This window comes from Natrix helvetica (assembly GCF_964273705.1).
Source record: "Natrix helvetica genome assembly, chromosome: Z".
Taxonomy (NCBI): Eukaryota; Metazoa; Chordata; class Lepidosauria; order Squamata; family Natricidae; genus Natrix; species Natrix helvetica.
In genome coordinates, this window is record NC_138554.1 from 79,134,715 (window position 1) to 79,415,671 (window position 280,957).

A 280,957-nucleotide genomic window follows, 5' to 3' on the forward strand; every position below is an offset into this window, starting at 1 on the left:
TCTTAGTTGGAGTATTTTCTTTGCCTCTCTCTCTTTTTTCAATTTATATGCCAACCATCTGCCTGGTTTATTTGCGTTTTCAAAGTAATTCTGTTTGGTGCCTCTAATTTTTTATGCCAGTTCTTCCTTTTCCAGTAGATCTATTTTATGTTTGATTGTATCCATTTTTATTTTAACATCTTTTTTTTGTGGCAATCTCTGTAGCTCTTTTTCCAGTTTTTTATAGTCATTAATAATAATAATAAATAATAATAAATTTTATTTGATTAGCCGCAACCCTCTCCCGAAGGACTCGGGGCGGCGTACAATCAAAAGGATAAAATACATATAGGACACACATACATACGAAAAAACAAGGACAATTACATTTGTGCATGAAGGAGAGTAGACTTGTAAGTGAAGGACAATAAACACCACTAAAAACACAATTAAAACACAGTTTAAAATCCCCTTAAATAAAATTGCTAAATTAAAAACCCCTCAGGAGCGTAACGAAGTTATGGTTGAGCCAGGCCAGATATTTGAAAAAGGTGGGTCTTGAGCTTAACACGGAAGGAGCGGAGGTCTGTAGTGGTCCTAATATCCGGGGGGAGGTCATTCCACAGGGCTGGGCCCGCCACAGAGAAGGCTCTGCTCCTAGGCGCCGCCCCATGGCATTGTCTAGTGGACGGCACCTGGAGAAGTCCCTCTCTGTGCGAGCGAAGTCTAGAGCTTTATGCGTTTGTCTTTTCTTTAGGTTTCTCTTCCTTGTGTAGTCTATTATCAGACCTCTAGTAACAGCCTTCATTGTATCCCAAAGGTTCTGTATTGATGTGTCTTCTTTTCTATTTTCTTTAAAGAAGAAGGCCAATTCTTTTTCCATTTTCTGTGTAAAGTCTTTTTCTTTCAGTATGATATTATTTAATGTCCATCTAGATCTTATCCTTTGGCATTTCCATTTAATTGTGATTGGATTATGATCCGCCCATGTGCTTGCTTCAATCTCAATTTCTTGTACATTACAAATCAATTATGTTGTAGGAAGTTATCACCTAGCCCTCTCCCAGGAAAATGAAATATCTAGGAAATATTGATAAGGCAGAATATTATATTTTCCTGGATGTGAAAAAGGGAGAAACACATTTTAAACACAAAATAAATTCCTACAGCTTCCAGCCCATCCCCACTTTGTCAATGGGCCATTAAGAAGACCAAGCTAGTCCACTTTACATAATAAAGAGTTCTCCTCTTCAACTCCAGAGTGATGGGATAAGGCAGGATAATATAAGCCTTCATTCAACTGACCACATGGCATCTGAACTCAATCAAACCTGAATTCAAAACAGCCTAGAGGGTTGGCCTTGCATGGGCCCGTGGGAGTCTGGCAACCAATCAGAATACATTTCTTACACAGGAACAGAAAACAGATAGGTGGGACAGAACAGATTATAAAAAGCCCTGCAAGCCCTTTTTCTCTCTCTCCTCTGCTCTTCTCTTCCCTTCTCTTCTTCTCCACCAACATTGAAGCATGTGATCACCTTTTCTGTTCAGGACTCAAACCATGTGGTCCTGTCCACCATTAAAACCATCTTTCCAAGCAGCCTCCATGTCTCCAGTGTCTTTTTCCCCACTTGGAGCCGAACCCAGAAGGACATTTCTTCCAACAATTGGCACCCCAGATGGGACTCCAAGCTAGCCTAACAAATGGATATGGCCCAGGTAAGCCTCCCATGCCGGCACAGACCCCATTGAGTCTGTGGGTGGACTTTAACTTGGCCTTAGCCATTTGGACCTAGGCTTTAAAGGGGTTTTGAGTTTGAGCTCAAAGGCTGCCTGGAAAGAAGGTGAGTACCTCTAAATTTTAATTCTCTAAAATTTAATTTAAAGCATGGGAAATGTGTGTATGCCTGCCTGTGTGTGACTAGTGTGTGTGAAAATGGATGGAAAAGTGAATGGATTTTTTATTTTTTGTTGTTGCTGCTGTTTTTGTCCTGTGAGAGAAAAAAGCTAAAGCCCATAAGGAAGTTAGAGAGAAAAAGGGAGGTACGCATACCCGCTCCGACAGCACCCCTCCTGGGTCATTGTGCGGCTGGTCCTCCGGGTCTCTTTCCCCAAGACTTGAAACTGTAAGAAAAGTCCCTGCGTGAAAGGGCGCGAATCGAGAGAAGGTTCCCGCGGTGAGGAACACGACAAAAGTCCCTCCGAAGGGCACCCCCCGAAAAGTCCCTCCGAAGGGCACCCATAGACCCTCCGAAGGGCAAACAGAAAAGTCCCTTCAAAAGGGCGCGAAAGGTCCTCTAAGGACGCGAAAGTAAAGCGGGGAAATACAAAGTGGCAAACCTGGCTAGGACGAAGTGAACCCACATCTAAACGTGATCATGGGAAGCGGTATCTCGAGGGTAGCCACGGAAACCCCCCTAGGGGAGTTGTTGGGGGCCTGGGACGAAAAGCAAATGCCCGTCCTGGCCGGAATGAAGAAAAAAAGAGCAAAACAGATTGTAGAAAATGGGCTTTGCTGAAAGATGATACAGGAAAAACTAATTTGGCTGAAAAGGTACTTAAAAGGAAATGGTGGGATTTCTTTTTTTCTCTTGTCTGTCTCTTTCTCTGTCTTCTATGTAACCACGTGGTTTGTTTGTTAAAATTTGTGCCTTCCCCAATTTAACTGAGATTCATGGCGGGAATGATTTTGTTTGTGAAATTCATGAGTTTTGTTATCTCCTCTTTGTCTCTGTGTGTGTATGTCTAAGTCTTTGTTCACCCTCAAGGTAATTGTAACTAAGATGTCTCCAATCCAAAAGACAAGAATTTTAAAGTGTTCAAAGAAAGAAAGGAGTAAACTGGCAGAAATTGCCTTAGCTCAGTTTGTTGGGCCTAGAAAACTAACTGAAAGTGGGAGGGGTCTTTACTTTGTGTCTGTTCTGGCCAGCAGAAACAGAGTAAAAATATTTTTTTCCTTCCTTCCTTGCCTATACCTTAAAGTAACAACCCAGGAAATGTTTGCAAGAAAAGTTTCATCCTTGCATTTATTGTGTGACTAAATGATTTTACCTGTTCATTTCTTTCCTGGAGCATGTGAATCCAGACCCCATTTCTCATCTGTGATATCCCCATAATATTTATCTGTTTATCTGCTGAGTAACTGATGGTTTTATTTTTCAAACTCTGCCTGCAAGCTATCTACCCCCCCCCCCGCCCCTCCCTTACCTCTAATCCTCCAACAATGCCTTTTCTGTGGGGGAGGGAACCTTGTTCTCATGTCTTTCAGCCCTAGAAGATTGTACTCTTCAGGTGAGTATAGTTTTTTTCCCTTTTGGGGGGAGGAAGAGAGTGTTGCCTTGTGTGTGCATGTATGAAATGAAGGAAATTCCTACAAAAGGTTTGCCTTCAACCTGAGTAAAAACCCTCTGCACATTTTTCTGACCAACCTAATCTATTAGTCCTAAAGTAAAAACCTGGCCTCCAGAAGGCAGTTTTGATTTAGATTTTGTCAACAAATTTGCTGATTTTCTGGCCACCATCAGATGAATCAAGGGCCCCTCCCAGATGCAAATGATGTGTTAATGAAAGTCTCCATACATCTTGGTCTTTAAAACTATGCCAGAAATTGCTGGGAGATCAAGATGGGGTTTGGATCTTTAAAAATATGCCAGCGTGTGCTGGGAGCGCCAACCTAGAACCCTGGCTGAATGCAAACAATGTGTGGACAAACATCTCTGTACATTGTTTCTATACATCTTGATATTTAAAAATGCCAGCGCGTGCTGGGATATCAAGATAGAATTTGGATCTTTAAAAATTAGCCAGCACAGCTGGCAGGTCCAAATTAGAAACGAACACCCCAGGGCAGAGACAGATATTAATAATCTAGTGCTTAAGGAGATAGAATAACGGGGGTAACTTCAAGCAAAAGTAAGAAATTTAGCAGGTAATAAGGTAAAGCCTGTCTGAATGGAAGACCTATGTAATTGGACTTGATTAATTTGATGTAATGTCTGTTAAGAAATTCTTAGGTGTGCATCTAGGTGTGCATCTCCCCCAGGCCTGAAAGTGTTGTTCCATGGTATTTGTGCATGTATGTGTGTGTGTGTGATCATTTCCAGACCTGGAGGGAAGTTGAGATCCTTTAATAATAGAAAATGGAGCTCATTGGCTTATGTACAGCTCCCTGAAGTAATTGTAATAACTGCCTTGCATGAAGAAAGAATGAAATGGAATTTTTGTATGTGAAATTAATGATTGCAGTGCAAATGTGAGTATGTTGATGGTAAAGTTGGTATGAATGTAGTTTGATTCCCTTTCATATAAAGAAGCAGTCAGTTACAAGGTTGTTTAATGGTATGTGTGTGTATGCATGTGTGTTATCATTTCCAAACCTGAAGGGAGGGTGAGATCCTCTAATAAAAGAAAATGAAGCTTGGTGGCTTGTGAAAAAAAAGCTTCCTGAAATACCTATGATTGTTTGGCATGAGCAAGCATGAAGGTCTGATTGCAGTATGAATGTGAGTATGTGTCCCCCATGCCCCAGGGAGTGATAAGTGAATGGATCCAGAGATACACGTGATTGCCTGTGTGAATTCCCCCTCCCCCCCATCTTCCTTCTGGGTCATTCTTTGGAGGGAAGCAGGAAAAGCGGGGAGAATGAATGTCTGCTCATTTTTACCATGAGTGTGTGTATGAAACCCCCCAGTGATACCTGTGAATGCCTCTGGGCATTCCCCCCCTCCTTCTTTCCATCCTTCCTTTTGGGTCATTAAAGGAGGCTAAAATTTTTCTCCTCACTTTAACCACTTTTTTTCCTCTCTCTTCTGAGAAATTTGGAGTAAATGGGTGATCTGCTCACGCTTACCTTTCACTATTGTGATCTTTTATCTGCATATAAAAATTATGCAGTTACATTTCTTTGCTCTGAATACAATTTTGATTTTTTTTTCTTCTGGAAATTTTTGAGGTTTAAAATGCTTAATTTAATCTATAAAAAGAAATGATTTTGAGATATTTTGCTTACATTTGTAAATGTTTTAACATACTTAATGAGAATTTGCTTCCATCTGAATGGAATTTGATATTTTGGAGTGTTGACTCAAAGTACCTTTTTTTTAATTGCAATTTTTTTTAAAGCTGTTCTTCTTACCTCCCTCTTTTACATCTGAGTGCATTTTTAAATGCTTATGAGTCAAGGTGCTCTACCCTATGACATTTTGTTTGTTTGTTTGTTTGCAACACAAGTTGTTGTCCCTCTTGGAAATTTACTCATCTTACTGCAAAAGTGTTTCAATCATACAGGCAGTGGGAATGTCATGTTCCATGAAATTTACCTCGTCTGCCTCCTGAAATAATGTTTGGATTTCCACACTTGGACAGAATGGGTGAGATTCCACAACATGAGACTAAAGATATGTCTGTAAAGAACTGTATTCTTGGCCTCTCCCCTTCTTTTTTTTACCTCAGAAACAAAGGACTGCTAGCTCAAACCATAACTCTCGAATTTGCTGCTGGTGATTGCGTGCTGATAAAACCTGACATGAGGAAAAAAATCTTAGCCAAGCCTGGGACAGACTACCAAGACTGAATGACCACTCTTACCAGCCTTACCACCAAACCAAGCATGCCACCCTAGCAGACATGAAAGAACGCTGAAGGAGATGAAGAAGTAAAGACCAAAAGACTATCTTCTATCCCCAGAAGACAGCTGTAAAGACTATGGGGGAGGGTGGAAACTGATTGTAAAGTTTTGTTTCTTTGCCTCCTTCACAGAAATTGTAAGGTCTTCTTTCCTGTCTCATTTATATTGTAATCAGTTTAATGTATTCATGTAAGAATTGTATTTGAGAATGGCTAGCACAGCAAGTTCTGAACACCTTAGATTTCTGGCTGATGGGAGGGAAATTTTGTCCAAAATGTCTGTATTTTCTGTATTGTAGAAGCAGCCACACACACACACACACACACACACATACACAAAAGAGAGAGAGAGGGAGAGAGAGAGGGGCTCCATTCAGAATTAGATTGAAACTATCTCCTTGACCCAACTCCACAAAGCTTTTCCTAGGTTGATTTTTGCCCTTGCACAAAAGCCTAAACAGTGATATCTCCCTTTTAATCCCATGGGGGAGGGTCAGTTCCCCTCAGGCAATTCCCCCACTTGAAGAGTAGCAGAAAGGATCTTCAAAACTCAAACCCTGTGACTCAAAAAAAAAGTGATGCTGCCCAGTTGCCCAGTAAAGCAGGACATGTTGCACTGGTGGTCTCTGATAGGAGTCCCTGGGCTCATTGTGTGTAACTTAAAAAAATACTAAATAGCTTGTATTGCACACTAGCTAAACTCAATTTGGCCTCACTAAAATAGAAGCTAGGGCACGTTAAAGAAATCCCTTGGAAATGGGCAGCCTGTACTTCTTTAAAAGGCAGAACCATGGCTGTGAAGGTTTTTTTGGGACTTCTTCTTGCTTGTAACCTGGAAGCTCACAGAAAGTGATATCTGATATTAATTGGCATGGTAAATTGGATATTGTAAATTTCTTTCCAGAAATTGTGCCCTGGTTACTAAGACCTTCATGGTTGAAAGCTCTCTGGGAGCCAACTGAAGGGATCCTTCTGCTGTCTCTTTCAATGCCTTTCCATCAGAAAAATTAAGCCTCCCTGATCTGACCAATTTTTATCTTTTGTCAAAAACATGTGCGTTCCACTCACATGTTTTGGAAAAAAAAGGAGGGATTGTAGGAAGTTATCACCTAGCCCTCTCCCAGGAAAATGAAATATCTAGGAAATATTGATAAGGCAGAATATTATATTTTCCTGGATGTGAAAAAGGGAGAAACACATTTTAAACACAAAGTAAATTCCTACAGCTTCCAGCCCATCCCCACTTTGTCAATGGGCCATTAAGAAGACCAAGCTAGTCCACTTTACATAATAAAGAGTTCTCCTCTTCAACTCCAGAGTGATGGGATAAGGCAGGATAATATAAGCCTTCATTCAACTGACCACATGGCATCTGAACTCAATCAAACCTGAATTCAAAACAGCCTAGAGGGTTGGCCTTGCATGGGCCCGTGGGAGTCTGGCAACCAATCAGAATACATTTCTTACACAGGAACAGGAAACAGATAGGTGGGACAGAACAGATTATAAAAAGCCCTGCAAGCCCTTTTTCTCTCTCTCCTCTGCTCTTCTCTTCCCTTCTCTTCTTCTCCACCAACATTGAACCATGTGATCACCTTTTCTGTTCAGGACTCAAGCCATGTGGTCCTGTCCACCATTAAAACCATCTTTCCAAGCAGCCTCCATGTCTCCAGTGTCTTTTTCCCCACTTGGAGCCGAACCCAGAAGGACATTTCTTCCAACAATGTTGAGGCCCATATCATATCAATTCTGGAAAATGTCTATTTGAATAAAAAGTATATTGTTCTTTTGTAGTATTTCTTTCTCTCTATATGTCTTTTAAGTTTATTTCATCTATCATCCTAAAGAAGGATTTTGTAAGCAGTTTTCTATTTAAGTTTGTTGCTTTGTGTGTTTTATAGTCCATGTTCTGGTTTACAATACCATTAAAGTCTCCCAGCATGCAAATATCAACATAGTCCAAGTCCAAAAAAAATTTATGTAGTTTTTTATAAAATTCATCTTGCTTTTCATTAGGAGCATAAATTCCAATTAAAAGTATTTTTTTAGTATTATCCATAATTTCCACCATCAAAATTATTCCCTCTTCATCTGCGTAAATTAATTTTGCTGGAATATTATCTTTAATATAGAAGATCACTCCTCTTTTCTTGCAGTTCGCCAGTGTAGTAAATGTTTTCCCAAGCTTTGGTTGTATTAGTAAATGTTCATGTCTCTTTTGAATATGCACTTCTTGTAGACAAATTAAGGCACATTTTAATTTTTCTAGTTTATGAAATATTTTCTTTCTTTTAATTGTTGAGTTAAGTCAATTGATATTAATTGTAATCATTTTTTCCTCCATGTTTATACTTTATATACAGGATTTACAGTTCTAGTTGATCTGGGTTCTCGTTGTTCTCTGAGGATTACACCACCCACCGCACCTTCTTCCTTATCAATTCCACCTACAGCTCCTTCTACTTTTTCAGTCTCGATTATAGGTGTCTCCAGTAGTTGCACTAATAATTCTTCTTTTCCAGTTTTCTCAGCCATTTCTCTAAAATGTTCTGCATAAAAAGCTTCTGCCTTGTCAATTGTATCTATTCTGTATCTTTGTCCTTGCCATGTAAATAATAAACCTGATGTATGAGCCATCTATAATTAACACCTTTTTTGATCAGGACCTTAGTCAAGAATTGATATTCTCTTCTCTCTCACTCTTCTCGGAATTTGTTTCAACACTGCAACCTCTTTACCTTTGTATTCTAGTTTTCTATCTCTCATTTTTTGTAATATTTGTAGTTTGGTTGCTTGCTTAGTAAATCTTACATGGACTTCCCTTGGAAGAGCATTTCTCATTGCATATCTTGTATATACTCGAAATGCTTCATCTATACCATCCATCATCTTCTCTTGGGATGTCTCTAAAACATTTGTCAATATCTCAGATATTATCTGTATTAAGTTCTCTCTTTCTTCTTCTATGTTTTGAAATCTTTAAAAAAATTCGGACCTATCCATCTCCCATGCTAATATTCCACTGCTCTCCCTTTCCACATCACTCACTCTGCTATCTAACTCCTCAACTTTCTTCTCTTCTTGTTGAACTTTTTCTTCAATTTTTTGAACTCTATTTTCATATTTCATCATCCAGTTTGCATATCTTCCATTTTTCCTTCCATTTTAGCAACTTTTTGTTCTATTTTTTTGGGTTTGCTGCTCTATGTTCTCAGTCTTCTTTACAATATTATCTAACTTTTCATCCTTACTATCAGCTCCTGCTTGTAATTTCGGTATCACTTGCATAATTGAATCTAAAGTTATTTCCTTCTCCTTTTCTTGTTGGAGCATTGACTGTATTGATCTTTGACCTCCTGCTAGTGAGGAGGCAGGGGTTGTTGTTGTGGAACCAATAGGTGTTGTTTTTCTACTCATCTTCTAATTTTTTTTCCTTCTACAATCTGGTCCAGTTAATATCACAAAAATTTAAAATTTAGAATTTGTACATCAACTTATGGGGTTAAAAGTTTATAGGTAAAGTAGAGGGTGAGAAAAAAAAGAAAAAGGAAAAAGGGGGAGAAGAAAAAATAAAGCTCTTTCACTTAGAATGGAAAGTAAGAGAGAGAAAGGGGAAAGAAAGGAGAGTAAAAAAAGGGCAGAATAAAATAACAAAGTAAAAAAGAAGATAATAAAAAAAAAGAATCTTCAATCCAATATATTCATATTTAAGGCAAACCATCCATTTATGTCTTGTATCTTCAAAAAGTAAGCATAAAATAAAGAGAGCAACAAGGAAGAGAAAAAATCAAAAATCAATACTTCAGAGAGCCCTCCCCAAAAATCACCATCTTCCCAGTCAAAATAATATGAAAATAGTATAAGAACTGCCACCAAGCTAAGAAAGGGTAGATTCAGTCTCTTTGTTCTTATTTTTTTTAAGATAAGAGTCTTTCCAAGGTCACTCTTTCCCTTAAAGCTTCTGTTTAGTCTAAAGTAAGTTTCCAGATACTGAAAGATTCCACAGAAAACAGCTGTTCAAACAAATGTATTTCTGCCTCTCACAGTTCTGAATTTTTGAGGGAAACGGCTCTGTCGAGTAACAATGTTTCAAGTCCACTAGATGGCAGTGTTACTTGTATCAACTCTCAATGCTTGCTTGTTCAATCCTTTTTTAAGGTTATCTTATAAACCAAATAATGCCAATATAACAAGAGTAGCCAAATTAAAAAAAAAGAATCTTCAGGGCAATTAAGATTTAAGTATGTTCAAAGCCCCCCACAAGGTCCAAAATTAAGAAGCCTCAAAAAACGCTGTGAACCAATCCACATTAAGTTATGATGAGAGTCCAGCCTGGCTTCTGAGAGTAAAAAGGGGGAAAAAAGGAGCTTTAATTGGTAAAGTGATATCCACCGCTTTTCTCTCTAGTCAGCCTTATTTTAAGCTAAGTTTCCAAATTCAGGGTGTTCTCTTTCCCATTAAAAAAAGGTTTAAAAACTCTCACCAACACGACATGCTTCTCTCCTGCGCTTACGTGTAGGGGCTGTCAGCAGCTTCAGCAGCCTGATGGCTGATTCACGATCGCTGGCAAAGGGGGCTTTTTCCGGATCACCAGAGATTTTGTGAATGTCTCTGGGACCACTGTATTTCCCCCTACCTTTTACCGTCTCTTTGGGTAAAGATCGAGTCGTCCAGATGATCTGAATTTAGATGGCTATTCCAGAGAAATTGGAACAGACATCTTCTCGCTGCGACATCAGCCCTGCCCTCCAAAGTCAATAATCTTATATTCCTCAGTACAATCCACTCTTTCATCCATGCTAGCACTGCCACCTGATAGTACAATTCCCAGTTTGGTAGTCCAAAGCCTCTTCTATTTCTTATATTTTGCATCATTTTCAGATCAATTCTTGCATTTTTCTCTTGCCAAATATATTTATGTATTATTTTATTCAGTTTTTCAAAATGTTTCTTTTCCAATTTTAATGGAATTGTCTGGAAGAGGTGTAAGAGCCTTGGCAGTATATTCATTTTAATTGTTGATATTCTTCCTACCAAAGATATTTGCAGATTCTTCCATTTTTCCAAATCTACTTGGATTTGCTTCAACAATTTATAGTAATTATCTTCCTTAATTGTTACCCATCTTGCTATCAGCTGGATCCCTAAATATGTCTACCTTCTTTGCTTATTCTATTATTTTTACTTATCTGTCAGATTTTTAACTAAAATCTTAGTTTTCTCTTTATTTATTTTCTGACCTGCCACTTCTCCATATTCTTCTTTTTATTTCTTTTATTAATTTAGGCCCTGTTAATGGGTCTTCCAAAATAAAGGCTAAATCATCTGCAAAGACCTGTAATTTGATTGTTCCTTTTTAATTTCCATGCCTTTTTTCTCTATTTCTAATCAGTACTTCCAACATCAATATAAACAATAATGGAGACAGAGAGCATCCTTGTCTTGTACCTTTCTTAATACTAACCTTCTCAATCATATCTCCATTTACCATATTTTTGTGGTTCGCTTATGGCATATCACCCTTATCATTTTAACAAATCTCTCCCCAAAATTGTGCTAACATAAATTGCCAATTCACATTGTCAAATGCTTTCTGTACATCTAAGAAGATCAACACCATTTGCTTCTCTGGATATGCTTCATACTGTACCGTATTCTTCGGAATATAAGACAAACCTTTTTTCCTCAAAAAAGAGGCTGAAAATCTGGGTGCATCTTATACATCGAATACAGCATTTTTTTTGTCTCCTGAAGCCCTGCCCCTTCACCAAAATGGTCGTGCATAGACTTATGGGTGCTTTCAGAGAGCTCCTGGGGGTTGGGCAGGGCAGAAATGAGCAAAAAACAGGCCGTTTTTTGCTCCCCCAGCCCCCAGCAGCACTCTATAAGCCTTCATAAGGCTATGCATGCAATTTTTTTTGAAAAAAAAACGGGCCCATTTTTGTGAAAAACTGGCCATTTTTTGCTCGTTTTGGGCCCCCCAGAAGCACTCTGCAAGCCCCCCAAAGGCTATTCATGCCTTTTTTGGAGGGAAACGGGCTCGTTTTTGTGAAAAACGGACTGTTTTTGGGAGGTTTGCAGAGTGCAAAAACTTTTTTTCCTTTCCGAAAGCTCTTTAACTGATTGAAGAGAATTACATTGTTTAAGTGCTGGGCCAGCAGAAACACCTATCTATCTACTGTATTTCTCTCTATCTCTATTTCTCTCTATCCCTCTACCAACCTACCAACCTACCTACCTACCTACCTACCTACCTACCACTGACGTGCAGTCAGGTGAGGCAAGTGAGGCACAGCCTCACTGCTCTCATCATGAAAAGAAAAAAATGTAAAAGGAAAAAGCTGAGCTAGTTGCTGCCTCACCATGGACGACTCTGTTAAAAAAAGCCTCTTAAAAAAGTGCCCTCTACTAGGAGGCAGGAGAATTGCATGCCTCCTCTAGTCTGACTTTAGGCGTTTTATGATCAGTTGAGCAGAGTTAAGCAAGGGTTAAAAGCTTAAAAATTCCTGACGTAGTTGAGGCAGCAGTTCTCCTGTCTCATAGTAGAGGGTGCACGTTTGGGTGGGGCTTCTTCAGAGGAACGGAGGCAAGAGCAGAATTGAAGTCCTCTCTGAAGCAGCTGGAAAAGGTACATGTGGGTCGGAGGGAGGGGGAGCAATTCAAACTTCATCCTCCCAGTGCTGTGCAAGGCTTTGGGCAAAGGCTGGAGGGAAGGACTCTGGCTCACTTCTGCTCTCTGTCACGTATGTACATGTCCCTCCCCATCCTGTCAATCAGGCAGGATGCCAGTTGATTGGCCCGTTCGCATTTGTTTTAGGTGGGAAGTTTTAAAGGATTCTATTGGTTGCTGCAATGACAGCTCGGGGTATAAAAGAGCTGTCAGAGCACTTGTTTGTGTTCGCGTCTATTCTGTTCCAAAATAAAACTGTTGTATGAGCAATGAGCCTCGTAGCTTAGGTATCAGGCATGCATTAATAGCTCAGTACCATCCGGTGAGCAATGGCAGGGCTGAACGAGCCGTGCAATCTGCAAAAGAAGCACTCAGCCATATGGGGCAAGGCCCATGGGAACAGAAAGTTAATACTTATTTATTAGCACAACACACAACACCATGTCCTACCTCTGGAAAAAGCCCAGCTGAACTTCTTATGGGCCATAGATTGCACACAATTTTAGATGTTCTACACCCCACATACCAGTCCGATACCCAATGTTCCCTCTAATTTTTTTTCAATGTGAGCAGAAAAGTATAGTGTTTGAGCTGCACATTTTCATGCCTAAGCACCTGAATTTTTTTCAAAGATGTCACCTAAGACAACAACGAAACCAGTATTATTTGAAACTTAAAGTTATGTTTCTTCAAGGTACCTGCTTAATTAAAAGTGTTATATAATATCAGTATCACTTAACAACGCTCCTGCTTAGCAACCAAAATGTTGGCTCAGAAACTCTGGCATTTGAAGCACGCAACTCTTAAAGCTGTCAAGTTACAAGACCCTTGCACCCCTAACCCTTTAGGAAAAAAACCCAGGGGTTTTCAAACCTAACAGCTTTAAGACTTGTGGACTTCAACTCCCAGAATTCCTCCTCCAGTCATGTTGGCTCAGGAACTCAGCATGCAAGTCTTAAAGCTGTCAAGTTACAAGATCCTTGCACCCCTAACCATTTAGGGGAAAAAACCCCAGGGGTCTTCAAACCTGACAGCTTTAAGACTTGTGGACTTCAACTCCCAGAATTCCTCCTCCAGTCATGTTGCAGCGACGTCTCTATGTGGATCTGCTCCATCTTTGGTTTCTTCATCGTGGGCAGGGCTGCTGCTGAAGATGCCGACGAGCTGCCACCAGAATAACTACTGCTACCTCCTCGTCCTCCTCCAACAGCACCACCAGATTTGCACCTGAGCTCAGCTCCGTGTTACCCCTGCCCCCTCCTCCTCCGCCGTGCTTTTGAGGAGCCATGAGGCTTTTTTTCCCCTGCTCCCCCCGCCTTCCTACTGGCTCCCGCAGCCTCATGGCTTCTCAAAAGCATGGCAGAGGAGGAGGGGGTAGGGGTAATGCGGCATTGAACTCAGGTGCTCCAAGTGGAGGGGAGGCATCGCTGCCACACGCGGAGATGCCGGCTGGAGCTTTGGCGGCTTCGCCTCAGCCGCAGCGCCGGGCGGCAAATCCGGCAGTGCTGTTAGATGAGGAGGAGTTGGCAGCAGTTATTCCGGTGGCGGCAGGGGCTTTGGGGCTTCACAACTACCCTCAGTCGCCCCGTGCTCATCAAAGCAAGTCCGGGGAAGTCCTTTGCGGGCGGCCCGTTCTAGCTGCCTGCAAAGGACCTCCCCAGCTTCCTGAGCCTGTGGCAATAGAAATCACTGCGCGGCAGTTGAAAACAGCCATGCACCTTAGAGGGAACATTGCCGATACCCCAATACCATGTGATGCCACCCATGTCAGGCCTGTAGTTATATTCTTTTTAGGATCTTTGGCCTGCCACACTTTCTTATAATTTTCTATGCTGTTTCATTAGTGTAGTAGTTGGGAGGGGGGAATAGAAAGGAGTAGGATTGTAGAATGGATTGTTGACATTCTTTTGTAGAAGCCAAGGTCATCTTTTGTCTCCGCACATCGACACCTGGCCAGAAGAAGATGGGTGTACATGCCAGCGTGGAAGATGATGATTGGAACATGTGATGGATTTGTGGGTGTGGGGAGAGATCATGAACTTTCAACTGGGTGAATTTAGAGGATGTACTTCCAGAGTTGGAATTTTCCATAGCCGTGCTAACATGCCTGCGGAATAAATTGCACCTTTAAGGATGTTTTGCCTTGGACAATGATTTATTTCTGCATGGTATTTAGAACCCTAACATTATTCCAACTCTCTCTCTCAAAATAATTCACTAGCACCCCCCCTCGCAGGGGGGGGCTGGTGATGGGGGTCTCGGCATTCCCAACGCTGACCGGGACAGCATAAATATCAGCGAAGAATAAATGAGAAGCTTTTGGTGATAAGAAGCTGAGTGCGGAACTTCAAAGGCAATGGAATGCTGCTTCCAGTTTAATTGCATCTGGAGGAATGCAGGAGGAGACACGACAAGACGAAGGAAAGTCTCAAACCACATTTCTTCAGCAAACCGTGAGTGCATGCTCTCCCTCCTTCTCCCCAGCTTGGAAGCAAGGTTGAGGAAAAAAAAACCTAGAACAGAGGTTTGGGCTCCTTCCAGACGGCAATAAATGAAATGGCCTATCACCCTGCAACTAGCTGGGAGAAAGATTCCCTTTCAAAATGGGAATTTCAAAGGAGGCAGGAAGAAGAGATTTTTCCAGGATCTGTCACTTGCAAGCCACCACAAATGGGGCTGCAACCAGTAAATGAAGCAAATTGGGCAGTAAATTGGGCTTTCCTCCCAGGACTTGGATAGAAGAGATGCTACTTACCAACTCCTTTGCCATCAGCATGGGGAAATGCTCCAAGCCAGCAGAGGGCACCTACTTGGCCCATAACTCATCCAAGCCAGCAAAGGGCACCTACTTGGCCCATAACTCCTCCAAGCCAGCAGGAGGGTCCTTGGCACGTAAAACCCCCTAGCCAGCCATCATTGGTTGAGCTGCAACCTGTGAAGCAGGCAACCCCGGGATGGGTCAACCCCAGGTCATGGATGGGAGGGATGCCAGTGGGCACCTGCCCTCCCTCAGCAGATGGCACCATGGCAGAAAGCTGGGCAGTGGCCAACCGAGGGATTGACCTCCCCACCGGTTCCAGTCTCCCCTGCAAGGCCCAAAAAGGTTCTTACCAGACCTTCCTACAGAGAAGAAATCTCCATGGAAGAAGGGATTACCAAACATAGGCCTGCATTGTGGATGGGAGGAAAATGTGCGCCTGCAAGGCCCCAAGTGGTTCTTACCCCACCTTCCTACAGAGTAGCAATCACCAACATGGAAGAAGGGATTACCAAAGCCAGGCCTGCAAGATGGGAAGTGGGACAAGGTGCATCTGCAATGCCCCAAAAGGTTCTTACTCCACCTTCCTACAGAGAAGCAATCTCCACCATGGAAGAAGGGTTTACCAAGGGGGAAGCTGCAAGTTGGAGAGCAAGGCAGTGTGATGAAACGGTTCCTGAGTTTAGAGATGTAACTAGGTTCCATTCCTTGTGGGGCCCAATTAAATGCCACCATTGTTGTCAACTTGGCCACAGAGCGTCAGAGTGCTTGGCTCCAGCCCCAATGCCACAAACGTGCACACCAACCACCACGGCGGTAAAGAGAGGGTCCCAGATGCCACCACAGAAGAGTCATCTGGGCCAACAACCTCTGGAAGAGGATCCCCAACTTAAGGTGAGGAAGTGCCCTACCAAGGGGGAGGCCTCGGAAGAGGAAAAGGGCAGACATTCTCCAGAGGAGGATCCCCAACTTAAGGTGACAAAGAGTCCAACTAAGGGGGAGGCCTCGGAGGGGGAAAAGCTTAAACGACCTCTGGAAGAGGATCCCCAACTTATGGTGACGAAGAGTCCTACCAAGGGGGAGGCCTCGGAGGAGGGAATTGCCAAAGAACAAACGTGTGTACCAATTGCCACGGTGGTTAAGAGAGGGCCCCAGATGCCCGCACAGAAAAGTCATCTGGGCAAACAGCCTCTGGAAGAGGATCTCCAACTTAAAGTGACAAAGTGTCCTACCAAGGGGGAGGCCTCGGAAGGGGAAAAGGGCAAACAATCTCCAGAGGAGGATCCCCAACTGAAGGTGACAAAGAGTCCAACTAAGGGGGAGGCCTCGGAGGGGGAAATGCCCAACCGACCTCTGGAAGAGGACCCCCAACTTCAGGTGATGAAGAGTCCTACCAAGGGGGAGGCCTCGGAGGAGGAACAAGGCCAGCCGTGGATGATTGGATCCAAGAGCCCAGAACCTACAGCACCTGCAGCAGTGAGCCCGAAACGGCCATGGGAAGAGGTCGCAATGGACTTCATCATGGAACTCCCAGACAGCAGTGGGCATAAAGTAATTTGGACTGTTATTGATTTGTTTTCTAAGCAGGCACACTTCATTGCTTGCTCAGGATTGCCATCCGCAAACGAATTAGCGAAAATGTTTGTGAAATACATTTATCGCCTGCATGGAGTACCCAAGAGGATCATTTCAGACCGCGGAGCCCAGTTCACAGCCAAGTTCTGGAGAGAGGTCCTGAGATCTATTGGGTCCACACAAGAACTGAGCTCAGAGGTTCATCCCAGCATGAACGGCGCAGCAGAGGGAGCCAATGCGGTGGTGGAACAATACATCAGGTGTTTTGTGGACTATCAGCACGACAACTGGTCGGACTTGCTACCCTTCGCCGAAGTGGCGTACAACGATGTGGTCCACAGCAGCAGAGGATTAGCGGGTTTCCAGATTACCAGTGGCATGGAAGTTGTTGCCATGCCTGAGTTGCCTAGAGAACCTCCTTCTTTCATGTCTTTGAGTGAATGGATGGACATGCTAAAGAAAGGATGGGAGAATACGAAGAAGGCTCTAGCAGTTGCGGCAGAAGCCTACCAGAAGCAAGATGATCAACATAGCTCGCTCCAAAACCCCTACCGTGTGGGGGACAATGTTTTTGTATCTACCAAATACATAAGATTAGAAATGCTTAGCAAGGAATTGGGTCCAAAATTTCTAGGTCCATTCCCAATAGTGAAGATAGTTAACTCAGTTACAGTTCAACTCAGTCTACCCAGAAGTCTAGGGGAAATTGACCCAGAATTTCATTGTAGCTTGTTGAAACCAGTAATTGGGTCTAACAGAAGAGCATCCACCCAAGCTCAATCTCCTCCTATAGTGATGGAAGGGGAAACACAATCTAAGGTGGAAAAAATTGTAGATTTCAGGCTGAATAGGGGTTGCTTACAGTACTTAGTGCATTGGAAGGGTTACCCTTGGTCTGAAGCTAATTGGGTGAACAGTGGGAACCTAAAAGTGGAGAAGTTAGCAAAGCAATTCAATGGGAAGTTTCCCGAGAAGTCAAGGGGTTCCCCTGGGTGGAGAAGAGGTGGTTAATTTTGTTATGTTAATTTTTATGTTATTCTCTTTGCAGGAAACGTTTTTCTTTTGAGGAGAGGCCGCCTGTCAGGCCTGTAGTTATATTCTTTTTAGGATCTTTGGCCTGCCACACTTTCTTATAATTTTCTATGCTGTTTCATTAGTGTAGTAGTTGGGAGGGGGGAATAGAAAGGAGTAGGATTGTAGAATGGATTGTTGACATTCTTTTGTAGAAGCCAAGGTCATCTTTTGTCTCCGCACATCGACACCTGGCCGGAAGAAGATGGGTGTACATGCCAGCGTGGAAGATGATGATTGGAACATGTGATGGATTTGTGGGTGTGGGGAGAGATCATGAACTTTCAACTGGGTGAATTTAGAGTATGTACTTCCAGAGTTGGAATTTTCCATAGCCGTGCTAACATGCCTGCGGAATAAATTGCACCTTTAAGGATGTTTTGCCTTGGACAATGATTTATTTCTGCATGGTATTTAGAACCCTAACAACCCACACATTCCAACTAGGGGAAAGGGTATTTGTGAGAAACTGTATAGGTAATCCCAAATAGGTTCCGGGTGAGATTATACAGGTAACCAGACCATGTTCTTATAGGGTCCATTGGACGATGGACGGGTGTGGCGGCATCATGTAGACCAGCTATGGAGATACAGAACAGAACAGAGGCAACCCGTCCCGGATGCATCTACAACGGACCCAGATAATGACTGTCCGGAGGAACTGGGGCGTGGACCAGCAGCTACAAATTTCCCAAACGTGACTGCCACCTTCTCATCAGAGGACTTACCTGCCTGGATGGAGCAGACAAGGTCTTCCATAGGTAGCAGCTACTCTAGTACATCCCGAGACATGGTGCAGGAGCAGAACCCGGCTGAAGTTTCGGCAGGGCCCAGGCGTTCTGGAAGGACCTATAATAAACCCGCTTACCTAAAAGACTATGTGTGCTCTAACCAGGTGGAAGGAGTGTCATGTATGTATGTGTCCCGCCCCCTCCTGTCAATCAGGCAGGACGCCAGTTGATTGGCCCATTTGCATTTGTTTTAGGCAGGAAGTTTTAAAGTATTCTATTGGTTGCTGCAATGACAGCTCGGGGTATAAAAGAGCTGTCAGAGCACTTGTTTGCGTTCGCGTCTATTCTGTTCCAAAATAAAACTGTTGTATGAGCAATGAGCCTTGTAATTACCTCAGGTGCCTGAGATTAAACACTCTCCCTCCCCAAGTGTAGTTTGATTGCAGGCAGAGCCATGTTGTGCGACTGGGGGTAGGTGTGTGTGCTACAGCATGGCTCTTTGCCTGGCTTCCTGCCTCCTCCTGTGGTCTCCTCGCTGGTGCTCTCCCTCTCCAAGTGTAGTTTGATTGCAGACAGAGCCATGTTGCAGGACTGGGGGAAGGTGTGTGTGCTACAGCATGGCTCTTTGCCTGGCTTCCTGCCTCCTCCTGTGGTCTCCTCGCTGGTGCTCTCCCTCTCCAAGTGTGGTTTGATTGTAGGCAGAGCCATGTTGCAGGACTGGGGGAAGGTATGTGTGCTACAGCATGGCTCTTTGCTTGGTTTCCTGCCTCCTCCTGTTGTCTCCTCACTGGTGCTCTCCCTCCCCAAGTGTAGTGAGTTCCTCCCCAGGCCCCCATCCATTTCTCTCTCACACACACACACAGCTGGATAAAACTATATAAAAATCCAGCCCAGCTTCACTGATTACAAGTTTGAAAAGGCAACGTGGCTTCGCCTGCAATCAAACTACACTTGGGGAGGGAGAGCACAAGTGAACACTGAGGAGACCACAGGAGGAGGCAGGAAGCCAGGCAAAGAGCCATGCTGTAGCACACACACTTTTCCCCAGCCTCTTTCTTTTGGAAGGCTCGGATCAGCCCCCCTCTGGCTTCTCTGCCTCTCCTCTCACCCCAGCCTGCCAGCAGGAGGTGAGTAGGTGGGCTTTATTGCATTCCAGGCATTTCCCACCCAGACAGCAGGCTGCATTTGCAATGGTGGAGGTGTTTGGAGAAGGCAGCAGGGGAATGGGGTGGTGGTGGCAGAGGAGCTGCTTTCAAGCCACTGAAAAAGATATCCAATCCAACTTTTGTGTGTGTGTGTGTGTGTGTTTGAGAGTGAGTGAGAGAGGGAAGGAAGTAGGAGAGATAGTCCAATCCAACTTGTGTGTGTGTGTGTGTGTGTGTTTGAGAGTGGGGGAGGAAGGGAGAGAGGGAGGAAGGAGGTGAAGGGAGAAGAAAAAGAAAAAGAAAGAAGGAGCAAAGGTGAAAAACAAATGCTGTCGCTTTAAATCAGAACTGAGCATGCCTGGCTGTGGAATTCTGGGAGTTGAAGTCCACAAGTCTAAAAATATTTGAAACCCACCACTGTGTCAGTGCCTCACCAGCCATAAACCTCACCGCACGTCACTGCTACCTACCTACCTACACACACTCTCTCTCTCTCTCTCCCTACCTACCTACTGTATTTCTCTATTTCTATCTCTCTATCTCTCTACTTACCTACCTACCTACTCTCCCTCTCTCCCTACCTACCTACTGTATTTCTCTCTCTCTCTCTCCCTTTATCTACCTACCTACCTACCTACCTACCTACCTACCTACCTACCTACCTACCTACTCTCTCTCTCCCCCTACCTACCTATAGCATTTCTTTCTCTCCCTCTCTCTCCCTCTACCTACCTACCGACTTTTTTAAAAAAATGCCTCTTTGAAACGTTGGTGCGTCTTATACTCCGGTGTGTCTTATACTCCGAAAAATATGGTATTCAAGATTATTCTCAAATTGTCTTTAATTTGTCTCTTAGGTTTAAAAAAACCATTTTGATCTGTATGTATGAATTGATTTCAAATCATTTTAGTCTTTCTGCAATTATTGACACAAATATTTTATAATCTGCATTTAACAAGAATATTAGTCTGTAATTTTTTATTTGTTGTAAATCTGCATCTTCTTTCAGTATAAAGTATAAAGGTAATATATGCTTCCATCCATGAATTTACATTGTTTGATTAAAAGTTTCTTGCAATTCTTTATACACTTCATGTCAGGCCTGCAGGCATATTCCTTTTAGGATCTTTGGCCTGCCACACTTTCTATTATTTTACTATGCTGTTTCATTAGTGTAGTAATTGGGAGGGGGAATACTAAGGAATAGAATTGTAGAATGTGTTGTTGTCATAATAAAACATTTCTTTCTAGAAGCCCAATGTCATCTTTTGTCTCCACACCTCTGCACCTAACCGGAACTAGATGGGTGAAAATGCCAGCATGAGAGAGGAAGATTGGACCATGTGAGGGACTTGTGGGCGTGGGGGCAAAGTTTTGAACTTTTAACTGGATGGAAACCCAGGAAGCTTTCAGATTCAGGGTTCCACAGTTTGTACCAACATGTCTCTCTTATTAAATTGGAACTTTGATGAAAGCTATGCCTTGAACACTGATTTAATTCAGGAAGATATTTGGAATGCTGACATTAACCTAAATCTGAAATTAAAATAAATCACCAGCAACCTCGGCACGGGGTGCTGGCAAGGGGTGCTGACTCCAACACTGACCTGACCCAGTCAGAGTAAAATTTCAGTAAACAATTAAGAGAAAGCCTTTTGAGAAAAGAAGCTAATGATGAATTGCTTCTCTAAAGTTCTTCCAAAGTACAAAGACGACGGAGAACACTTCCGGCAGCTGAAGGCGACGGACATGCGCATCCGTCTTCTCGCTGCTTTGGTGGGCTCCTCTGAACCGCAGGTGGCTTGCTGGGACCCTCTGGAGCGGCGGCGGCCACGGTGTGTGTGTGTCTCCAGCCTTGCCCCGGGAGCTGGGGAGAATGGGGAGTGCGCGGAATGCCACCGTGCGCTTCGCCGACGCAGCCTGGAAGGAAGCTATTAATTTGAATGCAGCAGCTGAAGTGCAGTGAGGCGGGGAGTCTCCCCAGGTCTTTTACAGTTTATTACCCTAGTGATTGATTTGCAGTTTCTTTTTTCTGAGACTTTGTTTCAACTTTTGGAGGAGTTAGAATTGGAGGGGGGAATTTCCACCCTCCTTGGAAAAGCGGAACTTGGACAATCTCTCCGTTGCAAGGGGGAGAGAGAGAGTTTGAAACACTTTCACTTCCCTTAATGGGGGAAAAACCTCTTTCCCCCCCCTCTTTTTATAACAACTGCGAGAGAAAGGATGGTTGAGCTGATTCTTCTCTAAATTATGCATGGGAACCTTGACTTTGTTGTTTCCTGACCACCTATACTGGCTGAGCCAAGATGGCCCACTTCCTCTTTCTTCTTTGTCTTTGTGCATGAGACTCCTCCCTTAAAAAATTTTTGTGGCTTTGAACAAACTTCCACCCCAGAGACCTCCAGGAACCTCCTCAAATAAGTTTTACCCCTGGAACTGGAATATCTTGATCCACCTATTTGTTCTAGTTTTGTACTAAATGACTTATTCTCCTTTGGATCTGCTCAACTGGTAGTCTCTACTGGCTGTGCTTTCTCACGGGCACAATCTCTCTGTATAGAACAATAACTATCTCTGAGCGTCATGATGCGTCCGAAAAGGTTACAATCTGGAAAGGCCTCTTCGGCCCCAACATCCTCCACGTCCAGCCCCATTGCTCAACAATCACATCTGGAATCCTTTTTACAACCCAAAACCTCTGAAGAGAGTTCAAAGGATTTGTCCACTCAGCAGATGCTTCAAGCCCTCTTAAAGAGACAGGACGAAATGAAAAAACAACTGCAGGACTTAAATGATCAGCTCAGAGAGACGCAACAACAAGCCACACAGAATGAGCAGAGGATAGGTGTACTGGAGGAGGGTGTGGCCGGGATGAGAGAAGACCTGAAGACAGTCCAGAGGGGGAATGTAGAATTTGAGAATCATGTGATAAAAATGGAATTTGAAAGGATGTCTTTTTTCCTTAGGTTTCAAAATTTGCCAGAAGTTGAAACTGAAGATCTTAAAGAGATTATGACCACAATGTTAGCAGAATATATTAACAGAGACAAACAACAGCTTGGGTGGGATATTGACCTGATTTATAGGATTAATTCAGCCTATGCTAGAACACACAATGCCCCAAGGGAAGTTCATGTTAAATTTCTTAGAAAAACCACAAGAGATGAGGTTCTTGGAGCTCAAAGGGGAGGACCATTAAAATATAAGGATAAAGAAATAACCATTCTTAAGCAGATCCCAAAGAAAGTAAGAGATAAGAGAAGGAAACTTTCCTTCTTAGCAAAAAAATTATACAATAATGGGGTTTGGTTCAGGTGGTTGTTACCAGAAGGCATGTTGATTTTTTGGGAGGGCAGTAGAATTAGAATCAACACACTTGAGGAAGCAGAGGCTTTCATTAAAAAACACAGTGCCCTCTTAGGAGATGTGGGGGAGGCTACACAAGAAACAAAGGAGGGAGGGGCTGAGGCTCTGCCAGTGGACGGGGGGAGGGAGCGACAACAAGAAGACTCAGATCACAAAAGTGAATTGAAACATCATTGCAATTGTTGTTATAATGTACCTTTATGGAAGTGATAAAAAGTAAAACGATTGAAACATATTGAAGATTTTGTGTCAAACTTAAAACTGCTAATATCTACAAAAATGTTTATAATTTTCTATCTTTTTTTTTGTAAAAGTTGCGAGACCTGGGGGGGCTTCTCCCCCCCACACGATGTAGCTGTCAAAATGTTCTATAACCTTTTAACCCCCTTTTTTTCCTGTAAAACTTTTAAAACCAATAAAACTTGGACAATACGAAGTACAAAGACGAATTGGTGTCGGAGAGGAAATTTTCAGATAAATAGTGTCTGGAAAGATACAGCCGAAGGGGGCTGGGAAAACTAATTAACCACATGGCTAGAGAATGAAAGTCCCAGATCAACTTGAGCAGCCAAACGTGAGTGCTTACTGCCCCTCCTTCCCCAGCCAAGGCTTGGGAAAAAACCTGGAGTGGAGATTTTGACACTTCAGCTGACAGACCATCCGGTCCAGGTGTCTTCCCATTCTTTTGCCTCTTAATTGCTCTGTTAATTCCATCATAGATATATGTTCATCTAGTGATGCTTTAACGGTTTCAGGTATTTTAGGTATTTATGCCTTTTCTAAATATTGATTTATTGTCTCTTCTGATATTAACTTTTGTTCATGTAGCTCCAGCAATAAGACCTAATCCTACAATCCCATATGGAGACTTAGAGGAAGGGGAAGCGCAAATGTGGGAAAAGAAATTAGGTGCAGTTTTTAAAGAAGGATTTTGGAGTGTCCTAGATGGCAGGCTGCCTCATTCAACTAATCTGACAAAGGCTGCATTCCAAAGGCAACTGCAGGACCCAAGCATTGGTGGGTGCCACAAGGAGAGTGTGGCATGAACCTGGAGTATATAATGAAGCAACAAAGGTGGCAATCATCTGTCAAGCAAATAACACCATCTCTAGGAAGGCCATTCACGAAGGGGGTAGAAAGGCACAACAGCCTTTCAAAAAAATACAAATAGACTATATAGAGTTATCAAAATCAAATGGCTACCAATATGTATTAGTATGGAGGGACCAATTGGCACAATGGATAGAGGCCTTCCCATGCCACCATGCCACAGCTATTGAAACCACCAGACACCTCCTTAAAGACATTGTGCTCAGGTTTGGGGTACCCACTACTCTGGACATGGACAGGGGCAGGCACGTCATATCCCAGCTCCTCATCTATATATTCCAGGCCCTAGGCATCACCCAAAACCTTCATGTGCCTTATCGCCAACATCTTCAGGCAGAAATGAGGGAACCAACAAAGAGGTCTACAGAGCATACTCTGCCAGGAAGCAGACCTCTCATGGACAAAGGTATTACCCATTACTCTGTTTTATATCAGGACTAAACTTTGATGGGATATAGGGATTTCCCCTTTTGAAATCCTTTTTGGTTGACCCCCAGACACACTGCAAGGCCTGGACTCTCAATCCCCCAGCTTAGATAGAAGGGATATGGGGTTCTCTTTTCTTATCTTACAGATCTGCGCAAAAGACTCCACACCCTGTGGAAACAAAACACATTGACACACACTTCCGGTTCCGGCTCCCGAGAGCGATGGGCGTGTTTCACTCGCCCTGTGTGCTCTTGGTGGGCTCCCTCCTAATCGGGGGGGGGGCACTGGGTGCCTTGAAGGGGCGCCCAGCTGAGTGGGCAGCTAGCTGGGGGTCCCCTGTGTCGGCGGCGGCCGTGGGGGGGCTCCTGGCATTGCCCTAGGTGCCAGGAGGCGAAAGGGGATGCGCGGGAGCTTCATGCTTCCGCGCACTTTCACGAGGCTGCCGGACGAACTAAGCAACTTGAAGGCTGCAGCTGCGATGTGGTGAGATGGAAAGCCGCCCTGACTCCTTTTTTTTTATTGTTTGGTGAAGGATTGACGGCTTTTTAAAGACTTTCAATCGGTTTCTGGGAAGTGTGATTGGAGGGAGGGGGATTTCCCCCCCTCCTGGATGGGTGGCTTTGGATTGCTCTCTGCCCCTGGAGGAGAGGGGGGGAGAGCTTTGAAATGAAATTACACTCATAGCAAGCAAGCAGCTGAATACCCTGCTGCAATTGTGAAAGAGAAGTGATGATCTGTTTCTTTTGAAAACTTTTGAAAACTTTTAGTTTGCTGCCTTTTGATCCCGTGCTGGCAAGGCAAGATGGCACACTTTCATTGTCTTTGTGCAATGTGAAATTTGACTCCACCCATAGAAATTGCCGGCATTTTGTCTTTGTCTCCGTGACACCCAGAAATATCTCTTGAAATACTGCACCTTGGACTTGGACTGATGGACTTTATTGTCTGGATTTGAACTATAGAAAAGGTCTCTATTATTGTCTGGACTGCCTGCCTCGTGATCTCTCTCGGCTATCCCCTGTTCACGTTGCCTCCCCATCTTATGGACACAGACACCTCTGAGTTTCTCTTTACTAAGATGGCACCGAAAAGACCCCCACCTGGGAAACCAGGCTTTGCTGGCTCTGCTCCAACATCTTCAACGTCTAGCCCCAGTGGACAACAGACATTAACATCTCTACTACAAAAACCCCCTGAGGAGGACCTAACCCAGCAGTTGCTTCAAAAGATCTTAAAGGGGCAGGAGGAATTGAAAAATCAACTGAAAGAAATGAATGAGCAACTCAGAGAGAACCAAAACCGAACGGCTCAAAACTCACAGAGACTGGAACTTTTGGAGGAGGGGGATGGCTGAGATGAGGAGGGAGGTGAGGGGGGTCCAGAGAGGAAACCAAGAACTTGAGAACCATCAGACAAAAATGGAGTTTGAAAGGATGTCTTTTTTTCTTAGATTTCAAAATGTAATTGAGGCTGATGATGAAGATCTGAGGGAAATTATGACAAAGCTATTGGCTGAATATATTAAAAAAGACAGACAACAGATGGGATGGGATATTGACCTGGCCTATAGAGTCAACTCAGCCTACGCTAGAACACACAATGTTCCAAGGGAGGTTCACATTAAATTTCTTAGAAAGACTACAAGAGATGAGATTCTGAGTGCACAAAGGGGACAAGTGTTAAAATACAAGGATAGAGAGATAGTCATCCTGAAACAAATCCCAAAGAATGTTAGAGATAAAAGAAAATTTTTTTCGCTTTTAGCGAAGAAATTATACCAGAAAGGGATTTGGTTTAGATGGCTTCTCCCAGAAGGTATGGTGATATTTTGGGAGGACACTAGAGTTAGAATTAATACAATTATGGAGGCTGAGGCCTTCATGGAAAAAAACAAAGTGCTCCTAGATAAAACTGATGACATCACACGGGATATACAAGACACGGGAGGTGCCAGAGCTTTGCTGGTGGGGGGGGGGAGAGGCAGCATCGAGAAAACTTAGATCACAAAAGTGACTTAGAAAAACACTGCAATTGCTGATACAGGGAATTCTTTTTTCTGTTGGATATAAAATAGATTGAAAATATTGGAAGATATAAGGTAAATATGCTGTCAAAAATTGTTAAGTAGTATTTTACTTAATGTATTAACAAGTGAGGATTATGAGAGTCGGGGGGAGTGCCATTTCTTGCACAATGTAGCTGCCATAATTTGTACCCTCCTCCACCACCCTTTTTCCTAAAAATTTTGTAAAACCAATAAAATTTTTGTTCAAAAAAAAAAAACATTGACACAGACCCTGCCCTTGGAAGAAGCCCTGCATCCATTCAAACCAGGAGATTTAGGTGTGGATCAGTGGTGGGATTCAATTTTTTTTACTACAAGTTCTGTGGCTTGGTGGGTGTGGCTTGGTGGCCATGTGTTTTTTATTTTTCCCATTCAAGTTCATTCACAAGTATACATTTTTATAATTGTTATTTAACATTTGTCTATTCATCATTAGTCTCTAATTGTTTTTACACACATATATAATTCAGTTTGGGTCACTTTCTTGCCACCACATGCCTCCATCTTATTTTGCAACAACCTTGCTCCTTCACTTTGCCTAACCTGGCTTCTTGTGGTGATGGGGATGCTGCAATGGTTGTAAGTGTGAAAAACAGTAAAAGTCACTTTTTCAGTGCCATTGTAACTTTGAATGGTCACTAAATGAACTGTTGTAAGTCAAGGATTACCTGTAGAAAAATACGAAATGCTTTTTAAAATAAAAGTTCTGTTCTTATCTGTTCTTGAGAAACAGATAAGGAAGCGCTCTCTCCTTATTACATTTCAAAGAATGTGAGAATACTGCAGGGTACTTAGACGCCAGGAAAAACATTATAAAAATACAGCTTATCCCTATGCTCCCCCTCTCTCAATTTGAATGGCGATATCACCTTAGGGACCCCTCCTCCTTTCCCTAGAAAGTATGGACTCTTGAAATGTGGTATTTCAAAAGGAACCTTTTATTGAGAAGAAGTGATAGCAGGACAGGTGAAGCAGATTCTAAATTCCCCCTCCCCCAAACTATACAGCTAGAAATAGGGCTTTAGAATCCCTCCCTCCAGTCCGAATGTGGATTTAGCCTATCCACACTGTGAAGATTACTGCAACGCTCTCTACATGGGGCTCCCCTTGAAATGCACCCGAAGACTACAGCTGGTCCAGAATGCAGCCGCGCGGGCAATTATGGGGAGTACTAGATACTCCCAAGTAGCACCTTTCCTGCGCGAGCTGCACTGGCTCCCTGTGGTCTACCGGGTGCGTTTCAAGGTGTTGATTACCATCTTTAAAGCGCTCCATGGCACAGGACCTAGTTACCTGCAGGATCGCATCCTACCCCATACCTCCCTGCAACCAATTCGCTCTCACAGAGAGGGACTCCTCCGGGTGCCGTCCACTAAGCAGTGCCAGTGGGCGGCGCCCAGGAGTAGGGCCTTCTCTGTGATGGGCCCAGCTCTCTGGAATGACCTCCCCCCCGACATTAGGACTATCACTGATCTCCGCTCCTTCCGCAAGAAACTCAAGACCCACCTGTTCCAATTAGCCGGCCTGGCTTAACTACAACTCTATTCTCTAATTCTCCTGGCAATTTTTTAAATTTTAGGGTAGTTTTTAAGGTTATTTTAATCCTATTATTATTGTATTATTTTATGAAATGTATATTGTTGTTATGAGTTTTATACCTCCTCCACGCAACATGTAATATATATTTTTGATTGTATGCCGCCCTGAGTCCCTTCGAGGAGAGGGAGCGGCTTATAAATCTAATAAAATGAAAATGAAATGAAAGATGTTTATTGTAATGGCAGTTTTGAGAAACAGATAAGGAGCCGTTCCCAAAATCCTCTTCCACTTTCAGCAAACTGAAACAATCCACATGACTCTCTTTCCTTATTATATTTCAAAGAAGCTGAGAATATTGCAGGACACTTAGATGCCAGGAAAAAGGTTATAAAAATACAGCTTATCCCCATGCTTCCCCATCTCTCCATTTAAATGGCAATATCATGTTAGGGATCTGACATACCACCCTTCTTAGAAAAAAGATAGATTCACCTAGGTAAAGATTAAAAAATCCATTATAATATTTTAGCAAGGTTTGTGAGGGTATTGGGTGTGAAATTTATTTAAGAGTATGGGGGAGATGAGGTTTGTTGTTGTCCACCCACTCATTTTGCAAAGGAGGTAGGTATTTCTACACTACTAGGTATTGGGTTTTCCCTCAATGGATTCTAGAATGGTTTGGGAAGTTTTGCCCTCGGCAGGATTTCGATTGCAGTCGGTGGCATGGTGGTGGTGAGTTCGTCAGATGCCTTTTCACTGAAAACCTCAGCTAGGTCTCTGTATTCCTTTGGTATGTCTCCATTTGGCATTCCCCAACTGAGCATTGCCATTTCGCAGTCAGGCTTCCCTTCCCGGTTCCCCTTTTTGTCATCAGCAAAAATTACTCGTTACTGAAATCTGATCAACCCTTGTCTCCAGTTAATTTTGGTATTCCATTTTCTTAGCCATGCTAACACTAATATTAATAGGTGCCGGGTGCCACCACAAATGTCAGTGACTCTTTGTGATTATCTATAGTTATTTGTAGGGGCTTGGTGGCAAACATGGCGGGTTCTCCCCCGGATATTGATCTGTCTAATTGGCAAAATTGAATCGGGGTCTTTAGTCTCCTTAGATTTATTCCCAGTTTCCCTACAAGGGTGGGGACTTATCAGGCAGCTTGTGCATCCTGAGTCTAGAAAAGCAGAGTTTTACTTCTCTGTCTTGACTGGGTATAAAGTCTTAGAAGGAGGAAAGCGGTTCAATTTGGTTGCTTACCAGGGTTGGCCTTCTGGGTTGCTTTCGGTGAAAGTTGCTTCCTCCAATTGGATTTCTGGAGTTTTGATCCCCAAGGGGTGGGGGTCCCTAAACTAGATGGTTGCCTTGCCTCGCAGGGCAGTTTCCTTCCCTCGGGGGCTTGGCTTTGTTTCCCCCTGACAGGCATTCTGATTTCCTCACCAGCATCTTCAATCAGCACTCCGCAGCTCAGTGCCCTTCTTTCCCGCACTTAAAACAAGCCAACTAGAAATTGGGCTTTAGAATTCCCTCCCTCCAGTTTGAATGTGGATTTAGCCAATCCAAAGGTGTGAAGATGTTTATTGTAACAGCCATCTTGAGAAACAGATATGGAGCCATTCCCAGGATCTTCTTCTGGTTTCAGCAAACTGAAACAATCCACATGGTTCTCCTTCCTTATTACATTTCAAAGAAGGTGAGAATATTGCAGGGTGCTTAGACACCAGGAAAAGGGTTATAAAAATACAGCTTATCCCCATACTCCCCCCTCTCTCCATTTGAATGGTAGTATCACATTAGGGATCTGACACCAGTTACAAATCAGGCAGGGTGCCAGAGCACCTTGAAGAATTAAAATAGTTAAAATACAATAACTACCAACAGCCAACTCTTGCTCATAAAGGGAAACTCTTTATCACAGAGGTTATATAAACTCTCTCCAGAAAGAGCACACCCAGGAGAAGTAATCATTAGATCTATTTGCACCACGTAAAATACTAGCTGGTCTCACTCACCTCATAAGATATCCTAAGGAAATCATCCAAATTTAAGGAGAAATCACATGCCCCCCAGAAAGGCAATAAAAAATCAGTGCCAAGCTTGCATCCTGCCTCTTGGAAGTACACCCCAAAAGGACAGTGTCAAGAACCACTAAAGCAATGAAGGAAGACCATCTCCCCAGATAGAAAAAGAAACCATGAACAGAAAAAATTCAAGCACAATACAAATAATTAAATCACAAGTTTAAATCCTTTAAAAACTAAAACACAAGTTCATTGCCAGAGCTCACACCCCAGGCAAGTTCAAGTGTAAACACTTGAGATAAGTGCCAACTACAAAGAAAGCAATTAGCAAAAGTAGCAAAAGAACAAGCACAGTAGCTGTTGCTTGCTGAACCAATTACGAGGACAAATAGACACAGGAACTAGCTAGATTTCTGAAGCTGCTTCTTTTCAGGAACAGAGATTAACAAACAAAGATGAATGGGGGAAATTATCCCATCAATAAACACAGGATTAAACATCACTAAAAACCAGTTTTAGACCAAAAGTCAGAAAGTGTATGTAAACTCATATTTGAATGTCAATCTTTCTAGCTAGCGAAGAAGCCTTGCTGGATGTCACTCAGCTTGGTTCCTTGTCATTAAAAGCTTCTTTCCTGCAGCTCTGCTTCGTTATTCAATCATTATTTCAAGTGCTGATCATTGCATCCCAGCTGGAAGAACTCCAACAGGGGAATATTTCCTCCCAACAGCAGTGTAAAAAGCTTTAAACAACCCTTCCTCTTTAAGAAAGTCAAGCCCCAGCAAAGTACCAGCAAAGTAAGAAAAAAAAAACTCCTAAAAAGCTCAGGCAACAGTAAGTCTGGCATACTGCCAAGAACCTTTAGCTGTTACAATGTAATAAGGGTTAACTGAGAGGCAGTTTCTGTAAGCAGGGCAATAAAGATTAGACTACAAACACCACCAGAATGTTTATTTCCTACCTTCCTTACATGATTAACCCTGTAAAGTGGAAAAAACAAAATGATTTTTTCTAACAACTGGTTCTCTGAATGGCTTAGAAAACTAACTATCAGTTCTAGTGAATAGGCTAGAACCAGTTGAATCCCACCTCTGGCTGTGGATCAAATTTTTCATCAGGACTTCACTCCTATAGCCACGGTAGAAAGGATCCTTCCAGGTTTTGCTGATCACACAAACAGCCATCAATATTGTGGAATTAGATTCCTGGATCCGCTGAACTCATGCTAAGCCTGCTATAGTGGATCACAACCCAGCCCCAGAACAAGTACCAAAGGTGCCACCCTTGAAGCTCAAGAAATACCCAGAAACTGAATAGTGGACTCTAGAAGCTTTCTTTAACATTGCACAGCATGGCAGTGGGGGGGGGGGTAATGGGAAATTTATTTTGTAAAACAATGTGTGAAGTTCCCAAGAGATGACCTAGTTAATTTATGAGTCTCGAGACAAAGTTTTAAAAAAATCATTTATTAGGATCAACACCTTGACATGACTTTCTGTGGAGCCGAAACTAAATTCCACTTAATGGCATCTGTACTTTACCCCTGTGTCCCCTCCCCTCTGCCTGAAGTCGTTAATCAGATTCACCAACAAGATGTTACGGCAGATTATAGACATGCACATTCACAGGCCAGCTGAAAAGAATATGAGATTTGATGAGCCAAAGTATGTATAGAATTCTCCTCCCTTCCCAAGTTGATAGTAGTCATGGAAATGCTTTACACGTTGACATCTGGCTCCCCTCACTTCTTGAAAGTGACCTGTGTAAAACAAAGCAATTTGAGTACAAGTGTATAACTTAGGGATGCATTCCTCCCCAGGCTTGCTTGGATTTTCTGCATGGAATTTTGCTATAAAGCGATCAGCCTGGATATTTCTACTTTTCACCCAATGGCTCTGATAAAGGGTAGCCCTTCCACTTGATTAAGTATTGGAGTTGTCTCCTGTGCCACCTTGAATCAAGATTTCATTGAACTTCATAATGGGTTTGGCCCCCTATGACTATAAGGCCTGGGGGCTCCCAGGGTAGTGGCCTCAGAGTGGATCCGATCACGGGTTTTAAGAGACTACTATGAAATGATGGGTGTATCTTTCCTAACAATCAAGGCAGTTTCAATTGCACTGTGACTGGGTTGGTGATCTTTACTATGGGGAATGGTCCCATAAACTTTGGCCCCAGTTTCTTGCTAGGCAGTTTTAATCTCAAATATTTTGTGGAGAGGTAAACCTTCTCTCCCACCCAGAATGGCCGTTGCAGAGCCTGGTGTTTATCTGCCTGTTTCTTATAGGTTTGTGCCACTTTAGCCAGTGGTTTTTTTGACATTTTCCCAGGTTGCTTTCAGCATCGACATCCAACCAGTCAAACTGACTGAGGAGGGGGGATCCCTTGGATACTCAGGCATTGGGACAAAATCCATGCTGTTTACTACTTTGAACGGCGTGAGTCCTGTGCTACTGTGAACAGCATCATTGTACGCAACCTCCGCAAAAGATAAAAGGTCTGCCCAATTGGACTGCTGATAGTTCATGTAGCACCTCAGGTACTGTGTTCATGGCGTTCAGTCTCTCTGCTGCCCCATTGGTGCTCAGATGAAAAGCTGAATTAAGATGACCCAATGGACTGCAGGAACTCCCTCCAAAACTTAGCCGTGAACTGGACCCCTCTGTCTGAGATAATTCTTTGAAGTACTCCATGCGGTCAGTAGATATGCTTCACGAACAGTTTAGCTAGCTTGTGAGCCAAGGGTAGTCCGCTACAGCGTATGAAGTGTGCCTGTTTGGAGAACAGATCTATTACAGTCCAAATCACCATGTTTCCCCCACTTTTTGGCAACTCTACTATAAAGTCCATTGCGATCTCCTCCCACGGCCTTGTTGGCTCTGCTACTGTTTGCAGCAGTCCGGGTTTTTTTTCTGGTCATCTCTTCATTGTGGCACAGATGGTGCAACTTTTCACGTAACTATCTACATGTTTCTTCATGCCAGGCCATCAGAATTGTCTCTGGGCTAAGTGTAAAGTCTTTAGGAACTCAAAGTGGCCTGCCAGTTTGGCGTCGTGGCTCCTCTGGAGAATTAGGGTATGTAGGGATTCTGGGACATAGAGTTTTGTCCGGTTTCATGCAAGGTAATCTTTTTTTGTCAAGATGTGTTGGTTGTTTTGGAACTGCTAGCAGTTCAGTTTCGAGCCTCATGGTTAGGTCACTTGTGGATTGGTCTTGCCAGTCATGGCATTGCCACCTGGTGATCATGGGCAGTGGTTTGAGTAGAGGGAATGATGGCATCCACTATGTGCTCCTGTTCGCATTTGTACTGAGGCATGTGGGAGAGGGCATCAGCTAGAAAGTTCCTCCCCCCCCCTGGAATATGCTTTAACACAAAATCAAAATGGTTGGAGTATTAAGCCCATCGGACCTGTTTGGGTGATAGTTTCCGTGGGGTCCTAAGCGCCTCCAGGTTTTTGTGGTCAGTTCAGATTTAAACGGCTTCTGGCCCCCTTCCAACAGGTGTCTCCAGGTGCCCATCTCACTGCAAAAGTCTCCTTTTCCCATGTGGCCCATTGTCTCTCTATGTCTGTGAGCTTGCAGGAGGTGTAGGAGCAGGGTTGTAAGTTTCCTTGGTTGTTTCTTTGGAGTAGTACCGCTCCCACTGCCATGTCACTGGCGTCTGCCTGGATCATGAAAGGTTGCTCGGGGTCAGGATGCTTCAGCACCGGTTCCTTTGCAAACATTTCTTTAGTGTTTCGAACGCCCCTTGGCAGGTTAGGTCCCACTGTAGGCGTTGTCCCGGATGAGGTTTCGTTCCGAGGCTCCCTGTCTTCAAGAGACCTGTTAGGGGTTTGGCAATTTTCGCAAAGGAGGGAATGAATTGCCTGTAGTAGTTCACGAACCCTAGGAAGCTTTGTAGCTGTTTGCGGGTGTGACAGCCTAAGACGGCTTGTACTTTGGCTCGGTCCATCTCTATTCCCTCATTTGACACTCAGTAACCCAGGTAGTCTAACCGTGCATGGTGGAATTCGCATTTTGATACCTTGACGTACAGGATCCTCTTGTAGAGGTGCTCGTGCAACACCTTGTTTATTAACTATGTGAATATTGCTGGGGGGCCCTGCAGTCCGAAAGGCATCATTCTGAATTGAAAGCTCCCTAGGGGGCAGTTGAATGCTGTTTTCCACTCATCTCCCTCTCTGATACGTACTCGGTAGTATGCTTCTCTGAGGTCTAGTTTGGTGAAGACTGTTCCCTTGGCCAGATGAGATAGCATGTCCTTCATGAGGGGGAGGGGCTATAGTGTGTGTACAGACACCCCATTTATCCCTCAAAAGTCCACACATAACCTCATAGTTCCATCTTTTTTTTCTTTGAAGAGGACTGGCGCATGGACCCATGGCTTGGCTGGCTCAATGAACCCCCTTGCTAGGTTTTTGTCTATGTATTTGCGCATCTCTTGCATTTCCTGGGGCGTCATGGCATACAGTTTGGGCTTGGGTAGTTTTGCCTCGGGAATGATTTCGATGGCACAGTCTGTCTCATGGTGAGGAGGCAGAACATTGCACTCAGCCTTGCTGAATACCTCTGCAAGGTCCTGATATTCCATCAGAATCAGTTCGGCCTCTGGGGTTTTGTCAGATGTGGGCTCTTTTGGGGGGATTTGTGTGCAGGTGGTGTTTCTGCTAGCTGGTGTGGGAGGGGTTGGAGGCCCCTTGATATCCTAAGTCTGAGGGTACCCCCTTTCCACCAGATAGTCGGTCCCCACTTGTCTAGCCAGGAAAGTCCCAGTATTGCTGCATCTGTCATTTTGGGGGCTATTATGAATCGAATTATTTCCCAGTGATCCGGTAGCTCTAGCTTCACTGGTACAGTCAGGTGGGTGGCATAGGCTCCTCCCATTAGGGACCCATCAACCTGTAATGATGTGTAAGTTTTATGTTATATTTTAAGTGCAATTGCTGTGCTTAACTCTTTAAGAAGGCTAGGAAACAGTTAACCTTTTTAATGATGTCATCCAGGGCAGAAGTTAGTTTACAGATGGCTGCCACTGAATAAAGACAAGCTCTGGTCAAGCTCTTTGCTGTCTGCCTTTATTTTATGCCAAGGTCATCACATGGTACCAGGAGTAGGGTGAGAAGAATCATGGCAGCAAACAGCAACACAAAGAACACTCCTTCCCTGGATTTGGAATCAGGGAATATATCTGAAAACTGGTTAAGGTGGAAGGAACTGATAGAGCTTGTGTTTGCAGGACCTGATGCAAACAATTGGACTAATCAGCAAAAAGCAGCACACTTTCTAATATGTGTGGGACAGAAAGGACGTGATGTGTGCAGAGCCTGGCAAGCAAGTGGGGAGATCACTGCAGAGGACAAAAAGAAAACAGAGGTACTGTTTGCAAAGTTTGAAGCATACTGTAACCCGATAAAAAAACTCCACAGTGCAGAGAAAGCTGTTTTATGAGAGAAACCAGTGTGGAGGTGAATCTGTGGATGATTGGGTGACCCAGCTGCACTTGCTTGCCAAAGACTGTGCTTTTTATGATGCTGGAGATATGATTAAAGACCGTATTTTGATGGGCAATAAGTCTAAGGAAGTCCAGGAAAAACTGTTGCAAGAAGAAGACTTAAATCTTGAGAAAGCCGTAAGGATTGCCAGAGCATATGAAATATCAAGAAAAGACATGCAGATACTGGAAGGAACACAGCACCAGATCAATGCTATAGAAACTCAAAGCAGTAGATATGGTCAAGAAAGGACATAGAAAGGAATAAAAGGCACTGGAACAAGTAACAGAGTAGTGGCTTGTGGATATTGTGGAAATATGCACCATAAAAACAGTGTCTGTCCTGCAAGGGGGCAAACATGCAACAAATGCAGGAAAAGAGGACATTTTGCTAGGGTGTGTAAACTGTTTTTGCGAACCGAAAGGCCACAAACACGGGCTGTATATGCTATAGAGGACAATGATGACGATGCAGGGTCAAACTCGGACTGCTCCTCGATATATCTCACAGCGATACAGAAAGCACATCAGTCTACAGATGAAGCCAAGGTAACATTACAGATAGGGGCCAATAAAACTCCAGTCACATTCAAAATAGATACTGGAGCACAAGTAAATTGTCCGCCAAGCCACATATATCTGGAACACCTCAGGGATGAATCCCCTTTAGAGACTCTGAATTTACCAAATTTAATAGGATATGGTGGTGAAAAGCTGAAAGCAATGGGTCGCTGCCATGTACAATGTGCCTACAAGGGATTGGAAAGGGCTTTACATTTGTTTGTGATAGAAACGCAAGCCCCAGCTGTGCTAGGTCTCAAATCAAGTAAAGAGATTGGACTTGTGAAGTTAATAATGACTGTGGATGGTGGGCACAGAGGTCTGACAGAAGCTGATATTAAACATGAGTACTGTGATCTATTCAAGGGCCTGGGGTGTCTCCCAGGCATAAGCCACATACGTATAAAGGAGGGTGCACAGCCTGTCATCCATGAGCCAAGGAAAATACCTCTAACTCTTGTGGATAAAGTCAGACAGGAACTCACTAGGATGGAGAAGTTGGGAGTAGTAAAGAAGGTCACTGAACCATCAGAATGGGTCAGTTCTATGGTTGTGGTGGAGAAGAAGAACACAGGTGCAATTCGTATATGCATCAATCCACGTGATCTGAACAAAGTAATAATGAGAGAACATTACATGTTGAAATAATAGTTGATGATTTGTTGGTCTATGGAACCAACAGGAGGATTTGTTGGTCTATGGAAAGGATCAAGTAGAACACGACAGAAACCTTACTGCTTTGCTCAATCGATGTCGTGAAAGAAATCTTAAACTCAATCCAAATAAAATGCAAATTGGGGTAGGAGAAGTGACATATTTTGGACACCTACTAACCAAAGAGTGTTTGAAGCCTGATCCAAAGAAGATCACAGCAGTTCTTAACATGAAGGCCCCAGCGTCCAGAAAGGAACTGGAGACATCATTGGGCATTTTCAATGATCTATCGAAATTCTCTAAGGACCTTGCACAACAGACAGCACCGTTACGTGCATTGCTGCAGAAGGATGCCATTTGGTGTTGGGATGCAAACATGGAAAGGACTTTTGACAAAGTGAAGAAACTGATCACTAAATATCCCGGGCCAATACTGAGATACTTTGACGTAAATGCTGACACTGTGCTTCAAGTGGATGCATCCCAGTTTGGGTTAGGTGCTGTACTGACTCAACAAGGACATCCTGTGGCTTATGCTTCACGTGCACTGACCACGACACAAGCCAATTATGCTCAAATTGAGAAAGAGATGTTGGCCATTGTGAATGGATGTGAGAAGTTTCACCAGTACATATATGGTCGTCCAGTAGTTGTAGAAACCGACCACAAGCCGTTGGATTACATACTAAAAAAACTGCTAGCTTCTACACCCCCACGCTTGCAGTGAATGATTATGAAATTACAGCAGTATGATCTCACAGTGACGTATAAGCCTGGGAAGGAAATTCCAATGGCAGATTGCCTGTCAAGAGTGTTTCCAGAAGGACATGAAGCCAGGGATGAACCTGAGTTGGAAGAGCAGGTACATACAATACTAGTCAACATGCCAATATCAGATGTACGGCTGGAGAAAATAAGACAAGACACCAAACAGGATAAAGTACTAGAGAAATTAACGTGTGTCACGTGCAATGGCTGGCCAGAAAAACGCAAGCTGTGTCCTGAGTTGCAGGAATTCTGGCCTGTGAAAGATGAACTATCCATTTATGCGGATATCATACTAATGGGTGACCGTATTCTTATACCTAAGTCGCAACGGGCAGAAGTAATGGAACAAATTCATCAGGGACATTTGGGCATCACTCTGTGTAAGCGCAGAGCACGGGAAGTGGTCTACTGGCCTCATTTGGACACTGACATTGAAACACTTGTAAAGAACTGTGACACCTGCCAGACATTTCAAAAAAACAATGCGAAAGAACCTCTTACACCATGGAATGCTCCTTCACATGCATGGCAGAGATTGGCTACGGACATTTTTCATTTTGGAGACATACACTATCTGATAATAGTAGACTACTACAGTAAATACTTTGAACTAGTGCAGCTGGGAAGTTTAAAAGCGGTAACAGTCATATGGGCCTTCAAGACAATACTTTCACGACATGGAGTGTGTGAAGAACTGGTGTCTGATAATGGGCCACAATTCTCATGTGTCGAATTCCAGTGCTTCCTGCGTGAATGGGGAATTAAGCACAAACCCACAAGCCCTTATCACCCACAGGCCAATGGCCTAGCAGAGAAGTATGTTGGCATAGCCAAATCCATCATACAGAAAGCACAAACGTCAGGGCAGGATGTGTATTTGGGCCTACTAAACTATCATGCAACACCCATTGAGGGATTATGCTCACCAGCTCAGCTGTTAATGGGAAGAACACTGAGAACTACAGTGCCTACTGCTCCGCATAAATTGCAGCCTCATTCCATTGCACATGAGCGGGTAATAGCTCAGAGGGACATAAACATGAGAAAGCAAAAACTGTATTTTGATAAATCTACCAAGCCTCTTCGTCCACTGTGTGCCGGGCAAGCTGTGAGACATAGAGTCACTGGGAAAACATGGGAACCTGCTCGAATTGTCAAAGAGGGCAATTCACCAAAATCATATGTAGTTGAAACCAAGTGTGGACAGCAATTGAGAAGAAACAGGTGTCATCTGCGTCCAGACACAGCTGCCGACGCTGCGTTGGAAGAAGAAAACAACAAGGAAAGTGAAGCGCAGGCGCATGATAGCACAAAACTTCTGAACACGGATATACAGCCTACCGAAAACGCAAAGAACAATGTAAACATATCAGCATGTGACAATGCTGGGACCGACTCACAACTTGATAGTAATTTTACTGATGATGAGACAGCGGTAACATTCTCTCGCTATGGTCGAGCCATTAAACCCAAAATATGGAAAGATTTTGTAACATATTAGATGTTTTATACTTAAGAGGGGAGATGTAATGATGTGTAAGTTTTATGTTATATTTTAAGTGCAATTGCTGTGCTTAGCTCTTTAAGAAGGCTAGGAAACAGTTAACCTTTTTAATGATGTCATCCAGGGCAGAAGTTAGTTTACAGATGGCTGCCGCTGAATAAAGACAAGCTCTGGTCAAGCTCTTTGCTGTCTGCCTTTATTTTATGCCAAGGTCATCACAAACCTGCTCAAACCGGATCAGGTGGGCCAGTCTTTTTGCTCTGATCCCCAGTTTCAGGGCTATGGTTAGGTTGATCAAGCATCTTGTGCAGCCTGAGTCTATTAGGGCATGAAAATTCCCCTTGTTTCCTGTTTTTGGGGCTGTGAGGCGTATTGGAAAAAGAAAGGAATGAATTGGTTCATTGGGTCATTTTCTCCCTTGTCATCGCTGTCATATGACTCAAGCGACTGGTTGTTGTTGCCTGGAGTTCCACCACTTTTGCCTGAGGGTGGAGGGAACTCTGCAGCCTGGAGGGCTTTCCCAGACATGTTGGTGGTCCGCCTGGGGCCTCGTTCTGGTTGTGCCCGGGGTGGTGGGTCTGGCTTTGGTTTGGGGGCTGGGGTTGGGCATGCAGCTGCCATGTGGCCCACCCCCCGCATCGGTAGCATTTCAGCGGACTTTGAGGGAAGACTGGTCTCAGGCCCTGGTGTGGTGCTGTGGTTCCCCATCGGCTGGGTGGTTTCAGGTCAGGTTGACCTCTCTCTTTCGTGTCCAGTTGCTCTCTCATGTCGTTGGCATACAACCCGCTGCCGACTTTTGTTGCTACTTAGAACAACTCAGAGAGTCAATTTGGGATGTTGCAGTATGGCAATTTGCTTGTCCAGGCTTGTTCTGGCAATTTGCCTGGCAATTTGCTTGTCCAGGCTTGTTCTGAAAAAATGCACTAGCAGCTGCTCTGATAAAGGGGGTAGCCTTCCTATGACCCTCCCAAATTCACGGATGTGCTCTTTGATGGGGCAGTCTCTCTGCTTTAGGTTGCTGAGTTCCTCTTCTGCGTACAGGTCCTCCTCCACCTCCTCAAATCTGGCCTCTAGCAGTTGCTGGAAGTCATCTATGCCTTGAGGTTGGGGAGGTCTCCTCTTGTGGAGGGCTGCTAAACATTCCCTTGCTTCTCCCTGTAGCCTCTCTGTGATGGTATTCACCATGGCCCTCGGGGATGGATAGAGGTGCCCATAGCATTCTAGGTGGATATCAGCTGAATCAAGGAATAGAGCTAGCTGGTCTGAGTCCCCATCAAACTTTCCCTGAATTGGGGTGGGTCATCGAGCCCTACTCCTCCAACCTCCTGTCGGTCTCTGTATGCTTGCATCTGATATGGCTGGCCGTCTTCCTCATGTCTAGTTCGGAGGGAGGGAGGGGTTTGTCTGACCTGGGCAGCCTGCCTGCTGCATGGGAGAGGCACTGGTTGCAGTTTTGGGCTCCTTCTCCTTTTATTGGTTGGAGAAGGGGGCTGCGCTCCAGTCTGCGTCTCTTCCCCTCAACAGCATCAGATGTCCCTCCCCTCTCTTTTGAGTGGCATGATGGCCCCTCATCAGCAAGGGTGGTCCGGTCAAGATCCTCCCTCTGTTGATCTATTGCACTCTCCAGGGATTCCATCTGGGACTTTGGGAGCCTGGCCTGTGCCCAGTCCTACCTCAGTCCACCCTTGCCAGCTTGCTTGAGACCCTTCCCTGTATCTGGAGACTAGGGAACTGTACTTCAGCTGCCTTAGGGGCTAATTTCCACCAGTACTCATCCTCTCTTGCTTCTGCTTCTGGGAAAGACATCGCTGCTTGGCATTGCCGCATACCTCCTGTTGCCTGATTTTCCCTCCAAACACCCCAAATATGGGAGGAGTGCTCAGAGAACCTGGCATTCAGGAAACCCAGAAATCTTGATAGATTTTTAAAAGTCAGATTCAGCTCTCTGTGAAGTTTCCAAGAGATGACCTAATTAATTTACGAACCTCGAGACAAAGTTAAAATAAACCCCATTCATTTATTAAGATCAACATCTTGGCATGATTTTCTGTGAAGCTGAAACTAAATTCTACTTAATGGCATCTGAACTTTACCCCTGTGTCCCCTCCCCTCTGTCTGAAGTCATTAATCACATTCACCAACAAGATATTATGGCAGGTTATACACATGCGCATTCACAGGCTAGCTGCAAATAATATGAGACTTGACGGGCCAAAAGTATGCATGGAATTCTCCTCCCTTCCCAAGTTGATAGTAGTCATGGAAATGCTTTACACATTGACACCATGTATATATTTCTGTTTGTGACATATGCAACAGCGTTCCTGGAGCCTAGTCTCTTCTCAGTGAAAGGAAACATTTGGGAATATTTAGTACTCATCACTACCGATTTCTGCCTAACTAGGGGAAGATCAGTAAAGGACATTCTCACCACATGCCTAATGGGTGTAGTAGAATCAACACCCCATGCCATTTTTAACCACACCAAACTTAAGGACTTCCACCTCAGATTCCTACTCCAGCATCTTCAATTGGGGATCTCCCACAGATACCAAAACTCAGGATATGTACACACTCCCCATTGCTGTCACCATTCATTCAGCAATTGTGCTTTAACATTACACGATGCCACACACCAAAAGTCCTAGAGTGTACCAGCCTGAATAAGACAGACCTTAGATGCAGCAAGACAGAAACCATTCCTTTCTCTTACAGCTATATGAAACTCCCCTCCCCCCCCCCGGTTTGTCACTGTGTTTATTTGGTTTGCCAGCTGTGCCTACATTCTGAGTTATACGGCAGAATGAACTGTCTCTTATCAGCAAATGATTTACTGTGCATGTCATACATTCCACATACCTTCTTTACCTTCCTTCCTTTGTATGGAACTCTCTGCCAAGATGTGATTATTTAGCTTAGTAAGTTTGTATTTTTATTTTCTTTATAATAAAATGTTTTTTTCTTAGATTATGCCTCGGGTTTATTTTTCTTATTTCAAAAGTATACTTCAAGGATATGCCAAAATCCGTAACTCATTATTTCCAGGGCGGAATTCACACCCTGACATGGTTTATACTCTGTGGCTTAAGAGCCTACTCCTATTTACTAGCAAATGCCACAGTGAAGATGCACTCTGGGCCAGTGGTGGGCAACCCATGGCTCGCGAGCCACATGCGGCTCTTTACACCCTTTAATGCGGCTCTTCTGTGTGCCGGGTGCCCGCTCCCCTCCCTCCTCTCGGGCTTCGGAGGGAAGCTTCTGCAAAAGCCCGGGCGAGTGACAACCAATTTTGGTCCTATGACTGCAGAATGCTGCAAAATACCATAAATGCAGGCCAGTTGTTGACTGTTTCAAATGTGATTGGAACACTCAACAAGGTGACCACAGTGTGTGTGTGTGTATGTGTGTGTGTGTGAGTGAGACAGACAGACAGAGAGAGGAACAGAGAGAGGGAGTGAGGGAGGGAATCAGAGAGAGACTGACAGACAGACACACACACAGAGACAGAGAGAGACAGAGAGGGAGGGAGGGAGAGAAAGATAGACAGACAGAGAGAGACACACACACAGAGTGAGTGATTAAGTGAATGAGTGAGAGACAGACACACCCACATACACAGAGTGACAGAGAGAGAGGAAGGGAGGGGAGAGAGACAGAGGGAGAGACAGAGACAGACACACACACACACAGAGTGAGTGAGAGACAGACACACACACACACACACAGAGTGACAGAGATGGGGGAGGGAGGGAGAGAGAGACAAAGAGCCAGAGAGAGAGAGAGAAAGAAAAAGAAAAAAAGAAAGAAAGTGGGAGAGAGAGATGAAATTAAAAACAACAACATACAAACCTGACTTACTCAAACTATCCAAGGAAATGCAAGGCCAATGTTCACATTAGTGGTTGTGACTTTGTCAGTCAATGTCAGGATGTAATTTTCTCTACATTGTAAGGCAAATTTTACGGAATTTAACGTTATCGATAAATAATATCATTCTAAAGTTTTTGTTTCATTAGTTGTGTTATTTGTATCCTCCCGACCTATGTGGATACTTGCATGCAGAATATTCTCAATAAAAACTTATTGAAACTAAAAACAGTGTACCATCCTATGTATTTTCGGTTTTAAAAATGTGGCTCTCAAAGTAAATTTCAATCGTGGTTTTGGCGAGATTTGGCTCAGTTGAAAAAAAAGGTTGCCCACCACTGCTCTGGGCGATTAACCATATCAATGCCTTCATTATAGAGATGACACAAGAGAGCCTTCAACACTTTAACCCCAAACTGTGACTCTAAAGTTTCTCTACTCACCATAGTTGAGTATGTAGCATTGGCAGTATCACCAGTGGGGGTGGCAGGACTAGCAGCATGAAACTCCAGAAATCTAAATGGCCTGGCATGTACCCTAGCCAAAAGTTTGAATTCAATCTCCCACGCTCTGGATGCACTCAATAAAGAATTGAGACAAGTCAGAGAAGCAACCCTGGAAAATCAAGCAGCTATAGATTATCTCTTATTGACACATACTCATGGCTGTGAAGAATTTGCTGGACTCTGTTGTTTCAATTTGAGTGACAGCTCAGGACTCATAGAGGCATACAACATCTTAAATAGCTGGCACAAAATATTAGACATAACCTGTTAGATTCGGGCAACGAGAGAACAGACTCCAGACGATAGTGACAACAACAGCTCTTTATTTAGTAGTAGTAGTGATCCAGCTTGCTATGGGGTCGTGCAGCTCCCCTTTTATAGGGATCTGGTAGACCTCCCGTCCAATCAGAACAACCCCTTGTTCCTGCCCTAGTGGCGGACCTGAGTGGAGACTACAGCAGTTTATGCTAATATCTAACACCCCTCCCCTCTTAGATGGAGTGTTCCGGTTAGTGACAAAGTCCTGTAAGTATGCCGGTTTCTGCCTTGCTCGGGTGGACCTGCGAAGTTTGGGTTGTGCCGGAGCGGGCGTGAGATCGGAGTGTCCTTTTTGTTCCGTAGCCCTGGCTGGGGATGGTAGGTTCCCCTCGCTGGGAGGCCACTCCGCTCTTTCGTTGGTCTCAGGCTCCACCCCAGGCTCTGCGGTGCCGTAGTCGTCTGTGCTGGGAGATTCGGGTTGTTGCATCGGCTGTCCTTCTGACGGGATGAGATCTTCATTCGATGATCGTAGGTTGGAGTGCGTTAGGCGACCTCGGAGTTGGTCGATGTGCCTTCTCCAATTTCTACTGTCCTCCAATTCTAACAAGTAGGAACGAGGACCTGTGATGCCAATTACCTTTGCCAGAATCCACAGTGTCCCCCCTGCGTAGTTGTGGGCGTATACTGCATCCCCTATGCTAAAGTTCCGAATTTTGCTTGTGGAGTCTGGGGGCGATGTGGCAGAGTAATTTGGGTGTAGTCGGTCTAGGTGAGATCTTAACCGGCGACCCATGAGGAGTTCAGCGGGGCTCCTTCCCGTCGTGGCACTAGGGGTAATGTGTTGGATTAGAAGATAATGATCAATCCATGTTTGCCAATCACCCGGGCCCATCCTAGCGAGGGCCTCTTTTGCAGAGCGCACCATTCTTTCCGCCTGTCCATTCGATGCTGGATGGAATGGCGTGACGAGGGCATGCCGAATTCCCTGACTCACTAAGTATGTTTCGAATTGCATGGCCGTGAACTGGGGCCCATTATCGGAGACCAGGAGGTCGGGCAGGCCGTGCGTGGCAAAAAGTCGGCGTAGTACCTTGATGACCGCCTCTGCCGTGATTGAAGTCATCAGGACTACTTCTAACCATTTGGAGTATGCGTCCACAACCATTAAAAACGTTTGCCCTTGCACTGGCCCTGCGAAATCGATGTGTATTCGCGACCAGGGTGCTTTCGGTTTGTCCCACTCCATAGCGGGCGCTTCAGGGGGGGCTGGTCTGGATTCTTGGCACGGATTGCAAGTGGCTACCCATTCCTCTATTTCCTTGTCCATGTTTGGCCACCAAACGTAACTCCTAGCTAATGCTTTCATCCTTACGATCCCTGGATGCCCAACATGCAAAGCCTCTAATACATTTCTCCGCAGTTTGTACGGTACAACAACTCGATCCCCCCACAATAAACAACCTTTTAAAACCGACAGTTCATCACGCTTTGACAAAAACAGTTTGAATTCAGATCCCACAATCCCTTTGGGCCACCCCCTCGATACCCAAGTTTGCACTTGTCTGATTACGTTGTCCTTAGCAGAAAACCTTGCAACGTCCTCAGAAGAAACTGGCCCTGTGTCCAAACAGTCAATCAAAAGGACTGGTATTTCTGGAGTGGGGTCGGTTAACAGTTCCGGTAGCAGGCAGCGGCTGAGCGCGTCTGCATGCCCCAACGTGGAACCCGGTCGATGTACCAGTTTGTAGGAATACGCAGCCAGGAAAACAGTCCACCTGGTCATGCGCGGGGAGAGGGAGACCGGTGTGGGCGGTTTCCCGCCAAAAGACCCAGCAATGTTTTGTGGTCTGTGATAAGTTCGAAATCACGGCCGTAGAGATATTCATGGAAACGCTTGACTCCAGCCACAGCGGCTAACGCTTCTCTGTCCAGTTGGCTGTAGTTTCGTTCCGCCGAAGACAAAGTTCTTGAGTAGAACGCGATGGGGGCTTCGTTGCCGTTTGGCATTCTGTGGCTGAGTACTGCGCCGATGACAAAAGGTGATGCATTGCAGGTCAATACCAGTGGTAGGGTTTGGCTGTACTGGATGAGTAGAGAGTCGGTCGTCAGCAGGCGCTTGACTGCGGCGAAGGCAGCTGCCTCGGAACGACCCCAAGTCCATGTCGCGTTCTTGGCTAGCAGTCGATGTAACAGCTCAGCAACGGTGGCTTTCTGTCTGAGAAAGATGCTGTAGAAGTTAAGAAGTCCGAGGAAGGCCTGCAACTCGGTCTGATTTCGTGGTGTCGGGGTGTCCTGAATGGCCTTAATTTTTTTCGATGTGGGGTGCATTCCCAGTCCATCGATTCTGTAACCCAGGAATTCTACGCTGGGCACGTTAATTTGGCATTTTTCCTTTTTTAGCCGGAGACCCTTTTCTCGAATTCTAGTCAAAACAGTCCTAACACATTTCAATAATTGCTCCTCGTTTGCAGCTGACACCAAGATGTCGTCGTAGTAGGGGACGACTCCTGGTATGCCCTGCAAAAGCCGTTCCATGACGCTTTGGAACAATCCCGGAGCGATGCTTACGCCGAATTGTAACCGGTTGCATTTAAAAGCACCCCTGTGCGTCACTATAGTTTGGGCCTCCGCCGTGGCGCTATCCACTGGCAGCTGCTGATACGCTTGTGCCATGTCTAATTTTGCAAAAAAAATTCCTGGCCCCAACAAGTGCAATAGGTGTTGAACCACGGGCACAGGATATGCGCTTTGTTGTAGGGCGACATTAATTGTGCATTTATAGTCCGCGCAGATACGGACTGACCCATCTGGCTTAACGGGGGTCACGATTGGGGTTTCCCAGCGCGCGTGATCCACTGGTTCAAGGATCCCTTGCTCTACGAGCTTATCGATTTCTTTATCAATTTTGGGACGGAGCGCAAATGGCACTCTTCTAGGTTTGAGTCGGATTGGCGCCACATTTGGATCCAAATTGAATGATATTGGCTTTCCCACATACTTACCAAGGCCGGGGCTGAACACATCCTCGAACTCCTTAAAAATCCCTTCAGCACTGCTGTTACCCACGGCATTGATTCCGGTAACTTCTAGCCCCAGGGCTTCAAACCAATCCAGTCCCAGGAGGCTCTGTAATGGTGCGCTGGCGACGGTCACGGGCAGCTGGGCTATGATGTCTTTGAACTGGACTTGAAACGTGCCTTGACTCACGATGGGGACCCTGTTCCCCTGGTAGTCTTGAAGCAGGATGTCTGGTGTTCGTAGTTGGCGCTTCTTTAGGCTCGGAATCACCTTTTTCATTGCTGACCACGAAATGATCGTCAGGGACGATCCCGTGTCAACTTCAAGCTCGCAAGGGGAGTCCTCCAGGAGGACAGTGAGTTTCAGCTTTTTAGGCCGCTTCGTGCGGACCTGACCTATCGTTGTGAGATAGGTTCTTAGTGGTTCTCTCTGGGTATACTCTCTCTCTCGGCTCCCTGGGAATACTCTCTCTCAGCTCTCTGAGAATACTCTCTCTCGGCTGATTCCCTCGGTTCTCTCTCTGGGTGCCCTTTGTTTTTCCACCAAGCCCCTGGGTTGGGCTTCTGTCGGCGATACGTTGGAGGCTGCCATTGTGTGGCAGGGACTTCGCTCCGACACACTCTTGCAATGTGCCCAATTTTGTCGCAATGCGAGCAAACAACGTTCCTGAAACGGCAGGTAGACCGGGGGTGATTCCCTCCGCAGCTTGCGCAGGGTGGCAAACGGAATTCGGATTTTCGTGCCGGTCTTGTGTGACTGCTGCGCATGCGATGGCTGTCTTCGTATTCGCTGTCCTCGGTTTCTTGATCGGTGGCCTCATAATGCACCCGGGCTTGTCTGGCTCCGGATTGGGTTGCGCTGTACCTGCGATGTAGCATTTCGGCAGATCTGTCCACTGATTCAGAAGCTCTTGCCTCATCTAGCGCAATCTGCAGGTTTAGGTTGGATTTGGCCAACAATCGTTTTTGCAACGAAATGTCCTTTAACCCGCATATGAGGCGTGCCAGGATTTGCTCGTCCAGGTCCCTGAACTCGCAATGCGTTGCTGCCTTTCGAAGTGCTGCAACGTACTGATTTATGGATTCGTCCGCCTTCTGGTTCCTCGTGTTGAATTCCTGCCGGCGAACGTGGCGGGAAGGTTTTGGCGCGAAATGCGTCTGCAGTGTCTGTTGTAGCACCGTCCATGTTACCGCTTGGATGGGGGTTGGCTCAGAGAGATCCCTGGCCGTCTCGAAGACCTCTCGCCCGCAGTAGCTCAGGAACATGTTCTTTTTCCGGGAGTCCGGTACTCCCGTGAGATCGTTTGCCTCGAGGAAACATTCGAATCTGAGCATGTAGGATTCCCAATGCTCGGTGATTGGGTTGTATGGGGTCGGTGGAGCGTGCATCGCCATCTTGTCTTGCGTTCGAATTTGCCGCGCTGAGATGGCTGCCGGAATTTCCGCCGAATTCCGGGGCTGGATTGGATCCGTAGATTCTGGAGGTAGCTCTTCGTCCTATCTGTCTCTCGATCCCACCTTCGTCGCCAATGTTAGATTCGGGCAATGAGAGAACAGACTCCAGACGATAGTGACAACAACAGCTCTTTATTTAGTAGCAGTAGTGATCCAGCTTGCTATGGGGTCGTGCAGCTCCCCTTTTATAGGGATCTGGTAGACCTCCTGTCCAATCAGAACAACCCCTTGTTCCCGCCCTAGTGGCGGACCTGAGTGGAGACTACAGCAGTTTATGCAAATATCTAACATAACCAACCCCCTTACATCTGTTCTGGCTCTTTTCCTGGCTACTGGACTTACACTGGCTGAATGTCCTTATAGTAAGTATAGTCACAATCACCATAATAGGAACTCTCACCTGTTGCCTCTGTCATTGCATTCCTCCATGCCTCAGTTACCTTAAAACTTGTAGCTCCATTCATTCAAAGCCCAACACTTTAGGAAAACAACTATCCCTCATGATGGTCCAAATCGATCATAAATACCAAGTATATGCAGCCACCACTCCCAATTGTACAAAGGACAAAAGAGAAAACACCAACTTAAAAAAAAGAGGGACACAGAGACACTTCACCAAAACAGTGCCAGGAACCTACATAAAATAGCATGAACAAACTTCTCCTTGTTAAAATCTTGAAGCAAAAAGCCCAGTTTGAACTGATTGAATCTGGGCATATTGGCAAAAGTTCGTTAACAGAAATACCAAACTAGATTTGATATTTGGAAATCTAGGCTTGCGGCCAAGAAATCATTTAAGGTAGTTAACTTGTTGAACATATAAGCAGGGCAAACCCAGGAAGCTATTGAAGCCTGTTAAGCTCATTAATAAATAGAACAAAGCAAACAGAAGGTCTAGGCTATGGCTGTCTGCAAATATTAGGAATAATAATTAAGAATCCTAAAACACTCAAGCACCAAGGCTAAAAATAACTCCGTAGGACACACCAGGACTTCCTGACTCTGACAAGATCATCCCCCAGGGCAGGAAAATACAAAAGTGTAAAGACAGGATTAAACCATTAGGGCAAACAGACAAAAATGAGAAGTAATCACACACACACAAAGACAATCACATTCACAACAAAGACATTCAAACTGCACAAACTTCAGAGGAAAAGGGTATAAAAATCTCATACTGGCACAGTAAAATTTGCTTGCTTATCATGAACACTTGAGCTGAGTCACATTCACTCCTTGCCTTCAATAAAGAATCCTGCTTTCCATCAGCTGGCCTTCCGAAATTCTTTTCAGCGTCTGCATTTTTCCCAGCCAGGAACGAACCAGGAATTTTAAAAACAGTAAAAAACAGAAGCAAGCATGTGGATATTAAATATTGTAATGTAAGAGAAGCCATCAAATGTAAATTAGCTTGCTTCACTGTTCTTCAGAAGACAATCTGGCAGATATAATGACCAAGCCTTTGGGTAGAGTGCCCCATGGAAAGAATATTAAGTTATTTGATTTTATGCCTATTCTAGTCATAAAGGGAGGAGTGTCAGTGTATAAGAATTTATGAACTGGAATAGCCATAGCATTGTCAGCCAATGGGAACTGTTTTGGTGACAGAGACACAGGATGTGTTGTGTGAGCCATGTGAGATGGTTGGGTGTGGCTTAGCTTAACTGTTCTATGCTGTGATGCTATGTTTGTTTGCCTTTGCTTGAGTGTACTTGCTGCTTCTTCTCTCTACCACATTTCAAGAGCTGCATGGGTATTGTATACATGCATCACATTTTATATTATTGTATATAAAGAAGTTTATTCTACATAATGAATCCTGCTGAATTATTTGCTTGTATGCTGGTTGGATCGCTACAAACTCCAAAAAAATTGACATTGGGCTAGCTGAGGATGATGTAGAGATTCTTATTGAGTGTCTGGAGCATGGGTGTCTTGATCATGTCATGTGATGTCATGTTGAGGCAACAGGAAGAGACCATACCTATGTTAGCCAGTCAACCTTTAAGTATAGTAACCCCTGCTTTCACCTGAAGAATAATCAGAAAGGCAAGTAGGCATATTAAGTGTAGCTGGCATATTAAAGGACTAATGATATCTTTTGCTTCAGGCTTATTGCAAATTTTACTGGAAGATGTTACAATCCACTTCTATGGAAAGGACACAGGAAACTAATGTCTGTGTAAGATACATTGCGCTGGAAAAGAACATATTAATAGATAATAACATGTCTAGTTGCGGATACATCCCTGCTGCTGCTGACATATCAGTTTTTATACTCCCTTTCCTGTAACTTCCTTGTAACCTTGCAAAATACAGTTTCTGTATCTTCTGTAAAATGTATGTTTTGTCTACGGACAAAGATGTAATGTATACTCCTTTCTTTTGATGAACAAATATCTGTTTGAACGCCCCCTCTCTAGGAGGATATAAAACTCCTGTCCTGAACAAAGCAAAGATAGTTCAGAATTTGGTGTATGAACACGCTGAACTCAGATGCATCAATAAACCTGTATTCTCTTGCACCTTCGTGGCCTCACATCCTGTCTTTGGCGTGCATTGGGGTAACAGGCCGCAATCCACTGCAACATTTCTGGTGACGTTGAGGGGTCTTGGGACCCTCTGGAGTGTCCACCCCAGTGTCGGGGCCCGGCTGGTCCAAGGGAACTTCCCTGGCGCCAACGGACCCTTGTTCCGAGGGACTTCCTGGGGACCAAGGGCTCCGGCAGCAGCGGCTGACAACTCCAAGAACCACTGACGAAGGACCAGAGACCAGGAATTCAGAATGCCGGCCGGCTGGGACGAGGGGACCTAGACAGGCAAGTATTGCGGGACCCCCACTCCCCTGGAAATAGAACCTGACTCATCCGCGAGCCGGACCAGTACACCCAGACTCCTTGTTGAGCCGGAGGCGCGGCCTGATCCCCCGACGCTTACTGAACAGGTACCTCTGGGAGGGTTGTTATAAGCATAAGTGCTCTTTGAGGCTATTGCGATTCCCTATGGTGGCCGTGGTTATCCGGCACCCTGGGCCAGTAGCAAGTGCGTGAAACGAAAGGACGTGTGTGTGATGTTCGCAGTTCCCATCGGTGACTGTGGTTATCTGGCTCCCTGGGTCAAACGTGTGTTTGTTTGCTAAATTCTCTGTTTTGTCTGGTGCCCCGGGAGGAGGATGGGTGGGAGCGAGAGTGTTTCCCTGACCCCCTTCCAATGTATGTTAAAACATTTCAAAGCAGAATTCATGTCCCAGGACTATGGCATTGAGTGGAGCAGGCACAATCTTATAAAGTTTTGTGAATCAGAATGGCCCACCTTTGGCTTTGGTTGGCCCCCTACGGGCACTTTTAACCCTGATATTGCTCTACATCAGTTAGTGTTACATCCTCAATTGGGACACCCGGACCAAGCCCCTTACATTGATGTGTGGTATTTTTTGGTGAGGAGGCCCCCTGCAAGGATAGCAAAATGCCAAGCGAAACAATGCAGGGTCATGCTGACCCCGACAGTCCCTTTAAAATACCCGAAGAAGGCTCCGCCAGTCTTTGCAAGCATCTCAGAAGGACTCTCCCATCCTCCACCATATGCACCCCTCCAGCGACAGCGCCCCCGATGGGAGGAACCAGACCAAAAACCCCAGGTTCCCAGCAGGAGCCAGGGATCGGCAACCCCCCTCTACAGGACAGTCAGAGCACCCCAACGGGGGGTGCATCAACCAGCTGGGAGGAAGGCAGACTGGAAGCTCTATCCCCCATGCTTTCCCCAGCAAGTTCCTTTAGGGGCTCAGAGGACCTCACCCTCTCTCACAGCCCAGTTTCCCCTAAGGAAAAGAAGGAACAGGTATTGAGAGATGGATCAGAAGAAATAGGGGGAGCAGCAGCAGCCGCAGTGGATGACCAGCCTATAGCCGCCCCTACGAGGGCAAAAGAACTGGCCCCTACTCTGACGGCCCCTTTAAGACAGGTGGACCAGTTGCTGGTGGATAGTAATGACCCATCGAGGATGGTTACAACCCTCTTGTTTCAACATGTCCCTTTTTCCACCTTGGATCTCCTCAACTGGAAATTGCATTATGGTCCCTTTAGTGAAAAACCCAATGAAGTGGCACACCTTCGTAAAACTATTGTGGACACCCACAATCCTTCGTGGCTGGATCTCCAACAACTTCAGGCCACCTTATTCAACCTGGAGGAAAGGGAGAAGATTAGAATAGCCGTCTCTCAGATTTTGAAGCCTGACAGCCCCGCCCATTCCACATTGGCTGACTTTGTGGGGGAACGCTTCCCCTCCAGGGACCCAAAGTGGGATCCTTATGATCACCGCCAGATGGCCCTCCTGCGACAATTTCAGCAACTAACAATAAGGGCGGTTCGAATTGCAGGAAAACCCACTACAAATATCTCCAAACCCTCCCTAGTGCTCCAAGAACCTACCGAAAGTCCCAAGGCTTTTTATGCCAGGCTTATTGAGGCATACCAGATGTGTACGCCCATTGACCCAACCCTGCCTGAAAATGCTTGGATGCTTACCATGGCATTCATCTCCCAGAGTGCTCCGGACATTCGCTGGAAGCTGCAAAAGTTGGAAGGTGCGCTGGGAAAGCCCATGAGTGAGTTAGTGGAAGTAGCCAGAAAGACATTTGTGAATAGGGAGATGGTGGAGGAGAAGAAGAAGGACCTTAAGATGCAGAGGAAGGCTGAGCTCTTGGCTGCAGCCATCATGACGATGCCCCAAGGGGAAGGAAGGATGCGGGGAAGAGAAACCGAGGGAGCCCTGGGACTCAATCAATGCATTTATTGCCATCAACATGGGCACTGGAAGGGAGAATGCCCCCAGAGAATGAGGGAAGAGAGAGGACCTGCAAGAGGACCCAGTCACCCAAAGCCTCCCAGAGACCCTCGAATACGACCAAGTACGAGAGGACAGAGAACAGGAAGAACGCCATTTCCCTGAGCTCCCCTGATGTCCCTAACGGACAGAGAGGACAGGGACTGAAGCCAACCGGGTTCTTTCAGCCTCCCAGAACCTATGGTCCGCATCAAGATCGGAGGCAAAAGTATCCCCTTTCTAGTGGACACAGGAGCCACTCGCTCTGTTTTAACCCAGCCCCTTGTCCCCTTGTCCACTCAATCTACCAATGTTCAAGGAGCTACAGGAGGTACCCAAAAACGGCACCTTTTGGAACCTCTACCCTGTACAACAGGAGGACACTCCATTACCTACCAATTTGTTTATTTACCCGAGTGTCCACTTCTGCTGTTAGGTCGAGATTTACTCTGCAAATTACGAGCCCAGATTTTCTTTAATGAAAGTGGGGAGATGGATCTGAAGTATGGCAAAGTTCAGGAAGAGGCCTGGAGAATCATGGCGGTCATGGAAGTCCCAAGGGAAAAGTGGCAGGAGTTCAAAGTGCCACGATTATGGGCGGAAGACAACCCACCTGGATTTGCAGCTCATCATCCACCTATCATTGTTGAGGAAATGCCAATGAAAACCCCCGTCCGGATTCGCCAAAGGGCATATCCCCAGTCTGTTGTGGCCACCATACAGGAAGTAATAGATCTGTATTTAGAATATCATATTCTAGTCCCAACAGACTCAAAATGGAATCCGCAGATCATACCCATCCCAAAGGGAGAGGGACGCTTTAGAATGGCACAAGATCTGCGCCCTGTCTATGCGGCCACCGTTACAATACACCCCATGGTGCCCAACCCTTATGTTTTACTGGGCCTAATTCCACTGACATCAACGTGGTTCTCAGTTATTGACCTCAAAGACGCATTCTTCTCCATCCCCATACACTGGAAAAGCCATCACTTGTTTGCCTTCGAATAGGAAAGTCCCATTACGGGCCGTAAACAACAGTATACCTGGACCCAGCTTCCACAGGGCTTTAAGAACTCCCCTACTCTGTTTGGCACTGCCCTAGCCACAGATTTGGAATTATTGGATATCCCCCAGCCTGACGTGGTGCTTCAATATGTGGATGACTTGTTGGTGACCGGACATACCCAGGAACATTGCCATTACAACACCTCTGCTTTGCTGCACCTTCTCCAGGAGAAGGGATACAAGGCTTCTAAGACAAAGGCTCATTTGGTCCAGTCAGAGGTTAGATATTTGGGGTATGACACACAACAAGGGCAAAGAACGCTGGGACATGAAAGAAAAGAGGCAATCTGTCTACTGCCAGTCCCCCAAAACAGGAAGGAACTTAGAGGATTTTGGGGGGCAGCTGGGTTTTGCGGCATCTTGATCCCCAACTTTGTCCTCCTTGCCAAACCCTTATACGAAGCAACCAGGGGACATGAGAAGGAGCCGATGGTGTGGGGAAAGGAGGAACAAGCCAGTTTTTTGAAACTCAAGCAGGCCCTTACCCAGGCCCCTAGTTTGGGCCTAACCGATTTGGATAAACCGTTTCATTTGTTTGTAGATACAAAACAGAATATGGCCGTGAGGGTTCTGACCCAGAAGTTTGGGAATTGGCACCGCCCAGTGGCCTAACTGTCAAAACAGTTGGACCCCATGGCCAAAGGATGGCCGGCCTGTCTTAAGGCAGTGGCCAGCACTGCTCTCCTTACCCAAGAGGCCAATAAATTAACATTCGGCCAGGAACTGGGTATCTACACTCCACACGCCCTTAAGGCAGTCCTGGACCGGAAAGGCCACCAATGGCTCACCAATCCCAGAATGCTTAAATATCAGGGCCTTATCACCCATAACCCCTCCATCAAATTGGTGCAGTCACACTCGCTTAATCCAGTCACCCTACTGCCAGAACCTGACGCCCACACCAGTCATGATTGCTTACAGACCATTACCGATACTTATGCCAGCCGGCCAGAGTTGAAAGATGAACCACTCCCTCGCCCAGATGCAGCCCTCTATACAAATGGCACGAGTTTTCTACATGAAGGAATACGGAAAGCGGCCTATGCGGTAGTAACCTTATAGGAAGTATGGGAGGCAGAACCCCTCCCTCCAGGCACAAGTGCCCAACTCGCCGAGTTACATGCCCTTACGTGGGCTTTACGAGGCCTTAGGGTTAACATCTACACTGATTCGAAATATGCCTTCCTAATAGTACAAGTCCATGGGGCCCTTTACAAGGAACGGGGACTCATCAGGGCAGGTAGAAAGGACATCAAGCACGGCCCGCAAATTCTGAGACTGCTGGATAGCATGTGGGCCCCGAAGGAAGTAGCAGTCATGCATGTGAAGGGACACCAGAAGGGAGCCTCTGATACTGAAAGAGGCAACAACAAGGCCGACCGAACCGCTCGGGCAGGGGCCTTCCAGCCCTTACAGATGCAAGCTACATGCCTCACCTTGTGGACCCCATCTCCATCTCAACCTCCATCATACACCCTCCTTGAAAAGCAACAGGCTGAAGCATTAGGAGCAAACCTTCAGGATGAGTGGTGGGTGTTGCCGGACAACCAAGTTTTTGTCCCCCAACACCTAGCTTGGGAAGCAGTCTCCTCACTCCATAAAACCCTCCATCTGGGAAAGACAGCCCTACAGAAAGCATTATCAAGGGAAGTGTACATTGACAATCTATCTTGTATAGCAGCTAGCGTGTGTGCCTGGTGTCAAGTTTGTGCTGCTAACAACCCCTGGCAGGGACCCCTGCTCCCTCAGGGACACCAGCCAAAGGGGGTCCACCCATTTGATTCTCTTATGATTGACTTCACTGATATGCCCCGATATACAGCCATGTTGGTCATAGTCTGCACGTACACGGGTTGGCCTGAATGTGTCCCCTACTAGGACTAAAAAGGCCTTTGAGGTAACCCGAGCTTTACTGGGCCTGGTTATCCCCTGGTATGGCCTGCCCTCCCATATCTCGTCAGACAATGGCCCCGAATTCATTCACAAGGCCACCCAGAAGGTGACCTCCATATTGGGCATCACCTGGAAGCTTCATTGTGCTTTCCACCCGGCTTCCGGTGGAAAAATTGAATGTTCAAACCACACAATTAAGGAAAAGGTAGCTAAAATTTGCCAAGAGACCCATCTCAAATGGCCTGATGCCCTCAATATGGCCCTTCTGGCAGTACGTTGTGCACCAAGCAAGGATCTTAGACTCTTGCCCTTTGAACTTCTGTACGGGCGAGTGCCCAACCTCCTTGCCCCTCACATACCACCTACTGCTCAGATAGCAGACTCAGTTAAATTTAAGCAATTGCAGGCGCTAAATGCCATAGTCCTCAAACTACAAAAATATGTACTTTCATGTCGACCCCATGTGGTTGTCACCCCGTTCATAATTTCCACCCAGGCCAGGAAGTCTGAGTTAAGGACTGGAAAAAGGAACCATTGGGCCCTAAATGGAGAGGACCGTATACTGTTGTCATATGTTCTCCCCTTGCTGTTAAGGTGGCCGAAATTAAGCCATGGATTCATTGGTCGCGTGTTAAGTTAGCCGCTCCGCTGCAGTAGCAGGCCTGACCGGACCCGCAAAACCCCCTGAAAGTCACTTTCCACAGACGCCAACACCAGAACCCACAGACTGTCACCCCTCCTGACGACACTCTGGAAGCTGTCTCTCAACGGATGGGTGATGAAGATTCTACACCCCCTGCAGGTGGCACTCTGGATGCTGTCACCCCTCTCATGGGCAACCCTCATATGGACAACCATCGGCCGGGCAACCTACAACGTCTCCCGTGGCGCCTGTGCTCATTCCTCTTCCCTGGAGACCAACATGGACAACACCCGCCGAGAGCGACTGACGACGCGCTTTAGAAATGGCCTTCTGCCCATCATATTGGTCGTGGTTGCACTTCTAATCATTTTAATCCTTCTTAACTTTTTGTGCTTTTACCATGCTTTGCATGCCAAAAGGATTCCGGTTCACAGTCTGCACCCCAATTTTTCAGGTGAGCCCCCGATGGGATTCCTGAAATCGGTCATCCCTTTCCCCCATGTCAGAACTGCTTCTTTGATGTCCCAGGGGGGTTCCAGTTTCTGCACAGTGACTCCTGGTTCCCCAAGTGCTACAAAAAGGTAGACCTCCCACCCTGTGAGTATGATGGAACTAACTTCTGGCAATGTAGGGTAGATACCAATATTACTAACTGGGCCCCGAACGATTGGTATAACTCCACCATCATGTGCCATCTGTTACGACCCACAAATAAACCAATTCCAGGAATACAACACACAAGGCACAGACATGTTCCCTCCCCTATGTCCCTCACAATTCATCCCGAATGGCAGAGGGTACCAAGAGCCTCATATGTGACCATAACTTGTCACCTTGAAAATGTCCAAGGAGGAGCCACGCGTCGCAGCGTTACCACGGTTTTTCTGGTTACTCCAGATGAGCCGCTGAATCCCGATCGTTTGGAAGGTCCATTGGACCCAAGCTGTCCCATAGAGACAGTGGGAGGTAAGGGGAAATTCCGGGGGATCCAGAGACACCCGCAAAGTCTCTGGAAACCCTGGGGAAACCCCTTTTTGCCAGCGATCAAGAGCCAGCCCCCAGGCTGCCGAAGCTGCTGACGGCTCCGCAAAGCAAGAGCAAGAGAGAAAGAAGCATGCCGCGTTTTGGTGAGACTATTTGAAAAAAGTCTCTCTTTTTTTGTTTAAATTATACAGAGGACACCCTTAAATTGGAGACTTAAGGAAAATAGAAAATAACCGGAGACTTAGCGGTTGGTTTGAATAGACTTAATTGAAACCATTTGGGTTTTTTTGTCCCCTTTTTATCTGCCGGAAGCCAGACGGGACTTTTATTACAGCTGTTACAATTGTTGTTGAAGCCCTTTCTTTACTTTTAACTTCCTTTTCTTTTTTTAAAGTGACTTCATTAGAGCCATTTTTTTCTTTTTTCTTTTACTTTATTCCTTTTAATGCCTGAAAGACCTTTTTTTTTTGCCTACTCTAACTTTCCCTATTACTAAAGGCAGCGCTTTAAGGGGCTAGGGACTGGATACATTTTAACACTGCCATCTAGCAGACTTTGAAACATTGTTACTAATTCCTACTGCTGGGATTATTTTGAGAAAAAACCATCCACCCAAGGTCAAGACCTGATAAGAGGCAAGAAATACAGCTGTTCATTGCAGGCTGTTTCTTGTGGAGCTTTAAGGTCTGGAAATTTATCTTGGAAGACTTATAAGAGAAAACTGGAGTGACTTTGGAAACTACATCGAGTGTTTATACTATTCTGCTGGGGATGTGATGATTTTTCCTTTTCCTGGTTGGTGCATGTGCTGTTTGTCACACTTTAAATCTCTTTTTTTCTTTTTTCGTGAAGGCCTGAAGCCTGGAAGCGCTGAATAATTTTTTCTTTTTTTCCTGGTCCTTAAATTTTTTCTTTTTTTCACTTTTTTTTTGAAATAACAGACACACATTTTTTTCTTTCTCTCCTCCCACTCCCTTCATCTACCCTTATCTTTCTTACACGGATTGCCTTTTTTCTCTCTCTTTCTTTTCTTGCCCCTCTCTTTCTTCTACCTCTTTTCTGTATCCTTTATCATATTTCCCATATTCTGTGCTCTCTATTTAAATCTTGACTTTTCCCCTTATTACTTTTATCTAACTACCATACACTCTTTTCCCCTTTCTCCTCCTCCCTTCCTCTTTTCTTCTTCTTATCTTCTCTTTCTCCTAGTGTTTATTGCAATTGGACTGAACTACTAAACGAAGAAGAAGAAGAGAGAATAAACTAGCAAGATGAGTAGAAAGCGAACACCAGTGGGCTCTACAACAACAACCCCTGCCTCCTCACCGGCAGGAGGACAAAGAGCAATACAATCTATGATTCAACAGGAAAAAGAGAAGACCATATTGTTAGACTCAATTATGCAATCAATACAGAAACTACAAACAAGCTCTGATGAAAAATTGGATACACTTATAAAGAAAATGGGCAATATGGAAATGAAGATGGAGAACATAGAAAAAAAACAGATGAAACAGAGAGAAATATAAAAGATATACAACAGTGGGTCAAAAAACAAGAAGATGATATGCAAAAAATTGCTGAAAGAGAGAAGCAAAGAGAGAAGAGGGATGAAGAATTTGATTCCAGATTGAGTGAAGTGGAAACAGAAAGCAGTGCAACAATTGGATTGGAGATGGAGCGCTCCGAATATTTTCTGAGGTTTCAAAATATAGTAGAAGAAAAGGGTGAAAATCTGCCACAAATAATATCTGAAATTCTCATAGAAATATTAGAGATACCTGAAGAGAAGATATAGGACGGTATCGATGAAACATTTCGAGTTAATACAAGATATGCAACGAGAAACTCCCTCCCAAGGGAGGTCCATGTAAGATTTACGAAAAAAGCATTAAAACTACAAATTCTGCAAAATACAAGAGATAAAAAACTGGAATATAAAGGCAAGGAGATTGCAATTCTAAAGCAAATACCAAGAATGGTGAGAGAGAAGAGAAGAAAATACCAATTTTTTACTACAGTTTTACTTAAAATAGGAGTTAACTATAGATGGCTGATTCCGGATGGCCTAATATTTTTATGGAAAGGACAGAGTTACAGAATTGATACAATTGAGAAGGCAGAAGCTTTCTATACAGAACATTTGAGAGGAAAGGCAGAGAAGCCTGGAAACGAAGAGCTACCGGTGCAACTGCTGGATTTACCTATAATTGAAATTGAGAGGACAGAGGGTGCTGTAGGTGGAATTGACATTGAAGAAGGGGCTGTTGGGGGGTGTAGAGATTAGATCACAATGGGAACCAAGATCAACTAGAGCTATAAATCCTATATATAAAACATAAGGATGGAAGGAATAAAACTACTCTCAATTAATATAAATGGACTTAATTCGCCAAATAAAACAAAGAAAATATTTCATAAATTAGGAAAATTAAAATTAGACATAATTTGCCTACTATAAGTACATATCCAGCAAAGAAACAGCCATCTATTAGTACAACCAAAACTGGGGGGAAATTTTACTTCATTAGTGGATTGTAAACAAAGAGGTGTGATCTTTTATATTAAAGATAAAATCCCTGCGAAACAAATCTATACAGACGAAGATAGAAGAATTTTAATGGTGGAAATAATGGACAATGTTAGGAAAATACTTTTAATTGGAATTTATGCACCTAATGAAAAACAAGATGAATTTTATAAAAAAATCCACAAGAAAATTTCTGACCTAGACTATGTTGATATTTGTATGATGGGAGACTTCAATGGTATTGTAGACCAGAACATGGACTATAAAACACACAAAACAACAAAATTAAATAGAAAAACACTCCCAAAGTCCTTCTTCGGGATGATGGATGAAATAAACCTAAAAGACGTTTGGAGAGAAAGGAACCCCACTAAAAAAACAATATACCTTCTATTCAAATAGACACTCATCGCTCTCTAGAATTGACATGATTTGGGCCTCAACGGACATATCCAGCAGCGCACTAGCTGTGGAGATTGAGTCAAACACCTGGGCGGATCACAATCCAATGACAATAGGTTGGAGACAACAAAGAATAAGATCTAGATGGACACTAAATAACATGATATTGAAAGAGAAAGAATTTGTAAAGAAAATGGAAAAAGAATTGACTTTCTTCTTTAAAGAAAACAAAAAAGAAGACATGTCCTTACAGAATCTCTGGGATACAATGAAGGCCTTTTCTAGAGGTTTGATAATAGACTATGCAAGAAAGAGAAATTTAAAGAAAAGACAAGTGTCTAAGGATCTAGAAAAAGACTACAGCACACTGGAAAAAGAACTATAGAAATTTCCACAAAAGAAAGAGATTAAAATAAAGATGGACACAATAAAACACAAACTGGACCTACTGGAAAAGGAGGACTTGGCTCAAAAAATCAGAGGCGCTAAACAGAACTATTTTGAAAATGCAAATAAACCAGGCAGATGGCTGGCATATAAACTGAGAAAAGAAAGAGAGACCAAGAAAATACTACAACTAAGAGATGAACAAGGACAACTGCACTATGGAAATATGGAAAAAAAGAAAATTATACAAGATTACTATGCCAAGTTGTATGAACAAGAGAACATAAAAGAGGAAGAAGTGAAACAATATCTACAAAATGCCAAACTCCCCCAAATACCAAGTGATACTAGAACTATATTAGAAGATAAAATAACAATGATAGAACTAACCGAGGCCCTTAAAAGACAAAATAATGGGAAGGCCCCGGGACCGGATGGCCTTCCTGTGGAATTCTATAGAACACTAGAGAAATCCTTGGCCATTCCATTACTAGAAGTTATGAATGGAGTAATGATTGAAAGCAAAATACCTAACTCATGGTTGGAGGCATATATTACATTGCTACCCAAAGAGGAGGCAGACCATACGCAAATTAAGAATTATAGACCTATCTCTTTGTTGAATTCAGACTATAAGCTATTTGCTTCTATATTGGCGGAGAGACTGAAAAAAATACTTAAATGGGTTCATTCACCCAGACCAAAATGGCTTTTTACCAAAGAGGCAAATTAGAGACAACATAAGGACAATTTTGAATACCTTGGAATATTATCAGGTCCACTCTGGGAAGCAAATGGCTTTGATGTTCTGGATGCGCAGAAAGCCTTCGATAATGTGAATTGGATGTTTATGATACAACAAATGGAACAAATGAACTTTGGTAAGAACTTTATTCAAGCCATACAAAGGATATACCACAAGCAAACAGCCAAGATAATGATAAATGGAGAACTGACGGATCCAATCGAAATTAAAAGAGGCACGAGACAAGGCTGTCCACTATCACCACTGCTTTTTGTTTTAACATTAGAAGTACTAAATAGAAAGATTAGAGAAGAGGAAGAAATAAAGGGAATGACTATTAAAAAGGAAGAATACAAGCTGCAAGCATTTGCTAATGATTTAGTCTTCATTCTTGAGGAGCCATTTCAATCTGCACCAAAATTGAGAGGAGAAATTGAGGCGTATGGAGAAGTTGCAGGTTTGAAAATAAATAAAGACAAAACAAAGATCTTGATAAAAAATATACCCCGAAAACAAAAGGAAGAATTGGCGGAAATCTTGGAAATGCAAATTACAAATAAAGTTAAATATTTGGGGATTCACCTAACAGCCAAATGCAGCACTCTCAAAGAAGATAATTATCTTAAATTGAAGCAACAAATTGCAACAGATTTGGCGAAATAGGAGAATCTTCAATTATCAATGATTGGTAGAATCGCAACAATGAAAATGAATATCCTACCTAGACTGTTATATTTGTTCCAGACTATTCCAATTAAGTTGGGGAAAGGCTATTTTGAAGAATTAAATAAAATGGTGTTGAAATTCATATGGCAAGGGAAAAAAGCAAGAATAAAACGTAAATTGTTACAAGATGCCAAATCAAGGGGAGGGTGGGGCTTACCCGATTGGGAGTTATATTACCAGGCAGTTAGTCTGATGTGGATTAAGGAATGGATAATGCTAAGAAATGCTAGGCTTTTGAATCTAGAGGGTCATGACCTGTTGTTGGGATGGCATGCATATTTATGGTATAAGGGAACTAAAACGCATGGTTACTTCAGAAGGCATTTTATAAGAGAGGCTCTGTTATCAAATTGGGAGAAGGTTAAGAGGTTGCAGTACTTGAATATTCCAGTCTGGATATCAACTATTGAAGCTTTTTCATATCCAATAGTATATAAAAGGGAAGAAACAGTTAGATATGCTGAATTATTGAATACAGAGGGTGAACTCAAATCCATACAAGAATTGAAACAGGAAGGTATTGAACTCAATTGGTATTCATATGTGCAAATACATTCTAGATATAATGAAGATCGAAAAAATGAGGGTTTTTATGATAAAATGACTGAATTAGATAAAATCTTAACAGGTAATGATGAAAAAGTAATTTAAAAATTTCATGACTATCTATTAGAGGTGAAATTATATGAAGAACAAGTGAAAGGAACGATGTTAGCTTGGGGGAAAAACTTTGGACATGGGATTGACTTCGAAAAATGGCAAAAGCTGTGGACTCAAAATTATAAAATGAATATGTCAACTGCATATAAAGAGAACTTGTATAAGATGTTTTATAGGTGGCACGTATCCCCATCGAGAATAGCAAGAATGTCGAAGAATAAGTCTGAAAAATGCTGGAAATGTCAACATACGCCGGGCACATTCTACCACATGTGGTGGACTTGTCCTGAAGCTAAAAGTACTGGACTAAAATACACGTGTGGTTGGAGAAAATGATACATAAACATATAGACTTGAAACCAGAACTTTTTTTATTGGGAATAATACCAGAAATATACAATAAGGACTTGAAATATTTGATCATAAATGTGTTAACAGCTGCTAGAATTGTATTTGCTAAAAACTGGAAAAATGAGAAATTACCAACAGAGGAAGAAATTGTTCGGAAAATAATGGACTGTGCTGAAATGAGTAAACTACATTTGAAATTAGAGAACTAGAGGATGAGCAATTCTATAAAGTATGGGATTTGTTTTATCAATGGTTGGATAAAAAGACTTGGAAATGAATTCCCCCCCCCCTTTATCTTATCTTATATGTAATAATAATAGAAAGCTATACTTAATGTTGAGAAAAAAATTTCCTTTCTATTCTCTCTTTTTATATATGTTAAGCTTTTACTATGAAACAGACTATTTACTTATACAATATAAGAATAATAATCTACTTAATACATAAGAGTGAGATGATTTAAATTGTTAGGTATGATTGTAGCTGATGACTATTTTATAATATAAAATGGAATAATGATGATGTAATGAATAATGGATATAAATATAGATTGAAATACTTAATGACCACATGGATTGACAAATAATAATGGAAAATTATATTCGGAGTTGTGGATGATTGGAAATTCTATGGTTAATGGAAAGTAGAAATGTGTTATATGAATTAATGGAATTTTTTTGACTTAATCTTTATTCTTATTTTTTAGAGATTGGTGATATAATTTTATAAAGACTTGTTACTTAGCAGATAATTATGGATGTAAAGAAACAAGGGCTGTCACAAATGAAAGAATATTAATGGTAACTTGAACACACAATGCTCAATGAAATATTTAATTATGTTTAATGGATAATTAGTGACTTTATTCTTAATTGTAAAAACCGTTGCACAAAAACTTGTAACCAAACGACATGCTTGATGAAATTGTGTTTTCCCCCTCCTTGCTCTTGTTCTGTATGTGTTGTTTTGTCTTTTTTACAGAAAAAAAATAAAATTTATATATTAAAAAAAAATGTCCAAGGGACTCGATTGTGCATAACGTGGAGGGCAGCAGGAAAAACCCTCGTGAACTCTCAGGTGCCCCACATTACAATCACCAAAAATGTTATACAAAAACTTGCAATTTAACGCTTAAGGCAGACACTCTTTTAAAAGGAGGCCCGTATCAATGCCAGGGTGGAACTTCCTCTAAGGAATTAACCCAGACATTACAAATTGCAGATCTTCCCCTGGCCCCCTTAGCTGGGACTCGGCCTAGTCGAAATCACAAGTGAAGACACGGCTGAGAAAGTAATTGAAATCAACCCCCTACTCAATAAGGAAAATCCCCAGAAAGGATTAACCCTCCAAGACTTGGTCGACTTGACAGTAAAAGGTAAAGTTTCACAAAAAGACTCAGACTCTCCGAACGAGCTCAGTCAGAGTATTAGGGGGAATTTTAATAACATTTTTAAATTTAAAATGGGGACACCCAAGTCCTGTTCTCAATTTGATCTCAATGACTGCATCTTCGGACAGCAACACCCCCGTGTTTACAAACGGTGCAATGGTTCTGAAGGTATAGTCTGCTACCTGCCCCAAGCTCCAAACCTGGAGTATTGTAGGCCTTGCATGACAGAGGCCAGGGTTGGTAGTCGGATTGTCAAAACCTTAGTGTATCACACTCAAGCCCCGCCAGACTGCATCCCTCAGTCTAAAATGTGTGTAGCCAATGGCACCATGTATACTTATTGCCTACAACAAAACAATCTTGTTTGCTTTCAGCCAGAAACCCCAGTACGCCTCAACGTCACTGTATGGGTAGGCCTAGGTTTGACCAGAGATCCGAAACAATCTCTTCTCTATTTCTTATCTTCAACAGTGGCTCTAAAGCAAGGGAACCAACCTATTAGTGTGATGGTCAATTTTTGTAAGACCATGGATAAAGTGGCCTACATCGCCTGTGGCAGTGAGGACTGGAGAGGGGAGTACAAGTATAACCATAAGTCTATGTGTATGAGAAGTCTGGATTTGAAAAATGGGGACCCAGATCAATTCTATCCCTGTGGGGGGATGCCTGTACAGGATGGGGTTGTGTATGTGATTATACAGGAGGCGGGTATCCGGGATGCACTCACCTTTCCAATATCCGCACTATCCCTGGAACTAACAAAGTCTCTTTCTCTATAGATTGGAATCACCCTCCACAAGCTAGTTATGGGATTGGTATTGAGGGGTCAGGAAGAGATCCATCCACCTACATCACGATCAAAGTCCAAACCATACAGGATGGGGAGGTAAAGTCCTTGGATTGGTCAGTATAAGATAACCTGCAAGAGTTGGAAAAACCTCTCCCCCTCAGCATGAAGGCAGTAAACCTTTTTGTGGAGATGGCCGAGGCAGTACCAAAAACTTTGACAGTTAAAAATTGCTTTATTTGTGGTGGGACTAACATGGGAGAGCAATGGCCTTGGGAGGCATTGGAAGCCAATCCGGAAGTGTATAATAACATGTTGAAAAGTGGAAATATCATCCACAGGGCTGACCCATCTGGAATAGTGTGGACCCTCACTACTAATTTGGTAGGTCAGAACTGTTTTGCTAGGAATGGCTCATACCCAGTTGGCCATTTAATTTGTCTGGGAACATGGGATGTCGCCTATACAAAATGGGATTCGCCCTCAGGTCTGCCTGCCCCTTTCTACTTTGACCAAACTTTGTTGCCTTTCCTCAGTACAAACCACAGCTCTTCCACCCCATGGGTAGCCCCAAACAATATGTACTGGATCTGTGGGAACATTGCCTATGAAACACTCCCCTATGATTGGTCAGGTTCCTGTATCCTAGGATGGATAAAGCCATCTTTCTTCCTTCTACCTATTCAAAAATGACAGGTATTGGGAGTCCCCCTCCATGACCCTATGGGCTCCTGAAGAAGGAAAAGGGAAGTAGATACAGCCTTCTCCAACTTCCCCTGTAAAGAACTGTCTGAATATGAGAAAAGTATGTTCTGGGACTCTGAATGCATTGTTTGTACCTATGGGAAAGCCACATGGGCCGAGGACGGTTCCTGGGGATACTGCACCCCAATCTATATGCTAAATCGGATCATTCGGCTTCAGGCTGTCTTAGATTTTGCTGGGGAAAGGATTAACAAATCTCTTAACATTCTCTCTACTGCCACGGACAAATTAAGAACTGCCGTCTATCAAAATAGATTGGCCTTGGACTATCTCTTGGCAAAAGAGGGTGGTGTGTGTGGAAAATTTAATCTCACCAATTGTTGTCTCCAGACAACAGGAACCGTCATTAAACAACTCACAACAAAAATGAGGCAGTTGACTTGCTTTGTGGGACAGGATTGGAAGGGATTGGATCTCTCCTCCACCCTTGGATCCTGGTTCCATAAGCTCCCCGGCCTGCAGGCCATTGTGGCCCTCATTGGTCTCATTGCTGTGGGATGCGTGATCCTCTCTTGCATTCTCCCCATACTTGCAAAGGCAATCAGCAACACTTTGTCCCTCCTCGTCGAAGAAAGGGCTACAGCCAAAGCCATGGCATTATGCGAGGAAGCTGGTGAATATGTCTCCTTGCTCAATGTGGAACAGTCTGAATATGAAACTCCACCAGATATCTTAAATCAGGTTGAAGTTTCAACAGGGGAAAATGAGGCAGCAGGAAGAGACCGTACCTATGTTAGCCAGTCAACCTTTAAGTATAGTAAGCCCCTGCTTTCACCTGAAGAATAATCAGAAAGGCAAGTAGGCATATTAAGTGTAGCTGGCATATTAAAGGACTAATGATATCTTTTGCTTCAGGCTTATTGCAAATTTTACTGGAAGATGTTGCAATCCGCTTCTATGGAAAGGACACAGGAAACTAATGTCTGTGTAAGATACACTGCGCTGGAAAAGAACATATTAATAGATAATAACATGTCTAGTTGTGGATACATCCCTGCTGCTGCTGACATATCAGTTTTTATACTCCCTTTCCTGTAACTTTCTTGTAACCTTGCAAAATACAGTTTCTGTATCTTCTGTAAAATGTATGTTTTGTCTACGGACAAAGATGTAATGTATACTCCTTTCTTTTGATGAACAAATATCTGTTTGAATCGTTAATCTTCTTGGATGCTCAGAAAGCATTTGATAACATAAATTGGCAATTTATGTTACAACAATTAAATTGTATGGATTTTGGTGGAAAATTCACAAATGTGATAAAGGCAGTTGATATCCAACAAAAAGCCAAGTGATGGTGAATGGAGATGTGACAGGAAGCTTATATATATTTATTTTTTTATCAGCACAAATACAACACACACACACACACATATGTGTGTGTGTGTGTGTGTTGTATTTGTGCTGATAAAGAAATAAAGGGAGACTAAGCTCCCTTGCCACTAAGCCACAGGCTCTCTTCCTTATCAGCTAGGCCAGGGAAATAGGTATGTATTTGTGTTACAACCCCTGGTATGCCCAAATATGGGAGGGAGCTCACTACTCCCCCTTTCTGTCCTTCGGCTCATTACAGAGGTCCATCCAGGCAGAAAACCATATTTTTATTTTTAATGTTGCCTTTTAATATTTGTGTTGTATTTGTGCTGATAAAGAAATAAAGGGAGACTAATATAGAACTATTTCAAGCTATTTAGCTCTCATCAGCTAGCCATACCCTTACTGGGAATCGAACCAGGGCTGTATTGCATATTAGGCCGATGTACCCATTTTGAAGACACATATAATCAGTGTACATTATTTATAAATATGTTTTACTAAATACAAATGAAAATTGAAAAATTAGAATATCATGCAAAAGTTCATTTATTTCAGTAATGCAACTTAAAAGGTGAAATTAATATATGAGACAGACTCATTATATGCAAAGCAAGATAGTTCAAGCCGTGATTTGTCATAATTGTGATGATTATGGCTTACAGCTCATGAAAACCCCAAATCCACAATCTTTGAAAATTAGAATATTACATGCAATCAATAAAACAAGGATTGTACATCGGACCTCTGAAAAGTATAAGCATGCATATGTACTCAGTACTTGGTTTGGGCCCCTTTTGCAGTAATTACTGCCTCAATGCGGCGTAGCATGGAAGCTATCAGCCTGTGGCACTGCTGAGGTGTTATGGAAGACCAGGATGTTTCAATAGCAGCCTTCAGCTCTTCTGCATTGTTCGGTCTCATGTCTCTCATCTTTCTCTTGGCAATGCCACATAGATTCTCTATGGCAGTGATGTCAAACCTATGGCACACGTGCCACAAGTGGCACGTGGAGCCATTTGTCAGGGCAAGCGAGGCGCTGCCCTGTCAGCTGGCCAGCGCACATGTGCGCGCTGGCCAGCTGAGTCCACCTTTTTAAAAGCCATCTTTCGTCCTCCTCAGGCTCCAGAGGCTTTATAGGAGCCTGGGGAGGGCGAAAAGAGCCTCCCCTGCCCCCCCGGAGGCCCTCAGGAGGCTTCAGGGACTGTCCGGAGGCTTCCCCGAAGCCTTCGGAACGCTTAAAACAACCCTCCGAGCAAACCTATATTTTTCCCTTCCACATAACTTTCTATTAAACCTCTTTTGCAATTACCTTTTGAGGCTTTCCTTCCTTATGGAGGGTGTCAATTATGGTTTTCTGCACAACCAGACTGAGAGACCATTTAAAGGCTCAGGAACCCTTTGCAGGTGAGATAGGCTCAGGTAATGGCAAGAGTTGGAGGAGATCCAGAATATGTGACTCTTCTGGACATGTCAGATGAGTCACAAAGGGGGGAAGTGAGATAGGCTAAAAATCAGGTTACAGGCCCAGGCCTGTAAAAGTCTGATCAAGTCCAAAAGCTTTATTTCCTTTCTTGTAAGAATTGCTGATATGACTAATGTTTATTTTTATCTGCAACAGAGCTGACTCAGACAGATGTATCCTGTGTTCACTTCTGCTTTCCTCCCCAAATGCAATAGTTAGAATGTGATAACGTTTGCACAATTCTTGAGATGCGTGTAACTCTCTTTTCTGTCATTAACTGTAACCAAATATCTGTAGGAAGCATTTTCCAGTTCCTCTTAGGACCATATATGTCAAATGTAGCAATCAGCAGCTGAATACGTCATGTGGGGTATAAAACCCTGTTTATGATAATCATTCAGGGTCCGGACAAGTTGTTTTCTCTTTGTTCGGTCCTTTATTATGCATAATAAAACTGTTTCCTACACTAGAGTGCTTGGCTATGTCCTTCCCTCTTCCTACATCACAGGTGTTATTAATTAGCTGATTAGAGTGGGATACTTTGAGCCTAGAATATTGCACCTTTTCACAATATTCTAATTTTCTGAGATTGTGGATTTGGGGTTTTCATGAGCTGTAAGCCATAATCATCACAATTATGACAAATCACAGCTTGAACTATCTTGCTTTGCATGCAATGAGTCTATTATATATATTAGTTTCACCTTTTAAGTTGCATTATTGAAATAAATGAACTTTTACATGATTTTTTTTTTTAGTTTCACCTGTATTTTTCTGGGAAAGAAAATGAATAGGAAGGGGATTTCACTAAACATCATCAAATTTACTTTCTGGCCAAGTTCATTTTCTTTGCCTTTCAAAAAAATGGATGTTTAGTACCTGGTCATCAGACAGTGATGGCAAACCAGCTTGGAATTGTTTCTTCTGCTGAGAAAATGGGATTCTATATAAACAAACAATTTCATATATAGGCAAGCATTCCCTTTGGCAAGCACTGTTTGAAAATACAACATATTCTCAAAATTCTACATGGACCCAAAAGATTGAAGACTCTTAATGCAAGAGCTCACCAGTTCCCCTCTTACCAGGATAGTAGTGTCCCAACAGCTGTCCAGGGTGCTGAAGGATTTGTTTTTGATCACCCTTGTGATCTAATACTTTACTTTCTTCACTGTCACATTTTTACTAACAGTCCTTATTCATCTTATTTGTTCTGGATTCCTGCCAGACCTTGTTCCCCAAGATTTGGCTATGGCTCAGCTCCAACAGGACAAGAACGAACTTCCAAAAGAGATGTCCTTCTTATGTCCAGAGATATACAGAACACTACATAGCTGTGACAGTTTCTTTAGTTGTGTGATGTTAGTGTGACTATTTTTAGTTTAAACTAGCACATATGACCAGTTTAAGAGTTCTTCCTGCTGACTGGAAGCAAAAAAGATAGCAAGTGTGTACATGGTTCTGCAGAAGCCAACTGTATACTAATATTTCTCAAGAGAATATGGTGTTCCCCCTGAGATTATATGAGTGGTACTTTTTATGACAGAAATTCAGGCATACCAGGGGTTGTAACACAAAACAAATATAAAAAAAGGCAACATTAAAAATAAAAATATGGTTTTCTGCCTGCATGGTCTTCTGTGATGAGCCGATGGACAGAAAGAGGGAGTAGTGACCTTCCTCCCATATTTAGGCATACCAGGGGTTGTAACACAAATACATACCTATGTCCCTGGCTCAACTGATAAGGAACAGAGCCCGTGACTTAGTGGCTAAAACTCCTGCCTAAGATATATACAGCCCGGGTTCAAATCCCAGTAAGGGTATGGCTAGCTGATGAGAGCTAATTAGCTCGAAATAGATCTATACTAGTCTCCCTTTATTTATTTATCAGTACAAATATAACACAAATATAAAAGGCAACATTAAAAATAAAAATATGGTTTTCTGCCTGCATGGTCTTCTGTGATAAGCTGAAGGACAGAAAGAGGGAGTAGTGACCTTCCTCCCATATTTAGTCATACCAGGGGTTGTAACACAAATACATACATACATACATACATACATACATACATACATACATACATATACATATATATAAAAGAATCCTCCTTCTTTACGTACTGTAGAAGACTTTCGTGCATCTCTTCCACAGTCATCAACCATAATTCATATTAACTCAAGTATTTTAACTCAGATATATTTATACATATTACCATCACCATACCTCCATTTTCAGTTGACTATAATTGTTTAAACATCCTTCATCATAAAATATACCAAGATTTAAAACATAACCACATACTGGCATTTCATTTGCTATTTCTAATATCCTCCAATAACACTGAATCCTTATGGCCTATTCTGGCTAAACATCCATAATACTTAGTAACAAAAATTTCTAATCCTCCTTTCCAAATCACTGTTTACAATTTACATCCACTTTCTTTATGTTGTACCCATGCATATATATACATTGTTACAATTATTCATCCTTTATTTGACTGTGTCCTTTATCATAACATTTTCCCCCTAATAATCCAAACTTAACTAAATTTAACTTCTTTTTTATTAAACTTTACATATAACCAAAAAAAAATTCTAATCTTCCTTTCATAGGTACCATTCAATATTCATATCCAATTATTACTTATCATAACAATACATATGTATACACTATTATCATTATCAATGATTTATTTAACTATATCTATTGTCACTAAATTTCACTAAGTTTAACTAGTTTTAGATTATACACTTTCATTTATCAACCTGTATCTTTCCAGTAGCAAAACAATCTCATGTCTTCTGCCATTTGTGGTATCAGTCCTCTAATCATCTCCTTAATCAAATTTGTATGGACTCCTCTTTGCAACTCATTGCTTATTAAATCTCTCATGTAATTTCGATGTCCTTCTTCTGTTTATTTGATCAGCTTATCTTTAATTATCAATGATGTTTTCAATGATGTTGCTAATAAAATTTCTCTCTTTAAATCCATTTCTTCTTCTTCTGTATTGTATCTTGCCATCTGGGGTAGAGTTCCCCTCCATTTAATTCCTCTTTCCATATTCCACTCTTTCCATTTCCAGACACAAACTAATCACCATAGATATCAGCGGATTTAATTTCTTCGTGGTCATTTTTCTCTTCGGTTTTTAGGACTCTAACCTCCACTTTTTCCACTTGATAAACATATCCAACTTCTTCATCATATTTTACTGTTAGATGCTCTAGATTTTCTAACTTCTTCTCCATCCTCTCAAATGTGTTTGATAATTTCTGAATTTCTAACAATATCTTTTGCAAACATAAAGTTTCTTTCTGCTGTTGAGATTATGCCATTATCTCCAGCTGACAAATACTGCTGCTCTGGCTTGGAAGGTGTTTACAAGGTTAAGCATAATTTCACAATAAGGTCTTATTTTCACTTTTCTCTGGTTAAAGATATACTTCAAAGGAACATCTGTATTCTTTTCTTCTTATCACTCTCTATAGACAAAACAGTGAGACCTTGAAGTGCCAAGCCAGAATAATCAATGAGGAAAGTAAGAGTATTTTGTTTCCAATACACAAACCTCCAGCCTCCGAGTAGCTGTGTCACCTTTGTTGTTACATTTTTCTTTGTTGCTTTTTGTATCTTTTTTATTCCAAGTTTAAAAAAAGTCAAATTCTTGAATGAAATAGAGAAGAAAAAGGGAAAAACACACGCAATAATGAAGGAGAATTTTAGTCCATAGGTTACAAAAAATAATAATGAAAAAAGAAGAAAATCCATTTGTTTTAAAAGGCTTGCATAAATTCCATCCATGAAAATAACATTTAAAAATTAATATAACCCACTGCCAAAACCATTCAAAGTTTAATTCCGCTGCTTATTTCTTCTGTTCTCAAGTTTAAATTGACTTTAAGTTTTTTATAGGCAGTCTCTTTTAAAACAGTAAAAATTCCTCACCACTGAAAACACTTTCTCTTTCCATATCCTTCCGTTTCTGAGCCGCCCCGACTTCATCAGCCCGGTGGCTGGACTTTTTGTCGCCGGTCTGAAGAACTTCTCTTGGATCGATCAGGGACTTTGCGGTGTCCCTGAGATCACCAAGACATATTCTTCCTGTTCACTGTCTCTACGGAACAGTTTAGGTCCGATTGGACCACCTAGAGGCAAAAGTATCAGCAGCGGTCTTGGAGCATCAAGACCCATGTCCGTATCGTCGCGACATTGGCTCCTCCTCCCAATTTGTGTGACTGTCTTGTCTGTCATCATGCAATCCTTTCTCCCATCATCTTCAGCCTTCTTGGCTTGAATCAACACTCAAGAGAAGATATCTTGAGGAAATCCTTTCTGCTAGGGTTTTTGAGTTATTAAATTATTAATAATTGAATTATTAACTTTTCTTCTTCTTGAAAAATGGCTAGAGAAGTTTAAGAGAAATTAAGAGAAATTCTTCATCCAATTTTTTCTGTCCACAAATTTGATGGAAGTTTCATCAAAAGTCTCAGACACTTTAAACCTTAATATAGACTTGAAGGCCTGGGGAAAAGCTACATAAATACTAAATCGAGAACTAGGGATTTATTCAATTTCTTATCTATGTGACTAAGTGGTTTACAACATAGTGGAACAATATAAACACATTACCAAAAGTATTATTAAAGAATTTGGGTAGAGGGTGGTATGGAATATAATGACCACAATGGTCCCAATGGTGGCAGGAGGACATGGAGCTGTGACTCCTAAGCTGGGAGAGTGGCTCAACAGATCTCAGAAATAACATCAGAGCTCTCTGTCCAGAAGTGCTAGGAAAAGCTAAGATACTGTGCAGAACTCTCAAACTCCTTGGTAGAGGATCCAAAATTGGGAAAGACATACCACCTATAGAGAACAGAAGGAATATTTTTTAAAAATTCTCATGAATCTAGCTTAATTTATATTTAATAAAATATAAGCTTTATATTTATATCTTAATATAAATTTTATATTTATATGCTCATCCTAGTTTGACTCTATTCTCCTCAAATCCCAGAACATATTAGCTATTGGCTGGCCCTCACATTCTCTCCAGATATTAGGGGTTTTATTTTTTAGCAGCGAAATCTTTTTCTGATAATCAATTATTTTCTGATCTTACCTTAAGATCCTCCTTCTATATTGCTGGCTCATGGGATTCTTCCTGCTCCAACTTTCATTCAACATGGTTCAGTTCAAAGCATTATCTTGCAAATGTTAATGAATAAATTCCATAGCAATATAGGCATCACTAAAATTTTGTTTAGTCTTCTACTTTAGTATGATTTATCTAGCTCATTCTTCTATTTTAATATGATTATTCAGCAGCTCTGATGACACTGTAAATATAAAAAGACCCATTATACAACAGAATTTTGAACACTCGAGCAAGGAATTTATCAAACATTTCCTTCTAATGAACTTGCTCTTCATTGTTTTTTTTGTTTCCAAGTGTTAACTTTAATTAGTTACTTGTGTGATATATATATATATTTTCGAATCTCAGTAAGGGTATGGCTACAAATACAACACACACACACACATGTTGTATTTGTGCTGATAAATAATATATACATGCTGTATATGTATATCTGTGCGTATGTATATGTGTGTGTATGTATGTACATACATCATACATACATACATATATACATACATACATATACATACATACATATTTATTTTCGTAGATGTTCAGGGGTGTAGTTATGCTGGTCTTGTATTCGGGTCTTTTCCTGTGTAAGATTGAGATTGTCTTGGCAGCGTTTCGGCAAGGTCTCACTCGCCATCCTCAGGCTGGTGTTTTCAGCTTAAAGTGTGATGGGAGCTGCTGTCTTTCTATAAGTCTTGGTGGGGGTGTGTGGAGTGCTGGTGTTGTTTCAGTAAGTGGATTGATTGGATGTGTGGCTGTAGATTGGTAGATTGGTGCTGGCTGTGTGTCCAGTGTTGTTTTGTGTTGTAATGGCCTGGGTGGTGGGTGGGGCTCGTTTGTTGACTAGGGCTGGTTTTCAGGTGTCTGGTAGGCGGGAGATATCATCACGTTTATTCATGTTGTGGGGCTGTTTCTCTATTTCGATAGCTTCCATAATTATTCTCTTGTTGAAGTGTTCAGTTTTGGAGATTAACCTGGTTCCTTCAAAATTTATTTCATGTCCTGTAGCTTTAAGGTGCTGAAAAAGGGAAGATTTTTTTTTCTTACTGCGTTCTTGTGTTCTGCGATGCGTGTATTTATTCTCCTGTTCATTTGTCCTATGTATGTTGCAGGGAAGACTGCATGGTATTTCGTAGACTCCTTGGTTTTCTAGCTGGATTTTGTCTTTGCCCAAAGACAAATCCAAACAATCAACTTACTGAAACAACGCCAGCACTCCACACATCCCCACCCAGATTTATAGAAAGATGGCAGCTCCGATCACACTTTAAGCTGAAAACACCAGCCTGAGGATGGCGAGTGAGGCTTTGCGGTGTCCCTGATATATATATGCTGGTCTTGTTGTATTCGGGTCTTTTCCCTGAAAAGACCTGAATACAACAAGACCAGCATACCTACCTTCGTGAAAATCTATGGAAACACACACACACACACACAGATAGAGAGAGAGAGAGAGAGAGAGAGACAGAGACAGAGACAGACAGAGACAGGAGGGGTGTGGTCAGCATCTCAGCAACAGGATGTGTTCTCCAGGCTCTCTGAAGAATCTTCAGAGTCCTGGCTGTTTTGGGGGGGTTTCTTTAAGGACCATAGCTGTCTCATAGCTACAGTGAAGAGAGGAGGCCCAAGCGGGTGTGGTCGGGGAAACAATTCCCCTAAAACACCCACAATTGCCTCCAGACCCAAAGTTGGGACGGCAAACATTGTGAGTTGTCACAGCTGAGCGGCTGCAACAAAGCAAGAAGAATAGTGTGGTGATCATCTGGTTGAGATAACAAGATTGGCTTGAAGTACAATTTTCCTGTAATTAACTTTAACCTCCAGTTGAAAGCTTTTAAAAGAAAGAGTGGCAGGAGACAGGTGGGGGGAGCGCGTGTAAGCAAGCTCCTCCACTCCTGAGCTAGGAGAACAAACAAAGCCATTAACAAAGAATAAAAGGAATAATAGATCTTAAGAACTGCTTAAGATTTAGAAAGCAAATTGGAATCTTTTGACTTTAACTCTGTGCTTTTATTTTTTCGATAACTTTGCTTTTGAAGCCAGGACTTGAAGGGTGAATATTGTAAATTAATTGTCTGCATCGCCATCTAGTGGTACTAGATGGCATTTTAAAAACAAGGAACTGCTGGCTGAATAAAGGAAGCTGGTTAAGAAAGTACTGACCTTGAACTGTTGCTGACAATACAGACTGATGATAAAGTCCCTCTAAAACAGTGGTTCCCAAACTTTTTCAGTCCACTGCCCCCTTGGTGCTACAAACTGATCCTCAGTGCCCCCCACCCAGTGGTGGAATTCAATTTTTTTTACGACCGGTTCTGTGGGCGTGGCTTGATGGGCGTGGCTGGGGGAGTCATGTGACTGGGTGGTTTGCATGAAGGAATAAAGATAGTAACAGTAAAATTCAAAACTGTAACAATTAATTGCACATTTATTCAAAATCCAATTTAAAAACCTTTGTAGTTAGTTAATTCAACAAAATTGTTGAACATGATCAAGTGATACCAGGTTTTCAAAGTCTGATAGTTATTTATCAAGAACCTTAATAACTAGTAATTTAGTAAACTTAGTAAAATTTAATAACTACTTCACTGTTCAGTAAATTCTTAATGTGATGGATGGGCTTGATGAAGTGATACCAGTTTCGCAATGTCTGGTTTTAAGTCACTTAGCAGGTGTCTTAAATCACCACATTCAGTAATCTGGAGTCATTTTCTTTGCTTGGAGAGAAGTTGGATGACCACACTGAAGCCATGTTCCACCAAATATGATGTTGGAAATGCAACAAGGAGCTTCTTAACCACTGTCCATAGTACAGGATAGCGATCAGAAATTTCTTTCTGTAACCAAAACTCTTGGTATGATTTCTTGAACTTTGGCTTCAGCTGAATGTCACCAACATTTGCTTGAATTATTTGATGAGATTATTGCATGGTACCTAGGGATTCCTAATATGGAAAGTGAGAATGGGAATATTTTAACAGATCTATATGTTCTTGGGTTATAATTTTCACTAAAGAACCATGGGGATGGAAAGGGAAATATAGACAATGGAGTCCAATCCCCTTCCTCAACAGTTTGGAAGGAAAGAATAACTCTAGCAAAATGTGGCCTTTTACCTCTTTGGGGAATCATTATTTTTATATTATTATTATTATTATTATTATTATTATTATTATTATTATTATTATTATTATTATTATTATTATTATTCTTCTTCTTCTTCTTCTTCTTCTTCTTCTTCTTCTTCTTCTTCTTCTTCTTATTATTATTATTATTATTATTATTCTTATTATTATTATTATTATTATTATTATTATTATTACATCAACAGAAGTGTATCACAGCGGCCAGTTGTTTCGCCGGATTTGGCATTAATTACTAGTCAGGCCCCACACAGGGGCCTAGGACGTCGTAACGTATTTTCGTAATATGTGTGCAAATCCAAGCAGTGCAGCCTTTTGCATTTGACTGATGGTGATTTTGTCAATTTTTAACTGTTTTAAATGTAATTCCAGTGCTTTTGGAATAGCACCCAGTGTGCCGATTACCACTGGAATTACCACTGCTGGTTTGTGCCATAATCGTTGGATATCGATTTTTAAGTCCTGGTATTTCGCGATTTTTCATATTCCTTCTCGGCGACCCTTCTATCACCTGGTATTGCGATGTCTATGATTGTAACCTTATTTTTCTCAACCAGTGTGATGTCTGGTGTATTATGCGCCAGTATTTTATCCGTTTGTATGCGAAAATCCCACAAGATCTTGACCATCTGACTCTCGACTTTTTCAGGCTTATGTTCCCACCAGTTTGCTGCTGTTTTAATATTATAATTTTTGCACAAATTCCAGTGGATCATTTGTGCCACTGAATTGTGCCGCATTTTATAGTCAGTCTGCGCGATTTTTTTACAGCAGCTGAGTATGTGGTCAACAGTTTCATCAACTTCTTTGCAGAGTCTGCATTTGGCATCATCAGAGGATTTTTCGATTTTGGCCTTAATGGCATTTGTTCGGATAGCTTGTTCTTGCGCAGCCAGGATTAGTGACTCTGTTTCTTTCTTTAATGTACCTGCTGTTAACCATAACCAAGTTTTTTCACTGTCCACTTTATCTTTTATTTTTTCCAGAAATTGGCCATGCAATGCTTTGTTCTGCCAACTCTCCATTCTTAATTTTATCACATCTTTTATGTATTCTTGTTTCGTCTGTTGGGCCTTCAATAGATTTTTGTTCTTTACTTCGATTAATAGATGTTCTTGACTTTCTTTTAAATAATCAGCCAGTGCATGTTTTTCTTCTTCAACTATTTGCTTCACTTGTAATAATCCTCTGCCACCTGATTTTCAGGGCAGGTATAGTCTATCAGTGTCACCACGTGGATGTAAACTGTAGTGCATTGTCATTAGTTTCCTGGTTTTTCAGTCCAAAATGTCCAAATCAGTTTGTGTCCAGTTAACTATACCAGCTGTGTATCTTATAACTGGTATTGCCCATGTATTTATGGCCTTGATTGTATTTCCACCATTTAATTTAGATTTCAAAATTTTCCTAATTCTGTTGGTGTACTCTCTCCTGACAATAGTTTTTACTTCTCCATGTTTGATGTTATCCAACTGCAAAATGCCTAAGTATTTGTAGGCTTCATTTTCATTGCATTTAATTAGTTGGCCATTGGGCATTTCAATTCCCTCACACGTAGTGATTTTGCCCCTTTTTATGGATACAGTGGCGCATTTTTCCATGCCAAACTGCATTGAAATATCGGTGCTGAATACTCGGACTGTGTTTGTCAGTGATTGGATTTCTATTTCTGACTTTCCATAGAGTTTCAAATCATCCATATATAATAAATGTGAATTTTTTTCAGCTTCTTTGGCTGTTTGGTAGCCTAATTTCATTTTTTTTAAGATTACTGATAGTGGGATCATCGCGATGATGAAGAGAAGAGGTGAAAGTGAATCACCCTGGAAAATTCCTCGCTTGATATTGACCATTCCGTAGTTCTCATTCCCTACTGCCAACTCAGTTCTCCATTGTTTCATCGCCTTTTCAGTGAAGGATGTAATATTTTTACTAATGCCAGTTGTTTCTAAGCATTTTATGATCCAACTATGTGGCAATGAGTCAAATGCTTTTTTATAATCAATCCAGACCATATTCAAGTTCGTTTTTCTTTTCTTACAATTTTCTAATATCATTTTATCAATTAGGAGCTGATCTTTTGTGCCCCTACTCCTTCTTTTGTTGCCTTTTTGCTCTACTGGCAAGATGTTGTTTGTTTCCAAATAATCCATAATGTTATCTGCAATAATGCCTGTGAGTAATTTAAAGGTTGTTGGCAAGCATGTTATTGGTCTGTAGTTTTCAGGTATTGTTCCTTTAGTTGCATCTTTCTGAATCAAGTATGTTTTTCCAGTTGTCAACCATTCATCAATTTGGCCATTTTGTAATATCTCATTCAGTTGCCTGGCCAATATTGCATGTAAACTGGTCAGATATTTGAGCCAGAAACCATGTAATTGGTCCTTTCCAGGTGATGTCCAATTCTTTACCTTCTTTACTCGATTTTTGACCATCTCAGTTGTTATTTCTAATAATTGCATTTGTTTGTTGCCAATGCTTTTCTCAAAGTCATGTATCCATTTTGCTTCCTTATTGTAGTCCTTTGCATTTTCCCACAATTCTTTCCAGAATTCAACTGTGGCCTGCTTTTCTGGTTTTTGACTTTTGGTGTCACCATTCACATTAAGACTTTGATAAAAACGCCGTTGGTCTGATCGAAATTGCTGATTTTGTTTATACTGGATGATTCGTCTCTCACATCTTTCAATTTTCCTAGCTGTTGCTGTTATCTGCTATTTTACAATCTCTACAGCTTCATTGATGTTTCTTGTATCCAATCTATACCTTCTGATTAGCTGATCTATAATTTTGTTATTTCTAAGCCGTTGCTCATGCATGTTCTTCAAATTGCTAGCATCTGCCCTTAATTTTTTGACTTTTTGTTCCAATCGGATTTTCCACTTTGGCTTTGATGCTTTTTCTGTTGTGTAACTAGGTGCTTTATTTATTTATTTATTTATTTATTACTTGAACTTATTAGTCGCCCCCTCTCCCCACAGGGACTCGGGGCGACGTACAAAAGTATTATATAGCGTACAGAGGAGGTAAGAATAAATAAATAAGTTACAATACCTAAAAAAGTTAAAACCCCAGTGAAATTAACCCTTAAAAACTAAAATTACCAATTAAAAATGCCCTGGGCTGGAGAGATTGTAGTATTATGCCAGGTCAGCTAGTCGAAACAGGTAGGTTTTCAGCTTCATACGGAAGGAGCGAAGGTCGGTTGTTGTCCTGATGTCTGGGGGGAGGTCATTCCAAAGGGTGGGGCCCACTACAGAGAAGGCCCTACTCCTGGGCATCGCCCTCTGGCACTCTCTGGAGGACGGCACCCGGAGTAGTCCCTCTCTGTGTGAGCGGACGGGTCGCAGGGATGTATGGGGCAGGACGCGATCCCGCAGGTAACTAGGCCCTGTGCCATGGAGCGCTTTGAAGGTGGTAACCAGCACCTTGAAGCGCACCCGGTAGGCCACAGGAAGCCAGTGCAGCTCGCGCAGGATGGGTGTTATATGGGAGAACCTCGATTTTAATGCCTAGTTCATTAGTGACTATTGCGGCTGCGCTGTACATTAACTGGTTCGTTTCCAAGATGGATCCCGATTCAATTGTTGAAAGCACTGCATTAAGTGGACGAGTGATCTGGGAAGAGGGAATTTAGTCATCACGCCCCTGTCATGGTCAGATCACTCACTTCTCCAGCTGGACTTCCCTGGCGCTGCTCCCCACCACGGGGAGGCGGAACCAGACTATCCCAGATGGTTCCGCCCCAGGCGTCTGATGGAGCCAGATAGGTTCCAGGCAGAGCTTGGGCCACCTCCTGCAGACCTGCCCCGCCCCCGGGCAGAGGACCTGGTAGCTGCGTGGAATAATGCGGCCGCTGGTGCCTTAGACCGGGTGGCGCCTTTGCGGCCTCTCCGACGGCCACGATCTACCCGGGCCCCCTGGTTTAACGGGGAGCTAAGGGCGATGAAACGCCTTAGGAGACGCCTAGAGAGCAAGTGGAGGTCCTCCCGCTCCGAATCCGACCGAGCACAAGTAAGAGCCTACGTAAGGACTTACCTGTGGAAATAAGAGTGGCCAAACGTCAGTATTGTGCCACCCTTATAGCGTCCGCAGAGAACCGCCCTGCCGCCCTGTTTCGGGTGACTCGCTCCCTTTTGTCACAGGGGCAGCGGGACCCCCCATTGCTGGGCCGGGCAGAGGAATTTGGAGAATTCCTGCAGGATAAAATCGATCGGATCCGAAGGGGATGGACCCACCTCAGTGCTCCAGTGGGGACGTCTGAGGCTAGTCTTGAGAGACCATGCTGGGAGAAGTTTGACCCTGTTGTCACCAAAGATTTGGACAGGTTGCGCGGGCGACTGCGAGCCACTACATGTTTATTGGACCCGTGTCCCTCCTGGTTGGTACTGGCCTCCTGGGAGGGCTCACGAGGCTGGCTACTGGGGCTGGTGAACGCTTCGCTGGGTGAGGGCCTTTTACCAGCCGCCTTGAAAGAGGCGGTGGTGAGGCCCCTGCTCAAGAAGCCTTCTCTGGACCCAACGGAGCTAGCAAATTACCGTCCTGTCTCCAACCTTCCTTTCTTAGCGAAGGTTGTTGAGAGTGTGGTGGCTCAGCAGTTTCCGCGCCACCTGGAAGAAGCTGATTATCTAGACCCGCGCCAGTCCGGCTTCCGACCCGGTCACAGCATGGAGACAGCCTTGGTCGCGTTGGTGGATGATCTCTGGAGGGCAAAGGATGGGGGTTGTTCCTCCATCCTTGTCCTATTAGACCTCTCGGCGGCCTTCGATACCATCGACCATGGTATCCTATTGCGCCGTCTGGAGGGGTTGGGGGTCGGGGGCACCGTATTACGGTGGTTCCGCTCCTACCTCTCTGGCCGGACGCAATGTGTGTTGGCAGGAGAGGAGAGGTCGACCGCGAGGCCCCTTATCTGTGGGGTCCCACAGGGGTCGATCCTCTCGCCTCTCCTGTTCAACATATATATGAAGCCGCTGGGCGAGATCATCCGTGGTTTTGGGGTGGGATACCATCTGTACGCTGATGACACTCAGCTGTACATTTCCACCCCAAACCACCCCAACGAGGCTGTTGAAGTGATGTCCCGGTGTCTGGAAGCCGTACGGGTCTGGATGGATGACAACAGGCTCAGGCTCAACCCCTCCAAGACAGAGTGGCTGTGGCTTCCCGGTTCAACCAGCATATGCCATCGCTGACCATCGGAGATGATCAATTAGCCCCGGTGGAAGGGGCACGCAATTTGGGCGTCCTCCTTGATGCCCGGCTGTCTATGGAAGATCAGGTGGCAGCCGTGGCGAGGGGGGCGTTCCACCAGGTTCGCCTGGTGCGCCAATTGCGGCCCCTTTTGGACCGGGAGGCCTTGCGTACAGTCACTCACGCGCTGGTGACGTCTCGCCTGGACTACTGTAATGCTCTCTACATGGGGCTCCCCTTGAGGTGCACCCGGAGACTGCAGTTGGTCCAGAATGCAGCCGCGCGGGTAATTATGGGGAGATCGAGGTTCTCCCATATAACACCTATCCTGCGCGAGCTGCACTGGCTTCCTGTGGCCTACCGGGTGCGCTTCAAGGTGCTGGTTACCACCTTCAAAGCGCTCCATGGCACAGGGCCTAGTTACCTGCGGGATCGCGTCCTGCCCCATACATCCCTGCGACCCGTCCACTCACACAGAGAGGGACTACTCCGGGTGCCGTCCTCCAGAGAGTGCCAGAGGGCAGCGCCCAGGAGTAGGGCCTTCTCTGTAGTGGGCCCCACTCTTTGGAATGACCTCCCCCCAGACATCAGGACAACAACCGACCTTCGCTCCTTCCGTATGAAGCTGAAAACCTACCTGTTTCGACTAGCTGACCTGGCATAATTCTACAACCTCTCCAGCCCAGGGCATTTTTAATTGGTAATTTTAGTTTTTAAGGGTTAATTTCACTGGGGTTTTAACTTTTTTAGGTATTGTAACTTATTTATTTATTCTTACCTCCTCTGTACGCTATATAATACTTTTGTACGTCGCCCCGAGTCCCTGTGGGGAGAGGGGGCGACTAATAAGTTCAAGTAATAAATAAATAAATAAATAAATAACCATTTTCATGATAGGGGCTAAAATTTTCTTAGGCACAGTTTTTAATGATGGTAAACGTTGCCGTTCCTTATTAAGCAGAAAATGCTCCATGATCTTGTCCTTCAATTCTTTTTGTTTCTGAGTTAGTTCATCAGTTGGTTCAGTGATAACTGGTTCTGGTGATAGTGTTGTTATTTCCTCCCCGACAGCTTCTTCTGGGAGTTCTACTACAATGTCTTTAGGTGTCTCTTGAGTATCAGTTGTTTCTGCTTGTGATGTTGTTTTCTTAGTTTTGCTATTTGCTTGAATTTCCTCAAGTTCAACTTCACTAAACACTTTATTCTGTGTAATAAATCGCCTTTGATCTGCAAATTATTATTATTATTATTATTATTATTATTATTATTATTATTATTATTATTATTATTATTATTATTATTATTAATTTATTTATTTTTCCCAATACAACTCATGCAAAGTGTCATCCACAACTACATTACATTTTCCACACTCATATTTGTGATTCCTTATAACTTCTTTAAACTAAACATTTTTAGTACAAATCAATGCGTTGACATATATATCACTAATGCAGTTTCCTATCTCTTCCATTGACATAATTAACACCTTATGTATTGAATAAAGTATATCAAGTATAGATTAAACATGAATTGAAAAATATCTAATTCAAATGTATAAGCTGTGAATTTATTATATAATCACAGGCAAACATTGCACTTATGCCTAAGTCCTCTACCCACTTATAAGACAGATAAAACTATCTTAGCTGGCTGTTGTAAATATTACTCTGCTAATTCAACAAGAAATGCTACTGCATGAATCCTTAATGCAGAACACAGCTAAAAGTGATTTTAGCAATTTTCTTCCCAAGTTAATTCAAAATGTATATCCAAATGTTCCTTTTATTTTTTCCCAAAGCACTAGGGAGGAGTATATTCAGAACCAGACACTTTTGCTGTGTGTGTGTGTGTGTGTGTATGTGTGTGTGTTTGCTTGCTTCTGGTCTCCAGAGTCAGAAGGGCCAGTTGGGACCTCCAGAGGTCATCTAGTCCCACCCCAGACAATGCCCCCCGCCCCACATTCCCCAGCCCCACTTCCTCTGGGAAGGCTCCCGGGGGGGGGATGAGGAGCCCCCACCCCTTCTGCTGCTCTCCCTCACCCTTCACTCTTACTCCCTCCCTCTCTTCGCAGGCCGGGCGGCCGCAGCGCTACTGGGACGGTGAGCATGGATGGGCTGTCGTCCTGGGGAGGGGAGGTCTGGCCACTAGCAAAGGGCTTCTGCCGAGGCACCCCATGCAGGCAAAATAGCGAGCGAGCGAAGGAGGATCAGGCAGGGCCCCAAGACCCCTTCGCCTCCCACTTTGTCTTGATGAGGTCGCTGCAGCTTCCGGGCGCGGACGGACGGAGGTAGCCAGAACGGCCCGGGCGGGCGAGCGATGGAGGATCAGGCAGCTCTCTCACTCGCTCGCCCGCCCCCGGGCTTCCCTGCCGCTCTGGCTACCTCCGTCCGTCAGCCCCCGCAGCTGCAACGACCTCATCAAGGCAAAGTGAGAGCGAAGGGAGGCGAAGTGGCCTCCCTTTGATCACTCGCTCCCCCAGCCTGTCCGCACTATGCTAGCCCTGCTCTCACTGATTGGCTGGCTCACCAATCGTCCCGCCCACCTCTAAGAGCCCTATCTATAGAAAGCCATGGACTGTCTCTACACTAAGGGTCAGTTTGTCACCCCAACCCCCAGTGGCTGCAATTAACCACATGGTGATTGAGCGGCAAGTCTTAACAGCTAAGAACATCTCCCTCAACATCATTGCTACCATTCAAGCATCACACAAAAGCTCTATTTGCATTTTCAATGCCACCTGGAGGGCATTTGCACTTAAGTGGCACACTCTTGACATACGCTGAGCCCTCAAGATTTACATCAACCGGACTTCTGGTTCCGGCTGCGGTTCGCGACGGGCATGCCTTGCTCGCCCGCACGCTCCTGGTGGGCTCCATCTTGATTGGGGGGCACAGGAAGCCTCGTAAGGGCTCCTGCCGAGGGGGTGGCTTAGCGGGGGACCCCCTGTGTCGGCGGCAGCCGGGGGGGCTCCCCGCATCGCCCTAAGCATCAGGAGGCAAAAGAGGAGGCGCTTCTGCGTCTTCGCGTTGAGGCAGCTGGGCGAAACTGATGATTCGAAGGACGCAGTTACAATGCGGTGAGATGGAGATTCCCCCCGTTCCCTTTTATGACTGAAGGAAAAACAAAAAGACTGTCAGCTCCTTAGAAAAAACTTTCAACCCGTTTCTGGGAAGTGTGACTGGAGGGAGAGGGATTTCCCCCCCGGACAAGCGGCTTTAAATTGCTCTCTGCCCCCAGAGGAGGAGGGGGGAGCTCTGGAATGAACTCACGCTCATAGCAAACAGCAGATTTATTTTACTGCAATTGTGAAAATGAGGTGATGATCTGTTTCTTTTTGAAACCTTTGAAAACTTTTGTTGCCTTCTGATCCCGGAGCTGGCAGGGCAAGATGGCACACTTCCGTTGTCTTCATAAACCTTGAAATTTGACTCCACCCACAGAAACCGCTGGCATTTTGTCTTTGTCTCCGTGACACTCAGAGATATCTCTTGTTATATTTTATCCTGGACTTGGAACAATGGATTTTATTTTATTTAGAATTGAGAAAAGGTCTCTATTTGTCTGGACTCCCTGCCTCGTGATCTCTCTCGGCTATCCACCTTTACAACTGTTTCTTCTCTGTATTGACACAGTCACTCGTCTGTTATGTCTATTCCTTTTCCCCAAGTATGTCATTGCAAGACCTCTGATGTATGCTTTACAAATGTCCCATACATTCTGTAATTATGTGTCTTCCTTTCTATTTTCGTAGAAAAAATATGTCAATTCCTTTTCCATGTATTGCTGGAAACTTTTTTCATTCAATATTCCTGGGTTTAAAGTCCATCTCCCCTTCTGGATGACAGGGAGGGGCGGAAACACATATAGGATACCTTTGGGCCAATGGCACGTGAGGGCGTCTATTCCTTCTGCCATGAGATCCACGAACCGAGAATAATAAATGTCAGCGTTCCAAATATCATGCAGAATTAAATCAGAGTCCAAGGCAGAGCTATCCTTAAAGTTCCAATTTAATAAGACAGACATGTTGGCACATTTGTGAAATTCCAATTCTGAAGAGCTTCCTGGGATTCCACGCAGTAGAAAGTTCATGATCTTTTTTTTATTGTCCAAATTTTATTGATTTTAGAGGTTTTACAGGGAAAAGGGGTTAAAAGGTTATCAAACATTTTGACAGCTACATCGTGCGGGGGGGGGAGAAGTCCCCCCCAGATCTCACAACTTTTACAAACAAAAATAGAAAAATATCAACATTTACATAGGTATTAGCAGTTTTGAGTTTAACACAAAATCATCAGTATGTTTCAATCATTTTGTTTTATACCATAAAGGTACATTGTAACAATTGCAATAATGTTTCAAATCACTTTTGTGATCTGTGTCTTCTAGTTGTCGCATCCCCCCCCCCATCCACTGGCAGAGCCTCAGCCCCTCCCTCCTTTGTTTCTTGTGTAATATCCCCCATTTCACCTAAGAGAGCACTGTTTTTTTTAGTGAAAGCCTCTGCTTCCACAACTGTGTTGATTCTAATTCTACTGCCCTCCCAGAAAATCAACATGCCTTCTGGTAACAGCCACCTAAACCAGACTCCATTATTGTATAATATTTTTGCTAATATTTCCTTCTCTTATCTCTTATTTTCTTTGGGATCTGTTTAAGAATGGTTATTTCTTTATCCTTATATTTTAATAGTTCTCCCCTTTGAGCTCCTAGAACCTCGTCTCTTGTGGTTTTTCTAAGAAATGTAACATGAACTTCCCTTGGAACATTGTGTGTTCTTGCATAGGCTGAATTAATCCTATAGATCAGGTCAATATCCCACCAAAGCTGTTGTTTATCTCTATTAATATATTCTGCTAGTATTGTGGTCATAATCTCCTTAAGATCTTCATTCTCAACTTCTAGCAAGTTTTGGAACCTAAGGAAAAAAGACATCCTTTCAAATTCCATTTTTATCACATGATTCTCAAATTCTACATTCCCCCTTTGGATTGTCTTCAGGTCATCTCTCATCCCAACCGCACCCTCCTCCAGTACACCTATCCTCTGCTCATTCTGTGTGGTTTGTCATTGCGTCTCTCTGAGCTGATCATTTAAGTCCTGCAGTTGTTTTTTCATTTCATCCTGTCCCTTTAAGATGGATTGAAGCATCTGATGAATAGACAAATCCTTTGCACTTTCTTCAGGGGCTTTAGGTTGTTAAAAAGATCCCAGTTGTGACTGATGAGCAATAGGGCTGGACATAGAAGATGTCGGGGCCGATGAGGCCTTACCAAGCGGTAACCTCTTTGGACCCATCATGAAGCTCAGAGATAGTTATTGTTCTATACAAAGAAATGGTGTCTGTGGGAAAGCACAGCCGGTAGGGATCACCAGGCAAGCAAGTCCAAAGGAGAATAAATTGTCTAATACAAAACTAGAGCAGATAGGTGGGTCAAAATATTCCAAATCCAGGGGGAAAACGCACCTGAAGAGGCTCCTGGAGGTCTCTGGGGCGGAAATTAGTTTAAAGCCATAAAGTTTTCCAAGGGAGGAGTCTCATTCATAAAGACAAGGAAGAAGGAGGAAGTTGGCCATATTGGCTCAGCCAGTACAGGTGGTCAGGAAGCAACAAAATCAAAGTTCCCATGCATAGTTTAGAGAAGAATCAGTTCAACCATCCTTTCTCTCGCAGTTGTGGTCAAAAAAGAAAAATTTTCCCATTGTTTAAGGGAAGTGAAAGTAGATTTAAAACTTTCTTTCTCTCCCATAGAAGGGAAAGATTTTCCAAGTGCCGCTTTTCCAAGGAGGGTGGAAATTTCCCCCCCCCTCCAATCTTAACTCCTCCAAAGGTTGAAACAGAGTCCCCCCCCCAAAAAAAAACTGCAGAACAGTCAATAGAGTAAAGACAGTAAAAGACCCGGGGAGACCCCTCACCTCACCGCACTTCAGCTGTTTCATTCAAATTGATCATTTCCTTCCAGGCTGCGTTTGGCGAAGCGCGCGGTGGCATTCCGCACACTCCCTACGATTTCTGGCTCCTGAGGCAAAGCTGGAGACCCCCCGCGGCCGCCGCCATTCCAGGGGGTCCCAGCAAGCCGCCCTTACGGCAGGATGCCCCTCCAAGGCACCCTGTGCTCCCCCTAGACTTCAGGGGAGACCACCGAAACAGTGAGAAGGCGGACGCATGCAACCGTCGCCTTCGGCTGCCGGAAGTCATCTCGAAAGTTCATGATCTTATGCCCATACCCATAAATCCATCACAAGGTCCAATCTTCTTTGTCCACACCGGCATCGCCACCCCGCTTGTCCGGTCAGGTGTCGAGGTGCGGAGACAAAAGATGACCTTGGGCTTCTAGAAAGAATGACAACAACACATTCCACAAATCTACTCCTTTCTATTCCCCCTCCCAACTACTACACTAATGAAACAGCATAGGAAAATAATGGAAAGTGTGGCAGGCCAAAGATCCTAAAGGAAACATAACTACAGGTCTGACAATTTGGGTACCTGGTTGTTTTCCGCCGTTGTAAACAGGTCTAGGACTGGCAGGCCAAACTGAAGCGTCAGTTGATGGAAGAGGTTCGGATGGATGCTCCACTCTGCCTGATCTATCCTGGTTCGGCTCAGCCAGTCTACCTGGACGTTGGAGGCCCCTGAGATGTGTTCCGCCCTGAGAGATGACAGGTGACATTCCGCCCAGACACAACAGGGTCAACTCCTGCATTAGGGGCCAGGAACGTGTCCCACCCTCCCATGTCTGTTTATGTGTGCCTTGGTCGTGTGTTGTGTGTTAGGACTAGAATATGGTTGTCCTGGATTGTGTGTTGGAATTGAATGAGGGCAAGACGTACCGCTCGCACCTCTAGCCAATTTATGCTGTTTTGGCTTTCTTCGAGGGGCCACTGACCCTGAGCCACTAGCTCCTGCATGTGCGCTCCCTACCCCATCAGACTTGTATCCGTCCTAAGCGTGAGATGGCTCGGATCTCTGAACAAGGTTCTATGCAAAATTGCCGGGGACTGCCACCATTTGAGGGACCGTAAGATCTCTCTGGGAAGGGAGACCGAGAGGGGAGCAGCCCCTGTCGGCCTTCTGATGCGGAAGCATGAACCATTGAAGGATCCTGCTTTTTTGTGGTATGGTAAAACTAAAGCACATGGCTATTTTCAAAGACATTATGTAAGGAATGGATTACTAATATGGGAAAGAGTAAACGGGAAACATTATTTAGAAATACCAATGTGACTTTGAACAATGGAAGCATTGACACATCCATGTTGTGGCCCAGCAGCAGTCGACTGAGCTGTTGGTGGACTCTGACAGCGATGACCATTATGGGACTGCTCTGGAGGATGAAGAAGACTGGAGGGTGTTTGGAGTCAGAGCAAGGACTAGAGAGGCCTGTTGGCCACCAGGTGGCATCTGAGTCAGGGAGCAGTGAGGAGGAACAGAGGGAGGTTGTCCCTGATATGCGTGTGCGTAGAGCTGAGAAGAGTAGGGAGCAGCTGTGGAGAAGACGCCATAGAAGGAAATAGGGACAGGTGGCTACTGTTGTGGCCCCTCCCAAAGAGCTTATAGGTGGAGCGACGGGAGGGGAATCTTTGCAGGAAACAACAGTCCACTTTACTAGCCGTCGAGAAAGCATTCCATAAGTCTAATCTTGATTTCTTGAAGATAGTGTTCTAGGCTCCTAGCCAAGGGGTGGCTTTATTTCCATCATTAGTCGTGGCAGACAGCCTAGCCTGTTTCTGCGTATTCATTAGAATTATGGGAAAGAACAGTTTGTCTCCCGCCTTAAAACAAAAGTTGTAAACATCATCACCATCGAGCAGCTACGTGCCGGAAACGTGCAACTTTTGCAACAGGTGGCACAGCTCCAAGCTCACCCTGCTCCACTCCCACCTTGGAGGAAATGCCCGGTTGCAGTGCCTGATAAATTTGATGGCAATCAAGCCATGTTTCCAGCTTTCTTGGACAATGCCAGCTATTTATCAGCTAGAGAGCAGAGGATTTCCCCACTGACCGAGATAAAGTGGGATTTATGATTAGCTTACACTCCGGCTCCGCAGCTCGTTGAGTGACGCCATTGCTGGTCCAGGCTAGCCCTTTGCTGGATGACTTCAGGGAGTTGTGATCACCTCCGGTTAATTTATGAGGACCCCATTAAGACGGAGATGGCTACCCGACGTCTGAAGACTCTGAAGCAGGGCCGGGGTTCCTTGCAGGACTACAACAGTGAATTTATGCTACTAAGCCAGGATTCGGCTTGGAATGAGGCAGCCCTCATGCACACATTTGAGGATGGGTTGTCGGAAGAATGGCAGGATGAGCTGGTGCGTGTAGATAGGCCACCGAATTTCAATGCGTTGGTCCACTTGTGGCTCCGGATTGATGCTCAGTTGCAGAGGTGGGGAATTCGCCACATGTCCCAGGAGAACAGGGTGGTTCCGGTCATGCATGAGACTCCAACTCCACGGGAGGAGCCCATGGAATTAGGTATAGCCAAACCCCGCTCATCAATAACGGAGAAAGATAGACAGCACTTAGGGTGGTTGTGTTTTTATTGTGGGGAACCTGGGCACATGGCAGCCTTTTGCCCCAAGAAGAGACGAGGGACATCAGTTACTGGACCTACACCCCAGCCCCAGAACGTTTTGTCGGGAAAGGCCCTCAAGCCCGATCTAAGGGAAACCTTGGGTCGGGAGTGCATCAATTCAGAGCCACACTCAGAGACAGTGACTTGCAGGCCTCCCTGACACCTGATCCTGGCATCACGAATAGTCCTGTCAGTAGCTCACAGCTGATTCCAGTGCATCCTCTGGTCAACTCCAGGGCTGCCACGAACTTCATGGACAAGGCATTTGCGACCAAGTATGCGGTCCCTCTGTGTCTGGTATATCCTCCTATGCTTCTGGAGACCATTGACGGCTGGTGCTTCTGTCTGGGCCTATCATGGCCACCACGCAACCCTTGCGCCTGGTCATTGGGGCTCATGAGAAAGACATCCAGTTCTATGTTACCTCTGGCCTGCATTTCGCCGTGGTCTTGGGCTTGGCTTCAGGCGCACGATCCACAGATCTATTGGTCCCAGTGTTATGGTGTGAATTCCGCCCTGAATTAAGGAGGTGTGAATCTTGGCATCCCTTGTAGCATACTTTTGAAATAAGCAAAAATAAACCCGAAGCAAGATCTAATAAAACATTTTAATATAAAAGAAAATAAAAATACAAAACTTGCTAACTGAATTAATTACATCCTGGCAAAGCTATGTGCCTGTCTCCTTCAGCAGGCAAACGGAAGATCAGAAGAGAAAGTTAAGGAAGGAATGTGAAGGAGCAGGCGCACTAAATCACTTGCAGATAAGAACTGTGACCTGCACAGTAAATCTTCAGCACACCTAGCAAACCAATTAATGCAGTGACACCCAGAATCTTGTCACCTTTCCAGCCTTGCAATGTGTGGACCACACCTGTCATGTCTGTGCAGGCCAGCTGCTGAATCCACCTGGGGTGCTTTCTGACATAGCAGATTTTGCAGACATGTTCAGTGAACAAGAAGCAGACCAATTGCCACCGCACCAGCCATATGATTGTCCCATTGATTTGATTCCAGATGCGCCGCTCCCTGTGGGTCGTTTGTATTCGATGTCAGACCCGCAGTTGGCCGCATTGCGGGACTTTTTGGACAAAAATCTAGCTCAGGGTTTTATCAGAACCTCATCTTCGCCATTGTATGCCCTGGTCTTGTTCGTCAAAAAGAAGACCGGATATTTGAGATTCTGTTGTGACTATCGTAGGCTTGATACTACCATGATGCGCAATCGATATCCTCTGTCCCTTATTCCTGAACTGTTGGAGCAGCTCAGAGAGGCTAAGGTGTTCACCAAATTGGATCTCCGTGGAGCCTACAATCTTGTCCGGATCCGACCCAGGGATGAATGGAAGATAGCATTCGGCACGAGCATTTTGAGTACACGGTCATGCCTTTTGGGCTGACCAATGCCCCTGCCGTCTTCCAACATTTTATGAACGACATCTTCCAGGACCTTTTGGACCAGTTTGTCGTCATTTATCTCGATGACATCTTGATTTACTCGCCCTCCCAGGAGAGCCATGGTAGCACCTGTGCCTGGCCCTACAACGGCTCCGTGAGAATCGTTTGTATGCAAAACTGGAGAAGTGCCAGTTTTGACAGTCCACCATTGAGTTCCTGGGACATCATATCTCTCCCGAAGGCATTATGATGGAGCCGGCCAAGGTGGAGTCCTTGTGTAGTTGGCGAGTGAAGAATATTCAGCAAGTGAAGGATATTGAGCGACTCCTCGGGTTTTTCCTACTATCGGACCTTTATCCCCGGCTTTGCTTCCCTGACTGCGCCCCTCACTCGGCTCCTGCAGAAGAAAGTTCCATTTCACTAGGGGGGGGGGGCTGAGCACCACACGTTCCAGGCCTTGAAGCAGGCCTTCATGAAAGAGCCCATTTTGAAGCATCCTGACCCCTGCCATCCGTTTGTAGTGGAGGCAGATACATCTGATATTGCTGCGTGAGCGGTGTTACTTCAGGCTCACGCCTCCGGCGGTATCCTTTTCCCTTGCGCTTATTATTCGTGGAAACTCAATTCTTCCCAGCACAATTATACCATTTGGGAGAAGGAGTTACTAGCCATTAAGCTGACGTTTGAGGCCTGGAGATTTAGAGGGGGCCAGGCATCAGATTGAAGTCCGGACAGACCATAGGAATTTGGAATTTCTGAAGACCGTGCGGAAATTGAACCAGCGCCAGATACGGTGGTCCCTTTTCTTTTCACGGTTCAATTTCCACATGATGTACATCCCCAGTGTGCACAACCAAAGGGCGTATGCCCTATCAAGGAAACCCAAGTATTCTTGTACCAAAGACCCGATTCCACCCTGGACAGTCCTTCTCTGCGGTTCATGAGCCTGTGGACTTATGGCCGCAGATATGGGAAGCGCAGCGGGATTACGATTGGGTGGAACAACAGAAGGCAAGAGGTGGGGCCTGCCTACCCATGGACATTCACCGATTAACTCTTGTGGTACCGAGACAGACTCTGTGCCAGCGGGTCCCCTTCGGGGACTTATTCTACTAAATTCCATGATAATGCTGCAGCGGGGCACTTTGGCCTCTTCAAGACTTTGAACCTGGTCTTCCGTACCTTCTAATGGCCCCATTGTGATATGACGTACAATCTTACGTCGCGTCTTGTGTACTGTGTCGGCAGGCCACGTCAGTATGGGAGCCCCTCCAGGGCTGCTCCAGCCATTGCCGACCCCGGAGAGACCCTGGGGGGTCATTTCTATGGACTTCCTGACAGACTTGCCTCTGTCTTCTGGATTTACCACGGTGTTCGTAGTGGTAGACATGCTGATGAAGATGGCGCATTTTATCCCGTGTCCGAAATTACTGACAGCCCGCGCCACCGCCCGCATGTTTATCCAACATGTTTTCAGGCTACACGGCCTACCTGACAGGGTCGTGTCAGACAGAGGAACGCAATTCACAGCCGAGTTTTGGAAAGGGCTGGTGACGGCCTTGGATGTCAAGATCTGCTTGTCCTCAGCGAACCATCCAGAAACCGACGGAGGGACAGAGAAAGTGATCGGGATCTTGGAGCAATACCTGCGCTGTTTTGTGAACTAGCAGCAAAATGATTGGGCGGACTACATGGCAGTAGCAGAATTTGCGTTCAATAATACAGCACACATCCATGCAGACGACGCCCTTTTTGACCAATGTGGGGTATAATCCTTGTTCTTTCCCCTCACACCCATCGACTCACTGGTCCCCGCAGCTACGGACTTCTTGTTGGAACTACAGGCGGTCCATTAAGTGGTGCGGCGATATCTGGATTAAGCCAAGGAGGACTATAAGAGAATTGCAGGTCTCTGTGTGCGACGCCAACGTTGACTGTGGGCGATTGAGTGTGGCTGTCCACTAGACACCTTCCGTCAAACCGAACAGTCAAGAAGTTGGACCACCGTTCCCTTGGCCTGTTTCCTGTTGAAGCAGTCATCAATCCAGTCGCCTATTGCCTGACTTTACCACATTCGATGCGAGTCCATCCGGTCTTTCATCAACCTCTTCTTGTTCCTGAATAGCCGGTTTGTTCTCTTTGCCAACCCAATCATCCTGAGCAATAACCCTGTGCCGATAAGGGTCGAGTACGAAGTTGCCAGGATCTGAGATTACGAGTACGAAGTTGCCAGGATCTGAGATTCCCGATGGCTGAAAGAATGGTTCCAATACCTTTTGAGTTTTGAAAAGGACAGCAGGCTGCAGCACTGTACAGTAAATGAAGTTTTATTTTCTTCCAGCTCTGCAAGATTAGTGTTGCCAACAATCAGAGATCAACTTATAATACAAGTAAATAGTACCTATTTACAAATTATAAGACGTCAAATTTATTTCTCCCAAAATATAATAGAAAAGTTATATATATTAATAAATGAAGTTTTGCAATCTGGATTCATTATAAGCAAAAGCTTAAAAATAATGGCTTTTAATAAACAATCAATAAAAAGAAAATAGCTAGGCAACTCACATTCAGACTGTGTTACATATTATCTGAAATAATTTTGCAACATATGAAACAAAGCCCACGATAAAATAAATAGAATCATTCATTTTTGTGAAAGCAAATTTTTTTTGAAGGAAAATACTTTGATTCCTTTTAAAAAAAACTATAAAGCTAAACTGAAAATTGTATCCAAATGAAGCACACAGCACCTGTTGAACAATCTTTCTTAAAGGCAAAAAATTAATCATATTCACAGTCCCAATTGTCAACTTGTACTTCCTTGCTGTGTTTTTCGCAGGTGAACTGAATAACTATTCTATCTGCTACATGCTTCAAAGAGCTGATTTGAGGATATGATCTGATTTCAAAGTTGTGTAATCTGTTACGAAGTTCTCCAACATGAGGATCAAAACCAGAGCTAGGAAAGAATTGGAGAGAAAAGGGGGAAGGGGGAAGAGACAGATAAGAAATGTTATAAATTGAAAGAATAAATGGCATGCAAATATTTGTAAGTATATAGCTAACTAATTATAAAATAAATACATTAATCTTAATCATCAGTGCCACTAACATGTTGGCAAATCAATTATTTTTCAGAGTGGGAGTTAAGACAGCATATGAAGGGAATAGTCACAATAACACATGAACAGACAGCAGATAACATGGTTTGGTAATACAACACATTGCAAGGTAGGGAGGTGTCTATCACCAGGGATGTACTATAAGTGACATGCAGCCTATAACTGACTGTATTTTCTTTTTTTGCTTTATGTCCCTCTAAAGTTTAGTATGAATTGGGGCATTTGTTTTAACAGCTTTTGTGTGTGCTTATGTGATGGTGCTGGTACCAGCTTCTAGACAGTGTTCATTTTTGACCACTGTGTGGACATGTTCCTGCAGTTTTCTTGGCAAAATTTCAGGCTTGCCACTGTGTCCTTCATAGCACTGAGAAAAAATGAGTGGCAGGTCACCTAGTTGACTTTATATCTAAGGCAGGACTGTAAATCAAGTCTCCTAGTTTTAATCTGGTGCCTTAATCACTACAGTGAACTGGATCTCTGCAATAGTTTAAAGTTATTAATAATTTTAAAATAATATTTTTTATGTTATAAAATTATTCTATATATATTTCCTATAATTTGCTTAGAGTTTTAGTATCACTGCCCTTTCTGCTTTTTAAAATTGTGACTGTAAATGGCAGTGGCTTCTAGCTAATTAGTGCCATTTTCATTCATTAGAGCATTCTTTCTTTTGATCTTATGATGCAGGTATGTACAAATTCCACTGATATAAAGAAGGAATTAAAGCTTGTTAGGAAAATTATTTTAGAAAAAAATAGTTAAGAATGAAACATGATCACTAAGGCATAAAGGAATTACTACGGTTTTAGTGAAAAAAAAGGAAAAAACAAATAGTTATGTAACACTCACCTACGTACTAACTAAAGCACTGATTGATGATTTATTCAGAAGATACCACTGGAGATGAAGTGAACTATAAAACCAGGAGAAGAACAGCTTATTGGGTTAGTGTGTTAATCAAAGCAGATGTGACTATAGAAAGAGCATATTTATTTTACCTATGGCTATTGGTCAAAACAAACACTGCTCTTAACATTAAACACAGTATGTCTATGTTCTGCAGAATATCCAGCACATCGCAGAGATTAATTCCAGGTAATGAAAGATACTTAATTTTAAAGGCTTGTTTGTGTAACACACTGATATTGCATTTAAAGCTGCACAATCTTTATAGATTAGAATATTTGACAGTAATTTTGATCTCTTTGTTGTACTCAACAATTCTCTGATAGTTTGCAAATATAACAAATGAGATCATAAAATAAATGTTTTTCTTTTTCCAAATAATCCATTTTGGATTAATTCAAAATGAAATGTTGAGTCCAATACTGTACTCCTACTAACTCATCTAACAGTCAAATGGAAAATTAAAAAGGATGAAGCCCAATGACCCACAGATGTTTGGAATAAAAAGGAAATCACAAATTTTTAGTGTGGAAGTGGAAAATAGAATAGACTGGAAAATCGAAAGATATCTATGAAAAATAGTGGCAAATGACTTCTATACAATGGTCAGATAACTTAATAGCTATATCCATAAATGTTTCATCACTCAATGTTTTTAATGGTCTAATTATCTAATGACCCAGAGTTGCTTGAGAGTGAGGTAGGCAAATTTAATAAATAAATGAATAAATAAAGTTACAGAGAATACAACTCACAGGTTACTTTCTTGTTTTAAAATAGACATCAATATGTCAAGATCTGATTTCACCTTTGTAGTTGAAATACCTAAACTTTTATGCAGAATAAGAAAACTACATCATTCATTTCAGTTTGTCCAGTTTAAAATAATAAGAAAATATGGAAGACGTGGGAATGAAATGGGTGTTGGTTCTTACCTGGTAAGCCCTTCCTCTGGACGGTGGAGACAGCAGCCAGGATGGGACATACCAAAGCCTGTCAATGTTTTTAAGGGTGGGTAGATGACTGGCCCGACGCCCTTTGTTCTATTCTGACCTGTTGGAGTACCCTCCTGCCAAAGGCAGAGTCAGCTGAGGCATATCTGTCTAGTCCAGTGATGGCGAACCTATGGCACGCGTGCCACAAGTGGCACGTGGAGCCATTTGTCAGGGCACGCGAGGCTTCCCTGATGCCTTCGGAGCGCTGAAAACGACCCTCCGAGCAACCCGGAAGTCACTTCCGGTTTGCTCGGAGGGTGGTTTTAAGCGCTCCGAAGGCTTCAGGGACGGTCCCTGAAGCCTCCGGGGGGTTGGGGGAGGCTCTTTTCGCCCTCCCCAGGCTCCTATAAAGCCCCTGGAGCCTGGGGAGGGCGAAAAAAGCATGTAAAAATGGGGGGTCGCGCGTTGTGCGTGCATGCGCACTGGGGGGGTCGTGCATTGCATTATGGGTGCGGCACGCCTGCACTCAACCCCCCTGTGCTCCCCCCACTTGTGGCACACGAGCCAAAAAAGGTTCACCATCACTGGTCTAGTCTATAATGGTTTACAAATAGAGATGGTGAAGACCACGTGGCCACCTTGCATATTTCCTCAACTGAGGCTTGAGTAGACCACACTGCTGAGGTGGCCGCGCTTCTCATCAAATGTACCCTCACGTGAGGAGGGAGCAGTAAACCATGGGATCCATAGGCCTTCAAGATGCAGGATCTGATCCAACGTCCAACAGACCCAGAAAAAACTTTGGCACCAATGTTAATTTGATGAAAAGAAACAAACAAAGCCTCCGAGTGTCTGAATGATGCAGTTCAAGAAATGTAGATGCATGCACTTCCGCTTCCGCTGCTGATCGCGATGGGCAGGCTCTGCTCGGCCCGTACTCTCCTGGTGGGCCCCTCACCGCTTGGGGGGCACAGGACGCCCTGTAGAGGCTCCTGCCGAAGGGGCGGCACCGCAGGGGATCCCCTGAGTCGGCGGCGGCCGGGGGGGGCCCGCATCGCCCTAGGCACCGGGAAGCATGATGGGGAGGCGCTCCGGCGTCTTCGTGAGGAGGCAGCTGGAAGAATGAGCAATCTGAAGGACGCGGTTGCTGTGTGGTGAGGTGGAAACTACCCCCCCCCCGTTCCCTTTGTTTGCCTATAAAGAAACTGCCAGCTATTTTTAGAACTGTATTCAACTTGGTTTGGAGAAGCGTGGCTGGAGGGAGGGAGATTTCCCCCCCCCTCGGACAGGCGGCTATAAACTGTTTTGCTCTCAGCCCTCGAGGAGGAGGGAGGGAGAGAGCCATCTAATGATTCCACGCTCATAACAAAGGCGGATTTTGGATTGTAACTTTACAAATGAGGTGATGATCTGAAAATTTTGGAAACTTTGAAAACTTTCTGTTATGTCCCTTAACTCCGAAGCTGGCAGGGCAAGATGGCACACTTCCGCTGTCTTTATAAACATTGAAAACTGACTCCACCCATAGAACTTCAGGCTTACTGTCTTTGTCTCCGTGACACTCAGACAAATCTCTTGTTGAATTGGATTCCCTGGAACAAAGGATTTTATTACTCTACTGCCAGAAATTGGAATTAGAAAAATCTTCTTCTGCTTGGACCTTTAGTCTCCTGAACTCTCTTGGCGGTTTTTCCTCCTTGATTGATCCTTCTCTGTATTGACTTTAAACTCCTTATTGTTCAACATAATGCCACCTAAAAGACCACCCCCGGGGAAGCCGGGCTTTGCTGTCTCCGCCCCGACATCTACAGTATCCAGTCCTAGTACACAACAGTCTTTATCTTCGCTGATGCAGCCCAAACCTACTGAGACGGACTTTCAACAGATGTTTCAACAAATTTTAAAGGGACAGGAGGACATAAAAAGTCAACTAAAGGAGATGAAAGAAGAGCTTAAAGAGAACCAAGACCAGACGAGTAAAAACTCAGAGAGACTGGATCTTTTGGAGGGGGGACGGCTGAAATGAGGGGGGAGATGGAAAGGGTGCAGAAGGGGAACAAAGAACTTGAGATCCACCAGATGAAAACAGAATTTGAAAGAATGTCCTTTTTTCTTAGATTTCAAAATGTGGTTGAGGCAAATGATGAAGATTTAAGGGACAGTGAGAGAGAAAAGAAAAAAATATTCGCAATTAGCGAAGAAATTTTACCAGAAGGGGGTGTGGTTTAGATGGTTGATGCCTGAAGGCATGCTAATATTCTGGGAGGACACAAGAGTTAGAATCAACACAACCATAGAGCCTCAGGCCTTTATGGACAAAAATAAAGCACTCCTAGATAAATCTGATGATTCTACAACTGATCTACAGGACACGGGAGGGGCCGGAGCTCTGCTGGCAGGGGGAGAAGGGGCAATACCAAGAAAACTCAGATCACAAAAATGAGTAAGAAAATCTGCTTGATATAAATTGATTGAAACTATTATTTGAATTTATATGCTGACCAAATATTGCTATTTAGTATTGAACTTTGTTTAAATGAATACCATGAGTACAGGGGGGAGGGGACACCTTCCACATATTGTAACTGCCAAAATTTGTAACCCTTTCCATTACCCCTTTCCTTTTTATTTCTTTAAAAACCAATAAAACTTTGTTTAAAAAAAAAAAAGAAATGTAGATGCAGAGTGCATGGCATACATCCAGGTTGAGCCATTTACGCTTGAATCTGTGGCTCGGGGAGGGACAGAAATTGGGTAGGATGATTTCCTGTGCCCTGTGAAACCTATTGTTGATCTTCGGGATGAATGCCGGGTCAAGACGAAGCACCATCTTGTCCTTGTGGAAAATACAAAAGTCTTGCCTAATGAACAGGGCTGCAATTTCCGAGATGAAAATGCGCTGAGGTGATTGCCACCAAAAAGGCAATCTTTAGGAACAGGTATCTCATACAGTGCGAAGTAGTTCAAAGGGAGGTCTGGTGAGAGCATCCAGGACCTTGCCCATTCTCACGTGGGGAATCTGTGCACAGTGGGCAGACTGATGTTGCCCCCCCCCGGAGAAAGCGAGTCACCAGTGGATGGCTGGAGAGTGTCTCAAATGACGTTAGTGCCACCACTTGCCTTTTTAGGATGTTGACGGAAAGACCCGTATCCAGCCCTTGTTAAAAGAAGTCCAAAGTTGAAGGGACCAACGCTGTGGATGGAACAATATCATGGCTGACACATCAGACGTTGAAGCGTCATATATATATGATGGAGGTGCGCCTGGAGGCTTGGAGAGTTTACATGAACCTTGGAGAGAGGTTGGCTGCTGCTAGGGCTGTTCGCTCAATCTCCAGGCAGTCAACTGCAATCAGTGTGGGTCTGGGTCAGAGGTGGGTTCCTACCGGTTCTAACCGGTTCGGTAGAAGAGGGTCGTCAAATCTATCATACCAGTTAGGAGAGGTTCCACTGGTGGACCCGGAAGTAAGTTCCGGAATCTCTGTCGCTTGCTCGCCCTGCCCGTCGCAGCTTGTAGGCTCCCCCGCCCATCCGCAGTAAACTAGCCCAGCCCGTCACTCACTGATTGGCTGGAGTCCAGCCAATCAGTGAGCGGGCTTGAGTCGACCTGCCCGCCTCTAACACCCATTTAAAAGTGCGTCGCCAACACCCAACATTCCTCTTTTGAAAAGAGGGGCATGGCGGTGGGAAGCTCACGAAAACCACGGCCTGGCGTACGCCGCATGGCCGGAAGGGGGTGGGTGGCAGCAGCGGCAGGCTAGCGTATGCCAGTTCACGGCTTTCAAAAGCCGCAAGCTGGCATACGCTGCATGGCCGAAAGGGGATGGGCGGTGGCAGGCTGGTGTATGCCGCGTGGCCGAAAGTGGGTGGGCAGTGGCGGCAGGAGGCTAGCATACGCCAGCTCACGGCTTTCGCGAGGGAAATCCTTCAGGCCTTCCCTCACGAAAGCCGTGAGCTGGCATATGCCGCGTGGCCGAAAGGGGGTTTTCTGCTGCCCCTCGCTCCCCCTCAGTCCCCAGCCTCGCCTGGCTGGCCTAGCTGACCCAGCTGTTCCTTGTCCCTTCAGTCCAGTTTACCTACTGCCTCGTCGCCTGCCTGCTCCCTGCTGCATCCATCGCATCGGAGAGCTGCTGATTCTGCCTGCTGGTAAGTGACCCCATTGTGTATAGAATTTTTTAACATCGTTTATTTAAAAGTATTGAGTATAGAATTTTTAAAAATGGTTTATTTCAATTTATTGTGTGTAGATTCTTTTTTAAAATTGTCTTAGACTATTTTAAAAAAAGATTCTATCAACAATAAATTAAAAGTAACCATTTAAAAAATCTATAGTCAATACTTTTAAATGTATTGTGTATAAATTTTTTTAAATTGTTTTATTTAAAAGTATTGAGTATAGAATTTTTAAAAATGGTTTATTTCAATTTATTATGTGTAGAATACTTTTAACTGATTTAATTTTAAATTATTGTTTGTGGAATACTTTGAAATGGTTTCATTTTAAATTATTGTTGGTAGAATCGTTTTTTAAATTGTGTTAAACTATTTTTTAAAAATATTCTATTAACAATAAATTAAAATAAACTATTTAAAAATATTCTATACACATAGTTTTAAATAAAACGATTTAAAATATTCTATCCACAATACATGTATTGTGGATAGAATATTTTTAAATGGTTTATTTTAATTTATTGTATATAGAATATTTTTAAATGGTTTTATTGTAATTTATTGTATATAGAATATTTTTAATGGTTTTTAATGTTTTTTTCTTATTATTATAGAATATTTTTTAAAAATATATTTTTAGGGAATTTTTATGTATTTATTGTTTATAGAATATGTTTATTACAAGAAATGTTATTCCTTTTTGCAAATGTTTTATTTGTGATGCAATATGTTGCTTTTAAGTGTGCAGGTTGGTGCATGGTTTATGTGTCTCAAAGTGGCTGCTTTTCTATGGGCAGACCAGGTTGGTGCAAGGCAGCTTTGCCAGATTTTATGTGTTCCTGTGTGATACCTCATTGTTTAGGAAATTGTGAGGTGGTTTCTGGTTCTGTGAGCTTCCTGGCACTGTCCTTTATAATTTCCCACAATTCCCTGATGATTTTTATTCCAGTAGCTTTGTCTTTCATGTCCTTAGGGTTAGGGGAAAAAACTGGTTTCACCTGCAGTCTTTTGGGGGAAATTGTTATTTTTTGGTGTTTTCCTGGCACTGTCATAGTGTGTGTGTGTGTGTGTGTGTGTGTGTGTGTTTGTGTGTGTTTAATGTCCTGCAGTTATCTACACATTAATAATGATCAAGTACTAATAATATTTCCTTATACATTTTAGTGAACTTTCCTTACCTAATTGGTGTTTTCTTTCATACTTTTAGATTTCTAATTTCTGTTTCTGTTACCGTGTTTCCCCTAAAATAAGGCAGGGTCTTATTTTCTTTTGACCCTCCAAATAAGGGATTGGCCTTATTTTTGGGGAGGTCTTATTATTTTTCAGGTGCAGGAAGCAGCAAGCCACCAGCCCCACCCTCTCCATCCCACCACCTGCTTGCCTGCAGCCAAAATGACCCAAGTTCCCCTTGCATCCTGGCCTTCGCCTGCCCTGCTTGCTGGCCGTGGAATAGTTGACATTGCTGCTCTGCCCTTGCGGTGGGGAGGGCTCTTCCTGGCAGAACGAACGAAAACACACTCACACACTCACACACACACTCCCCCTCCAAGGCAGCCACATCCCTTCACTAACTTGCTTCCCAGCTCCATTCTCCGCTCCATGTGCAGGACAAGAAATGTAGACTGTGTGCCTATGGTAAAAAAAATACCAGAAAATACCTTCCAAGTTCTCGCAAAAAAAAAAAAAAAGATCTCGCAAAATTGGAAGTTGTCCCACAAACTACTTTTCTTGCCCTGCATGTGGCAGTGGAGAATGGAGCAGGAAAGCAGGTTAGTGGAGGGATATGGCTGCCTTGGGGTATGTGGGTAGGGATCTCTCTCTCATACACCCACACCATCCTTTCCTTGGGAACTCTGCACAGACACAGTGAAGGCTTCGGATAGAGCATTTGGGGGATGTGCGTCTGCACTGAGATCCTAAGGAAAGAACGATTGCCAGGAAAAGGGGAGGGGGGATTTTGTCTCTTATCCTGTTCTGAGTCTGTGCTGAGCTTCAGAATAGGGTAAGAGAAAGTAAAATCTCCCCTCCACATTTTCAAGCCGTTCGCAAAAATGCCCCATTCCGATCCTTCAATGCTGCAATCCTGGAATATGCTGAAGGGTTGAAATGGGGCATTTTTGCGAACGGCTTGAAAATGTGGAGGGGGATATTCCTGCCACTCCCCTGTTCTGAAGGTCAGCCCAGACTGAAAACAGGATAAGAGACAAAATCCTTCCTCCCCATTTTCAAGCGGTTTGCAAAAATGCCTTATTCCATGCCTTCAATCTTGGATAATGTGAAGGATCAGAATGGAGCATCAAAGCTTTTGAAGTGCTTAGACAGAGAAAGGGAATTTATGAAACAAACCTTGAAGCAATGCTACAAACACAAGCCTTCAAAAACATCAATTTAGCTCTAAATCAACGATTTGTTGCCCTTCCTCGTGACAAGATTCTGTCAAGCATCATCACCAATTTGAAGAAAAGGCTGATGGATTGCGACCATCTAAAAACAGGTAGCCAATTGCCAGCCGCAAACAAGTTACACTTTATCACGTTTGGAGCCAGATTACTGGAACATTGAAGATGTAGTCGTTCCATGGGCTGAGGCCGAGGCAGCATTGTTTGAATTTGGTGAAATTTTTAATTACGAAATTAATTTGAATGACTACAGAGATTTTTTTGGAAAATGTGCTAAAAAATCCAAACAAGTACAAAATTCCTGATGGTATCAGAAAAGCTAGAGATATTGTCAGGACAATTGCTGTTAGTTCAGCAGAAGCGGAAAGAGGGTTCTCAAAAATGAACCTCATATATTCAGAGCAAAGAACCTTCCTAATTGTTCCAAACATAACATCAGGCCTGTAGCTATGTTCTTTTTAGGATCTTTGGCCTGCCACACTTTTTATTAATTTCCTATGCTGTTTCATTAGTGTAGTAGTTAGGAGGGGGGAATAGAAAGGAGTAGGATTGTGGAATGTATTGTTATCATTCTTTTATAGAAGCCAAGGTCATCTTTTGTCTCCGCACCTCGACACCTGACCAGAAGCAGAGGGGTGTAGATGCCAGCGTGGAAGATGATGATTGGAACATGTGATGGATTTGTGGGTGTGGGGATAGATCATGAACTTTCAACTGGGTGGAATTCCAGGAAGAACATTAGTTGGAATTCCATAGACATGCTAACTTACCTGTATGAATACATTGGACCTTTAAGGATAACTTTGCCTTGGACAATGATTTAATTCTGCATGGTATTTAGAAAGCCTGACATTATTCCAACTCTCTCTTTAAAATAATTCACTAGCACCCCCCCCTCGCAGGGGGGGGCTGGTGATGGGGGGTGCTGAATTCCCAACGCTGACCGGGACAGTGTAAAATATCAGCAAAGAAATAATGAGAAAGCTTTTGGTGATAAGAAGCTGAGAGCCGAAGCTTCAAAGGCAAATGGAATGCTGTTTCAAGATTTATTGCATCTGGCAAGAGGACGGAGGGGTCTGGAAAAGACTTTTTCTACACCAGGATTAGAGAATGACCAAAAGATGAAAGGAATGGAGATTCAAGCCATCCCCATGCAATCATCTCTGATGGGCTTCCCGGACCATCTCGGACAACTAAACGTGAGTGCATGCTCCCCCTCCTTCCCCCCAGCTTGGAAGTAAGGCTTGGGAAAAAACCTGGAATGGAGGTTTTGACTCCTTCCAGACAGCAATAAATGAAATGACTTATTACCCAGCAACTGAGTGGGAGACAGATTCCCTTTCAAAATGGGAATTTCAACCCAGGCAGCAAGAAGGGATTTGGCCAGCATCTTTCACTTGCCAGCCACCACAAATGGGGCTGCAACCAGTAAATGAAGCAAAACCAGATTGGGTTTTCTTCCCAGAGTATGGATGGATGAGATGCCACTGGCCACCTCCTTGGTCATCAGCATGGGAAAGTGCTCCAAGCCAGCAGAGGGCACCTACTTGGCCCATAACTCCTCCAAGCCAGCAGGAGGGTCCTTGGCACATAACCCCGCCTAGCCAGCCATCATTGGTTGGGCTGCAACCTGTGAAGCAGGCAACCCCGGGATGGGTCTTAACTTAAAATGGGTCATGAATGGGAGGAATGCCAGTGGGCACCTGTCCTCCCTCAGCAGATGGCACCATGGCAGAAAACTGGGCAGTGGCCAACCGAGGGATTGACCTCCCCATCGGTTCCAGTCTCCCCTGCAAGGCCCCAAAAGGTTCTTACCCCACCTTCCTGCAGAGAAGAAATCTCCATGGAAGAAGGTATTACCAAAGGGAGGCCTGCGGGATGGATGGCGGGAAAATGGGCACCTGCAATGCCCCAACTGGTTCTTACCCACCTTCCTACAGAGAAGCAATCTCCACCATGGAAGAAGGGATTACCAAAGAGAGGCCTGCAGGATGGGAAGAGGAACAAGGTGCATCTGCAATGCCCCAAAAGGTTCTTACCCCACCTTCCTACAGAGAAGCGATCTCCACCATGGAAGAAGGGTTTACCAAGGGGGAAGCTGCAAGTTGGAGAGCAAGCCAATGGGATGAAACGGTTCCTAAAGTTAGAGATGTAACTAGGTTCCATTCCTTGTGGGGGCCAATAAATTGCCACCATTGCTGTCAACTTGGCCACAGAGCGTCAGAGTGCTTGGCTCCAGCCAATGCCACAAATGTGCGCACCAACCACCACGGCGGTAAAGAGAGGGCCCAGATGCCACCACAGAAGAGTCATCTGGGCCAACAACCTCTGGAAGAGGATCCCCAACTTAAGGTGACAAAGTGTCCTACCAAGGGGGAGGCCTCGGAAGAGGAAAAGGGCAAACAATCTCCGGAGGAGGATTCCCAACTAAAGGTGACGAAGAGTCCTACCAAGGGGGAGGCCTCAGAGGGGGAAAAGCCCAAACGACCTCTGGAAGAGGATCCCCAACTTAAGGAGACGAAGAGTCCTACCAAGGGGGAGGCCTCGGAGGAGGGAATTGCCGAAGAACAAACATGTGTACCAATCGCCACAGTGGTAAAGAGAGGGCCCCAGATGCCACCACAGAAAAGTCATCTGGGCCAACAACCTCTGGAAGAGGATCCGCAACTTAAGGTGACGAAGTGTCCTACCAAGGGGGAGACCTCAGAAGAGGAAAAGGGCAAACAATCTCCGGAGGAGGATCCCCAGCTAAAGGTGACGAAGAGTCCTACCAAGGGGGAGGCCTCAGAGGGGGAAATGCCCAAACGACCTCTTGAAGAGGATCCTCAAGGTGATGAAAAGTCCTACCAAGGGGGAGGCCTCGGAGGAGAAAAAGTGCCAGCCGTGGATGATTGAATCCAAGAGCCCAGAACCTACAGCACCTGTAACAGAGAGCCCTAACCGACCATGGGAAGAGGTCACAATGGACTTCATCGTGGAACTCCCAGACAGCAGTGGGAATAGAGTAATCTGGACAGTTATTGATTTGTTTTCTAAGCAGGCACACTTCATTGCTTGCTCAGGATTGCCATCCGCAAACGAATTAGCGAAAATGTTTGTGAAACACATTTATCGCCTGCACGGTGTACCCAAGAGGATCATTTCAGACCGCGGAGTCCAGTTCACAGCCAAGTTCTGGAGAGAGGTCCCGAGATCCATTGGGTCCACACAAGAACTGAGCTCAGAGGTTCATCCCAGCATGAACTGCGCAGCAGATAGAGGCACTGCAGTGGTGGAACAATATATCCGGTGTTTTGTGGACTATCAGCAAGACAACTGGTCGGACTTGCTACCCTTCGCTGAAGTGGCGTACAACGATGCGGTCCACAGCAGCACAGGAATAGCGGGTTTCCAGATTACCAGTGGCATGGAATTTGTTGCCATGCCTGAGTTGCCTAGAGAACCTCCTTCCTCCATGTCTTGAATGAATGGATGGACACGCTAAAGAAAGGATGGGAGAATACGAAGAAGGCTCTAGCAGTTGCGGCAGAAGCCTACCAGAAGCAAGCTGATCAACATCGCTCGCTCCAAAACCCCTGCCGTGTGTGGGACAAAGTTTTGTGTCTACCAATTACATAAGATTAGGAATGCCTAGCAAGGAATTGGGTCCAAAATTTCTAGGTCTGTTCCCAATAGTGAAGATAGTTAACCCAGTTCAACTCAGGCTACCCAGAAGTCTAGGGAAATTTGACCCAGAATTTCATTGTAGCTTGTTGAAACCAGTAATTGGGTCTAACATAAGAGCATCCAACCAAGCCCAGTCTTTTCCTGTAGAAATAGAAGGGGAAACACAATCTGAAATGGAAAAAAATGTAGATTCCAGGCTGAATAGGGGTCGCTTACAGTACTTAGTGCATTGGAAGGGTTACCCTTGGTCTGAAGCTACTTGAGTGAACAGTGGGAACCTAAAAGTGGAGAAGTTAGCAAAGCAATTCAATGGGAAGTTTCCCGATAAGTCAAATGGTCCCCTTGGGGGGAGAAGAGGTGGTTAATTTTATTATGATAACTTTTATGTTATTCTCTTTACAGGAAACGTTTTTCTTCTGAGGAGAGGCCGCCTGTCAGACCTGTAGTTATGTTCTTTTTAGGATCTTTGGTCTGCCACACTTTTTATTAATTTCCTATGCTGTTTCATTAGTGTAGTAGTTGGGAGGGGGGAATAGAAAGGAGTAGGATTGTGGAATGTATTGTTATCATTCTTTTATAGAAGCCAAGATCATCTTTTGTCTCCGCACCTCGACACCTGACCGGAAGCAGAGGGGTGTAGATGCCAGCATGGAAGATGATGATTGGAACATGTGATGGATTTGTTGGTGTGGGGATAGATCATGAACTTTCAACTGGGTGGAATTCCAGGAAGAACATTAGAGTTGGAATTCCATAGACGTGCTAACTTGCCTGTATGAATAAATTGGACCTTTAAGGATAACTTTGCCTTGGACAATGATTTAATTCTGCATGGTATTTAGAACGCCTGACACATAAGTAATCTGATGGTGATAAGTGTTCTTGGTATGCCTGTTGAGAGATGGGACCCAATTCCTGCGAAAAAGTGAAAAAGTGGCTCAGAGCGCTCCATCAAACAGCTGATGATCCACGAGTAAAGACCAAGAAAGCTGCAACTGAGGAGTCTGGAAGCCTAAGAACAATATGGAAATATCAACAACCAGAAAACCAATAACACAAGTAAGTACTTGAGTGTATCTCTTTCATTGTGTTATTATTATGTAAGGTGTAAGTGCATGCTATTAAAGTCTTCCTTTCTGTGTCTCTCCTTTGTGCAGGCCATTCATTGGAGCAAGTGTGGTTTAGTCATGTAGAAGACCGGCAAGGCCAATCACCCTTCCTCTGTAAGTAGCTGTCTTTATTGCTGGGTGTGCTGGGTTCATCCTTAATATAGTAAGTGCAAGCAATTAAAGTCTTCCTTTCTGTGTCTCTCCTTTGTGCAGGTTATTGGAGCAAGATGGTAAGGTGATGTGCAGAAGACCGGCAAGGCAGTAATCTTCCCTCTGTAAGTAGCTGTTTTTATAGTTTTGTGTGCTGGTTTCATCCTAATGTAGTGCATGCAATTAAAGTCTTCCTTTCTGTGTCTGTTCTTTGTGCAGGTTATTGGAGCAAGGTGGTGAGGTGGTGGTGCAGAAGACCGGCAAGGCAGTAATCTTCCCTCTGTAAGTAGTTGTTTTTATTGTTTTGTGTGCTGGTTTCATCCTAATGAAGTGCTATGTCTCTTCTTTGTGCAGGCCATTCATTGGAGTCAGTGATACTGAAGACTGGCAAGGACAGTCATCTTCCTTCTGTAAGTAGCTTTTTTATTGTTTTGTGTACTGCTGCTTAGCTGCCAGGTATTGCGGTTTGGCAAATTCTTTGTCCAGCTGGTGCTGACGGCGGACATTCGCCTTTTGGGCCGTCTTGGTGACCTTGGCTAGTTGGCCCTTTGGACGGGGCTCCAGCTCTGCCCTTTTTCTTGCTGCTCGTATGCCAGAGGGCCCTGTGATTGGACTGTCAGGAGGGGACACATGTGGGCCCACCTGGTCCCTGATCCCCCCTGTGCCAGTGATGGCATTGCAATTGGTGGTTCGGGGACTCACCCCACTTGAATCACTTTCCAGGCCTTTGCTGTGCTTGGTGCCAAAATAAACGACTTCGGACTCATTTCGGACTCATTAAAACAACTTCGGACTCATTAAAATGGCTGCCTGAGCTTTTGGCGCAGAACAAAATGGCCACTGGAGCTCCGAGTCAAAATGGCTGCCGGAGATGTCTTCATGCCAAAAAGAAGGTTGCGGTGATTTGCCAGTGCTTGCGGCGAAAATAGCCCAGCAGCCAGCCATGGAATGGACAGAGGCCGTTGGGTTACCACCCACAGCTTTCCGCTCAACTGATGCTGTGGGGTGCTTCAGAATGCCCTCGTGGCACCCATGGTCCCAGGAGAGGCAGGGATGATGATTGCAGCCAACTGAAGAATTTGGAGTTCCAATGTTGGAGGAACTGAAGCCAATTGCCTTTTTTTAGTCAAAATTGCGAATTAGTTTGATTCTCTAGCTAAATTGGAGGAGAATTAAAGAAATGCACCCAGTCCTGATCGGACTGAGTCTAATGCTGGGAGGAGTCAACAGAGGTAGTGTGATGTCACAGCTATAGGCTCAGTCCTATTGATCACTGGAAACTACAACCCATCCTGTCTATTGTCTCCACTAAATGGGGAGAAAATAAGTTGTTCATCTAGTAAAAGTTAAACGTTTTCATAAAATTTGTTTTTCTCAATTTTACTGGACTGTCTTCACATTTACGTTGTGTAGATTTCCTCAGATTTCCTGTTTAACTGTGAGGCAAGCATATCAAATACATATATGCTGATATAGACATGACAATATACAGTATATGTTAGTGTTTGTTATATTTGCCACTTCTATCACAAGAACATTCCAATATCCAAATTGTTAAGGTACGCCTTTATTTATGACCAGTTGCTTAATGACCATTTGAAGTTATGATAGATTTTTAAAGGCTACGTACGGCCTATCCATGAAGTTACAATTACTGCATCCTTTTGCCAGTCATGTGATAACATTTGGGTGCTTGGCAACCTGCTCACATTTATGCCCAGTTGCAGCATTTTGTAGTCACATGATTTGCAAGCCTTTTTGCCTGTTTCTGACATTTTTCCTGTTTTCCAGCAAAAAATCCCCATTGGATATGCTGGATTCACTTAACAACATTTAATTTGCTTAATAACTGTGGTGACTCACTTTACAACTGTTGCAAAAACTGCCATAAAATCATGGGTGGTTAAATAGTGCTTCTGCTTGTACACAATAACGTACGATCAAAATTCTGGTCAGCATTGGTAGTATGTTGAAGATTACCTGAGCTCCAAAACTTCTTATCATTTCTTACCAGTGTCTGAGCATTTTCTCGTTCTAAGATCTTCTGAGTTTGATCAGGAGGAAATTTCAGCACTGAAGTTATAACCTTTGCCATTGTCTAAAACATGATCAAAAGAAATAATGTTCAAACACTCAAGTCAATTTGTTTATGAAATCTTATACACTATTCTTAGGAATGTTAATGGAAGCATGGTAAAAAAATAGAAGCATGTATTTGTTTCTTTTCCCATGATAATTTGCAATATAATTTTTGTGTGTGAATAAATCAAGGGAATATTTACTTATTAAGACTAACAATTCAAATTACACATTCTATACCGAGATCCAGTATCTGCATGAAAATAAACGATAAGAGTCAAGAAGACAGAATAATTTATTGACAATGCATTTTCTCTTCTACTAAATTAAAAACAATAGAAATGTAATCACTAAAAAGAGTATGTTCGGCCCTATGCTTATTCACATATTGTTCAAAATACTTCCTTCCATAATCCTAGAATTATCTCTGAAATTAGTGTAGGTTTTCAGCTACATTTTGCTGGATTATGTTCAGTAATATTGTCCTGTAAATATTCATATTTATAGTGGTAGATGGACTGTTATTTTATTTGTTGCACTGATTCAGTGTTGTCTGACAATATTCTGTATGTAGGCCTTAGATTGGAGCAATCAAAGTAGATTGCTTTGCAAGATTGTATCAAGATTAGAGATCCTAGTTGCATAAATTAGTATAAATATGTTTGGAATAAAACCCAGCTTACATATATGATTAAATATGTTTAAAATATATGCAGATAATTTTTTAAAAACATATGCAGATAAATTTGTTCAACACCTGACGAACAAAGTCACTCAATTTATTCCCAGTTGGAACCTATCTGTCTTGCAGGGCCATGTGAGATGCCTGGAGAAAGGTCTTGCTGATTATCTGGGAACAATTAATTAGGAATGGCCATGCTAGTTTTAATCAGGGTCTAGCTGAAGAAATGGATTGGAATCCCCACAGCATATGAATTCTATTAATATGGAGCTCCTGTGGCAAAGTACTCACTAGTCCAAGAAACCTATTCTGAATGAAAATTTATTTCCTCAAATAGGTATTTACAGAAGTCTAAGGGTAACGACAGGTTTTATATTTTTTCTCTTCAATGCTATTCTTAATTGGGGACAGCTTTACTTTAAACATAGTAATAAAATCATCCCTTGATTACTAGAATGTGTTGTTCCTAGGGCTGCCCTTAAGCATTGATTAAAGTTATGGCTACTATAGCGATTTAAGCTATGGCTTTTCAGCGTCTGTCCAAGTCTATCTGCATAAAGGCTGGGTTGAGGAATGATCACATATATCTCATGATATTGCACAAATACAGTAACTTGCATACTTCATGCAAATACCATGATTTATTTTGTGAGATAAATATGTAATTCAGCATTTGTAGGATACCACCACCTATGTCCGTTTGATATCACTGAAGTTTCTTGCAAATGCCACTGAACTGTACTCATTACCTCACTTGAGGAAATTTCAATAACTAATTTGCTACTTGGTCAGGTTTAAGATTGTGCTATCTTAACTGCTTATTTTAACAGCTTTTATAAGTATTTTATATAGTAATTAATATATTAAATAATGTTGTAGACTGCTTAAATAAATAAGATAATTTTGCCAAGTGCTCCCAGAAACCATTGGGTAGAACATGTATCTCTTTCTTAAGGCTTGCTTGAAAATTCATTCTGCCTATCAACCTTCCTCTATCAAAATATGTCATTTTTGGGCTCCTCTTGTGATGGCATATTAATATTACAACTGTTATCAGAACTATTGGCATCATCACTCAGGTGTTCTTAAATATGAAGTATACCTTTGTTTCACGGCCCATCATATATTCGAAAATCACCTTCCTCAAGTACTCAAATTCAGTTGGTTCACCAAAAAAAGACACATCCGAATGACAAAGATTCCCATCTGCATAGAAGAAAAGTTGGATTTTAAACTGATCTCTGTTATTACAAACTTATTAAGAAATTACAGAAATTACTTTGATAATCTTTTTACAAAATAGTTTGTAGTTTTGAATCCAGGAAGATTCTAATTTATGGGAATGGAACAACTTGCCACAGTCAATTTGCTGTGGCCAACTCATTGCAGAACAACTCGCCATGGCCAATTTGCCACAAGACAACTCACTGTGGGACAATTTAACAATTCTATTTAATTATTTAAACAAATAAAATTTATTTTAATTTCTGCCATTCACATTTCATTTTGTCTCTCCTTTTGCATCTTTTCTTTAATGATTCTATTCTGCCATTTGTTTGGTATTAGTGTAACTCTTGTCCCAAATGAGTTGTCTTGTAGCGAGATGGCTGGGGCAAGTTGGCCATGGCTAATTGTCATAGACCTCTAATGTACTACATTAATCTTGTGGTAAGCATCCTCAGAATATTTCAATCTTCCCATAAAGTGCTTGTTTTACTTTCTTTCTTAACAGGCAGATTCTAACCATTTATTCATATATATTCTTTGCACTTGGCAAACATTTCAAGTAATTCAAACAATCAATAGAAGAGCTTACATTAAATATTAGAGGAATGCAAGTAAAGACTGTGACATTGATGCTACTATACATCTTGGCACAAATGATCTGTCCCCCAAAAGATGTACTTTCTGTGAAAAATGATTTCCAGAGCTTGGGGTATGAACTTGGTAGTGTAGATTGTAGGCTTATCTTTTCAGAGGTTTTACCAATATATAAGGAACAAAAAGGGAAGGGCCAGCATGTAGCAAAGTTTAATGTGTGGCTAAAGGAGTGATGTAAAAGGGAAGGCTTTGGTTTCATTAGTCATGATGCCTGCAACTGGTCCAATGAAAAACTGTACAAAAGAGATGGTTTGCACCCATCTAAGAAAGGGATTGAGTTACTTGGCATTAAATTCACAGATTTTTTGGATAAACATTTAAACTGAACAGCGGGGACAGAGAATTAATTGATACAGGACATTTCTGTCCCCAGCAATCTAAAACTCATAGGGTTATCAGTGCATGTAACATAGATGTTTATGAGGGTAAGATTATCACTCCTGCTGTCAAGCAAAACCAAGCATTTGAAAGTGAGTGCCATACCATGTGCATGAATCATACAAGTGGCAAGAAAATAGGAGCAGTCAGGTATAACACAGGTTATGTAGACAGTAAACACAGGGTCAATCAAAATGGACTCAAATGTCTATACTCTAATGCACAGAGTATGAGGAATAAACAGGGTGAATTAGAAATTCAAGTAAAGGAGGGCAGATACGATATTGTTGCCATTACAGAAACTTGGTGGGATGAAACCCACAAATGGAACATACAACTAGAAGGATTTAAATTATTTAAAAGAAGTAGACCAAATAAAAGAGGAGGTGGAGTTGCACTATATATAAGAAATAACTACATCTCTACAGAAATAGAGCACAACAATGATGAGAACTATCTTGAATGCATTTGGGGGGGGGGGGGAATGACATTGCAATAGGTCTATACTACAGGCGACCCAACCAAGCAGAGGAAGTAGATTAACTTTTTGCTAATCAGCTAACTAAGGTATGTAGGAAGCACACTACAATAGTAATAGGGGACTTTAACTACACTGACATCAACTGGGAAACAAACTCTGCACCAAATGGAATCCATCTGGTGGTGATGCTGTCCAACCCACATTCTTCTACTTTATCTAGTAGTAGGTTATGGTCTACCTTATCAAATGCCTTACTGAAGTCCAAGTAAACTATATCGACGGCATTCCTCTGGTCCACTAATTTTGTCACTTTGTCAAAGAATGCAATAAGATTAGTCTGGCATTATCTGTTTTTGACAAACCCATGTTGGCTTTTGGCTATTACTTTGTTTACTTCTAGGTGTTCTCTAATTCGTTGCTTGATTATCTTTTCCAAAATCTTTCCCGGTATTGAGGTCAGGCTAATAGGTCTATAGTTTCTTGAATCCATTTTTTTTTCCTTTTTTGAAGATGGGAACCACATCAGCTCTTTTCCAGTCCTCTGGCAGTTCCCTGGTGCTCCAGGATCTTTGAAAGATATAGTTCAGTGGTTCTTAGATTTCTTCTGCCAGTTCCTTCAGAACCCTGGGGTGTAATCCATCTGGTCCTAATGTTTTGAACTCATCTAGGGTAGACTGGTGCTCACTTACCTTTTTCTTCCCTATTTCAATTTGTGTTCCTAATCTGATTTTTATGGTGCTGTTTTTGATAGGTTGGATTGTTTTATCCCATTGTGTAAAGACAGATGCAAAACATGAGTTAAATAGTTCTGCTTTCTCCCTGTTGCTTGTCACCTTCTTGCCACTTTCTCCCAGCAATGGACCAATTGTTTCCTTAACCTTTTTTTTTGTTTTTAACATGTTGGAAGAAGCTTTTTGTTATTTTTTACTTTTGTGGCAAGCCTTTCTTCATTGTGAGCCTTAGCTTTCCTTACTTCATCTTTAAAGGCTCAGGCTATTTGTTGCTATTCTGCCTAAGTTATGTCAATGTGTAGTCCTCAATGGAACTGCATCTACATGGAGAGAAGTATGCAGTGGAATACCCCAAGACTCTGTTTTAGGCCCAGTACTCTTCAACATCTTCATCAATGATTTGGATGAGGGAATAAATGGGGAACTCATCAAATTTGCAGATGACAACAAGCTGGCAGGAATAGCCAACACTCCAGAAGATAGGCTAAAGATACAGAAGGATCTTGACAAACTTGAACATTGGGCACTGTTGTGATCCAGCCCTTCATGGCTAACGTCGGGTATTACCCTCGCTTCTTCCCTCTGACCCCAGTCGACTCCCTGGTCCCCGCAGCGCATGACTTCCTCTCAGAACTCCAGGCGGTCCACCAAGTGGTGCACCGCTATCTGAATCAAGCGAAGGAGGACAATAAGAGAGTAGCGGATAAGGAGACGACTTCCGGTCCCCGAAGGCGATGGACGTTCGCGTCCGCTGCTCGTCTTCTCGGTGGGCTCCCCTTAAGCTTAGGGGGAGCACAGGGAGCCTTGGAGGGGATCCCTGCCCCCTGGATCGGCGGCGGCCGCAGGGGGATCTCCAGCTTCGCCCCAGACCCGGGAAGCGTGGTGGGTGCGCAGCAGCGCGCCTTCGCCGAGCGGAGCCTGGAAGGAAACAACTAATCAAACGTTACAGCTGAAATGCGGTGAGGTGGGAAGGAATTATCCGTTGAGCAAATGTTTCAAACTATTATAAAGGGACAGGACGAACTGAAAAAGCAACTGGCAGATTTAACTGATGAGCTCAGAGAAATGCAACAACAAACAACACAAAATAAACAGAGAATAGGTGTGCTGGAGGAGGGCGCGACTTGGCTGAGGGAAGAGGTTAAGACAATCCAGAAGGGGAATGTAGAATTTGAAAATCATATGATAAAGGTGGAATTTGAGAGAATGTCTTTTTTTCTTAGATTTCAAAATTTGCCAGAAACAGAGAATGAAGATCTCAAGGAGATCATGACCACAATCTTGTAGAATATATTAAAAGAGATAAACAACAGCTATGGTGGGATATTGATTTGATCTATAGAATTAACTCAGCATACGCTAGAACACACAACGTGCCAAGGGAAATACATGTTAAATTTCTTAGAAAGACTACAAGAGATGAGGTCTTAGGAGCTCAAAGGGTGGCACCATAAAATATAAAGACAAAGAAATAACCATTCTTAAACAGATTCCAAAGAAAGTAAGCGATAAGAGGAAGAAATATTCCTCTTTAGCAAAGAAATTATATAATAATGGAATCTGGTTTAGATGGCTATTGCCAGAAGGAATGCTGATTTTCTGGGAGGGCAGTAGAATTAGAATCAACACAGTTGTGGAGGCGGAGGCCTTTATTAAGAAACACAGTGCCCTCCTAGATGAAACAGGGGACAGTACACAAGATATGAAGGAGGGAGGGGCCGCGGCTCTGCCGGCAGACAGGGGGAAGGATGCAACACTCAGAAGACTCAGGTCACAAACATGAGTTGAAACATTATTGCAATTGTTATTATAATGTAATTTTTGGAAGTGATACAAAAGATGATTGAATATATTGATGATTGAATATAAAAACAAAAAGCTGCCAATGTTTATTCAAATTTTGATGTTTTCTTTTTTGTAAAAATTGTGAGATTTGGGGGGATTTCTATTTTCCGCATGATGTAGCTGTCAAAATTTTCTATATCTATTTACCTTTTTCCTCAAAACACTTGTAAAAAACCAATAAAAAGTTTACAATAAAAAAAGAGAGTAGCAGAGACAACTTCCGGCAGCCTAGGGGGGGCACAGGGTGCCTTGGAGGGGCGCCCTGCCGTAGGGGCGGCTTGCTGAGATCCCCTGGAGCGGCGGCGGCCACGGGGGGGTCTCCAGCTTTGCCCCAGGAGCCGGAGAGCGTAGGGAGGGTGCAGAATGTCACCGCGCAATTCGCCGAATGCAGCCTGGAAGGAAATGATTAATTTGAATGCAACATCTGAAGCGCGGTGAGGTGGGGAGTCTCCCCAGGTCTTTTACAGTTTATTACTCTATTGACTGATCTGCAGTTTTTTCTGGAACTCTGCTTCAACCTTTGGAGAAGTTCAGATTGGAGGGGGGGGGAATTTCCACCCCCCCTTGGAAAAGCGGCACTTGGAAAATCTCTCCCTTGTAAGGGAGAGAGAGAAAGTTTAAAATCTACTTTCACTTCCCTTAAATAATAGGGGGGGGGAATCTCTTTTTTCTTTTGACTACAACTGTGAGAGAAAGGATGGCTGAACTGATTCTTTTCTAAACTATGCATGGGAACTTTGATTTTGTTGTTTCCTGACCACCTGTACTGGCTGAACCAATATGGCCAACTTCCTCCTTTTTCTTTGTCTTTGTGCATGAGACTCCTCCCTTGAAAAACTTTGTGCCTTTGAACTAATTTCCACCCCAGAGACCTCCAAAAGCCTCTTCAAATAAGTTTTTCCCCTGGATTTGGAATATTTTGACCCACCTATCTGCTCTAGTTTTGTATTAAACGATTTATTCTCCTTTGGACTTGCCTATCTGGTGGTCTCTACTGGCTGTGCTTTCCCACGGACACCATTTCTCTTTATAGAACAACAACTATCTCCGAGCTTCATGATGGGTCCTAAGAAGTTACCGCCTGGAAAGGCCTCATTGGCCGTGACATCTTCTACGTCCAGCCCCATTGCTCACCAGTCACAACTGGGATCTTTCTTTCAACCCAAAGCCCCTGAGGAGAGCTCAAAGGATTTGTCCATTCATCAGATGCTTCAAGCCATTTTAAAGGGACAGGACGAAATGAAAAAACAACTGCAGGACTTAAATGATCAGCTCAGAGAGACGCAATGACAAACCACACAGAATGAGCAGAGGATAGGTGTACTGGAGGAGGGTGCGGTTAGGATGAGAGATGACCTGAAGACAATCCAAAGGGGTAATGTAGAATTTGAGAATCATGTGATAAAAATGGAATTTGAAAGGATGTCTTTTTTCCTTGGGTTCCAAAACTTGCTAGAAGTTGAGAATGAAGATCTTAAGGAGATTATGACCACAATGCTAGCAGAATATATTAACAGAGATAAACAACAGCTTGGGTGGGATATTGATCTGATCTATAGGATTAATTCAGCCTATGCAAGAACACACAATGTTCCAAGGGAAGTTCATGTAAAATTTCTTAGAAAAACCACAAGAGATGAGGTTCTTGGAGCTCAAAGGGGAGGACCATTAAAATATAAGGATAAAGAAATAACCATTCTTAAGCAGATCCCAAAGAAAGTAAGAGATAAGAGAAGGAAATATTCCTTCTTAGCAAAAAAATTATACAATAATGGGATTTGGTTTAGGTGGTTGTTACCAGAAGACATGTTGATTTTTTGGGAGGGCAGTAGAATTAGAATTAACACAGTTGGGGAAGCAGAGGCTTTCACTAAAAAACACAGTGCTCTCTTAGGTGACAGGGAGATGTTATACAAGAAACAAAGGAGGGAGGGGCTGAGGCTCTACCGGTGGACGGGGGGGGGGGGGAGGATGCGACAACTAGAAGACTCAGATCACAAAAGTGATTTGAAACATCATTGCAAATGTTGTTACAATGTACCTTTATGGAAGTGATAAAAAGCAAAATGATTGAAACATACTGATGATTTTGTGCTAAACTTAAAACTGCTAATATCTATGCAAATGTTGATAATTTTCTATCTTTTTTTGTAAAACTTGCGAGACCTTGGGGGGGGGGCTTCTCCCCCCCGCACGATGTAGCTGTCAAATGTTTTATAACCTTTCAACCCCTTTTTCCCTGTAAAACTTTTAAAATCAATAAAATTTGTACAATAGGAAAAAAAAAGAAGAAGCTAAAAAAAAAGAGAGTAGTGGATAAGTCTCGGATTGCGGTGCCGGAGTTGGCTATGGGAGATCGCATGTGGCTGTCCACGTGGCATCTTCCCTCCCAGTGGCTGACTAAGAAGTTGGACCACCGGTATCTTGGGCCATTCCCCGTGGAGGCCGTCATCAACCCGGTGGCCTATCGCCTGACCCTGCCACGTTCGATGCGAGTGCACCTGGTGTTCCATCGCTCACTCCTGCTCCCTGAGCGGTCGGCTTGTCCTCTCCGCCAACCGTCACCACGTGAGGTAGAGACGCAACTACCGCACGAAGCAGTCCGGATCAGAGACTCGAGATGGCTAAAAGGCCGTTTCCAGTACTTGGTGAACTGGAAGGACAATGGGTCGGATGGGGGGACTTGGACCGATCTAACGGACGTACATGCCCCTGCTTTGGTGCAGGCCTATCATGCACAATATCCCTCGAGGCTGCACCCTGAGTGTCAGACCCAGGGGAAGGGCCCTGCGGTGAGGGATAGTGTTGTGACCCAGCAGGATCCTTTGCAGCTTCTGAGCGACTCAGATAGTGACGAACCCATGAGTCGGCTATGGAGGAGGTGGAGGACCCTGGGCAGGATTCAGATGCAGAGCAGGGACCAGAGAGGCTGGTTGGCCACCAGGAGGCGCCTGAGGCAGGGAGCAGTGGGGAAGATCGGAGGAAGTTTGTCCCTGACTCAAGATTGAGGAGGGCGAAGAAACGAAGGCAACAGCTACTCCAGTGACCAGCTCCTAAAAGATAATGAAGCTCAGGTGGTTGGGGCGTGGCCCCTCCCAAGAGTGTATATAAGATGGGACTTTGGGAGGAAGGTTTTGCAGGACTCAACCGCTCGTAACAGTATTGAGGAATGTCTGTCTGGTCTGTCTTGCATTATGTTCTGTTTGATTTGGGTTGCTGCCAACTATTCTTGTATATGATTCTTGTCTGGGTGTGCAGCCAACAGAGTTGTAATCTTTGTGATTAAAAAGTGCCAAACAGTCAAGCCTGTGTCGGCGTTCATTACCGGACAGAGGGGGGTCAGAACAGGGCACTATCTAATAAAATGAAATTCTATGGTGAAAAGAGTAAGTTTCTACATTTAGGCAACAAAAACGAAATACACAGGTACAGTATAGGTGGTACCTTGCTCAACAGTAGTAACTGTGAAAGGGTTCTTGGAGTCCTAGTGGACAACCATTTAAATATGAGCCAGCAGTGTGCAGCAGCTGCCAAAAAAGCCAACACAGTTCTAGGTGACATAAACAGAGGGATAGAATCAAGATCATGTGAAGTGTTAATACCACTTTATAATGCCTTGGTAAGGCCACACTTGGAATACTGCATTCAGTTTTGGTCGCCACGATGTAGAAAAGATGTGGAGACTCTAGAAAGAGTTTAGAGAAGAGCAACAAAGATGATTAGGGGACTGGAGATTAAAATATATGAAGAACGGTTGCAGGAACTGGGTATGTCTAGTTCAGTGGTGGGCAACCTTTTTTTTCAACTGAGCCAAATCTCGCCAAAACCACGATTGAAATTTATTTTGAGAGCCACATTTTTAAAACCGAAAATACATAGGATGGTACACTGTTTTTAGTTTCAATAAGTTTTTATTGAGAATATTCTGCATGCAAGTATCCACATAGGTCGGGAGGATACAAATAACACAACTAATAAAACAAAAACTTTAGAACGATATTATTTATCGATAACGTTAAATTCCGTAAAATTTGCCATACAATGTAGAGAAAATTACATCCTGACAATGACTGACAAAGTCACAACCACTAATGTGAACATTGGCCTTGCATTTCCTTGGATAGTTTGAGTAAGTCAGGTTTGTATGTTGTTGTTTTTAATTTCATCTCTCTCTCCCACTTTCTTTCTTTTTTTCTTTTTCTTTCTCTCTCTCTCTCTGGCTCTTTGTCTCTCTCTCCCTCCCTCCCTCTCTCTCTCCCTCTGTCATTTTCTCTGGGTGTCTATCTGTCTGTCTCTCTCTCTGTATCTCTGTCTCTCTCTCCTCCTTCCCCCATCTCTGTCACTCTGTGTGTGGGTGTGTCTGTCTGTCTCTCACTCACTCACTCTCTGTGTGTGTGTCTGTCTCTGTCTCTCCCTCTGTCTCTCTCCCCTCCCTTCCTCTCTCTCTGTCACTCTGTGTATGTGGGTGTGTCTGTCTCTCACTCATTCACTTAATCACTCACTCTGTGTGTGTGTCTCTCTCTCTGTCTGTCTATCTTTCTCTCCCTCCCTCCCCCTCTCTGTCTGTGTGTGTGTGTGTGTGTGTGTCTGTCTGTCTGTCAGTCTCTCTCTGATTCCCTCACTCACTCCCTCTCTCTGTTCCTCTCTCTGTCTGTCTGTCTCACTCACACACACACACACTGTGGTCACCTTGTTGAGTGTTCCAATCACATTTGAAAAAATCAACAACTGGCCTGCATTTATGGTATTTTGCAGCATTCTGCAGTCATAGGACCCTGCAGAATGCTGCAAAATACCATAAATGCAGGCCAGTTGTTGAGTGTTTCAAATGTGATTGGAACACTCAACAAGGTGACCACAGTGTGTGTGTGTGTGTGTGAGTGAGACAGACAGAGAGAGAGAGAGAGGAACAGAGAGAGGGAGTGAGAGAGGGAATTAGAGAGAGACTGACAGAGTCTGACAGAATCAGAGAGGTACTTTTAACTACCTGGCAGCGGCGTTTTGCCTTGGGGGGCTCCTCAGAACATCCCAAGACTTCGGAGGGAAGCTTACAGCCCGGAGCAGGAGCAAAGCCCCTTTCCCAACTGGCCCTTCCTCCCTCGGAACGCTTCGGAGGGAAGCTTCTGCAAAAGCCCGGGCGAGTGACAACAAGTTCCCGCCGTTACGAAGTCTCCGAGGCTGTAATTTTCTGAGCTGTGCGCGCACGCCTGTTTTCCACGGCATAGAGCAGCGGTGAGATTCTGCGCAGCGAGCGATGATTCCGGGGGCCATCCGGGAAGATGAGGAAAGCGAGGGGGGACCCTGCCCCCCCCCACTGATGGCCTCCGGAATCATCGCTCGCCGCTGCTCCACGCCGTGGAAAACAGGCGCACGCGCACAGCTCAGAAAATTACAGCCTCGGAGACTTCGTAACGGCGGGAACTTGTTGTCACTCGCCCGGGCTTTTGCAGAAGCTTCCCTCCGAAGCGTTCCGAGGGAGGAAGGGCCAGTTGGGAAAGGGGCTTTGCTCCTGCTCCAGGCTGTAATTGCGCCTATGTTTTCCACGGCGTGGAGCAGCAGCAAGCTCTGCGCGGCCAGCGATTATTCCGGAGGCCATCAGTGGGGGGCAGGGTCCCCCCTCACGTTCCTCATCTTCCCGGATGGCCCCCGGAGTCATCGCTGGCCGCGCAGAGCCTCGCCGCTGCTCCACGCCGTGGAAAACATAGGCGCAATTACAGAGGCTAGCTGCAGAGTCCTGACTTTTGGGGCGGCCGCCCGAGAGGAGGGAGGGGAGCGGGCGCCCGGCACACAGAAGAGCCGCATTAAAGTGTGTAAAGAGCCGCATGTGGCTCGCGAGCCGCGGCTTGCCAACCACTGGTCTAGTTTAATGAAAAGAATGATTAGGGGAGACATGATAGCAGTATTCCAATATCTCAGGGGTTGCCCCAAAGAAAAGGGAGTCAAACTATTCTCCAAGGCATCTGAGGGTGGAACAAGAAGTAATGGGTGGAAACTAATCAAGGAGAGAAGCAATTTAGAACTGAGGAGAAATTTCCTGACAGTTAGAACAATTAATCAGTGGAACAGCTTGCCTCCAGAAATTGTGAATGCCCCAACACTGGAAGTTTTAAAGAAGATGTTGGATAACCATTTGTCTGGTACGGTATAGGGTTTCTTGCCTAGGCAGGGGGTTGGACTAGAAGACTTCCAAGGTCCCTTCCAACTCTGCTATTCTATTAAGGTTGTATTAAAGAATGTTAAAATAAAGCATCTTCCTTAGATAGGCCTGAAAGTTTGGGAAGGACAGCAAACAAAACATGTTCTTTATAAATAAACTGCTGACTTCTGCTATTCAAAATTAGGGGAGCAGGCAAACTCCCCATACAAGCTCTTGATGTCTATTCTTTGCCATGCTATCACAGAGAGAAATTGATTATCCATGCTTTTAAACAGAGATTGTTTGAAAAGAGCCTCATTTCAATTTCATCTAATCTCGTAACTATGGGAATTATATTATGTAGTGTTGTGTAGTAGTTAAGGAAATATTTTATTTCTGATACTGCTCTAATGCTTCTAAGGCTCTCACTTTATTAGGCATGTTCATATTATATTAATTTTAAAATTAATTACATTCATTTTGAATTAATATATTAATTTCCCAATGAAGATAAAATTGAATTCATAATTTAATATTAAAGCACATGTACATATTTAATACCACCTGATCTGTAATATTAAACATATATTAATTTCTTTTATTTATATATATGAAATTTAAATGGCATAAAACATTCTGTTATGTAATCCAATCAGTATTAGTTGGGAGCAAGATGTCCAGCCTTTGACCACTGATTTGTGGGGTGACACAGACCACAGTACTTTCTCTGCTCTTTTTTAACATCTACATGAAATTGCTGGGTGAGATCATCTGACACCCTGTAATGAGATATGATCAGTATTCTGATGATACACAGCTTTACATCTTCAATGATCCAAGTGATACTGTGACTGCCCTTTCTTAGTACCTGGAGGCTCTAAAGGTCTGGATGGGGGACAACAGGCTTCAGCTGAACCCCAACAAGGGGTTGTGAGTGCAAAGGACCTCTGTATCTAGTGGTTTATCATCATTAATTCAACATGAGACTACCCCCGACAGATCTTGTGGCTCCACGTGCTTAAAGAGGAAATGTTAGTCATGGCTCGGAGGCCTTTGTGTAACTTTGTGTTGTGCACCAGTTGTGCTTTTACCTGGATCCTGAGGCTTGCACATGATCATTCATGCCCCAGTCATTTCTTGGCTAGATTACTGCTATATACCCTACATGGGGCTATCAGAATATTTGCAACCTGCAGCTGGTGCAGAATGCAGCTATGCACACAGACCTAGGAGCTCCTAAGGTTGTACATATAATATCATTACTGCATGAGCTGCACTAGTTGCCAGTTTGCTTCCAGATCCAATTCAAGATGCTGCTCATTATCTTTAAAGCCATACATGGCATAGGTCCAGGGTATCTGAGGAATCATCTCTTCCTGATGGGACAAGCCTTCCTCACTCATGCCAGCAGAAGAGATCTACTATAGATCTTGTCTGCTAAGGAATTGAAGCAGATAGGATCAAAGAAAAGAACATTTTCTTCTGTGACTCCATTCCTGTAGAATATTATTCCACAGGAGGTAATAACTGCCCCCACCATTTGGCCTTCTTATAGGATATAAAAATCTGGCTTTGCTGGTTGGCCTGAAACCTGATGGGGGGACTCCTCATTGGAGGTCCCATCCCTCTCTTGGCTCTTGAAGGTGTAAGGTTTAATGCAGTTTTTAATAAAATGTTAATGCTCACAGTAATCTTTTCACTTATTTCTATAATTTTTAAGCCGCCCAGAGTCAGGAGAAATGGGCAGCATAGAAATTTAATAAAGACAGACATGTGTTAGTAACAATGTCAATATTTTTTTCAAATAAGGAATACACATACATTAACTGCATACAAAATATCAACGAAAGTAGGTTTCTGCTCTTATAGAGCACAGATTTCTATGTATATTCACATTCTTCAGAAATCTACGACAACATAACTGTTTGTAATATTTCTACAAATTGTTTAAATCACTAAATGTAAGTTATTAAGTTTCTTTAATATCTTTGGGTATATACATATTTTGGGGATTCTATAAAAAGCCTACTGTAAAATTACTGATCAAAAGGGCTACAAATATTTGCATTCTTATTATTAAAAATGTTAAAATGACTTTCTCCCATTGAAACAGAAAATCTACACATAAATTACCTGCTATATAAACCATCTATTGTTTTAACAATTAATACCCCAATCATTTATTCTCAGTTTAATTCCCAGATAACATGCACAGAATTGCAATCTAAATTACACTTCCAAATATTTCCTTAAGTTTCATATTCTATTTTTTAGTGTCAAGGAAATTACTTACCTCTATAAGGTGTTTTAGCTGTTGTGACATATACAGCCTTCTCATAATTTTTCAACTTATCTTGTAGTGTGTGAATCTAAAAATAGAGTGAGTCAGGAAGTACAATAATCATTAACCAAAATTAATGATCTTGGTTTAGAATAAGAATGATAAGTTATGGAATGGTGAAAATCTTAAAAACAACCACGGCAGTATTCCCTAATGTTAAAATATGTGTCCTTTTCATATATAAATAAAGGGAGACTAGTATAGATCCATTTCAAGCTATTTAGCTCTCATCAGCTAGCCATACCCTTACTGGGATTCGAACCTCGAACCAGTAAGGGTATGGCTAGCTGATGAGAGCTAAATAGCTTGAAATGGATCTATACCAGTCTCTCTTTATTTATTTATCAGCACAAATACAACACAAATATAAAAAGGCAACATTAAAAATAAAAATATGGTTTTCTGCCTGGATGGTTTTCTGCAATGAGCCGAAGGACAGAAAGAGGGAGTAGTGAGCTTCCTCCCATATTTGGACATACCAGGGGTTGTAACACAAACACATACATACATACATACATACATACATACATACATACATACATACATACATACACATATACATATATATGAATATATAGACATATGCATACATACATATGCATACATACATACATATATACATACACACACACACACATATATATACACACATATACATACATACATACACACACACACACACACACACACACACACACACACACTCACACATACATACATATACAATGGATATTTTATGCCCTGGTTCGATTCCCAGTAAAGGTATGGCTAGCTGATGAGACCTAAATAGGTTGAAATAGATCTATACTAGTCTCCCTTTATTTATTTATCAGCACAAATACAACGCAAATATATATAGGCAACATTAAAAATAAAAATATGGCTTTCTGCCTGGATGGTCCTCTGTAATGAGTCGAAGGACAGAAAGGGGGAGTAGTGAGCTCCCTCCCATATTTGGGCATACCAGGGACTGTAACACAAATACATACCTATTTCCCTGGCCTAGCTGATAAGGAAGAGAGCCTGTGGCTTAGTGGCAATTACATCGGCCGAATATGCAATACAGCCCTGGCTCGATTCCCAGTAAGGGTATGGCTAGCTGATGAGACCTAAATAGGTTGAAATAGATCTATTGTCAGGCCTGTACTTATGTTCTTTTTAGGATCTTTGGCCTGCCACACTTTCTTATAATTTTCTATGCTGTTTCAATAGTGTAGTAGTTGGGAGGGGGGAATAGAAAGGAATAGGATTGTAGAATGTATTGTTGACATTCTTTTATAGAAGCTCAAGGTCATCTTTTGTCTCCGCACCTCGACACCTGACCGGAAGCAGAGGGGTGTAGATGCCAGCGTGGAAGATGATGATTGGAACATGTGATGGATTTGGGGGTGTGGGGATAGATCATGACCTTTCAACTGGGTGGAATTCCAAGGAAAAAATCAGAGTTGGAAATCCATAGCTGTCCTAACTTGCCTGCATGAATAAAAGGGAACTTTAAGGATAACTTTGCCTTGGTCTCTGATGATTTCATATATGGTATTTAGAACGCTAACATTATTCCAACTCTCCCCTTTAAAATAATTCACTAGCACCCTCCCCCTCTGAAGGGGGGAGGGGCTGGTGATGGAGGAGCTGGTGATGGGGGATGCTGCATTCCCAACGCTGACCGCGACAGCTTAAAATATCAGCAAAGAAATAATGAGAAAGCTTTTGGTGATAAGAAGCTGAATGCCGGAACTTCAAAGGCAATGGAATGCTGCTTCCAGTTTTATTGCATCTGGCAAGAGGACGGAGGGGGCTGGGAAAGACTTTTCTACACCCAGTTAGAAGATGAAATGAATGAAAGTCTCAGACCAACTTCTTCAGCAAAACGTGAGTGCATGCTCCCCCTCCTTCCCCCCAGCTTGCAAGCAAGGCTTTGGGAAAAAAACCCTAGAATGGAGGTTTGGACTCCTTCCAGACGGCAATAAATGAAATGGCTTATTACCCTGCAACTAACTGGGAGACAGATTCCCTTTCAAAATGGGAATTTCAACCGAGGCAGCAAGAAGGGATTTGGCTGGCATCTTTCACTTGCCAGCCACCACAAATGGGGCTGCAACCAGTAAATGAAGCAAAACCAGATTGGGTTTTCTTCCCAGATTTTGGATGGATGAGATGCCACTGGCCACCTCCTTTGCCATCAGCATGGGAAAATGCTCCAAGCCAGCAGAGGGTACCTACTTGGCCCATAACTCCTCCAAGCCAGCAGGAGGGTCCTTGGCACATAAACCCCCCTAGCCAGCCATCATTGGTTGAGCTGCAACCTGTGAAGCAGGCAACCCCGGGATGGGTCTTAACCCCAGGTCATGGATGGGAGGGATGCCAGTGGGCACCTGCCCTCCCTCAGCAGATGGCACCATGGCAGAAAGCTGGGCAGTGGCCAACCGAGGGATTGACCTCCCCACAGGTTCCAGTCTCCCCTGCAAGGCCCCAAAAGGTTCTTACCAGACCTTCCTACAGAGAAGAAATTTCCATGGAAGAAGGTATTATCAAAGGGAGGCCTGCGGGATGGATGGCGGGAAAATGGGCACCTGCAAGGCCCCAAGTGGTTCTTACTCCACCTTCCTACAGAGTAGCAATCTCCAACATGGAAGAAGGGATTACCAAAGAGAGGCCTGCAGGATGGGAAGTGGGACAAGGTGCACCTGCAATGCCCCAAAAGGTTCTTACCCCACCTTCCCACAGAGAAGAAATCTCCATGGAAGAAGGGATTACCAAAGAGAGGCCTGCAAGATGGGAAGCGGGACGAGGTGCATCTGCAATGCCCAAAAAGGTTCTTACCCCACCTTCCTACAGAGTAGCAATCTCCACCATGGAAGAAGGGTTTACCAAGGGGGAAGCTGCAAGTTGGAGAGCAAGGCAATGTGATGAAACGGTTCCTAAGTTTAGAGATGTAACTAGGTTCCATTCCTCGTGGGGGCTAATTAAATGCCACCATTGTTGTCAACTTGGCCACAGAGCGTCAGAGTGCTTGGCTCCAGCCCCAATGCCACAAACGTGCGCACCAACCACCAGGACGGTAAAGAGAGGGTCCCAGATGCCACCACAGAAGAGTCATCTGGGCCAACAACCTCTGGAAGAGGATCCCCAACTTAAGGTGAGGAAGTGCCCTACCAAGGGGGAGGCCTCGGAAGAGGAAAAGGGCAAACAATCTCTGGAGGAGGATCCCCAACTTAAGGTGACAAAGAGTCCAACTAAGGGGGAGGCCTCGGAGGGGGAAAAGCCTAAACAACCCCTGGAAGAGGATCCCCAACTTATGGTGACGAAGAGTCCTACCAAGGGGGAGGCCTCAGAGGAGGGAATTGCCGAAGAACAAACGTGTGTATCAATCGCCACAGTGGTAAAGAGAGGGCCTCAGATGCCACCACAGAAAAGTCATCTGGGCCAACAACCTCTGGAAGAGGATCCCCAACTTAAGGTGACGAAGTGTCCTACCAAGGGGGAGGCCTCGGAGGAGGAAAAGGGCAAACAATCTCCGGAGGAGGATCCCCAACTAAAGGTGACGAAGAGTCCTACCAAGGGGGAGGCCTCGGAGGGGGAAATGCCCAACCAACCTCTGGAAGAGGATCCCCAACTTATGGTGATGAAGAGTCCTACCAAGGGGGAGGCCTCAGAGGAGGGAATTGCCGAAGAACAAACGTGTGTACCAATCGCCACGGTGGTAAAGAGAGGGCCCCAGATGCCACCACAGAAAAGTCATCTGGGCCAACAACCTCTGGAAGAGGATCCCCAACTTAAGGTGACGAAGTGTCCTACCAAGGGGGAGGCCTCGGAGGAGGAAAAGGGCAAACAATCTCCAGAGGAGGATCCCCAACTTAAGGTGACAAAGAGTCCAACTAAGGGGGAGGCCTCGGAGGGGGAAAAGCCTAAACGACCCCTGGAAGAGGATCCCCAACTTATGGTGACGAAGAGTCCTACCAAGGGGGAGGCCTCGGAGGAGGAACAAGGCCAGCCGTGGATGATTGGATCCAAGAGCCCAGAACCTACAGCACCTGCAGCAGTGAGCCCGAAACGGCCATGGGAAGAGGTCGCAATGGACTTCATCATGGAACTCCCAGACAGCAGTGGGCATAAAGTAATTTGGACTGTTATTGATTTGTTTTCTAAGCAGGCACACTTCATTGCTTTCTCAGGATTGCCATCCGAAAACGAATTAGCGATAATGTTTGTGAAACACATTTATCGCCTGCACGGAGTACCCAAGAGGATCATTTCAGACCGCGGAGTCCAGTTCACAGCCAAGTTCTGAAAAGAGGTCCTGAGATCCATTGGGTCCACACAAGAACTGAGCTCAGAGGTTCATCCCAGCATGAACTGCGGAGCAGAGAGAGACAATGCGGTAGTGGAACAATACCTCCGGTGTTTTGTGGACTATCAGCAAGACAACTGGTCGGACTTACTACCCTTCGCCGAGGTGGCGTACAACGATGCGGTCCACAGCAGCACAGGATTAGCGGGTTTCCAGATTACCAGTGGCATGGAAGTTGTTGCCATGCCTGAGTTGCCTAGAGAACCTCCTTCCTTCATGTCTTTGAGTGAATGGATGGACATGATAAAGAAAGGATGGGAGAATACGAAGAAGGCTCTAGCAGTTGTGGCAGAAGTCTACCAGAAGCAAGATGATCAACATTGCTCGCTCCAAAACCCCTACTGTGTGAGGGACAATGTTTTTGTATCTACCAAATACATAAGATTAGAAATGCCTAGCAAGGAATTGGGTCCAAAATTTCTAGGTCCATTCCCAATAGTGAAGATAGTTAACCCAGTTACAGTTCAACTCAGTCTACCCAGAAGTCTAGGGAAAATTGACCCAGAATTTCATTGTAGCTTGTTGAAACTAGTAATTGGGTCTAACATAAGAGCATCCACCCAAGCTCAATCTCCTCCTGTAGTGATGGAAGGGGAAATACAATCTGAGGTGGAAAAAATTGTAGATTTCAGGCTGAATAGGGGTCGCTTACAGTACTTAGTGCATTGGAAGGGTTACCCTTGGTCTGAAGCTACTTGGGTGAAATGTGGGAACCAAAAAGTGGAGAAGTTAGTAAAGCAATTCAATGGGAAGTTTCCCGAGAAGTCAAAGGGTTCCCCTGGGTGGAGAAAAGGTGGTTAATTTTGTTATGTTAACTTTTATGTTGTTCTGTTTTCAGGAAACGTTTTTCTTCTGAGGAGAGGCCGCCTGTCAGGCCTGTAGTTATGTTCTTTTTAGGATCTTTGGCCTGCCACACTTTCTTATAATTTTCTATGCTGTTTCAATAGTGTAGTAGTTGGGAGGGGGGAATAGAAAGGAGGATTGTAGAATGTATTGTTGACATTCTTTTATAGAAGCTCAAGGTCATCTTTTGTCTCCGCACCTCGACACCTGACCGGAAGCAGAGGGGTGTAGATGCCAGCGTGGAAGATGATGATTGGAACATGTGATGGATTTGGGGGTGTGGGGATAGATCATGACCTTTCAACTGGGTGGAATTCCAAGGAAAAAATCAGAGTTGGAAATCCATAGCCGTGCTAACTTGCCTGTTATGAATAAATGGGAACTTTAAGGAAGATTCTGCCTTGGACAATGATTTATTTCATACATGGTATTTAGAACGCTAACATCTATACTAGTCTCCCTTTATTTATTTATCAGCACAAATACAACACAAATATAAAAAGGCAACATTAAAAATAAAAATATGGTTTTCTGCCTGGATGGTCCTCTGTAATGAGCTGAAGGACAGAAAAGGGGAGTAGTGAGCTACCTCCCATATTTGGGCATACCAGGGGTTGTTTACATACATACATACATACATACATACATACATACATACATACATGAAAAACACACATATACACACATACATAAACATGCCTTTCAAATCTGATATCATGCCAATGTGCATTACTTGTCCTAATTTGTACAAGCAAAGATGGAAGCATAACTTCATTAAGTTGGTTTCACATATTTAATTAAAAGCAGTGAAGTGTAATTTTAAAAAAATGTTTTCATAAGTAGAATTCATACGTATTTGATACATGAACACTTGTGATCTGAACTTTAGTTTAATGGAATCAATAGGTAGAATTTGAAAGCTGTATAGGAAAGCAACAGAAAGAGGTAGGGGTAAGAAAACGATTAGCAATATGTAGCATTTGATAAAATTTTATTTTGAAATTATCCTTACAAATATATATGAATTTTAGAGCTAAAACTGAATTTCTGCTTTTTCTCCCGAGAGTAGTTTTTTACCTGTTCTCTGAACTCCTGTTCTTTCAATTTAGAATCATTAACCAGTATTGTCTTTTCGGCTAACTGAACCTGAAATACAATACATACACACTCTTCAGCAAAACATCCATATGAAAATTTTAACAGCAAAATTTAACCTTGTTGTTGTTTATTGTAAGCCTTAGAGGTGGCACACAGAGCCCTCTCTGCAGGCACGCCAGCCATCACCCCAGCCCACCTCTACCGTGCACTCATATGCATGGGGAGCGGGACGCATGCACAGGGGGCGCTTGCATTGTATTTTGGGGCCACCCCATTTTGGCTTCAAGGTTGGTTCAGGAGGCCTTCCTGGCCCAAAACAGGGCCCGGGGGTGCCACACAAGGCCCCCTGTGCCCCGTTTTGAGCCTGGAAAGCCTCCTGCACCAACCTGAAAACCAAAAATGGGCGAGAGGGGTGGGGCGCATGCACGGGAAGGTGATGTCACAGATGCATGTGCAGAGTCCGGGACACACGCAAGGGGGTTGTGTAGTCCGGGACACACGCAAGGGGGTTGTGTGCGTATGTATAGGGGGTGAGGCATGGCATGTTTGTGGTACACGCATTACATTATGGCTGTAGGCTCGCATGCTGTCGCATGCGCTTTCAGCACACAACAAAAAGGTTAGCGGAGACGACTTCCGGCAGCTGAAGGAGACGGACGTCCGCGTCTGCCTTCTCGCTGCTCCGGTGGGCTCCCCCGAAGCCTAGGGGGAGCACAGGGTGCCTGGGAAGGGCGCCCTGCCATAGGGGCAGCTTGTTGGGATCCCCTGGAACGGCGGCGGCTGCAGGGGGGGTGTCTCCAGCTTTGTCCCAGGAGCCGGGGAGCATAGACAGTGCGCAGAATGCCACCGCACGCTTCTCTGGACGCAGCCCGAAGGAAATAATCAATTGGAACGAAGCAGCTGAAGAGCGGTGAGCCGAGGGGTCTCCCCAGGTCTTTTACTATTTTTATATTCCTGACGGTTTTGCAGTTTTCCTGCCTTGCTTGTTTCAACTTCTGGAGGAGTTTAGATTGGAGGGGGGGGGAATTCCACCCCCCTCGGAAAAGCGGTGCTTGAAAAATCCCTCCCCTTCATGGGGGAGAGAGAAGTTTGAAAACCACTTTCACTTCCCTTAAACAATGGGGAAAAAAATCTTTTTTTTTTTGGGCTACAATTGCGAGAGAAAGGATGGCTGAACCGATTCTTTTTTAAACTACTTATAGAAACTTTGACTTTGTTGTTTCCTGATCACCTATACTGGCTGAGCCAAGATGGCCAACTTCCTCTTTCTTCTTTGTCTTTATGAATGAGACTCCTCCGTTGGAAAACTTTATGGCTTTCAACTAACTTCCACCCCACAGACTTCCAGGAGCCTCTTCAAACACGTTATTCCCCTGGATTTGGAATATTTTGACCCACCTATCTGCTTTAACTTTTCTGCTAGAGGACTTGTTCTCCTTTGGACCTGCTTGTTTGGTGATCACTGCCGGCTGTGCTCTCCCACAGACGCCATCTCTTTGTACAGAATAACAATTATCTCTGAGCCTCATGATGGGTCCAAAGAAATTGCCACCTGGTAAGGCCTCGTCGGCCCCAACATCTTCCACATCCAGCCCTGCACACCAGTCACAAATGGGATCTTTCCTACAACCTAAAGCCTCTGAAGAGAGTGCAAAAGACCTGTCTACTCAGCAGATGCTTCAAAACATCTTAAAGGGACAGGATGAATTTAAAAAACAATTGCAGGACTTAAATGAACAGCTCAGAGAGACGAACCAACAAACCACATGGAATGAACAGAGGATTGGTGTGCTGGAGGAGGGGGCGGTTGGGATTAGAGATGAGATGAAGACAATCCAGAGGGGGAATACAGAATTTGGGAATCAGATGTTAAAAATGGAATTTGAAAGGATGTCTTTTTTTCTTAGGTTCCAAAATTTGCCAGAAGTTGAGAATGAAGATCTCAAGGAGACTATGACCACAATAGTAGCAGAATATATTAATAGAGATAAACAACAGCTCTGGTGGGACATTGACTTGATTTATAGGGTTAATTCAGCCTATGCAAGAACACACGACCACTAAAATATGAAGATAAAGAAATAACCATTCTTAAACAGTTCCCAAAGAAAGTAAGAGATAATAGAAGGAAATATTCCTTCTTAGCAAAAAATATATATAATAATGGGGTCTGGTTTAGATGGCTATTTCCAGAAGGCATGCTGATTTTTTGGGAGGGCAGCAGAATTAGAATTCACACACCAGTGGAAGCAGAGGCTTTCGCTAAAAAACACAGTGCTCTTTTAGGTGAAATGGGGGATGTTACACAAGAAACAAAGGAGGGAGGGGCTGAGGTGGATGGGAGAGAGGATGCAACAGCTAGAAGACTCAGATCACTTGGAACACTATTGCAATTGTTGCTACAATGTATTTTTATGGAAGTGATACAAAACAAATGAATGAAACATACTGATGATTTTGTGCTAAATTTAAAACTGCTAATACTTAGGTAAATGTTGATATTTTTCTATCATTGTTTGTAAAAGTTGCAAGACCTGAGGGGGCTTCTCCCCCCCGCACAATGTAGCTGTCAAAATGTTTTATAACCCTATAACCCTTTTTCCTTGAATTTTTTTTTAAAAACCATTAAAAATTTGAATAACAAAAAACAAAAAGGTTAGCCATCACTGCCTTAGACAAAAATGCCTCACTGACATTGCTACATTAAAAACGAATGTATTTGTAAAGTCATTCTTACCTGAAGTTCTGCTATTTTGTCCTAGGGAATACAAAAGAACAAAACGTATTAAAACATTTTTTCTGTTTAATACAACAAAAAATATTGCACAAGTATCTTGCAACCATACATGCCATTTTTTTCAGGGTGGTTAAAATTTGACATCTTATGTCAAGATCATATAGAAAAGCAATTCTAATATAGCATAGTCTCATGCTTTTAGCAGTTGTATTTCTGAAAAATCATTTATGTGAAATTATGAACCCAGCATATAGCAGAGGCAAATACTTCGATGCTTTTTCATTGTACAAATAGCCAGCTCCAAATTCTTTTTTAAAAAAAAAATTTTATTGACCATTTTTCAGTTTAAATAAACACAAGAAAAATTAATTTGGTTGCATGCATAGACCTGGGCACCTGCGTGTACTAAAGGTCCCATTTCTTGGTTGTATTAATATCTATGGCAATAGATGCACTTGGTGATTTTATATATATTTATTTTGTATTATTTTAATTGCTTTTAATTTGTTTTTACATTTTATTATATATCTCACCCAGAGTCATTTGTTGAGATGAGCAAATATAGCAATCAAACATATTAACAAACAAATAATATATAGTGAGCAAACTGTGTTGCATGAGGCTGCAATAAAACTAAATATAAAAACAAAGTGAAAAATTAGAAACACCAATATGTTTAACAACTTACTTCATCACCATTCCAATTTTCTTCATGTGCTAATCTTTTTTTATAGTCCTCTAACTGCACCAGCTGTTCCTCCAATTTATTTACTTTTTTAGTCATTTCTTCTTCTCTGGCCTTTAAAATAAATATTAATAAATCCATCATCTTGTATATCTGGTTACAATATAGTATGGTGCAACAAATTTCAATTTTAAAAGTTCTAGTGATTTGTTATTGTTTTAACATAATTTAGAAAACCATTGATGAACATATTTAAAAAGCCATTTAAAAAGAATCCATATTCTACACCAGGACCAAATCTCATTTATTAAAATGAATACTAGTCATACTATGATTTGAAGTACTATATCATTAGCTTAAATCAATGAAATGTGTTTTCATTTATTTTATTTATGCATCCACAATTTATCAATATTATTGAGTATCACTATAGCTAAATGTTAGAGCAAATGAAAGAAAAAACAATGCAATGGCTTTTTGGATATATTTTTCATTCTAGCGAAATGCCATTATGTCAAGAATTCCATAATGCAGGAAGTTATGAAACAGCTTTAAAAGAAAGGCAGATGTACAAAAGAGAAATATACATACATTACACATATCTACATACGAACACACAAATACCCATATAAACACACACAAAGGGATAAAAAGGACATTTGTCTTGTCTATGAAATTTAACTTGAAAGCTTCTATTTCACATTAATCCAAAGCATGATTTTTGGAAGGTAGTGTAGTATTGTGTAGTCCAGTGCAGTGTAATATGGTAAAGTATAAAATACTACTACTACTACTACTAATAATAATAATAATAAAATAATAATATATAAAAATAATAAGAAAGACACGACCAAGTTGCTAAATTAATCCACTGGTCATTATGTAAAAAATACAAGTTACCTTTATCCAAAAAGTCATGGGAGAACAAAGTGGAAAAAATTACCGAAAATGAGAAGGTGAAGATCTTGGTATCAACCATTAGCACCAGTCAATGGTATTTGTGACACATCTTTTAAAGATCAGTTGACTGAGTTTCATGTTTAATGAATAAAAGAAATAATAACAACAACAACAATTGATCCTTTCTTCCTACCACCTAGCAGGAAGGTAGCCCATTTTCCTCCCCCCACCCATTCCTGATCTTGCCTTCCTACCACCAAACAGGAAAGTAGGCTGCTTCCCTCCCCTCCATTTCTAATTCTGCCTTCCTACCACCAAACAGGAAGGTAGACTACTTTCCTACCGTGGCTGGGCCTGGACAGCTATCTGGTGCGGTTTCTACAGGATTATCATCTTGGATCAGTAGTGGCTTAGCCACCGAGAACCAACCCAGGCACCTACCATTACTAATGATGAGAAGAAATCAACAAAATTCCACATCGGGTTGGTTGTCACCCAGGTTATGAAGGACTGTGTCAGATGCTATGGCCTCTGGACATCTGTCAGGGCTCAGTTGTTACTGCCAGGGAACCAGGGGGTGCAACTGCAAAGCAACTGGAACCAAAGTGCAACACTTTGACAGCTGAAGAAAATTGAGAAATCCTCAAATATTACTATCAGGCAGAACCAACTGCCAGGGGATTTCAAAAAAGAATGATGCAACTGTAGAAGGAAAAACACCTGGAAAGTGATATAACTGAACAAAGATTAATGGATCAAAGATGCTTCATCATCCATAATAAAGTTTTGGCTAAAAAGAAAACCAGTAATGATGAAGAAGCTGAAGAAACTGCTCCAATACCTGAACAAAGTGACCAGCCAATGAAAGAAAGGAGGATGAAGATCCTCCTGTGCAACAACTCGAAAGTGTAGAGCCAAGTGATCTAGCAAAAATGCTGAAAGAAAAATTGAAAACACACCAAAGAAAACGTAGGAAGAAAAAGACTACCTACCATTCACGAAGTGCATAGCAAACGAGTGAAAGAACTGTTAACTGCTGAGAACATTTTAATTTCCATCCCATCCAGCACACTATATGAAAACAACCAACTAATGTATAGCGCAGCCGCCATTATAACTGCAGAACTGGGTTATAAAATGCCAAAAAAGGAACCCACTGGAACACCAAAGTGGAAAATTTGACTTGAAAATAAAATTAAAAAACTACAAGGGGATGTCAGCAATCTAAAGTACTTGAAAGAAGGAAAATTAAAGAACAAAAAGCTGAAAAATAGTTTACAGAAAAAATACAACATGGAGCAAAACACAATAACAGAAATCATGGAAGAACTAAAACAATGTGTAATAGCAACAACAAAGAAAATTGAATGCTACAAAGGATGAATAAAACATTATTGTTAAAATGTCCAGTTCAGAAGAAACTAACACCTCTTCTACAGTTACTTGATGAAAATTGAGTCCAAACTAATGTTCACTCATATAAAGAAAAACTTTGAACTTTTGGAAAGAATTGTGGGAAAACCCAGTTGAACACAACAAAACCGCCTCCTGGATCAAAGATATTCAACAACAAACAGTATGTGGGGAAGAGCGGCCAGCGTCATAGCGGTATGCACATGAACTTCAGGGGCTTCAAAGAAGAGTTGCTATCCCTGCTGTTTTGGGGGTTCCACTGCAGATCGGAACTATCTCGTAGGGACGGTGAGGAACGGGGACACATGCAGGTGCAAACAGGGAAACCACAAATCCCCTGGAGAGTCAGCAATAGCCTCTGACCCAATGGCAGGGAAGACAGCCATTGTGAGCTGTCAAAGTTGGGTTGGCCGCACAAGGAATGAGAAGAAAGCGATATAGAGTATCTGGGTGAGATTGTGAGACTATCTTGGGGTATAGTGCATTCTTGAGTTTTTTTACTCTGTTTGAAGAGCAATAGGAATGGCAAAAGGGAGGAAGGAGAGTGGACTGTGGGCTATTTCTCTACCTCTGGAAGTAGTGGCAAAGAAGTGGATGCCCTAAAATAAACAGATGACATACAAAATGAATTTGAGGATTGATTTGACAATGGAAAGCAGATTGGACAGAGTTGGTTTTTACTGAGATTTTTATACTGATAGAATTTACATCCGAAACTCTGAGTTTTGCTTTCGGATCCCCCCCACAATTAACTGAGCAGTAGGAATAAACTATAGTGCCATCTAGTGGCCAGAGGAAATATATCAAACCCAGCCATAGAACAAAGAGGAAGATTAGAAGGGAATGACCTTGGACAATGTTTAGGGACTTGGAAAACAGAGTGTTGATAATAATTGTCTCTTAAACAACGCCAGCCGTGTACTTATTTTTCTTTTTCTTTCTTTTTTTATCTATAAATTTTGGAGTTTTGGAACTGTGGGGTTTTTTCTTCACCTGGATTTAAGTTCTTCTACTTAAATTTATTTTTTGAAGACACCCTTTTTAAGCTAATTTTTCTTTTATTTTCTCCTCTCCACTCTTTTTTACTTTTTTGAGAGTTGGAGTTACCAAGGTGGATTAGTTTAATTTTTGTCTCTTGTTTGCAGTTTATTCTGTTTTGCTCTCTGCCTGCTTCTCTTTTTTCCTTTTTCCTTTTATTTACAACCCTCCCGTTTGATGGGGGAAAGCTCCTGGTGGAAATAAAACTTATTTGGATTAGGGTAACAAGAACCTGAAGTTTGACTATTTGATTTGGAATAGATGAAATGTGAGCATCTGGAAGTAAAAGTGTTTGGTTTCGGCAATCCAGGATCCCAAATTTGGATTACAATTTTACTTGGCACTTGAATTACAAAGTTAAATATAAGGAGCAAGATGAAGAAAATAACAGTATATTCATCATCAGCAACAACATCTTCCAGACCTACAACACAAAAGTCATCAAACACGACAACGCAACAAAACAAAACTAGTATGGAACTAAAGAGTATGTTACAGGCTATGCATGAAGATCTTAAGGAAAGAATAAATAAAGTGGATGAGAGAATGGAAAAAGTGGAAGAAAAATTGAAAGAGGTTAAAGAGATAATTGGAAAAAATGAGCAAAGTGGAAGAAAAAGCAGAAACAAGAGAGAAAAAGGTGGAGGAGATGGACTACAGACTTGCAATAAAGGACAAAAATCAAGAAAGGATAAACATATCCCGTGAAATGGATAAGGCTGACTATTATTTAAGATTCCAAAATATTGAAGAAGAAAAGGAGGAGAACCTAGTGCAGTGATGGCGAACCTTTTTTGGTTCACATGCCACAAGTGGGGGAGTGCAGGGGGGTCGAGTGCGGGCGTGCTGCACCCATAATGCAACGCGCGACCTCCCCCCAATGTGCATGCGCGCAAAACGCACGACCCCCCCATTTTTACATGTTTTTTTGCCCTCCCCATGCTCCAGGGGCTTTATAGGAGCCTGGGGAGGGCGAAAAGAGCCTCCCCTGACCCCCCGGAGGCCCTCTGGAGGCTTCAGGGACTGTCCAGAGGCTTCTCTGAAGCCTTCGGAGCACTTAAAACCACCCTCCGAGCTCGGAGGGTCGTTTTAAGCGCTCCGAAGGCATCAGGGAAGCCTCGGACGGTCCCTGAAGCCTTCGGAGCGCTTAAAACCACCCTCCGAGCAAACCGGAAGTGACTTAAAACCACCCTCCAAGCAAACTGGAAGTGACTTCCTGTTTGCTCGGAGGGTGGTTTTAAGCGTTCCGATGGCTTCAGGGACGGTCCCTGAAGCCTCCGGGGGGGTGGGGGGGCTCTTTTCGCCCTCCCCAGGCTCCTATAAAGCCTCTGGAGCCTGGGGAAGGCAAAAAATAGCTTTTAAAAAGGTGAACGCAGCTGGCCACTTGTGGCACGCGTGCCATAGGTTCACCATCAGGGACCTAGTGGAAAAGATTGCAGAGATTCTAGCGGATGCATTAGAAGAGAGTAAGGAAAAGGTGTTAAACGAGATAGATGAAATATATAGGGTGCATACAAATATGCTATGAGAAATAGTCTGCTTAGAGAGTTACATGTAAGATTTACTAAGAAAACATTGAGAACAGAGATCTTGCAGGCTGCAAGAAATACTATGATAAAATACAAATCTAGAGAGATAGTGATCTTGAAGCAAGTACCAAGAAATGTCAGAGACCTAAGAAAAGAATATCAATTCCTAACCAAGTGTTTGATTAAAAAAGCAGTGAATTTCAGATGACTAATAACAGAAGGGATATTAATGAATTGGCAGGAGCAAAGACACAGACCGGAGACGATAGAGAAAGCAGAGCTACAGTCAGGTCCAGAAATATTGGGACATTGACACAATTCTAACATCTTTGGCTCCATACACCACCACAATGGAGTTGGAATGAAACAAACACAATGTGCTTTAACTGCAGACTGTCAGCTTTAATTTGAGGGTATGTACATCCAACTCAGGTGAACGGTGTAGGACTTACAGCAGTTTGCATATGTGCCTCCCTCTTGTTAAGGGACCAAAGGTAATGGGACAGAATAATAATCATAAATCAAACTTTCCCTTCTTAATACTTGGTTGCAAATCCTTTGCAGTCAATCACAGCCTGAAGTCTGGAACGCATAGACATCACCAGACGCTGGGTTTCATCCGTGGAAATGCTCTGCCAGGCCTCTACTGCAACTGTCTTCAGTTCCTGCTTGTTCTTGGAACATTTTCCCTTCAGTTTTGTCTTCAGCAAATGAAATGCATGCTCAATGGGATTCAGGTCAGGTGATTGACTTGGCCATTGCATAACATTCCACTTCTGTCCCTTCAAAAACTCTTTGGTTGCTTTTGCAGTATGCTTTGGTCATTGTCCATCTGCACTATGAAGCGCCGTCCAATGAGTTCTGCAGCATTTGGCTGAATGTGAGCAGATAATATTGCCCGAAACACTTCAGAATTCATCCTGCTGCTTTTGTCAGCAGTCACATCATCAATAAATACAAGAGAACCAGTTCTATTGGCAGCCATACATGCCCACGCCATGACACTACCACCACCATGCTTCACTGATGAAGTGGTATGCCTAGGATCATGAGCAGTTCCTTTCCTTCTCCATACTCTTCTCTTCCCATCACTCTGGTACAAGTTGGTCTTGGTCTCATCTGTCCATAGGATCTTGTTCCAGAACTGTGAAGGCTTTGTTAGATGTTGTTTGGCAAACTTCAATCTGGCCTTCCTGTTTTTGAGCCTCATCAATGGTTTACATTTTGTGGTGAACCCTCTGTATTCACTCTGGTGAAGTCTCTTGATTGTTGACTTTGACACACATACACCTACCTCCTGGAGAGTGTTCTTGATCTGGTCAACTGTTGTGAAGGGTGTTTTTTTCACCAGGGAAAGAATCCTTCAGTCATCCACCACAGTTGTTTTCCGTGGTCTCCCAGGTCTTTTGGTGTTGCTGAGGTCACCGGTGTGTTCCTTCTTTTTGAGAATGTTCCAAACAATTGTTTTGGCCTAATGTTCTTGCTATCTCTCTGATGGGTTTGTTTTGTTTCTTCAGCCTAATGATGGCTTGCTTCACTGATAGTGACAGCTCTTTGGATCTCATCTTGAGAGTTGACAGCAACAGATTCCAAATGCAAATAGCACACTTGAAATGAACTCTGGGCCTTTTGTCTGCACATTGTAATTGGGGTAATGAGGGAATATCACACACCTGGCCATGGAACAGCTGAGAAGCCAACTGTCCCATTACCTTTGGTCCCTTAACAAGTGGGAGGCACATATGGAAACTGCTGTAAGTTCACCTGAGTTGGTTGTACATACCCTCAAATTAAAGCTGACAGTCTGCAGTTAAAGCACATTGTGTTTGTTTCATTCCAACTCCATTGTGGTGGTGTATAGAGCCAAAGATGTTAGAATTGTGTCGATGTCCCAATATTTCTGGACCTGACTGTATTTTATGAACATTACTTTGGATTACAAGAGGAAGAGAGATTGAGAGAGGAAAGAGGAATTGAACTTTAAGAAGAGAAGGAGAAAGAATTGAGAGAGCTAGGTAAAGAGCAAGAAGAGAGAACGTTAAGAGAAGGGGCAAGAGCAAAGGAGATGAAAGAGAAAAGAGAGATAAGAGTGACTAGATCAACTAAACCCACAAACAAGTAAGACATGGAAGAAGAAATAAAAATGATTTCAGTAAATATAAATGGACTAAATTCAGTCATAAAAAGGAAAATGACATTTAATAAATTAGAGGAATTAAAATTAAATATAATATGTCTGCAAGAAGTGCACATTAAAAACAACACAAAATAATTCTGGACTATCCAAACTTTGGGAACTTATACACAACACTTGCCTGTCAAAGTAAAAGAGGAATAGCACTATATATCAAATAGACAATACAATCAAAGCAAATATTTGAGGATGAGGAGAGGAGAATATTTATAGTGGAAATAATGATGAATTGTAAAAAAATATGGTGGCAATATATGCACCAAATGAGAACCAAGAAGAATATTATGGGAAATTACACATAAGGATAATAGAGCATGAACATGAAGATATATGCATAAATAGATTTCAATACGATTGTAAACAATGAGTTGGACTATAAAACTACAAAATTGAATAAGAGGTCAAGGAGAACCCTCCCCCAAACATTCTTCACAATGATAAATGAATTAAGTTTACAAGATCTGTGGAGAAGACGACATCCAAAAGAAAAGCAATATACATTCTATTCAAACAGGCATATGTCGTGGTCAAGAATAGATATGATTTGGATGACAACAAAATTAACTGCTAAAACACGCAAGATTGATATAGAAAGGAGCACGTGGGTAGATCATAATCCAATAACAATTATTTGGAAAGGACAGAGAAAAAGAATGAGATGGACATTAAATCAAAACTTACTAAATGAAAAGGAAGTTCAGCAATATATTGAAAAAGAATTAAATTTTTTCTTTAAAATAACAGAAAGGAGGATACATCACTGCAGAATATGTGGGATACCAGTAAAACATATATTAGAGGACTGGTAATGACATATTCAGGAAAAAGAAATAAACAGAACAGATAAACATGAAAGAAAATAGAATATAGGAGGTTGGAGATAGAATTACAGAAAAAGCCCACAAAATACAAAGACTAAGAATCTGATGGACTTGCAAAAATATAAATTGAACTTAATAGAAAATGAAGAAGTGGTAAATAAAATAAGATTAACAAGACAAAACTTTTTTGAGAATGCAAATAAACCAGGTTGGCATACAAGATGAAAAAGGAGAGAGAAAAATGTTTATAAATCAATTAATAGATCAAGAAGGAAATTCATGCTACCAAAATGAAGAAAAGAAAAAAATAGTGGAAATTTATTATAAAAAGTTATATCAACGGGAAATAGTGGTAGAGGAAAAGGTAAAACAATACTTAGAAAAAGTGGAAACACCTAAGATTCCAGAAAAATGCAAAAGGGCATTGGAAGAGAGAATAACAATGATGGAAGTGATGGAAGGGATTAAGACAAAAAAATGGGAAAACACCAGGGCCGGATGGATTGGCAGTGGAATTTTATAAAATACTACAAGATGTGCTAAGTAATGTAATGCTGGAATGAGTTAATGAGTTGTTACTGGAAGCTAAAATACCAGACTCATGGTCGGAGGCGTATATAACTCTCATCCAAAAGAAGAGTCAGGCTTGCAGAAAATAAAGAACTATAGACCAATCTCTTTACTAAATGTGGATTTTAAATTTTTTTGCCTCAATAATGGCGGAAAGACTTAAAAGACTATTAAATGAATTCATACATTTAGACCAAAATGGTTTCTTACCCAAGAGGCAGATCAGAGAGAATATGTGGATCATATTGAACACTTTAGAATATTATGAAGCATTTCTGGAGAAGCAAATGGCTTCTTCGAAGCACAGAAGGTCTTTGACAATGTGAATTGGCAATTTATGATAATGCAATTGCAAATAATGGGCTTTGGGGAGGGGTTCACAAATAAGGTTAAAACCATCTATAAAGAACAATTGGCAAAGGTGATTGTAAATGATGATATGACAAAAAAGGTGTCGTTATCCCCATTATTATTTATATTGACACTAGAGGTTCTGAACAGAAAGTTAAGGCAGGACAATGAAGTAAAAGGAATGAAAATTAAGAAAGAAGAATATAAATTACAAGCATTTGCAGATGATTTAGTGTTTATTATGGAAGACCCAGTAGAAACAGGTCCAAAGTTACTTGAATAATATCAGACTATGGAGAAGTAACAGGAGTGAAAATTAACAAAGATAAAACAAAAATTTGAATGAAAAATATAACAGAAAAACAGAAAAGGGAGATAATGGGGAAATTAGATATTCAAATAGTGAAGAAAGTGAAATACTTGGATATACAGCTGATTTCGAAGTGTGTAACTATCAAGGAAGATAATTATTATAAATTGAAAAATCAAATTGAAAGATGAAAATGGAAGAAAAGCAGAGAAATGGAAGAACTTGCAGTTATCATTAATGGGAAGAATAGTGGTAATTAAGATATATTACAAAGAATTTTATTTCTATTCTAAACAATAACAATAAAGCTTGAAAAAAAAGTATTTTGAAAAATTAAATAAAATTCAGTTTATTCAGTTCAGTTTATTAAATTTATAAACCACCCCCTCTCCCCGAAGGGACTCGGGGCGGTGTATAGACAATAAATATACAATAGACAACAAAACAAAACACAAAACCCCAGACAAAACAACTTAAGCACACAGTCTGTACAGTAACCATAAACTAACTGATAATTAAAACCAATTAAAACCAATTAAAATACCCCAGAATTTAAAATTTTAAAATGCCATCCAGGAAGGTCAGGATTAGATTATATTTATAATTGCGATTGGGCCAGGCCAGCTAATTGGAACAAGTGGAGCGGAGATCAGCAGTAATTCTAATATCGGGGGGGGAGGTCGTTCCAGAGGGTTGGGCCCATCACAGAGAAGGCCCTACTCCTGGGCACCGCCCGCCCGCATTGCTTAGCGGATGGTACCCGGAGGAGTCCCTCTCTGTGAGAGCGGATTGGTCGCAGGGATGTGTGGGGTAGATGCGATCCCGCAGATAACTAGGTCCTGAGCCATGGAGCGCTTTAAAGGTGATAATCAACACCTTGAAACGCACCCGAAAAGCCACAGGCAGCCAGTGCAGCTCGCGCAGGAGCGGTGTTACATGGGAGTACCTAGTACTCCCCATAATTGTCCGTCTTGGAGGGGTTGAGCTTGAGTCTGTTGTCTCCCATCCAGACCCGGACGGCTTCCAGACACCGGGACATCACCTCGACGGCTTCGTTGGGGTGGTTCGGGGTAGAGATGTATAGCTGAGTATCATCGGCATACAGATGATACTCAACTCCGAACCCTCGAATGATCTCGCCCAGCGGTTTCATGTATGGGTTGAACAGGAGAGGTGAGAGGACCGACCCCTGCGGCACCCCGCACGTGAGCGGCCTCAGGGTCGACCTCTGCTCCCCTGCCAACACACATTGCATCCGACCGGAGAGGTAGGAGAACCACCGCAGTACGGTGCCCCTCACCCCCATCCCCTCCAGCCGACGCAATAGGATACCATGGTTGATGGTATCGAAAGCCGCTGAGAGATCTAAAAGGATTAGGATGGAGGAGCAACCCCCATCTTTCGCCCTCCAGAGATCATCCACCAACGCGACCAAAGCCGTCTCAGTGCTGTGACCGGGCCGGAAACCGGACTAGCGCGGGTCTAGATAATCAATTTCCTCCAGGTGTCGAGGGAACTGTTGCGCCACCACACTCTCAACAACCTTCGCTAGGAAGGGAAGGTTGGAGACACGACGATAATTGGCTAACTCTGCTGGGTCCAGAGAAGGCTTCTTAAGCAGGGGCCTCACCACCGCCTCTTTCAAGATGGCTGGCAAGGACCCCTCGCTCAACAAAGCATTCACTAGTCCCTGGAGCCAGCCTCGTGTAACCTCCCAGGCTGCCAGTATAAGCCAGGAGAGACATGGGTCCAATAAACATGTGGTGGCCCGCAGTCGCCCACGTAACCTGTCCATATCCTCGGCGGCAACAGTCAAACTCCTCCCAGAATGGTCCCTCAAGACTCGCCTCCGATATCTCCCCTAGATCACTAAAGGAGACCCATTCACTCCGGATCTGAGCGATTTTGTCCTGCAGATATTCCCCAAATTCCTCTGCTCTACCCTGCAAAGGGGCTTCCCGCGGCCTCTGTGAAAGGAGGGAGCGGGTCACCCGAAACAGGGCGGCAGGGCGGTTTTCTGCGGACGCAATAAGAGTGGCATAGTATCGACGCTTAGCCACCCTTAGTGCCACAAGGTAGGTCCGTAAATAGGCTCTTACCTGTGTTCGGTCAGATTTGGAGCAAGAGGATCTCCATCTGCCCTCTAGGCGTCTCTTGTGGCGCTTCATCACCCTTAGCTCCTCGGTAAACCAAGGGGCCAGGGTGGTTCGCTGCCACCGGAGAGGCCGCAAAGGCGCAACCCGGTCCAAGGCCCCGGCCGCCGCACTATTCCATGCGGCCACCAGATCCTCCATCCGGGAGCGGGTCAGGGCTACAGGAAGTGGCCCAAGCTCCGTCTGGAACCTATCAGGTTCCATCAGTCGCCAGGGGCGGAACCATCTAGGACCTTCTGGTTCCGCCTCCCCGCGATGGGGGGTAACGCCAGGGAAGTCGAGCCGGAGAAGCGAGTGATCTGACCATGACAGGGGTGCAATGACCAAATCCCCTATTCCCAGATCACTCTTCCACCGACCAGAAATAAAAATAAGGTCCAGCGTGTGGCCTCCCTCGTGTGTGGGGCCCTGAATTATTTGGGTCAGGTCCATGGCTGTCATGGAAGCCATGAACTCCCGAGCCGCCTCGGATGACTCGCCCGTCGATGGCAGGTTGAAGTCCCCCATAACTAATAGTTTGGGGGTCTCAACCGCCATCCCCGCAATCATCTCGAGGAGCTCTGGCAGGGCCGCTGATGCATAGCGAGGAGCCAAGTATACAATCAGCAGGCCCAACTGACTCCCTGGGCCCCATCTCACACCTAGAGACTCACACCCGGATATCTGTGGTACGGTGAATTCTCTCGGTTCCAGGCCTTCCCGCATAATTACCGCTACCCCACCACCCCTACCCCGGGCACGAGGCTGATGGAATGCACAGTATCCTGGTGGGCACATTTCCACAAGGGGTAAGCCCCTCTCGTGGCCCAACCAGGTTTCCGTGATCCCTGCAAGGTCCGGCTCCCCCTCAGAAACCAGATCGTGGATGAGGGGGGCCTTGTTGACAACGGACCTTGCATTACACAACATCAGCCTCATGCCCTGGTTCTGTAGAATAATATGGAAATATATTTGGTAAGGAAAAAAAGCAAGAATTAATATTAAAATGTTACAAGATTCATCTCAAGAATTAGAGGAGAATTTGGTCTACCAGATTGGGAGTTATATTATCAAGTGACAGCACTAACTTTGATAAAAGAATGGATCTCATTGAGAAAGTCATGGGAACCTACAGTGGAAAATGAGAAGGTGAAGATCTTGTGGGACTTTCAAAGACAGATGGACCGTCATTTGGAACACAACACACCAGATATCACAGTTGTCAAAAACCGAAACATATAATTTATTGACATCACGGTACCAAGAGATGCCAGAGTCAAAAAGAAAGAACTGGAAAAAAATAACAAAATACCGCAACCTGCCCATCGATACTAGGTGATTATGGATGAAACATGTAATAATGATACCCATTCTCATCGGGGCACTTGGTACCATGTCCAAGAATTTTATAAGATACATCAACAAATTGCAACTTCCTGCAATAACACCATCGGAACTGCAAAAAACGGTGCTACTCGGAACATCGGATATTTTAAGAAGGTACTTGATTGATACCTAGGACGCTGGCAGCAACCTGTATCAACCATAAGCACCAGTCAATGGTATTTGTGATGCATTTTTTAATGTTCAGTTGACTTGAGTTTCATGTTTAATGAATAAAAGAAATAACAACAACAACAGCAGCAGCAATAACAACAACAATAATAAAGAGCCAGTTTGGTCTAGTGCAAGGGTGTCCAAACTTTTTGCATGGAGGGCCAGATTTGGTGAGGTGAAAGTGTGTGGGGCCGACCATTCAGCCTGAAATTCTTTGAACTATTAACATTAAATGCAAATGAACTATTTTATGAAAGAATAAACAAATAACTGCACTAATGTGAAGGGTGATACCGAGATCTCGACTGCATTATATAGGCCAGATCTGGCTGGAAAACAGTGGTTTTGATCCACAAGATGTCATGCAGCTGAAAGTCACTTAATCTCGTCCTCACATGGTTCTTTTAATATTCATAACCGAGACTGTCTTCTTGCACAAGTATGTCAAACCAAACAAGCTCAGCATTTTCTTAGCAAATGTTCGAATCTCTTGGAACCTGTCTTTATCCAGCTGGTGGTAAAAGTTTACAAGAGGGAGCTCTTGGTGCCGACTGCGACACTCAGCTTCACACTGCAGCTGAATGAGCTCCAGCTGCAGGTGATCTGGAGTGTTATTAGAGTCCACAGAGAAAGGAGAGGAAAAAGTGTGCTCTCCTTTTCAATAGCTGCGAAATCCTAAAAGCACTGCTGAAACTCCTCTGTCAGAGATTATGTCTGCTTCATACCTCCTTATTTCCGCACTCATATTGCTCTGTGGAAAGCTGGTCATTATTTCCTGCAGCGATGGGAAATGTGTGGTATTGGGCTGCATTTGTGATAGGTGCCTTTGGAAAAGTAGCAGCTTGATCCCAAAGGCTTTGATATGTGAATACAATTGGCTTACTGCTGCATTTTGCTCTTGAAGGCTCATGTTCAGCACATTCAGATGTCGTGTTATGTCAACTAAAAATCCAAAATAAGCCAGCCAAACAGGATCAGATAGCTCTGGCATTGGTTATCCCATTTTTTGCCAAGAATTGTCCGATTTCCACCCTAAGAAATTAGAAGCACTGCAGTGCAAACCCCCAACTGAGCCATCTTACCTCTTTGTGATACACAAGGCTTTGGAGCAAATATAATTAATAGCCTTCATCTCTGGTTTCATAACATGATCATATTTCAGATGTTTGGCACATAGAACCTGTTGGTGAATAATACAGTGGAATTGTATAGCTTTGCCTCCTTCTTCACTGACTTTGTTACAGACTAGGGTTGAAAATCCACTTTGCTTGCCAGCTATGGCAGGTGCGCCATCCACAATAATCCCAGTGACTTTATTCCACGGTAATTTCATGTCATCTACTGTGGAACAAACAGAAACAAATAAAGCTGTTCCTCTTTTGGTCCTTAAGGCTCTGGAGGTCAAGCAGCTCTTTACTCACATTCATTCATTGTCCACTCCTCTAAAAAAAAAAACAATAACTGAGCGGTGTCAGATGCACCTATGCTTTCCTTGCAGGCTAATGAAAAATAGTTAAACTCCACTCCTTTTGCCTCTAACTGTCTCTTAGTATCAGATGAAACATCTTCTATTCTCTGTATCACAGTGTTACAAGCCAGGCAAACATTGGCAAACTCTTGCTTCTTCTCAGGACAAATTTTCTCCACCATTTTCATCACGCAGTCTTTAATAAATTCACCCTCAGTAAAAGGTTTGCAGTGCTTGGCAATCAGCATTGCCATTTCGTAGCTCGCCTTTGTGGCATTTTCATTTGACTCATGGGCTCTTGTGAAAAAGCACTGCTGTGCCGTTAAAGCACTTTCCAGCTCCTTCACTTTTTCGCTGTGTTTGTTCCCAGTTAGCTTGTTGTAGTAAGCATGTTTCGTCTGATAGTGGCTCTTGATATTGAATTCCTTGAAAACAGCCACAGCCTCTTTGCAAATTAGGCAGACACAGTCATTTCGTATTTCAGTGAAAAAAATACTCCAATTTCTACTTGTCCTGGAAGCGGCAGACCTCGCTGTCAACTTTCCTTTTTTCAGTTACAATTGCCATTTTAGAAATGGGCACACAAGCCTTGTATCACAAGGGTCATGTGACGAGGGTGCTGACTCAGGTCTACTGCCATCTTCTCATGAAATATAACCACCAGCCTTGAAGGCAGTGCTCAGCCAGCTGTGGATGGGCAGCAGGAGACAGCTGTGGTGAAGGAAAAAACTACAGGCCGGCAGAGATGAGTGACAGGCGGAGCCAGTGGAGAAATTAGGCTGCGGCCGTTTGAAATTTGAAAACAGGCCGCAATTGGGCCCCGGGCCAGACTTTACACATGCCTGATTTAAGTGCACACTATTTAAGTTCTTATTCTTTTTCCAGAAGATATGGTCTTAATTTCTCTAATGGAATTGGAATTTATCTTTCAGACTTTATTGGATATAATCTGTTATTTCTGTTCATATAACTGATATAGTACTAAGTGAATTCACATATATACCACAACTATCCAAAAGAAAACATTTTGCTGCAATGTAAACCAGATGCTGAGTCCTTTATATGCCGCCCTGAGTCCTTTTGGAGAGGGGGGGGGGATATAAATCCAAATAAACAAACAATAAACAAACAGATGCTGTCTGCTTTCAATAGTACATCTCATTTAATGCCATAGTTGGATTTTAAAGTTTGCTTAACCAAACTAACAGTATGGACTTCCACTACAGGCCTATTGTTTCTGACCAAAACTGCTATCTGTGAGCCTCACTGTCTTCCTTTAAAAAATTTTTTTTTTTAATTTACATATATCGAACAGTGTGATCATCCTGGCATTTCATCCGCCATAGAAACCAAAATGAAAGACAAATAACATATATACTACTTACACAGTGCTAGTCTTATACAATTATTTTTGACCAATGTCTTCATTCTAATACATATATGCTTTCTCATTTCAGATCTACTTAGTCTAATTTTTTCATGCTCCGACTCCCACCTTGTGTTTTCATCCATTAATAAAATCTATTCCATGTATCATAATATTCTGTCTCCCCTTTGTTTTTTAATTCTAATGTTAGTCTATCCATTTCTGCGCATGTTAATATCTTCCTTATTATCTCCTTTTCTGAAGGGGTATTTTCACTTTTCTATTACTGTGCATATACCATTCTCACTGCTGTTAGGATGTCAAGTATTAGGTGTATTGACCCTTTGCTATAGCCTTCTGTTATAATACCTAATAGAAATAATTCTGGCTTGAATTCTATATGTTTTCCAACCATTTTTTTAGCCACATCTGAATTTGTAATCAAAATCTCCTTGCTTTTTTACAGGTCCACCACATGTGGTAGTATGTGCGTGGTGATTGTTTACATTCCCAACATTTTGGGGATGTGTTAGTAAACATTTTAGCCAATCTTGCCGGGGGGAGATGCCACTGTAGAACATTTTATAAAGATTCTCTTTGTACGATATGGCTAATGTCAATTTCCGATTTTTTGCCAATTGTCCAAATCAATGTTGCATCCAAAATTTTTAGCCCCTACCACCATTGTCTCCTTAACTCATTCTTCCTCCATTTTGTAGTCTAGTAAGTATATATTATCCCTTGTTCTTTTAATCTAATCTGACTTTCAGTTTGCCCTTCTTATTTAATATATCCTTATATGTAACACTATCCCCATATTTATAAGGTTTGGGTGTATCAGTGCTTCTAAGGTGGAGACCAAACTGATATTTTCATATAATTTTGTTGTTTGATTTTATTCCACACTACTAGTAATACATTTCTTATGTAATGCCTTTGAAAGTACTGATGTGCCATGTTTCTCCCATACCAAAGATGTATCTCTATATGTCTCAGGCCTGATTTTAGTGGTCCCTCTAAAATAAAAACTAGATCGTCTGCAAATGCTTGCAATTTATATTTTTCTCTTTAAATTTCCAGTCCTTTGATTTTTTTCATCTTGCCAAATACTTCCAATGTTAGAATAAACAAAAGAGGAGATATTGGGCAGCCTTGCCTTGTGCCTTTTTGGGTTGCAAAATTTTTAGTCACCTCACCATTCATGATCACTTTAGCCTCCTGCTTAGTGTATATTGCCTTGAACATATTTATAAATTTGTCACCAAAGTCCATGTATCTTAATTGTTGAAGCATAAATTTCCAACTCACGTTATCAAATGCCTTTTGAGCACCTAAGAACAACAGTGCCAATTGCTTTTAATTATGCACATATTCCAATATGTCTAATATTATTCCCATGTTGTTTCTTATCTGCCTTTTGGGCAGAAAGCCATTTTGGTCAACATGTATGAACAACTTCAAGAACCTTTTCAGTCTTTCAGCTATTATTGAGGTAAATATTTTGTAATCAGTGTTCAGTAAGGATATGGGTCTATAGTTTTTAATTAGTGCTAAGTCTGAATCTTCCTTTGCAATCAACAGATATTGGCTTCCACCCATGATGGTGGTACTTTGCTTCAATTAAAACTGCATTATATACCTCTAATAATGGTTGGCTCAAGGTATCTTGTAGCTCTTTGTATATTTTTGCTGGAAGCCCATCTATTATTTTTTTTATTGCCACAGTTGTGACATTATTATCCTCTCATTTAACATGATTTTCGTTTCCTCTGGAACTTTAGGCAAGTTGGCTTTTTCTACGTATTGCAATACTTTTTCTTCTGAATATTGTTCATTTTTGTTATATAATTTCTTATAAAAGTTCTGAATTATGTTCTTTTTTTCCTCAATTTGGTGACATAAAATTCCATCTTTGTCTAGCAGTTTGTTTAGCCACTTTTTTTCTTTCTCCTTCTTCAATTTGTAGGCTAGCCACCTCCCTGGTTATTTGCATTCTCAAAAATGTTTTAGTTCGTAATCATTCTTCTTTTTCAAGAATGTTCAGTTTTTATTTAATTAAATCCATTTGCTGTTTTAAGTTTGTTTTTGTAGTTCTTTTGTACCTCTATCTCGAGTTTTCTATGTTCTTCTAAAGATTTTTCTTGTTGCTTCTTCCTTTTGATTTTCTTCGCAGTATATGATATAGCAACTCCCCTCATACATGCTTTTGCTGTATCCCACGGATTTTATAAAGACGTATCTTCTTTCTTATTTTCTTTAAAAAAGAATCCCATTTGTTTTTCCATCATCTGTCTAAATTCTCAATCATTTAAAATCAATTGATTTAAAGTCCATTCTCTCCAGTTAATTCTCATTGGGTTGTGATCTGCCCATAGATTTGTATCTATTTTGCCTCGTTTATGTTAGAGTTTAATTCCATTGACATCCATACCATATCAATGCTAGACCAGGACTGGTGTCTGTTAGAGTAAAATGCGTATTGGTTTTTCCCATGATTCCTCTCTCTCCATACATCTTGTAGGTTTAGTTCTTCTGCCATTTTGAAGAAGGCCTTGTTAGTATCCTTCTAATTCCTTTCCTTGTTTTATTACTTTTGCAATCCAATTTTTTATATATTATTGCATTAAAATCTCCTAAAAGACAAAGATTATCACACTATATCACATATAAAATTATGTAATTTTTTATAGAATTGTTCTTGTCCGCTATTTGGTGCATAAACTGCAACGAGGATTACTTGCTTTTGATTAAGTATTGTTTCTACAATCAAAATCTTCCCTCTTCATCTTTGTAAATTTGATTAGCCTGAATTGTTTCTTCAACATATAACACCATTCCCCTCAGTAGTGGGTTCCGGATCCCATTGCAACCGGTACACTGCGGCGGGGCTGGGCATCCTCATTAGGCATGCGCGCTGTGCACGCATGCACATGCTACTGCCCAGCAACACTCAGGTGCTCGACGGAGGTCGCGCAGGAGCCTTACGCTGTGTGCAGTTGGTCCGTTTGCATTAAAAAGTGGTAAGGAAAGCGAGCGGGCGATGGGCCAAACGAGCCAACATTCTGGTACGGTGGCCGCTGTTCCCAGCTACTACTGGTAAGCCTGTATTGAGCCATACCGCTCAGAACCATCACTGCTTCCCCTCTTCTTTTGTTGTAATGACACAAATAGTTTTCCCAATTTGGGAAGTTCCAATAATTGTTTGCGTTGTTCTTTTATATAAGCTTCTTGCAGTGATATTATATCTAGATTCAATCTTTGTAGATAATTGACAGTTTTCTTCAATTTCATAAGAGAGTATATAGTACATTAATATTTAGTGATAGTATCTTAAGATCTTTCATTATTCTACCTATATCTAGGTCTTATACTCCTTGCTGTTTTAATTTCTCTCGATTCATTAGGTCTTGCTCCATTGCTCTCTGATCCACCTCCCTTCTCTTTTTCACTTTCCTTTTGCTGCAGTTTCTTTTCTTCTATAGCAGGAATTCTTTGATCTCTTTCTTCTATTACTTCCCTCCCTTCTAGTTCCTCTTTGTTACCAAAGTGCTGATTGTAAAACTCCGGTGCTTTGTCCAATAAGTCCACTCTGTATTTCTTATCACGCCATGAGACCAATATTCCTTCCAGAGTCAACCATCTGAAATTGACATTGTATTTAATCAACATTGAGGTAAGAAAATGGTAAGGCCTCCGCAACTCTCTGCCTCTTCTTGGAACATATTTAAGGAGTACCAGTTGTTTCCCATTATATTCTAATGGTTCATCTCTCAATCTATTAAGCACTTCCCTTGGGAGGTTGTGTCTCCTCACATAGTTTGTATGAATTCTGCATGTCTCATTTATTTTTATCAATATCTCTTCCTTCTCTGTCCTTAATACCTTTGATAGCAACGCTGCCATGGTGTGTCTGGTATGTCTTTTCCCTTCTCTTCTATCATGTTCTGGAATCTCAGGTTTAGTTTAGAAGAACACCTGATGGCCGTGACCAGGGGGGCCTTTTACCAGGTTCGCCTGGTATGCCAGTTGCACCCCTTCCTGGATCGGGATGCTCTGTGCACAGTCACTCATGCCCTCGTCCTTTCTCGCCTGGACTACTGCAATGCTCTCTACATGGGGCTTCCCTTGAAGAGCACCCGGAGGCTTCAGCTGGTCCAGAATGCGGCCGCATGGGTTGTCATGGGCGTACCTAGGTGCTCTCATGTCATACCCCTTTTAGGCGGCCTGCACTGGTTGCTGGTTGTTTTCCGGGTGCGATTCAAGGTATTAATTATGACTTTTAAGCGCTCCATGGCTTAGGCCCAGGGTACCTGCGAGACCACCTACTGCCACCAGTAGCCTCCCACCGTCCAATACGATCCCACAGGGTTGGCCTCCTCAGGGTGCCGTCGGCCAGACAATGTCGGCTGGTGACCCCCAGGGAGAGAGCCTTCTCTGTGGGAGCGCCTTCCCTCTGGAATGAGCTGCCCCTGGAGCTTCGCATAATCCCCGACCTCTGGTCTTTTCGAGGCGCCCTAAAAAGTTGGCTTTTCCAGCAAGCCGGCCTGGCCTGTTAATTTTATCTCATTTTTAAAATGTTATTGTCCTATTAATTGGGTTTGTTTTTTGGATATGTATCTAATTTCTTTTTAACTTTCGTGATATGTGTTTTTTTAATGTTGTACGCCGCCCTGAGTCCTTTGGGAGAAGGGCGGCATATAAATCCAATAAAACAAACAAACAAACTGTGGTTTCTAACTCCTTATTTGCGTGGATTAATCTATCACTTATTTCATCTACTCTTTTTTCTTCTTTCTCTATCCTCTATTCTATTTCCTGTAATTTCTGTTCATTTTTTGTAATCTGTTGCTGGAAACACACATTTTTCATCCATCTTTTGCATCTTTTCTTTTAGTTCTCCCATGTCATTTCTTACTTTTTCTTCATTTCCTGATGATTTTTTGTCTTGGATTTTTGCATCAATTTTAATACAGTCTGCAGGTCTTTGAATGAGTTTGACCTTTCCCTTTGTATCAAATCTTCAATTGACCTCTGATTGGACAGGCTCAAGGTAGCAGATGATAGTTGGGAGGCAGGTTTCCTCCCTATCCCTTTGTTAGGTTAGTAATACTTGGCATGCTTAACAATTTTACCACATTTTTTAAATCCAATCCTTCCACCACTTTCTTACCAGTATATAACCCTCTAGTCCCCAATCATACTTAAAATATATATATATATATATATATATATATATATATATATATATATATATATATATATATATATATATATATATATACACACACACACACACACACACACACACACACACATACACACACACACACACACACACACCAAGACTTGAAAGTCTAATCTCACTCCAATCTTCGCTTCACTCCTTTATAATCTATTATATCTTACATATAGTTGGAGGGGAAGGTTAGTAATGATAATAGTAATGATAGTTCTAGAAGTAATGATAGTAATACTAATATACCAATAACAAGCATACTACTACTATTAATAATTTTAATTAATTTATTTATTTATTAAACTTCTAGACCGCCTCCTCTACCCGAAGGGACTCGGGGCGGTGTACAGGTACAAATTTAAAACCATACACTCGATAATATACATAACTAAAATTGAATTAAATATCCCCTGTACAAATTTATAAGAATTAAAAACTTAAACCTTAAAACCAAACCATAAAATTTAAAAATACAAACTGAGGTGGGAAAGCTGGAATTAGGCCAGTAATAGTAATGTTAATAATAATAACAATAGTAATAGTAATAGTACTGTTAATAATAATAACAATGTTTCCCAGCTCGGAAATATAAATTGTGGTTCAAAAAAGTTCAGGTAATAATACTTTATTATACCACTACAAAAGAGACACAGCAGCCAGTCACCAAAAGCCCAACTAAGGGAGGTTACAGCTCTCTCCTCTAATGGTCACAGCTCTCAAGAAAAACCTGGAAACCTGAGAGGTGATGTACGAGGAGACATCCCCAAGGCAATGCACAAACAAATCACAGCCATCAGGTCCAGAAGGGACGATTTCAGGAAGAGACAGTAACCTAGATCTGTCCGCGCTATACATAGGGCAAAATAGAAGGACATGCTCCGCTGTCTCAACCTCGGCTCTGTCACAAGGGCATTAATCGGGAGCCTCTTGAAACGACCATCCAGAAGTGCTGAGGGCAAAACATTGAAGCGAGCTAGGGAGAAAGCTCTTCTATACTTGGGAATGGTTAGGGTATAAAAATAGGAAGCGATCCTCAATCCATAGTTATTAACTTGGTTGAGAGTCAGGGGAGGAGCAAGTTTTATTGGCTCTGGCTTGTAGATATTGTAAATCAATGTCCCCAAGCCGTTGGACTATCCTAAATTGGCATCCTTGAGGTCGTAGTTTCCCAAGGCATCCTCCGTGAAAACTAGCAGATGAAGTTTCTTCAGCAGCTCTTTCTCCCAGCAAGAAATATGGGAATCCGTGAACACCAGGGAGAGGTAGCTGCCAGGAACTGCCAGAAAGAGCACCCGAAACCACCATTTAAATGTGTTTATCCAGGCCATACATTCCACCGATTGAATGCCCAGTTCCAGGTATATCGGGGCAAAACCAACACAAGGGGGAAGACCCAGAAGTTTTCTAAGGAAAGCAGCCTGGGTTCTTTCAATACAATCCTTGAAGCCGTATCCATATGGGAATGCCGTAAAGAGTTTGGGCCAGCATTTTGGCTTTATAAATACGTAGGGCAGAAGGAATGAACTGGCCACCCTGGGTATAAAAGAATCTTAAAATCTGCTGGTGACTACAGGATGCTGAGTTCAGCACCTGGGTTCGATGTCTAGTCCAGGCACCGGTGTTCTGAAATTGGATACCTAGATACTTAAAATGGAAAACCTGCTTAACAGCATTGCCACTGATATCCCAGTTATACAATTTCCGGGCTCTAGTAAACACTAGTACTTTTGATTTATCATAGTTAATAGCCAAATGGTTTTCAGCACAGTAAGACCCAAATGCAGAAAGTAATCTTTTCAGTCCTGGCCTTGACAATGAAAGGAGAACCGCATCATCAGCGTAAAGAAGAAGCGAGATCTTTGTAGTTGTCAGCTTCGGGGCGTGGGACTCAATATGTCCGATGTAACCAGCCAGGTCAGATAAAAATATATTAAACAGAAGAGGAACCAGAACACATCCCTGCCTTACTCCATTCTTAATCGGATAGGATTAGAAAGTTCTCCCTGCAGACCACACCTGACCTGGCTGGAGGTCTGATTGTACAAGGACCTAATTAAGAACAGCAAACGTCTGTCAATAGAACTTTTAAGCAGTTTTGACTACAACAAACCCTAGGGACTGAGTCAAATGCTGACTTTAGGTCGATGAAAGCAGTGAAGAGTTTGCCACCTGGTATAGTAGTATATTTGTCGACCAGGTGCGCTAGGGCAAAGCAGTGATCTAGTGTGGCACAGCCCGCTTTAAACCCAATTTGTTCAGCACCAATCATATTGGATTCCTCAACCCAAGTGAGGAGTCTGCGATGGAGGCATTTGGCATACAATTTCCCAATAATGGAGAGCAGGCTTATGGGGCGATAGTCAGCTGGGTTGTTTCTATTTCCTGGTTTAAAAACTGGCACAATAATTGCTAAGCTCCAGGAGGAAGGTACTCTGCCAGAGGAATTAATATATGAAAAGAGTCCAAAAAAATTCAAAACATACCACTCTATTTATCTTTAACATTACATTTTATCTGCCCAAAGCATTATTGTTTAAGTTCATCAGGTGCATTTGTAGTTTATAGCATTGATATGTCCCTTCAGGAACCCGGCAGTTTTTTGTTTAGTCCCTACTGTTTATAATCCACTACTAGTCAACCAAGTTGTAAAGTATGAGATATCCAAAGGCCTAAAAATCCAAAGTGGGAAAGGCAAAATAGAGCTAATGTCACAAAGAAGAATTATTCCTCACTTTTACATTATTTCAGTTATATATCCTCTTCGTCCAGTAGGTGTCTCCCTAGCATCTTGTTTTCCTTTTCAAAATGTTCTGTCAGCCTGGAAGGAAAAACCATTTGTCTCTCTCTTTAACTCTTTATAGCCACTTTCGAGATTATTTCCAGCATTAACTCTGTCCAACTCTTATTTTGTAAATCCAGAAAACTCCAGCCTGGATCCACCTTTCCGTTTTTTCTTTTTCACCACAACAGCTCTCCCTTTGCTCCTTCCTTATACTGTGGAACAATGGCTGCTCCATTTTCATTTCCTCTCACCACTTTTGTAATGGAGGGGGGGGGAGAAAAAAGAATCCCTCCCCTCCTTCTTTCTGGAGCCCCCTTTTCTTCTTAGATCAATTGTGGGAAATTCACTCACTTTATAAGATTATCTCCAGAATTAACTGTGTCCAACTCTTATTTTGTAAACTCCAGAAAACTCCAGTCTCTGTTTTTTCTTTTTTGCCACCACAGCTCTCCCTTTGCTCCTTCCTTATACTGTGGAACTACGGCTGCTCCCTGCTCCATTTTTGTTTCCTCTCGCTGCTTCTGTAATGGAGGGGAGGGAGAATTCCTCCCCTCCTTCTTTCTGGAGGCCCCTTTTCTTCTTAGATCAATTTCGGGAAATTCACTCACTTTGTAAGAGTTAGAACAAGGCTACAGTCAGACACATCCACTGTTCTTTTCGCTTTTCCACTGCTCGCTGCAATCAGCTGTCAATACTTTGATTCAGTCATTAAAGGCCATCTTCTTCTATGTCCTCTTTCAAGGATTATTCCTGACCAGCAAAATAGGCAACCATCCAGATTCGGTCAAAGGAATGCCCTTCCACTCCCGTTGCCCCTCCAACTCAACTTTGGCTTCAAGAAGCCCCCCAGATGGACAGAAATCAACTGTACTTCACAAAGTGCCCGCTTACACACCCATTTGTGTTGACAGCTGACCCCACCCCCCTCACTGTCTTCCTAATTCCACTCAAAACCCCAATAACAATTTTTAAAGCCATAAAGCATTTGGACTGAGTTTCCCAGTCATTTCCTCGAATATATCAAGATCATATTTCTCTTTCAAAGAAATATAATATTAATACTGAAATGGGGGCAAGATTTTAAATATTTACAGAATACTGAATTTAAAATTTTCTTTCTACAATTTTGTCTCAAAGGTTGAAAATAATATTCAGGATTTTACTCAAGAAGATCTCTGTGGGGTTTGAATATTTTGGAATGCTTGGAACAAAATAATGAAAACTAAGCTATATTGCTATTTTCAGATACAGAGAAGATTTTGACAATTTGAACTGGATTTATTTTTTGTTTAGAGTTCTGGAACATATTAAAATTTGTACACATTTTATTAAATGTGTAAATTATATTTATACTCTTGGAAACAACAAATAATTGTTAATGGAGAACTAATTGCAGTCTTGTTGGATTCAAAAAGAGAAAAGGCAAGGATGTTCATTGTCTCTATATTTATTTATTTTGGTTGCTGAGATATTGAAATAAAGATATACATCAAGATAAGAGAATTGAAGGAAGACTGAACAAGAAACATAAAAAAGCAATTGCAGATGACTGGTGTTAATATTAGAAGATCCACTAGAGTGAGAAGGAGCATTATTGGGAAATTTAATGAACAGAAGACAAAAATGCTACAAAAAAATTGCAACGAAAACATCAAAGACAATTGATGAAAAAAGGGGTTTTAAGATTAATTTAAAAAATTAAAATATTTAGGTATTAATATAACAAATACGAATTGTTTTTTTCCTTCAAAATTATTATGTTAGGATATGGACTTAAGAAAGATGTTAAGATTGGTCAATTTAAAACTACGCTTGTTAGGAAAAAAAATTGTGATAAAAATGTTTTGTTAACAATGATGTTTTTATTTCAGATGTCATACCTGTCTTGATACTGTATATAATTTTTAAACAATGGCAAAAAAAATCTACATTCATACTTTTGTGTTCCAAGGCAAGGAGTAAAGACGGCTGCTAGACGTTAATCTTTATTTAAAAACAACAGTAACTGACTAAGCCAAGATACACAATCTCCGGCTGACAGCAATTTATACAAACGCCGACAGTCGGGGAACCAATAAAAGGAAGGTCTACGCGCGCCACCTACTGGTGGATCGGCTCAGTACACAACACCCCTTTCCCCTGGTTCGCGCAGACGTAGTCCCGTAAATACCCGGGACGCTGGCGCACGCGCAGAGATCTTCGCAGGGGAGGAGTGTCTGTTGTTGACGTAGGAGGATGGCTCGGTCCAGAAGGCAGGCGGAGCGGTTCCAGAGGCCCCGCCCCGGGAGGTGCACCAAAGTTACAAGATAAGTCTGCAGATCTAAACGTGGTGGGGGACACGGGTTCGGAGCTAGCTGCGTTGTTGTCGTTGGGCCGGCAGGCGACGTCGCTAGGGCCTAGTCTACTCGGAGTTGATGGTCTATCCGGAGACCCATCGTCAGTTCGCCGCCGCAGCTGATCTATGTGGCGCTGCCACATTCGTCCGTCGCCGAGTAGGACCCTGTAAGAGCAGGGCCCCGTTATGTCCGCAATACTTCCGGGTACCCACTTCGGATCACCCGCGAAGTTCCGTGCAAAAACCCTCTCACCCACCCGAAAAGCCCTAGGAGGGGGAGAGGTAGGAAGAGGGGAAGAGGAATACAGAGGGTGTAAACGGTCCAGGGTGGTCCAGATTTTCCTGCCCAAGAGGAGTTCAGCAGGACTTTTGCCTGTGAGGGGGCATGGGGCGGAATGCTGGGAACGCAGATAGGTAGTAATCCGGGAGGATAAAGGAAGATTAACCATGCAGGCAAGTGATTCCTTGGCACAGCACGTTCAGCCAGACCATTCCCCGCAGGGTGAAAGGGAGCGACTGGGGCATGGCGAATACCCAAAACTGCAAGGAATTGTTGGAATTCCTGGGAAGTGAACTGGGGGCCATTGTCCGAGACAATGATGTCCGGCAACCCATGGGTGTTGAACAGTGAATTAAGGATGCGGATAGTGGCTGCGGAGGTGGTAGAGGGCATAGGAAAAAGTTCCACCCACTTAGACCAGGCATCTATGACAAGGAAAAAGGAAGTGCCTGCGAGGGGGCCCATGAAATTTATATGGAGACGACTCCACGGAGCCCTAGGATGTTCCCACTCGCGAGCAGGGGCGGAGGGAGGGGCGGGACGGACCTGTTGGCATGGGGTGCAGCGCTGCACCCAAGCCGTAATGTCTGCATCCATGGAGGGCCACCAGACATACCCCCTGCCCAGGGATTTCATCCAGACTATGCCTGGGTGCCCTTCATGGAGGTGTGCAAGCACAGACTGGCGCAAACGGTCAGGAATGACCACGCAATGGCCCCATAGGAGGCAACCCTGAAGCACGGAGAGCTCTGTGCGGCGCCGGTAAAAAGGGAGAAAACGGGGTTCAACAGAGGAGGGAGGCCATCCCCTGCGAACATAGTTAAGGACAGCAGAAATGGTGGAATCAGAGAGAGAGAGGACAGGGCTATATCGGAGGCGGTAATGGGCAGATGGAGTTCGTCCAGGAGGTGGATGGACTCGATGGGAGCTGGGTCGGAAAGAAGCAGGGAAGCGGGCAGCGGCTAAGAGCGTCCGCGTGGCCCATGTGGCGGCCGGGCTTATGAATGAGGGAGTAATTGTAAGCAGAGAGAAATTCCGCCCAGCGCGACATGCGAGGGGAGAGGATGGGAGGAGCAGGGCGATCCCCTGCGAGGGTGCCCAAAAGAGGCTTGTGATCCGTAAGGAGGGAGAAAGGACGGCCATAGAGATAGTGGTGGAAACGTTTTACCCCCGCAACGGCGGCCAGCGCCTCTTTGTCCAGCTGGCTGTAATTTCGCTCAGGCTTGGACAAAGTGCAGGAGTAAAAGGCAATAGGGGCTTCCGAGCCATCAGGGTAAGCGTGGCTCAGAACAGCCCCGACGCCGAACTTAACTTAACTTAACTTTATTCAATTTCTAGACCGCCCCCCTCTCAAAAGAGACTCGGGGCGGTGTACAGTCATATTAAAATAATTGAACAACAAATATACATGGTATAAATACAAAATCAATAAATTAAATATAGGTATAGAAGGGGGAGGCGTCGCAAGCAAGGAGCAGAGGAAGGGACTGATCGTATTGTACCAGGACAGGTGGGCGCGTGAGAGATTCCTTGACAGCCGCGAGTGCCTGCGCTTCGCGGCTAGTCCATGTCCAGGTGGCAGAGCTATCTAAAAGCCTATGGAGAGGCTCTGTGAGGGAAGCTTTATGAGGTATGAAAGAGGAATAGAAGTTGAGGAGGCCAAGAAAGGCCTGCAACTCAACCTTGTTAGAGGGAGTGGGGGCGGAGAGAATGGCGTCTATTTTGGAAGGGGAGGGATGGACGCCATGCCGGTCAATGAGGAAACCTAAGAATTCAACAGAGGGAACACCAAGTTGGCATTTGGAGGGTTTAAGGCGGAGGCCAGCTTTACGGAAACGCTGTAGGACGGAGCGAAGAACTTTGGCGAGTCCTGATCGATCCTGAGCAGCGATCAGGACATCGTCGAAGTAGGGAGTGACGCCAGGGATCCCATGGAGCAACCGCTCCATGAGACTTTGAAATATGCCAGGAGCAACACTAATGCCAAACTGGAGCCTTTTGTATTTAAAAGCGCCGCGGTGGGTCACGATTGTTTGCACAAGCGCCGTGGCGTCGTCAACAGGGAGCTGTTGATACTCTTGCGCAAGGTCCAATTTAGCAAAAATCTTGCCCTGGCCGAGTGTGTGCAGGACGTGTTGCACAACTGGAACAGGATAGGGATGGGCTTGAAGGGCCTTATTGACAGTTGACTTAAAGTCCGCGCAGATCCTTACGGATCCGTCGGACTTCAAGGGGACTACTATAGGAGTCTCCCACGAAGAAAAGTCCACAGGTTGAAGCACCCCCTGGGCAAGAAGCTTATCAATTTCAGCGTCTACCTTTACCCTTAAGGCAAAAGGCAGACGTCAGGCTTTGAGACGGATAGGAGCAACAGTAGGATCAAGGTTGAGGGAAATAGGAGAGCCCGTATAGCAGCCCAGAGAAGAAGAGAAAACATCAGAAAATTCAGAAAGAAGGGAAGAAAGGTCATCCCCAAGGGAAGAAGAACACCGGGTAGAGTGGATCCCCGAAACAAATAGACCGAGAGCACGGAACCAGTCCATCCCTAGTAGAGAAGCTAGGGTTTTTTTTTACAATTAATAATGGCAGACGCCCATTGAAAGAACCGTAGGTAACAGTAGGCGTCGCGCAACCCAGCAGCGGAATTGGGTTGCCCTGATAGTCTCGAAGACGGCAGCAGGCAGGAGTTAGGTCACGTGTTCGGAAGTTAGGCAGAAGAGAAGAGAAGGTGCTCCAGGACATGATAGAACGGGCAGATCCGGTGTCCAGTTCCATGGAGCACGGGCTGCCTTCGAACTGAAGCGAGAGATGGATCTTACCACATTCTCCCTGGGAGGAGGAGGAAGCATCGACGACCCATTCCGGACAAGAGTCGTCGATGTCACCTAGGGAGAGAAAATTTTGGCGCCTGGCAGGGAGAGGCGGCGGCGCTGGCCGGTAGATAGAAGGCACCGTAGCAGGACGGGAACCAGGAACAGTAGAGCGGCAAACATTTGCTAAATGGCCCCGTTTACCGCACTTTCGGCACACAGCAGTGCGGAAATGGCAGGCTGAGCGCAAATGGTGGCCGCCGCAGCTGAGGCAATTCCGTGTATCTTTATGGCTCAAAGATTGCAGGCGGTCAATCGCCAAATCTAAGTCAGTTTGAAAAGAGTTAGAGGCGACAAGCTGGTTGGTGGCTGAAGAAATAGCTGGAGGAAAACGCCTCTGGTCAGGAGTGGATTGACCTGCCATTTCGTAAACGCGAGCCTCATCGACAGCATTCTTCAACGTGAGGTCCGAGCGGGAGAGAATGCGCCGGTGGAGATTAACATCCTTTAAACCATAGATGAATTGCTCGAGGAGCGCTTCGTCTAGGTCGGCGAATTCACAAGTAATAGCGGCAGCTCTAAGCGCGGCTACGTACTGACTTATAGATTGTCCATCTCGTTGAACGCAGTGGCAAAAGTCTTGGCGCCTGGCAAAACGTGAGGGCGCTGGCTCATAGTGCGTTTTAAGTTTTGCCATGAGAAGCTCCCATGGCATGGTATGAACAGGGGTGGGGGCAGATAGTGCCCTTGCCGTGGCAAACATTTCTGGGCCACAGTAATTCAAGAAAATACCCCTCTTACGTTCAAGCGAGAGATTCAGCAGGTCATGGGCTTGAAGAAAACATTCAAACCGTTCCATAAACGCCTCCCAGGATTCGGCCTCAATGCGGAATGAAGCGAAGAAAGCTGTATTAGCCATAGTTCTTATGGTGTGAGGTTCAGGTTCGCTCACCTTCGTCGCCAGTTTTGTGTTCCAAGGCAAGGAGTAAAGACGGCTGCTAGACGTTAATCTTTATTTAAAAACAACAGTAACTGACTAAGCCAAGATACACAATCTCCAGCTGACAGCAATTTATACAAACGCCGACAGTCGGGGAACCAATAAAAGGAAGGTCTACACGCGCCACCTACTGGTGGATCGGCTCAGTACACAACACATACAGAAGAGGCAAAAAAACAAGGATTAGTTTTACTAGATTTAAAATTGCATTTTGCTGTTTGATCAGGTTGGAGAAATGGATGTGTCAGGGTTCCAAGTAACACCCCTAATGAAAGAAGACTCCAAGGCTTGAGTTTCCTCAAAGTTCCATTTTATTAGAGATGTCATATTGGCACAGCTGGGAAAACCTGAGTCTGAAAGTTTCCAGGTTTTCCCCACCCAAAAGAAAGTTCAAGTCCCTGCCCAGCACCCACATGTCCATCACATAATCCAATCAGGCACCATCCAAACAGCAGATGCCTCTCAGTCTCTTCATTGCAGCTGCAAGGCCAGATGACCTTGACTTTCTGAGAAAGAATGTTTTTATGGCTATATATCACCCACATTCTTTATAATCCCCCGTCCCATTTCTCCACAGTAGAAAATGTGGCAGGCCTAAGTCCAAAAGATAAAAGATGGCTTCCAGGTCTGACAGGATGTTACTGAGAAATAAGAAAACTTTCACAGCTTTGAGGTTTGGATTGCATGAGCATTTATAGTATAATAAAGTTAACAGTCAGTGTGGACTTAAAAAATCATTAGATGTGCCACATTTAGAATATAGAATATATATTCAGATTGTTGCTTTATGGATCTCAGTTCAAGAAGCATATTATGAAAAAGAAATAGCAAATAAAGATAAATGGTTAACATACCAGGAACCATTTGAAAAATATCAATGGGAATTTTAAAAAAAGAAAATAATTAATAGGAGAAGGATATAGTGAGCAATGATTTCCATATTTAGAGTTATCTGAAATATGTAAAATGAATAAAAAGCCTCATGGAGCGAAGTGAGTTAGAACTTTAAGTACAACTGTGTACTGATGATGAACATGCAAGTTGCTAAAATGTACAAAATTTTATTCAAATCTATGATAGAAGGACAGGTTAAAGAAAATATGATAAAATGGGCTAAGAATTTAAGTAATAATATATGGATGGATCAATGGGAAAATATAGTGAAAGAGGTTGAAATTTATAATATTTATGATCTCACAGAGAATTTTTATAACATAATTCATCATTGGTATATGATACCAGAAAACCTGTCTACAATGTATTAAGGCGCTTGAAATGTATGTTGAAATGTGAACAGTACGAAGAGACATTTTATCATGATTGATGAACATGTAAGAAAGCTAAAGTAAAAATATGAATACATATTTTGATCTTAAGATCTATACTCAAGACTTTTCATTTTAGAATTAATGAATAAACAGTTTGAAAGTATTCCTGGAAGATTATTTCAATTATGATCACATGAGTTTATTGTATGCATAGAGATGAAAAATGCAACCATTGGTTGATAAAATTGACAGATTTTGCTGAAATGAACAAATTAATTTCTTTCATTAGAAGACATTATCTACATTTATTCCTGACTTGAACTGGACTCTTTCTATATTCAATACAAATTTATACCTCAAGTATTTCTTCATACTTTTTCACGACCCTTTGTAGATCATCATCCTTTTCTGAAATTTTTTTATGCAGTTGAACTGTCTCTGTTTGGTGGCTTTCTATCAATTCTGATTCCACTTCCTGGGCTTTACCTATTTAAAAATATACAACAGTGTTACTATGACTAGCTTAATAAAATTAGCTTTCTATTTTAAACCTTTATCAGAAATGGCTAAAAAGTAAATAGCAACTATTGTACCTGAAGAAATTTTAAAAAAAGAAAATTTAAAAGAAAATAAGTTAAACAGGTATTCTTTGAAAACAAGTCTGTGATTAAATTGTGTGCAAAGTATTACAATATCTTCAAATTTTATTTTATTTTATAGTTATTTAACAACTATTAGCAAAGAGTTAATGGATGCTTTTCTCAATAAAAACTTTCCATTCAAACAATTTAACCAACAGCACTAGTTTGTTTCTGTTTTTCTTTGAAAAATAAATGAACTTCCATGTGCAGCATATCTAACAAGGCACAGTATCAGCACCAAGAACTTGGAGCTCTTTGCACCTGAAGTCAAAGATTATTGAAGTGCAACACCTTAACAAACTAATTCATATAGTCCTACTATTTATCTGATCTCTTAGATTTTTATTTCCTAAAGTGGGTTAATTTCAGACATCTTCAAACCAAATGAAAATATTCCTAAGCAGAAATAGTGATAAATCGTCAGAAAATTCAAGGTTATTTTTTAAACACAAGAATATTTTTTAATTACAATCACAAGAACTGTAAACAGAAATACATTAAAAATAAAGTAAAAACAAAATGAGGTAAAATATAACAATTAATGGTGGGATTGTCCTGAATCCTAAATAAATTAATAAAGGAAGTTGACTGAAAGAAATGTGTTTGTTCCTATTCTTCCTTACATTTATCCAAATGACTATATAAGAGACCTTCCTGAACAAGACAATACTTTGCATTATTTTCCTATTGCTTATAAAGGATCACTTCTGCTCCAGGCAATGAGTTATAGACCAGTGATGGCTCACCCTTTCCGGATTGAGTGCCCAAAGCACAAAATTGCACATGCATGCGTCTGAACCCTCCAAATGCAATGTGCGGGCATCCCTCACACACTCCACATGCACTTGTCCCACCCTCCGTGCATGCACACACACCCACGCGTGCCCCGCCTCCATAGAGGCACGGCAGAGACCCAATGACCAGCTGGCTGCCGGGAACTACATGTGCATGTGCGGCAGAGCTGAACTGGGGCAAAAGCTGACATGCCTACAGAGGGTGCTGCCTGCCACTTGTGCCATAGATTCACCATCATGGCTATAGACTATTTCCAAGTGATGATAGCAACCAAAAAAGGCATGAGTGTTTTATTTAAAAAGGTAGACATAAAATAAACTTCAGGCACAATAAAAAATGATGGAGATTCATATTTTAAATGTTAAGTTTAACAGTATCTATACTGCCCATCACATTTGTGTAACTTTGAATGTTTTAAAAAAAATCATATAAAAGCCATAAACAAAACCAAAGTTTAAAAAAGAAAATTAAAAAATATAAAAGCTAAAACACAGATGGAACCCAGTAACCCAGGGGTGTCAAACTCAAAGCCTAGAGCCCAGATCTGGCCTGCAGGGCCCGTACTTAGATCTGGCCTGTGGGTGAGCCCTGGAGATAGCGAAGGACTGGCCCATGGCACCTCTGCCAGCAAAAACGCAGCCATCCAGAGCTCCGTTTTTGCTGGCAAAGGATTGTAGGAGGCCGTTCCAGCCAAAAGCAGAACTCAGGAGCCCGTTTCCTCTGGCAGAACGCTCGGGCCACAGGCACCTCTGATATGAGTGATGTGAAGTTGGTCACCCCATCCTGGCACACCTCTCCCAAGGTCAAAAACAACCCTGATGCAGCCTTCAATAACATTGAGTATGACACCCCTGCACTAACTACTCCCAGGGTTGCATGATACTTTTAGTCTCCAAAGCCAGTTGACAAAATTAAATCTTGATGCTCTTCCAAAATGTTAGGAGAGTGAGGGCTTGCCTCTCTCCAGATTTATAGGATGAGCGCAAAGCAGAAAAGATTTTCTTCCACCCTAGGCAAAGTTCTTTAACAATTGGTTCTGCAACATATTACCTTTGCCTGTTTAGGTGGGGTGAGTTAATGAAAAAAGGACAAAAGTTGCTCAGGCAACCATATGCCATGAAAGGCTTTGAAGGCAATAAATAAATATCTGGTACCCAGTATGGCTCACATAGCAGAACAAGCTTCTGGGCACCCAAAACTATTCACACCACCACCTTATGCATCTACTGCATCTTCTGGACACTATTCAAGGGTAGTCCCAAGTAATGTATTTTGCAGTAGTCAATATAAGAGATGACCAAGGCATGAATGACTGAAAAAAAGATTGGTTTTTATTTTAGAGTGAACAAAAGATTGGATGATTATTTTTTTTATTGCTAAAGGTCCATTAACCTCTATTCTGTTATTATTTCAATTTGTATTAAGATTTCACTTTTAACATTAAAACTCTTTTCTTGGTTTCATTATTATCTTTTGCTGCCTGAACATCTTTTTTTTTACTTTATTGCTCTTCCTGTCTTAGGAAGCCTGCTAATCTTTACTTCTTGACTGTGTTATTACTTTACTCCTAGGTTTTATTATTTAATATTTTTTCTCACTCTTCTCTCTCCAGAGTCACTGGCTTTTTTGGTGCCTTTTTCTTAAGTGACTGAGTTCTGAGTTCATAGCCATCAACTCCTCTCTTCTTTGGAGTTTCTCATGTATCATTCTCCAGGACACGTATTGGCAGTCTTCTCACATTGAAGCAATGCCATTTGAACTAGGCATTTTAAAACTATTTCTCCACTCCTCCTTCATTCTCTAGTTTCCTGATAGCTGCAACCATTTTGAAATCTGATTCAGAAGGAAATAAAATGCTGCTGAGGATACTGTTTAAGCCTTGCCCTCACATGGCCTTACTCATGCTGGTTCTTGTTTGCCATGGAACTTGTATGCATTAGTGATTTACAACCCCCTCTCCCCCCATTTTTTCCCTGCTTTTACCAGTTTCAACAAAAGTCCCACCAACTTTCCTTCTCTGCACCAGAGACATGTCCTTATCTCACCTTCTGTATTTTCCTAACCTTTTGTGCTTAAATTCCTTGAATTCTATTTCTTTTTTTCTTCCTCAGTTGTCATATGAGGAATAAACTGATGGTGGGTGATACCATTTGTAGTCCATAACAACTGCAGAGTATCATGTCAAAAATGCTACCCAAAATTCTCTGAAAAAAACGTATTTGATATTTGTAGCATTTGAGATGTACAAATTATATCACTGTAACTTACTGATAGTTTCTTTTAAAGCCATTTCTAATTCCTGGTCCTTTTGTGCCAGTTGGGTATTGAATTCCCTCATTAGCTGCTTTAATGTGGAATTGTGTTTCAATTCAATGTCTTCCTGTTCATATCTATTAAGATATCGGAATGTAAGAAATTAAGAGTTTTTAGCTCAAGCATCATGGTAAAAAACTCTAAAATATTTCTTATAGATTATATTGGGTAAAAAGGTGGTTAAAATAATTTGTTTTATTATTTTTCCATACAATACTTATAAAATGACACCTGATCCTTTAGATTTTTACCACAATGAAATTTAGGAAAATATTGGAATAATGTAAAAAGGTAAAAAGGTGACAATCAAGGAACAATGTACTGTATTTTTTGGAGTATAAGACACACCTTTTTCTCCCCCAAAAGAGTGTGGAAATGTTGGTGCATCTTATACACCGAATATAGCCATTTTTGACCTCCCGAAGCCCCACCCCCCATACCATTTTTGTGAAAAATCGGCAAAATGGGGGTGTTTTTGCCTCCTCCCCACCCCAAAAGCACTCTGCAGGTTTCAACAGGGTGGGGAAGGAAAAAATGCCTGTTTTTGTGAAAAATTGGTCTTTTTTCACCAAAACATTTTTGCCTTCCCCCACCCCCCAGAAGCACTCTGCAGGCTTCAGCAGGGCTGGGGGAAGGGAAAAATGCCATTTTGGTGAAAAACAGGGGCGTTTTTGCCTTACCCCAGCCTTGCTGAAACGTGCTCCTGGTGGCCAGGGAAGACAAAAACTTTTTTTCTTACCTCTTCGAAATCTTGGTGCTTCTTATACACCAGTGCGTCTTATAGTCCAAAAAATACGGTAAATAGATTACAACTTAGGTAAATATATGTGAACTATAAATTGATATCCAGCAATTTTAAATATAGCTTCTTAAACATACATCTTAAATGATTAATTGTTGGAAACAGACATGTATTCAATTGTTTTGTATAAATTTAGGCTTATACCTAATTGATGGTTTGATTCCTATTATTATACCTTAGCTCATAAGCTGAAGGTTGAATTAATCTTTTACTTCCTTATATGCTTCTTTATATAGTATGCAAATTTAAATATAAGTTTTTAAATAATCATAATTCCTGATTTTTATCTGTACTTGTGAAGTTCAACATTTTTACTTGTTTTAGTAAAATCGACAACTCTTGATTTGTATAAAATGGGAAATCATGATAACTGATATATTTTTTAGATGTGATTGCTTGATTCACAAAGGAAAGAGTAAAGTCATTGCACATTCAGAAAATACACTTTTTCATAACTGGACATTTTACATTGAGAGATGTTCATCCAAACTGAGATTTGTTCTCCATAAAAGTGTTCAACAAATTTAAACAGCAGAGTTTGCCCACTAGATAATACATATATCCATATTTGGAAAATAATGTTAATCATAACCTTCATTTCATTCAGTTTTACTCTAAATACATTTCATTAAATAGTTAACAGTTACTTAAGAGCCACTTACTTTATTTTTTGTTCCATTTCTTCTCTAGATTCTTTCTTCATAATTTCCAGCTCTTGCTGATGTTCTTTCCGCAAGGTTCGCAAATCATTCTGAAGTTTAATCAAATTTCTGTGCTGTTCCTGTTTCTCTTGCTCTGCATGGTTCAGAGTAGTTTGCAAATCTTTCTGTTGCATCTGCATCTTATCAACCATCTTCTGAAGTTCAAAGACTGATTTAGTCTTTTCTTCTATATTTCCTTCCAGAATTTTTATAAGGCCACTTCTTTCATCTACCTGATTTTGCAGTCTGTTTAATTTCTTGTCATATTCTGTAATCCTATTTTTCACCTCAATCCTGTGTTGTCTTTCTTTCATAAAATCTTCACCAAAATGGTGCATCTTTTGTTGTAAAGATTGTCTTTCCTCCTCCTTTTCTTGTAGCTTTTTCTCTAAGTCTTTAAGTGTAATTTCCATATTTTGTTGATTTTCTTCTTTGTTTTTCAATTCTACTTTGATATTTGTTAATTCATTCTTATACTTGGTATGTTGTTCAAGTAATGAAGCCTGTTTCTTGATTTGTTCCTCAAGTTCTCTTTGAAGATTTTCAATTTTATTTTTATCTTCTTCAGCTCTTTTAAGAAGTTCTGGCTGATCCTGACTATCCATTTTTGAAATATTACACCTATTTGTTTCCTCATTATACTTTTCAAGTAATCTCTCCTTATCCAATAAATCCTTTCTTAAAATATCAATTTTTAAATCATACATCTGTTGCATATTCTCTAAAGCATGGATTTTATCTTGCTCTGCAGAAACTTTTATTGTTTCCGCTTTCTGTATCAACTCTTTTTCTAAATCTAAAGACATGATTTTCTTTTCTTTTTCTTGAAATTTTTTCTGTAGCTTATTTTGCTGCTCTTTCTCTTCCATCTGAGTCATCAACTGCCTTTTAATAGAAGCAATTTTGTGTTCAGCCTTTTTTTTCAGATCTGCTATTTTAGAAGTTGTTTCTGAAATAATCCTTTCTTCTAAAGCCTTTAATTCTTCCTCTTTGGTTTTCAATAGAGCCAGTTTTATTCCTTCAAATTCTTTTGATTTTTCTTCAACGTCAATTTCCATAACCTGCACTTTCTTCTCAAAAGTTAAGACTTTTTGCTCCATCTGCTTCAGCTTGTCATCCTTGTCCACTATTGCCCACTGAGCCTGTTGGAGTTGTTGTGCCATTTCTTTTTGCTCAATGTCTTGTTCACGGTACTTTTTACATTCTTTCATTAAAGAATCATTTTCCATTGTTTTCCGAGCAATATGCTCTTCTAATTCAGCAATTCTCGCTGAATGGATTTTTATCTCAGCAATCAAATCAGATTCCTGTTTTTCTTTTCTGATTTGCTTTTGTTCCATTAAGCTTTTTAAATGTTCTAACTGTTTGGTTTGTTTATCATGCTCTTCCTTCCTCCTATTCAGTTCTTCTTCTTTTTCACTAACTTGGTTATTAATCAGTTCAATCTTACTTTGTAATTCCTTAATAGTATTATAATTTTGTGTAAATCTCAACTGAGCTTTCTTCTTCCATTCTGACATTTTGTTCATCCATTGGTCTACCTGTTTCAGGGCAGTAACTTTATCTTCACTCAATGATTCAACTTTGGAAGACAGTACTTCCATCTCATTCAGTAACTGCAGTTGGTTTTCTTTGTGTTGCTTGTTTAACATTGTGGCAGTTTCTTTTTCTGATATGGTCTTTTCAAGTCTGAGGTTCAATTCACTAATAATGTTGTTGAGATCTGTGATTTCTGCCTTTTTCTCATTTATCTCCTCCCTCATAGAAGTAACAATATTACTATGCTCAGATAATTCTTTCTTCAGCTCTGTGATGCAAGATTCCTTCTCTGTTGCTGTTTGCTGCTGGAGATAACTTTCTTTTCGCAATAGTTCTTTTTCAATTAGAAGTTTTTCCATGTTTGCTTTCATAGATATCATTAAGTGTTCTTTTTCCTCCAAGTGCTTTTTGGACTCCTGTAAACTACTGTTTAAAGTTACATGACTCCCTGTTAATTGCTTAAGTTGAAATTCTAGATCTGGAATCTGATTGATTTTAATTACTATGCCTTCTTTAATTTTTATTGTCTGTTGCTGACAGTGAGCAATTTTAACTATTATTGAAGAAATGTTTTCATTGCACTGTTCAATCAGTTCACCAACTTTTATCTTCAATAAAGTTTCTGCTTTTTGCTGGTAATCAGCCAGTTGTCTAATTGTATCTCTCTTGAAATTATCAAATTCAGCTTGTTTTTGCTGAAACTCATTTCTTTCCCCTTCTAACTTTTCCTTATAATTCTCCTGTTCTTTAAGATGAGACATCTTCAAGGCATGGAGTTCCACATCAGTCATTTTCAATTTATCTGCCAGTTCCAAAAGGTCATATGTCTTTTTTTCTTCTGTTGTCTTTATCTCATTAAACTGTTCCTGTACTGTTATTTTCTCCTTCAAAGAAAAATTAAGATCGGTCTCTAATTTTACAAGTTGCTTTTTTAAATCAATTTCTTTTTCTTTCAAAAGGTTCACTTGTGCTAACGTCTGTTGCAGTTGTTCTTGAAGTTCATGTATAGTTTTATCTTTCTTTGTATCTTTGTCCTTTAACCATGTAATCTCTGCATTATTCCCTTCTCTTTCAGCATCAAAGGTGGCCAATCTTTCTTTCAGATCTCTTATTTCCTGCTCTTTGAAATGCTTTATTTGTCCAATTTCACTTTCCTTGTCAGTACAATGACTTTTTAATTGACTGATCTCTTCTCCAAGGTTTCTTAACTGTGATTCATACTTTTCTGTCAGAGATGAGATGTTCTGTATATTTTTTCTCTTTTCTTCTTCCATTTCACATTTTAGATCACTTACCTGGGATGTCTGAAAATCTAACTCAGTTTTTACTTCATTTAGCTGGGTTTCAGTTTTTACAACCAGTTCTTCAAGTTTTGACTTTTTATGCTTTATAACTTCCAATTTATCTTGCAAATTTTTAAACTTGTTTTCATAAATACTTGCATTATCTTCCTTTAATTGACATAAAAAATCTAATTCTGCAGACATTCTTTTACATTGTGACTCAGCTTTTCCTAGAGTTTCTTTCATTTTTTTCTGTTCTAATTCTTCTTCACGTTTCTCTTTTGCTTCCAAGAGTTGTTTGAGATTAATTATTTCATCTTTAAATGATTTCTCTGTTACTTCCTGTTCTTTAAAAATAGCTTCAACTTGTTCCTTATGAATATTCTTTTGCTGATCAAGTTTTGACTCAAACTCCACCTTTGTTTTATCTGCATCCTTTTTTAACTTAGAAATATATTGTTCAAGATTTTGACAGGTATTCAGAGCATCTGATAATTCAGATGAAAGTGCTTCTAGCTCTGTTTGTTTCACATCCAACTTTTCTAAAGTTTTTTCATTCATTTCTTCTATATGAGCATGAAATATAGCCTCTTTTTCTTTTAACAGCTTGGCTGTTTCTTCTTCACAATGTTTTCTCAGTTTTTCCATGTCTGATTGCTGCTGCTGGGTAAATATGTCAAACTGTTCTCTCCAGTGTTGCTGTTCTTGCTGTTTCACATATTCAATTTCTTTTCTATGTTTTTCAGTCATAGTACCTATTACTTTACTGTCCCCATTTTTGTCTGATTCTGTCTGGACAACCAGATCTTCTAACTGGCTTTTATCATTTTGTGGACACCTTGTAGGGGAACTATCCAGCTCAAGAATTCTCTGTTAAGAAGATCAGTGGGAAATATAATGAATAAAATACACTGGTTTTTTTAAAAAAAATACATGTTTAAAATATTATCAACTTAAATGTTATGCATAACAAGATTCTAATAATTTAAATGAAAAAATAAAACATAAACTATGTTGCTTCTTATTCTGAAGAATGGAATTAAAAGCTAAAATTTAGCTTCATTATTGTTACACCCATAAAAATTGTATTTCTATAGTTTTATTTCTGGACTCAAAGCCTAGAATTATTGCACTTTGTATAAGATTATTATGTGCAGAAGATTACTGTAAAACTCTCAAACTCACAGTAATGACTGAAACAAAATCACAGAAATATGAAGAAGAGGAAAAATCCCAAAGAATGTTCTATGTGAGAAATGAAATCATCCACATTTATGCACCAGCTATTTTCATGGTTGATTCTCTCTCCACTACTCAACAGAGCTCCAAACATGTACCAGAAAGGTTATCAATCCCAGCCTAATACATCTTCAAACTACTGTCTCTCACCAGGATTTAACAGGCATATTCACAGTGTTACTATGTGTTATTAGGAAGCCTCTCAGATTACAACTCTCTTAACAAACACGTTGCTTTTGCCCATGTGTCCCATAACTTCATTGTGAACTGGCTCAGAAATGGCATACAATTTCCTGCATTGGATTAAAAATTTCATATTTGCTAAAATTATTTTCACCCACTGAATTACTTACTAATGTTCCTGAAAGATAAATCATAAGAAAGAAAATATGTATCAAAAATAGAAAATCTTTAACACTGATAATGATACCCCGTGTTTCCTCAAAATAAGACCAAGCCTTATATATTGGGGGGAGGGCTCCAAAATAAGCACTAGAGCTTATTTTGGGGGCAAACACAATTTCAGAGTGATCACCCCCAGTGCACATACAAGAGGCATCAAGCACACGTATGGACTGATGGTATCCGGCAGCAGACGACTCCCTGTCCAAGCAACAGATGGAGGCAGAGGCCTGTGTGGTAGGCGATCCAGATGCATCACAGGAAAGCCAAGAGTTGGTGGGCCAGATTGGACAGGCAGCCGCAGGAGACTCATCTTCATGTGGCAGCACCAGCAGCAGATAGAGGCAGAGGTGCAAGGTGGAAGGCAGGCAATCCCAATGTGCCACAGGCAAGCCGACAGATGTGAAGATAAGCCTCCTGTGCCGTCCACCTATTCCGGCCCACTGAGTCTTCCTTTCCCATGGTGCGTTTGGATCATCTGCCTTCCCCCCTGCACCTCTGCCTCTATCTTCTGCCTGTGTCACCATGTCAAGATGAGCCTCCCATTGCTGTGGCCCAACAACTCTCAGCTTTCCCACAGCCCACATGTCCAGATCACATACCTCTTCCCCACCCTGTCTCTATCTCTGCTTAGGCAAGTAATAAACTCACCTGCTGTCAGGGTTCCAAATAGCATCCAAAAGTAAATCAGAGTCCAAGGCAAGGTATTGCTCAAAGTTCCAATTTATTAAGAAAGCCATGTTAGCACATCTGGGAAAACCCAAATCTGAAAACTCTCCCGTTTTCCCTACCCAGTTGAAAGTTCACCCACAAGTCCATACCCAGTCCATAACAAGGTCCAATCTTCCACTGCCTTGCTGACAGTTCCACCCATCCATTTCCAGGCAGGTGCAGAGGTGCAAAGGTAAAAGATGACCTTGGCTGTCTACAAAGAATTTTGTTATGGCTACATAGCATCTAACTCTATACAATCCCTCTCCCATTTTCCCACAATAGAAAATGCATAGTAGAAGGAAAAGCAGGAAGTGCTGTGATGAGACCACTTAGGAAATAGAGGAGCTCTGACAGGCTCTGTGAAAACCTAACCAGATATACCACTGCCAAGGACCTTCAGATTGGAACTGTTCTGGAGGAACGGGGAAAAAAGAGAAACATCTCAAATGACCAAAGACAAACCAGCAGTTCCTCGATAGGTCAGAGATAAAGTTCTCCAAACTGACAGCGGAGGCAGCAAACATGCAAATGGCCACTTCAAAATCAGGGCAACAGGACCAAGCTATATGAGCAGGAGTGGTGCTGGAACCAAGCTTTGGACCTGGGTGAAAGAGTGACCAACCCAAGGTAAAGAAACATTAAAATTGGATCTAAAAAGAGACCCGGAGCAGAAATTAGCAGCTATATGGAGGATGGGGATTTAGTGGAGGAAAAAAGAAAGGGCAGAGACTAAAATGGAAATCCCTAGAAGGTTTTTGTTCCCAAATTTGGATCTGCACATGGAGGTGAGGCTTGCAATAATCTGAAGAAATAACACTCACATCTTTGGGATCCTGGCTTTGTTTCTACAGCACAGCATAGGATTTCCCTTATGTGCACAGGGGGGAATTGCCTGCCCTCTTTCGGCAGCCATCTCATTCACTGTGTCTGCTTAGCAACCACATCTGGGATGGCTGTGATAGCAGTCACTGATACATGGGCACCTTGATTAATAAGGCAGTGACTTACAAGCAAAATTCCAAGCTTAATTGTGGTTGTCTATGGAGATTCTCAGTCATCCATGTCACGGTTGTCCCAAAGGTGCTTTTTTAAGAGGCAACTGGACTTTCTGGTTTTTCTTTGAAGACATTTTGCTTCTCATCCAAGAAGCTTCTTAGATGAGAAGCAAAACGTTTTCCAAAACAAAACAAAAAAACAAAACCAGAAAGTCCAGTTGCCTCTTTAAAAAGCACCTTTGAGACTCAATTGTGGCTGTAAGTGAACAGATACCTGTAATATTCTATTCTGAATCATATTTAATATTTTTGATTATTGTTGTTGATTATTTTAATAATAAGGTGACCGAAGAAACTTAACTATATGTATTCTGTAACTTTTATGAAGTTAGTAAATTTCTTGTTTATTTGTCATGTATTTTATATTATTTCTCTTTTGGATGGGTCTCTTTTTTCTTTCTCCTTTTTTTCTTTAAAATATTTAATTTTAACCAAATAAATTACAATTTTCCCTCATCATAAAGGGGATTACCAATATGAACTGGCCATTCCACTTCACAAAACTATTAATAGCTTTGTACTGGAAATCATAGATTACCTGTCCAAACATCAAGTTTTATTTAAAATAAATAATTAATTAGCTAACTAAAAAATAAAACTTAAAACAAAATAGTATTTTCAAAATTCTGTAACCTGTAGCACATGATGTTGTTTTACAGTTTACGTGGGAACTGTATCACATACTTCTAAGACTGATTAAAATATGCTGTAATGATGCAGACAGTCCAGAAACATTGACACGACTACTTAATGTGACAATGGAATCACATACATAACTAGTACTTAAAGCCAGGAGTTAAAATCCAAGCCCAGTTTATTGCGCTTATTTCTAAAATGCTATTCAGTTTGAAATCAAGTTAATTGGCAATATCAATTTAAGATCACAATTCAGCCAAGAATTATGGTTGTACATTCTGTTCTGACCCCCTCCTCTTGTATACCAAGACACTCCGACACAAAGTCTCTTCAAAGATGTTTATTGACATACAGGTTCCACCTTGGCAGCAATCCAGCCTGCCAAGGTCAAGATAGCACTCTGGGCAGCAATCCAGCTACAGCGACACCCCTTGGCAGCAATCCAGCTACCAAGCTCCAGATAATCACTTTAGCAGCCAAGGTCCAGGGAACAGATTGACAGTAATCCAGGTAAAACCTTTAGCAGCAATCCAGCCTGCCAAAGTACGACACAGATCTGAGCTTCTCCAACTCCAATGATCAGTTGATTCCTGCAAAGAGTGTGTCCACAAGCAGTCCCTTTATAGTCTGGAGAGGAGTCTAATGATCAGCAGCTGAGAGCCATTATCTCCTGTAATTGCTCAATTGCTCCTTACGCCGGGTAGCACTTCGGTAACGAGCATCTAATAGCTCACTGCTGATGTCTGACTCACTGTCCTGTGACTCCTCCCCACTGCTCCAAGGCATGACATCAGGAGCCCCCTTCCTTTGGCTTTCACCACTGCTCCATGCCTCAGGCGCCCCCTGGTGGCCAACCAGCCTCTCTGCGCCCTGCTCAGCATCGGAACCCTTTCCAGGGTCCCCCACCTCCTCTTGAGCCGACTCAGAGGACACCTCGCTGTCGGAGTCTGGTGGCAACTCCAACGGCTCCTGCTGGGCCACAACACATTCTGACAGTTGTTAAGGGAGACTGTGAAGTGGGGTGCCTCAGGGGACTGGGGAGGTCCTAGGAGGCCCAGGTGCATACTGTAACTCTCAGGGCCTCCCCCACTCCCTCAGGCACATGGTGTTTTGCTCCCTGCCCAGTTTAGACCAACACTGCTGGACTTCTTCACCCCATCATGCATTGGTCTACTAACTGTTTCTTAAGATCACCTTCCTATACAGTAACTGCATAGTGACATCCCTTAAGGGGACACCATTTTGGAAGCAGACACAATTCTTGTAAGAACTGTGGCCACTCTCAAAATGTTGCCCATTTCTGGGGCAGCACCATGCATTCTTTGAATAGAAAAGTCATGTGCCAGATCAGATTGCCAAACATTTAGATTTTGGATTTTGACCACGGGGGCATGTCGGCAGACATAATTTTGGGTACAGGTCATATGTCACTTTGTTTAATGTCATCATAATTTTGAACGACTACTGATCAGATGGTTGTAAATTGAAGATTACTTATAATCCTGACTGTTAGATGCTCTTCTCCAAACTATTCAAAAGCATGCAAGGTAAGATATTATTAATAAAAAAGTGTGTTTCTAGAATGTGCTAAATTAAAACATTCAGTTCAAGAATACACTCAAATTTTTCACATGCACAGATGCACACACAAAGTAAACAAAACCTTCTTTTTTAAAAAACAAGCATTGTAAATTATTATGGTATATCATTCAAATCCAAAATTGCTATTTTGGTTTCCAAGAACTAGATTTCTTTTTAAGGTTTATCATAGATGACACATCCCAATTTATAGAAAGTTATTTATGTAGTGCATGCAACTAAAGATTGGGTAATTTTCATACTTTTTAGCTTAGTAAACTATTTAACTAACTATGAAGTATTACTATTAACTACTAAGTTAACTGTTCAGCAGCAGACCTATTCAGCACTTTTCATGCACCTTCTTTGATCTGCATAGAGCTTTTTTGTCAGTGTATATAGTTCATGAACTGGGACAGCCATGGCAACAGGACAGCCATTGAGGACTGGCTGGAATAGGACATGGTAACAAGGTCAACCAATGTATAGGCATAACAACTAAGTCAGCCAATGAGGGCTGTTTGGGAGCTGAAATAGTTCGAGCCTGGGTGTGGCTTAGGTTAACTGATTTGTATAAACACAAGTTGCGTGCTCCTATTATTGCGCTGGTCATTGTAGATGACTGCAGCAGGTTTGGGTTCTGCTATTTATTAAAAATAAAATAGAGGTGCTACAGGAATTTAAGCAATGGGTAAGCTTTGTAGAAAGAAGATATAAATTAAATTGGTTGAATTTAATACAATTAGAGAAATGGATAAAAATGGAAGAAAGATTCAAGGAGAAAGATAGACAGTTAACAAAATTTGAAATCATTATAAAAGAATGTGAGATGAATGAACGATATATAGGGAAAGGAAGAATTGGGGAAACATAGATAATATTAATTAAATTAGTGATGGCTAAATATTGGGGACAAAATTGGGATATTCAAAGAAATGAGCGGTATAGTGAAATTTGGAGTATGGCAACAAATAATAAATTAACAACAGAAATTAAATTTAAAAAGGGGACGATCAAAGCAATTAATTATAATGAAATATGGGGGGATTTTATAAAATCAGTGTTGGTGGAAGGCAAAGGGAATAAACCTACTCAAGAATATATGTTGTTTTGGAGGGAATAAGGGCACAATTGGAATATATATTTATATTTTTTAGTTGTTATAGGCAAAGAAATATAAGGGGGTAAAAGGTCTCTGGGGGGGATGCACTGTAATATGTTTTTTTTCCCTTTTTCTTTTTTCTTTCTTTATTTTTTATTCAGATGTATATGTACTGTTTGTATTATTTGCGTTTAAAAAAATTAAAAATATTTTTTCTACAGAAAATTTACAGAAATTTAAGCAATGGGTAAGCTTTGTGGAAATAAGATATAAGCAACAGGTATGTGAGTTGCAAACTGACAGAAGTTCAGAATTCATGTCAGCAAGTTTTCAACAATGGTTGGGACAGTTAGGTATAAAACACAGCTGCACTAATCCATACACTGCAGCTGAGAATGGTGTAGCTGAAAGGTGGAATGGAGTCTTACAAACAATGAAGGACTCACTGATGGAGGACTCTAGTCTGGGCTGGTCATATTGGGGTGAAGCCATGTTGACTGCTAATTATTTAATTAACAGACTGTGGAGTTCATCTATTAATGATACTCCATATGCAGTGTTGTATGGGAGGAAGCCATTTCTGGCACATTTAAGGGTTTTGGAAGCAATGTGTGGATGCATTTTCCAAAGGCAATTAGGAGAAAGAGACAACCTAAAGCTAGAAAGCTCAGATTTATGGGCTATGAGCCAGACTCAAACAGCCATCTCTTTATGATTGGAGCAAAATAGTAGTCATTTCAAGGTCTGCTAACTTTGCAGAGCAAAATTGGAACAGAATTGATGCAAGTTGATGCAAATGGAATGATTCACTTAGTGATGATAACTCACTTAGTGATGGTGTCAGCGTTCAGAGAGAAGCTGAAAAAGATACGAAGAAAGAGAGGCTTGAAATACAGGAGCAGTCAATGCCATGCAAGTCAGAGCGATGGAACAAGGGGTCTCCACCTGACAGGTATTCTGCTAGTAAAGTAAAGGTGTGTAATGTGCAGTATAAGCCAAGGAATTATAAGGAAATAATGCATTACCTAAAATTAAACAAGTAAAGTGGAAAGAAGCCATGGACAAGGAAAATAAATCCATGGGTGAACATAGAGTGTTCACATCTATGACTTTGCCACAGTGCTGCAAAGCAAATGGGTGTACAAAAGGAAGATACTACCCAACAATGAAGACCAGACCAGACATATAGCTTGTGCAGTAAGTATTCTAAGTCGCTTCACTGCTGCACCAACCCAATAGCATTGGATAGGTATAAAAAGGTACGTATTTGGAGGGAATTGTGAATGTGGGTCTTCAAATACAAGTATTTGAAAAATATTAAGATAATTAAATTTTTGTCTATTCCAATCATGAATGGAGGAGTGTCAGTGTACATAGTTCATGAACTGGGATAGACATGCCAACATGTCAACCATTGAGGACTGGTTGGAATAGGACATGGTAACAAGGTCAACCAATGTATAGGCATAGCAACTGTCAGCCAATTGAGGGCTGTTTGGGAACTGAAACAGTTCGAAACCTGGGCGTGGCTAAGGTTAACTGATATGTATAAATACAAGTAGTGTGCTCCTATTATTGTCCTTCTGTTAACTGTGTTTCTGTAAACTGCTTCTGTGATTAGGCTTCTGATTCTGAGAACTACACGAGTGTTGTATATATTCTTATATGTAAGGATAAGTTGATGAATCTTGCTGAATCAGACATGTGTGCTTTCTAGATTTGATTGCTGCAACAAACTCTGACATTTTTACATAAAGACTTATCTGAGCATTTCTTCACAGACCCACTCATGCCCTCCACCCACTCCACAACCTGTGAAATACCCCTCACACTCCTTGCACTCCCAAATGCCCTCCCTCGTTGAAGAGACACCTCTCATACATCATCCCCAACTTGCAGTGACTCTCATATATCCACTCACATCCTTCCTCATCCAGTAGCAGTTACTGTATTTTTTAGAATATAAGACGCACCTTTTCCCCTCAAAAACAAGGCTGAAAATCTGGGTGCGTCTTATACACTGAATGCAGCATTTTATGCCTCCCGAAACCCCGCCCCTTCACCAAAATGGCCTTGCAGAGCCTTTAGGAAGCTTTCAGAGTGCTCCTGGGGGCTGGGAGAGCAGAAATGAGGGGGAAATGGGCCATTTCTTGCTCAATTCTGCCACCCCAGCCCCCAGGAGCACTCTATGAGTCTCCTAAAGGCTATGCATGCCCTTTTTTGGACAAAAAACAGGTCCATTTTTTGCTCGTTTTTGCCCCCCACTCCACCGCCCAGGAGCACTCTACAAGCCTCCTAAAGGCTATTCATGCCCTTTTTTGGAAAAAAAAATGGGCCCGTTTTTGCAAAAAAAACAGGCTATTTTGGGGGGTCTGCCGAGTGCAGAAAAGGTTTTTTTAAATTTGCCCCTTCAAAATCTTGGTGCATCTTATACTCCAGTGCGTCTTATACTCCAAAAATACAGTACTTATTTCTCTGAGGGCTTGGGACTTACAACTTCCTACTAGCTTCCTAACTAACTTTGGTTGTAGGAATCATAGGATTCAGGTAACAATAGTAACTGAAACTGCAGGGAGCAATGTGATCACAATTTATCATCACATCATTTAGAAACAGAAATTTGGCTCCCAATTGCTATAATAAGTCAAGTATTATGTAATATCATGATCTGAATTATGATATTACATATTATCTGAATCAATATTATTTTATTAATACTAACCTCTTCCTGCTTCACCCTTGTTAATTCCTGTTGAAGGATCACACATTCTTCTTCATTTGCCTTTTCAACAGCTTTAATTTTTTCAAACATTTCTCCTTGCACTTTCCTGTGGGCTTCTTCAGCCAACTGAGCTGCACTTAAAGCCTTCTCTAGCTGTTCAAATGCTGTAGAAAAAAAAGCATACAACAAATATAAAATTAGATTGTGAAAATTCAGGCTAAAATTAAAATCCAAACATATTATGTTTTCATTGAATTACTAAATAATTTTTAAAAAAGAAGCTCCAGGTTCTGCATTATCCTTAATATCAATTTTTTAATCTTCTAAATCAGGGGTGTCAAGGCCCGCAGGCCAGATTTGGTCCGCAATGTTATATCTGGCCCGCAGAGCCGCCCTAGAAACAGTGAAGGGCAGGCGCATGGCACCTCGGTTTGGCCCATGTCGATCAGGCGCTGATCTACAACCTAGTGGCATCCATCCAGGCTGGAACACAGCCAGCCTTAGATCCACAGGGCTGCCCTAAAGCCAGCACAAGGCCGCCCCCATCCCCCCTCTGGGCGCACACAGAGGAAGTGGTGAGCATGCAAAGGGCCTGGTGTTCCCAGGGACCGTCTTGCCCCGCACGCTGGGTGTGTTCTGAGCACTTCCCTTTCACCCAGATTGTGCATGCTCACTGCCTCCTGTGCACACCCAGGGGGTAGGGGAAAGGCAGGGGCAATGCGGCAGAGTCAGATCTAAGGTTGACCATATGTCAGACCAGTTGGATGCTCTTACTCCTTCTCTGAGTTTCTTCCAATTTCTGGCATGTGAGTTCATATAAGTTTTTAATTCCCAGATCTTGGAATAGTAGGCGCTAGATATTCATGGCTGGCAATGAGTGCAAGCTGATTGGTGCTGGAATTTGGTGAAGAGAAGGGGGGAGGTGTCTGAATGTGGTTTTGTTTTATTTTTCTGGGAAGCAGATTATAATGAGAGGGAGTGAGGGTTTGAGGAAAGTTTTGCCTTAGCACTTGGCAACCAGCAGCCCTGCAGCCCTTTTGCCATCCCCTTGTCTCCTCCTCCTGACCTCTGCTGGTGATCTCCCATCCTGTCGCTGAGGATGCTTTGGTTACAAAGCTGTGTCTTCTTGTGAGGAGAGGGAGTGGGCCTCCCTCTGACCTGCACACTTTGCCCTCTCACATAAACCATGAGCAACCTGGCAAAGGAGAGCGAGCACAGCAGCAGTAGCCTCGAGGAAAAGGTAAGCACAGCCAGGTACCACCTTGGGGAAGCATGCTGGACTGGGCGTAGGATCCCGGTGCCCTGGAAGCTTGAGGGCTGACTGGCTGCTTACCCTCTGTGTTCAGGGCTCTAGGCAGCGTGCGTCACCATACAGGGGTCCTTCGCATGGCATGAGGGGGATGGTGAGGCTCCTCTGGCATACAAGGATTTAGTGGTTGTCCTGCTCTCGCTTTCCCCTACTGGAGGCAATGGATCCCCCCAGCACCGCCCAGACCATCACAGGCATCTCCCTGACACGAACGATGTCAACCTGGCCATGCCTACCCTGGCCACACCCATCACGCCAACAAACCACCCCTACCCCACCAGTTGTCAACTACAACTCTGATGCGGCCCTGAATGAAATACAATAAAATTTAGATGCTGTCAATATGATGGGAATAGTATGTTCACTTGTACAATGCTCTCTAAATTAGAAACCAAGTAACCATGCTTGGACATAGTTGGGCTTTGGTTACGCTTATAGCAGGGGTGTAAAACTCTATTTTATTGAGGGCCGCATCAGGGTTGTGGTTGACCTCGAGGGCTAGGGTGGTCGTGGCTGAGGTATTTGTGACCAAAGTGAGTGTGGCCAGCTCAATGTCACTCATATCATTTTTGCTGGCAGAGGCTACAGTGAGGCAGGAGGCCATCGTAGTCGAAAAGGGGGCCCGGGAGGGCTGGACCTTTGCTGGCAGAGGCACCTCGGGCCGGTCCTTTGCTGTTTCCAGGACAGCCCTGCAGGCCAGATCTAACCATCCCATGGGCTGGATCCGACCCACGGGCCTTGAGCTTGACACCCCTGATATACTAGCCAAACAGTGCACACACAAAAACATTTATACCATTAGGAATGAATTCTATAAGTGGCAAATATATCAGTCTGGTATGTTAATGCTATGCTCTCTCTATCTTCTTAAAAAGATACTAATCTTTAGAACATAGCTATCCATCTTACTAAAATCAAAATGAGATGCGGAGGACAATATGTACGATGATGATACCAAATGGCAGATTGTGATTTGAAACATAAGAGAAGAAAATGGCAAAGAACAGAAATTAATAAATAAAATGAATAAAATAAAAAAGAGGAATTGTGTATATCTGAAACTAAGAGAAAAAAGAAAGATATTACATCTAAATGAAGGGAAACAAAATTTAGGGACCGAGTGAATGAAGGTATAAATTGATTATGAACAAATGATGAGTAAGAGGACTCAAATCTAGTATACATTAGAATCATTTATTATATATTAGTGTCATTTATCACCACAGGTATAGAATAGCAATTTATAAAGTGGTGTTGATGAAAATATGTATAAGCCATTACTTGGGAAAAGAGTCTAAAATATATTTTGAATCCAAATAAATGAATAACATTTAGAAGTGCCTCAAGAAGACACTTCTCTGAATTACTGACGTGTAAGGAGGCGGGATGGAATGGTGTGGAGCACCATCAGACTTAAAAGATTCTATTACTAGAGACCAGAGGTCCCCAAATCCTTGGCTCTGTTACTAGAGACCAGAGGTCGTTAAATCCTGGGCCATGGACTGATACCAGGTTACATCCTGTTAGCAATTGGGCTAAGTAGCAGGTAAGCAAGTGAAGCTTTATTTATGCATGCCCGGGATCTAGGTTACATCTAGGATCTAGGTTACATGGGAAACTGTTCCCCCACCCTAAGTCTGTGGAAAAATTGTTTCCTGGTGCAAAAAGATTGGGGATTGTTATTATAGACTATTGATGGCAAACCTTTTTGGTACCGAGTGCTCAAACTGGAGCACATGCGCTGGAGTCCCGGAAATTCAAAAACCAGCTGGCCTGGTGCATATGCATGCTGCCCACTTGGTCTTCTAGTTTTCGACGCAGGCATGCATGCCTGGCATCTGGTCTTTGCGTGTGCCGGAGCGCTGGAAACCCAAAGACCAGGTGACCAGTGTGCGTATTCGCACCGGCCAGCTGGTCTTCGGGTTTCTGATGCGCCAGCATGAGTAAAGATCAGCTGGCCGGCAGGCATAGGCACTCCGGAAAACAGAATAGCAGCTGGCGATGGTACTCACCTGCCCACTCGCCCACCCATCTGCTCTCCCACCCCACCTGCTCCACCCAGTCACTCGTCACTCCTGGGTGGCATAGTACACTGTATGGCACTCATGCATGCACACAGTCTGCTCTATGGCTTGCCTGCCTAAGCTGTCATTCCACTTCTCCTGCCCCAACTTAGCTGCCCCCTCCTTCCTACAGGTAAGCCTGCGAGCCGCGCTAGGCCCCCATCCCCTGAGTTTGCCGCACCCCCCATCTCTGCATGGCTGGTTAAGCCGCAACATCCCGGTGCAGCTCCATTCTAGGATGCGTTGCGTGCAGCCAAGCTTGCCGCACTCCCCCCCATCCCCACTGGGCTCCTCTCTCTCTCCCTCCTCCCCTTCCCCTTGTAAAAAAAATCTCGCGAGTTAAATTCATGAGGTTTTTTTTACAAGGGGATTCAATGGGCGAAAGGGCGAGGAACGCGACGGAGCTGGAAAGGTAGGAGGCGTGCGTCACTTCCCCCCCCCCCCACCTGCCACCCCTCATTAAAGGGACGTCGGGGAAGGGAACCAGGCAGGCTGCCTTTAACATTTGGGCAAAGTGGGCGGTGTTGGGCCGCGAGGCGCGCCTCTTACCTTTCCAGCTCCGTCGCGTTCCTCGCCATTGTATTCAGGAAAGCCCCTGGTAAAAAAAAAACCCTTCTCACGATTTCAAGATGTTTGATTGAACTCGCGAGAAGTTTTTTTTTTCACCAGCCACTTCCGTGAGCACAATGGCGAGGAACGCAAGGAAGGGAACTAGGCAGGCTGCCTTTGCCATTGGGGTGGGCGGTGTTTTTTTGCGCGAGAAGGAACAGGTGGGAGGGGATGATCACATTGCTGGCCTGCCGCTGTTTTTGCGGCGAGCCCTCGTTTTGCCCCGGAAGCTGTACCGGTAGGTGGTACAATGTTAATGGCAGGGACCGGTTGCGCATGTGCTTAAACATTTGGGGACGGGCTTATTTTCAGGGGAGGGCTTATTAGGGTGCATGCTCTGAAAAGCCCGATTGGGCTTATTAGCAGGGCATGTCTTATTTTCGGGGAAACACGGTATTATAAGTAATTATAATTTTATCGTTTGGTATTTCATTTTGGTTTCTTATGTGCCAAGAATTCCATTTTTTGCAGAGCACTGAAAAAAGCCGATTAGTGGAAGGACTGATTAGGATCAAAATAGACCCTATGCAGTTATTAGAAAGTTCCTCTGAAAATTACTAAGTAGTGAGTGTACAATACCCCCTCCCTCAAACAATTTCTCATTCAGTATTCTCTATTTTCTCATTGTATATCTTTTCATCAAATAGTATTTAAAGGGAATAGACCTTTTGTAAATCAGAAAACAAAACACAGCCTACATATTAAAGTCATGATACAAAACATGTGAGAAAAAATGAGAAAGGATAGACACAAAGTGATCTGCGGGACATAAGTGATAATGCATACTGATGAATCTTATTCCTAATTTGAAGAAAGTCTGCACCAGAGTTTTAGTATATACATTTTCTAATATAAATAGAATGTTCTTATCTTTTTATTTAAGGAAAAATAGACAGCTAGTACAAAATCACTATTTTTAGAATTTAAAATCTTGTTAAGTGATTGTTGTCAGTACAATATTAAGTGTTAATTAGTTGATGGAATTTAGAAGATGACTCCCACCAAGGACTTAGCAATTCATAATCTGATTTCCTTGAAAATCAGATAAAAATTAGTTGCTTTAAATTTATATTGAGTGTATATAGTATTTGGGCCTTCTTAAGAAAAAATGCTAAATAGCAATGTATGAAATGAGGAAAACTAGAGTTCCTTTAACCACAAAACTCTTAACATGCTATTTCTGCATTTGAGAGTACATATCACAAAACATTACCTGTGCAATGTTCTGAAAGACACAAATATTTTACAACTATTTAATTACTGATATTAGTTTTAATGTTTAGGATAAAAAAAATTCATGACTATCAACAGAAAAGCAATGCAAAAAGTGTTACTTGTTCAGTAAGCAATCAAAATTCTTTACCAGCTTTTTCAGAATTTTCTTTCTGTTTTTTTAGTTCTTCACTCTGCAAAACCACCTGCTTGATATGAATATGCAACTGGGCAATTTCTTCCTCCTTCAATTCCAGAGTTTCATGTATTTGACGTTTTGTTTCTGCTATAACCATACCCTAAAAATATGCAGGCACAGATGTAGTCTGTGAGAATACATAAATATAAAACCTAAGCTCAAAAGCAGAATACAATGCTACTTTGCTGATTAAGGTTGTATCAATATAAAGTGCTGAGAAAAATGTAGCATTTATTACACAAATAAAATCTAAAGAAACAAAAAGCCAAGGAGAGGAGGAAATGATCTAGAAGTTACTGAATGAAATATGAATCTACGCTTACCCAAAAGAGATCAGAGGGAATGAAAAGGAGAAATAAGTTATTTCAATAATAGTTATGATAACCAGCTCACGGTTTTCACAAGAGAAGGCCTGAAGGCCTTGCCTCCTGAAAGTTGCGAGCTGGCGTACGCTGCGAGGCCAAAAGAGGATGGGCGGCGGGGGGCTAGCTTACACCAGCTTACGGCTTTCATAAGGGAATGTATATAATGTATTATATAAATTATATAGTAATTTTCACTTTTATTACTAGAATTGGCATCACTAAGAAATCATGGTGCTTCAAAAATGTACACTACTTACTTTATCTTGCTCTAACTGTTCTATCAAGCTTTTGCTTTCATGTAGCTGAGTAATGAGTTTGGTATTTTCAGCCATACGACAATCCTAAGAAAAAAGAAACAAAATAAACTTTAGAACACTCAAGACCAGTAATTTTCTCACATTCTTCTATTTTTTTTAAATGAAGAATCCATTTCTTTCTTAAAATTTATGTTCTATGTGTTTCATAATTTCCTCTAGCACTGAAGATTAGCAGAAACTTTCCAACTTACATAATAACTATTAATTGTCATTGATGTATACATTAAATGTTCAATAAAAAGTGGATGCATGGAATAAAATTGTTTGGCATGTGATTGGTGAAAGAATTTCTAGATTTTATAATTTTATACATTTAAAATTATAATTAATCCAAAAATATTATTTAATGCGAACTACATACCTATGTATCTGTTTTATATGATGAATGGATGTAAACATAAATTTGTAACTTCGGCAGAGGTGGGTTCCTACCGGTTCGCACCGGTTCAGTAGAACCGGTTCGTCAAATCTACCGAACCGGTTAGAAGAGGTTCCACTGGTGGACCTGGAAGTAAGTTCCGGAACACGTGCCCTGGCCCTGTCGCTCGCTCTGCTCGTTCTATCGCAGCTCATTCACTCCCCCGCCCATCCGCACTAAACTAGCCCAGCCCGCCGCTCACTGATTGGCTGGACTTCAGCCAATCAGTGAGCAGGCTATAGTCAACCCGCCCACCTCTAATATCACCCGAGCAGGAGATGGGAGGCTAGCTTACGCCAGCTCACGGTTTTCACAAGGGAAGGCCTGAAGGCCTTGCCTCCTGAAAGTTGCCAGCTGGCATACGCCGCATGGCCAAAAGAGGATGGGCGGCGGGAGGCTAGCTTACGCCAGCTTGCAGTTTCGCAAGGGAAGGCCTTCAGGCCTTAGACCTCACGGCCGAAAAGGGGTGGGCAGTTGTGGCAGGAGGCTAGCTTACGCCAGCTCGCAGCTTTCGCGAGGGAAGGCCTTCAGGCCTTGCCTTGCGAAAGCTGCGAGCTGGCATACGGCGCATAGCCGAAAGGGGGTGTGGGCGGCGGCAGGCTAGCTTACGCCAGCTTTCACGAGGGAAGGCCTTCAGGCCTTGCCTTGTGAAAACCGCGAGCTAGCGTACACCGCATGGCCGAAAGGGGGCAGGCGGCGGTGGCAGGAGGTGGGAGGCTAGCTTACGCCAGCTCGCGGTATTCACAAGAGAAGGCCTGAAGGCCTTGCCTCCTGAAAGTTGCGAGCTGGCGTACGCCGCGTGGCCAAAAGAGGGTGGGCGGCGGGGGGCTAGCTTACACCAGCTTGCGGCTTTCACAAGGGAAGGCCTTCAGGCTTTAGGCTGCATGGCCGAAAAGGGGTGGGAAGTTGTGGCGGGAGGCTAGCTTACGCCAGCTCACAGCTTTCGCAAGGGAAGGCCTTCAGGCCTTGCCTCACAAAATCCGCAAGCTGGCATATGTCACATAGCCAAAAGAGGGTGGGCGGCGTGAGGCTAGCTTATGCCAGCTCATGCCTTTCGTGAGGGTAGGCCTTCAGGCCTTGCCTTGCAAAAGCCGTGAGCTGGTGTATGCCACATGGCCAAAAGGGGGTGGGTTGTGGCGGGGGGAGGCTAGCTTATGCCAGCTCACAGCTTTTGTGAGGAAAGGCCTGAAGGCCTTGCCTCATGAAAGCCGCAAGCTGGTGTATGCTGTGTGGCCAAAAGAGGGTGGGCAGCAGGGATGGCGAGAGACTAGCTTAGGCCAGCTCGCGGCTTTTGGTAGGGAAGGCCTGAAGGCCTTGCCTTGCGAAAGCAGCGAGCTGGTATACACCGCATGGCAAAGGAGATTTCTGCTACCCCCTCCCCCCTTAGTCTCCAGCCTCGCATGGCTAGCTAAGCCTGCCAGGAGACGGGCATAGCTGACCTAGTTGTTCCTTGTCCCTTCAGTCCAGCTTACCTGCTGCCTCGTCGCCTGCCTGCTCCCTGCTGCATCCATCACATTGGACAGCTGCTAATTCTGCCTGCTGGTAAGTGTTATTTTTTTCTTTTATTCTTTTAATGTTTTTTAAAGAATATTTTATTTATTGTGTATAGAATTTTAAAAAATCGTTTTATTTAAAAGTATTGAGTATACAATTTTTTAAAACGGTTTATTTCAATTTATTGTGTAGATTCTTTTTTAAAATTGTCTTAGACTATTTAAGAACAGATTCTATCAACAATAGGTTTAGGTTTAGGTTTATTTGGATTTATATGCCGCCCTTCTCCAAAGGACTCAGGGCGGCATACAACATTAAAAACACACATCACAAAAGTTAAAAAAAGATTAAACCCAATTCCAAAAAGACCAAACCATTTTTTTTAAAAAAAAGAAACAGTACATTTAAAATAAATTAACATTAACATTAACAGGTCAGGCCGGCTTGCTGGAAAAGCCAAATTTTTAGGGCGCGTCGGAAGGACCGGAGGTCAGGGATTATGCGGAGCTCTGGGGGCAGCTCATTCCAGAGGGAAGGCGCTCCCACAGAGAAGGCTCTCCCCCTGGGGGTCACCAGCCGACACTGCTTGGCCGACAGCACCCTGAGGAGGCCAACTCTGTGGGATCATACTAGACGGTGGGAGGCTACTGGTGGCAGTAGGTGGTCTCGCAGGTACCCTGGGCCTAAGCCATGGAGCGCTTAAAAGTCATAATTAATACCTTGAATCGCACCCGGAAAACAACCGGCAACCAGTGCAGGCCATCTAAAAGGGGTGTGACATGGGAGCACCTAGGTACCCCATGACAACCCGCGCGGCCGCATTCTAGACCAGCTGAAGCCTCCAGGTGCTCTTCAAGGGAAGCCCCATGTAGAGAGCATTGCAGTAGTCCCAGGCGAGAAAGGACGAGGGCATGAGTGACTGTGCACAGAGCATCCCGATCCAGGAAGGGGCGCAACTGACGTACCAGGCGAACCTGGTAAAAGGCCCCCCTGGTCACGGCCGTCAGGTGTTCTTCTAAACTAAGCCCCGTATCCAGGAGGACTCCCAGATTGTGAGCCCTCTCTGCGGGGGCTAAAATTTCTCCCCCTATCGTCAAAGATGGAACAAAATGTACAAATCGGGATGACGGGAACCACAGCTACTCAGTCTTGGAGGGATTGAGCTTGAGTCTGTTCCTCCCCATCCAGATCCACACAGCCTCCAGGCATCGGGACATCACGTCGAGGGCATCATTTGGGTGGTTTGGGGTAGAGATGAAAAGTTGGGTATCATCAGATCAAAAGTTGGGTATCATCATTGATGATACCGCACCCCAAAACCACGGATGATTTCGCCCAGCGGCTTCATGTATATGTTGAACAGGAGGGGTGAGAGAACTGACCCCTGGGGCACCCAAGTGACGTGCCTGGGGGTCGATCTCTGCCCTCCAGTCAACACAAACTGCGACCGATCCGACAGGTAGGAGGAGAACCACCGTAAAACGGTGCCCCCCACTCCCAAACCCCCGAGTCGTCGCAGTAGGATACCATGGTCGATGGTATCGAAAGCCCCTGAGAGGTCTAAAAGGACCAGGACAGAGGAACAGCCCCTTTCCCAGGCCCGCCAGAGATAATCGACCAACGCGACCAATGCCATCTCCGTGCTGTACCCGGGCCTGAAACCCGACTGAAACGGATCCAGGTAGACAGCTTCATCCAGGTACTGGGGAAGCTGACGTGCTACCACACTCTCGACAACCTTTGCTACAAAGCGAAGGTTGGAGACCGGACGATAGTTGGCTAAAGAAGCTGGGTCCAGGGAAGGCTTCTTGAGGAGGGGCCTCACCACCGCCTCCTTCAAGGCGGTGGGAAAGAACCCCTCTCTCAATGAAGCGTTGGTAATCACCTGGAGCCAGCCTCATGTCACCTCCCGGGAAGCCGAAACTAACCAAGAGGGACACGGGTCCAGCACACAAGTGGCAGCACTGAGTCCCCCCATAATCCTGTCCATGCCTTCGGGGGTCACAGGGTCAAACCCATCCCAGATAGTCTCCTCAAGAATCATCCCCGTCGGCTCGCCCGAATCTACCCAGTCAGAGTCCAAGCCTGTCCGGATCTGAGCGATTTTATCCTGCAGATACTGAACAAATTCTTCAGCCCTACCCTGCAAGGGGTCTTCCCCAGTTCCTTGGTTAAGTAAGGAGCAGGTCACCCTAAACAGGGCGGCTGAGCAGTTATCTGCGGACGCGATAAGAGCGGAAAAATATTGCCGTTTTGCCGCTTCTATCGCCACTAAGTAGGATTTAATATAAATTCTTACTAGTGTTCGATCAGATTCGGACCGGCTGGCCCTCCAGCCACTCTCTAGGCATCTTTTCCGGCGTTTCATCTCCCGGAGCTCCCCGGTAAACCAGGGAGCCATCCAGGATCGACACCGGGTCAGAGGCCGCAAAGGCACAACACGATCCAAAGCCCCAGCGGCAGCCCTATCCCAGGCTCCCACTAGGGCTTTGGTCGAGTTGTGAGCAAGGGATTCAGGAAAAGTCCCAAGCTCCATCAGGAACCTTTCGGGGTCCATCAGGTGCCTGGGGCGGAACCATCTAGTCGGTTCCCCCTCCCTGCGGTGAGGGGTAGCGGTATGGAAGTCAAGCCTGATGAGGAAATGATCAGACCGTGACAAGGATTGAATAGAAATATCCCCTAAATCTAGATCATTCATCCACTGCCCAGAGACAAAAATCAGGTCGAGTGTGTGTCCCCCATTATGGGTGGGGTCTTGAATTAACTGAGTTAGGTCCATAGCTGTCATGGAAGCCATGAACTCCCGAGCTGACTCGGATGTCTCGCCAATGGAGGGCAGATTGAAATCCCCCAGGACCATGAGCCTGGGGAAATCAACCGCCAATCCAGCTAATACATCCAGCAGCTCCGGCAGGGCCGATGAAACATAGCAGGGAGACAGGTATGTAACAAAAAGGCCCACCTGAGCTCCAAGGCCCCATTTCACAAAGAGGGACTCACACCCGCCCATCTGAGGCACAGTGACCTCATGAGGTCTGAGACTTTCCCTAATAACCACCGCCACCCCCCCGCCCCTGCCCTGGGCTCTCGGCTGGTGAAACGCCCGGAAGCCTGGTGGGCATAGTTCGCTAAGGGGCACACCCCCTCATGGCCCAACCAGGTCTCCGTAATGCATGCCAGGTCCACTCTACCCTCTTGTATGAGATTGTAAATGAGGGGAGCCTTATGTACCACGGACCTGGCGTAAAGCGACACCAGCCGGAGACCAGGGTTCTGTAATCCCGAGCAAGAAGGGCGATGAGGGTCGGAACGCGCGATTGCTCTCAAACAGCAAACCCGCGTCCTCCGAACATCATTTGGCCCTCGGCCCCCACCATATCTGCTTCTCCCACAAACAGTAGAGATGGTGAACTCCCCAATGGAATGGCTTAATGTCTCCCCCGGAATCCCAACCCTTCCTAGCCCTCCCAACCCGCGCTCATTAGTTAGCGCTGGCCTGTGCCCAGGCAGACTCCCCCCCAAGCCTGTCTGAGCCATCCGAATCAACCCACCCCTCCCCCCCTTAAAATTTGGTTTAAAAGCCCTTGTAAAAAACCCTTAAGACGTCTCTTCTTCGCATGCCACCTCTCGGGATCCCAAGATCCATCATTAAGGAAGCGTCTTGATAGGTCAGAAGGCCATCCCCGGGAAAGGGGGAGTTCCCGGAGGGAATAAAGTTCTGTCGCAGTATAGCATAGAGGAGAGTGTGGCATCAACCAAACGGGATGACATCATGGGGAGATGGAATGAGGAGATGACATGTCCACGGGGGGGCAGCCGGCAGTGTTCAAGGGGGTAGCAGGAAGCTTATATCCATCATAAAAATTGTCGGTGTTGGGGACAATATGTAAGGGTAACGGCCAGCTGTCCAAAATCGCAGCAGATGCTAGCTTGCGAGGTGGTAAAGCGGCCAGTGATGGCGGCAATGGGGACAGTGGCGGCATCGGCGGCTGCTCCAACTCCGACTCCAACAGCTAAGCTCCGCCCACGCCAGCCGCACTCACATCCATCACCAGGGCCGCACTCCATTGACCCAGTCCATAATATCACAGGAGGGGGGCCAAATGGCCAAATGGCACAGAACGGTGGCCCAGGCAACGGCAGTGATACCAGGGGGGAACAATGAAGCACCCCCCCCTCCAGCCACGCCCACGCCAGCTCCCGAAGCCATCTTCCACTGGCGTTAGTATCCATGCCAGCTGCCTCAACCACTCCCCGCTGATCTAATTTATCATGTTCACAAGCAAGGAGGAGAGGGGGGGGAGCAACCGGGATAACACCACGACGTGGGGAGCGGCAGCTATAGAGACCCCAAACCGAGCGTCCCACCACCACCGCTGGCCTTACCCACGCCGGCTGCAGAGACCCCAGGCCGGGCGTCCCTAGAGACCCCAGGCCGGCCTTACCCACGCCAGGTGCAGAGACCCCAGGCCGGGTGTCCCGCCGCAGCTGCTGACCACACCCATGCCGGAAGGGCGGGTCCACTGGTTCTTCACCACTTTTATAAACAGAGGAAGAGCAGGAATCTCCTCCTTGTTCGTGGCCGTGTTAGAGAACATGTCCATGTCGGGATCCAAGGGGGGAGGAACTGTGGGGTCCCGTGTCCCAATTTTGGTGGTCTCTCTGGCCTTATGCAGTAACGGCTTGAACATCGCCTGAGGTAGCAGGTTCGAGAAAGAGGGGGAATCTGGGGGAGGCAGAGTCCTCATCCTCCAAGAATCCCATATCATTTCGGTTATCCTCCCCCCTGGTGGAGGGCTCGCGAACCACAGAAGGGGAGGAGGCCCTTGGTTGAGATCTAGGAGACTGGGACCTGCTGTAGTAAGAGCCCCTATCCCTTTGGGCAATGCCACGAGAAATGGCCGCTGAAATAAGCCTTTTAATGCTTTTTGGGAGGTGATCTAGGTCGGTCACCTCTTCCTGGTATTGGTCTGGACCCGGGGAGCTAGGGCCCCTATTTGTGTGCAAATATCTGGAGGAGCCTTCCAGGGGTCCGCTGCTTTTGCCTCGACTGCACCAGGGGAAACTGGTGGGGAGGAAGACCCTTCCCACCTGGAACTCCAGTATGACCCGGGAGGGGATACCAAAGGAGAAAAAGGACTGAAACCCCTATGAAGTGGGGGGGGGGAATGACCCTGACTGAGCTCGATGGGAGACCTGGATCTGGATTGCCTGGTGGACTGGGCCTGCTTCTCAGCCCTGGCAAAGGTCTTCTCCAAGGCATTTTTACATCTCAGTTCGTCCCTCTCAGTAGCCTTGGAGGGCCTCTGTGCTGCCATAGGCTTAGAGGAGGAGGTTCTGGCCTTGGGCTGGTCAAATGGACCCTCCTGTCTTCTTGGTGCAAGGCAGAAATGGCCTGGGCCGATTCAGAGCGCGCTGCTGTCTCCCCACTCACTTGCCAGCCAAGTAGGCCTCTGCAGAAGTCGCCTGGTCCTGGTCCTGTTGAAGGCTGAGCCCCTCTGGTATTCTGTCTGGGTAGGGCAGCTGGGCTCTGGTGCGGCGCTCGGATGGACTATGGGAGACCCGAGGCTCCAATTTCTCCAGCCTGCGGTTTAGCAAAGGTGCCCTGTTGAACTCGTAGGCCCAGTGCACGTGGCGGGGCTCAAAATGGCCGCCGGAGCCTCTCGCCCGTTCGTCTTTGGGCGGCCGTGGTGTCTCTGCTTGTCGTGGCTCGCCCACATGTCTCTGAGGCCCGCTGGGGCTTCTTGTTAATTTGCACGCTCGTAGGAGGAGGCAGGGGCGGCAGGCAGCCGGCTAATGGCGCAGCACCGGGCAGCTTGCTTTTCGCACCTCCAGGCACGCCGCTATGTCATTGCTCACTGTCCTCCTACCTGCTCGAGTCTCTCCCGGAGAAGCACGTTGCGGACGACAGATCTGGCTCCTGAGGTTGCAGTGGTCGCCCGGCACGCCCGCAAACCTGGGAATAGGACCAGGGCACCCAGCCCACGGCAAGGGAGAAGCTAGATCGCCCCACGGGGCTCTCCCTGGCCACTCAAGACAGGAATCAATTTGTCCATCTGGGTGCAGCCACCAATTTCGAATTTTGAATAGCCAATATAATGAATTTGTTTAATCTACACTGCCTAGCAATTTAGAAACGTTTTTAAAGTAATTTTCTTATCTAAGGAACCAAACCACACAGTGCTTGGACCAAAAGACTGAGAGGAAACTGGGAACCAATAGGAGAGACAGAAGGTTAAGAAGTTTTCTCTCAGTCTAATGGACCAATCAGGCTGTGTTAACCCTCGAGTGACCCCTCCCTTTACTCTCCTGGAAAACATGCAGTGATTTCTTAAACAATGACATAATGAAGAAAAAATCCTTAAAACTGAAATGTGGATATAGCAAATACAGAATTGAGGAAATAGGCTTAGGTAAAAAACAGAGATCACCTTCTGTCATCCAAAGATCTTCTATTGTACAAGCTATTTTAAATCTAATCTCATCACAATACTGCTGTATATAATTCATTCATATTATGAGGTTTAATCAAATCTTCTGATCCAGTCCTGATTATACCCCAGGATAAAAAAGTTATATTTTCTGCTTTGCCTCCAATATTACTCTTTTAATTCACCACAGATCCTTAGAAACAACGCAATTACTACAATCATCCTATGGGGATATTACCTATAACTAAATATGTATCTAGAAGGTCTTCTCATTCTACAACCGTTCAATGCTACAACAGCACTAAATAATGGAGATTTATATCCTCGGACTATAAAGATATGGTCATTGCAGCATCTCCACAGTTATATGATTACAATCCAAGTACTCAGGTCCCTAGATTGTGAATATGATGCTGCAGCAAGTTGCAAACTGCAGTTGTTGAGTGAATCATGATGCCCTTAATAAAATCCAGGTTCCCTCATTGACTCAGATTGTCAAAAGCTGGCTGGAAGGTATAAAATGCTAATCATATGACCCCTGAATGCTGCAACCTTTGAAAATACACGCTGGCTGCCAGGTGCCCAAATTTTGACCTTGTAAGTGTAAGATCTGATTGTAACTTTTTTCAATGGTGCTGTATCTTTGAACAGATGGAAGTTAAGGACTACCTGTAGTAAGGGATTCGTTTCAATCTAAGCTATTTGAAATACTATTAGTTTCTCAAAATGTATTTAACTGACTCTTACTCATTCCCCTCACAATCCTTTCTATCTTCAGCAAATAACAGCAGGAATGGAAAATTATTTTTGTTTTATTGATTACCGTATATACTTGAGTATAAGCCGACTCGAGTATAAGCCGAGACCCCTAATTTTACCCCAAAAAACTGGAAAAAGTTATTGACTCGACTATAAGCCGAGGCTGGGAAATGCAGCAGCTCACGGTAAATTTCAAAAATAAAAATACAGGTAGATAACAATAAAATTGCTTTAATTGAGGCATGTGGAAAAGAGGGTCAACAAAAACAATATATTATCAGTATATTCAACAAAAACAATATATAACATTAAAGTATTAACAATAACTTTAAATGTACAAAAACCTTAACTCAATAAGCAACCAAGCTAAAACACAAGCATCAAAATCCTTCAAAACTGGATTCCTCCTCCTCATCTGTATCTCCAAACTAGTCTCAAGAAAGCAAGATGGTATCAGATGTATAGAAATCAAACACAGGTAGTCCTCGACTTATGACCATAATTGAGCCCAAAATTTCTGTTGCTAAGCAACAGTTATGTGAGTTTCACCCCATTTTACAATATTTCTTGCCACAGTTGTTAATTTAGTAAAACAGCTGTTAAGTGAATCTGGCTTCCCAGTTGAATTTGCTTATCACAAAATTGCAAAAGGTGATCACATGATACTGGGGCACTGCAATTATCATAAATGAGTCAGTTGCCAAGCATCTGAATTTTGATCATGGAGATTCTGCAATAGTCATAAGTGTGAAAAATGGTCATGTCGCTTTTTTCAGTGCCATCTAATTTCAGTCACTAAATGAACTGTTGTAAGTCTAGGTCCTTCAAAGAGAATTTCTAGTTCTAGGCAGCAGTCAGTTTCTGAGAGCTATAGTTCCAATGTTAATCAAGTTCATAACATCTGCAGTAAGCAAGCTGCCACTGGAAGAAGGTAGGAGAGGAGCAAGGGAAATCAAGTAAACCCACAGCCTGCACCTAAGCCCTTCCCAGCCTCAGCAATCCCAAAAGCACTAATTCTGAACAGGAAAGGACAAACTATTTCCAATACAGCCCATTTCTTCTGTGGGAAGATAGGAAAACGTTGTTTCAGAATCCCTCTGGCACCTTATTACACACCCTGCAACATTCATCCACACCCAGGTTCCAAGGCCACTTTATGCAGTCAACTTCCGCCTTTCCCTGCTTTATAGTCACGGCTCTGGCCTTTTCCTTACACCTTCCTCCTCCTCCTCCTCCAATCTCCCCCGCCCGTTTCCCCTGCAGACCCACTCCTTCGGGGGCGGATGAGAGGGGGAGGCGCCGGGCACCCCGACCTTCTTTCCAAGGCTTTTCACGTTTTTCAACGGTCTGGAAGAAGCTAGGCTAATTTCCAATTCCAGAGTGAAATCGCTTTTTAGCGGTTGATGCAAGGAGGGAGGGAGAAGGAACTACATAAAACACCCGCTGCCCTTCGAGCTCCTCCTCGGGAGGAAGGCAGGAGGCCAGCATGGAGAGGGAAAAGGCTCGACTGAAGGGAAGCAGGTGCCGCGGGGGTGGGAGGCGCACCGGGGGCTTTGGGAAGGCGCCGGCTTCCCAGGGCGCTCCAGGCGGAGCGGGAGGACGCGGTGGCATTGCAGCGGCGGGCAGACGGAGCGCAGCGCCGCCGGCTTCCCGGGGCGCTCCAGGCGGAGCGGGAGGACGCGGTGGCGTTGCAGCGGCGGGCAGACGGAGCGCAGCGCCGCCGGCTTCCCGGGGTGCTCCAGGCGGAGCGGGAGGACGCGGTGGCGTTGCAGCGGCGGGCAGACGGAGCGCAGCGCCGCCGGCTTCCCGGGGCGTTCCAGGCGGAGCGGGAGGACGTGGTGGCGTTGCAGCGGCGGGCAGACGGAGCGCAGTGCCGCTCTCCTTCGGCTCCCGCGGGGGCGGCATGGCGGGTCCGCTGGGAGGTAGGCGGTGCGCAGGAGGGGCCTGGGCGGGGCGGGGGCGGGGAGCTTAGTCCGCCCCCCCTGCACCCCCCACGCTACGCCACTGGGTGAAGCCGCCAAAGCTCCCGCTGGCGTCCCTACCCATGGCAGCGGTGCCTCCCCCTCCGCTCGGAGCACCTGAGCTGGGCCCCGTGTTACCCCTGCCCCCTCCTTCTTCGCCGTGCTTTTGAGGAGCCATGAGGCTGTGGGAGCCAGTAGGAAGGTGGCGGAGGGGGTGGGAGCGATCGCGGAAGCACCGAAGCCTCGGTGTTCTTTTTTTTTTTTTGTTCACTGGAGTATAAGCCGAAGTGGATTTTTCAGCCCAAAAAGTGGGCTGAAAAATTCGGCTTATACTCAAGTATATATGGTAATATATTATCCAGTTGTCTGTGGGATGGATATTTGTTAAAGAAATTATACAATCAAACCCATGTTTCTGCTTTGTACAACACACTTTGATCAATCTTCTTTATCATTAAATATTCCAGTATTTATATGTAAAAACAAACAGAATTTCCACTTGCTTTCTAAAAGCACAGCTTTCATGTGGCTTTTTTACAATCTCATTCTGACTCAGCAAATTTAATGAATTGTTTAACAATAATGATTCAAATAGCAAAATAACCTCATCTAGAGATACCAGTTTTTTTTCTTACTAGATAATTATGAAATGAAGAATATGCAAACAATACTGAATATTATTGGGTCCTTTGTTTCTGTTATCATGTTTCTCTTAGCAATTTCTGCATAAAAATGTATTACATGTTTTTCACAATACTGTAACATGTCATATAGGCAGTTAACAGTAATTTTTAAAATGAACAGTTTTCAGTCCAGCATGTTATTGTAGCAAAGATTAGTCTGTTACTTCTCATGACTATAACCATCTACCAATACAAAAATAAAGGGAATAACAAAAACTGAATATTCATCATTTTCTCTGATCTTAGTAATATATAATAGCGCTTTATTTAGTGGAGTGAATCTTGCATAAGAAACCTCTCAAAGAAAGTGTAATCCTAACATTGAATTATGAACAAAAAAAATTTGAATTATGAGTAGAGATTTCTACTGAAGAATATTCCTGACTAGCATCTTTATGTTGGGAGTTCTAATTATGCAATAGGTATATTTAAATAGGTCAAGTGGTACATATATTATTTTAAATTATTTTTGATATAATTTATTTTTAAAAATAGATGCAGGGATGGGAAGTTTACAGAAACGCGAGAAAACCTATCCCAAAAGATTTAAAGATGAAAGAAAACCTAAGCTTGATCTATCATTAAAATCTAACCTATCAATCTAGATCAGGAGTGTCAAACACACTTTGTCACAACAGCATCACATGACGTATCGATACTTTCTTCGCTAATCCAGGCATAGGCAAGGCCAGTGCATGATGCATCTGGCCCATGGGCCGGGAGTTTGAAAGCCCTGATCTAGGTGGTAGACAGAGATAATTAAAGACTGAAAAAATCAAAATAAGAGGAATGAAATAGAAATGGAAAGTTTCTTTTATTTGAGCTTTTAAAAGAGAAGTAGGAGAGGCTCCATTTTATCTTTGTTTATCCTTTTTAAAGAGAAACAAGAACATCTTTCGCATAGCTAAATCTATGGAGATTCTCAGTCATCCAGATCACAGTTGTCCCAAAGGTGCTTTTTCAAGAGACAACTGGACTTTCTTGTTTCTCTTTGAAGATGTTTCACTTCTTGGATGATGTGCTTCCAAATCCTTCCATTCTCCACCATCCAGTCAGAGATGAAGAACCTTCTTGGGTGAGAAATGTCTTCAAGAAAAACAAGAAAGTCCAGTTGCTTCTTGAAAAAGCATCCTGACTTTAACACACATTCTTGATTGTCAGCACTTTCCCCTGTAGAAGCCTAAACGTTGTTCTATTCCATGCAAGATGCAACAAACACTCCTTGAGAAGACTTTCTAATTTTCTAGATAACTCTTTTGCTTCAATTTCAAAATCAGAATGTGGACCAATTGTCAGGTAAGGAGAATAAAAATTCAGTTTATTTAGGGAATATTTTGAAGATGTCTGCACTAAGGATTCTTTAGAAGGGAACTGAAAGAGATTCTTTTAAGGTATTTTGAAAAATTGATTCCATTAATGAAACCCAAAATTGAAGCTTCTGTGAAAAAGATCGTCACTAAGCTGCAAATAATAAAATAACTGAAATTTATGCTATGTTTTTCTCTGAATATCATAGAATTAATATATTCTCATACATACTAAATGTTTAATTATCAACATCAATTTACTGTATTTTTCGGAGTATAAGATGCACTCCCCCCCCCAAAAAAAAGTGGGTGAAAATTTGGGTGTGTCTTATAGACAATATACCGGCCTGTTTTTGACCTCCCAAACCCTCCACAAATCACATTTGTGCATTTCCCGGTCCCCAAAAGCACTTTGCAGTGCTCCACATGTCCCATTTTTGCTAAAACCTAGCCCATTTTCACCAAAAATGGGGGCCTGTTTTTGGCCTCCTGAACCCTCTGTGCATCCTGTTTTCACCAGAAGCGCTCTGCAGTATTTCACACGTCCCATTTTAGCTAAAAATGGGTCCATTTTCACCAAAAACGGGTTTGTTTTTTGCATGCAAAGTGTTTCTGGTGGCCGGGGAGGGTGAAAACGGGATGCACAGAGCCCAAAAACTATTTTTCCTAGTTTTCCTCCTTTAAATCTAGGTGCATCTTATAGTCCCAAAAATATGGTAGTTCTGAAAGTTCTGAAACTTTTACAATAATTAAGAACTACATAAATGTTCATATGGAGGGAAGGAGGGGATGGAGGGAGGGACTAAACAATGTAAATTCAGGAATTTTTATCTATAAAAATTCTAGAACATTGTAATTAAATATAAAGCTTTATACTACATACCACTGAAGATGTTTCACTTTCATTATTGCTAGTATTTTGCTTATGTATTATCTAGAAGGGAAAAAGGGAAATATATATATCAGAATAAGATCAATTCCCCTAAAATATGTGTTCTTTTATTCTATTTCTAAAACAGAAATATTTTTATATAAAATATAATACGAAACAATTATATGAAAAAGTATTGCATTTTCTTTTCTTTGCAGTTGTTAATTATTAGTATCTGTATAGTAAAGCACACTGAAAGAAGGATATTTAGTGGAAAGGTTAATCAGTCTCCTATAATATGCAAAACTATGAAACAGTATAATTAAATAGAATTAAATAGAAAATGCTAATAAAATCAACTAAACAAGTCTAAAATCAACTAAACAAAATATATGTCATTTATTGTCAAACCCTAACCCTAACCCCACAAAAAAAAAAAAACACCAGACATATGATTTTTTATCCTTGGTTTCAGAAAAAATCTAAACCGAACCAAGAATGCACAATTACTTGCAACAATCAATACTTCTACTAATTCACTGTTAATTCATGTTTGCAGCACTCACATTCAAGGCTTAATATGTATTAATCAAATATTACCATTCTCAAATCCAAATTAATTTTAGAAAGACTTTTAGAAATAATCCATAATTAAATATAAACATCTTTTAATTGCAAAAATGTATAATATATATATTATCACATAATATATATATTATACATTTTATACAAGATACAAGATAAAGATTCCCTGAAGTTAATTCTACTTGGCCATATCCATATAATATGATAAATGTGATAAAAAAAAGTTTGGTATGTTGTTGACTTATGATTAGTCACTTAGGGGATCACAGTGTCATATAAAGGGAGTCTAGTAAGGGATCAGTAATATGATCCTTCACTTATGAGAACACTGATTTATGACTGTAATTCTGGGTACAACTAAAGTCATAAATCAAGGATTACTTGTAGTTTGCCATTCCCTTTTTTCATGATATTTTTTTTTTCAAAGTCTCAATCTAATTTACTATCAGGAGTTTCCTACTGAGCTGACATCCAAATATTTAGCTTGTTCAACATTGTGCCAACTCGTAAAGCATTCCTGGCCTGCTCTCGAGTTCTCATGAGTTAATTAGGGCATCCATTGAAACCTTGACACATTGCTTTGTTTGTTTGAGATCAGGCAAGTTCTGCTAGATACTATGAAATGCTAGTCTGTGGCACAGTTCTTTACTGCCAATTATTTAGTGTTGATGGTCAATCCAAAAAGGCAAAAGCTATCCACTGTTAATTCTAAAGCTAGTGGCTGTACAGTTATGAAACAAGAAAGAAAAGATGAAGAATGCAGCCTACATTCCTAATCATTTAAATTAAAATATAATTCGCATTACACTTTAGAATTAATATCTGAGGAACAGTATTTAAGAGTAGATATTTATTGTCTGATGTTCATACACATAAATTATCCCGTATTCCTTAGGAACATCAAGGACTGAAACAGCTGTTTGAAATAATTGCAGTTTTAATTGTAGTAAAAATAATTGACTCACATAGAAATATACAATAGTACCTAAGTACTCATCAATAATTTATTCCAGAAGAATAGACAAATACTAAAACTGATGAGTATCAAGAAAACCATGTGTCTTACTGCTATTTTGGCCAGAAGGCAGCCAATATCAGCAATTTCTTCCTTGCATGTTCACTACCAGAAAAAAGATGAGTGCCAGGGCAAGATTTCTGCTTCAAAATGTGTTGAATACTGAATTCGACAACTTTTGAAGCAGTTGAGTACTGAGGTGTGACCGTAATTACTTAGCTCAAACACCAGATACCTACATAAATTAATTAATATAAAATATAAATGCAATAAAATTAATTGTAAGCTTAGATAATTAAATAAACATACTGTACATATTTATAAAGCAAGTGCATCCAGATCAATACAAAGTAGGAATAGCCAATGAGAAACAATATTTATTTAGCTATGCTGCTGCATTGCTATAAACTTCGTTCTTTAAAACAACTAAATTATTGAAAAGTCAAATGACAAATGATATAAGCTATGATACCTTCCTCTGGCTTCATTTAAAATATTTTAAAAAAACTGATGCAAACTTTGTATCAATTATGGAACAACATCCTGCCCCTACTGAGGCAATCATTTAACTCACATAAAGGGAGTTTGGGGAGAAAGTACCATATTTTTCGGAGTTTAAGATGCACCTTTTTCCCTCAAAAAATTGGCTGAAAACCTGGGTGTGTTTTATATACTGAATACAGCATTTTTGGCCTCCTGAAACCCCGCCCCCTTCACCAAAATTGCCACGCATAGCCTTTAGGAGTCTTCCAGAGTGCTCCTGGGGTCTGGGCAGGGAAAATGAGCAAAAAACAGGCCCTTTTTTGCCCCCCAACCCAGTCCCCAGGAGCACTCTATAAGTCTCCTGAAGGCTATGCATGCCTTTTTTTATTTTTGACAAAAAACAGGCCTGTTTTTGAAAAAAAATGGCCTGTTTTGGGGAGATCTGCAGAGTTCAAAAACTTTTTTAAAAAATTTGCCTCTTCAAAGTCTTGGTGTGTCTTATACTCCAAAAAATACAGTACATCTTCTAAGTCTGAATAAATTCCTTTTATTTTTTTTCTCTCATTCCTTGCCTTGTTTTAATTCTTAAATCTCTATCCAATCAGATCCAAAAAACATTACTTTCTATAAAACTGATCTAAAATGAAGAGTTGTTATTCTTTAATACCCTCAACTACATCAAACAGCACTCTTCAAAAAACTTACTTTTTGCAGGAAAAAAGTAGTAGTATAAAAAGGAATATTTGATTTGATTTAAAAAAATCTAAACAATCATATATAATTAACTATATTACAAAAATAGTTTGCATGAATGTTTATAATATGTCTAGCTTAACGATGTTAATTTTCATTGCAATATTAAAGTAAAAAAGGGGAGAAGAACTAATGGCCTGCAGGTGGCTCCCAACACCCTATCCATAGCCTATCAACATCCTGAATTCACACCAGGTAATATTTAGAAATGAAATAGCTAGGTTTGGGCATCAACATTTCAAACCATTTATTTTAGGTTAGATATGATTTTAAGAGTAGAAATTGGAACAGTTCATCAGATTCTTTCCTCATATTCTTACTTTTATACACCCTTTCAAAAGCAGTAACCACAATAACAAAAGAGGCTGACAAATTTCAACCACATATTTTTCAAAGAAATCACATCATCAAATGACCTCTTTGGATATTTCAGAAAGTTGAGGTGCTGAGTTGCAACCCAGAGTTTCTCAAAAGTTGCCCATTGCTAATTAAGGTGTGTTAATTGAGCATTAGTATTCTGTAGTACAGGTTAGCAACATAGTATTTAGTATGATTTAAAAACGTAAACAAAAAGCAGGGTTATTTTTGGCTTCTAGTATTATAGTATCTTCTTGTATCTGCCAAGCCATCAATGTGAAGGATAGAGCAGTGGGGACTCACCACACACTCACACTTTGACCTAGGTCGTTTGCTGGGTTCCAAAGCAAAAACAGTATATTCAGAAAGAAAAGCAGGCTCTGATATCATCCCAGCTAGCAGCTGTGACATTCAATGAATAAAACAATAAAGTCAAAAATAATAGTATAGAACAATAGAAAAGCACATTGTACTTTTATCACAATAGATTTCACATTCAGGTCACAAAGCTACAAATATGTATAAGATTGCATATATAACTACAACAGATTGTTTAATAGATGTTCAAAGCAACCAAGATTTATACATGGGCATAACATGGGCATAACACCCAACGCAACCAAGATTTATACATGGGCATAACACAGCAGGTAAAATTGTAACTGTGAATACTGTAATAATTCATGAAACAATAACAGTTCTCGGATCTATTTACACATAATCTTCCAACTTATGGCAATTGGAACCAGAATTTTGCTCACTAAGCAACAAGATAAGCAATTACAGATCCAAGTTTAGAACAATTTTTACCATAGTCATTGAGTCATATTGCTATTAAGCAAATCTGGCTTCCCCAATTGCATGTTGGAAGTGGGCTGGGAAAGTTGCAAATTATGATCATATGATAACAAGAGGCTGCAACAATCATAATTGTGAGCCATTTGCCAAGTCCTTGAATTAAGTTCCTGTGACTGTAGAGGTCATGTGATGGTTCTTAAGTTTGAGGATATGTTGTAAGTCACTTTTTTCTGAGCTCATCAACTTTGAGCCATCATTAAATGAACAGTTGCAAATCAAAAACTACCTTTAATATACATACCAGTTTTATACCCAGAGTATTCTAAACACTTAATACCTTAATCCCCGAAAATAAGACATATGCTGAAAATAAGCCCCAGCAAGCCCTACCTTCAAAACAAGCCCTAGTTAAGACCCTGCCCACTGTCCCCCATCTGGTTGCTCGAGGCCACAACATTAAGTAGGCCGCTCAATCTGCCAGTGCTGTTGCCAAGAGGTGAGGTGAGGCAGATGGGGGGGTGGAGCTGCCCACACATCCTGGACCTACGCACCTCAGGGCCCTAGCAGCCAGGCCACTCCTTGCTCCCCCTCTGCCTTTTCAGACCAGGGAATGATGGCAAAAGGCCTCCACCACTGCTGGGCATCAGTTGTGTCTGTCTCTGGAGGGGCTTTCTTCCGTCCCCATCCCCCCACCCAGCTGGAGGTCTCCACCTCCTCCACCTGCCATGCCTCATCACCTGCTCCCCATTCACCTCATTGTTTGATGGTGAGTGGGATGGAGGAGGGGTAATCTTTCTCCACATACACTTACCGTATAACCCTTACCAATTCCTGTGACTACCTGCCTTGCCTCACTATGGCAGCTCTCTGTATCATCCCTGGGCTGGCTAAGCTCTGAAGAAACTGTGCTGCCTGGAGCTGAATGAGGAAAGCTAGGTGTCCCTTCCCTGATGGTTCTGCAAAGTCCTTGAGGTTTTGCATGGAGGAGCAGATAGCTTTCCACAGAGCTGGCCTTGGCACCTCAAGGGCTTTGCAGAACCATTGGGAAAGGGGCGCCTGGCCTTCCACATTCAGCTTGCCTACACTCAGGCGGCATACTTTTCCCAGAGCTTAGCGTCCTTCCATACAAAGTAGGAACACAACGGCAGGAAGAAAAGTGGCAGAAAACAGGGCTGCCATTTCCAGAACAGAGAAGGGAAATGAGTGATGGTGCAGGCTGATCAGAAAGTGGGGACCAGTGATCATGCACGGTGGAAAAAGGAAGGGGAAGAGGAGGGAGAAAGAAATCCTCAACATGCTAGATGGCTCCACAGCACGCGTGTGTGTGTGTGTGTGAGAGAGAGAGAGAGAGAGAAAGAAAGAGAGGGAGGGAGGGAGGGAGAGAGGGGGGGTGGGAGAGAGAGAGAGATCCGATCCAACCTTGGAAAGTTATATGGTAGCAGTGCTTGCAACAGGGGTCCTCTGAAGACTTGTCTGCCACGATTTCACCCGTCAACACTCCCATGGTTATGGGGGCACATCCTCAAAGGGAGCCAGGTGGCTGAAACCGGCTGCCCAGGGATGATGCAGAGAACCTACAAGCAGACTTCAGAGCTGCCGCCATTGAAAATATACAATGCAGGCGGTTTAAGGGGGAGCAGGTAATTCGAAGTGGTGTAGCAGGTGGAGGAAGTGATCGCTGGGTAGGTGATTTGCGAGTCAGGTGGTGAGGACCAAAGAAAGCAACAAATGCAGCTGATGCGCAATGCAAATAGAGGAATTTTGCCATCACTCCCCCCTTGCTCTGAAATGGTGGAGGGGAACGAGCCTCTCCTGTCCATCCTCCATAGCATAGCAGTCCAGCTCTGGAGGGGAATGAAAGGGAAGAGGTGGGCAGGCAATCAGGTCATTCAACAAGCTGGGGTAGGTTGCCGAGCAGGGAGTGGCCTCACTGTGGGTGCTCTAAGGTGCATGGGTTTGGGGCACATATGGCAGCTCCACCCACCCAACCCCAGCTGCCTTGCCTCACCTTGTGGCAAGGCAAACCCCCCAAGGGTTCCAGGTGCTGAAGCTGGCCCGTCTTGCTCTCCAGGAGCTACCCAGGCAAATCTGCTGAAATGCAGCAGCACTCTGGTTCTGGCAGGGAATGGGCTGCAAGCAGGACCTCTATTTGCTTCAGAGCCCTCCCTGACTCCCTGGGGCTCTGCCAGTGCTTTGGCCCTGGGCAGCCACCTCCCCGCTCATCTCTTGGGTGGTTTAGGCCAGGGAGGCAGCCCTCCAGCATCCCAAGGGTAAAGGCACCCTACTCTATCCAGGGGAATGTTGGCCTGGCTGCCCACACCTTGGCGCCCTTTCCACCCCCATCCAGCACAGCCTCTCCGGGGCTGCAGGGCCAGCCTTGCACGGGAAAGGCATGCCCCCCCATCCAACCTCTTCATTGGTGCACCATGCTCATAGGTTGTCCCAATAACCACCATGCTTCCAAGCTCTGCATCTCATCCATGCGCAGGCGAAGCTGTGCTATTTGTACCAAATGTTGCCCCACCCCACTCCTGCGCTCTCACTGCGTGTTGTACATGGGGGAGAAATGACATCCCCAAAAATAAGGCCTAGTATTTATTTTGGAGCCCAACAAAAATATAAGACCGGGTCTTATTTTCTGGAAAACGTGATATTAAAAAAACTTCCAGCACATCAGAATGTGGGGAAAAGGTTTAAAAGAATAATTGAACGTCTAAGAATATGCAAATATTAAAATCAGTCATATGGAGAGGATCATCTAAAAGAATATACCTTCACTGTTTTTCTAAAAAATGAAGAGAATAGTACTCAAATGCCATATATCCAAGATCGATCATTTTACAACTTAAGGAAAGAAAAACTCCTATATTGTTTCTATGTAGTCAATAAAACTCCACTGAACTTGGGAATATCTTCAAAAAGCCAGGCCAGGTCAAAGATGGAAAGTAGTGAGGAGTGGATCTCCAAGAGGAAAGAGTAGGATGCATTCCAGAGGAGGCAACTCAGTCTAGATACCATGTGCTTGAGCAAGAGGGTGAAAGCAACTCTTCCCTAATAGTTCACAGAGTATATTGTTGATTCAGACAATAGAGCTTTCAATCCGGCAAGATTTTGTCTAGAGCAGTGGTAGTCAACCTTTTTCTACCTACTGCCCACTAATGGATCTTTCTTGATGGAAAAATTTCCTTACTACCCACCAGTTTTTGCGCAAGTGTGGAATATTTTTTAGAAAGGAGGGTGTTTTTTAAAAAAAGAAATGTACATACATTTATCTTTTTATTTCTACTTTATGCATGTTTATAATGTTTTTAACTTTATAAAGTTTAATTAGAAAACAATAAAGTAACTTGAAATTAGCTTTACTAGTGATTAATGAGATCTTTGAGGCTGATGCTGCGAGACTAAATATTTGATATCTGGTTCGATTTTCGTAAGGAACAAACAAAGGTCTCCTCTTTCGGTGATATTCAGACCGTTTCTCTGTTTGCTCATAATATGATTAACAGCACTAAAGCCTGATTCTACAAGATATGTGGTAGGGAAAGGTGTCAATAAATTGAACATCATTTTCCACATATTTGGATATAACGCAGGCATTTTTTTATTTTGCCAGAGTTTTTGGTATCCACCACTGCCAAAATTACATTTACTCTCTTCGTCATATTTAAGTTCTAATAGTTCTTCTTGGCAAGTTATATCAACTTCAGCAACATTTGCTGTAAAAGGATTTATCATCCAGTCATGCACCTTTAAGTTCAAAATATCTTGAAATTGTTTTTCCATATCCAATTTGAGTTCGTTGAGGTGGCTACTGAACCTTTCAATATCCCCCGGAGTTACATCATTGTTTATAGAGGACAATTCAGGAAACTGATGAAATTCTCTCTTCAGAATATTATGACGGAGAAGATCAAGCTTTTCGATAAATAATGACACAATATTTTTGCAACTTATAAGAGTTATATTGGTTCCTTGAAGCTGCAAATTAATTTCATTAAATCTCTTGAAAATGTCTGCCGAATAAAAGGCATCAGTATTTACGGTTTTTAACTGTTCATAGAGACCAGCCTCATTATCACTTTCAAAAAACTATATGACACTATCAAATAATGCAACAAAACGAGACAAGCATGTACCCTTTGAGAGCCATCGAACTTCTGTGTGTAAAAGTAACCTAATAAACTGCTCGTTATTGTCCTGGCACAGCTGTCGAAACATTCTATCACACTTGGCATTAGATTTGATCTTATTTACAGCTTTAATTATTATACTTAATGATGAATGGAGGCTTGTACTTAAAAGTTTTCCTACAATATGTTGTCTGTGCACAACACAATGAATACACAAAACGTTTGGCACTTCTTCCTTCAGGTAAGCAACAAACTCACGATAGCAGCCTACCATTGATGGTGCTTCATCAGTAGGACATGCAACAATATTGTTCAAGGGTATATTATTTTTTGCAAAATATGATTTTACAGCATTAAATATTTTTTTTGTCAATTTTTTTTATTGATTTTAAAAGTTTTACAAGGGAAGAGGAGTTAAGAGGTTATGGAACATTTTGACAGCTACATCGTGCGGGGGGGAGAAGCCCCCCCGAGTCTTACAACTTTTACAAAAAGGAGAAATAAAAAACTATGAACTTTTGCATAGATATTAGCAGTTTTAAGTTTACACAAAATCGTCAGTATGTTTCAATCATTTTACTTTTGTCACTTCCTTGAAAATACATTGTAACAACATTTGGAATAGTGATTCAATTCACTTTTGTGATCTGAATCTTCTTGTTGTCGCATCCTCCCCCCCCGTCCACTGGTAGAGCCTCAGCCCCTCCCTGCTTTGTTTCTTGTGTGACATCCCCCACGTCACCTAAGAGAGAAGTATGTTTTTTCATGAAAGCCTCTGCTTCCGCAACTGTGTTAATTCTGATTCTACTGCTCTCCCAAAAAATCAACATGCCTTCTGGTAACAGCCATTTAAACCAAACCCCGTTATTATATAATTTTTTTGCTAAGAAGGTATATTTCCTTCTCTTATCTCTTACTTTCTTTGGGATCTGCTTAAGAATGGTTATTTCTTTATACTTATATTTTAATGGTCCTCCCTTTTGAGCTCCTAGAACCTCATCTCTTGTGATTTTTCTAAGAAATTTAACATGAACTTCCCTTGGAACATTATGTGTTCTTGCATAGGCTGAATTAATCCTATAAATAAGGTCAATATCCCACCCAAGCTGTTGTTTATCTCTGTTAATATATTCTGCTAACATTGTGGTCATGATCTCTTTAAGGTCTTCATTTTTGACCTGGTAAATTTTGAAACCTAAGAAAAAAAGACATCCTTTGAAATTCCATTTTTATCACGATTCTCAAATTCTGTGTTCCCTCTTTGGACTGCCTCCAGGTCACTCCTCATCCCAGCCGCACCCTCCTCCAGTACATCTATCCTCTGCTCATTCTGTGTAGTTTTTTGTTGTGTCTCTCTGAGCTGGTCATTTAAGTCCTGCAGCTGTTTTTTTCATTTTGTCCTGTCCCTTTAAGAGGGCCTGAAGCATCTGCTGAGTAGACAAGTCCTTTGAACTTTCTTCAGGGGCTTTAGGTTGTAAAAAAGATCCCAGTTGTGACTGGTGGGCAATGGGACTGGACGTAGAAGATGTCGGGGCCGATGAGGCCTTTCCAGGTGGTAATTTTTTCGGACCCATCATGAAGCTCAGAGATAGTTATTGTCCTATACAGAGAATGGTGTCCGTGGGAAAGCACAGCCGGTAGAGACCACCAAACAGGCAAATCCAAAGGAGAATAAGTCGTTTAGTTCAAGACCAAAGCAGATGGGTGGATCAAAATATTCCAAATCCAGGGAAAAAACTTGTTTGAAGAGGCTCTTGGAGGTCTCTGGGGTGGAAATTAATTCAAGGCAACAAAGTTTTTCAAAGGAGGAGTCTCATGCACAAAGACAAAGAAGAAAGAGGAAGTGAGCCATCTTGGCTCAGCCAGCACCGGTGGTCAGGAAACAACAGTCAGAGTTCCCATGCATAGTTAGAGAAGAATCAGTTCAACCATTCTTTCTCTCAGTTATAGTCAAAAGAGGGGAAAAAAGGGTTTTTCCCCATTAATTAAGGGAAGTGAAAGTATTTTAAACTTTTTAAAAACTTTCTCTCTCTCCCTTGCGAGGGAGAGATTTTCCAAGTGCCGCTTTTCCAAGGGGGGTGGAAACTCCCTCACCCCTCCAATTTTGACTCCTCCGCTGGTTGAAACAAAGTCCAAGAAAAAACTGCAAGTCAGTCAATAAGGTATTAAACTGTAAACGACCCGGGGAGAGCCCCCACCTCACTGTGCTTCAGCTGCTGCATTCAAATTAATCACTTCCTTCCTGGCTGCGCTCGGCAAAGCGCGCGTTGGCATTCTGCACGCACCCTACGCTCCACGACTCCTGGGGCAAAGCTGAAGACCCCCCCGTGGCCGCCACCGTTCCAGGGGGTCCCAGCAAGCCACTCCTACAGCAGGGCGCCACTCCAAGGCACCCTGTGCTCCCCTAGGATTCAGGGGAGCCCACCGAAGCAGCGAGAAGGCGGACGCACGCGTCCGTCGCCTTCGGCCGCCGGAAATGGTCTGACAGCATTAAATATTGATAATCCTTTTGTATCTGTAATCAGATTGATAGCGAAGAGTATTTCTTCTTGTAATGTATTGTTTCCATCAAGGTACCGTACATATGTCATCAGTAGAGCATTATTATCTGCAATGACAGACTCATCCAATTGTATGGAAAATGAAGAATTTTGGAGAATACCTATAAGTTTATTTTCAACATTAGCCGCCATTTCGTCAATGCGTCTCTTTACTGTGTTATCGCTAAGGGGCAATGTTTTTAAAACTTCAGGTATATCCTGATGCATTACTGTTGAGATAAATTCTTTGATAGAGAGTATTATCAAAGTTTCTCCAATATTATGACTTTTATCACTTTTTGCAATTAAGTGTGATATACCATAAGCTGCAGTTAATCCATCCTCATTTTTTGCATGCTGTTTTTGAAATGATGCAGCTATTGTTGAACAATTTTGAAATCTTTTATAGATTTCTTGAAAATATTCCATGGGCTTATCTTTATCTTGCGAATGCTTTGTAGCAAGATGTTCTCGCAATCGACTTGGCTTCATTGCTTCATTAGATAATGTCTTGTGGCACAGTAAACACATTGGAAGCTGTTTATTTGTAACAGATTCAATGAAACCCATCTTCAGATACTCTGGTAAATAGCCACGAGCATATTTCTTTTTTCAGACATGGGTCCTAAATTTATTTCACAATTTAACAACTACTTTTACTCTCACGTTTTGATCCTCACTCCACCCAGTGCTTTTCCTTTTTATCTCCTTTTTTTAATCTTCCTTAGGGCTATGTACAAAAGTAAGGTTGAGCTAGTTAGCCCACTTATTATTATTAGCCAACAACAATTCTCTCCTGCCTTTTCTTTCTCCTATTTTGCAACTGCTCTGCTCCACTTCTGCCTGTCCTTGCTATCAGTTTCTACTCCTCCCCTTCCTCTTCCCACGTGTTTGCTTGTGCACACGCTTGCGCTTGCCTGCCCACTCGCACAAAAGGAGGTTTTAACCTCCGAAATCCCTAACGCACGCATTCTCGCGCGCATTAGTTCAAAAGGAGGTTTTAACCTCCGAAATCCCTAACACACGCATTCTCGCGCGCGTTAGTTCAAAAGGAGGTTTTAACCTCTGAAATCCCCACCGCCCACCTGGAATCCCAAAACGCCCACTAGTGGGCGGTAGGGACCAGGTTGACGACCCATGGTCTAGAGTGTAAAACAATAAAGAACTCAGCTTGAAAGAACTGCCACAATACAACTCTTGGTTCTAGGCCTGACAAGTCTCGGTGTTTGGAAATATTTATAATGCAAGATATAGATTAATTAGCCATGTATTATATTAAGCTGCTTATGAATTTGTAGTAGTAGCAGCACCTTAAAGCATGTCCAGAAAACAACTAGTAATCAGAGTACTGTGGATCTTTCAAAAGATGAATATGATCCTCTGTTATTTAGTACAATTCTACTGCAATAGTCAAGTACCGTAAAAGAAAGATTTAGACAAGAATTATAGATGAAATTTAGAGAAAATTACAGCTAGTGCACTAGATATAATTATTTTAAAAAGTTCTTTGTAACCAATTCTTTGACATGAGTCCATCGTCACATAAAAAACAATGAAGCAAATAATATTTTCCTTCAAATCTCTATCTTTTTGTATTTGTTTGTTCTTCTTAATCCAGCCAGTTATATGTAAGGATACTGGTTGTTTTCTGGTGCTAGCTATGCAGCTGACAACCTTCTGATACATTTCATACCAAAGCTTTGAATTGATTCTCTCTGTGCCTCAGCTTGATATTAAATAATGCATTAGACAAAAGAGAACCTTACAGAACAATAAAGATCACTGATACATCAACAATAGGCAACCCACTTCACAGCTCTGGATACAGCTATGAACAATAGTTCTGTTGCAGCCAATTTTCACTAGGTGGCCCAAAAGAATACTGCAATCAATGAGATAAAACTGCCAAAAGGTTAAAGTATACTAAGTAGGGCTCATACAATTGAGCCCATAAGATCACCCAGAAAGATTGTCAACTAAGCAATTTTTAGATCCTTAACTCAGGTAAAAGCAACAACTGAAATGGGTCTAGGTAACTAATCTAAAGTCACACATTAGTCTTGGCTAGAAGCAATTGTATTTGAGACAAATTTGTATTTACATCTACTGAGGAGTATTTTCAATACATGTTGTATAATGGCTTCTTTAAATCAAATGATTACTTTACTTAATCTTTGGGCACATCTCAGCGTGTTCAGCTAATTTAATCAGCCTATAAGGGCAAGGATCAAGTAAGGAGCAATCCTCATAACGTTAAATAAAAGGATATCATGGTCAATGGTACTGAATATCACTGAAAGGTCAAGGAAAGCAAGAATGGTTGTATTATCCCTATTTCACTCCCACCAGAAATCATCCATGAATGTGGGCAAGGCTGTTTCTATCCAATAGCAAGGCCTGAATTCTGACGGGATGGGTCCAGGAAATCGATTTCATCCAGGAGCTCCTGGAGCTGCAGAGCTACTACCTTTTCTACCACCTTCTCCAAAACAGGACGATGGAAGATTGGATGAAAGTTGTAGCAGAAGACAAATCGGGGTCTCTAAAAGGTTCTCACAATATACAATTTGCAATGAGGAATTTATCACTGCATGAATCCACCTGATCGTCACCATTTTCAAGGTTTTCACCAACTAGGAGGGACAATAGTCTGACAAGTGACTGCATTTTTGAGTGTAGAAAATTCTGTCCACTTCCTTAAGTCCAAGAGGGTCAAACTGTCTACAAATTACTGGGCAAGACATTACCCCAAGCATCTCAAAAGAACTTGTACTGTGGAAAGGTTTCAATTGGGAAGGAATCCAAGTAATTTTATCTGATAAATTTTTCAACAAATGCTTATGCACGACCTGAAAATGATTGCCCCAAGCCCCCCTGACCTGGGAGGGATCTTGGCTGGTGCAAATCCTACATCTGGCTGGACACATCTCTGAGAGGGAACATCCTACCAATCCTGTGACAGCCAGGTCTTGATGATGCATGCAAGGTCAATATGCTCCTCAATAAGGAAAACCTTGTTGTTGACTGACTTGGCATTCACTAGCAGCAGCCAAAGTTCCAAAGGTCTCCACAATATCCAGATGAAAAATGTACCTCATAGTTCACAATAGCAGAAATTTGTTTCATGAATATGTTATAGTGGTAAACTATTGTTTTACAATCCCTGAGAAATAATAGCATCCTATTGCTGGGATTCTCAAATTTTATAGTGCTATGACTCCTTAAAATAAAAAAAAATGTGGACTCTTCCCATGAATACGTGCACAAATCACAAAGCATGCAAGCCTCTGATAGATACTAGAATAAGGGAGATATACTTCAGGGGTGGGTTGCTGCCGGTTTTACTACCAGTTCGCAAACTGCACATCAGGCTCATGCTGCGCATATGTGCACTTTTCAATGTAGACTGTTCTTTGTGCATGCACAGAACAATTTACAGTGAACTGCACACGCGCAGTCACTAAAATAAAAAATGCTGACAGTCCAGCAGTGGCGAGGGAACTGGTTCGTTGAGGCATGGCAGGCCGGGGTCGCTGCCGGTTTTGCAATCCAGCCCTGAATTCCATTACCAGTTTGGCCAAACCGGGCTGAACCGGAAGCAACCCACTTCTGATGTATTTCCAACTGATGTAGTTGCCATGGAGAGGGCCACTTCTGCATCTTGAGAAAGCCAGTCTGAAAGGGTCAAGACATAGGGATGTACTCCAAAAATACCTGTAGCCAACACATGCTACTCTCCCACCACTGCATTTATTCTCAAATTTGCTGCAAATCAGGAGTTTGGTTGCTTGAACATTAGAGCAGAGTAAGGTCCAGGCCCGCACAAAATGCAACCCTGAAAGAGGTGCTCTTTAAAGAAGACAAAGTTGGAACCAGGCAGGAGAACCTCAACCCTGTAGGGGTGATCTTGGATATGTTCAGCAACAAAAGTTGTTGGAACTGTCTAGAATCAAAGTCAAAAGCCTATCGAACTTTGCCCATATCCAAGTACAACTCATTTCATTACTGGGAAAGGTGCATGTAATCCACAGTCTGAGAATCCCTGTCTTGAATGTTTAAATGAAGTTTTATCATGAAACTGAAGCTCTGTCCAAAGCTATCAACCTGCTGGGAGACGACTATATGTTCATCCCTAACTCTATGGGCTATAATTTGGCAATTTGTATTGAAGACAATAGTATTGATTATTCATTTGATCATATCTGCCAACCTGCATTGGACCATCATGGCAGATTACAGTCTACTCCTTCAACATGTCAATACAACCTTAATAACGTCTCTCATCCCCCAGAGGCCCTAAGCCTAGGGCAACTACCCATAGCCGCAGGAAGACCTGCCTGAAGGGAAAGGGTGCTAACAACTCCCAGGCTAAATTAGGCTGCCTTTGGACTTTGGACATAGGAATATCCACCATTCAAACTATGAAAATGACCATTGTCTTACCTGAAGGGTCGTTTTCAGGGCGCTGCAAAGGAGAGTCCAAGCAAGAGTTAAACACAGCCAATCTGCCCAGAACTGAATTGAAACTTTAAACCATGCCTCTGGTGCTGATTATCTTCAGATTTTTTCAATGAAGGCGTGGAACTGTTGCACGCTGAGAAATCCAACAATGGAAACAAGTCAATAAGAAACCAAACAACAGGAACTGTAGACCTCTAACAGACACCAGCGGACCAGACCCCAGGGTGGGGTGGACTCTCCTTCGCAGCGCCCTGAAAACGACCCTTCAGGTAAGACAATGGTCATTTTCCAGGGCGCTGCTCTGGAGAGTCCAAGCAAGAGACATGCCCAAGCTAATTGTCACTAGGGCGGGAAGCAGTAGCATTCAGGGTCTCTCCACTGAAGAACTCGCCTCCCGAATGCCCCTTCCGCTGATGCAAAGCTGTCCAACTTATAATTTCGGACAAATGGGGAAAATGAAGTCCAGGTAGCTGCCTTGCAAATTTCCTCAATTGGTGCCTGGGTTGCCCAGGCTGCTATGGTGGCGGCGCTCCTAGTCGAATGTGCTGTAATGTGGTGAGGTACAAGTTTGGAATGGAGGACATGAGCAAGGGCGATGCAGCCCTCAGCCACCCTCCGATCGTAGAGGAGGACACTTTCTTGCCCTGGGAAGCCGGCTGGAACGATATGAAGAGTGATTCAGATCGTTGAAACCCCGCTGTGCACTTGATGTACCTGCGAAGCATCCTGCGCACATCCAACAAGTGCCAGCATTTCTCCCTCAGATGTCTAGGATGTGGACAAAAGTCCGGGAGAACTATCTCCTGGGCACAGTGGAACCAGGAATTGATTTTGGGGATGAAGGATGGGTCCAGCCTGAGAACAACCCTGTCATGCCGAATCAAGCATAAGTCCTCTCTGATGAACAAAGCAGCCAGCTCCGAGATACGTTGAGCCGAGGTAATGGCGACCAAAAAGGCTGTCTTAAATGTCAGATGTTTGAGACTGGCAGTTTTGATAGGTTCGAATGGGAGGCCGATAAGGGCACATAAAACTACATTAAGATCCCAAGATAGATATCTGTGAACTACTGGGGGCATCAGATTGGTTGCGCCCCTGAGAAAACTGCGGATGGTAGGATTCCGGCCGAGCGAGGAATGTCCATCAGGAGCCAGGATGGTCGAAATAGCTGCTACCTGATGCTGTAGAGTGTAGGCGCCAGGCCCTTGTCCAAACCATCTTGCAGGAAGTCCAAGATGACAGGAACCGAAGCTGAAGAGGCTGGATGTCCGCAAGCAGCGCACCAGCTGGTGAAGGCTCTCCAGGTAGTGTCATAGATCCGGGTCATGGACGGACGCCTGGATGCTTGAATGGTGCAGATCACCTTGGCCGAGAAACTGCCTCTGCTCAGGAGGTACCTCTCAAGTGCCAGATGGCTAGTTGCAGCCACTGGGGCTCTGGATGTTGAAGCGCTCCCTGGCTGAGAGAGATCTCCTGTGGAGGGATCCGCCACGGTGGTTCGACGCAGAGGCTCACCAGGTCCGCAAATCAGGTTCTCCTGGCCATGGGCCAGAACGGTGCCACCAGCAGTACCTCCACTTCCTCCATCAAGATCTTCCGTATGACTCTGGGAAGTAGGAAAGGCTTACAGCAGTTTCCTAGTGCTGACTCTGGAAAGTACGGAAAGGCATACAGCAGTCCCCGCGGCAAGGGGCAATGCAGTGTGTTGACCTCTTCGGCCGGCGGGTTGTGGAACCTCGTGTAGAACCTTGAGAGGTGCGTGTTGGATGCGGTAGCGAACAGGTCTACTTGCGGACATGCAAATCTCTGGGACAATTGTCGAAACAGGCACGAATGCAGGCACCACTCCGAGTGGTCGATCGTGGCCACGCTCAGCCAGTCCGCTTGGGTGTTGGTCGTGCCCGAGATGTGTTCTGCCTGGAGGGACAGGAGGTGTTTTTCCGCCCACTGTCCTAGGACTTCGGCTTCTGCCATCAAGGATCTGGAACGAGTGCCCCCTTGGCGGTTGATGTGCGCCTTTGTCGCAACATTGTCCGTCAGTATCCGCACGTGGCGCCCTTGAATGCTGGCCTGGAACTGGCGGAGGGCCAACCTGACTTCCCTCAGTTCCAGCCAATTGATGCAGCCTCCAAGGGGGACCACCTGCCCTGCGCCAGTTGACTGTGGCAATGAACTCCCCAGCCGTAAAGGCTGGTGTCCATCGTGATGGTGAGATGGACAGGTTTCATGAAGGGGGACCCCTTTGTCAGGGCAGGGGACAATCACCACCTGAGGGAACGCCGTACCTCCAAGGAGACCAGGATTAGCCTCATTGAGCTGTTTTCGTTGGCCCTTTGGTAAGGAAGCAGGAGCCACTGGAGCGGACGGGAGTGGAGTCTTGCCCACAGCACGATGGACAGGCACGATATCATTTTGCCTAGAAGCTGAGACAGTTGAACCACCTTGGCCAGTGGCGACCGCTGTACGTGCGCGACCCTCTCCCTGAGGCTCGTCACCCTTTCTGGAGATAGGAAGACCCGGCAGGAGACGGTGTCGATTATGGCCCCTAGATGTTGTAGTCTGATTGTCGGCAGCAGATGTCTTTTCTCCACGTTTATGGAGAACCCGTGATCCTGAAGTACCTGGATGGTGTATTCCAGGTCTCTGGTTGCCTATAGGTGGGATGACGACTGGATGAGGACATCGTCCAGGTAGCAGTGCAGTCTTATCGGATGAGACCTGAGGAAGGCCGCCACGGCCGCGAGGATCTTTGTAAATGTCCTGGAGGCCGACGATAGGCCAAAAAGCATGGCCCGGTACTGATAGTGGCGTAAGTGAATCTCAGGTACCAGCGGTGGGCCTTGCGGATGAGTATGTGGAGGTAGGCCTCCTTGAGGTCTATGGATGTCAATATATCTGGCTTGATGCATCCCAGGATGGACTGGAGGGATTGCATTTTGAACCTTCGATAGATCACATGATAGTTTAATCTTTTTAGGTCCAATATCCCCCTGAACCCCCCGGAATTTTTGGGAACCAGGAACAGGATTGAATAAACCCTGTTCCTTCCTGACCCACTGGAACAGTCTCTATGGCCCTGATATCCCTGAGATGTTTGATCTCCTGTTCCATGAGAGACCGCTTGACTGAACAAGAAGGAACGGGGCACCTGATGAAGTGGTGGTGGGGGGAGGGAAAGGAACTCCAAGGTGAGGCCCATGCGGATCGTTTGCAGGACCCACTGGTCCGACGTGATCTGCTCCCAAGTCGTGTGAAATAATTGGAGACGCCCTCCTATGGGAGCTGACCGTTGATGGTCATTTGTATCTCCTGAAGGGACGTGAACCAGATGCCCCCCCCGAAAGGGACGTTTGGAGTAGTGTTGCTGGCGACCTCTGTCGCGAAAGGGCTGACAGTCCTGGGACCGCTCGGCTTGCTGGGGTATGCCCAATGAAAGGGGGCGGAGCTAGTGGAAGGCTCAGTGTTCCGAAATGGCTGCCTCCTGTAGCAGTTGGAGCCCTTCCGATCGGTCTTTTTATTAACCAAAGGGATCACCTTCTTCTTGTCTCTGTTTTCCACTAGGACAGGGTCCAGGACCTCACCGAAAAGCTTGTCCCCTTTAAAGGGGGCTGTGACAAGCTTCCACTTGGAACGCATATCCACATTCCAGTGTCTCAGCCACAGGAGGCGCCTGGAGGTGACATTAGACGCTAGGGCTCACGAGGCAAACTTGGCTGCGCTCAGGGTGGCATCAGCGGTGTATTCCGTGGCTGCCATGATTTTGTTGATATCCTGCCTCAACTTTGTGTCTTTGGCAGGAACCTTTCTCAGCAGCTGCCTCAACCAAAGCAGGGCTGCCCTGGATAAGGAGGAGGCTGAGGCTGACGACTTAATCTCCCATGCTCCCACCTGGTGAGTTTTGTGGCAAGCAGTCTCGGTCCTCTTGTCCTCAGATTTGAGCCCCTCCAATAAGTCGGGGGGAAGCACTGATGTAGAAGTGAATGCTGCCACGGGAGGATCAATTGGAGGTAGGTTAAGCAAATCCTCCAGGCTGGTATCTACTGTGTACAGCTTTTTGTCATTGCTGCTGGGTATAGCCATGGTGGCTGGTTGCACCCATTGACTTTGAACCATGTTTAGGAACATCTTGGGAACTGGGACAATTTCCTGGGTCGACACAGGTTCCTCAAAAAGGTCCCCAGATAGATCATCTGGGTCAACAGCCGTCTGAGCTGGGGGCGTTGATCCCAAGCGGATTGAAATTTTTGCCTTATCTAGGATGGTCTTAAAATTGGCAAGTTTAAATAGGCCCGAAAAAACTGGTTTTTCGGAAGTGCCCTTTTCGTCCCCAGAAAACTCAGCTTCCTGCCTAGGGAGTACGTCATCTTCCTCCTCCCAGTCTGAGTCCTCGGAAGCCACCGAGGAATGAGGGGATGGAGGTGGCAGAGTCTCTCTGGGATCCTCCTGGGGCTGCAAATGACGGGTCTTGCGTGTATGATTACCCCGCTGTTGCATGCCCGCCTCAATGCCCTGGGAGATGGCCCAATTAATAATTTCCTGCATCTCACCAGATTAGGCCCCTGATCCTCAACAGGGCGAGGCCCAGACACGGGCCTGGGGAGCGGATGCTGAGGCGCCAAAGGACCCATGGGGGTTGGCCCCTCCTCCAGGTCTGAAGGGCAAGCGAAGAGGTCGGCCTGGTCAGTCATTGAGGGGCCAGGAGAAACCGCCATGGCAAAGGAGGCAGTAGGAGAAAATTCCTGACCCTCCTCCTCACTGTCACAGATGGGGCCTCCCTGAGCTGGAGGGATCTCCCTGGAGGGCCCCTCGGGGGACACCGTTGGGGAGGTGTGGGCCTGCTGTTGGGCCTTGGAGAACTGCTTTTCTAAGGCATTCTGGCGGTGTAGAGCGTCCCTATCCGGGCCAGATCCCTGTTTAGGCCCAGGCCTGGAATAGGGCTTGCTACCTCTGATGGCCTCCCTGGCAGCTTTGCCTGCCTGCCTTAAGGGGGCCCTGGAAGGGACACCAATCTGCTCCGTGCTCTCAGAGGCCTGATCCTCCATGGCAACCAACTGACCTAACTGGGACAGGTAGGGGGGGTGTACCACCATTCACCACCTCCACAATAGTCCACTGCAGAACAACGGTGCTCCTGAAGAGGCACAGAGAGCTGCAGGGCCGGATCCAGTCAATCAGGAATTTTGGCGCGAGCGCTAACAGCTCCCAGCGCCTGCAGGAGAGATCAGGGTGCGACCTGGAGCTCTGCGATCCCTTGCCGCGTCTCTGCTGAGAATTTAGGGCCAAGGTCGCCGGTCAGGCCGGGCAAGGGTGACTCCAAACGGCTCCTGTGCTGAGTCAGGCTGCAGGCAGCTGCGGCATGCGGTTGCAGGCGAAAACAAAATTCGACGGCATCCAAAATGGCGGCCGGAACTCTCCGCTGCTTTTCGTGCCCAAATTTGACTGCCGGCAATGAAAGGGAGCCCTGCGAGGCCGCGCCACACTAAAGGCTTCAAGAAAGCACAGACGGCAGCAACGGGCTTACAGTGGGGAATCGCCCCTCAGTAGGGGTGCTTAGAATTTACAGGTATTTCCCCTTCCCCTACCCTCCCTCCAACCCTCTCTCCCCCCAGCTTCCAAGAGCAAAATACAGAGTATAAACATTTAACAATCATACACTAACATAAGCTAACTAACTATAACATCTTACCTCCCTCTTGTACTTTAACTCCCCTTATATTAAGCTAAGTTTGGATAAACTATAACATTCCTTATTCATACATAAACAAATTGAAGTTCCCTAGTCCAATGTTTATTTTGAATATAGTCAATCCATCTTCTCTATTCCAACTTGTCTTTATGCTGAAATTTTAGCCATCTCTGCTAAATTAACTACTTTTAACGTCCAATCTTGAATAGTAAGCAATTCTTCCTTCTTCCAGCAGACTTGTTGCCATTATCAAATTCAGAATCAAATTACTCTCTATAATTGTACAATCTGTAATTATACCTAGCAAAACAACTGAAGAGTGAACTTTATCCTCTTTTTAAGAATATTTTAAGTAATCCACCATATTTTTATCCAAAATGCTTTAGCTTCTTTGCAAATCCACCATACATAATAATACAGAGCATCAACACAATCACATTTCCAACATTTAAATTATAAATTGGGATACACACAAACTAACTTTTTAAGATCTAAAAACCATCTGTAAAAGATCTTATAAAAACTCTCTATCAACCTGAGACTGTTGTTATGCAATGCGAGGTCCGTTGTTAACAAGGCCTCCCTCATCAGCGATCTAATTCTGGAGGGGGAGCCGGACCTCGCAGGAATAACTGAGACCTGGTTGGGCCACGAGGGAGGTCTCCCCCTCGTGGAAATGTGCCCGCCAGGTTATCGAGCATTTCACCAGCCTCGGGCCCAGGGAAGGGGCGGTGGGGTAGCAGTGATTATCTGGGAAGACTTAGAGCCGAGAGAGTTCACTGTGCCGCAGACATCCGGGTGTGAGTCCTTTGTCGTGAGATGGGGCCCAGGGAGGCAGTGGGGCCTGCTGATAGTGTACCTGGCTCCTCGCTATACATCAGCGGCCCTGCCTGAACTCCTCGAGCTGATCGCATCGGTGGCGGTTGAGACCCCCAAACTTTTAGTGATGGGGGATTTCAACTTGCCGTCGATGGGAGAAGCGTCTGAGGGGGTTCGGGAGTTCATGGCTTCCATGACAGCCATGGACCTGACCCAATTAATTCAGAGCCCTACCCACGAAGGGGGCCGCATGTTGGACCTTGTTTTTGTCTCTGGCCAGTGGACGAGTGATCTGGGAATAGGGGATTTAACTATCACTCCCCTGTCATGGTCGGATCACTCACTTCTCCGACTTGACTTCCCTGGTGCTACCCCCCGTTGCGGGGAGGCGGAGCCGGAAGGCATTAGATGGTTCCGCCCCAAGCGCCTGATGGAACCAGATAAGTTCCAGACAGAGCTTGGGCCACCTCCTGTAGACCTGACCCGCCCCCGGATGGAGGACCTGATAGCCGCATGGAATAGTGCGACTGCCGGGGCCCTTGACCGGGTGGCGCCTCTGCGGCCTCTCCTGTGGCAACGAACCACCCTGGCTCCTTGGTTTACCGAGGAGCTAAGGGTGATGAAACGCCACAAGAGACGCCTAGAGAGTCGTTGGAGATCCTCCCGCTCCGAATTTGACCAAGCACAGGCACGAACCTACTTAAGGACGTACCTTGTGGCATTAAGAGCGGCCAAACGTCACCATTGTGCCGCTCTTATTGCGTCTGCAGATAACCGCCCTGCTGCCCTGTTCCGGGTTACTCGCTCCCTCTTGTTTCAGAGGCCGCGGGAAGCCCCTTTACAGGGCAGAGCAGAGGAGTTTGGGAAATATCTGCAGGACAAAGTCGCTCAAATCCGGATGGGATGGGTCCCTTTCAGTGGTCCAGTGGAGACGCCCGTGGCGAGTCTTGAGAGACCATTCTGGGAGGAGTTTGACTCGGTTGCCATCGAGGATTTGGACAAGTTACGTGGACGTCTGCGACCTACCACATGTTTATTGGACCCGTGCCCCTCCTGGCTTGTACTGGCATCCTGGGAGGTTACACGCGACTGGCTCCTGGGCCTAGTGAATGCTTCGTTGGGCGAGGGGTCTCTGCCGGCCGCCTTGAAAGAGGCGGTTGTGAGACCCCTACTCAAGAAATTGGGTTCCCTGGACCCAACGGAGCTAGCTAATTATCGTCCAGTCTCCAACCTTCCCTTTTTAGCAAAGGTTGTAGAGAGTGTGGTGGCCCAACAGTTTCCACGTCACTTGGAGGAGAATGATTATCTAGACCTGCGCCAGTCCGGCTTCCGACCCGGGCACAGCACGGAGACAGCCTTGGTCGCGTTGGTTGATGATCTCTGGAGGGCCAGAGATAGGGGTTGTTCCTCTGTCCTGGTCCTATTAGATCTCTCGGCGGCTTTCGATACCATCGACCATGGCATCCTGTTGCACCGGCTATGGGGGTTGGGAGTCAGGGGCACCGTTTTGCGGTGGTTCGGCTCCTACCTCTCCGGCCGGACGCAACGTGTGTTGGCAGGGGAGCAGAGATCGACCCTGAGCCCCCTCACTTGCGGGGTGCCACAGGGATCGGTTCTCTCGCCACTCCTGTTCAACACATACATGAAACCGCTGGGCGAGATCATCCGTGGCTTTGGGGTGGGATACCATCTGTATGCTGATGACACTCAGCTGTACATCTCCACCCCGAACCACCCCAACGAGGCCGTTGAAATGATGTCCCGGTGCTTGGAAGCCGTACGGGTCTGGATGGATGACAACCGACTTAAACTCAACCCCTCCAAGACGGAGTGGCTGTGGCTTCCGGCCCCCCGGTTCAACCAGTTGCTTCCATCTCTGGCCACTGGGGAAGAGCAACTGGACCCCATGGAACGGGCGCGCAATTTGGGCGTCCTCCTAGATGCCCGGCTGTTCATGGATGACCATGTAACAGCCGTGGCAAGGGGGGCGTTCCACCAGGTCCGCCTGGTGCGCCAATTGCGCCCCTTATTGGACCGGGATGCCTTGCGCAGTCACCCATGCGCTAGTGACGTCTCGCCTGAACTACTGCAATGCTCTCTACATGGGGCTTCCCTTGAGATGCACTCAGAGACTACAGTTGGTTCAGAATGCGGCCGCGCGGATGATTATGGGGAGGACTAGGTTCTCCCATGTAACACCTCTCCTGCGCGAGTTGCACTGGCTTCCTGTGGTCTATCGGGTGCGTTTCAAGGTTTTGATTACGATCTTTAAAGCGCTCCATGGCATAGGAACTAGTTATTTGAGGGATCGCATCCTGCCCCATACATCCCTACGACCAATCCGCTCACACAGAGAGGGACTTCTCCAGGTGCCGTCCGCTAAACAGTGTCGGGGGGCGACACCCAGGAGCAGGGCCTTCTCTGTGATGGGCCCAGCCCTGTGGAATGACCTCCCCCTTGACATCAGGATTACTTCTGATCTCCGCTCCTTCCATGTAAAGCTCAAGACCCAACTCTTTCAATTATCTGGCCTGGCTCAACCGTAGTTTATCCTCCTCCTGACAGTCCTTTTTAAATTGTATTTTATCATGGGATATTTTAATGGCTAATTTTAATTTTCTATTATTATTATTAATGTGATATATGTTTGTTTACTACCTCCTCCATGTATGTATATGTATGTATATGTGTGGATCTGTATGTCTATATGTATGTATGTATATTTTTATTGTACGCCGCCCCGAGTCCCTTGCGGAGAGGGAGCGGCTAACAAATTAAAATTTTTAATTTTTAATCTTGCGTAAATTTTTCATTTCTTACCCAAATCTTTTCCCATATTTTAAAATCTTGGTATCATTTAAAGAAAAAATAAAAACTCAAACAAGACTTTCATTTTACTTCTATTATCCTTCCTTCCAGTTAACTGAGCAAAAGCTTCTGCAAAGGTTTCTTTCAAATTTTCTTGGTTAACTTCTTTCAAGCCTCTTATTCTCAAAGCAAATTCCATCGCTCTGTATTGTATCATTGTAATCTCTGCCTCTGATTTTTCAATCTTGATTTGATTCTCATCAACTTTATTCTCCAAATTCACATTAGACTGAGTAATTTCTTCCACCCTGTCGTCCAATGATGTTACAAAAGCAAACATACCCTTAAACACATCCACTGTATCGTCTCTTATTTGTTGACTGCGGGTTTGAATTAAGTCCTTAATTTCAGACATTTCATCAAACACATCTTTAAGAGCAAATGTAATTTTTTCTTGCAGAAACAAGGTTTGTGCCTTTAAAGCATCTTGGAGAGCTTCAAATGTCACTGTTTGTGTATCCGCTAAAGATAATAAAGAGTGCAATTTAGGTGGCTGGGCCAGGTAACTTCCAGCACTAGAGGCACTTATTTTAATTTGTTTTGAAGGCATTTCCTAATATTCAAATCACACTTTCCAACAGCCAAATTATTGAATTCAAAAAGTCCACTTAATCCCCAAACTTGTTAAAATTTATAGCTCATTAGTAAACCAAAACTGTTTTCTTTAATCTTGAGCTCTTGAGTCTTTCAACGACGTTAACAAACAATTAATACTTTCCTTTTAAGTTTTGCTTTGATCACACCCTTTGACTTGCAGACATCATCTTTATTACCCTTTGTTCTCCTCAATCTTCACAGAAGGAAGTGATACTGCATCGGAGTTAAAGTTTTATACTTGCAATTATAAACCCTACTGCCTTTGCTCTGCCTGCTTCTTATTCCATTGTAGATTAAAACATTGATTGCAAGGGTGGTCGTGGCGTTTTGTTTCTGCTGCAGCAGAAACGTCTCGAGATGCGTGAGGCTGTTTCTTCAGTGAAGCATCTGATTCATTCCCAGGGGTGAATGTTTTGCCCTTTACCGCCTCTCTACCCTCTCCACCCTGGCTTGGAAACTGCAGAGGAAGCCTACCATGCCCGGTGAGGGGGGGGGGGCAGAGAAGTGATGGCAAGAGGAGTCACATCTCGCTCCACACCTCTCACTTTCCCCCCCGCCACCCCACCTGCCTCCCGTCTTGCTAGAAGCAGCCAGGATTCTGTTAGCATTGGGGCTGGGTGGGAGAAGTTGGGCTGCAAGATGCGCGTCCTACCTGAGACTTGCAGCTCCGCCGTGTTCCTCGCTGTTTTGTCCAGGGAAGTTGAACTCGCGAGATTTTTTTTACAAGGTCCTTCCCTGGACAAAACAGCGAGGAACACGACTGAGCTGCAAGTCTCAGGTAGGGCGTGCGCTTCGCCCTAACTCCTCTCTACCTCCTCCCACCCCACCCCAATGCTAACAGAATCCAGGCTGCTTCCCTTCCCCACTGTCTCTTTAGCTAGAGGGGTGGCAAGTGGAATGGGGGAGAAGTGAGAGGCATGGAGCGAGACATGGCTCCTCTTGCCGTCTCTTCTTCCCCCCTCGCCAGGCATGGCAGGCTTCCTGTGCAGCTTCCAAGCCAGGGCAGAGAGGCCGCAAAACACTCACACCTGGGGATGAATCAGATGCTTCAGTGGAGAAACTGCCCCATGCCAGCCCAGGCTTCCTAAATCTCTCGCTCCCCATATTGTCCCACTCTCAAAGAAAGCCCAACGCGACGCAGGGCAGTGATGAGACACGTCAGGGCAGTGCCGGCCAGCCGCCCTGTCTTATTTTCGGGGAAACACAGTAATAACGGGGGGAAAGTGACTGGTCCGTATGGAAGTGATGAACAAGATAATAGAGGCGATAGACTAATAGATTTTAGTGAAGGATAGTGAAGGACAGGAATTTTATATTATGAACTCACTTTACAAGAAAAATGGTTAGCAGAAAAGGGACATTGGTCTTACCTATGAATGCCTTTTCTCATGATGGTTGATGGGAGAGTCCAGGATGGGTTATTCTAGCCTGTTAGCTCATTGACTGAATTGAAATTCTGAAGACATGCCCCTCTGGTAATGGTCCTCAGTCGATCAATGAAGACGAAGAGAGTGTGATGTTGTACTCTGTCCAGTCCAAATTTCTCCTTCACCCGGCAACTGGCCAAGCAGTCTACTGGGTGGGTCTGGACTCTCCTGTCAATCATCATGAGAAAGGGCGTTCATAGGTAAGACCAATGCCCCTTCTCTATGGTATCGACAGGAGAGTCCAGGATGAAACATAACAAAGCCTTGGATGTCCTACGGGCGGAATCTGTCTTGGTCCAAAGTGCCGTTCTCCTGATGCACCTTCTGAAGCACACACCGACCAAAAGCTGCTTCTGCTGATGAATATGCATCAAGTCTGTAATAGCATATGAATGACACCAGTGATGTCCATGTTGCTGCCCGACATATTTCCTCCATTGACGCCTGAGTAGCCCAAGCAGCTGTAGTGGCCGCATTCCTTGTAGAATGGGCTCCGGGGCACTGGGAGAGCCTGCCTCTCATATGCTCTGGCTATACAAGCCCGTAGCCAACAACCCACCATGGAAGGTGTCACCCTGTGACCCAGAGTTGACGGCTGAAAGAATATGAACAGGGCTTCGGTCTTCCTCAATGAAGATGTCCTAGAAATATAAATGCGGAGGGCCCTCCTTACATCTAATTTATGCTATTGCCTTTCTAACGCATGCTTAGGCTGAGGACAGAAGTCCGGCAGTATTAACTCCTGTGTTCGGTGAAACAGAGAGTTAACCTTAGGCATAAAGGCAGGGTCCATTTGCAGAACCACCCTGTTTGCATGAAACACAAAGAGATCATTTCTCACTGACAATGCTGCCAACTCTGAAATCCGTCTGGCAGTCATGATAGCTACTAGAAATGATACCTTACAGGAGAGGAGACGAAGACTAGGCTCCTTTAATGGCTCAAAGGGTGCTGTTGTCAGTGCCTGTAACACCTTAGGCAAATCCCAGGTTGGATAACAGTGTACTGCTGGAGGCCGTAAATTAGAGGCACCCCTGAGAAAAGCTCTAACCCTAGGTAAGTTAGAGAACTAATAACAGAGGCCGAAGCCGCAACCAGTCATTGAAGTGTGTTTGAAGAAAGTCCTTTTTCTAAACCTTCCTGCAGGAATTCCAGTACATCCGCCACAGAGGCCAAAGTAGGATCTACCTGTCCTTTCTGACACCAGGTACTAAATACCCTCCAGGTTGCATTGTAGATGTGGATGGTAGAAGGCTATCTAGCTGCCTGAATTATTCTTGTGATCTTATTAGACAACTTTTCTGTTTTCAGCATTTTCTGCTCAACCGCCAAATGGTCAAATGTAATCACTGGGGCTCTGGATGTTGAATGGACCCCTGGCTGAGAGATATTCTCTCTGGGGGAATAGTCCATGGTCTGCCTACCAACAGTCCGACCAGATCAGCAAACCACAGTCGCCTGGGCCAATGGGGAGCCACCAGCAACACCTCTGTCCTCTCCATTAACACCTTCCTCACTACAGCTGGGATCAGAGGCAGTGGGGGGAAAGCATACAATAGATCCCTGGGCCAAGAACATCATAGAGCATCTCCTTCTGCTCCCAGAACTGGAAACCTCAAGAAAAACCTTGGAAGGTAAGAGTTTGTTGGAGAGGCGAAGAGATCCAGGACAGTATGGCCGAATCAGTCACCCAGCTTCGCAAGAGACTGGGATGCAGACGTCACGCTGCATGGTCTACCGTGGCCCTACTCAACCAGTCTGCTTACACGTTGGACATCCCCACAATATGTTCTGCCCTGATCGACAGCAGGTGAGACTCCGCCCACCAAAACAATGTCTCTGCTTCTGTCATGAGGGACTTTGACCGAGTCTCTGCCTATCAATTGATGTGGGCCTTCATGGCCACATTGTCTGTTAGAATAAGAACATGGCGCCCAGAGATTTGCTGGTGGAAAGCCCTGAGAGCTAGGCGAGCCGCTCATAGTTCCAGCCAGTTTATATTGTGGTTTAACTCCTGAGGAGTCTACCATCCTTGGGCTACCTGGACTCTGAAATGGGGGCCCCAGACGAATAGGTTGGCATCTGTTTTATGGTCAACCTGTCCATCTCCCTGAAAACACACCCCTTGTTTATAGCCCTGGATCCCCACCAGTGCAGAGAGTGTAGAACCTTTGGCGGCATCTGCACTTTCACTGGAGATGTACTGTGACACACCTTCTGATAGGGCAGCATGAACCACTGGAGTGGTCTGGCATGGAATCTTGCCCAGGGCACCAGGGAGATGCAAGATACTAGTTTCGCCAAAAACTGGGCAGCAGTGCCAACGGAACCATCTTGTCCGCTTGAATCTGAGCTGTCAACACCCTGATGCCGTCCTGTCTCTCCTGAGAAAGGAAGACCTTTCCTGTTAGAGTGTCTATGAGTGCCCCTAAGTGCACCAGTCTTGTAGAGGGGACTAGATGACATTTGTCCAGATTTACAGAAAACCCATGATCTCTTAGAACCTGAATGGTGGTATCCCTTTTCACCTGTCAATGGGATGAAGCCTGAATCAGCAAGTCATCTAGATAACACTGGATTTAGATTGGCCACGTCCAAAGATAGGCAGCCAGTGCTGCTAGAACTTTGGTGAATGTCCTTGGGGCCAACACAAGTCCGAATGGAAGGGTTGCATTTGGAAATGCCTGTCGTCAGGTTCACTGAAGTCAAAAGGTCCCCGTGCCAGATTCCCGCCAGAATAGACTGAACCTTCAAGCATCTTGAACCTTCTGTAAAACAGATGCCTGTTGAGACCCTGTAGATTGAGAATTACCCTCTGCCCACTCACCCCTGAGGCCTTTGGGATCACAGAAAGCATTGAATAGAATCCCTGTCCCTGCTGTTCCAGTGGAACCGGCTGTATGGCCCGAATGTTGGATTGCTGCTTCCATAAGACCCCTGCTCTCTGGGTCCCTGGACATGGGACAGCGAAGGAAGAACCTTGGAGGGGGGAACAAAATTCCAGGGAAAGCCCTGATCTTACTATCTCCAATACCCAAGAATCGATTGTGGTCTCCCCCCACCCGTCTGCAAAAAATTGTAGGCAACCCCCTATGGGGAGGGTCTCCGAGTCATTTCTGCTGTCTGTAGGGCTTATTATTCCCAGCACGAAATGGCCATTTGGTCTGTGTGTGCGCTGCCTGCCTCTTGCTCCACTTCCAAATCTGGATCTATCCGACTGGTAAATGGAGTGGCAAAGAAATGGCCATCGCTGTCTGTTAAAACTAGACTTCTCCATGCCCTGACGAAAGGAGGGACGTCTAAAGTATGATGAGGAACAAAAATCAGACCTCCTGCCCTGTGAAGGCAGCACCTTTCTTTTATCTTTAGTCTCTATGAGAAAGGGTGCTAAAGAATCCCCAAAAAGGTCTCCTCCCACAAAGGGAGATGATGCCAGCTTCCACTTATGCTTGACGTCCATGCGCCAATGTCGCAACTAGAGCATATGGCGGGATGTAACGGCAGAAACCATGGCTCTAGCCAAAAACTTAGCTGCGTTCAGCGAGGCATCTGCTGTGAACTCAGTTGCAGCCATGATCTTCGAAATGTCCTGGTGGGCCCGAATGTCATCTGCTGGAACCCTGCTTTGCAGCTGTCAGAGCCAACACAAAGAAACCCTGGTAAAAAAAGAAAGCAGCAGTAGCAGCCCGAATGGCCCAGGAATCCGCCTGATGAGCTCTGTGGAGAACCATCTCCTCTCATCTCTCCTCAGCCTTCAAGGCACCCTCAGCATCCAAAGTCAGCACTGAAGTAGTAGTCAAAGCATCCACCTTAGGCACCTGCACTAAATTCAAAAGGTCAGAATCAACTGTATAGAGAGAGTTTTCTGAAGAAATGGATCGGGGATTATTAGCCGGAGCAGTCCACTGCCTCTTAATTACATGCAGGAACATCCCAGGAATGTGAATAGTGTCTGCAGCCGCTATATTTTCCATGGAAAGGAAGTTGTCATGTGTAAACGAACCCTGGGCAGCATCAGGAGTAGTTGGATCCTTCCCCAAGTGGGCAGTGGTCTTCGCCTTTGACAGCAGAGACTTAAACAGAGAAGGATTAAACAGGCCTTTAAAAGCTGGTAAGTCCGGCTGTTCTCCTTCTCCTTCGGAAAACTCCCCCTCCCCTGGGATTTCTCCTTCAGATAAAGGAGATGGACTCCTAGCCGAAACCCCAGGAGAAGATGATTCAGACCATTGTCTCTGATAACCTGAGGGATCCCCCCTCAGGATACCCACTGTACTGCTGTGGATCTCTATGTATCTGATGGCTAGTTGCCTGAGCTTGCTGAAACACTGCCATCTCCTGTCTAATTGCCTGTGATATCCATCTCCTGAAATAGTCGGGCATCTCCTGCTCTGTCAAGTCCACTGGGCGGGTCCCTGCCTCAGTGGGCAATACAATCGCCCCATGTTTCTCTCTCTGAAAAGTCACTATCACTCCTTCTATCAATGGCCAAAGCCCTGACAGAATCCCAGGACGTAGATGGAACAGCTGCTGTAGGCAGATTTACTTTGTCAGCTTGCTAACTAAAGTGTGTCAAGCAACCAAACTCTAGATGCAGGTTTATATCCTACAGTTTTAGATCATTTAGTGTCTTGAGATTGCTTGCTGATCCTGTTGAATTCATGATCTAAACTCTTTTGCCTCTGCTTGGCTGCTTTTTCCTCAGTTCTAGAGGCTCTTTTCTGAGCATTAGCCTTAGCTTTGATCTTAGCTGCTGCTACTACACTAGCTGACCTAGGCTTGGCAATACCTCTAGTATTGGCTTCAGACCCCAGAGGAGAAGAGTCAAGCCAGACAAAGTGTTGTTGTCAGCAATGCTTGTTGGATCACTGCAAGCTTGGCTTTATAAGGAATGTGATTATAAATATGAATCACTCATGAGTTACAAATGCTGTGGCTACTATAGTTGAAAAATAAACCCCCCTAATTTGAATTGTCTGGGGTTAGTCACATGAAATAGGTCTAAATGACCACCAGACCCCGGTTCTGTCAAACCTCTTGCCAATGTGACAGAAGTGTAATTAAATATCTAAATCACCAAAGACCTGCAACTGCTGTGGCCACTGCAGTTCCGAAATGCCCCCCCCCCATTTGAATTGGCTGGGCTTAGTCCCACGGGGTAGGTCTAGATGACAACCAGTCCCCACTTTGTCAATCTTGTGCAATCTGAATGTCATAACGTCTCAAATGATCCTCTCTTCCAAGGTAAGTAGTCTGCGCCTGGGGCAAAAACCGTTAGAAAAAGTGCACAAAAAAGAACCGTTACAAAGAGCGAAGAAGCCACTCTCTCCTGTGAAATTGTGAGGTAGCCAGCCAGTACCCAAAGAACGCCTGCTGTAGGAATTAATGGCTGTGGCCAATCAAACCTCCAATCTCTAAAAATATTTGCTGCACTGAAAAAAAAAACCTTCCTATCACTGCAGCCCGCTCTGCCTTCCGCCACACTTGGAGAGATTGGCTTCAGCTGTTGGAGGAGATAAGAAACGTACATCTAGATATAAAAGTGAGATTGACTATATCATGTCAAGTGATAAAACCATATTTTGTAATTGTCTGTCATTGATCGCCTTAATGTTGGAAGTGACCATAGAATGGTACAAGCTAAAGCGAAGATACTGTTGAAAAGAACATATGAAAATGATAACGACATGGCAAAAATGAAAATAAAGAATGATAACTTGTTAGAGAAGAGCAGCAATTTTGAGATTAATTTATTAAATTGTATCGCTCTACTGCAAGATTTGGAAGAGATAAACATTATGGACCAAAATGAAAAAAGTAAAAAAAAATGTCCTTGAATCTAGTATATCTATAGCACCACTGGAAAAACACTTTGTGCAGTCAATAACATTTGTGATGAAACTATGGACAATGAAAAAAAGTCAGATAATGAAGAATACTGGAAGTTTCATTAATAAACTGGAGTACAGCTTGTGAAAAAGGCAATTGAAGAAAACAAAGGGATTAAAGGAGCAAAATGCAAGTTTATAAATACACGAAAGAAGGTTTTTGCATTAAATTGTGAAGGTGCCTCTGTGTGTAGAACAATCCAAGAAATATTAGAAATTTCTATTCAGAGCTATACAAAGATCATCATTCAAAACTAACAACACCCACAACAGAGGAAATGGCATATATCCTAGTGAAGGAAATATCAAGTGTCATAAAATCAATGAAAAATGGCATAGTTTGGGAAATGACTGTGTTACGGTTGAAGTACTGACAGCTAATGGTCACAGTTTACACAAGGTACTAGCAAAACTATAGTCAAGATGCCTCAGAGAAGAAAAAATAATCAATGCATGGGAAAATGCTGAAGTGATTCTTATACACAAGAAAGGACCCAAGATGATTTAAAGACCTATCACCCAATAAGTCTTCTTTCAGTCATTTACAAGGTTTTCACCAAGCTAATAGCAAAAGGAATATTAAGAACATTAAATGATGCACAGTCAAAAGAACATGCAGGGTTCAGAAGTGGTTACAGCACAATAGATCACATTCAGGATGTCCGGCAAGTCATTGAAAGGCACAATGAATACACCATGCCTCTATGCATGACTCACTGATTATGAAAAGGTGTTTGACTCAGTATTCCAACAAGCAATAATCAATGCATTACTCAACCAAAGCATAAACATTTACTACAATCAATATATGAAAAAACAATGACAACCATTTGCCTTAATGATCTTAAAGTGGAAATTAACATAGAACGAGGTATACAAGGTGATACAATATTTATCTATCCTTTTCTCAGCCTGCCTTGAAGAAATATTTAGTAAACTAGACTGGGCAACAGAAAGAATAAAAATCAATGGTGCCTATTTAAATCACTTAGGATTTGCTGATGACATTGTTCTCATAAGACCTAGAAGAGTTATAAAGACACATATAAGAGCGGCACAAAGCAAGAGAACAATTTGGCTTCAAAATAAACTTGAGAAAGAGCCAAGTTATATTTAATAGCATCACCAAAGAAATAGAAAAAAATATCTGGAGAAGAACTAGATATAGTGGAGCATTATATATACCTTGGCCAATGGAAGGTGATAAAATAAAGGAAATTGAATTGCGTGTTAAATGTGGTTGGCAGGCATTCAACAAACTAAGTATAATTTTCAAGAAACATCCCCCCCCCAATGCCTGAAGAGAAAAGTTTTTGATTAGTGTGTGCTACCTGTTCTAACATATGCCAGTGAAACATGGACACTAACTTCACAATTGAATACAAAAGCTATAAGTGGTGCAAAGAGTCATGGAAAGATACATGCTTGGCATCACAAGATAGAAAGACCTGCACATGGATCGGAGAACAAATGAAATTATATATCGAGAGTAAAAGAATTGAAATGGAAATGAGCTGGCTTCCAGTGGCGTCGGAGGCAAAGACCATGAGCTCTATAGTCCCAAAGCTCAAGACTGTATTGGTTGGAAACATGAGGAAGAGGCCTTCACCCTGCAGTAGATAGATGGCTTGAATGATGGTTCACTTAATGATTAATTTATAACTCCCTTTCCTCCAGAAACTCAAAGGAAATGTACCGAATCTGCTCTTCCAGTTTTTTCTCCACTACAGGTGGTTTAAAAGCACAATTGGGAGTGAAATCACAATATTGAGCAACGTGGCCATTAAACAAGATATCAATAATTGCTTCACATAGTTGGATTCCTGGGTACATTCAAAGGGCATTAAGCAGACAGAATCCCAGGTAAAGAGCATGCAATGTCTGGGAAACAGATAGCAGCAATTGTGACAGGCTCTTTGGGGAAGCTGAAAGTCTGTCAAAACCTATGTAGGATTTTCAGTCTCTGGGTTGAGAGACTTGGCTTTGCTGAAAGAACTGCCTGCTAAGAGAATTCAGTTCTCCTCTGGACATAGAAAGGAACTCCTCTGGAAGGGTGCAAGAATGATGCTCAAATCTTCATGACTTTGGCTTTGTTTCTGCACCCCATCAGAGCCAGCCCCCCTAGGAACAGCAACTTACAACTGTCCTACTGGCTTCCCCTTTGATTTTCTGAGGAGCTATCAGAGAAAGTTGTAAATAGTGATCACATGATTGTGTGGTACTTTGTAATTGTTTGAACACATTTCCAGGCACCCTGATCACAATCACACAATTGTGGATATGGTAGTGCAATAATTTATGACAGGTGGAAGGGCTTTTACAGGGTATACAAACCTTTTCTTCTTTTTTTCTTTTTCTATTTTTTTAACTTTGAAAAACCTTTTCAAAGGCTGTTGTAATACCAGATTTTTTTAAGTGAACAGTTGTTAAGATGATGACTATCTGTACTATTTAAGTAGTAAAGGAAAAGTTGAATTGGGCCGAGAGAGAAAGAGCAACGACAAACCTCTGTGGCTTAAGTAGACTGAAATAGGTTTCCACAGTCAAAGTCTTAGTTCATAATTTTAATCACTACATCACATCAACAATGACAATAAAAACAGGACGAAATCAAGAAAGTTACCTTTTTGTGCTATTCATTTATACAGCAATTAATTTACACTACATTAACCAATAAAGAACAGATTAAAATTAATTTAATAAAATGTAACAAAAACATATATTTGTTTTAACTTTGTTGATATTCTCCCCCTTTATGATATAGATCTTCAACCCACCTCTCTATTAGGAGTTAAAATATTGTCATCTGTAAAAGATGTTCTGTTCCTGTGTATTGATGGTGGCAGTGCAGAAGATCTCTGTAAAGAAATACCAAGAACAATCAGTTTCTTTTTACAAATAATATAATTATAATATTTATGTATATATAAAAATGTGTGTGCGTGTGTGTGTATGTTCCAGCATAACTCTGGAATACCTCGAGCAATTTCAACCAAATTTGGTAGACAGATGACTTACTCTCTGGAAACAAATACTGTGGGGGTAAGACACCCCTAGCACCTCTCAGAGTGTGTGTTCTGTTAAGATACAGCCTGTTGTTCCTTAAAATGGCTTCTACTGCAGTACTTCACAGTACTCCACAAGGGGACTCCCTCTGGTAAGGGGGAAAATCCAACATTAGAAATTACATTTGGTCCGGATTTTCAACAAGGCTTCGATTATTCTAAACGCCTGTAAATAAAATTACTTTGATTTGACACTATGCATATACCGTATTTTTCGCCCTATAAGACGCTCCGGAATATAAGACGCACCCAATTTTAAAGGAGGAAAATCTAGAAAAAAAAGATTTTTGGGCTCAATTGCCACTCAATTTTGGGCTCAATTGTGGTCATAAGTTTTCTTTCTTTGTTTGTTTCTTTCATCTCTCTCTCCCACTTTCTTTTTTTTTCTTTTCTTTTTTCATTTTTTCTGCCTTTCTTTCTCTTTCTCTCTCTTTCTATTTCTCTGTGTGTCTGTCTGTCTGTCTGTCTCTCTGTGTGTAGCTCTTTGTCTCTCTCTCCCTCCCCCCCTCTCTGTCTCTCTCTGTCATTCTTTCTGTGTGTCTGTCTGTCTGTCTCTGTATCTGTCTCTCTCTCTCCTCCCTCCTCCATCTGTCACTCTGTATGTGTGTGTCTGTCTGTCTCTCACTCTCCCTCCCTCCCTCCCTCTCTCTCTATCTCTCTGTGTTTCTCTCTCCTCCCTTCCTCTCTGTCTGTCACTCTGTGTGTATATATGTGTGTCTGTCTGTCTGTCACTCACTCAATCACTCACTCTGTGTGTGTGTCTCTCTGTGTGTGTGTGTGTCTGTCTGTCTTTCTGTCCCTCTCTCCGTCCCAACTGGAGAACAACCTTTTCTGTCCCCTTACCAGCCCATCCGGGAAGATGAGGAACGCGAGGGGGATCCCTCCCCCCCGCGGATGGGCTCCGAACCAGCGGAGCCTCGTCCTTCTTTTTAAGCAGGCAGCTATCAGAGAGAAGAAGGCAGCGCAGCTTGTGCAGCAGCCGAAGATTGCCTGCTTAAAGATCGCCTGCTTAAAGATCGCCTGTTCACTCTGTTACACGGTGCTAGGGATTCGAACTGCCAACCTTTCTGATCGATAAGCTCAGCGTCTTAGCCACTGAGTCACCTAGTCATGTTTTTAGGGCCTTACAAAAGACTAATAGATTTGAGGCCATTTTGATCTCCAAAGAGAAGACTGGTGCATAGATCAAGGGCTACTGCAGAAAAAGCTCACCTTCTGGTCCCTGCCAGTCAACGTTCTTTGGCTAACAGGATCTGGAACATGCCCATTCTGATTGAACTAGTTGATGGGTAGACGCTCTTGAAAAAATGCAATCCCTCAGGTACTTCCAAACCATGTAGGTAATCACCAGCACTTTGAATTGCACTCAGAAATGCACTCATAACCAGCATAGCACACACAAAAGTAGTGTTACATGTGACATATATCTGGCACCATTTATACCCATGCAGTGACATTCTGCACCAGCTAGCAGTTTCCAAATGGTCTTCAGGAGCAGCCCCATGTAGAGTGTATTACAATAATCAATCCTGGAGGTTACAAAGGCATGAATTATATGAGAAGGGCCTCCCAGTCTAAGTATGGGTGCAACTGAAGATATGCAAGGCCCTCATAGCCATGGCTGTCACCTGCTCTTCAAATAGTAGCCATGAGTCCAGAGGAACCCCACATTAGATCTGTCTGGGGCATTGCAACCCCATCCAGAATCAGAGGTGGAAGAACCGTGAGTAGGGGTGGGGATACCTACAACCACTCTTTCTTGCTAGGGTTGAGTCACAATGCATATATAATATGACATTTGTGTTCAGGTTCCTTTTAACATTATTCTAAATTTGTAATTGATTCTCAAATACAACATTCTATATTCTTTCTGAACTGAAGGAGTTTTGAATATCTGATGCTTGATATTTCAATTTATTAAAGGTACTTTTTAAAAAATGTATTGTTTTCATAGACATTTTTTTCTGAACCTCATAGTTTGCCACTTCAGAGTGCAAAAAAATCCTTACAATATAAAAACATGACTTGTATAGCTGCATGAAACAAAACACTTCAGATTTTAAGTAGGGAAGAGTTGACTACTGTCTTTTCTTATAAGTGTTTGGGGACTGCTTTGAAACCCATATAATTTGACTTAAAATTTTCAGTGTTGCTAGGAAGGTTTGAAATTAGCTCTTACTTCTCAACCATGTAACTACTAAGAATATTGGAAAATATCTTATCTCGAGATTAGCATTTATTAACTTGTTTATATCAAGCTCCATTTTAGAAGACATAACAGAAAACACATTAACATTAGAATATATATGTAACTCATATTCAACAGTCATTAAACATTAAAATATCTAAGGATGCATTACAGCATGACCTAGCTATTGAACAGTACAACACATTCCATCCTTGGCAGATTCTCAAAAATCTCCCTTTCATACACTAGTTTATTCCCATCAGGACATTGTTACAATGAAATATAGTGTTCTCTAGTCATTTACAATTAGGAAATAATAGTAGATCTGATATCCTGATTTAAGGAGCTACTACTCAAAAACTATTCGCAACTGTTGATGGACAGAAAAATGACACATCACTAGAAAGGGACATCACTGGAAAATTCACATCAATTATTAATAAAAAGGCATTAACATATTTGCTCCTGCAGAAAATCAAAAGCAACATTTATAATAATGTTTCTTTTTACTAATAATTGACATGAATGCTTAATACAATCCAATAAAATAAAAGGCTGTGCTGGCAAAGATAGGATATATTTGAAAGGGGACTCTTTGGGATACATTCTTTTCTGTTGGACTTACGCACATAATCCTGAGCTCATAGCTGAAATCGAGCCACATCAAACTTATCCAGAGCAGTGGAAAGATTGCCCTTAAGTTGGTAGGCCTCTGTTCTGAATAAGCATAGTCGAATTGCATTTACATTTCTAATTTGCCCAAGTTCTTAAATACTCAAGGAACACAATTTCTTTAATAAGCACACAGAATCATACACTTAACAGTGTCTGGTTCTCACAACACTAGACTATAATGAAATGAACTTGGTGGGTACAGAATGTCTTGTTCAGGCAATTATCGGGTGAGGCTAGAACAAATCCTACAAAGGCAAAAACTAAACTAGACAACCTAAATTAACCTAGAATGAGTAGAAGCCTACCATTGTGGCTAGCGCAGTGTCCTAAAGCGATAAACTCAAACAATGGCGCCTTAACAGATGTGGCTTGGTGGAGGCCGGTACCTAAACCCTTTCAGCGATTCCTCCCATGCCATAGAGCAGTGGTTCTCAATCTGTGGGGTCGCCTAAGACCATCGGAAAACACATATTTTCGATGGTCTTAGGAACCGAGAGACCAATTTTATGGTTTGGGGTCACCACAACATAAGGAACTGTATTAAAGGGTCGCATTGGGAAGGTTGAGAACCACTGCCATAGAGGGATGCAAAATCAGGATTCGCACAGATTCCGGAGCCGGCCCCTCTGAAGCGTCTAATTATTCCCTTTTAAATCACCGGACATTTTTCGGGGGGAAAAGAACTCTCTGTATTCGATGCCAAGCAAGCGCGCCGCGTCACGTATTTTCTACCGCGTACCTGAAGAAACCCTGAAACGCCACCGCCAGGACTTCCGCGGCCCGAAGTTTGTTCCTCGCTGATCTTCTGCTTCAGTTTTTTGAACATGACGGCGGCCGGTTGAAGCAAACGAAAGGAAGTTTCGGCCGGAGGAAAGCCTTCCTTTTTACAAGCCTCAGGGCATGAAACCCACCCGAAGGTACTTTCTTCGAAGATTCACGGAAGTAACGCGAAGAGCTTTATTTCTATTTCCCCTTCTCCCGCTTTACTTTTTTACCCCGTTTATAAGCCTCAGGTGATCAAACAATGGTTACAACGCATGCGTGAGCAACGTGGACCAGGGTTTTTTTTAAATAAAAAAAACCTTCAAGGCTAAGCAACTACGGCAAAGGACGAAGGTCAAATTTCCTCCTCAATTAGCCCGATTTAACATCGTCTGTTTCCCCACCGATGCTGTTGTTCCAGACTCCAATTAATCACCAAGCCGATCTCGGACTTGGTCTGCACAAGCAATTATTCCGGTAATAGCTTTATGATTTTACCTATATGTAGATGTTTAACTCGAAATCCAAATTTAGGCAAGTTGTTTGCCAGTTGAAGCAAAAAGGATTACGTAAGCATTTCTCATTGACAATAAACAATAGAAGCAACAACAAAAATTAACTATTGTCCCATATTTCTTACACTAGACTAGCCCAATAGATCTGTGATGCCCATTGCACTTTACTTAAAAGTAAGATAGTTTAAGGAATCCATGTGTCAAAGTTAGGTTTACTGTATTAGATTTGGGTTGCAGAAATGCAGGCAACCACTAGATAGCAGTAAATGTAAGAATTTCTAGCTCTGTTGCTGTCTAGTGGTCATTCAGATTTTTGAGCCCAGAACTGATAGGTTTGCTAAAATGATTAAATGGAAATTGTCTTTGTTCTAATTGCTTCTTATGTCTGAATTTTCATCACCGTTCTAGGTCCACTTCAGGGTTGACTCAGCCTGGTTGTTGAGCCCCCCCCCCCTCAGTCTTTAACAGTTTGGTGATGGGCAAGGTGGGCGGCAGTGACCAGTGATCCCCACCACCTGGAACCGGCTGAAAACGCAACACATGGAAATTTGTGGAGGCCGAAAATGTGATGCAAGGAGGACAAAAATGCGACAAGCAGAGGCAGCAATGGGCGACGATGTGCTGTGGCAATTCCCACAGCCTGGAAAAGCTGATTTGCAGTATTCTTGGAGGGCAATCCAACCACCAATCAGTTGCTCATACTCAATCAGGCTGTGATAATGTGCTGAAGTTGACCAAGCTGTTTGTGGTTGCTGCAAGGATGCTAGGCCAGTGGTGGGCAACCTTTTTTTTCAACTGAGCCAAATCTCGCCAAAACCACGATTGAAATTTATTTTGAGAGCCACATTTTTAAAACCGAAAATACATAGGATGGTACACTGTTTTTAGTTTCAATAAACTCTGGCATTTGAAGCACGCAAGTCTTAAAGCTGTCAAGTTACAAGATCCTTGCACCCCTAACCCTTTAGAAAAAAAAACCCCAGGGGTCTTCAAACCTGACAGCTTGAAGACTTATGGACTTCAACTCCCAGAATTCTGAGAATTGAAGTCCACCAAGGGCATCAATCATATTAGCCCAGGGATCTGCAAAATTGGCTCTTAAGACTGGTGGACTTCAACTCCCAGAATTCTGAGAATTGAAGTCCACCAGTCTTAAAACAGCCAACTTTGCAGACCCCTGTGTTAGCCCAAAGCCTGGTGCTGGGCCTTGCTCCCCCATTGATGGAGCCCCAAGAAGCGAGGAGGGAGAAAAAGAGACGGAGGCCAAGGAGCTTCCCCCCCGCCCCCCCAGCAAAAATCTAACCGGGGAGCCGGGCAGTAGCAAATTAGCCAATCATGCGAGGAAAGCGAGGTCTGACCGGGTGGGCAGCGAAACTCCAGGGCTCTCTATTCTAATTCCCCGTGAAAACTGTTGCCTCTGAAGCGTTTGCTCTACTGTTTGAACCTTTAAGGAGGATCCTCCCCGCCCGACTTCAGGATCCTCCCTAATCATTGTGGGTTGAAAAGAAAAAAGGGAAAGGGACGCTTAAAGGTTCAAACAGTAGAGCAAACGCTTCAGAGGCAACAGTTTTCACGGGGAATTAGAACAGAGAGCTCTGGAATTTCGCTGCCCACCCGGTCAGACCTCGCTTTCCTCGCATGATTGGCTAATCTAATGAAAAATACAGTATTTCTAATCTCATGAGCTCAAGTGTTTTGGTGTGTTTCCTAGACAGACGAGGCCAGGGATGGGCCCTATTACATAATTAAGAAAGCTTATAATAAACATGTATTACATTTATTTCCTACCAAAACACCATTGTCTAATCTGTACTAGGGATCAATCTGTGTACAACACCAACCTGTAAGAATCATCAAATACTGTTTCAGAACATGAATCTTCTTGGATTCCAGTCAAGAGGATTTTAGCGACCTATAGAAAGATCTTGTCTGGATTGTAGTCATCAGTACAAAGAAATACTTTAAACTCCAGATTAATTAATTGAGATACAAGGATCAACCCAGAATACCAATCTATTAAGGTCTGACCTGTCCCTCCTGATATACAAGCTGTCTAGACCAACCCATGGCTCCAGAGCTGCATGCGGCTCTTTAGGCCCTCTGCTGCAGACCCCTGTCCCATCACTAGCTGGCCCTGCCCTTCACCCTTCCCTCCCAGTCACTCCTCACCTGGCCTGTAAGGGTGACAGCAGGGGATGGAGAAGCGGCTGGGGTTGATTCTCCAGTCCCTCACTCTTGCTGGGGCTTCTTACGGCCCTTGATGGTGCTGGGTGTGCCTTGGTCGCTTGGGGAGACTTGCAACCTGCTCTCCGCCCTGAGACACTGGCCCATCCCAGCCGTGAACGATGCTGGCCTTGCTAACAAGGGCTGGCGGGGTGGGAATGGGACCTTGGAGAAGGGGATGACGGAAAGAGGGATGGGCTCGTAGCACCCAGCTGTGGCTTTAACGAGCTCAGGACAATGGGAAAAGGGGTCTGGCCATGCCAAACCTCATGTGCCACCCCGGGGGTCAGGAAAGCTGAGGCTGGGCCAAGCTGGTGAGAACTTCGTGGGTCTCTTTGCTACTCCTTTTTTTTGCTATTAAAAGGTTTTTATTTTTAGACAAACATAAAACATACAGACATAAACACACACAAAATAAAAATCCTTCTCCAATTATTTACAGTGTGTCGATTGGTTACAAAACTTTTGTGCTTTCTCACAATAGTCTTCACTTGCAATTTACATAAAAACTCTTATCATCATTCTAAGATCTATGTATACAATTGTTATAGTTATTAAACATTCATTTGACTATAGCTATTATTACATCCTTATTATGCAAAATATTATAAATTTAAGATAAATTTATATTATGGCTTTTACATCATCCTGAAATCATCTAATTGTCAGGCCTGTAATTCTGTTCCTTTTAGGATCTTTGGCCTGCCACATAATTAAAACATATATATATTATGCTGTTTCATTGGTATAGTAGTTGGGAGGGGGGATTAGAAAGGAGTAGGATTGTGGAATGTATTGTTATGAATTTCTTAGAAGCTCAAGGTCGTCTTTTGTCTCCGCACCTCGACACCTGGCCGGAAGAAGAGGGGTGTACATGCCAGCGTGGAAGATGAAGATTGGACCATGTGATGAATTATGGGGTGTGGGGAAAAATGATGAACTTTTAACTGGGTGAATTCACCGGATGTACATTAGAGTTGAAATTCACCAGCTTAATGCCAACATGCCTGTCTTATTAAATTGGAGTTTTAAGGACTACTTTGCCTTGGACAATGATTTAATTCTGCATGATATTTGGAACGCTGACATTATTTCAACTCTCCCTTAAAAAAAATTTTCTTTCATCGGGGTACTGAATCCCAGCTCTGACCCAACCTTGGGCAGGACGAAATTTCAGTGAAGATGGAGGAAGGAAAGAATGCAGCAGAGAAAGCTAAGGATGATGGATCGCTTATTTTTGTTGAAACCATCTATGCACCTTCTAAAGAAATGGTTCAACAAGCAGAGGCGAAGCAAAGGGAGCTTCAGCAGGGCGCCCGGTGAAAGGAACTGAAACCAAGATATCCCTCACAGACGGAGTTTGATCTGCGGGAGGAAGTTTCGGGATTTATTGCTTCTCAGGAATGCCTGCTGGAAGAAGGGGGGCCCCCCAAGGGAACTCTGACAGACGGCTGGAGCATGGGGAGAAGAGCAAATGAATGGAGATCTCAGTCGCTATCACGCAGCCAGTCTTTGATGGGCCTTCCGGACCAATTCCGACGCCTAAATGTCAGTGAACAAAAACCCCTGGGGCCCCCAGAACCACCCGGGTGGAGCCTAGCAAAGCCCACATTATCCTTTCCCAGCAGAGAAACTGCTGCGCAGTGGAGCGGAGACCTTGGGTCTTTCCACACAGCCATCAGCGAATCAGCACACACACCCCTCCTGGAGTGAAAAAAAGTTGGGAAGTAAAACTTAACCAGCCGAAAGGGGCCTGGAACACTTTCACCTCCCCCCCTCTGCAAAGCAATGGCTCTGGACCCATCAATCAAGCCAATTCAGGTTGGGCTTTCTTCCCGGGTCATGGATGGGCTCAATGCCAGTGGACGCCTGCCCCTTCCCAACTAATGGCGCCACCCCAAATAGCTGCTCAGAGGCAGAGCCAGGGACTGGGACCACCACAGGGCCCAGCCCCCCCACCAATGCCTCAGCAGGCTTTTGCCCAACCGATGGGTGTGGGCCCACAAAGAAGCTTACCACCCCAAGCAGCAGGCCGACAGGTTGCTCCGGTTCAACCACCAGCACCCCCTCCTCCTCCCACACCCCCAAGGTTCCGTGCAACCTATGATGGCAGCCGAGACAAACTAGCTTACTTTATGAATCGAGTGTTGGCATATGTTGACCAAGTAGGCCCACAATACCTGACGGATCGAGAACTGATCCAAGAAATAGCAGAGGGGATGAATGAAGGAGAGGCAGCGCAATGGATAGCGGAACTCCATGAAGAAGCAGCTCCTGAGTTAGATGATGTAACGGGGTTCATCCAACTGATGCGGGCCCGATTTTATGATGTGGCCCAACAGGTAGATGCTGAAGACCAGATCCAGGAATTACGACAGGGGAGTCGGCCGGTCAAAGAATTAGTTTGGGAATTCCGGAGAATAGCTGGAAGACTACGTTACTGGCCAGAGAGACTATTGGTCTATACGTTCAAAAAGGCCTTAGATCCCAAACTGAAACAAGCTTGTGCCGTAAGGGGGACCCCAGATCGTATCCAAGAATGGTACACCACTGCAATCATACTGGACCACGAGATTAACACCTATCCAAAGCCAGGTACCAGAACCCCTGAAAAAAAAACGTTAGCCCACCGAACGCAGAGGCAGCAAACTGGAAAGCTCCCGCCAACCCCGCGTTCCTGGGGCCCCAAAATAAAGTGCTACCGTTGTGGTCAGCTTGGCCACCGGGCATCTACATGCTGGACTCCAGCCCCAGTTCCACAACCACGCCAACCACCTGCCAGCACAGTCAAGAAAACCCCCAGAAAACCACCAGAAAAAAGTCGTCTGGCACAACAGCCAGCAGGGGCAGAGAGCGGAGCCACTGAAAATGCCTTGGCCACCTCAGAGGAGGAAGAGGAAGGAAACCCAGAAGATGACCCAATGGTGAGTGCACCTATCCGCCCCTTCCAAATAAAAGCCAAACTCCAAATACAGAAAACGGGGGTAGAAGGGGAAGTTGGGGTGATTATAGATACCGGCTGCACCCGATGCTTAATCAGCATGTCAATAGTGGAGCAACTAGGTATACGCACCAGACCCCTGAAACATCCCATTCCGTTTGAGCAAGTGGATGGAACCCTAATTGGGGGAGCTCCGGCTACAAAGATCACTGAGTTAGTAAAACTGGTGATAGGCCGCCACTATGAGTTCCTCAGATTCATCGTGGCCCCCGGAATGCAGGAGTCAGTTATCCTAGGGCTTGCATGGTTGGACAAGTGGGAACCTACCATAAAGTGGGAGGATGGTGTTAGAAAGGTGACTATTGGACTTGGGCCATTACCACCGGTGGAACCAAAAGGCCACCCAGGAACATTGGAACCTAACAGCCCAACCCATCCAGAACCTGCAGCAACCGCAGCAGACACTAAACTTCCGGGAATCCAACGAGTCCCAAAGATCTATTGGGATGTGGCGGAGGTGTTCAGTGAGGAAGACGGAAACTACCTTCCACCTCACCGCGCCACAGATTGTGCCATAGAGCTCAAACCTGGGGTAACCTTACCAAAGCCCAAAATGTACTCTATGACGCCTAAAGAGATGATAGAATTGAGGAAGTACATCGACACCAATTTGAAAAAAGGGTTTATTGAACCAGCAAAATCAAAAGTAGCGGCCCCAGTGCTCTTCAGGGAAAAGAAAGATGGGGGGGTTCGCCTCTGTGTGGACTTACGAGCTTTGAATGCGGTATGCGAAAAGAATACCTATCCCCTCCCTCTCATGAAAGATATGTTGAACCACTTGGCTAAGGGCAAGATCTTCACCAAGCTGGATTTGAGAGAGGCGTATTACCGTATACGAATCCGGAAAGGGGATGAGTGGAAGACCGCTTTTAATACTCCCTTAGGCAGCTTCCAATATAAAGTCATGCCTTTCGGACTACAAGGAGCACCCGCAGTATTCATGCAGTACATAAATGAAGTGCTACACGACCACCTGTACCGCGGAGTACTCGTTTATTTAGATGACATCTTGATCTTCTCTGAGACCATGGAGGAACATGTGAAACTGGTACGGCAAGTCCTGAAAAAACTTCTAGCTGCCAAACTTTATGCAAAATTGTCAAAGTGTGAATTCCACAAGACCTCGCTAGATTATCTGGGATATCGTATCTCCAATGAAGGAGTAGAAATGGACCCAGAAAAAGTGAAAGCGGTGTTAGATTGGAAACCTCCAAGCACTCGCAAACAATTACAAAGCTTCCTTGGATTTGCAAACTTTTATAGGCAGTTTATTCCAACCTTTGCTGAAATTGCCCTACCATTGACTGACCTATTAAGAACGGGGCCTTCTCCTACTAAACCAAAAGCAAACCAACCATTAAAATGGACAATCGACTGTCAAAAGGCTTTTGAGAAATTAAAACGGCTCTTTGCCCAAGAACCCATATTGCAACACCCCGATCCAGAGCGACCTTTCATAATCCAAACGGATGCCAGTGATGTCGCGATAGCCGCGGTGCTACTACAAAAGAATAAAGAAGGCCACCTCTTACCATGCACTTACATCTCCAAGAAACTCACCACTACGGAAAGAAGGTGGCCCATTTGGGAGAAGGAGGCATTCGCGATCAGGTGGAGCATGCTCACCTGGAGGCATCTCCTGGAAGGGGGGGATATACCGTTCGAGGTATGGACTGATCATAAAAACCTCGAAACTCTCCTTGCCCATCAAAAGTTATCCCCCAAACAGGTCCGTTGGGCCCAATATTTCCAAAGGTTCAAATTTGAAATTAAACACATCCCCGCAGGGAAGAACTTGTTAGCAGATGCACTGTCGAGGAAACCCCAGTTTGACAGTAAGAAGGAAGAAATTGTCCACCCCATCATATCTCCTTCTCACCAAAAGGCAGCTCAAGTCACCAGTCGAAGCCAAGATAAACTGAGAACCGAACTGAAAGCAACCCTCCAGACAGACCCATGGTTCAACAACAACAAAGACATCCTAACGATTAATGATGGCGTAGCCTGGAAGGGATCCAAACTGTACGTCCCTGCAGAAATGAGATTGCAAGTGCTACAGCGGAGTCATGATGCGAAACTAGGAGGTCATTTCGGATTCCTGAAAACTCTCCACCTCGCTAGACGTCAATTTTGGTGGCCGAAGATGAGGTCAGAGGTGGAAGATTATGTAAGAAGCTGTGCTACTTGTGCAACAATGAAAACCCGTCCGGGAAAGCCCCCTGGACTACTACAACAAGTGGCCAACCCTAGCCGTCCATGGGAAGAGATAGCAATGGACTTCATTGTCGAACTTCCAGATAGCAGTGGTAATAAAGTAATCTGGACAATTATTGATTTGTTTTCCAAGCAAGCACACTTTATCGCTTGTTCAAGCCTACCATCCGCAAAGAAATTAGCGAAAATGTTTGTGAAACACATTTATCGCCTACATGGAGTTCCAAAAAGGATCATTTCAGATCGCGGAGTTCAATTCACCGCCAAGTTCTGGAGAGAATTCCTAAAATCGATCGGGTCCACGCAGGGACTCAGCTCAGCATTTCATCCCAGCACAAATGGGGCAGCAGAGAGGGCCAATGCGATGGTGGAACAGTATATCCGGTGTTATGTGGACTATCAGCAAGACAATTGGTCGGACTTGCTACCTTTCGCTGAAGTAGCATATAATAATGCGGTTCACAGCAGTACCGGATTAACTCCTTTCCAGATTACCAGTGGCATGGAATTCGTTCCCATGCCTGAACTACCTAAGGAACCTCCCTCATCCATGTCCCTGAATGAATGGCTGGAGGCACTAAAGAAGGGATGGGAGAATACCAAAAAGGCGCTAACAGATGCGGCAGAAGCCTACAAGAAGCAAGCTGATAAACATTGTTCCCTACAACCCCCCTTTCGAGTGGGGGACAAAGTTTTTTTGTCTACTAAATACATAAGATTAAAGATGCCTAGTAAGAAATTAGGTCCAAAATTTCTAGGTCCTTTCCCAATAGAAAAGATAATTAACCCAGGTACAGTTCGACTCAGCCTACCCAGACTCTTAGGGAAAATTTACCCGGTATTCCATTGTAGCTTATTGAAGCCGGTAAGGGAGTCTAGCACGAGACCATCCACCCAAACTCCACCTCCTCCCATAGTGGTAGAAGGGGAAACACATTATGAAGTGAAAAAAATATTAGATTCCAGGCTGTATAGAGGTCGTTTACAATATTTATAATAAATAATAATAATAAATATTTATTTCTTAGCCACACCCTCTCCCGAAGGACTCGGGGCGGCGTACAACAAAACATAGGAAATAAATATATCGACATACGTATAACAAAACATATACCAAAACATATACACGACATATACAAGGAGGAGGTGAACTGATAGATAAAAACAAGTAAAAACACAATGTTTAAAAACCCCTAAATAAATTGAATGCAATTAAAATACCCCAAATAAAAAACCCGTCAGGAGCGATATAGTTGGATCAAAGTTGAGCCAGGCCAGCAACTTGAAAAAGGTGGGTCTTGAGCTTTACACGAAAGGAGCGGAGGTCAGAGGTATTCCTAATATCCGGAAGGAGGTCATTCCACAGGGCTGGGCCCGCCACAGAGAAGGCTCTACTCCTAGGCGCCGCCCCTCGACACTGTCTGGTGGACGGCACCTGGAGGAGGCCCTCTCTGTGCAAGCGGATTGGTCGCAGGGATGTATGGGGCAGAATACGATCCTGCAAGTAACTAGGTCCTGAGCCATGGAGCGCTTTAAAGATTGTTATCAAAACCTTGAAATTTAGTGCATTGTAAGGGATACCCTTTGTCAGAAGCTACGTGGGTGAAAAGTTGGGATCTGAAAGCAGATAAATTAGTGAAGCAATTCCATGAGAAATTCCCTGATAAGCCAAAGGGTCCCCCTGGGGGAGGAAGAGGTTGTTAAAATTTGATGGTTAACATTTATGTTATTCTCTTTTCAGGAAACGTTTTTCTCTTGAGGAGAGGCCGCCTGTCAGGCCTGTAATTCTGTTCCTTTTAGGATCTTTGGCCTGCCACATAATTAAAACATATATATATTATGCTGTTTCATTGGTATAGTAGTTGGGAGGGGGGAATAGAAAGGAGTAGGATTGTGGAATGTATTGTTATGAATTTCTTAGAAGCTCAAGGTCGTCTTTTGTCTCCGCACCTCGACACCTGGCCGGAAGAAGAGGGGTGTACATGCCAGCGTGGAAGATGAAGATTGGACCATGTGATGAATTATGGGGTGTGGGGAAAAATGATGAACTTTTAACTGGGTGAATTCACCGGATGTACATTAGAGTTGAAATTCACCAGCTTAATGCCAACATGCCTGTCTTATTAAATTGGCGTTTTAAGGACTACTTTGCCTTGGACAATGATTTAATTCTGCATGATATTTGGAACGCTGACACTAATAGTATTACATCTTTATATTCTATTCTATATAGAATTATTTATCTTTTATAACAATTTACATAAAATTTCATATTATCAATCTAGTGTATATATGCATTATTATCATTATTAATCATTTATTTAGCTATGACTATTATTACATTATTTTATACATAATACTCTATTTAACTAAGTTTAACTTAATTTTTATTCTAACATTTCATTTCTTCATCCTGTTTCCTTCCAGTAGTAGTGCAGTCCTATATCTCTTGCCATTTGTGGTATTTGTATTCTAATTGTTTTCTTGATACATGGTCTTCTCTTAGCAACTTGTTGTTCCTTGCATATCTTGTAAAAACTCGAAACCCTCCATCTATTCCTTCCATCTGCTTGCCTTTAGTTATCACCGGTGCTTCTGCCAAAATTGTTTCTGCCAAATTTTCTCCCTTTTCTTCTTCCATGTTTTGAGGTTTGAGATAGATTAACATTCCACTCCTGTCGTTTCCAACCAAGCTCGATTTGTTGTCAATATCAACAATTTTCTTATCGCTTTGTTCATATTTTTCTTCAATTTTTTGAACTCTATTCTCAAATTTCATCATCGTTTTATAAATATTCTCAATTCTTCCCTCTATTTTTTCTGTTTTTTGTTCTATGTTCTCCATCCTCTTTTCAATGTTTTTGTACTTATTTGTACTTTTTGAATTTCAAACATAATCATTTGCAATGTTAATTATTTTTCTTCTTCATGTGCCATTCTTCCAGGTTATAAACACTGCCACTAAAACATCCAAAGCTTTTTGTTAAGTTTCAGACAAGTTCACTATAATCTTTCAAGTCAAGGTTTTCCCTTCACTCCAGTCCAGTTATTGATAGTACTCCAGAAGAGCGCCTGCATAAACAATCCGTACTCTTCCCACTATCCCTTTCAATAAACAAAATCAGGAATCTTGAAGTATTAGATATAAGTCGGATGTTCAAAGAAAAGAAAAAGGAAAATGTTTCCAAGCCTCCAGCCTCTAGATGACAGTGTTGCTTCTTTTTCCTCTGCCTCTACCCCTCTCTTTAAATTCTGAAACTTAGGAAAGAAAAAAAAGTGCTTAAAAGTCAAACAATACAGCTGAGCATTGTAAAAAGAAAGAAAATCATAATCCACAAATATGAAAAAGAGGAAAAATAGAAGATGAGGGAAAAAAGAAACCAGTCCAATTTAATTAGTAAGAGGCATTTGTAAAAGTTCCATCCATAAAAGAAAAAAAAAGAAAAATTTAAAACAGATAGCACACTAAGTTTAATTCAGATTTAATTCGCTGCTTGCTCTCTTCTGTCTTCAATTTTAATTTTACTCTAAGTCTTTTTGGTGTTCTCTTCTCTAATAGTAAAATTTATCTCACCATTTCGACACACTCTCTCTCCTGCTTTTCTTCCCTTCAGGGGCTGGCCCAACCTTCTGCAGCTTCAATGGTGCTCCTCTTTCTCTGGAAAAAAGAGCTTCTCCTGGATCAATCAGGGACTTTGCAATGTTCCTGAGATCAGCAGGATCTCTATCCCTTCTCTATCACCATCTCTATAGCACGGTTTAGGCCCAAAAGGACTGTCTAGCAGCAGAGTTATCAACAGCAATCCTGGAGCTCCAAGATTGCATATCGTCTCCTAGTGATGTCAGCCCCGCCCCCTTTGCTACTCTTTTTTTTGTTCTTGGTGGAGAATTCCCTCCTCCCCCTCCTTCTCCTCTCATGACCCCCTGGCTGGCTGTGGCAAGGCTAGGAGGGTGCACCCGCATTGGGAGACTCTCATCAAGCAAGCAGCTGGGCCTGGCCAAAGCACAGCAAAGGCATATGCAGGGTGGTCGGCTGCTTGCTTGAAGAGGATCTTCACACTCATGCACACCCTCCTGGCTCCACCACAGCCAGTCAGGGAGTGAGAGAGGAGAAGGAGGGGGAAGGGAAGCCTCTGCTGTGACTTGCACTTGTACCGCAACAAGCCCGGATTTCCAAAATGAAGAAAGAAAAGGAGTAGCAAAGAGCCCCAAGGAGAGCTCACTGGGCTTTCTGAGAGAGTGAGAAGCTCCTTTTCTTTGTTTTTGGCAACATTTTGGAAATCTGTCTGGCTGAGGAATGAGTGTGAGCTGTGATGGAGGCTTCCCTTCTCCTGACCCTCCTCCTCTCATGCGCATCCACCTGGCCCCACCACAGCTGGCCAGGGAGTCATGAGAGGAGAAGGAGGTGGAGTGGGAGGAGAGTCGCTGGAGCTTTAGTGCAGGAGCGAAGCAGCTCTGTATTTGCCTTCACACCAAATTTGTGCTCAAGGCAGTCTTTGCCTCCTGCCTCTTTGGGCTAGAGATTGCACCCAATGTGCTCAACCAAAGAGCTGCAAGAGGGGGGGAACCTGATAAGGCAATGGCCAGACCTTAGTGCAGGAGCGAAGCGGCCCTGTACTTCCCTTTGCATCACATTTGCACTGAAGACAGTCCTTGCCTCCCGCTGCTTCAGGCTTGGAGCTTAGTCTGCGTCCTGTTGCTAGGGGCAAGTGGACTAGGGTCACATTGTGGCTCCGTGCTGTAATGGGCTCCAGAAGGAGGAGGGACCCCATCTCCCCCATTGTGGATCACACTAATTTTCACTGCACTGTGCAAGGCACTGCGGGAGTGCCTCATGTCCTACCTGATGTCTCATATCAGAATCAGAGGTGGGGAGAGAGACACACGTTCAGAGATACAGAGAGGGGAGATACAGAGGGGGACACACACACACACACACACACACACACAGATACAGAGAAAGAGACACAGAGAGAGATACAGAGAGACAGGGGAGGGAGGCACAGATAGAGGTACAGATAGAGGTGGAGAGAAATACACAGAGATACAGAGGGGGGCGATAGAGAGAGAGAAAGAGAGATACAGAGAGGAGGCAAGAGAGGGGAGAGACATAGAAAGAGATACCGAGAGGAGAGAGAGGGAGGGAGAGATACAGAGAGAGAGATACAGAGAGGGGGGGAGGGGGAGATAGCAGGGGAGAGAGACATAGAGAGGGGGAGAGAGGGAGCGCATAGAGAGAGATATACAGATAGATAGATGATAGATAGATAGATAGATAGATAGATAGATGGATGGATGGATGGATGGATGGATGGATGGATGGATGGATGGATAGATAGATAGATGATAGATAGATAGATGTCAAAAGGGTTTTGTGGCTCCCAGTGTTTTTTAATAAGGTTTGCTGCCCTGATGACTGGCTGAGTAGACGTGCCTAGGGGGGGTCATGTGACTGGGTGTGAGTGAGTGGCATAAAATTGTCCATGCCCAGCCAGGTTTTGTGGCTCCTGGTGTTTTCTGTGGGAAACAGATCTAAATGGCTCTTTGAGTGTTTAAGGTTGCAGACCCCTGGTCTAGACAATGCTTGATGTGTTATAGTACTATACACTAGACATGGCATCATTGTTCTCTGATACTGTGAGGCCCTTCCTTAATCAAATGTGCACCTAGACACAAAATTTGCAATTCGGGAATGAACATATTTTTATAGCAATAGCACTTAAATTTATATACTGCTTCACAGTGCTTTACAGCTCTCTCTAAGAAGTTTACATAGTCAGCATATTGCCCCCAACTATCTGCATTCTCATTTTACTGACCTCAAAAGGATGGAAAGCAGAGTCAGCCTTGAGCCACTCAGAATCGAACTCCTGGAGTGAGTTGTGAGTTATCCTGCAGTATTGTGTTTTAACCACTGCGCTACCATGGCTCTTTTTAATGAAAAAAATGGCAAAAAATAAAGCAATACCCAAACTCTGGCTAAATACACTTAGTTCTCAACTAATTATTGTTCTTTTAAAAATTGTTCAAAGTGATATGGCACTGAAAAAGCGACTTACAACTGATCATATTTACAACTATTGCAGCACCTCCATTGTCATGTGATAAAAATTCAGGCACTTTGCAACTGGCATATATTTGTCAGAGTATATTCATGAACTAGAATAGGGCATAGCAACAGGTCAGCCAATGGGGACTGTTTGGTAATTGAAACAGTATTTGTTGTAAAGGGCCATAAGAGACAGTTTGGAGCCTGGGTGTGGCTTAACCTTTCTGTATATAAGCTTGAGGACACTAGCTTTTCCCACCTCCATTTTTGCCTTCTCCATTTTGTGCTTCCATTTTGTGCTGTGTTTGCACTTGCTATTTCTTTTCTTTACAATGTGGAAAACCTACAAGGGTACTATATGCCTTATGTGTTGTTATGTATATAAAGATGCTTTGAATCCTGCTGAATTGTCTGGTGTGTGTGTTGCAACAAACTCTGACAACATTTAGGACAGTTGCAGTATTATTGATTCACATATTCACCATTTGTGACTTTCTCAAGGGGCATTCTGAGAAGCAAGGATAAAGGTGAAAGTCAGATTTGCTTAACAACCAGAGTGATTCAGTTAACAACCATGGAAAAAAGATGTAAACTTGGGTGCAACTCAATTAACAACTACATCACTTAGTAACAGAAGTTCCAGTCCCAATTGTGGTTATGAATTGAGAACTATCTGTATATCTATTATTTCCTATCCCAACCGAAAAAGATGCTCTCCACACACTCCACTGAGGCTTTTATAGAATGCTCCCCAATATTTCCAAGAGGAAACAAGACTATAATTCATTGGCAGAGCCTCTGCTTTGCCTGCAAGAAATCCTAGATCAGTGATGGCAAACCTTTTGGGCACTGAGTGGCCAAACCGGAACATGCGTGCATGTGTGCATGCATGTGTGCACGCCGCAGCACCGAAAATCCAAAGACCAGCTGGCTGCTGCACGCATGCCTGTTTTGGGGCTGTTTTGGGGCCTTTTTCAGGCTGTTTTTTGGCCATTTACAGGCTGTTTCTTGAGCTGTTTTCAGGCCATTTTGGGGGCATTTTGGAGGCTCTTGGGGGCATTTCTGGAGCATTTTCAGGCAGTTTTTTGGTCTGAAAACAGCCCCAAAACAGCACAAAACAGCACAAAAATGGCCCAAAATAGTCTGTTTTTTAAACCAGAAGAGCAGCTGGTGATAGCACACATGCCCACAGAGAGGGCTCTGTGTGCTACCTCTGGCATGTGTGCCATAGGTTCATCATCACAGTCCTAGATTGAGTTCTTACATTCTTCAGTTGTGAAAACTGCAGCTGTTTCTAGTGTAGATAATGCTTTAAAAAAACATAAGGTTTTTATTTTTTATTACAAATTCTAACATATTTATGAACAAATTGTTGTCCGGGGTTTTTTTCTTTTACATCCTCTCATATACACAATCCATTTTACATCATAATTCTGTTTCCAATTTCAGCCCTATTATTCTCTTTCCATATTTTCCATATTAAACTTATTTTCTTCTTAATACATAAACAATATCACTAATTGCCCCTTCAAAGTTACACCAAATTATCATTTCATATTTCATCTGTTAAGTCTATTTTACCCCAGTGAAATATCTAGCTGTTTTTTATTTTCAGTTCCTTTTTCTTCCATATTATTTTCTTTCTTCAATTGAGCCCTCTTTTACCCTCTTCTCTCCTATTTCCTGGTCTGAGTGCTACATCAAAATTTCTGACTTTTTCTTGCCATTTAAAGTTTCACACACATTTTTTAGCATTTCAAATAATTCATTAAACATCTATAATACCAATTTAACTAATTTATCAATTTTTTAAATTTTTAAGTTGTATCACCCTAGTACTATTTCTGCTTTCAGCCCTATTATTCTATTTCCCATCTTAAACTTATTTTCTCTTAATACATAAACAATATCACCAACTGCCCCTTCAAAACTAAACCAAAGTATCCTTTCCTCTTTGATCTGTTAGTCTACTTTACTATAAGCAATCTTTTTAAATTTATTTCCTCCCTTTCTCCTAACTTCTTCTTTTTCTTTTTCTTCTTTTTATAATTCTTGTCTCTTTTCTTCCAAGTCCTTTTTCTCATTTATAATTTTATTGCTCTAATGATTTTCCCCAGGGTTTTTCCTTGTCTTTTCCCACTATTCCCTTCTTTGCTATTTAATTGTTTCTTTGGGGGGGGGGGTTGCATTCCCCCTTGTTTATTTTTTATGCCACTGTGAATCCCAGTGAAATCATCTAGTTGTTGTTTTTTATTTACAATTCCCTTTTCTTCCATATTATCTTCTTGTTCTTCAATTAAGCCCTCTTTTACCCCCTGAGCTTTTCTCCGACATACTGAGGAACTTGCCAGTTTCTCTTGGTTGTCTGAGATGCCTCTCTTTCTTCCCTATCCTTTCAAGACAGTTCCGGTCCAAAGACAGTGATTTATCTGTTTTGATTTTTGCGGTGCTCATCGGAGCTTGCTATTTTCCAGCTGATCTCGCCACAATACTTCTGGTTTCTCCTGTTACTAGTGTAAATAATGCTAAGTGAGGTGAAATGGAATCTAATTTGGTATAATGTGGTTTCTATGCTCTTAAAGAAAATGCATCAGAAGAAATTGTCACATCTAAGAGAAAAGTGATGCTGCCAAATATTATCCAATGCATCAATACCAGCAAAAAGAATACTTATGACCTGTCTCCCCCCCTCAAAAAGTGTAGACTCTTTAAAACCTGGTATTTCAAAAGGAATCTTTTTATTGAAAAGGAGTGAAAGCAAGTCAACATTCAAAGACCAATGTGGATTCCCACCCATCCACAGGTGTGATGATGTTTTTGTATTGGCCTCTCTGAGAAGCAGATAAGCAAGGATTCTCAGGATCATCTTCAGGATCATCTTCCGGATGTATCTCCCTTGCATCCTCCAAGAGGTGAGAATTTTCAGACCTCTGAGGCCCCAGGCCCCCAGATAAACACTCTGAGTTTGTCTAGTTCTCTGGACATGCAGCACATCTTTGGTTTTGGAAGTTTAGCCCCTGGCAAAATCTCAATGGCACATTCCATGGCAAGATGAGATGGGAGTTCATCCAACGCCTCCTCACTACATAACTCGGCCAGATCCAGGTATTGTTTGGGGATGCTAGTGGCCTCAGCAGGGTGACCATCCACCCTGTTCCCTGGCTGTTTCCCTTTTCTCTTCCTCCCTTCCCTCTGGGAGGTTTGTGAATATTACATGTCTCTGGAATTTTATATTTCCTCTCCTCCAGTTTATTTTAAGTTTTCACTTCTGTAGCATCATGAGCCCTAGAACTAGTGGCCATTCCATTCCTGGGGCTACTATTAATGTGAGGGTCTCACTATGGTCCCCCAGTTTTATTTGTAATGGTTTTGTGGCAAAAATTGCTGCTTCCCCCCTGCTACCGTGCTGTCTAGCTGGCAGAAAGTGATGGGTTTGCATTTTCCTTAGGTTAATTCCCAATCTCTCTGCCAGGGCTGGGCTAATTAGGCATCCGGTGCACCCTGTCCAGTAATGCTGCTATTTCCTCCCCTTTCTCTTGGCTGGGGATAAAAAGTCTTAGGGGTAGAGGTTTGATTGACCAGCAGGTCATCTTCCAGATTGCTTTTGAATGGGCTCAGGTCTTCTTGGGGTGCCAGAGTTCCTTCCTATGGGTTTGGGGGGAAATGGAACTCCAGAGCCTCCGACTTCTCAGCACAGTTTCTTTTCCTTGTTTTTTTTTTTTTTTTTTTTGCAGGTTTCCCCCGTGATGAGCGATCAAGCTTTCTGGATGGAGGGATTTTGAATGGCACTGCTGTGATGTGCCCATCCTTCCCACACTTGAAGCAACCTGATAGCCTTGGCACTATGGTGGCCTGGTGCTTGAATGGTTCCTGTGACCCCTGGGGTAGGAATCTTCTCCAAGCTCTACCGGTGCAGTACTGGGTTTCAGGACATGTCAATCTCTGCCTCCTCTGCCACCAGGTACCATTCATGCACGTGGTTAGGGACCCACGGGCCAGTCATGGCCTGTCTTTGAACCAGCACACTAGGATATCTTCTGGCCCCTTTGCATCCTCCAAGAGGTGAGGATTTTCCAGATGTCTGAGGCACCAGGCCACATTTATAAATCAGGCAAAGGGTTATACAAACAGGCAAGGCAAGACCTAGAATACTTAGGATACATAGAAAAAAGAGAAAGAACAAAATGTATCAAAGCCAACCCTCCCACTTCATCCACTGAAGAATGGCAGTTACACGGATCTGACAATACTAGTATTTTAGCTGTCCACACTATATGTGCAAATTACAACCACATTATGTATTACCATTTTATTCCTTCTGAAGCACTCCAGGGAATGCAAAAACATATCCTTTGCCTTCGAGCAAAGAAAGCTCCTGCCAAGGAAACTGAAACGCAAGTCACATTAGTACCCCTTAACCTTTTTACAACTTGAAACTAGTGTATACAAATATATAATTGGTGGAGTACAATATATTGAACAGAAACGTCTTTGGCAGCTTTTTGGTACAGTGTAACCTGGAAGAAGCTACTGCTGAATGTTTCGGTACTATTGTTATTGACAATTTTTCTTACAGTATTATGTGCAGTATAGTATAACATTGTTATAGTATAACATTAAAAGATATGCTGTTCATGCCATTTTTTTTGCTTATAGTTACTCTATAACTTTGGTCCTGCACTGATTTCTGAAGCAGATATGCTAGTAAGTAGATTGTACAATCAGGGGGTACAGAGACCTGATTAAAAGAGTATGTATGATAACCATGTACCTGTAACATTACCATTATACTGATTACCCTAACATACACTGTTACATGAGGCTGATTAGTCTTGCAGTTAAAAAGTAGGACCAATTCATAGCATTCAATGATTCAAGTTCTGTCCATTGGACTACACAATTTAACAATTACTGTCCCAAAACTCAGGCACATGTTCTCTTCCCTGAAACCCCCTACTTTAGACATCTTTTAGAAAGCCATAAATCATGGCTTTTCCAATAGAAAGGTAGCAAATTTACAATAAAGCAAATCATAGCAAATCATAGATCACAATTGGCTAGGGCTGGGCTCTCACAACATCCTTAGCTATAAAATATGATTGGGTAGAAAGAACGTTGGTCTTACCTGAACGTTTTTTTCTGTTGAGTGGAGGGAGGGGTCACAGAAGGGTTATCACAGCCTGATTGGTCCATTTGACTGAGAGAAAACTTCTTAACCTTCGGCTTCTCCCGTTGGTTCCCAGTTTCCGCGATGTCACGGTCTGCATCTGCAAAATCGAACAAAAACAAGGACAAGCCCCCCCCGGGGCCTCCCGATCCTACACCTACCGGACCCTGTCTATTTAACTAGGGTGGGAATGTGACCCCTCCCTCCACTCAACAGAAAAAAACGTTCAGGTAAGACCAACGTTCTTTTTCCAGTAGAGTGGAGGGAGGGGTCACAGAAGGGACATACCCACGCTACGTCCCCGGGCGGGCAGACTGGGTCCCAGGTGAAGGATCGGCCACCACCCTCTGGAGGACCCTCCGCCCAAAGGACGCTTCAGCCGAGGCATAAGCATCCAAACGGTAGTGCCTAATGAAAGGCGTAGGAGAGGCCCAGGTAGCTGCCCTGCAAATATCCTCGAAGGGCGCCCTGGTAGCCCAGGCCGCAGTGGTAGCGGCACTGCGGGTGGAGTGGGCAGTGATCCCTGACGGGGGAGTCTTCCCGGAAGCACCGTAAGCCTCAACTATGGCCAACCTAATCCATCTCCCGATAGTGGAAGAAGACACCTTGCGTCCTAACGAGCCTGGATGAAAGGAAACGAACAATGCCTCAGTCTTTCTAATGCCCTCCGTCCGCTTCACATATATGCGGATGGCATGGCGAACATCCAGCCTGTGCCACACTAACTCCTGCTCCCTTGAAGGATTGGGACAAAAATTTGGGAGCACGACCTCCTGGGCCCTGTGAAAATGTGAATTCACCTTCGGAATGAACGAAGGATCCAAACGCAGGACCACCCTGTCCTGGTGTATTATACACAGGTCGCTGCGAGAAGAAAGGGCCCCCAACTCCGAAATGCGCCTGGCCGATGTAGTGGCCACTAAAAACACCACCTTGAGAGTGAGAAGGCGCATGTGCACCGTCCTAAGCGGTTCGAACGGGGAGCTCGTCAGAGCCTTGAGGACCAGGGTAAGATCCCAGGTCGGGAATCTATGCACCGGAGGCGGACGGATGTTAGCCGCCCCCTTAAGAAAGCGCTTTATCAGGGGGGAACGGGAAAGGCTAGGGGAACCCTCCCCCCCCAAAATGGTGGCCAAGGTCGCCACCTGTCGCTGGAGAGTATTATGCGACAAACCGTCCTCTAACCCCTTTTGAAGGAACTCCAATACATCCGGAACGGTAGCTCTAGAAGGATCCAACCCCAATGGGACACACCATTTCGCAAACGCCTTCCAGGTGGCATTGTAAATCCTAACCGTGGAAGGCCTCCTCGATGCCTCTAAAGTGGCTATAACTCCCGACGATAGTCTCCGTCCCCTCAGAATCCCCCGTTCAAGAGCCAGGCGGTCAGATGAAGCCACTGTGTCTCTGGGTGATGCAAGGCTCCCTGACTCAGAACGACCTCTCCTGGGGGAATCCTCCAGGGGTCTACCACCGACAGCTGGACCAGGTCCGCGAACCAGGGTCTCCTCGGCCAGTACGGGGCTAACAGGATCACGAAAGCCCTCTCTGTGACTACCTTCCTTATCGTTCGGGGAATGAGGGGAAGGGGAGGAAAGGCATAAGGAGGGCCCGGGGGCCACCGGCTCCTGAGGGCGTCCGCTCCTTCCACCGACGGAGTCTGGAAACGGGTGAAGAACCGCGGCAGCTGGGTGTTGTCGGGGGAGGCGAACAGGTCCACAAGGGGTGTGCCGAATCGGCTGCAGATCTTCCGAAACAACTCCGTGCCCAGTTGCCACTCGCCATTGTCCAGGGTTGTGCGACTCAGCCAATCCGCCTGAAGATTCGACACCCCCGAGATGTGCTCTGCTACGATCGATGCTAAATGTCTCTCTGCCCACAAGCCCAACGACTGCGCCTCCCGCCATAGGGCGCGGGAGTGGGTGCCCCCTTGGCGATTGACATGGGCCTTTGTCGCCACATTGTCCATGAGCAGGAGGACATGGCGCCCCCGCAGGTGATGACGAAAAGTCCAAAGGGCAAGCCTCACGGCCTTCAGCTCCAGCCAATTGATGTTGTGACGGAGATCTGAGGCTGACCAACGTCCCTGGGCCATGTCGGAGTCCATCACGGCCCCCCAGCCGAAGAGGCTCGCATCCGTCGTCACAGTTACTCTCTCCGGCTCCCAAAACGACGCTCCCTGCTGCAGAGCTGGGGACATCCACCACCGAAGAGAGAGCCTCACCTCCGCTGGTAGAGGAACAGGGCGCAAGGAGTTGCTCATCATCCTTCTCTGGACCGGAAACAAGACCCACTGGAGTGGTCGCAGGTGGAGCCGGGCCCAGGGCACTATCCCTATACAAGAGACCATCTTCCCCAGGAGTTGAGACAAGGTCAGGATGGAAACAGACCTTTTTCTTTTTACGGAGGAGACTAGTTGGCGTAGGCTGGTCAGACGGTCTGGGGATAGGCGAACCCTCCCTGACTCGGAGTTTATCACTGTCCCTAAGTGGAGGATCTGCCTGGATGGGGACAGGTGGCTCTTGGGGAAGTTCACGGAAAACCCCAACGCCTGAAGCCAATGGATCGTCAGCCGAAGATCCGACGTGGCTCTGGAAAGGAACTCCGCCTAAACTAGGACGTCGTCCAGGTAGCACTGAAGTCTCACCGGGATGGAACGTAGGTAAGCCGCCAGTGCTGCCAGAACCTTGGTGAACATCCGCGGAGCTGAGGCCAGACCGAATGGGAGGGCCCGGTACTGGTAATGTCTGCCCTGGTGAGAAAACCTGAGGTAGCGGCGGTGAGACCGAAGGATGGGGATGTGGAGGTAGGCCTCCGTCAAATCTACTGAGGCCATGTAATCCCCTTTCCGAATGCCCTGTAGGATTGATTTTAGGGACGCCATCTTGAACCGCCTGTAGACTAGGTAGTGGTTCAGGCGCTTCAGGTCGAGGATTGCCCTCCAACCCCCTGAGGATTTTGGGACTACGAACAGGTTTGAGTAGTAGCCCTGACCCTTCTCCGGCTCCAGAACGACCTCCACCGCCCTGATGTCTAGGAGATGGGCGACGGCGAGGTCCATGAGACGACGGCGTTCCAGGTCTCGAGCCGGGGGAAAAACCTTGAAAAACCTCGGGGGCTTGGAGAGGAACTCTAACCTTAGGCCGTGGCGAAAGGTCGCCCGGACCCAACCGTCTGATGTGATCTGATCCCACTTGTCCGCGTACAGTGCCAGGCGACCTCCGATGGGATGACTCGGGTTCGAGTCATTTCCCTCTGCGGAAGGGACGGCCGTCCCCCCCTCGAAAGGGCCGCTTGGACTGCGACTGATACCTGGAACGATCCTGATAGTTCTGTCTATTGAACTGCCTGTCCTGCCTGAACGGTTGGTAACGCTGTTCCTGATCCCTGTCATAGGATTTGAACTGGGTCCTGCGATAGGGGTGTGTACGGGACTCAGCCTTCTTGGTGGAAGTAGGCATAACCTTTTTCTTATCTTTGTTCTCCACCAAAATCGGCTCTAAGGAAGCCCCGAAACAAATTGGTACCTGTAAAGGGGGCAGCTACCAAATCCCATTTGGCCTTATAGTCAATCTGCCAGTTCCTGAGCCACAGGAGCCGACGGGAGGCCACAGAGGTGGCCAAGGCACTTGAACCAAACCTAACAGCGTCTAGGGTCGCATCAGCCGAATATTGACACGCTGCCATAATTTTAGCTAAATCTTGGTGTACTCGCTCATCTTGGATCGGAATACGATCCTGAAGTTGGCGGAGCCACATCACCGTCGTGCGGTTGAAGTACGAGGCGGCAGCCGCCGCTCGCACCGCCCATGCAGAGGCCTTATAATTCTTACGCAAAGTGAGCTCCGCCCTATTGTCCTCTGGCTTCAGCTTGTCTGCCGCATCCCCCGAGACCACCGGGGAAGAGGAGACTAGAGCTGCGATGGGCTGATCTATAACCGGAAGCTGAATAGCCTGCACAAATAACTTTTCCATGTTGTAGACGCGACGGTCGTTGCTGCCTGGAGGGGAAAAGTTAGAAGGACGGGCCCACTGACTAGTAGCTACCTCCAAGAATAGGGGAGGAGCAGGGATCTCCTCCTTGTTGGTGGCCATCGCTGAGAACATGACCATGTCTGGATCTGTGGGCGGCGGGACTGTGGGGTCCCCAGTGCCCACCTTGGTGGTCCTCCTAGCCTTCTTAAGCAATGTTTTGAACATGGCCTGGAGAAAGAGGTTTGAGGAACGAGGCGGCTCAGGAGCCGCATCCTCCTCCTCCGAGAACCCCCAATCATCCCTCCGTGCCTCCCCCCTAGAGGAGACCTCACTCATAAGAGAGGGGGAAGAAGCCCTAGATCTGGACCTACTAAAGGGAGTAACCCTACTGTGATGGTACGGCCTGTCCCTTTGGGCTATGCCCCTAGAAATGGCTGCAGAAATAAGCCTTTTGAGATTCTCAGGGAGGTGTTCCAGATCCTCCTCATCGCCCTCCGAATCATAGTCTGGTGCCACATAAGCCCTACTGGGTTTCCTACCCCTGACTGGACCTGCAGAGGTGCCCTCCAACGGGTCCTCCCTATCTGCCTCTCTAGTCCCCAAGGAAGCAGAAGGAGAGCGTGGGGCCCCCCGCTCCTGACTCCTATCAGACCTGCATGGGGAAGCAGAGGAAGATGAAGGACTAAACCCCCTGGCCACAGGAGGGGAAGGGCAGGAAGCCACAGGGCGTGGAGATCTGGATCTAGGCCTAGGATCCCGGGCCTGTCTTTTCTCAGCCCTTTCAATGACCTTTTCAATGGCCCTGGATCTCCTGAGCTCATCTCTTTGCAGAGCTCTGGATGGCCTGTCCTCTGCCAAAGGCCTGGAAGCTCGAGGCCTAGCTGGGGGAGTGGGTTCTGCCTTATCTTCGCCCGCCTGAGACGGCGCGGCCTGCTGAGCCTCTGATCTCTCCGCCATCACCCCACTCACATGCTCCAGAGTGATTTCAAGTGTCTACGGCCCTTCAGCTGGTGAGGACCGCCTGCTCCGGGCCTCTAGCAACGCTGCCAACCGCACCACCACGTTTCTTCGGCCTCTACGTGCTGCAAGCCCAGCCACGTGATCCAAAATGGCCGCCGGCTTCTTTGGGCGGTCCTTCGAAAAAGCGCGCCTAAAAATGGCCGCCGCCCTCGCCCTTAGCCTTCTGTGCCTTCGGGTGGCCGCTCGCAAGCACGCCGCCTCGATTCTCTCCAGCGCTCACTTCACAAAGCCGAAAATGCTCCCGTAGGACAAAAAAACGGCCCCGCGCCACTGTAACCGGCCCGGGAAGAAAGCGGCTTGAAGGGAAAACCGATCTGCCGCTTTTGCGCCGAAAAAGCCCCAGCGCTCTGCGACTCTCACCAATTTGATGAAAGGGAAGCTTCAGAGATAGCAGGATCGCCCGGCACACCCGAGACTCCAGGCATCAGCCCGGAGCGATCCGCTCAGGAGAGGGGAGGCATGAAATCGCCCCCCCCACTGTCTCTCCCAGCCTTCTGAGGGCAGTAAAACAACAGCCCTGCAAGGCAGACCAACTACAAAAAAATTTTAAATTTAACTGCTCAATTGTCACTAATTCTGACTAACTAGACTAACCATAAAACTCTCTTACTAGGAACCAAACCTTAGTCATTGGACCGACTGAGAGGAAACTAGGAACCAATGGGAGAAGCCGAAGGTTAAGAAGTTTTCTCTCAGTCAAATGGACCAATCAGGCTGTGATAACCCTTCTGTGACCCCTCCCTCCACTCTACTGGAAAATAATACGGGTATCCTCAACTTACAACCATTTATTTATTGACCATTTGCAGTAACAGTAGCACTGAAAAAAGTGACACAATCGTTATTCCCAGTTACAACCTTTACAGTACCCCCATAGTCATGTGATCAAAATTTGGATGCTTGGCAACTGGCATGCATTTATGATGATGGCAATGTCATGGGGTCATGTTGCAACCAACAAGCAAGATCAATGGGGAAGCAGATTCACTTAACAATTGTGTTATTAACAACTGCAGTGATGGGGGGAGGAGCAAAAGTCACGACGAGACAACATGCAATCTCAATGCTCTGAGATCGCAGTCGATACTTTTGCTGGTGAGTGGTCCAAACAGACCTAAACTGTTTCCTGCAGAGATGGTGAACAGAAAGAATACATCTTGCTGATCTCAGGGACATCGCAAAGCCCCTGATTGATTCAAGAGAAGTTCTTCAAGCCAGTGACAAAAAAATCTAGCCATTTGGCTGATGAAGTTGGGGCGGCTCTAAAACGGAAGAATATGGAAAGAGAAAGTGTTTCCAGCTGGTGAGGAATTTTTACTGTTTTAAAAGTGACTGCCTATAAAAACATAAAATTAATTTAAATTGGAGAACAGAAGAAATAAGCAGCGAATTAAATTTGGAATGGTTTTGGACAATGGGTTATCTTATTTTTTAAATGCTATCTTCATGGATGGAATTTATGCAAGCCTTTTAAAACGAATGGATTAAGTTTTCTTCTTTTTTTTCTTTTACTACTCTTTGTAATCTATGGACTAAAATTCTCCTCTTTCATTGTGGGTGTTTTTCTAACTCATTTAAGAATCAGACTTTTTAAAACTTGAAATACAAAAAAGATATAAAAAGAAACAAAGAAAATTGCAACATTGCAACAATAACACTGCTACTCGGAAGCTGAAAGTTTGTGTATTGGAAACTAAACACTTTTAATTTTTTTCACTGATTATCCTGGCTTGGCACTGCTTGTTTATAGAGAATGATAAGAAGAAAAGCACACAATTATAGTCAAATGAAAATGGAGGTATGATGATGGTAACATGTATAAATATCTGAGTTCAAATACTTGAGTTAATATGAATTATGTTTGTTGACTGTGGAAGAGATGCACGTAAGACTTTTTGTAACCAACTGATACACTTTCTATAGTATGTAAAGAAGGATGTATTGTGTTTGTTTTGAAAATAAAAAATAAAAAAACTTTTATAAAAAACAACTGCAGTGATTTGTTTAACAATTGTGGTAAAGAAAGGTCATAAAATTCCCATTTGCTTAGCAACAAAAATTTCAGGCTCAATTTTGGTCATAAATCAAGGACTACCTGTATTCTAAGTCATAGTTAAATGAATGGTGTTTTACTGAACTAATCTTCCTGATTTCATGTAATATATTAAACTATAAATGGCTGATTTGAATGAAATATTGAAGCATAATTTAACCAAGTCTAGATGTTTTTAGTCTAGATGTTGTATGAACCCAACCAATAAGATTTACCTTGTTTTCAATTAACTATGTGAGAATCTAACTATATTGATACTCTTAAGAAGATTTCTCAAAAAGTCCAAAGGACATCCAAGACATTAATTTTATATTTATCCTCAGCAATTCTCAGGAACAAATTTAGGAAGATTCTCTCAGCCATAAAAGATCTGCTCTTGAAATAGATTAATTGGAATAGATTAATTAATCGCTTGTACATATTTAACACAGTACTTACTACTGAGGCTTACACAACAATACCTTTGATTATATTTTTTCAAGTACAATTGAATGAATGTTATGTATACAATATTTTGTAGAACCAAAAATACAACCTTTACTGTAGTTTAAATCTTTGCAACACTATAGCGGTCATGTTTAAAAGTTGCTAGCTGCATCACATTTCTGCTAAGCCGGCACAAAGCTTGCTCAAGGTTTTGTTTTGCAACATTTCTATGCAACATTCTTCGCTTTGCAACATTTCTATGCAACATTTCTATGTAACATGTGAACAAGCTTGCCCGGTAACACGTATACGTGACAAGTGAACAAAGCCTGCCCAGTAACAAATGTTTTAACCAATCATGTAATAACACGCTGTAAGACAGAAACCTTTTGTATGATTTTAATAAATACCGTCTCAATCGGGCAGCCGGGGTCTTTGGATCTTGCTGAGCTGGTTGATGCGTTGCAACACATCATGGAGTCCGTACTTCCTTGGCAGTATCAGACCCGCCTAACCTAGGTGCACCCCAGCTGGGGTCCCATAGCCGAGCTCAGTCAGGCTCACCTCTGCAGGGGTTTCGATGCCTAGCTCCGGCTCACCTTTGCAAGGGTCCACACTCAAAGCAGACGAGGTCACCGTGTGGCAGCCAGCCACACATTCACTCTCAACTGGTGACCCCGACGTGCCGAATTGCCTTTCGGACGTCTCACGCCGAGTCCCGTGTCTACGTGTTCGGCGCCTTGATTCTCATCTCACGCACCTGGCAGGCAAGCGCATCGTGAGTATGAGCTCCTCACATTCAAAGTCTCATTCAGGTTAGGGATGAACTTTCACTTTTAATCAAGAAGGCCTATAATTTGCAAAAAATTAATGGCAATACTATCTATCCTCTTTCTAAAGTTTCTTTAAGTAAATTTTTCTAGTACTTAGAAAAACAATGTCCGGCTTATTTGGAAAAGACTCCATAAAAATGTCTATGTGGAATATTGGGATTTATTTCCACAAGACACAAAGAGCCCCTGCAAAAGTGTTATCTATCAAGTAAAAATTCTCTCTTCAAAATTATTTTCAATTGGCCTTTCAACTCCTCATGGAGATGTTAATTTTTCAGCTCCTCCATGGTTAGAGGAACAATTAGCAAAAGAGGAGGGGAATAAACATATGTTTTCTGCCTCTCCACCTAAATTTATTCCACAAGATCATAAAGTAATTAGTTTAAAGGATTGCTTTTTTCTATCCTTCCTTGTCCTGCTTCGCAAGAAAAGTTTGACTTTGTGTGTCTGCCTCTTATTCCCCCCCCCCCCCTTCTTTTCTTTTGAAAGAGTTTCTGCTGGTTTATGTTTCCTCTCCCCCCACCTCCCCCTCTCCGGGATGTCTGTTGTTTCCCCACACACACACACACTTTTCCCTCTTTAAAAAGACTCTGTGTTGGCTTTTGCTTGCTGCTCCCCCCACACACACCTCCCCCCTTTTTTTTTTTGAAAGATCCTGTATCGGTTTAATATATTGCAGGCTCAAATGGAATTGTTGAGATATGATTAAAGTGTGTCAGGACATAAGAATATCTTCTCATAAAACTAATTTGTTAGCAGCTGCTTTATTGCAAGGCAGCAAACCTCAAGAAAAGCGTTATTTTACAAGGGAGTGTAAAAATCCAAGGAGGTGCATGTCTGTAACATCTCGCCCTCTCTTTCATCAGGGATCAAAACCCTAGTATGGATTGTAAATTGCCTTGGAAAAAAGATACAACTCTCGCTTCCCCTTTCCTGACTTTTGCTTTTGCAATCCTCCCCCGCTGTGCATTTAATTTCCTTTGACTTACCGTTCTTTGCATCTATAATGATAGTGTGTAAAATTAATGTGGCAAAAGAAATGTAACTATAGGTGTGAATGGGTGTGTATGTAGTCAGTATCGGACGCTTGAAATGTAAGGTTTGTTGGCTGAAAAAGCAGAGCGTGTTGTGTTAAAAGAGCCTGTCGTTTTAACAAAACATTTTTTCCTTTCCTCTCACCCCCCTCTTTGCCTCTGGTGAAAAGGCAGGAGGAGGGGGGCTGTGTTCTTTTCAGCATTTTTTTTCTCTCCTCTCCCTGCCAGCATCAGAAAGGCGGGGTTGAGGGTGATATCTGATGCCTGCATATTTCAGAGTATACTCAAACTATCTTAATTGTTTGTTTTATTTTTGAAGCTGTGTTTTTTCTCTTTTATGTTTTTATGTTTGCGCGCACTTTGTATGCTTAACAGAAGTCATGTCTGTTTGTTCAATTGTTTGTTGGTCTGTTGTTTGTTTGTTTGTTTGTTTGTTTGTCGGCAGCGCTGATCGCTGTCCCTTTTAGAATTTTAACAGAGATGACCTAAAAAATACAAAATGCAGTCAGAAAGAATGAGTAACATTTTTGCTAGAATCCAGATCAGTTTCACACGGACATTTAGAGGGACGATGAGATATTGGAGCCAGTAAAAAAGTTACTTTGTATATAGATGGGTAGAGAATGTTGTAAAAGGCATCTGACCTAAATTGACGTGGGAAAAAGATGTGCTTTGTTGAAAGGTACTGGAGATGTTGCAGAAACAAAAGAGAGGAAATAGGCAAGTTGATAAGGACAGTTGAAGCTTGGCAGTTGGTGAGGTCATTTTGAGACCGAATCAATGTGCATTTTGTACAGCAACTGGTCATTGCAAGAAAGGATTTCAGTAAGTGAAAGAAAGTTAGAGATATGTTTTTTCAGAAAGTCAGAGATATGTTTTTTCAGAAAGTCAGAGATATGTTTTTTCAGAAAGTCACAGAGATGAATATGTGAGGACTTGTGTATGTGAGGACTTGTGAACTCTGGCATATGGATGATTCAATACCTTTTCTTTGCCCCATGGAAATATTTCCATGGATATTTATTCAGGATTTATTATGGCACCCCGCAAAGGGGTGTGACCCAGCCATGTAAAACAAACTCAATCCTTGTTTTTTTACTTTCAATCACTTGAATTTTTTCACTTTCTAATTTGACCACTTATCAGAGGCATTTTCAACAAAAAACAAGTTTGCCTCTCCTTCTGGTATATTTGTACCAGACAAAACACCGATTCCTTTAATTACTTGGGGGTATATATGGAAAATTTGCTTTTTACATGTTTAATCCCCAAACCTAAACTTTACATTTTAGAATGGTTACATCTAGCACACACACCTCGTAATTCACTCACACCCAGAGCAGCCCAAATGGCTTTGCTCATTGAAAAGGCACGAAGAAGAACCCATGCCTTATTGGGAATGGATTTTGCTACGCTTTATCTCCCTTTCAAGTTATCTCAATGGGAACCTCTTTTTCAAAATTCTATCCTTCTCCAAGATGCACTCACGGAATGGCCTGGTCAAATTTCATGTCATCTGCCAGCTGACCCAAGGCTACAAGTTATTAAGACCATTCCGATACAATTTTTTACACCAATAACATCACAACCCATTAAAGATGCGTTAACCGTATTCACAGATGGGTCCAAAAATCATGGTGCATGTACTTGAAATACACAACAGATATGGCATAAGAAATTGACTAATACACAAACATCTGCACAACAGGCTGAGCTGGCAGCTTTTATTCTAGCTTTGGAATTATTTTCTTCCGAACCTCTAAATATCATCACAGACAGTCTGTATGTTGCTCAATTAACTTTACACATTTTTGATGCCTATATCTCACCCTCGTTAACACCTTCCCTTTTGATGTTGTTTACACAATTGCAAACAGTACTACACGCAAGGACTAAACCTTTGTTTGTAGCACACATTTGTAGTCATCAGCATCTGCCTGGGTTCCTATCTGAAGGAAATCACATGGCAGACGAGGCCTGCAAAATGATGCCTCTAACTATTGTTTCACCTCAGCCTGCCCCATTAACAGCAGGTGAAAGTCACACCTTTTTTCATCAAAACAAAAAAGCCTTGATGAAGCAATTTGGCATATCAATGGCAGAAGCAACTGCCATTATTCAACAATGCCCCACGTGTAGTCTCCAAGCTAATAGTATCCCACAAGGAGTAAATCCAAGGGGTACTGAGGCTTGTGAAACTTGGCAAATGGATGTCACTCAGTATTCTCCCTTTGCCCCATGGAAATACCTTCACGTTTCTGTGGACACTTTTTCGGGTTTTATTATGGTAACCCCGCAACGGGGTGAGAATACCAAGCAAACAATCAATCACTGCATTCAATCTTTCGCAACATTGTCCAAAAATTTTAAAAACTGATAATGGTCCTGCTTATACCTCCTCTGCTTTTGCTGAATTTTGTTATAGGTGGTCCATTATTCACAAATTTGGAATTCCTTTTAATTCAAAAGAACAAGCAATTGTAGAACGAGCAAATAAAACCTTGAAAATAGCTCTTGATCGGCATATGGGGTCAAAAGGGTTACACCCCCCCAATCTCCCGATGTTGCAAAACATTCTAAATACTTGCCTTTATACTATCAACTTTCTTAACCTTACTGGCACACCTGCTTCCTCTGCAGCCTCTCGTCACTTTTCTAAACCTCCTATCCCTGCCTCCCGACCTCTTGTTTACTACAGGCAATTGCCGGATCCACACTGGAAAGGTCCGGCTCAATTGATTACTTGGGGAAAAGGCTACGCAGCGGTACAAATTGATGACAAGACTCTCTGGGTTCCTGCTCGTTGTGTTCGCCCGTATCACCGCATACCAGAAGAAGATCAAGATGACCCTGCCTTTTCTTCTCCCCCTGACATCTCACTCCTTTTTCTTTAAACTCTTTCTCTCATTGTTATCTTATGCCTCTGCTCGATTTGTTGCTCACCCTCAGGTGATTTTTGCACCTCTCGACACTCATGTGACTTTTGTGTTCAAAGACACTCTTCTCACTGCTTGCCCCTATGCCTTGCAGCATCAGGGCCAATTTCTTTTCCCTTCTTTAAAACCTTTGATATTAATTCAATACTTATATCATGACTCTTGTCAAGTTCGTCTTTCCTTACACGTAACTCCTCAAACTATTGGCTCCTACTCGTGCATCGGATTTTTGTCCAATAACACCTATTTTAACCAAACTGTTTATCTTTACTCAACACCCTCTGTGGCTTATCCTCCATTATCCTCAATTTTTCTTTCTTGGATAACTCTTGTCCACACCTCTCCACACCCCTCTTCAAGAACTTTGCTTCGCCATTTTTCATGCTGTTTTCCAGAGCCATGCGATGTGAATACTTGTTTATGGAAAGCCAAAGAAATTCCAGACTATGCACCAGGAGTAAGCGAGCCTCTCCCAGGAGCAAGGATTCGCCGAAACGCACCTGACTTTCCAAAATACAATTCCCTCATACGAACACACCAGGTACGCTACACCTTCACACAAGGAGTGCCATATGCTCCCACCATGTCCTGTCGACAACGATCTCCTATCAAGAAAAAAAGGTACCTTTTGGCGATGGTTTTTTAACAACACATGGCTTCCTGAAGATTCAGAACATTATTTACAAACATTTCATTTCCGTACTACTCAATTGACTGTCAAAAACCCTAAGGCAGTAGATTTGGGACTATATCAGTGTGAAATTACCAAGATAGTTAAAGGACTTGCCACTTCTGCCAGATTGACCTTATTGTTGTTCCAGAAACAATCCACTCATTCCTCACGAATTCGGCGTGCTGCATCACTTACGTCTAACAATCACAGTTGTAGTGATTGCATCACCACCACAATACACAATGGCAAGGTCTCTAAGACATTGATATATCATACCATCAAACCTGAACATTGTCAAATTACTAATCCATCAACTTGTAGAGTTAATAATACTGTATATCACATGTGTACCCTTAACAACAAGACAACCCAAAAGAAGCGAAAACCGTTACTACATATGTAATGTCCATTTACACCATTGAATGCGGTAGACAAGAATTACTCAACAAAACTGAGTTTAAATCCCTCAACACGCAAGTTCGCCTCAGTTTTGACGCTTGTTTAGCAATCAATCGCAACTGTTGGAAATCAACTTGTGGGACATTACAATGGGAAAGGAGTCTCATGCTTGAACGAAAATACATGTGCTACAATAACAAAGGGACTTGCTCCGAACGGGACACTTACAGCTTTTGTCCATATTGGTCCTGTGTCAGCATGTGGTCAGGGGATCCACCTGGTGGAAACCATAAATGCAAGTTGGAAACGGGCATAGCCAACAGTAAGTGTCCAAGAAATTCGTGCAACCCAATTACCATAACCTGCACACCTACCAAAACATGGGAAGTAGAATATGGTTTGGCCATAGAAGCAAGTGGTAGAGACCCACACATTGCGTTACGCTGGACAGTAACCAAGCAAACTAAGCAATTGCGAACAACTAAAGGACTTTTTTGGTCATTTTATCAGGAAATTGAGAAATTGAATATCCCCGAAATACCACAACATGTTACTAACACTTTTGTCCAACTAGCAGAGGACATTGCTAACACATTGAATGTTACTAATTGTTTTGTATGTGGGGGAACCAACATGGGGGAAAATGGCCCTGGAAAGCCCAAGAACTGAATTATTCTAAAATATTGGAGATGGACAAGCTAGGTAATTTGTCATACACAAAAGGGAAAGATGGGGACTGGACTCTTACAACAAATCTTGTGGGAAATGTTTGCTTCTCCAGACCTGTTGGTTCCAAATGTACAAAAGTAGGGAACTTAATTTGTACTGGGAAATGGGAAAATGGGATATGGTGGTCAGGAAAAAATAGCTCAGCTGGACAAAACGAAACTGCTTTGTTTAAAGTCACAAACATGAAAAAGTTCTTGACAAACCCAAACAATCAATTACTCACATGGTTAGCACCCGATGGGCTGTATTGGATATGTGGAAAAATGGCCTATGGACACCTCCCAGCTAATTGGTGCGGAACATGTGTCTTGGGCATTATTAGACCTGGGTTTTTTCTCCTCCCACTAAACACACGAAAGTTGTCGTGGGAGGGAACCAAGGCACATAGGGAAATGATGAATGGCCAGCTGAACATATCATACAAGTATACGGCCCTGCCACATGGGCCGAAGATGGTATGTATGGATACCGCACACCCATCTACTTATTAAACCGACTTATTCGTTTACAGGCTGTAGTAGAAATAATAACAAATGAGACTGTCAAAGGCTTGACACAATTAGCCAAAGAAAGTGTAAAATCTAGAACATACATAATGCAAAATAGACTTGTACTAGACTACCTGCTTGCTAAAGAAGGAGGAGTATGTGGAAAATTCAATTTAACTAATTGTTGTATTGAAATTGATGAAAGTGGTAAAGTAATTAAGGAAATTACTGACAAAATGATGAAAATTGCCCATGTTCCTGTGCAAACATGGAATGGATTTGATTTTGGAGGTATGTTTGATGGTATTTTACCCAAATTCCCAGGTTTAAAAGCCGTTTTTATATTTGTTGCAATGATTGCTATGGGATGTATACTATTACCTTGCTTATTACCTATTTTTGTATTCATGATTAAGCGTAGTTTGAATGCCATTGCTGAAGCGAAAACTACTGCACAAATTAATATGATGCTTGAGAATAATGCGTATATGTTGATACCAACAGATGAAAGTAAGCAACCCTTGCTACATTTCTCCCCGGATAATGATTCAGAAGATGACGCTGAAAGAATGGTAGGTGCGGACACAGGAAGCCTGGGGTCGGAGGGCAACACGCAACCTGAAATAGCACTCACCTCCATGGACGTAAAAGCTCCATGTTTTCAGCTTTAAAAAAGTAAAAACAGAGGAGATGTAGCGGTCATGTTTAAAAGTTGCTAGCTGCATCACATTTCTGCTAAGCCGGCACAAAGCTTGCTCAAGGTTTTGTTTTGCAACATTTCTATGCAACATTCTTCGCTTTGCAACATTTCTATGCAACATTCTTCTGTAACATCTTTTTGTAACATGTGAACAAGCTTGCCCGGTAACACGTATACGTGACAAGTGAACAAAGCCTGCCCAGTAACAAATGTTTTAACCAATCATGTAATAACACGCTGTAAGACAGAAACCTTTTGTATGATTTTAATAAATACCGTCTCAATCAGGCAGCCGGGGTCTTTGGATCCTGCTGAGCTGGTTGATGCGTTGCAACACATCATGGAGTCCGTACTTCCTTGGCAGTATCAGACCCGCCTAACCTAGGCGCACCCCAGCTGGGGTCCCATAGCCGAGCTCAGTCAGGCTCACCTCTGCAGGGGTTTCGATGCCTAGCTCCGGCTCACCTTTGCAAGGGTCCACACTCAAAGCAGACGAGGTCACCGTGTGGTAGCCAGCCACACATTCACTCTCACAACAGAAAGCCGAATTTGCTACCAATTAGTATCTAACTGGGGATGGGGATGTGAAGTCTTTTTTTCTTTCTCTTTCTCTTTCCTATTTATTGAATAGCGGACAGTTCTAGTCTTCATTGTACTAGTAGATTACTACTTTAAACAAGTAAATCCATTGCTCTGTTTTTCACTTCTTGTGGCAATATATCTAGTTCAGTGGTGGGTTCCTAATTTTTTTCCTACCGGTTCGCTCGTGCACTCAATGCTTCTGCACATGCGCAGAAGCATCTGGGCAGGTGGGTGGAGCCTCCCGCCACCACTACCAGTTCACCCTATCTGGGCCAAACTGGGAGCAACCCACCTCTGATATAGTTGCAACTATTTGTAATAATATTTATAATAATGATCAGTTTCATATTAGTAAATATTTAATTTGATAGCGAGAAATCCAACTTGTGTTAGGAAGATTCCACTGCTCATTCTTTCAATCATCATAAAGTTTGCATGCCTGTTGCTTCCAAATATCCACATGTTTTAGATGACATGTTGGCTGCACAACCTATACAGTATTACAAACAACAAAACCAGATTATTTGCTCTGGGAGTTATTTCCTCCCATTTTGCGCAATAAGGGAAACCGTACAAGAATCACTTCAAATGCAGATATTCTAATAATATCCTACCCTGTAACCTTAGTTAGTATGCAAAAGAAATCACCACCCTTCCTTCAGGGAATTTGATTAAACTGAATGTAGAACAGGCTCTGTGCTGTGGGAGCAGAAAAGCAGTTTAAGAAGGTAGCAAGCAGAAACCTGTTACATGGAACAGCAGCTGAACCAAGACCTTTATGGTTGAGAGAAGTAAGCTTGCTTCCTAAGACAGTTTCATTCTTGATTTCCTCAATGAGTTCCTCAGTGACTTCATTGATGGTAAAATGCGATAATATTTAGGTGTAATACAAGTAACAGCAAGAAGTCACACAGGTTTTCTGAAGCAGTGGGAGGGAACTCCGGTTTACCTGCTAATCTTATTGGGTTAGTCATTTATTTAGGCCATAGTCATATATTACATAACATCAGTGATTCTTAATGTTTTTTCCTCTCAGGACTCTTTTTCCACCGCAAAAGAACTTTTGTTTACATGGGTTATATTGATCAATATATACCATATTAAAAATTAAAATTGAGGTATCTGCTGTCACTAGCATTTCCCATGATTGTTTGATAGAATTTTAAAAATGTATTATTTTCAACATAGGTTGACAAATAATTTTGATTTTACAGATCCCTGAAGGTCTTTCCCTTCATGGATTCCTGCCTTATTGTGGTGAAGGGGCTTGCATAACTCAATGAAGCTATGAGCTATGCAGTGCAGGGCCACTCAAGACAGACAAGTCAGAGGAGAGACTTCTGACAAAACATGATCCATTGGAGAAAGAAATGGCAACCCCCTCCAGTATCTTTGCCATGAAAGCCCCAAGGACAGTACCAAAAGGCAAAATGATATGAGGCTGGAAGATGAGCCCCTCAGGTTGGAAGGTGTCCAATATGCTGCTGGAGAAGAGCAGAGGGCTAGTACTAATAGCACCAGAAAGAGTAAAGCGGCTGGGCCAAAGCCAAAAGGATGCTCAGCTGTGGATGTACCTAGTGGTGAAAGGAAAGTCCAATGCTGTAAAGATTTATACTCCTTAGGAATATGGAATGTAAGATCCATGAATCAAGGCAAGCTGGACCTGGTCAAACAAGAGATGACAAGACTGAACATCAACATCTTAAGAATAAAATGGACAGAAATGAGTGAATTTAATTCAGATGACCATCAGGTATACTACTGTGGGCAAGAATCCCTCAGAAGAAATTGAGTATCATTCATAATCAATAAAAGAGTAGGAAAAGCAATATTGGAACACAAACCGCAAAATGACAGAATGATCTCAGTTCGAATCCAAGGCAAACCATTCAACATCACAGCAGTTCAGGTCTATGCCCCAACCACTGGTGCTAAAGAGGATGAAGTTGACGGGTTCTATGAAGCCCTACAGCACCTTATAGAATTAACAACAAAAAATGACATCCTTGTTATCATGGTGGATTGGAATGCTAAAGTAGGAAGCCAAAAGATAACCAGAATAACAGGCAAGTTTGGCCTCAGAGTACAAAATGAAGCAAGGCACAGGCTGATACAATTTTGTCAAGAGAATACAAATGGTCATAGCAAACACTCTTTTCCAACAACCCAAGAGACTACTCTACACATGGACATCACCAGACAGTCAACACAGAAATCAGATTGACTATGTGCTCTGCAACCAAAGATGGAGAAGCTCTATACAGTCAGTAAAAACTAGACCAAGAGCTGACTGTGGCTCAGATCATGAGCTTCTCGTTGCAGGATTTAGGCTTAAATTGAGGAAAGTAAGAAAAAGCATTGGGCCACTCAGGTATGAACTAAATCATATCAGATTATACCATTCTAATGGCAGAAAGTGAAGAGGAACTAAAGAGCCTCCTGATGTGGATGAAGAAGGAGAGTGCAAAAGTTGGCTTGAAACTCAACATTAAGAAAACTAAGGTCATGGCAACTGTCCCTCTCAATTCCTGGCAAATAGGGGATAAATGGATATAGTGACAGATTTTATTTTCCTGAGCTCCAAGATCACTGCAGATGGGGACTGCAGCCAAGAAATTAAAACACGCTTGCTCTTGGGGAGGAAAGCTATGGCAAATCTAGAC

At 43.4% G+C, this 280,957-nt stretch overlaps 1 protein-coding gene across 2 annotated transcripts; it reads right to left on the reverse strand.

Moving 5' to 3' along the window:
* Positions 1-94,883: 94,883 nt before the first annotated feature.
* Positions 94,884-243,532, reverse strand: GOLGA4 (golgin A4). 2 transcript variants are annotated; one of them, XM_081932887.1, is made up of 17 exons: positions 243,255-243,532; positions 239,365-239,445; positions 204,196-204,246; positions 190,200-190,283; positions 189,530-189,677; positions 184,186-184,349; positions 171,877-175,607; positions 170,368-170,489; positions 167,019-167,149; positions 135,307-135,417; positions 134,619-134,639; positions 131,861-131,929; positions 125,542-125,617; positions 112,899-113,002; positions 111,047-111,133; positions 96,547-96,610; positions 94,884-95,534 (listed from the first exon to the last, which is right to left on the reverse strand). In XM_081932887.1, exons 1-16 carry the CDS (start codon positions 243,339-243,341, stop codon positions 96,578-96,580), a joined length of 5,100 nt encoding a protein of 1,699 aa, XP_081789013.1. In that variant the 5' UTR covers positions 243,342-243,532; the 3' UTR covers positions 94,884-95,534; positions 96,547-96,577. The 2 variants fall into 2 exon arrangements, with proteins under 2 accessions (XP_081789013.1, XP_081789012.1); XM_081932886.1 differs by lacking the exon at positions 96,547-96,610 and adding an exon at positions 240,865-240,930.
* Positions 243,533-280,957: the final 37,425 nt, after the last annotated feature.

Excerpts from the sequence above, each read along its gene's own strand:
- GOLGA4 (XM_081932886.1), bottom strand. The coding sequence starts at position 243,341 with ATGTTCAAAAAACTGAAGCAGAAGATCAGCGAGGAACAAACTTCGGGC. Across the intron at positions 189,678-190,199 it reads AACAGTTAGAGCAAGATAAA|GGTATGGTTATAGCAGAAAC; the intron begins GTAAGTAGTGTA and ends GCATATTTTTAG. Across the intron at positions 125,618-131,860 it reads AACAGGAGTTCAGAGAACAG|ATTCACACACTACAAGATAA; the intron begins GTAAAAAACTAC and ends CTCTATTTTTAG.